This window comes from Halichoerus grypus, chromosome 2, assembly GCF_964656455.1.
Source record: "Halichoerus grypus chromosome 2, mHalGry1.hap1.1, whole genome shotgun sequence".
In the NCBI taxonomy this organism is placed as follows: Eukaryota; Metazoa; Chordata; class Mammalia; order Carnivora; family Phocidae; genus Halichoerus; species Halichoerus grypus.
Window position 1 is genome coordinate 162,566,529 of NC_135713.1, and position 269,070 is coordinate 162,835,598.

General features: G+C 48.0%; 10 protein-coding genes, 2 long non-coding RNA genes and 1 other non-coding gene across 29 annotated transcripts in view; 7 read left to right on the plus strand and 6 right to left on the minus strand.

Annotated features, from left to right (window-relative positions):
- Positions 1 to 21,225, minus strand: part of LOC144381190 (uncharacterized) — a 118,480-nt gene extending 97,255 nt beyond the window's left edge. Inside the window, exon 1 of the long non-coding RNA XR_013446054.1 lies at positions 21,192 to 21,225. This is a non-coding gene — a long non-coding RNA (uncharacterized LOC144381190). The remainder of the gene's footprint in view (positions 1 to 21,191) is intronic.
- LOC144381191 (uncharacterized) lies at positions 818 to 3,369 on the minus strand. Its single transcript, XR_013446055.1, has 3 exons — positions 3,180 to 3,369; positions 1,848 to 1,962; positions 818 to 1,388 (listed from the first exon to the last, which is right to left on the minus strand). It is a non-coding gene; the product is annotated as an uncharacterized LOC144381191 (long non-coding RNA).
- On the plus strand, positions 2,604 to 18,180 carry P2RX1 (purinergic receptor P2X 1). Its single transcript, XM_078068026.1, has 12 exons — positions 2,604 to 3,372; positions 11,050 to 11,197; positions 11,498 to 11,569; positions 12,026 to 12,095; positions 12,332 to 12,428; positions 12,771 to 12,851; positions 13,121 to 13,262; positions 15,268 to 15,395; positions 15,811 to 15,901; positions 16,329 to 16,394; positions 16,746 to 16,847; positions 16,962 to 18,180. Exons 1-12 carry the CDS (start codon positions 3,236 to 3,238, stop codon positions 17,025 to 17,027), a joined length of 1,200 nt encoding a protein of 399 aa, XP_077924152.1. The 5' UTR covers positions 2,604 to 3,235; the 3' UTR covers positions 17,028 to 18,180.
- A 480-nt stretch (positions 21,226 to 21,705) lies between the features above and the next one.
- CAMKK1 (calcium/calmodulin dependent protein kinase kinase 1) lies at positions 21,706 to 48,930 on the plus strand. Of its 3 annotated transcripts, none has more exons than XM_036077352.2 (16): positions 21,706 to 21,859; positions 28,762 to 29,163; positions 30,102 to 30,149; positions 30,583 to 30,636; positions 31,053 to 31,104; positions 31,349 to 31,482; positions 31,870 to 31,906; positions 32,669 to 32,690; positions 33,875 to 33,963; positions 37,186 to 37,385; positions 39,505 to 39,558; positions 40,339 to 40,412; positions 42,182 to 42,269; positions 42,499 to 42,627; positions 44,687 to 44,790; positions 46,880 to 48,930. In XM_036077352.2, exons 2-16 carry the CDS (start codon positions 28,804 to 28,806, stop codon positions 46,950 to 46,952), a joined length of 1,518 nt encoding a protein of 505 aa, XP_035933245.1. In that variant the 5' UTR covers positions 21,706 to 21,859; positions 28,762 to 28,803; the 3' UTR covers positions 46,953 to 48,930. The 3 variants fall into 3 exon arrangements, with proteins under 3 accessions (XP_035933245.1, XP_035933264.1, XP_077924155.1); XM_036077371.2 differs by lacking the exon at positions 21,706 to 21,859 and adding an exon at positions 24,027 to 24,176; XM_078068029.1 differs by lacking the exon at positions 21,706 to 21,859 and adding an exon at positions 28,522 to 28,641.
- Positions 48,931 to 58,495: 9,565 nt separating this feature from the next.
- Positions 58,496 to 103,595, plus strand: NCBP3 (nuclear cap binding subunit 3). Of its 3 annotated transcripts, none has more exons than XM_078068030.1 (14): positions 58,496 to 58,724; positions 60,620 to 60,685; positions 62,607 to 62,712; positions 81,915 to 82,040; positions 83,944 to 84,072; positions 84,291 to 84,367; positions 85,326 to 85,434; positions 87,335 to 87,434; positions 87,734 to 87,837; positions 89,630 to 89,921; positions 91,508 to 91,662; positions 93,098 to 93,259; positions 94,083 to 94,245; positions 94,711 to 103,595. In XM_078068030.1, exons 1-14 carry the CDS (start codon positions 58,542 to 58,544, stop codon positions 94,817 to 94,819), a joined length of 1,881 nt encoding a protein of 626 aa, XP_077924156.1. In that variant the 5' UTR covers positions 58,496 to 58,541; the 3' UTR covers positions 94,820 to 103,595. The 3 variants fall into 3 exon arrangements, with proteins under 3 accessions (XP_077924156.1, XP_077924157.1, XP_077924158.1); XM_078068031.1 differs by lacking the exon at positions 58,496 to 58,724 and adding an exon at positions 59,453 to 60,212; XM_078068032.1 differs by lacking the exon at positions 58,496 to 58,724 and adding an exon at positions 60,237 to 60,304.
- Positions 78,973 to 79,079, minus strand: LOC118544236 (U6 spliceosomal RNA). Its single transcript, XR_004921473.1, has one exon. It is a non-coding gene; the product is annotated as a U6 spliceosomal RNA (small nuclear RNA).
- ITGAE (integrin subunit alpha E) lies at positions 94,793 to 178,299 on the plus strand. The gene is given in 33 exon segments (XM_078068033.1): positions 94,793 to 94,873; positions 134,696 to 134,816; positions 142,710 to 142,801; positions 144,038 to 144,105; positions 144,483 to 144,600; positions 144,809 to 144,937; positions 145,359 to 145,474; positions 146,117 to 146,268; positions 147,441 to 147,594; positions 148,162 to 148,312; positions 148,808 to 148,875; positions 149,646 to 149,781; positions 150,387 to 150,442; positions 150,444 to 150,529; positions 150,882 to 150,922; positions 150,925 to 151,022; positions 151,637 to 151,861; positions 152,651 to 152,781; positions 154,916 to 155,046; positions 155,806 to 155,972; positions 157,160 to 157,288; positions 158,888 to 158,961; positions 162,408 to 162,540; positions 163,872 to 163,970; positions 164,510 to 164,589; positions 165,513 to 165,590; positions 166,072 to 166,135; positions 166,221 to 166,328; positions 169,664 to 169,723; positions 170,045 to 170,140; positions 171,681 to 171,776; positions 176,399 to 176,509; positions 178,017 to 178,299. Coding segments are annotated over 33 exon segments (3,498 nt in total). The 5' UTR covers positions 94,793 to 94,836; the 3' UTR covers positions 178,110 to 178,299.
- On the minus strand, positions 166,971 to 169,471 carry HASPIN (histone H3 associated protein kinase). Its single transcript, XM_036092848.2, has one exon. It carries the CDS (start codon positions 169,448 to 169,450, stop codon positions 167,138 to 167,140), a length of 2,313 nt encoding a protein of 770 aa, XP_035948741.2. The 5' UTR covers positions 169,451 to 169,471; the 3' UTR covers positions 166,971 to 167,137.
- A 13,626-nt stretch (positions 178,300 to 191,925) lies between the features above and the next one.
- On the plus strand, positions 191,926 to 207,866 carry P2RX5 (purinergic receptor P2X 5). Of its 5 annotated transcripts, none has more exons than XM_036092853.2 (12): positions 191,932 to 192,294; positions 196,418 to 196,568; positions 197,229 to 197,300; positions 197,585 to 197,660; positions 197,747 to 197,843; positions 198,116 to 198,196; positions 198,521 to 198,659; positions 199,228 to 199,364; positions 199,827 to 199,920; positions 200,043 to 200,108; positions 202,432 to 202,514; positions 204,250 to 207,866. In XM_036092853.2, the coding sequence occupies exons 1-12, from the start codon at positions 192,158 to 192,160 to the stop codon at positions 204,314 to 204,316; spliced, it is 1,200 nt and encodes a 399-aa protein (XP_035948746.1). In that variant the 5' UTR covers positions 191,932 to 192,157; the 3' UTR covers positions 204,317 to 207,866. The 5 variants fall into 5 exon arrangements, with proteins under 5 accessions (XP_035948751.1, XP_035948750.1, XP_035948752.1 ...); XM_036092855.2 differs by having other exon boundaries at positions 191,932 to 192,241; XM_036092858.2 differs by lacking the exon at positions 199,827 to 199,920 and having other exon boundaries at positions 191,926 to 192,294; positions 199,311 to 199,364.
- Positions 207,867 to 209,883: 2,017 nt separating this feature from the next.
- On the minus strand, positions 209,884 to 210,758 carry EMC6 (ER membrane protein complex subunit 6). Its single transcript, XM_036092867.1, has 2 exons — positions 210,606 to 210,758; positions 209,884 to 210,435 (listed from the first exon to the last, which is right to left on the minus strand). The coding sequence occupies exon 2, from the start codon at positions 210,395 to 210,397 to the stop codon at positions 210,065 to 210,067; it is 333 nt and encodes a 110-aa protein (XP_035948760.1). The 5' UTR covers positions 210,398 to 210,435; positions 210,606 to 210,758; the 3' UTR covers positions 209,884 to 210,064.
- Positions 210,759 to 210,823: 65 nt separating this feature from the next.
- TAX1BP3 (Tax1 binding protein 3) lies at positions 210,824 to 215,822 on the plus strand. Its single transcript, XM_036092865.2, has 4 exons — positions 210,824 to 210,999; positions 213,938 to 214,057; positions 214,449 to 214,526; positions 214,837 to 215,822. Exons 1-4 carry the CDS (start codon positions 210,961 to 210,963, stop codon positions 214,972 to 214,974), a joined length of 375 nt encoding a protein of 124 aa, XP_035948758.1. The 5' UTR covers positions 210,824 to 210,960; the 3' UTR covers positions 214,975 to 215,822.
- A 901-nt stretch (positions 215,823 to 216,723) lies between these two features.
- CTNS (cystinosin, lysosomal cystine transporter) lies at positions 216,724 to 234,652 on the minus strand. 7 transcript variants are annotated; one of them, XM_078068037.1, is made up of 13 exons: positions 234,248 to 234,652; positions 231,642 to 231,721; positions 227,580 to 227,658; positions 226,645 to 226,810; positions 226,158 to 226,242; positions 222,906 to 223,009; positions 222,652 to 222,783; positions 221,777 to 221,876; positions 221,565 to 221,684; positions 220,351 to 220,521; positions 218,449 to 218,566; positions 218,033 to 218,147; positions 216,724 to 217,693 (listed from the first exon to the last, which is right to left on the minus strand). In XM_078068037.1, exons 3-13 carry the CDS (start codon positions 227,611 to 227,613, stop codon positions 217,612 to 217,614), a joined length of 1,227 nt encoding a protein of 408 aa, XP_077924163.1. In that variant the 5' UTR covers positions 227,614 to 227,658; positions 231,642 to 231,721; positions 234,248 to 234,652; the 3' UTR covers positions 216,724 to 217,611. The 7 variants fall into 7 exon arrangements, with proteins under 7 accessions (XP_077924163.1, XP_077924166.1, XP_035948754.1 ...); XM_078068040.1 differs by lacking the exon at positions 231,642 to 231,721; XM_036092861.2 differs by lacking the exon at positions 226,645 to 226,810 and having other exon boundaries at positions 234,248 to 234,648.
- On the plus strand, positions 233,982 to 259,852 carry SHPK (sedoheptulokinase). Of its 3 annotated transcripts, none has more exons than XM_078068035.1 (7): positions 233,982 to 234,105; positions 240,296 to 240,437; positions 248,053 to 248,236; positions 248,773 to 248,925; positions 249,904 to 250,079; positions 253,014 to 253,214; positions 257,076 to 259,852. In XM_078068035.1, exons 2-7 carry the CDS (start codon positions 240,404 to 240,406, stop codon positions 257,486 to 257,488), a joined length of 1,161 nt encoding a protein of 386 aa, XP_077924161.1. In that variant the 5' UTR covers positions 233,982 to 234,105; positions 240,296 to 240,403; the 3' UTR covers positions 257,489 to 259,852. The 3 variants fall into 3 exon arrangements, with proteins under 3 accessions (XP_077924161.1, XP_077924162.1, XP_035948744.2); XM_078068036.1 differs by lacking the exon at positions 233,982 to 234,105 and adding an exon at positions 234,255 to 234,381; XM_036092851.2 differs by lacking the exon at positions 233,982 to 234,105 and adding an exon at positions 234,746 to 235,007.
- Positions 259,853 to 269,070: the final 9,218 nt, after the last annotated feature.

Consider the following 269,070-nt stretch of genomic DNA (forward strand, 5'->3'; position numbering starts at 1 on the left):
GGGTGGGGGACTGGACTGAACTCTGCAAGCAGAGGTGTCATCCCTGCAACCTTGGGACACTGAATGGCTAAGGAGACCTCTTGGAGTCTGTGCCAACCCCCTTGAGGGCCTGGGCTGGCCTCCAGCATGGACACAGGCCCCCTCCACACTCCATAGAACTGCTAAATTTAGCCAGGCAGGGGAGGTTGTCCTGGGGCTGAGGGCTTGGCAGCACCGCGTTGTCTCCCTACAAGGTCGGGCCCGATCCCGGAGCTGGCCACTCGGCCTCTGGGCTTATAAGGCAGCTCTGGCAGCTCTCAAGTGCTGGAGTCTTGGGGTGGGCTCTGGGCCAGTCTCTCAGACTTTGGGGAGCCTCCTTTCCAGCCACTAGACATGGGAGCTACTTGGGCAAGGCACTCAATTTCTAGAGCCTCAGTTTCCCTATCTGTAAAATGGGGGTTCCAGTACCTACCTCATGGGGCTGTTTAAAAAAAAATCTGCTGTAACATAACAATAAAAAAATAAAAAAAAAAAAAAAGAAAAAGGAAAAAAAAATCTGCTGAATGTGAAAGTACTGTGTCCCCAGTAAACTCTGACCCCTGCCCTGCCCATCTCTGCCCCCCCCCCCACAATGCCTAGAGCAATCACAGGTGTCTGTTCCTGGGGATGCTGTAGTTGGGGCAAGGCGGGAAAGCATAGGCCTAGATGGAAAGATGCATTTTAGAACCAGTGAAAGAGGCATTAGTCCTATCAGCTGTCTGTCTTACTCTGGCAAAATTATTAGCAAAAAAGATTTGTAATTGGGAAGATAAATGTAATTGCTTTTATTTCTTTTTATTTTGGGCATACTTTAGATATGACAACCCCAAATGAGATAGTCCCCCATGACAGTCTGTTTTCTAAGTGTCAGGGTCAGAACTGAGGCTATAACAGGAGCACAGGTGTGTGCTCCAAGCAAGGGTGTCTGAGTAGCTAAGGAGACCCATCGGAGCCTTGTGCCGAACCCCTTGAGGACCTGGGCTGGCCTTCAGGATGGGCATAGGCCCCCTCTGCACTCCACTGGCTGCTAAATTTAGCCAGGCAAAGGACGCCATCTGTCCATTAGTCCCTCTGTCTGTCAGCAAGCCTGGCTCCTTGGAGATGGGGAGAGGGAGTGAAGGAGGAGTAGTGGAGGTCATGGTGATGGTAGGAAAAGGGCAGGTGCAGATTAGAGACTGCCTGACTTCCTTCCCTCTCCTTCCTCCTCTCTCCCCACTTCACCTGGTGCCTGCTACCCTCCTGAATGTCCAGGGATCATGGGTAGAGTGGGGCACAAAGATGGCTCCTGTAGAGTGTCAGCATCCACCCCCACTCTCGATTGCAAACAATTCATGTCCTGGGACCTGCTATTCCAAGAACCATGGGATCACCTGGAAACAGAATAGGACCTTTGGTCTGGGATCAAGACCAGGCCAAGGGGACATGATACCCACAGGTCTGGCTCCCAGCATCTCTGGATTTTTCCCTTAGAAAAGTTTCTGACCTGCCCCTCTGGAAGGTGGTGTTGGACAGACAGTTGGGCCTGAGATTGGTGAGAATGATCTGTTTGAGAGGGGGGAACTGGCCTAGGGTACTGGAAGGGGCCATGGGCCTGCCCTCTGTGGGGGCCCTTGCTGCCCAGAAAGCACCTCTACTCGGACAGGCAGCTGGGATTTCCAGCCCTGGAGCCTGGCTCCCTGCCTAGAGCAATTGCCCAGCTAAAGGCCTGCCAGGAAGAAGACTCCTATCAGCCTTCAGAGTGAGGCACCTTGGACTGCAGGGGAGTTCCCCACACCCCGGGGGGAAACCCAGCCTCCATCTCCCATCTCCAGAGGAAGCCCCAGGGACACCTGGCCTGGGTTGAGGGTCAGCCAGGGAGGCCTTCCTGCTTCAAGCTGAGGCCTCCAGTACAGCCCAGGGTGAGCTTGGGCAATTCATTTCTCCTCTCTGAGTTCATTTCTTCATCTGCAAAACAAGGCATTGGGTCAGGGGAGGCCTCCAGCTCCAGGGCCCCAAAAGCAAACATGAGACCTCTGCCCCACCCCCAGTCCCCTGGGGCCCTTGCATTCATGCCCTGGGTTGTGGTTGAAGACAGGGGCTGCAGAGGGTCTGTACCTTAAGATCAATAGTGGCCTCAGGTTTTTGTCCTCAGTGTTGTTGGGACCCATCCCCCTGGGGCCTCTACCTATGAGGGAAATCCCATTATCATCCCCATTTCACAGATGAGGATGCACGCTCAGGCTGGTGAGGCAAATTACCCAAGCCCTCACAGGCAGCTAGTAGCAGAGCCAAGGATATCCACTGAGGCTGTCTGATGTCGGGCTTTCCCAGCTTTGTCTCCGGAGCCCAGGGGCCGTGTGCAACAGATGGGGCCCTTGAATGTGCCGGGCACTTGCCTCCCTCTGCTTGTTTTTGGGACGTGGAGGTGTGGCTGGGACAGGACAAACGATGGGAGAGGAGAGGTGAGCTATAGAGATGCCAGCCTGGTGCTAAGGTTGACTGGGCACAGGCCAGGCTTGGACTCAGAGGGACAGGTGGATGGAAGCTGGTCTCTAGGGACAGAAGTGGGGGTCCTGCTGCAGGCCCTGGAAGTATCAGATAGCTGACACTTCCAGAAATGGCCCTGCTTCCTCTTCTGCTCTCCTGGCCACAACCCCCGCAGGGACTGAGCGCCACACCTGGGGGCACAGGTAGAGTGGGAAGGATGTTTGGATATGGGAATGGGTCCCTGGTTTGGGGAAGGCTTCAGCCTGAGGCCACTCCACCCAAGCCCTGGCCCTGTTCTGTTCCGCTAGGTTCATGGGGGAGCTGAAAGCTTTATCTTTGCCTTATGACGGGTGGCCTGTGGTTTCCTGCCAATAGCTCCTGTTTCCGGAGGCTCAGCAGGGCCCAGGCGGAGCCAGAAGGAGCTGTGGGGCTGGGCCTGGGTGGCCCCACCAGCCCCGCCCCCATCTATGTTTGGGAATTTATTTGTCCACAGGCGCAGCTGGCCCACAGTCCATTGCCTGCCAGGGGCCAAGAGCTGCTCTGACTACCCAAGGACTCTATTTTTCAACCCAAGTGCCTTCAACTGACCCCTGACTCCTGACCTCTGGCCCCAGCTGCCCTGCCCTGCCCTTCCTAAGGGGCCAGGAAGCCCCTAGAAGCTCCACTGTAGACGTGGGCATTGACACCTGGCTCACCTCGAGAGCAAAATCTGTGCAAGGGCCTCGGTTCTCACGCCCCAGCCTGGCCCACCATGGCACAGCGGCTCCAGGATGAACTGGCTGCTTTCTTCTTTGAGTATGACACTCCCCGAATGGTGCTCGTGCGCAACAAGAAGGTGGGCGTCGTCTTCCGCCTGATCCAGCTTGTGGTTCTTGTCTACGTCATTGGGTGAGTCTGGGCCCCCTACCTTTCCTCCAGGCTCTGGGATGCCCCCATGACCCCAAGGAGCCCCCTTTCTCTCCATCGGTTGTCACCCTCCCTAATAAACTGTAGTGCTATTCAGAAGGAATGGAAGCCTGCTAACTCACTGTCAAGATGGGGACATCGAGGTAGAGGGGAAGTCCTGCCCTGGGTCATAAGGTGAACAAGAGGAAAAGACGTTGGGTTCTAAGGAACTGACTCACTGTTAATGATCTCTCAAGTGGTGAGTGGTGCTGGATGGAGGCCAGGGCCCCAGCAAACCACAACAAAGTCCTTCTACTTCCGACCTCCTAGCCAAGCCAGGCCACTACTAAGAGACAGAGGCCACACCCCATTTTACAAGCCAAAGAGGGACAGGCCCTGTTCCCACCTGCCCTGCCTAAATTAGAGGCATCCTGAGGTATTTGAAACCCCCAGAGCAAAGAAACTTTCAAATTCAGAACACCTGGGACCTTAATGATGGCATGTCAGGTGGCATGGAGGTCAGTTCAGGTCCCAGGGATGACTGCTCCTTTCTAGGCATCTTGAGACCTGTCCCACTGTCCCAGGAGTGCAGAGGCAGAAGTAAGGTGGCACTCCCCTGAAGTCTTGCCGTCCTGGGAGCCAAGACAGGCCTGGCAGTGGCTTACACATATGCTGGTGTGAGCACACATGTGCGTATGTGGTGTGTGTGCATGTGTCGTACTAGAGCTCTGTGTGGATGCACGTGTTCTCCTGTGTCTGGGCATGTGCCTACTGGGGCTGGCTGCGGGCTGTGTCCCTGTGGCTGGGGTCCACATGTGCATGTTGTGTGACTGAGGTGGCTGGCCACCTGATGTGTTTGCCCCAGGGGGGTGGGGGGTAATCATATCCACTCAGAGTGATACTGCAGAGGGCTCTTGGAGGCCCCGGGGCCAATGAAGGAGTTTCAGCTCTTGCTGAGGGGGTTTGGGGATGCCCGGCAGAATCACTTTGCTGTGTGATTCTGAGGGCCCTGCCCCTCTGGTCTCCATGTCCCCGTTTTTGCTGAGGGACCAAACCAGGACTGCTGACTAGAGCCCAGGGTGGGCTGACTAGGAGACCAAACAGTGACCATATCGCTCTGGTCCCTCCAGGGCCTCTGATATCCAAAACAGCCTTCCCTCTACTCCATCTGGGGGGAGGTGGAATCAAAGGTGGAGGTCAGGTCGAGTCAAAGTGGAGTCAGGTGGAGTCGAAGCCAGGACCTAGCCCTGTGACACCTTTCGGCCTCTGCCTCCCTCCTGTTCACAGACCAATTTGACATCTGCAATTGTCATTTGAGCTTGTGAGGAAAACTGACTAGTGGAACTTCCAGGTCACATAGCAGCCTCAGGGAGAGCAAGACCAGACTCCAAGCCCGGGAGGGACTGAGTTTAGAGCTGGGGCCCGCGCTGAGTGTTTGGAGGTTAAGCTACATGTTGTCTGCAGATAAGTTAGGCTGACGATTTGTGTTTAAAAATTTTTTTAATGAGTCACCAACCTCTAAATATCCAGAGGTTCCTTTGCTTAAAAATTCCAATTTCTCACTGCTCTTGAGACCTCAGCTCTAGCTGGGACTTGCTATGTTTCCAGAAAGGAAACATCCTCAGAGAGGGGAAACTGACTTGCCCAAGTCATATAGCAGAGAGAGGAAGGCAGTGTCCCCCACAACCCCACCCTCAAGCCCAGACCTCCTATTCCGACTGCAACTTCTGCTGTCTCCAGCATCCTCGTCCGGCCACTGCCCACTGCTTTGCTGACCGCTCACCTGCAGACGGAAACCGGCCTGGGCTTGGTCTTACTCTCTCAGGTTTTAGTTTCCCAACTGTTCCACGGAGCAAGGGTGGGGGATCCCTCTAAAGATGTCGTACGCAGGCTCATTTCTGAGGAGGGACGCCTTTCTTGAATTAGCCCTCTTCCCAACGCCCCTGTCTGTCTGAATGTCTGGTCCTGTGGGTGCTGCAGGGTACAAAGGGGAACATGGGAGAAGAGCCAGACTCCCACATTCCAGAGACAGAGGCACAAACAAGATGGGGGATGGGCAGCCACAAAGACAGAACCAGACAGAGGGACGTTGGAGCACAGCCACTCAGATGAAGAGAGAGGTCCTGAGGCTGAAAGATGGTGAATTACTAAGACAGAGGCAGAGAGGCTGAGATGTTGAAAACCCAAACAGACTCTGAGAAGGCAAACTGAGGTTGTGTTCTCTATCAGTCACACTCTTCTGAGAAATCCATGGCAAATGGAGGGAGCAAGTGGGTCTGAGGCCCTCGTGGGCTGAGCTAAGATCTCACTCTTTTTGTCTCAAATTAAAATGGTTAATTTGCAGTTAGAACTGTCTCCTGGAAGGTGATGAGCTCTCTGTAACTCAGTACACAGGCAGTGGGCTGTCATCCATGACCTAGCAGGCCCAAACAAGGAGTGTACTGGGATACGTCCCTGCCTGGAGGCTCTGGTTTGGAGAGGACAGAGGTTTGGCTGCGGTACACAAGAGGGTCCCAGTGAGATCTGTGAATGCTGCTTGGTAAGTGGAGCCTGGGAAGGGTTCCTGGAAGAGATGACAGAGTGGTGGAACCAGCCTTGAGCAAAAAAGCCTGGGGGCTATAAGCCAGGCAAGCCTGCTCTTGGTTTTCCCTTTGCGTGTCCCCACTCCCCCCCCCCCCCCCCCCCGCCCCGCTCACGCCATCTACCTCACACAGAGCTCTTGAGAAGTTCACTTGCTTCTGAGATTTTCAAATGGATCCTGGAACATACCAATCAGGGATAAGGATAGACACAAATTATTGCTGGGGAAAATGCATCCAGGGACATTTCTACAGCATCTTCTCTGTGCCTATTGCTGTGCTGGGAGCCATGGGACAGAGGTGGGGTACAGGGTGAGCAAAGGAAAAGTAAGGAGTGGAGGATGAGTTAACCAGGACTCCTTTGATTCCTAGAGAAGAGTGGGGCTATTGAGTGGTTTATGTAACTGGAAAAAAAAAAAAATCAATGCAGGCTTCATGGAAGCTGGATCCCCCATGAGGAGGGTACGGGAAGAACAAGTTCTACAGGGAGATGCGGAGTTCAGGTTGGTCCCACTTGGGTTCTCCAAAGAAGCTAGCCAGGATTTTCTCCTCTTCCCAGCTCTGCTATCCTCTGGCCTTCATTCTTAGGCAGAGTCTCTCTGTCCTCATAGTGGCAAAATGGCCACCAGCAGCTCCAGCCTGACATCTCACCAGCTTAGCCATCACTAGGGCATAAGACTGTCTCCTTTTCCAGAGTTCCAGCAAAAGTCCCAGATCCAACTCTTACTGGCAGGGGTCACGTCAAGTGCCTACTGCAAAACCAACTGTTGTGGCCAAGGAAATGAAAAACCCTGGTTGGTAGAGTCTCGTTGTGTGCCTACCTGGTCCAACCACTCCTGCTGGAAAGCAGAGTGTGATCAAAGGCCCTGGGGCAGGAAAGAAACAGCAAAAGAGTCACTAAGGTTAGGCTGTGGAGCATGAAAGGACCCAGGGGAAAGGAGGTGGAGGGGTGAGCACAGCCACCGATTCAGGCCTCTGAATGCCAGGCTGGACAACATGGGCTTTCTCCTATAGGTCGTGGGGAGCCATAGAAGGATGTCTAGCAGGGGAAGGCCCAGGGCAGGCAGGGGATGGGGTGGGGGTGGAGGCCAGAGGCAGGGCACTGTGAAGAGGCAGCAGTGATAAGAACAGAGGAGGAGGCCATGCCAAGGCAGAAGCAGTGAGCATGGAAGACAGGAGTAGTCATCCTGGTGGGCCCCACACCAGGGAGATGTGTGTGGAGGGGGTGCCCACTCCTTGGTTTTTGCTCATCATCGCTGCGGCAGGCCATGGGCCCAGCACAGCCCAAGTTTTTGACTTCTCAAGAGCAGTGAGAAATTGGAATTTTTAAGCAAAGGAACCTCTGGATATTTAGAGGTTGGTGACTCATTAAAAAATTTTTTAAACACAAATCATCAGCCTAACTTATCTGCAGACAACATGTAGCTTAACCTCCAAACACTCAGCGCGGGCCCCAGCTCTAAACTCAGTCCCTCCCGGGCTTGGAGTCTGGTCTTGCCCTCCCTGAGGCTGCTGTGCTCTATAGCATCCGCCTGGCCTGCTCGGCTCCTGCCCGTGGTTGTACCTTGTGCCCCCACCAGCCACAACACGTCGTGCCATCCCCATGCCGGGGTTCCCCTGGCGTCTGTCCCGGCTCCTCTCACGTCTCAGCCTCCCCCAGCAAAATCCCTTTGGGTCCTTAGAGGAATGCCAGGAAGACAGAGGGACCCAAAGGACGTGGGCATAATGGAGAATGAGGGTGTGAAGATGATGCCCAGGCTTTGAGGAGGATGGGGTAGGTATGGTGCCACCCTCTAAGATGAGGGCACCAAAGGGGCAAGTTCTGTGGGGGACATGAGGCATTCAGGTTGGTCCCACTGAATTTTTGTTTTGAGATATTAGTCAAATGCCATAACATTCACCCTTTGAGAACGTACAGTTCAGTGGTTTTTTGTATAATCACGAAGTTGTGCCACCATCACCACTATCTAGTCTACAACACGTTCACTACTCCAGGAAGAAACTCTGTACTCCTTAGCAATAACCCCCCATTCTTTCTCTCTACAGCCTACTTTGCCTACTCTGGACATTTCATAGAAATAAAATCATATGCGGCCTTTTGTGCCTGGCTTCTTTCACTTAGCATAATATTTGAAAGGTTCATCTATGTTGGTTATAACATGTATCAGCCGTTCATTCCTTTTTATGGCTGAATACTATTTCACTGTATGGATATGTCACATTTGATTTACCCATTCATGGTTGATAGTCATTTGGGTTGTTTCCACTTTTGCTTCTTATGTATAATATTGCTGTGAACACTTGTGTACAAGTTTTTGTGAGGGCATATTTTCAGTTCTGTTGGGTATATAACTAGGAGTGGAATTGCTGAGTCAAGTGGTAAGTCCGTATTTAACTTTTTGAGAAATTGCCAGGTTGTTTTGCAAGGGTTTGGGTTGAGTTTGAGGTACCTGTGTGATGTCTGGGACGAGGGACCAGGGGAGGGAGAAGGAATGGGTGTCACAAAGTGCTGGGTCATATAGACATGTATGTAAGATTCTTGAGTGCAGAATTTTGGTTGGCTTTGTTCACTCCTGTATTTTTAGTGCCTAGAACACTGCTTGGCACGTAATAAGGGCTCAATCAATAAATGTTTGTTGAATCGCTAAATGAATGTGTGGAATTAGATCTCCAGGGAGAGTACAGAAGTGGAGATAAAAATCTGGGGACATGATGTATCTGTGACAGCTTACATGAGGTTCTGCCTGGGCTGGGAGTAAAAGCCAGGGCGATGGGGGCAGTTGGACATATAAAGAGGAATTACTGACTCAAGACAGTGAAAATCAGAGGATTATTTGTTATGCGCCTACTGCATGCTAATTTCCTTAATGAGAACGCGTGGGGAATCCCCTAGTCACCTAGACCTGCTTTCTTCCTGGGGCCCAGCCCACAGTTCAGTACAGGGGGCGGGGGGGACTTGCTCCTATTTGTTGAATGAGCAGCAGTGTTTTTGAGGTAAGTGCCATCACATCTGTTTTACTGAGAAAGCCAGCACTCAGAGGTGAGGCTAAAGTCACACAGCTGGTGGGTGGCTGTGTTGATACCTGAATCCTGGCTTCTGTTACCCTTTGGGGGCCACACTCTTGGCCACTCCACTATGTGGAGGGGTTCAGAACATGGAGCAGCTCCTCATCATCCCCAAAAGCTCCTCTGAGCTTGGGCATGGAGTCAGGATCCTCCCTGGAGGAAGGAGGCTGAGGAGGGCAGGGGTAGGTGATACTCCCAGTCCCCCTGATAAAGGCTGGGAGCGCGAGGACTGGAGCTTTTCACGTGTCCCGCCTGGTGCCATCTGGGACCTGCAGGGGGCAGCAGTGACCATGCTTAGGCTTGGGAAGGGGCTCCTCCTGGGCCAGGCTGAGGGAGGGGCCTGGAGAAGATGAAGTGGGGACCATGGGAGGGGAGAGGAAGACCTGGGTGGGCTGACTTCCTGGGGCCTGGGGTAGGGAGACCGCCCCCAGAGAGCTAGCACTGACTCTGGGACAGATGCGCAGAGAATTGCGGCGAGTCCTGAGCTCTGGGACACAGGAGAGGGACTTCGAGCTCTGCTTGGCCAGTCAGACAGAGCCACAGGTGAGCTCACAGATTTCCCCCAGATATACACAGCTACACACTCTGATGGGTACCACAGGTGGACACACACACTCAAACACAGAGTTACACTGACTCTCCATGCAGTCTTTCCCGAAGGAAATGGACTATACCCAGGACTCTCAGTTGTAAGCAACAGAAACGAAACCCAAACTGGCTTAAATAAAGAAAGGGGAAAAAAAACGAGGGGGGGGGGGAAGAAAGGGAATTTATTAGCTCATGTAACAGAAAAGTCCAGAAGTAGATTTTTTTAACATGCTTCAGGCATGGCTAGATCCAGGTGCTCAACCATTGTCAGGAGGCTGCCCTCTTCCATCTCCTTACCTAACTTTCCTCTAAATTGGCTTCATTCTCAGACTTACTCTCTGTGAGGTAGCAAGATGACTAACCATAGTTTTGGTCTTATAGCTACCTTCCTTAGCTATCTAACAGAAGGGATGTCTCTTTCCCATTAATTCCCAGAAAAATCCTAGCCTCCTTGCTGAAACTCCCCAGGTTGTGTGTCCATCTTTAGACCTATCACTGTTGCTAGGGCAATGGAACATTGATTGGCAAGCCTTGGTCATGTGCCCCACCCTCCCTACACCCAAGGCTTGGAAGGGGGTCAATTTCACTGACCTTCCCAGACAGAGAGTGGAGAACTCAAAGGAACAGGGGTTCTTCATGCTAGGAAGGAAAGGCCAGGATTTCCCAAGAAAGCTGAGAGGCCTCCAGCCTGAGTCACTCCACAAGGGCTTCCACTGGGGCCACATAATACAAGCCCTTCAGAGGGCCACTTGCCCCCTCTGTTTCCCTTCCAGTCCCCTTGCCAGGAGCTCCCAGCATGGCTGAGATAATCATAGCTAATATCTATGTGGTGCTTACTGCATGCCAATCCCCCTTCTAAGTGATGAACATGCAGTAAGTCACAGCAAGTACAATTAGTGCTATTATCGTTATTCTCATTTTACAGATGAGGAAACTGAGGCAGAGAGGATTGAATAGCTTATCCCAAACCACACAGCCCATGAGTAGTGTAGCTGGGATTCCAATCCATCCTCTTGGGCACCAAAGGCCAGGTTCTCAGCCATCATGTTCTGCTAGTTCTCAGTGGAAGAACCTCAGGAAGGAAGGAGCGCTCTGAGCATGAAGATTATGGTCCAAGAAGCTTGGCCTCTAGGCCCCAGCAAATCCTGCTCTTGGAAAAGGATCTGAAAGAGTCCTTCAGTGGATCTCCTCTCTGGGAATTAGTATTTTCCTAGTAAAAAGAAGGGTGGGACTTCAGGTACAGGCCAGCTCCGGGAAGCCGGTGAGGCTCCCCTGCCCCCGCCCAAGATGTAGCATTAGGAGCAGAGTGATGCATCTGGAGAGGGGAAGGGAAAGTATTTGACATGTCTGGCTGGTGCCAGAAAGGGCAGCAGCCGACATAGCCTCATGCCATCTTTGAATGGCCTGGCCCAGCTCTGACTCCTTTAACCCCCAAAACACCCCACAGGTGGGTGTTTGTCTACGAGAAGGGCTATCAGACCTCAAGTGGCCTCATCAGCAGCGTGTCTGTGAAACTCAAGGGTCTGGCCGTGACGCAGCTCCCAGATCTGGGCCCGCAGGTCTGGGATGTAGCTGACTACGTCTTCCCAGCCCAGGTGAGCTGACTCAGGGGTATACCTTCCACCCACAGGGCCTGGCTCAGAGTGGGGGCTGGGCTCTGTCCAATCTCCCTATTGGACTGGTCCAGCTCCTATCTCCCCCTGGGCTTCAGCTTCCCTAACTGTGAATGAGGGGCAAAAGCAGGTTGTAATATCATCCCATTCTGACATCGTGGGGTATGGAGGCTGCTGGGTGTCACGTGGATTCTGGGGGCTCGTTGGGGCAGTGCTTGTGTTCTCGGGGCTGTTCTCCCAACTCAGAACCCTGCCCTGCCCTCCCCTACTCCTCATCTCCAGGGGGACAACTCCTTCGTGATCATGACCAATTTCATTGTGACCCCCCACCAGGCTCAAGGCTACTGTGCAGAGGTGAGGACTGCTACCCATCCCCTCTCCCCACTTCCTGGATCCACAGGGGAAAAGAAATGGAAGAGGAAGTCCCCTTGGGCATTGAAGATAGGCTTCCTCAGGGGGAAGCAATGGGGGAATCTTACGCACAGATTCACACAAAGTAACAGTCTGCTCTTGGCCGTGCTGAGGTTTCCCTCCCAGCTGTGTGTCAAGCAAGATGCTGAGCTTCGGTGCTCACCCAGCCCCCAAGCCCTAATGTCTCTGCTCCCTGCCCGGTGACCCTGGCAAGAGCACAGCTGGGCATGAGCCCAGAGGGGTCCTGGGAGGGGACTGGGGGAAGGAAGCCGTAAGCAAAGGTCACCCCAAGGCTGTCTAAGACTGCCTCACGACTTCCCTAGGGCCCTGGGGGTGGGAGGGGCTCTCCTTAGGACACTACCCAAGGGGCGTGGAATCAGCTGCTCTCCCTTCCCCCAGCACCCAGAAGGGGGTACATGCACAAATGACAGTGGCTGCATTCCAGGGAAGGCAGAAAGGAAGGCTCAAGGTAAGGTCGGCCTCCTCCCATCCCCCCGCACAGCCCTAGTTCAGCTCCAGGCTTCCTCCACCAGGAAGTCCTTCCTGCCATCCTAGCCTTGGCCTGCCCTGTCCCAGACACAGCCACATTTCTGTCCTCAGGCTTCTGCTCTTGGGTGTCCCATCACTGGGGGCTCTTGGGGATGTGGGGCCTCCTCTCTATCCCCAGCTTGGAGTGGGCACCCATGGGCTCCTCCCTTGCTCCAGGCATCCGCACAGGCAAGTGTGTGGCCTTCAACGACACTGTGCAGACATGTGAGATCTTTGGCTGGTGTCCTGTGGAGGTGGATGACAATGTCCCACGGTAATGCTTTATCCATCCAGGGAGCCGGGAGCAGGTTCCCCAGCCCAGACAAAGGGGCATCTGGATCCATGTTCTGGAAAGGATCTGTCCTCCCTTCTTCCAACCCCACCCTTACCCCATCTGTATGGCCCAAGCCAATGATCCCCTGGCCCCTGGTTAAGGGGCCCGAGAGTCCATCATCACAGCACACCCATCCCACCCACCCCCACCCCCCCACCCCCCGCATACCAGGGCCACAGGAAGATCCCATGGGTTCTCACACCCCCACACCCATGACAAACGCTGCTGGGCACATGGGGGACTCCTGAGGAGGGGACGGTAAGTGAGTACAGTCTCCTCCAGTCCTGCCCTTCTCCAAGAGGCCGAGAACTTCACTCTCTTCATCAAGAACAGCATCAGCTTTCCACGCTTCAAGGTCAACAGGTTTGTGGGAAAAGGGGGCAGAAATGCAGGACCCCCCCCCCAAGGCTGCTCTAGCTGGTCTCAACTGTCTCTGTCACCTTCCATTCCTGCTGATTTCACTTTGGAGGCAGAAGCCTGAGCTGGGCTCCTGGGGTGGGCTGCCTTTAGTCTCCAAGGGCTGTGGAAGGGGGGTTTATGGAGCTTCTGAGGGATCCCCAGAGCTTTGGGGTGTGGCGGGCACCCTCCCAGCTGGCATTCTGCTGCCACCCGTGCCCTCCACCCCCATGTAGGCGCAACCTGGTGGAAGAGGTGGATGCGGCCTACATGAGGACCTGCCTCTATCACAAGATCTTGCACCCGCTGTGCCCTGTGTTCAAGCTGGGCTATGTGGTCCAAGAGTCAGGACAGAATTTTAGCACCCTGGCTGAGAAGGTATGGTGCCAGGCAAATGAGGAGGGCTGGGTCCTGGAACCAGCAGGTCAAAGAAGGCTTTTCAGTCCCAGATAACGCCCCCCTCAAGCCTCTCTGGTATGGGCTGAGTATATATATGGATTTATTCCCTAATGCTGAGGGCTCCTGAAGCTCAGGCCTGAGTCCTCAGCAGGGCCTGGTATGGACCTGACACAGAGCAGGTGCCCAGAATGAATGGACATGGGCAGACATTTTCACCTGGATGTTTGCTGAGGTCACACTGTTTTTTAAATATTGGATAAAAGCAGCTTGAATTCCATGCCCTATGGCCCCGAGAAGTCCTGTGCCCTGCTCAGGAATCCTGAGAATTCCAGAATCTGGGATTTGTCCAGTCACCTGGGGTTCTAAGAGAAGCAGTACCTTGTAAGGACCACAGACCTGTCTGACTGGGTTCGAATCCTGGCTCTGCCCCAATGAGCAATGCGACCTCACACTAGTCTCTTACCTTCAGTGTGTCTGAGCTTTTGCGCCTACGTAGTGGGGACAATAATAGTACCAGGCTCGTGGGGTTGTCCTAAAGATCAAGTGAGTTCATGCACGGGATGGCACTTCAGTACTGCCTGGCACGTGGTGACCCTGTGTCCATGTTCCCACATGATCATTCTCAGCCTTCTCCTACACTTGCCTGTTAGGGAAATCAGCTTCTTCTCTGTGATATCACACATACACACAAAACGTGCTCACGACACATTTATCTAGAACAGGGATCAGCAAGTTTTAAAGTTTTTCTTTAAAGGGCCAGAGATTAAGTATTTTCATCTTTGCAGGCCATATGGACTCTGTTCCAACCATTCAAGTCAGCTGCTATAGGGAAAAGCAGCCACAGAAAATATGAAAACAAGTTCGGCCCTCGGGCCTCAGTTTGCCAAACCCTGGAGGGGGTTTGCGCTGTAGCAAAACACACAACCAGAAAGCTGAATGTTAGATTTCCCTGTTCCTAGAACCTCCCTGCCACCTGCACTAGGAACTTTCACCCTCACCATCATCCACAGACACTTGCATACCTACCTCCTGCCTAGTTGCCCAGCTCCACACATGCTCTGACCACTTCCCAACTCTCCTGTTGCTCAGCCTACCCCCACCTGTCCCTGGTCCTCACCTTGATCAGAGGAGCTTCACTTTCTCAAGTTTTCTCTTCCTAGTCCAGGTCTTTACAGACTCATTCTTTAATGCAACACTATTTCCTTGCCTTCCACACTGTGACTGTCACTAGGAACTCAGGAGTCAGTGATAAATGAGACAGACAGCCCCACCCTCATGGAGTTTATAGTCTTAGAGGAGATGGGTTAGTAATCCCACAAAATAAATAGACGATTTCAAAGTGACAAATGTTCCAGGAGAAAACAGGGACTAACAGGCACACGTTTTTAGCCTGGAGGTGGTCATTAGGGAAGGCCTTTCAGGGAAAGTGACCAAAGGATAAGAAAGAGCCAGCCTTGTGGAACTGGGGGGAGCTGTATGTGCAAAGGCCCTGAGGTAGAAAGAACTTGGTGTAGTCTAGAAACCATCAGAACGTTGGAGTGTGATGGGTGGGGGGTGGGGCCAGAGAGGGTGACAGGACCCCATCCTGCAGCAGCTTCTCAGTGTCTCTTCTCCAACAAAAAAATGCTCCCCCCTTCAAGAGATTGCTGGCACCAGGGTAAGACAGGAGTTTCTTTTTTTTTTAAATTTTTTTATTGTTATGTTAATCAATACATTACATCATTAGTTTTTGATGTAGTGTTCCATGATTCATTGTTTGTGCATAACACCCAGTGCTCCATGCAGAACGTGCCCTCTTTAATACCCATCACCAGGCTACCCATCCTCCCACCCCCCTCCCCTCTAGAACCCTCAGTTTGTTTTTCAGAGTCCATTGTCTCTCATGGTTCGTCTCCCCCTCCGATTTCGCCCCCTTCATTCTTCCCCTAAGACAGGAGTTTCTTGATCCTGAAGCCCTGGGTTTTAAACACCTGTGTCCCCGCAGGGCGGGGTGGTTGGCATCACCATCGACTGGAACTGTGACCTGGACTGGCATGTGCGGCACTGCAAACCCATCTACGAGTTCCATGGACTGTATGAAGAGAAAAACCTGTCTCCAGGCTTCAATTTCAGGTGCCTGCCAGGACCCCACCAGTGCACCCTTCCTTGGGCTCCCGGAACCCCTTGAGGGGTTTTCTACTCCCAGAACCTCTTGAGGCCAAGTAAGTGTCCCCAGGAAGAAAGCAGAAGGAAGCTGGGCAGCTCCCATTCTCCTGGGTCTGGCCAAGCAGGGAGCCCGCAGGGAACAAGACCTTGGCAGCCTGAGCCCCCACCCTTTGAGGCCCACCTGGCCAGGACTGGCAGGGGAAATCACTGACATCAGGAGTTAGGGTGAGGATTGAAGATAGCATTCCTGGAAGGGGGCCTGGGGTGTTGGGGGCATGGGACCGTCCTCATGGACCTCTGAGGGCTCCTGCTGAACTCCAAGAACACTGGACCCAAAACTGTTCTCCATCACCCTTTTCTGCAACCTTACCCTTTCCCCAAGGTTTGCCAGGCACTTCGTGGAAAAAGGGACCAACTACCGCCACCTCTTTAAGGTGTTTGGGATTCGCTTTGACATTCTCGTGGATGGCAAGGTGAGTGTCCAGTGTGAAGGACAGCCAGACACATTCTTAGTTCCTGTGAGTGCTCGTTGGGTGTCCATGGTTATAGACCACAGGAAGTTGACTAGGCTTCATTCTGCAGTTTTATTGCTAATAACAGATGGGCCTGGGTACCCAGTGAGGGCAGGTCTTTCCAGCTGGTACCTCGCCTCCTCCACTACCTCCCTGTGTCCAGGGAAGAAGAGCCAAGGTCAAAACCCAGGGCTTCTAACCAGCAGCTGGGTCCCCGTGTAGAGCCAGAGCTGTAGGGAGCAGGCTGTGGGGCCAGCTAATGGTGGGGGTAGAGGGTAGAAAGGGGGAGCTCCTTGCCCCGGGTCTAGCCTTGGGGTTTCTGAGGAAGGCCTTTTCCACCTGGCTCCTTCTGACTGTTAATCCTTCTCTTCCTGGGCCCTGCCACCAGGCTGGGAAGTTTGACATCATTCCCACAATGACGACCATTGGCTCTGGGATTGGCATCTTTGGGGTGGTAAGTGCTAGGGTCACGGGGTCACTGTACTAAGGTCAGTCCCTCCCCTTCCACATCTCAGTGGCAGCCATAGTCTCTTACCTCATCCTTACTGAGCCCACCCCACCACCCCAGACCCACGTATGTCTAAAGAAACTGAGGCCCAGGGTTGGGGCAGGACAGAGGTGGGATGGGGTGGTCTTGATCTCCTGAGGGACCTGCAGTGCCTCATCCCCCGCTTCCAGAACCTGGAGTCTAGGTTGAGCAGGTTTGAGCCAGGCCCCCCAGCCAGAAAGGACTGATGTGGGATATGGACGGTTCTGTCCCTGCCCCCAGATCCCCATGCTCTCTCTGACCCTTCCCTGCCCTCAGGCCACGGTTCTCTGTGACCTGTTGCTCCTCCATATCCTGCCCAAAAGGCACTACTACAAGCAGAAGAAGTTCAAGTATGCGGAGCACATGGGGCCAGGGGCGGTAAGAGAACTCCCCGCGTGTGGGCCTTTCGGAGGCCTTAGGCCTGCACGTCTGTGTTGGGGGGCCAGCTGTTTCTCTGTGGCTGACTTTTTATCCCCTGCCCTGTTTACACAGGGTGAGCGTGACCCCGCAGCCACCAGCTCCACCCTGAGCCTGCGGGAGAACATGAAGGCATCCTGACCCTCAGCCCCTGCCTCCTGACTGGACACGGCATGAGGCTTCAGGCAGGGGCCCTGCTGGGGGCCCAGGACAGAACGGTCTCCGCAGGAGCTCTCCACGCTCTTAGCCAGGCAGACACTAGGCCTCGGCAACCCAGAGGGGACACTGGGAGAGACCTGAGCAAGTCTGGGCTCTGGCCCCAACTCCACAACCCCAAAGGGAGCTTCCCACCAGCCTCAGCCACTCCTGGTCTAGAGGGGCTGGGGCTGGGCAGGGATCCTCTCACACCCCTCCATCAGAGCTGTGTGCTTCTCTCTGGGCCCTCATGCACCGCACTGCCTCGTGTCTCCAGATTCATGCTTTCCCATATGGCAGACACTAGCCACGATGACCATTCAAATTTATATTAATTTAAACCGAATAAAATAAAAAAATCAGTTCCTAAAACTAGCCACATTACAACTGCTAAATAGAGACATGTGCCTAATGGCTGCCATATTGGACCACATAGACTATTGCAGAAAGTTCTATTGGACAACTCTGCTTGAGCCCTGTTTCTTACTGGCCCCAGATTTTCCTAGGGAGCTTATCAACAGTGCAGGCACCCGGGTCTACCTCAGATCTCCTGAACCAGAATCTCTACAGCTGGCCACAGATATGCAAGGATGGCAAACTCCCCAGGCCATTTCAAAGACTGAAGTTTAGGAACCGTTCCTGATTGGGTATCAGATTTAGTCTGGGCCTGCCTGACCTGGCTGCTGCAGGTTTTGAGTAGGTGTGTGGTATACCTACAAGTCACATGGTCTCACGTACACACCCCCATGTCCACACTCATCTGCATGCATACCCCCCTCCCATCCACACTCTGGTTTTGAACAGCTTGGGCCCTGCAAACACAACCATCTGAACGTACCTATGCCCTCAAGTACAGACACATGGTCCATGCCACAACACTTCCATGGAGACGTGCTTCTCCCTAAGTGCGTCAGGCCAGGACAGTCCCTTCAAGCCATGAATCCTCACTCAGCTACCTTGGGTTGGGTTGGAGCCCTGGCCAAATCCTGGGCTCCCTGCTTGTGGCCCAGCCTCAGCACCTAAGGCCTGCCCAAATCTGTCTGAACACAAGGTCTGGGGAAAGGGAGGGGTGGAGTACAATAAAAGGAAGGAGGACAGACTTCTGCCTTCTGTACTTTTCCCCATTTTTCCCTCTCTGAAACTAGGTGTCCCCATCTGTGGAATGCGGGGCTGAGCTGAGAGATCTTTGAGGTCCTCTGGATCTCTTGGTAGACAGTGGTGAGTCGCCACTTAGGCCCTGAGCCCAGCAGGGTCAGTGCTGGAGATCAGCTTACCTCTGTCCATGGGCCACTGTACCCAAACATTGGAGCTCTTTCTGGTCCTCCATGTACCCCTCCCACAGCTTTGAGAGGCTTGGCACTCAGACAGCAGACACTCTCCGGAGCGGCCTCAGGAAAGCAGGAATAAGAACGGGGCTGGCTGCTCCAGGAGAGAGACCTGAGGGAATCTCAATGAGGGGAGGAAGGTCTTGAATGGAGATAGTGTGGAAGGATTTTCCAGGGGCCCTGCGGTGGGCAAGACCTGCAGTCTGGACCTATGGCCAGGCAGGGTCTCTAGGAACCCCCCATCACCACACTCTATCTAGACCAGTGCTGTCCAATAGCAATGATGGAAACATTCTCTATCTGTGCTTCCCAAAATAGTATTCACTAACCACATGTGGCCACTAAATACTTAAAATGTGGCTAGTATAACCAAGGAACTGAATTTTTAATTTTATTTACTTTTAATTAATTTAAATCACCACACGTGGCTAGTGGCAGCAAGAAACGATATCGGACAGCACAGGCCAGCCCCCTCCCTGTCCTTCAGGCCCTTGACTTTCTGCCCTCTTCCCCACCTAAGAACCATTCTTCGGATTTTACAGGACAGAAACTCCCTCTTCTTCCCTCCTTTTGTTCTCCAGTCCTGCCTGCTTTTGCACCTCCTGCCCCCTTCCCTCCTGAATGATCCGAGGATTCCTCCTTTGTATCCAACTCTTCTATCCAGCCCAGAGGCCTCCCAGCGGAGGCCGCCTCACCTCTCCAGTACCTGCATCTGCTCCTCCCTTTGGCCTCCTCCCGGCCCTCGTTCCTCTGCAGCTCTGCCTGCTCTACCTTCACTGCCAACGTTCCAGAAAGACCTACACGTCTACACTTCCCTCTGTATCCCACCCTCTGCAATTGGCCTCCAGCCCCCACCCCCACTTCTCCTAAATGCCCTTGTCAAGGTTACCAACAGTCCTTGCTGCCAAATCCAAGCAGACCCTTCAGCCCAGAGCCTGCTTGGCCTGTCAGCCTCTGACACTGTTGACCAAGCCCTCCTTTGTGGAAAGATTTCCTTCCAACAGCTCCTAGGACCCACCCTCTCCTGATTTTCCAGCCAGACCAGTATACAGGGAAAAGACAGGTTTCAACCGCAGCTCTGCCAAGGGTCACTGTATGTCCTCAGGCAAGTTGCTGAACTCTCCAAGCTTCTCTGTGAGTCAGGGACAATAATAGCCTCTCCTCAGGTTGGGGTAAGATAAGATCTGTAAAGTGCCTAGCACAGAGCCTGGCATACCAGTAGCGCTCTGTCTCTCCATCCAGCCTCCCTTTCAATGGTGGAGTCAGCTAGTGTCCCTGGGTACCTCTTCTGTCTACGAGGATGCAACCCTTGGTTCTTAGCTGGGTATGTGGCTGCCTAGCATAGAAACTGCATTTCCTGCCTCCTCTTGAGGCTGGGGCTGGTCATGTGACTAAGTTTTAGCTAATGGATATATGTGGAAGTACCATGTGACACCTTTTGGGAACTTCCCTTAAAAGAGAGCTGGTGCAGATTCTTTGCCCTCTTCTTCATCCTTGTCTTCATCCACTGCCTGGAATGCATATGTGATGGCTAGAGCTTCAGCCACCACCCTGAACCATGAGGACAAGCGTCATAGGTTGCTGGAGCAGTAAGTGGAAAGAGCCACATCTGGAAGGTCTTTGTGGAGCAGAGCTGACCTACTGGCCTTGGTCTGTCTTCTCTGAGGCTCTTATGTGGGATTTCTGGTACCTGAGTCAAAACTGATCCTACTTGGTGCAGAAATCTTTCCTACTTAAAAACTTGAGTGTTCTGTCCTTGACCTCTGCTTTATTTGCTCTGAGTTATCTCACCCTTTCCCATGGCTATACTTACAATTATGGGTCTTTTCTGACAACTTCCAAAACTGTCTTTCTGGCCCAGCCCTCCTTCCTGAACTCTAGTCCCACATATCCAACCTGGGTGCCATATCTAATTATTCATTAGACAAACATCTTTTGAGCACCCACATGCTCATGATGTGTCAGACTGTATGTTGGGTGAATTAGACACAGACCCTGTCCAGAGGGGGAACAGGCAAGTAAACGGATGCTAAGTACAAGGAAATCCCTAGGAGGGGCTGCTAACCCATGCTGAGCAGTGAGGAGGTCATAGGGAAGGACTCCTGGCAGAAGGGGCATTGAACCAAGCCCTGAAAGGGGTGAGACAGGTAGGTGGTTAGGACTGAGATCATGGAGGGCTTGTTTGGACCTATTCTCAGGATACTGATGAGCCACAGAAGATTCCTAAGCAGGAGCTGACTAGTTAGACTTAGGTTTCTGAGAGATAGCTCTGGAGGCCAAGTGGAGAAAGGCCAGTAGGAGGAGTGAGACTGGGGATGGGGCTGCTGCAGCAATCCAGGTATACAAAGATGGTGGCCTGAGCTAAAAGAGAGGTGGAGAGCTGGAGAGAAATGAATGGATTCCAGCGATATTTAAGAGCCAGCATGAGCGGGGCTGGTTGGGGCTAGGGTGACTCCTAGTTTTCTGGCTCCAGACTGAGACAGGGACACAAGAGGCCAGGTTTGTGGGAGTGATATGGAGCTCTGTTTTGGGCAAGTGGTGGGGTGAGGTGCCAGAGGATTCACAAGTGAACTTAGCATAATTGAACCAAGAGCTGGTGAGCAATCCAGAGGAGAGGTATGGGGATGGGCAGAGTCCCCAGGAATTGCCACCGTAAAGGTCAGGACGTCCTGACCTCTGTCCCAGCTAGGCCATTCCTGCTGCCTGTTTCATAGAGCTCTTCCCCAAACATGAATCCGACTATCACCCCAGCACTCTGTGATAAATCCCTTCGTGTTTCCCCAACCCGCCCCCCCCCCCCCCCCCCCCCCCCCCCCCCCGGGCAGAAGTCTAAACTCCCGAGTCTACCATTCACGCGCGGCCTTTCTCCCTGGCACTGAGCCCCTGCCTCATCCTAGTCGCGGATCTCACTTTGCCCCCCTCCTAGTAGGCACCGCGCATCTCCAGCACCGCCCCCCCGCACCCCCCCCCCCCCCCCCGCCACCCGTGCGCCCTTGCCCCAGCCAGGCCAAGATGGGAGGAGACAAAGGGTTTGGGGGACTGAGCACTAGGACTCTCCAGGTCGGGCTAAAAGGCCCAGGCCGCGGTTTGGAGGGATCTGGGGGGAGGCCAGGTAGCCTTAACTGGGGCGTCGGGGGCGTGACGAAGTCCAGCCCCGCCGCAGGGGGAGGGGCCCCTCCTGAGCCACTGCCCGCCGTGGCCCCTCCCCTCCGGGAGCCGGGCGGGAGTCCCGGGCACTGATTGGGCGGCGCCGCGGGCCGCGCAGCACGACCAATGAACGCGGGCGGGGCGCAGCGGCGGGCGAGGGAGGGAGAGCTGTCTGGAGCCGCGGCGCGGGCGGTCTGAGCTCTGCGATCCCAGCCCGGGGAGAGGCGGCTGGGGCGGGGCGCGAACCTCTGGAGCGAGCCTGGTCGCCCGCCCGGCCGGCCGCGGAGACTGTCGCCAGGCGCCGAGGTAGGGGTCGGTGGGGAGGGGACCTGGGGCGGGGAGCGGGAGGGGACGAACGCCTGAACGTCTGCTCGGAGCCTGTAGGGAAGAGGGATGGTCTACGAGGCCGCGTCTAACGAGGGCCTCTGGGACCGCATTGGTGCGGGGATTCTCCCCCCTTTTGGGGGGCCGGATCTACGAGGTACCTCCCGGAGCCCGCTTCTATCTGCGCCGGCAGCCTGGACCGCATCTATGCGGGCACTCCGCCATCTGCGTCGCTTCCCCAGCTCTAGTCTGCGGGGCTGCGTTCATACCCGGCGCACTACCCACCCCCGCCCCAGCCGTGGGTGGGAGGCCGTGTCTCTGCAGAGTGGGCCCAGACCTGTGCACCCACGTGTGGATCAGCGCGGGGTGCTCCTCCTACACGGCTCTCCGCTGAGTCTTCCTGCAAAACCTGGGGAGAGGCGGGGTGGGGGGTGGGGTTCTGGATGAATGGGACAGATGTGGCGTGTGGCTTTAGCTGCGCAGTAGTCCCCCTGGATGGGGCCCGGGTGGAGGGGTTGGAAGAAGCGGGCACTGCGGCTTCAGGGGCCTAACAGGCACGGAATTGGTGGCTCGAATAGTGCACACGTGCGCGGGGACCTGTGTGTGGTGTTTGGAGGTGGGTGTGCGTGTCACGTGGACACAGGAGTGTGCCTGTGTGTCTGAGGGGAGTGCATGACTGGATGGAGTGGTGTGTGAGGGCCGATCACATGGACGTCGGCGTGCGACGTCGGTGTGCGCATCTCTGGGCGTATGTGTGTGTCTGGAGGGTGCAGAGGTGTGTGGAAAAGGTTATGCCCCAGGTCCCAGGACTGTGCCTTTGTGGGTGCATATGGGGCTGTGTATCTGCCAAGTGGGCCAGAGCATCGGGAGGATCCCACCACTCGTGTCCTTGAGGATGCGCCGGCCCCGCACAGCCCTCACTCCTTCACGCAACAGGTACAGATTGAGCACCCACTGTGTGTCAGACCATGTCCTAGGCTCACGGGCTCTGGGGACCCTTGCCTCCTCCTTGGCCTCTCACCCTCAGTCCCCACAGCGGGCAGGGGGATCATTTTAAACCTCATCCAACTGGGTCATTGCCCTGCTCAGAACCATCCTCTGGCTTTTGAGGCCTCCTGGTCTCTGTCCACAAACCCCTCCAAAGTCAAGCCCTGAGTCCCAGCCTGAAAATGGCTGTCTGTCATGCACAGTGAGAACTTCCATCCTCTCCCCTCTGAAATCCTTACTCAGTGGTCATGAAAGAGCTTACATACCACCTCCTCCAGGAAGCCTTCCCTTGGGCCAGGCACAGCAAATGGCTGGGCCTTCTCATCCAGGTGTAACTCTGCTCGCCCGGGTACCTCTCACGTGCAGAACCCCACTCCAGCAACATTAGCCGCTTGCTGTTCCTCAGACTGTGAGCACTATCCCACCTCACAGCCTTTGCAGGTGCTGGTTCCCCTGCTGCAGTGCCCTTTCCAGCTGTGCACACTGCCTGCCTCCTCACTTCCTCCAGCTTCTACTCACATTCTACAGAAAGGCCTTTCTGACCACACTATAAATAGTACCCCCCAGCCCCTACTCTTGATTCCCCTTACATGACTGTATTTTTCTCCATAGCACATACCACTTGACATATATCATCTGTTAATTACTGCCTTTCTTGTGTATTGCTTCTTGCCCCTACTAGAAATTAAACTGCCTGGAAGCAGGGACTTTGTCTTTGTGCTTCACTGGTTTATTTCCCAGCACCTAACATGGGAGGTGCTTATGGGATATTTGTTGCATGAATGAGTGACTCTGGGCACATATGGCAGGTGCTTATGGAATATTTGTTGCATGAATGAGTGACTCTGGATTTGCATCCCAGGAGTCCGTGTCTCTGGTTGCTCCCTACCCTGTGAGCTCCCTGTCTGAGGCTAGGTCTCCTCTTCTTCTGTCCTCCAGATTCCAAGTTCCTGGAAGGCCAGGTGTGGGAAAATTGTGACCACATTTGCATGTTAGAAATACTCCCTCTAGCAACTGGTGTGGAGGAGGGTGTGGGGTGAGGTCAGGGTATGAGCCTGGAGGTGGGGAGACTGTGTGGCAGAAGCAGTGGGAAAGAAAAGCAGAGGCCTAAGTCCTAACTTAGTGGCCTCACCCAGCAGTGGGGAGATCAAGGAGGGCTCCCAGAGGAGGAGACATCTGAGCTATCCTCCAGCAGCAAAATAGAGGGAGGTGTGTCCCTGGCAGAAGGCACAGCTTGTACACAGCTTCTGGCAGCAGAACAGAGTCTGCAGTTTGGGAAGCTGCGAGTGGCGTGATGCAGCCAGAGTAGAGAGTAAGTGTGGGGCTAGGGGAGCAAGGATGGGCGAAAGGGAGAAGATGGGCTCCCGGGTTTCTGGAGAACTGGGAGGATGACGGTACTTTTACCTCTGCAGCAGGCAGAGGAGGAAGGGCAGACTTGGGGGAAATGCTAAGTTGAATGGGAACCCTGTGGGTCTGAGCTGCCCAGGAACATGGTGGGCAGGAGGCAGCTGGCTGGAAAGAATTGGGCTGGAGGTACAGACCTGGTGTGGAAGATGAGGAGGGGCAGAGATAGAGGGTGATGCCCGGAGACCATCAGCCAAGACGTGCTAAAGATGCACTGAGGGTTGCCATGCCAAATTGGGTACAGAGCCCACCTCAGTGCTTGGGGCCCCTCCAGGGATGATGGGAGGGGCGTCCTCCCAGTAGGCATCCTCAAGCATGACTTGGCACGAGATGCCTGGGCCTCCCTCAAGGAGAACTGAGTCATCCCGGGCAGAGGCGGGAGCTGCAGAGGGTACCCGTTGCCAGGGCTGTCCAGACACTTGTCAGGAGCATAAGCACAGCGCCTGCGAGGCAGCCTGGCGATGTCAGCGCGACCTTCTGTGTCTGGCCTGGATGGCTAGATCGCCTCCTTGCAGCTTCCCCTTCTGGCCAGTTTTTGGATGGCCAGGCCATGTCCTCTCTGCCTGGATGGTGGGGGCCGCTCAGCCTGGCCCTGAGATTCACAGCAGCCTTCCGGAATTCAGAGTGAGGTCTGAGTGGTGCCTGAAATCATCCCAGGAGGGGCTGCTTGAACATTTGGACAAGAGCAGGGTCTGCCTGCTCTCTCCTGTCTGGGCCTCCTCCGAGCGACCCACGTCGGGGGGGCACATCCTGAGGAGGAGGCCAGGCCAAGCAGGCATCTGGAACCAGGGTCTGCACGCTGGAAGTAGCCAGACACCTGGGGGTGGGGGGCATAGCCCGAGGGGGTTAATGTGCCAGGCCATCCTGGAGCCAGGGGGCAGATATGGGGTTCTACATTGTACATCAAGGCTCTCTATCTTGGTGGCTTCTGGATATAGACACATCCTAGCCCTGTATCACTCGGGGCACGGACTGCTTCTCTGTCCACGATCTCATCTACTTCCTTCTATAGCCCTGGGAGTTGGCAGGATGGCAGCCTCCTGCTTGATTCACATGTGAGAAAACGGAGGCCCCAAGAGTCTCAGTGACTTTTCCAAGGCAACACGACCCAAGTCTGGAAGGACAGGATTAGGGTAGCTTTTCCCAGTGAGAGAGGGCCTGAGTCTGGTCATTCTTGGCTACAGGACCGGGCTGGTCCCTGGGAGGCTCTCCATGCCCATAGAGTCCATGCTGGGCCATGAGCCTGGGGTCCTAGCCTGTCTGTCGGTCCTTCTATTTGCCCATGTAGCCCCTAGTTGCCTACCCAGTCAGTTTCAACAAAGTGTCTACCGAGGCCTCAGCTTGGGGAGGACCCTGAGAGCCCCCCTGGGTGGCCCCTCAGAGAGGGGTGGCACCTGCCCAGGACACACAGCCCAGCCTGGTGGACAGGTGACCATGTGGGAAGTTCAGACTTGACCTTCTGAGATCAGGTGTCCATGCAGACCCCACCCTGCATTCTGGAGCTCATGTACAGGAAGACTAAAGGCACCCAGTGCACATTAACACATTTACACACCTGTGTAGACCACACCGCTAGAGTTCTGTCCCCATGCAGATGCGCTTCTCTGTGTGGACTTTTCCACCCCCGCCCCCCACAGACGCACACCGTGACCCCAGCCCACATCCCTGCTTGCACACGTTCTCTCACGTGTGGACACATGCCCTCAGATGCATAGCCTCAGGTGCTAGGCCCCGTCGCCTGGACATGAGGCTGGAACTTGGGGCCTCCCCACTGCCTCCTGCGCAGACATGCTTAGTCACCTGAATTTGATCCAGGCAGGAGGGAGGGTGGAGGGCCTGACGTCAGCCTTCATAGCCGCCTTATGCCGCCTGCACATCCATCTGGGCCACAGCGTGTCCTAGGCAATCGCAACAACAGCTGCACAACAACTCACTTTTACGGAGCTTCCCCAGTGGCAGACTCAGGCCTGAGCCCGGTATGGGTAGTGTTCACACCTTTTCACCCCATGACTACCCAGTGAGGTGAGACTGCTATTAGCCCCATTCCATAGATGAGGAAAACTGGGGCACAGAGGTGAAGTCACCTGCCCATGGGCCCACACCAGGAAGAGATGGAGCCTGCAGCCTGGCTTTGGAGCCTGGGCCCTTAACCAGGGAACAGGACCCCAGGTTGGAGGAGAGGGACTTCTGCCTTGACTCACTGTGTGAGCCTGGGCCCATCCTTGGCCCTTGCTGGGCCTCACTTTCCCATCTGAGAAAAGGGAAGGAAGGGAATTAGAGGAGGATGGCTTCTTGCTGGGATAACAGCTTCAGGGAAATCATATGCAAATTGTATGGGCCGGGGCCACCTGTGGCCTCTGCCCATCTGGAGGCTGCAGAGCAGAGAGCTGGAGCTCCTGATACTGATTCACTCCCTACCATGGACTGGGGCCCTGGGCTTGCTGGGGTCCCCTTTCTGAGGCTGCTTTCCCAGGTCTATTGGGGACAGCACTATAATGATCACTATGGCAACCACTCATTCATTCAACATATATTTATTGAGCTCCTACCATGTGCCCGGTACTGCTGCAGATACCAATGATCTTATGGAGACAAGGCAGACAAGAGCCCTAATCTATGGATTTTATATTCCAGTAGAAGGAAAGGGGGGGCTATATGGGGTGACGGTGAGGGGCAGCAGAATGGTCCATCTCCAGGGAGCAGTGGAATGGGCCAGCCAGGCTTGGAAGGCTCCCTTCAGCCTTGGCTTCCTCCTTCCTGCAAGTGGCCTGGTTCCTAAAGCCTCCCTGATACATCAACTGCATTCACTGCCCCCCCCCCCATCTCTTTTAGGGAGGACTCCTTGATGCCTCAGCCCTACTCACCTTCCTCACCTCCTTTGGAGAGGCCTTCCTGATGTTCTAGCTCTACCTGGCTCCCTCACCTCCTCCAGGGAGGTCTCCCTGATGTTCCAGTCCTGCTCATTCTCTCATTTCCTCCAGGGAGGCAGCCTTGATGCTCTAGGCTCACCAGCTGCCCATTTCTCTAGGTCCAGCCTTCATGTCTTTTCCTATTGCCAGTCTGGATTCCCTTCCCCCTTCCTTTCTGTGTGTCAACATCAGCTCTACCACCTTTGGGTTTCTACTCAATTCAACACACTGTGTGCCAAGCACAGGGGTTCTGGATGACACCCTTGCCCACTCTCCATCTCTAAGCCTTGTTGTGGCCCTAGGGAATCTGAGAAGCTCCTGCATCAGAGTACAGAGGGAGAGACTGAGGCTCAGAGTCAGGAAGGAGCCTGCCTCAGACCCCACAGTAGGTTGGCAGACAGGATTGGAACCCAGTCCAGGATCCTCTGTGGCCAGTGGACTCTAGTGAGCCCTACCTCCTTGACATCTGTCAAAGCAAGGTGATGGGGGAACAAGGGCTACGTTCTTAAAGTCACTGTGTGAGTACAGAGGAAGTTAGCACCAGACAGGAAGGGCAGAGGGTCAGGAGTCCACTCACTTCCTTTTCCTTAGAAGATGCTGAGTCTGGCCCAGGAAGGAGGAGGGGCATTGGGCTGGGGTGGGGCAGAGATGGAGTCCCAGTCTGAGTGTCAGGATTCAGCCTGGGGTCAGGGTTCTGCCCAGGGTTGTGGTTGAAGGGGAGGGCTGGGGCTGGGGTCGGACATTGGTTTGGGGTTCAAGCTGGGCCCAGTCCTTAGCCTGGGGCCTGGTTTGGGACTTGGAATGCAGTAGGGTCAGGGTGGGTGTAAGGCCAGGCCATGGAGAGCATTTCGGCGTGAGCAGCTGTGACAAATATTTTAGGCACACAAATAAATTGGAAGGAAAAAACCAGGAAAAATAAGGAATGACCTGTTAGTTTAGTGGAGTTTCTCTTAACAGCCACCAAAGCAGCAGCTCCTCCCTAATGGACCCTGTCGTAGGCTACAGACTCCGCTGGGGCAGGAAAGGGAGTCATGGGGGATGGCAGACTTGCTTGGTGGTCCTGGAGAGGCCTTCCTGGAGGAGATAAGTGACTGGCTTGGAGTACCAGGGAGGCCTCTGCCTGACCAGCACCCAGCTCAGCTTCCAGCAGCAAGACTGGAATGCTCTGCAGTCAAGGGTGGGGCTGGTGAGTCACTGGGCTGTCTGCTGGATGGGGCCTGAGCTGACCCTGGACTCTGTTTCTCCCAGTGCTGCTGGGCCTCTTTGTCCGGACTCCAGAATATCAGCTTCTCCCTGCTTCCCTGTGAAGCCGGCAAGGCAGACATGACCACCCCTGTTTTACAGATGGGGATACTGAGGTCTAGAGGGCTGCGATGCAGCAGAGCCAGATGAGCTCCCAGAATTCCTTTAGTTAGTAGGGACAGACCTGACTTTGGATGCTGGCAACTCAGGCAGAGGGATCAGGTAGGGCAGAGTCACGGAGGTGGGACCTAAGGGTTGTGGCTACAATGGGAGAAGGGCCTGGAAATCTGACCTCCATACCCTGTGGCCAGCATTGAAGCTTTCTCTGTCCTCTCTTCTCAGGTTCCCAATAAGGCTGCACAGAGGACCCCCTTAACTGTGGCAATGGAGGGGGGCCCAGCAGTCTGCTGCCAGGACCCCCGGGCAGAGCTGGTGGAACGAGTGGCAGCCATTGATGTGGCCCACTTGGAGGAGGCAGGAGGTGGCCCAGAGCCTGCCAGAAATGGTGTGGACCCTCCGCCAAGGACCAGAGCTGCCTCCGTGATCCCCGGTGGTGCTTCAAGACCCCCCCTAGGCCGGCCCAGCCTCTCAGCTAGGAAGTTCTCCCTGCAAGAGCGGCCGGCAGGAAGCTGCCTGGAGGCCCAGGCTGGGCCTTATGCCACAGGGCCTACCAGCCACATCTCCCCACGGGCCTGGCGGAGGCCCACCATTGAGTCCCACCACGTGGCCATCTCAGATGCAGAGGTTGGTGGGGCAGAGCTAGGGGGTCCCTGTGAGCTTCTCAGTGAAGATGCTTTTCTGTCCCGGCCCCTGCCACACAGCTGCCTGGCCTTTGCTTTTGCATATCCCCCAGAGTTGAAGAGCCTGCTGTCTCACAATATGGCTCTTCCCACCAGGGGAGCTCCGACTGAGCCAGTTACTGCCTCCTACAAGTCCCACCATTCCTACCCTTAGGCCAGGCCTCAGAAATAGGCCCCTCCCTTGTCCCCCAAGAAGTCCTCTTAGAGATTTGAAGATAGGTAGTATGTCTGCCCTCCCTACCATGAGTCTAACCCAACTTTAGCCCCCACTTCTAATCCTGCTTCTTAGAGTCTCCTCTGACTCAGAAGCTGCCAGTGTGTTTCCAGCCTCTGTTCTTGCTTCTGTTTCTCTGTCCCACTGGCTCTGTCCTTGCCACTTAGATCTGAAAGTGAGTCCTAGTACCGAGCGAGCAATCTACCGATTGCAGAGCCTGGGCTTTTTATGCCTGAGTGGGGACTCTGGTCTCTTGTCCCTAAGGCTCTCCTCATCTTTCTTGTCCATGCAGCCAAGACCTTGCATTTAGCTGCTTCTAGAAATACTTGCTCATGTGTTTCAAACAGATGAAGGTCTCCCAGACGCCAGCGCTCAGGCAGGAATCAGTGCATTTTTCCTTCACCGCTTCCTAGGCAGTAAAGTACAGCCATGGCTCACCATTCATGTTTGCAAACACCATCCAAGGCCTCTTGTCACTTTTGATGGCATGGACACCGCCACGTTTCCCCCCATCCAGACTTGAAAGGTTGATGAGATGTGGGGTCTAAGAATGAGGGGCCCAGAGCCAGGATTGGGCCCTGAACAGGCTCCTGAGGTGGGATCCACACTGCCTCTGGGTCAAGCTTTACCTGATGTTCCCCTCTTCCTCCCCTCCCCCCCACCCCCAGGACTGTGTACAGCTGAACCAATACAAGCTGCAGAGTGAGATTGGCAAGGTAGGACTGGGGCAGGCGGTGGGGACTTTTCTCTTGAGGCTTTGTGGAGGCAGCCTGTCAGGATCCTCTGCTTGACGGTTCCTTCTCCCCTGGGAATGTGAGGCAGAGCCAGAAAGGCCCCAGCTTAGAAGTGAAGAGAGTTTTGTCCTCTAGGAGGTATCCAGGGAGGGTGGGAAATGATTCCCCATTCCTGATTCCTTAGTTTTTGATGGAAGACAAAGAGGGACTGAGGGAGCATAGAGCTGTGTTGAGCCCGGCAGAGGCAGTTCCCGGGGCGCAGGAGCCCTCTCCCTGTCTGCCAGAAACGTATGCCTGCTGGGGGCCAGCTGGTGGTGGGGGTGGTGGTGGGCTGTGGAGGGAGGGGGCCGGAGCTGTTCGGGCTGCCCATTCCCTGAGCTAGTCCGGGGTGGGGCTGACCAGTGCCTATTTCCAGGGTGCCTACGGCGTGGTGAGGCTGGCCTACAACGAAAGTGAGGACAGGCACTATGTGAGTCTGGGGATGGGAGGGAGGTGTTGCCCTGGGCCAGGCCCCAGAAGCCTGGGAAGTGGGACGCTGCTGTGCTGGGAAGACCGAGGACAAGGTTGCCTCTAGGGGGCGTGAGCTCCTGTCCCTAAGGGTATGCTTGGTAAAAGGAGTAAGCTTCTTGACCCTGAGAATATGCCCGCAGAGGCTGGGCCCCTCTGAGGGGAGAGCTCCAGAAAGGCTTATTGGGGAAACGGGGGGAAGACCTAGACTCAGATGTGGCCGCTTCCTAACCCGGCTTACCCACACACCTAGGCCACACCTTCAGCTCTGGTGGCAGTCACCAAGTGTTCCTTTCTGGACCTCTATCCACATATAACCAGCCTGTTCTAGCTCCTGGTGGCTACCCACAAGTGACATTTCTGCCCCTCCCTCCTCAGGCAATGAAAGTTCTTTCCAAAAAGAAGTTACTGAAGCAGTATGGCTTTCCACGTATGTATCTGCTGGGTCCTGTGCTTGGGAGCTCCTTGCCTGGGGCCAGAGAAGGAGGGGACCTCGGTCCCTAGCTAGTTTTTTTAGGGCTGGGGTAGAGGTGGGGACAGCATGAGCAAAGGCCTGGTGGTGGGAATGTGCTTGGTGGGTCGGTCTTATAAGATTCTTGCTTGAGGCTGGTTGCAGGGCCATGATGAGGCCCAGCCTCCTGCAACAGGGGCTTGACTCACCTTCCTGGTCACAGGTCGCCCTCCTCCAAGAGGGTCCCAAGCCACCCAAGGAGGACCAACCAAGCAGCTGCTGCCCCTGGAGCGAGTGTACCAGGAGATTGCCATACTGAAGAAGCTGGACCATGTGAATGTGGTCAAGCTGATTGAGGTAGGAAGCAGTGGTGAGTGGCTGGGAACTCGTGCCCAAGTCCTGTGCTTAGGAACACTCAGCGCAGACCTAGGGCTCTCCCTGCAGGAGTAATGTGGCTAAGGCCTCCAAAGACAGAGCTAGACTTGGGGTGGGGGCTATAGGGAGGCTTCAGGGGTCAGTTTAGGCTGGTCTGGGATGTTCTCAAGGTCTCAGTGAGGGTAAGGGGCTCAGGGTTGAGGGTCCGTGATTTTTGAGGCCTCGTCTATCTGGTGCCTGCACAGTTCCTGCTCCACTGTCTGGGGTCACTGCAGAGCATACTGGGGGCACTGGTGAGTACAAGGAAGTCTGGGGCTCCCACCCCATGCCTCCCCCACCCATACTCCCATGTCTGTTCGCTCTGACTAGGTTTTGGATGACCCAGCTGAGGACAATCTCTATTTGGGTAAGTGACCCAGCTCATTCCCAAAGCAGCTTACCTGGGGTCAGTCCGAGGGCTCCCCAGGGACACACGTGAACTTCAGATGGGCTGTGTGAACATGTTCTCAAGCCCTGGATTCCCTTGCCTATCCCTGCCAACCCAGGCTTAGAATATCAAGTTAGATTCAACAAATATTCCTAAGCCCCCACTCCACTAATCAGAGAGACAGTGGATCAGGTAGATGCAGGAAGCAGGCTATGGGATATGGGTTCCCAGACCCTGTCTGATAGTTCTGTGCCTCAGTTTCCTCACCTGTAAAATGGGGACAATGTATCCACCTCATAGGGCTGTTATGAGGAGTAAATGAGTCATTATATACAAGATTGTTGTTAATGTTAATTTCATGGCTGGGTTTAGAGGCCCTGAAAAGGGGCAGAAAGAACACTGGCTTAGGAATTAAGGCCAAGGCTTTAGTCTTCACTCCCTGTCCTACCTGCCTATCTGCTATGACCTTTAGGAAAATTCCTGCCCCTTCTCCAAGCCTCAGTTACCTACCCCCTTCCCAGAAAAGGAATCCATGCTGAATCAGATGAGGCAGATCCATAGTAAAACTACTCTCACCCATTTACTTCCTCTGATACCCTGGGACCCTTGTCCCATCCCTCCCTCAGGTATGCTTGGATGCCTGACCCTCTCCTATCTTCCAGAACACGGGAGGGACCTTGGCATCACCTACTTTGCTAGCCTGGCTGCACCTTACTTACTTTTTCTTTTCTTTTCTTTCAGTGTTTGACCTCCTGAGAAAGGGGTGAGTTCCCCTTCCCAGTCAGGCAGGCCAAGTCTAATCCAGGCCTTCTTTTCCCTCCCTGTGTCCCTAATCCCAGGGTCAACTACTCTAGGAGAAAGCAGAGGCCAAGGCCCTGCCCTTGGGGAGCTCTAGTCTGGGGGAAAACAAGAGACCAAGAGGACAATTCTTTGAAGTCTGATGGGGGTCAGTGAGGCTGGAACATTCAGTGAGTCCTCTGAAAGACGGGGTGGGTTTTGAGCCAGGCCTTGAAGAACTGGAAAGATTATGAGGGAGGAGAGGGAGAAGAAAGGAGTGTTTCTCAAGCAAATATGTAGAGATGGGGCTCTTACCTGGATTCAAATCACAAACAGTTCTTTCAGCTTTACGAGTTTATGAGTTGGGTGGGTGGGACTCCATTTGCTGCCATTTACAAGAGGGGAAGCTGAGGTTCAGCGTGGGAAGTGGCTTGCCCAAGGTCACACAGTTCTAATTCATGTCTGCCCTATTTGGCCTTCCCAGGGTATTTGCAAAGCAGCAGACATGGGGTAATGGGCACAGGCCTGGGTGGACCAGAGGTCCTAACTGTCCAGACCTTGAATATAGGCTACGTATGGCTTGTGATTTGTCTCTCTGCGGGGAGTGGGGGTGCTAAGAGTAGCATCCTTCTCAAGATTCAGAAGCTTTCAAATATTTTTGACCTTCATATGTTTTACATTGCCATCCATATCTGTAAATGAAACCAAAGTTTTACAAAACATTGCATATCTTTATTACATGTGATATACTCTGATAATTCTACTGCATTAGAGAAACAAAGCATTAGCTAACCACTAAGAGGATTTCATGACCCTCTATTAGGTCTAGACCTACAGTTTGAAAACCACTGCTCTGAATGACATCTTTGTAACAGTTCGGTTATGGAAAATTAAGAAGAAGGAATACCGAGCCAATCAGAAATTAAGATAAAGCTAATTTGAAATTATAATGATTGTAAAGGGATATTTGGGTCTGTGTGTGTTTTAAGTGTTTCATTATATGGGAGAACTAGCTAATGTCTTGGGTTCTGGGGAGCAGTTTGAGCATAGAGGGCTCCCGGGAAGTCCCGAGGGGCCTAAATGGCCCAGCCCCTGTCCCGCTTCACCAGCTAGTCAGCTTTTACTCATTCTGATTCAGCTGAACACTGCTCCTCCCCACCCTTCCTGTAGGCCGGTCATGGAGGTACCCAGCGACAAGCCCTTCCCGGAGGAGCAAGCTCGTCTCTACCTGCGGGACATCATCCTAGGCCTTGAGTACTGTGAGTGAGGGGCTGCGTGCCCCCGGAACAGGGGTACAGGGGAGGGAGACACCGGAAGGGGTGGGGCCCAGGCTGAGCTAGCTCTTGGCAGTTCTTGTCTGTCAGCGCGGACTACCAATCAGCTTCATTTGGGGGCGTGGCGTGGGCTGGGGGCGGGGCTTAGCATCTCCTGTGGGAAGGGGAAGGGAGTGGTGGCCGACTTCCCTGGATGCCTGGATGCCTGGATCCGTGCGGGTTGCCTCGCGTGGCTAGTCACCATCAAGTCGGGCTGTGCCTGGGGTGTTCTCTGTATCTCTTCTGCTGAGTAGTTCTTAGCCAAGGCTTAACCTGTGCACAGGGCCTCAAGAGATGTAGGAAGGGAGAGATTTACATCGGCTGTCTGTGCTGTCACGGGTCCTGTGGGTGCGGAAGGGTGTGTTTACTGTGAGGGCCCTCAGGTGATGAGAGCTCAAGAGGGAGGATGTTAGCATGGCCTCTCTCTCTGGAATGCACTTATTCATTCATTCATTTACTTCACTTACTGCATTCGTATATGAGTACCTGCTAAGGGACGGCTAGAGGCAAGGAGATGACAAAGACCCGGATGGGAACTCCGGGATCTCACAGCCTCGTGGAAGGAACGAGAAACGAAGCAGGCAGCTATAGTGCAGTGCCTGCTAAGGCTGGAGAGGCCCACGGCTGTCAGAGCACTGAGGGGAGGCTTCCTGGAGGAGGCCACTTGTGACAGGGTCCTGAAGGATAAGTAGGAGTTCGCTGGCCAGGCTTGAGGGATGATGGATGGGAGCGAGTATGCGGAGCAGAGCCTAGCAGAGGCACAGCGGGCAGTGGGCATGTCCTATTTGAGAATGGGGAGAAGTAAAGTCTGGCTGAAGCCTGGCCCTGAGGGTGGTGAAACATGATGCTGGGAAGCTATTCAAGCCACACCAGGAGGGCTTTCCTGACTTTATCCTGTCAGCATTGTCAGCCCCTGAGGGCTTTGAGAAGGGAGGGGCATGACAGGATTTGCATCTTAGAAAGCTCTTTCTGGCAGCTGTGTGGTGGCTAAGTAAAGGGCAAAAGGTGGCCAGCTGGTTAGGAAAGAGGCTTTTTCTACAGCCCAAGTGACAGATGGTGAGGCCTGGATCAGGACAGTGTCAGTGGGGAGGAGACATGAAGGAGGTGAGCGGGAACAGCGCTGGATGACTGATTGGCCATGGGGAGGGGAGTGCCCTCAGACACCTAGGTTTCTGGCCTGGTTTGGGGTAGCCGAGTGGTGCCCATCTCTCTAGAATCTTAGCTTGGTTTATCAGGAGCATATTCTCTCCCTGGGTGAACAGGGTGAGGACCTAGCAGAGATGACAGGAGCCAGGATTATCTTTCTCTCATTTGAGTCGCTCCAGTGCCCTCTAATTAATACTCTCTTTGTATATATGGGGAAACTGAGACACACAGACAGGAGGGCTTTGCAGATAGTCCCTCTCAAGGTCTAGACTTATGGGAAGGGGGCATTTCATCCTGGGTGTGAAAAGTGGCAGCCACAACCCTATACCAGGTTGGCTTCCACCCCTTCCTGTCCTGGGCCCTTCCCTTCAGCTGAGGGCCTGCTGTCCTCCATCCTCTGTTCTCCACCCACCACCCAAAAACAAGCTAATCCCATCTGGCTTTTGGTAAAGCCTTATCAAGACCCAGCTAATCATAGTGAAGGGCTTCCCAGAGTCCATTGGTCAGAACCAGGGGCTGGACAGGCAGATGAATGGAGACACCAGGCACTGAAGGTGTGATTCTGTCCTTGTGATTCTGGTCCTCTAGGGGAGGGTCAAGGCTTCTTGGGGAAGGCTCTGTGGTCAGGGAGCCCAGGCCTGATTCTTAAAGATGGGGCAAGTGCAGCAATGCAGGTATGAGAGCAGTCAGATCTGGAATATAGCTTAGAAGTTGAGCTCATAGGACTTATTGATGAATAGGATATGGAGTCTGAAAGAGGAGTTGGGGATGATCCTGAGGTTTTTGGCCTGAGCAACTGATAATGTGCCATTAACCGAATAGGAAAGACTAAAGGAGGAACAGGGGTCTTCTGTTTTGTTTGTTTGCGGGGGGGGGGGGGGGTACGTTGCTGACAGAGAAATCAAGGTCTGAATTAGACGTGTTATTGAGAAATATTGAGATCTACATTGAGATGTCTACTGGATATCCACATGGATAAAGAGCCCAAGTTCAGGGGAGAGGCTAGGGTTTGAGATAAGAATTTGAGACCACTTTCCATGGTCAAATACACAGCCCCTTGAGCCTCTGCCCTCCAATGGGTGTGTGTCAAATCACTCGTTGCAGCGGGCTCACAGGACGCAGTCACCACGGGACCGCTGGTTTGGTTGTTACTGTTGTGTGACACTCAGTCCCTTTGCCCGGAGCCTTCCCGCCCTCCAGCTCTCCTCCCCTCTTTCCTCCTGCCCTTTCCGTCTCTCCTCCTCTGCAGCATCTTGGGATCTGCTGGTGCAGGGGAAGGTATTTGCCGAGTGGGGAGCCCGTACGTGGGTGGCGTGGGTAGACTCGGTGCCTTCTCTCAGCTGGGTCGTCTCTGGCCATCTCAGCCTTGAGAGGCCCATTTTCCTGGCAGTCCCAGAGCCAGGGAGCAAGGTGAGCGCTCAGCGTCCTGGAGAAGGCTGCTCCTTACCTCCGCCATGTCTGTCCCAGCAGTCCCAAGGCCTGGAGTGCCCTCTTTCTCTGAAACCCCTTCAGCCCAAAGTCCCTACGCCTGAGGCGGTATTTCTGCAGGATACTTCACTATTCCACCCTAAGTCCAAGAAGGAAGAACATCCCTGACCAGGTGGGGTGGGGGAAGAGACTGGGAAAATGTTCTGACAGGCTTTGGGACTGCGGATAACATGAGGGAGGGCCAGACATGGCCAGTGGAGAGCCTCCCTTCCCGATTTCCTCCGATAGCCCCCCTCAGCAACAGGTGTCTTGGTTGCCACAGAGAGCACTGCATTTGGAGTCCAAAGACTCCTCAGAGTCCAGTCCTAGCTTTGCTTTGAACAGCCTGGGCTGGCCTTGGTCTCTCCACCGCATCGTGGAGCAGAGGGGGCCCTAAAGTCCCTTTCGAGGTCCTCCTGAGACAAGTGTGTGCATGGGCTCCTTCTCACCTAGAGTTTGAGATGGGCTTCCCTGGCCAGGTGAGGGCAGGGGGTGGGGGTCGGGGCTCCAGGCATTGGTCGCCCACACCAGCACTCAAGCTGCCTCTCTCCGCAGTGCACTACCAGAAGATCATCCACCGGGACATCAAGCCATCCAACCTGCTCCTGGGAGATGACGAGCATGTGAAAATTGCTGACTTTGGCGTTAGCAACCAGTTTGAGGGCAACGACGCTCAGCTGTCCAGCACAGCCGGGACTCCAGCATTCATGGCCCCTGAAGCCATTTCCGATTCTGGCCAGAGCTTCAGTGGGAAGGTGGCTTCTAGGACCTGGGCTGAGTTGGGGTTCAGGCGGAGGGGTGGGATAGCCTGCAGTGGGGCCTCGTTTCCAACCTTAGGGTGTCAGGGTCCTTTGGTCTCAGGAGTGAACACTGAACATGGTCCTCTCCTTCCTGTTTGCTTCTTCCTGCGGTCTTGGAAAATCTCCCCAACTTTGGCCTCCTCTCATTTTCCAGCAAAATGGCCCCAGGCCTCCCCTGCAGATACTTTCTGCCCGCTGCTGTGTGCTGAGTGCGGGCTGGGCTGTGAAACAGCCCAGACAGCCCAGCTTGCTGTCCTTCTGGAGATGGTGGAAAAGAGCAGGAGAGCTCATGTTTGGGAAGAAGTTGGAGGCTCCCCTCAGACTCTTTGGAGATGGCAGGGTTTGAACTAGGTCTTGAAGAATGGGGAGGATTTGAGCATGAGGTGGAGTCCAGAAAATGTACGAGAGCACTGAGGGGCACAGGGAAGGGGGCATGATGGGCCTTGGGCAGAGTTTAGAAGGCGGCTTGGGGACTTGGGGTTCCTCCTAACTGACAGAGGCAATGGGCACAGCTTTCTGAGCAGGGGGCTGCAGTGTAGTGTGTTCCCTGGGCACATGCCTGTTCTCACCTGCCAAGGAGGCAATGGTTAAGAGGCATCTGGACACGTGTGTGGGTGTGGAGCTCAAAAGAGAGGTCAGGGATGTAGATAAAGATTTTTTTAAGAGCTTCTAATTTTGATATAATTCCAAATTCACAAAAAATTGCAAGAATAATACAAAAAAAAAAAAAACCTCCCATGTATCTTTTTACTCAGATTCACCAATTATTGACATTTTGTCCCATTTACCTTTTCACCATCTCTCCCTATATTTAAGTGATTACATTTTTCTGAACCATTTGAGAGTTAAGTTGGAGACATTATCCTCCTTTATCACTAAATACTTTAGCAGATATTTTCTAAGAATAAGGACATTCTCTTACATAACCTCAGTACGATTATCAAAATTAGGAAATTTATCATTGATACAAGACTAAACGACCTTATTCACATTTCTTTCTTTCTTTTTTTTTTTTAAAGATTTTACTTATTTATTTATTTGGGAGAGAGAATAAGAGAGAGAGAGAGCACATGAGAGGGGGGAGGGTCAGAGGGAGAAGCAGACTCCCTGCTCGATCCCGGGACTCCAGGATCATGAGCTGAGCTGAAGGCAGTCGCTTAACCAACTGAGCCACCCAGGCGCCCCCCTTATTCACATTTCATCAGTTGTGTGGATCCTGTCCTTTAATGCCGCCCCCCCCCCTTTTTTTGGTCCAAGATCTGACCCAGGGTTAGTTGCAACGTTCAGTTGTCACATCTCTTTGTCCTTTAATCTGGAGGATTTCCTCAGCCTTTCTTTGTCTATTCTGACCTTGACATTTTTGAAGAGAACAGTCCTGTTACTTTATGGAATGATGTCAGTTTGCGTTTATCTGGTGTTCCCTGGTTCCCTGGTTGGATTTAGATGAGGCATCTGTGCCAGGAATATGTAAGTAGACATTGGAGACTCATTCACATAGGAGAGAAAGTGGAAACCAGGAGAGGAGATGGGGTTCCAGAAGGGGAAAATGTAGAGAGAGCACATGTTAGAGCCCAGGATATGGGGGAGCTGTGAGGAGCTGTGGAGGTGACTGAAGGCCAGGGCCTTGGTATGGGCAGGGGCTGTTTCTGGTGGCAGAAAGAAGGTAGATGGTGACTTCTCCAGTGGATCATCAGGAAAACGGATGATGAGCTGGTTTAGTGAGTCTAAGTTTAGAACATACGATGGTTTCTGGGGTGCACCGTGGGTACAGCAAATGTGACCCTGTAGGTAAAGGTAGTTTTGCATCTGTTGAGTTAGAAATGTACCTGGTTTGGGTCTGTTACAAGGGGGCTTGGAAACCCTGAGAGGTAGGGGCCCTGTTCTGGTCATCCCTGTGTCCCTAGTGCTCAGCATAGGGTCAGGCATAGAACAAGTGAGTGGGAGTTATTTGTTGAGTGACTACATGACTGAGGAAGGAGTTCCCCAATATGCCCTCTCCCACAGCCCATGCGAGCTAGGTGAGGGAGGGGTGTTGGTTCGTTTTGGGGGACTGATATGAGCTGTTTCTTCCTAGGCCTTGGATGTGTGGGCCACCGGGGTCACGTTATACTGCTTTGTCTACGGCAAGGTGAGTGTTGGGTGGGCTGGCGGAGCTGGGCGGGCCCAGTCCCTTGGCACCATGGGCTGGGCCAAGCTGAAGCAGGATGAATGACAGCTGCAGGCCCTTCCTTTGTGTCCTAAAGTAAAGCGACTTTGAAAGGGCCCACCTGGCTCAGAGAGGACTGAGGGAAAAGCTTTTTTCTGTTTTCTCCCCACCCTTGGGAGGAGATTCACGTGAAGGAGCTCTGGGACAGAAGACCATCCCAGTGGGAGGTGTAGATGGTGGTGTGGCCACCTCACCGCCAGGGCTCTCCCTGTCCTTCTGGCCCTTGATGCCATTCATTCTTTCATTCATTCACACATTCACTCATTCACTCATTCGTTCTACAAATTGTCCTTGCCTTTTGCTCTGGGTCAGGCCGGGCCTTGAGAACCCTCGACACTGACTTAGCGGAAATCGCTGTCCACAGGTGCTCCCCGTCTAGTGACTGCACTGAGAGGCAGGAGGGAACCTCAGTGAGTGTGTTCGCAAACTCCAAGCCCTGGGAGTGGAGGCCGTTCTGCAGGTGGTCATAAGGCCAGTGGGCACATCCAGCCTCATAGTTCCCTCAATGACTCATTTGTTCAGTCAGTGTTTGTTGAGCACCTACTGTGGGCCGGGCCCTGAACAAGTTAGACAAGGTTTCTCCCATCTTAAGGAGCCCAGAGCTGCCCCCCCCACTCTGGCCACACCAAGAGATGGGGTCAGTCCCCCAGGGCAAGTTGAGGCGCTGGGCCTGCATCCTTTGTCTGCTTCTCCACCCAACAGTGCCCATTCATCGATGATTACATCCTGGCCCTGCATAGGAAGATCAAGAATGAGGCCGTGGTGTTTCCTGAGGAGTGAGTTGCCCTTCAAGGGGGCTCCTGCCCACCCCCAGGGAGGCGTGTCTGAGTGGTAGCAGAGCATTTGCCCTTTGAAGGCCCCACCCCAGCCTGCAGATCTGGAGGTGGGGGTGCTGCTTCCTGGGAGGGGCCCCTGAGCGGACTGGGCGGAGAGAGGGCAATGGGACTGTAGAACAAGGTCTCAGAGACATCTGATTGGACTCCATTGTACAAATGGAACTCTGAGGCCCGGAGTTGGGCCAGAATGGCCCCAGGTCACACGTTCACACTGCGCCTTCTCTAAAGGCTTCTGTGGGGTTAATGGCATCAACCTTACACACACCCTGGAACCATGGGGAGCCTCTACTTTCCTCACATGGGGTAGGAGGGCTTCAAGATAGCAGTGTGCTTCCCCATATTGTAGATGGAAAATGGAGGCTCCAGAGGAGAGTTATCAGTGGGTCTGGGATTTGAAGCCACTCCCTCCCCCTTGTGACTGAGGTCTCTGAGCCCAGAGGGACTATATGGAGAGGTCTCCCTGCTCATCTGCGGTTCTTCTAATTATGATATTGGCTACCACGGCTTCTTACTTTTCAGGGCCCTTCTGCCCTCAAAGTCCTCTGGGCAGGTCAGAAACCAACCTGGGTTGGTTTGTCCTCAATGACTCCTGCTTTCTTGTGCCCACTCCCAGTCTGGCCCCCAGGCCCTGTTGAGTCTACCTCATCATTCTCTTGACTCCATGGCCACCTGCGCCCCTAACTGGTTCTGTCCTCAGCCTTGTCTAGCCACCTTGTCTTTGGTCTCCCTGCTGCCAGCCTCCTTCCAGTCCAGCCCCCACAATCAGGCCGGGGTGACCCTGATAAAGCACAACATATCTCACCACATCTCCCACTTAAAGTTCTTCCAAGGCTTCACAAAGCCCACATGAAGAGGCCCTTTCCTGGCCCTGGCATTCAAGGACCTCTGCCACCTCCTCCCACATAGCACTAGCCAACTGGATTCCATCCCTTCCCTATAATTGCCTGTCTCTGTACCTTTCCTCCTGCTGGACCCCCTGCCAGAGATCTCTTCCTTCCCAGCCGAGGAGTTGTGAAAGAGATTAAGTGTCTAGGACAGCAGAGGGATCCAAGGTCAACAGTCCCAAGAGTGAGTTCCTTCTCTGCAGGCTTGGACAGATGGGCTTCCCAAAAATGTTGGTAGCCAAGAAGCCTGGAGTTTGGGCAGAAATAGTCCAGGCTGATATGGGGCTGAGAGTCCTGCCCCCCCCCCCCCACTTCCCCTGAGTCTCTCATCCCTGCCCTCACTCTTCTGGGTAGCAATGTGTCAACTCACTAACCTCTCTGGGCCTCAGTTTCTTCCTCTGTCAAATGAGAATCTTTCTTGGCTACCTCCAGGCAGAGGACAGGATAAGATGGAGAGTGGGGCAAAGGCCCCTGGTGTCCCATAAAGTGACTCTTCTCACATTATCCTCACCATCTCTGCTACCAGGGGGTGCCCGGTACCCCTGGGACTGCATTTGTGTTTGTGGCCCCTGCCTCCTGCGGGAGATGGCTCTACTTCCTGTTCAGGAAAGGAGGATATCCATCTACTTGTTCTGAAACTCTCCCCTCTGCCTTGATATCTTGGGGTATCCCTCTTGCTCTTGAAGAAATGAGGGTTGGGTGTGTCTCTGCCCTGACGTGTACTATGCAGGGAATCCCAGAGCAGGTGGGGATGGAGAGGTGGGCAGGAAAGAATCCTCAGTAACTATCTCTCCCTCATCTCCTTCCTTCCCCCCCCCCCTTTAGGCCAAAGGTCAGTGAGGAGCTCAAGGACCTAATCCTGAAGATGCTAGACAAGAATCCTGAAACAAGGATTGGGGTGCCAGACATCAAGGTTGGGGAGCCAGAGGTCTTGGGCTGGGCTGGTTTTGGATACAACAAACAGGCCTCAGTTTCTCCTTCTAGAGAGCCCTACACCAAGATACATAGATTATATATTGGGTTTGGATTTGGGGTTTGTGGGCTTTGGGTCCCCTCAAGGCAATTGCTGGTTGAATGCCCGTGGTCCTTTGCTGACTGGGTGTCTGTCTATCTGACCTCTCCCTGCCCTCCCAACTTTACAGTTGCACCCCTGGGTGACCAAGAGTGGGAAGGAGCCCCTTCCCTCGGAGGAAGAGCATTGCAGTGTGGTGGAGGTGACGGAGGAGGAGGTGAAGAACTCAGTCAAGCTCATCCCCAGCTGGACCACGGTGGTAAGGGGGTGAGGGGCAGAAGGCTCCCTTGTCCCGGTAGGGCCTAAGGAGGGCATTGCCACTGCCTGAGACTTGCTCTGTGCTGGGCCCTGTTGAGGGACAGAGGGCCATCTGGTCGGCCAGCCCCAGTGCTGATCTATACTGAGGCCCTGCTGGAGGGCAGTGGGGAAGGAGGGCATGTTATTCAGCCTCATGGTAAGGAGACCAGGAGACTTGGTGAGGAGAGTGAATGATTTAAAGAAATATACTGCCCTCACTGAGTGTCAACATTCACCATGACTGGAAGAAGCATTTCCTTCCTTCCTTCCTTCCTTCCTTCCTTCCTTCCTTCCTTCCTTCCCTCCCTCCTTCCCTCCTTCCCTCCCTCCCTTCTCCCGCCCTCCTCCCTGCTTCCAAGCACTGTTCTAGGTGCCAAGGACATGACAGTAAGAAGGCCTAGGAAGGCCTAGGAAGTAAGAAGGCCTTGGAGAGGTGGCCCTGTGCCCTTTGGACCCCATCCATGTGCTCCCTCTACTTTCCCCTCACAGTTTAGTTTTTTCCATCTTCCTTTGGACATCTTCCATATTAACTGTTGGAAGTTAATTCATGTAGCCCCTCGTGGCCACTGAGAACCATGGCCTGCCCTGCACTGGCGTATCACAGCGAGTCGGGGTAATCACAAGGCAAAGGGAGAGCTGGTGCCTGTGCTGTAGGTGACATCCGGCCTGTGCACACCAGCCCTCCCCACTGGGTCCAGGCCCAGCTAGAGCCAGGTGGCCAAAGTCCTGCTCATTCCTATGATCTGTAGAGCTCCAGGACTCTCTGAGGTCCCTGGAAACAGTCAGCTCCCGTAGGGTCTCTACGGCTACGTCCTTGGTCTTGGCCACCCCGTCTCTCTCCTTAACCACTGGAATAGCCTCCCAAGTTGTCCCCTGCTTCCACCCTCACCCCCACTATGGTTGCTGCTCAGTTCAGCAGGCAGGGTGGTCCTAGTGACTAATCGTGTCACTTTTCAGTTGAGACCGTCCTCACTTAGGCTCCATGTCACTCAGAGTAAGCCCCAGCCTTGACCGCCCTAGAAGACACTGCACAGACAGCCCGCCTCCCACCCCCTCTCCCCGCTGCCTTACCTCTCCTCTCCTCCATTTGCTCAGCTCTAACCACGTGCCACCTAAGCTGCTGCTCCAGAACCTTCCTCCCTGGGGGATGCTCCTTGCCCAGATATCTGCAGGGCTCACTTCCTCACTCCCTGAAGGGCCTTTACTCCAAAGTCACTTCAGTGAGAAGGGAGCCTTCCCTGGCCCCTTATCTAAAATTCCCACCTCCTCTTTGTCATACTGTATCCTCCCACCTCGTTTTCTTTTTTTCTCCTTAGCCCTCACCACTAACTAGCATATACTCTACTGATTTGTCTTATTTACTGCATGTCCCCCAACTAGAACATAAGCTCCATGAGGGCAAGAATTTTTGCCTCAGTGTGACGCCCGTGCCTAGAATAACGTCTGGCACATGGTAGGCACTCGATAAATGGTTGTTGGTTGAATGAATGAATGAGTAAAAGAACAACTGAATGCACCCCGACACTAGGCACGTGTGTGTGGGGGGGGGTTGGGGGGGGCAGGGGCCCAGAGCTGTCCTTGGCGCAGGAGGAGGGTCAGAGTCAGAGAACTAGGGTGCGGCTTCTGCTTCTCTGCTCCTCCTGCCGCGGCCTCTCCTTCACTCCGTCCGTCCCCCCTCAGCTACAAGGCATTTCCTGATTGCACCCCCATGTCCTCAGGATAAAGCCCCTGCTTTCAGCCTGGCACCCCAGACCCCTCATGGTCTGCTCCTAGCCTCTGGGCACCCCTATGCCCCAGTTGTGCCGAGCTCCTCGCCATTCCCAGAATTCACCCTTAACCATCACCCCTTGTGCTCTTGCCATTTCCTCCACTTGGAATTCTCTTCCCTTCTCTGTGGACTGAAAGGGAGCCTCAGCAGGGCCCACCCGGGAGCTTTCCCCTTAGGGAGTCAGATTGGAGGCTGCCGGTGTGTCTGGGAGCCTGGAGGTCCTGTGCTCCTCACTCTGTTGTGTCCTCCCCAGATCCTGGTTAAGTCCATGCTGAGAAAGCGTTCCTTTGGGAACCCATTTGAGCCCCAAGCTCGGAGGGAAGAGCGATCTATGTCTGCTCCAGGAAACTTACTGTCGTAAGTACCAGTGGGCTGTGGCCTGCGGGGTGCTCCCTGGGTGGGGTGGGGGCTCTCACTGTCGCTGGGCTGTGCAGGCTGAGCCTGGAGCCTGGGGACTCAGCCCAGTCCCAGAGGAGGGCCCCGTTTGCACCTCTGTTCTCAGCGCACGGCAGCCTAGTCTGTGGAAGGAGAGGCACTTTTGCTGACTCTTCCTGGCCTGGGGGAGTGTTCGCTTTCCTGAGTAGCCCATGCTCCCTCCAGCCATTGCTGAGGCCATGTGCTCAGGCATCACTTTGTAAACGCTTGTCCAGCGAGTAAGTATGGACAGGCAGGCTGATAGGGCCAGGGAAGGGAACTCCCATTTGCCGAAGGCTTCCTGCTGTGAACCAGGCATGTGCATTCACCACCTCCCAGGAGAGGTCAGAAAAGCAGCTCCCCAAACCTCTGTGAGCCTCGTCCTCAGCTTTTCCACCTTCTTCCATTAAAATAAAAGTCAGTTTGGGATGCCAACAAGGCCTGCTGGAGTTTGTGCACAGACCTACAGAGAGAAAATCGGGAAGGGGTCCTGGACCAGAAAGTGGTCCTGGGACATTGGTTGCCTTCCTGTGGCCTGTGAAGGGTGCTGCAGAGGGGAGACATTGTGCACCCCCCCATCTTCTGCCCCTCCCACCCGCTGTGTGGAGAAGGCGTGCTCCCTAGAGAGGTGAGTGCCACACGTTGTCCGGGGACCTCAGCCTCTCTGGAAGGAGTGGCATCACTTGTGCCGTGCAGGGGCCCAGACACTGGCTTCGTGCGAGGCCATCCTTTTGTAAGTGGGCTCTTCAGAAGTGTCAGGTCCCATCACGGTGGACAAGCTGGGGTCTGCTCCAGCCAGAGGTTGCTTGCACCCAGTAATATCCATATACCAACTGCTTGCCCTCCACTTGACAAACTTCCTGGCCAAGGGAGGTGGAGGGGTGGGCCTTTGGAGAGGCCCTGACAGTACTGAGCTTATTTTCAGCTCCCCGTCTCTTCTCTGGGCTCCTCTAGGTCTGCAGGCCTCGATGCTGGAATTGGGTTTAGTGTAGGGGATCACATATTTAGCATCCAAACAGAGCCCCTTTTGAGAGTGAAAGAGGAAGCTGTTACTAATTATGGCAGGACAAAAGGCGTTAAGTAGGACCAGGATGATGAACAAACCTGGATGGCTGGTTACTCCAGCTCAGTGCCAGTGACTCCGCGCCCCCTAGTGGTGGCACAGGGCAGTCACAGGCTAAAGAGACCTAGCCCACGTGTGGCACAGAACTGGGTCCCGAGAATACCACTGAGCGAGGCAGTCGTTAGTCACTGTCCTTTCGTGGACGTGTTAATGGGGAGAAAGGCCAGTTTACTCATCTGGACTGTGAGAGGGTTGGGCTTAATCCTTTTCAGCTATAAAATTCTGTAATTCTGTGACCCAAGTTTAATTTTGAAAAGCAGGTTTTACCTCATCAAAGTCCCAACATTTGTCCTTGATAGACTCTGTTTTTTATGCTTTGGGATAATTGGCGAGGCTCTACAGTGGAGTTAAATGGGATTTTTTTTTTTTAGTACCACAATCTATTCATCAGTCATTTTAAAAAGAAAAATCTTAGGGGAATAATCAGATACAGGAATCCATTAAATATGTGACAGAATTCCAAGACTGATAGGTAGACTCTGCCCTGTGAACAAGGCAAAGAAAATACAAAACCAAAGGCCCTCTACCCAGGATGATGGGGGCTGAGCTAGGCCACCGTGGCAGGCCTGTGACCTAGCTGCTACTCAAGGATGCGGGGGAGTCAGCGGGTCAGCTCGTGAGCAGCTCTGGAAGCTGGGCTGGGAAGTCTGCGCTTCATCTCCAAGCAACAGGGAGCCACAGAGGGTTGTGGGCTGAGACCAGGGATAGGGAGACGGGCAAGGGGCCACAGTTCCAGGGGCAAGACTGAGGCGAACTTGGGGAAATGGCGGTGGTGGGGGGTGGGGTGGGCAGGGGGCAGTGGTTGAGAAATTGTGGAAAGGAATGGCTGTGTGTGTGTGTCTGTGAGTGTCTTCCTGAGTGCATGTTCTGACCCCTGAGGTCCCTCTGCCCCTGGTGTCCCCTGAACAGGAAAGACAGGTGTGGTGAAGGGGGCAAGAGCCTGGAGCTCCCCGGCGTCCAAGAAGATGAGGCTGCATCCTGAGCCCCTGCATGCGCCCAGGGCCACCGGCAGCACGCTCATCCCACGCCTCCAAAGGCCCACTGCCCTCATGCCGACAGCCGCCCCTGCGGGCAGGGGGTTGAGGACTGTGGCCCCTCTTCCGGCCCTCCTCCTTCTGTCATGCTGCATGACCTCAGCGCACAAGTCCAGGGACAGGATTGGAATGTTCGTCATCTGGGGTTTGGGGGCAGGGCTCCCATGAGGCCTTTCTCCTCGTCCTGGCTCTCCCTGGGGGGGACCCATCCTGTGGGAAAGAGAGGTACCTGTGGTGCCTTAGAAACCCCACCTGGCTCGCTGGCAAGGCAGGAGGTAGGAAACCAAGCTAGCAGGTGGAGGCCTTGTTTACCACCACGGCAGAGACCTCCTACTGGGAGTCAGGCAGGCCTGGCTCAGTTGTCTCATGCACATGGAGGGCTGGACCTTGCCCACCTCAGGGGTTCCTGCAAGAGCTCTTGTCTACTGAGAATGCTGATAGGGAGGCTCTGAGCCCTCAGGGGGGTATTCCTGGGCCTCACTGAGGCAGGGGCCAGCATTAGAGGATTCAGATTCCTTTTTTCGTTGTCTCTTACTTTTAACATTGTGGTGGGAGTGTGGTGGTGTGTAAAGGCCTCCTTGGGAACATCTAGAAAGCTCTCCCACAGCTTTGGGTGGTCCCCAGCACACTCACCATTATTTGGCAGCCAGGTGGGGTGGACTAACTTTCCTTGATTGTTTCACACTCGGTGCCATCTGGAGAATGGGTTAAATGAAAGCTCTGGGCAGAGGCCTGAGCCAGGAGCACCCACCTTGCCTGCCCACTTTACTCCCTCCCTGCATGGCTCCCCTGTAGAAGAGACACCAGGGGCAGGCCCGACCAACAGCTCTGGACTCACAGGGCTGTGGCCTTGCAGATGCTGAAGTAACTGGAATCCAACCTCTGATCCTACACTGGCCTGCCCATCTGGCCCCAGAAGCTGCCCTCACATTCCTACAACGAAGGACAAACTGCCCGGGTTGGAGGCAGCACTGGAAGTGGGACCCTGGTGGGGCGTGCATGCTGGCAAGTGGCCACAGAGAGGTGGGCCTCCTGCCACTGCCTCACCCCCGAGACAGTTGACATTCGGCCTGCACAGAGCTGGTGTGCTGGAGCGTGTGTGTGGACCCGGCCATGCTGGGGCAGACTTGATCTTCTCCCTGGAATCTGTGCCTGGCTGGCTTGGCGCTGACCGACCAAATCCTCAAGAGATTGACCCCCAAGGGAAAATAAAACAGGCCTCAGATACCTCCCCTGAAAACATGGGCCAAACAAGGGATTTCGGTTGCCTGTGTGGGGCTCCTACTGCAGGAAGGCTGGTGCTGAAAAAGAAAGGGAGGCTGGGCTGGAGGAGCGTGTGTGTCCTGCTCATCTTTGTGCCCGTGGGTATATGTCGCACCTCCATGCACATGCATGTGCATGCCCGTCTGCTGCCCACAGCACGCCTGCATGTCTTGCACTGGCACATGCATCTGTAATATAGTTTCTTTGTGTCTTTAAGGCTATGAGCAGAATGTGGCTCATTGTCAATGGGCCCACATTTCTCCCTAGCTCCTCTGCACTAAGGCATTGTAACCCAGGGCTTCAAAAATAATTCGGTACTGTTTTTAAGAACACTTTTTTTAGAATTCATGGGAGGCTAATCACAGATCCACAAGTTTCCTTGAGCATCTCTGCACTGGGGCCTGGAGGGTGGGAGTTTCAAGGGGCTACATCAATTAGGCCTGCCCTCGCAGACCTCAGAGGTGGGCCTGGCTTCACTGCCCATGTCAGAGCCTGGATGGGGTACTCACCCCATTGCTGAGGGTTTTGGTTGGCGTATTGTTCTTGAATGTAGCACAAGTGATGAACAAACTCCATAAGAGTGTTTTAAAAACTAACTTCCCAGGTAGTGAGTTAAAAACAATAAAAGCCCTTTCTTGAGTTAAAAACAAAACAAAACAAAAACTTTGTGTGTACATTTTCAATATCTGGATGTGTGCTCTTTCTCACCAACTGGATCACTGGCTTTGCTAGTTGTTCTGGAAGAGTCTGAGCAGGACAGTGGTGAGAGGAGCTCTGGGGTGGGGGAGGCGGGCAGGGAGTGAGAAGGAGGCAAGGAGGGAGAGGGAGGGAGAACGGCTGGCTCTGGAGGGTGAGAAGCTACAGTCAAGGACGTGACTCCATCTCCTGAGTGGGTTCTGTGGCCCTTCCTTGGGAAGAACAGGGTGTTGAGGAGCCAGTGGGATGCCCATGTTTCACAGGGACCCAGGAAGCCCAAGGTCTGGTCCTTGGGAGCCGTCACCACTCCCCATGGGGCGAGAGTCCCAGTGGAGCAGCACAGGAGTCCCTGTGACACGTGTCCAGTGTCTTTACTGTGCCCCTTTAGCCTTGGGCACTGGCATGGGCTTTTTGCACCCTGCACCTCCCTGCTCGTAGTAGGCCCTCCATGGCCATCGTGAAAAGAGTCGTCAGTGAGGTCAGACAGCCTTGAGCTTGAATCCAAGCTTTTCCATTTAATAGCTGTGTGTGACCTTTGGCAAAGCCATCGGAGGAGTCTTGGTTTCCTCACTGGTAGAATGTGGATAATATCAGCACCTCCTCGGGGGGTTCTTGTGAAGTTAAATGAAGTCCTTGTGCCAAGCATCTGATACAGTACTCAGTATATAGTAAGTACTCAGCAAGTGAGGCCCTTAAAAGAAAAAGAACTTTCTGTTTCTGGGGCTCTCTGGAACCAGCCTTAGAGGCCATGGGCTCAGCACATCTTGCATGATTGGTATGTACCTATCTGTGGAGTTCCCAGCTGGGTGAAATGAGACCAACCAGGAGACCAAACCAAAGGCTACCCAGCATGCTGCTCAGTTTTTCCATCTGAGAAATGGATACCAAAGCTGTTATTGCAAGTTTCCTGGTCATCCTGGGAAGGTCCCATGAGGGACTGTACCAAGCCCTCTCTGAGAGGGGCACTGGTGGCCAGGCGGAAGTTTCCCAAATGCCAAGACCAGTAAGTAGGTCTATCCCCACTTCCTCCCCACCATCTCTCACTTCCTCACTGGTCTCCTGGCCTTGGTCCTTAGGACTCTAATCCATCCTCTTACTGGCTACCAGAGCAATCTTCAGGCACAGCCCTGACCATGCCCATCTGCCCATCCCTCTCAGAACCCTTCCATGTTTCTCCAGTGGTCAGCCTGGCATTTGAGGCCCCTGCCATCAGCCCTGCTACGCTCTGGATGCTCTCCTGACCATGCCCCACACTCCATTCACTCCTTACTCCCACGGCTCTTCAGGCCCACCCACTCCTCTAGAACACTGCCTTCCCCCAACCCCTGCCTCTGCTTGTCAAAGACAGCCTCACCTCCAAGGAGGTGGTTCATCCCAAGCGTTGGTCACCAAGTCCTGGGTCTGGGTTTGACAGGCCAGATCATCATGCATAAGAACTTTGAATAGGACCATAGGCGCGTGATGTCATTTCCCCATGAGGACAACCACTCCAGGAGGCACACTGTGGTAGGGAAACTGAGGCCCAGGAAACAGTCTCACTCAGTTACATAGCAAGTCAGGGAAGAGCGTGACTAGAGCCCAGATCCCTTGTCTACCCACCCCACCCAGGTCTTCCCACATCAGCTGCCAGGAAAATGGAGAACCCTATTCAGGGAAAGGACATCTAGGAAAACCAGAGACTGCATTTCCAAGCCTAACCACACAGGAGAGCTGAGCCCAAGCCAGCAGTGTCCAGCTGCAGGCTAGGGGACAGTTGGGTTTGTCCTTGGAGGCCCTGATAACTTGCAGAGAATCTCTTTGGGCTCTGGAACCTACAGGCACTTTGGTCTCTGCTCCTCCCAATCCCTATCATCCTATATGGTCTCAGCCTGAAGTCGGGGGGGGGGCCTCAAAGCCACTAAGGTTTCCAGTTTTCCAGGGGGACACCCAGACACATACTGGGACCCATATAAACACCCCACAAATTACTTAGTCTCTCTCTCTCTCTCGCGCTCTCTCTCTCTCTCTCTCTCACACACACACACACACACACACACACACACACACACACACGAGGCCTACACACCTACCTAACCTCCCCTTGGGCAAACAAGCAGGCCTGCCTCCTGGGCCATTGGGACTCTGCCAAGGGAAGCCAGGGGAAGCCATGCAATGGGTGGTACTGGACCCTGAGGGTCAACTGAGGCTCAGGAGGAGACCAGGAGGGTCTGGGGAAGGGTGTGCCCTCCATCTCACCTGCAGAACAGAGTCCTGGTCTGCAAGGACTCCCAGAACCACTCCAGCCTCCTGCTAGACTGCGTGGCCATGGCTTAAATGACCATCTCCTGCCCAGGTCCCCTCTGTCGTACACACACAGATCTGGCTTTTTCCTCTGGGATCTCAGACTCATTTATTTCTCCAGCTAGGATGTCCCAGGGAACAAAGTCTCAATCCTTTCATTCTCCAGGGCAGCTGCCAGTCCCCTCCCACATCAAGCTGACCAGTTTGTCATTAGCCCCTCCTAGCTTTGTGGCCAGCCTCCCTCCCCCTCCCCACTGCCTAGGCCCCCACCATCCCCAAGTTACCTCCTCCAGGAAGCCTTCCCTGGTCACAGCCCCAGAGACACCCTTGGCATGTGGTCTGGTGTCTAGTCCATTTCCTACAAGACTGGAATCAGGGCCTAGGAATTGCAACCTCACCCACTGACTGAGTCACTTTCTCGACCTATATCTGCCCACTGACTGTTCCACCATGATGAAGACCATTCAAAGAGCATCTCTCAGCTGAATCACAAGATGCGGTCTTCCCTCTGGGGGCCCCATTCTCTCCACTTTGATCCCTAGTAAGGCCCTTCTCTGGCCTGTATATCACTGGCTTTTTCTGGTCCCATGTTCCTGTTCCTCAGCCTGAAAACTAGCTCAGGACTCCCCTGTAGCTAGAACCCAGATTTCCACCCCCTCAGCTTTCCAAAGGCTATTGCCTCACACTCCTGGGCATGTAGGAGGAAACCCCTTCTGCCTTCTCTCTCAGATGCCTTCTGCTCTGGCTCCTTCTTTCCTGTTACTGCCTGGCTCACTCTGTCCCATTCCCCGCAAGACCGGTCACTTTCCTAGCCATGGTCCATGCAATTGGCTGATACTGTCTGCATTAAGAGCCTTGTGACACCCCCACCCCACAGACTTTTGGTCTCCTCAAGAGCCTACCTCCCATGGCCCAGACTTGTCTATGCCAAAGGAATGGAACTGGAATAATGGGGAACTGCAACACAAGGAGCTGGTTAAGTCTGTATACTTGGTCCTCCCCAGAGTCCAGGGGACCATCCCTAAGGCACTGGAACTTTCACAGAAGAGGATCCCTTTGCCCTCAGTTTCTCCCATCTCCTTCTTGAAGGCAAGCTGTGCCAATATCTACCCACCTTCCTGGGAAACCCACCCCAAAGCTGAGGGAAGGCTCCCAGCCGTGATCTGCCCCTCCCATTCCCAGTTCAGTCTAAACAGTAGTTATCAACGCGCCTACATGCTAGGATCCCCCAAGGAGCTTTGAAAAAAAAAATAAAACCCTGATGCCTGGGCTCCATCATCAGAGATTCTGATTTAATTGGTCTGGGATGTAGTCTGAATGTCAGGATTTTTTTTTTTTTTTAATTAATAGACTATATTTTGGAACAGTTTTAGGTTTACAGAAAAGTTGAGAGGAAAGTACAAAGAGTTCCTGCACACCCTATCAGGCTCCCCTCCTGCCCCCCAGGCTCTCCTGTTAGTAACATCTTGCCTTACTATGGTATGTGTGTTACAACCAATGAGATAGTATTGACACATCATAATTAACTAAAGACAGTTTACTTCAGAGTCCACTCTTTGTGTTGTTTGTTGTGTAAGGTTTGACAAATGAATAATACCATGCATCACTCTTACAGTTTCACACAGAGTAGTTTCACTGCTAAGAATCCCCCATGTCCCACCTGTCCATCCCTCCCTCCCCCCAAACCCCACTCTTCACCTACCCACAACCCCTGGCAACCACTGATCTTTTTACTGTCTCCATATTTTTGCTTTTTCCAGAATGTCATAGAGTTGGAATCATACAATGTGTAATCTTTTCAGCTTCCTAGTTGATTTTTAAGTTTTTTTTATTATTTTTAATTGAGATGCAATTGACATATAATATTCTATAAGTTTAAGGTGTACAAACATATTGATTTGATATATTTGTATTGCAATATGATTGCCACTGTAGCATTAGCTAACACCTCTGTCTCTTCACATAATTATCATTTCTTGTAGTGGTGGGGACAATTAAGATCTAGTCTCTTAGCAAGTTTTATATTTATAATAATTTTGTTGTCTATAATCACTGTACTGTGTATTACATCTCCAGAACTTATTTGTCTACTAGTTACAAGTATGCATCTTCACCTAGGTGATTTTAATGAACAGTGATGGTTGACATTGAATAGCCCTGATCTAGAATTTGGTAAAGGTAGGGGGTAGATCTGGTGCTCCATGTCTTTAAATCTAATATGGGCAAAAGTCTCATTTTCTTCTGATATGCCCATCCATCCATCCATCCATCCATCCATCCATCCATCGTTTCAGTATATGTCCAGGGCCTTCTACACCTGGGCACTGAGTTAGACAATCAGCTAAATCAATACTGTTCCTGCTCTCATGGCTCTCATAGCCCACTGCAGGAGACAGACATCAATCAAGTTGCCATGCATGTATGTGGATGATTTTGAACTGATATGAGTGCTGTATAGGAAAGGCTTGTGGTGGTGACTAAGAGTAGTTGGGAGGTTCCCAGAGGAAAGGAGGCTCCAGCTGAGATCTGAAGTTGAGGAAGAACTATCTAGGCCAAGGAGGGGGAAAGAAATCTCAGGCAAGAGACCAATCTGTGCAAGACCCCTGTGGTAGGAGGGAGCCTGAGGCTTACCAAGAACTCAGGTGGTGATGTTGGGAGTGAGGAAGAATGCAGTACAAAATGAAGCTGAAGAGGAAGGCAGGCCTGGATAATGTGTACTGAAAAGACCAGTCTGGCTACAGGGTAGAGGAGGGATGAGGGTGGAGGAAACAGAAAAATGGAGAAATCAGTGCGAAGGCCACAGCAGTGTCCAGACAGGATAGGATATGATGACAGCTGGGATGGAGAGAAGCTGAGGAATGGTAGCCAAGAGGATGGAGAGAAGCAGACGGATGAGAGGGATATGTAGGAGAAGAGAGGTGCCTTGAGACATTCAAAGGAAGATGTACACTAGGCAGTTAGACATGTGGGTCTAGAGCTCAGAGGAGAGGGGAGAATTGGAGATAGAGATGTGGGGGACCTAGGGGTATGTATGGTGGGGGAACTGGAAGCCATGGATGGGATAAGATGGCCTAGACATTGAGCATGGGGTGAGAAGAAAGAGGGTCTAGGATTGAGTCTTGGACAACTATTAATATTAGGTGAAGAGGAAGAACCCAAAAAGGCCCTGGAGCAGGAGCAGCAGGGAAGGTGAAAAAGGAAAACCAAGTGTGGCTTTATAATGGAAGAGTGTGTGTGGTTTCAAGAACTAGGGAGTGACCATCAGCGTCCATGATACAGAGTAGTCAAGTCAGTTGGAGAAATGAGGGAAGATAGTCCTTTCAGGAATTTAGCTGTGTAGGAGGTTGGGGGATGTGGATACAACTCCCTCACCAGGGTCAGCTGCCTCATGAGCTTTCCTTTCACTGTGGACATTTTTCCTTAACTAACAACCTGCCCCTGTTCCAAGGATAGACATAAACTGGGGGGTGTGAGGCATGGGGTTGTGTGTGCCCAATTTAAAACTGCATTAAAGACAGGGCGCCTGGGTGGCTCAGTTGGTTAAGCAACTGCCTTCGGCTCAGGTCATGATCCCGGAGTCCCGGGATCGAGTCCCGCATCGGGCTCCCTGCTCAGCGGGGAGCCTACTTCTCCCTCTGACCCTCTCCCCTCTCATGCTGTTTCTCTCTCGCTTGCTCTCTAATAAATAAATTAAAAAAATCTTTAAAAAAAAAAAACTGCATTAAAGAACATCTCTGAATAGTCATCACCTCAGGTCAGTGGACCATGTTACCAGTCCTCAGGTAGCATTTGATTTCACCTTAGAAGCTTATATTACCTTTTAATTGCTTTTCCTTTTGTTGCCCTAGGAGGATAGGCTTCTATTATTTTTATTCCCCTCCTCCATGAATGGGAGAGAGAGAAAGGAGAGGGTGTGGCCGATTTCAGTCAAAGAAAAAAAAAAAGTGAATCCTGTAGAGGACCCTGTTAATATCCTCCCTTGTCCCCTAGCCTCCATCTTCACAAACTTTTTAAAAGACTTGTCCATACTTTTTCACATTCCACCATTAATCTACCTTCTCCTTCATGGGCATTGGTCTCCTCAAGGTCACCAACAGCCAACAAACCAAGTTCCACTGCATTTGACACTCGATCACTTCCTTCGTGAAACTCTCTCTCCTCTCTCCCCCAATGTGTCACTCTCCTGGTTTCTTCTGTTAATAAGAAATCATCCAGACTTTGGAAATAGGAAAATGAATAGGAAAAAGAACTACAATGATGTCCTCTCAGGGTCAGGTGCTGTTCAACATGCCAGTTCCACCTGGGGATCATCTGATTTTCTAAGGAACATGTACCTTTGCTTGACTTCTGATTTACTATTGAGTATTTTACAACTCTGTAAGAGTAGAGGCTAATTCATAGGAAACTTATAATGAGTAAATGATTCTTGTCCAATAGCAATGCAAATATTTTCTGTCTGATAAGGGGGAAACCCAAAGGTTGCACTTTCTTGCATTGTAGGGCATTAACCTTTGTTGTTAAGTTCATTGCAGCATTCCTTTGACCAACTCTGTATTCATTCTCAAATTCTCTTTTGAACTAGTGTTAATATCTTACTGATGTCCTCATTCATTAATCAGTGAATAAAAGCTTTGACATGTGTTCATTTTATATTTAAGTAACGTTTTTTGAGTTTTTGAAAATTATTCTTTACCCCTCCTAATTCTGTGGCTCCACCTCAGCAGGCTGCACTGAGGACAGAGGTGAAGGGGGTGAGGTAGGGTTAAGTTAGGTGACCAAGGGGCGCCTGGGTGGCTCAGTCGTTGAGCGTCTGCCTTCGGCTCAGGTCATGATCCCAGGGTCCTGGGATCGAGCCCCGCATCGGGCTCCCTGCTCCGCAGGAAGCCTGCTTCTCCCTCTCACACTCCCCTTGCTTGTGTTCCCTCTCTCGCTGCCTCTCTCTCTGTCAAATAAATAAATAAAATCTTTAAAAAAAAAAAAAAAAAAGTTAGGTGACCAAAAAGGAATAGGCACAGAGGGCATTCCTGGCAGGAGTCTAGGAACCCTCGTGTTTGCCTGTTGCCCTGGCTTGCTCTGGATTCCTAATTCTCCTGCCAGCTAGAACTCCCCCAGGGAACTGGTTTTCCTCTGAACTGTGCTGAACTGCAATGCCTGAATCCTCAAGCAACAGGGTTCCTATCCTGTGGGAGAGTCTGCCCAGCTTTTTCTGCTGGCCTCCAGAGGCCACAGCTGAGGAAGGACTGCTTCCTCCTCTCCCTATCCCCCACCCCTTCAGGCCTAGAAAACAAGTGTAATGCTGGGGTCTATCAAAGCTGGCCACCCCAAGCACAAACTTTCTTTGAAATGTTCTTAAAAATTCATGCAAATGCATTCCATGCATTCAATCCAATTTTGTTAACTACTGTGTCCCTTTCACCAAATAAAACTAGCCCTCTAAAGAGCCCCATCTTGTGTTTGTGCTGTGATTCAGCTCACATTTAAGAAAAACTTTGATGTGCTGTACTCCTTCTGTTGGGTCCTACATCTACATATCATTCAATCCTCACACTCTCCTTTGGGGGGGGTAATATTATCCCATTTTACTGATGAAGAAACTGAGATTTTGAAGGGTTAAGTGGCTTGCCAAGGTCACACATGGTGTAAGGGACAGAGCCAGTCAGTTTGAAACCCAGACATGTCTGATGCTGATTATGCCCTCCCTTGGTTTGTAATTATTTGTTCCTCCATGGTTAGAGCTAGTAGGGCCTCAGAGACCTTAGGGTCCCATTTACACCCTCTTCAGATGGGAAGACAGGCCCAGGTAGGGGCCAGATCTAGCCCAAGGTAACATAGAAAGGAAGGTGCAAAGTCAGGACTCAAAGCAAAAACTGACCAGTGGTGCCCTCTGGAAACCTAGAGGACTCTCCCTGTCTTCCAACCAGGCTATCAGAAATGTTGCAAGAAACCATGCTCAGGAGTTTACAGTGGACTGAGCCCTGGGGAGTCAGGAAATTGGGGTTCAAACTCTGGGCTTTGGGCAGCTCACTACTCTTCTGGAGTCTCAATATTTGTGTATGTAAAATGGGCCAGTTATTGGGAGACTTTAAAGAGACAACAGTTGGCAAGGAAGTAGGCTGTAAACCTATCAACTGCCTAGAAGTGATAGACCAAGGCTCTGGAACCTTAAGCTCAGATTCAGGTTTTATCCCTTAAACAGCCTGTCACCCAGGCGCCTAGGTGGCTCACTCACTCAGTTGAGCATCCCACTCTTGATTTCAGCTCAGGTCTTGATCTCAGGGTTGTGAGTTCAAGCACCACATTGGGCTCCATGCTGGAGCCTACTTAGAAAAATAAAAAATGGTGGTGCCTGGGTGGCTCACTTGGTTAAGCATCTGCCTTCCGTTCGGGTCATGATCCCAGGGTCCTGGGATCTGTCCTGTTGGGCTCCTTCCTCAGAGGGGAGCCTGCTTCTTCCTCTACCTCTGACTGCTGTTCCCCCGCTTGTGCACACTCTCTTTCTCTGACAAAGAAAATCTTTAAATAAATAAATAAATAGCCTGTCACATTGTCAACATTGGATAAATTTCTATGCCTCAGTTTCCTCATATGTGAAATGATGCTAGTAATAACACCTATTCAATAGAGTTGTAAGATATCAAGCTGTCGGAACAGTCACTGACATGTAATGATCATTTAGTAAAGCTGCCTTTTTTTAATTTGATTTTTTTATTATGTTATGTTAATCACCATACATTACATCATTAGTTTTTGATGTAGTGTTCCATGATTCATTGTTTGTGCATAACACCCACTGCTCCATGCAGAACGTGCCCTCTTTAATACCCATCACCAGGCTAACCCATCCTCCCACCCCTAGAGCCCTCCCCCCTCTAGAACCCTCAGCTTGTTTTTCAGAGTCCATCGTCTCTCATGGTTCGTCTCCCCCTCCGATTTCCCCTCCTTCATTCTTCCCCTCCTGCTATCTTCTTCTTCTTTTTTTTTATAACAGGTTTACCGCTCAAGGCGAACCTATTCTCTAACTGCAGGTTACACCGATCTCCCCAGGCCCCGCCCCCTCCAGCAGGCCCCGCCCGCGTCCCCACTTGGCCCGCCTTCTCTTCGCCAGGTCCCGCTCCCGCTGTCCTGGGTTCCTCCCGCCACCAGGGGGAGGCGGCGCTGAGGGGGAGGGGTGTGGTGCTTCTAGCCGAAGTAGGCGACACTCTAGGGAGCAGCGGCGGCTGCTCTGTGGCCAGTGGCGGCGGCGCTCTAGCTGGCGAGTGTGCGAGGCGGGCTCTCAGTGGTGCGGCCGGCAGGCGGCTATGGCGGCCGTACGGGGCCTGCGAGTGTCGGTGAAGGCAGAGGCCCCGGCGGGGCCGGCTCTAGGGCTCCCGTCGCCTGAAGCGGACTCCGGTTTGGAGCGTGGCGAGCCGGAGCCCATGGAGGTGGAGGAGGGCGAGCTGGAGATTGTGCCCGTGCGGCGCTCGCTGAAAGAACTGATCCCGGTACGGGCGGGGGGCGGGGGCGAGGAGGAGGTCGCTGAGCTAGTGCCCCGCGGCCGAGCCGGCCGGAAGGGGAGGTGGCCGGCGCCTGGGCCGGGGGAAGTCAGGGGAAGGGGAAAGAGGGGAGTGAGCGCTCGGGGGCGGACGCGCCGGGCTTGAGGAGAGACGGGGAGCGGGAGAAGGGACGCCAGGGCGCCCGGAAATGGGTGTTGAGGGGGCTGGAGAAAATGGGGGAGACTAAGGGGTAGTTGAGGACAATCCCTTTGCTGCCTCTCTGAGCCAGGCTGTGCAGGGGGGTGAGCGAGGAGGGGCTGGAGTTGTCTGGGGGTTTGAGATAAAGGCGGGGCCCCGGGCGGGAACGGGAGGAACTGTCGGGTGACGCTTGCCTCAGGGTCTCCGTTGGAGCTGATGTTTGTTAAAATACAGCACTCGCGGTTTCTCTTAGAGGGTTGGACTTGTCAGCAGCAGAAACTTAGTGTTTCTTTTGTGACTCGAGAGTCATCTTGTCCCCATTCCACTTGCTCTGTAGCACCTACACCGTGGCCCCGGCATGTGACCCTTAGTGAGACCAAAACATAAGCGAACCAGCAGTGGTCCTTGGTCCGTCTTTTATCACATGGGGGGTGGGGAGAGGTGTTTTGCTTTTGGTCTGGTGGTCCTGTGTCCCGTTCTTAGGGCTGGTCTCAGGCCTGCATGGCTCTTATGTACTTAATTTCTCATCTAACATGAACTAGTTTTTACCACATGTCAGCAAGGCTGGCTTTTAAATTGAAATTGTGGAAAAAGCGAAAAAGGTAGGATCACTAAAGATAGCAAATGATAAAGACTCTGGTAACAACAATTAACATAGTGGCATTTTACCATTTACTACATTATGTTGTTTAAATATCAGTGCAGTTGTGAAATAGATATTATCCCTTTATTCGTTCAGTGCGACATGCAGCCAGGCACAATCCTAGGCCCTGGATCAAGATCAAGATCAAACTCTCTCCTGGAGTTTATGTTTTAGTTGGAGGACACAAATTAAGAATTTCTAATAGGGGTAAATGCTATGAAGAAGGTTAAACGTGTTAATGGGACAGAGAGTGCAGAAAACAGGGAAGGTGTGCAGAGCGGGAAACCAAATGGGCTAGGATGGTCAGGGAAGTCCTCTGATAGTGACTAGTGACAGTTAAGCTGAAGCCTGAGTGACAAAAAGGAGCCAACCAAGTGCAGATTTGGAAGAAGGTATTCCCAGCAGGGGCCACAGTAGGTGCAAAGGCTATGAAATGGGAACACAATTGTTTTGTTGGAGAAATGGAAAGTTCGGGAGAGCAAATGGGAGAGCAGTTAAAGAGGTTAGGAAGGTAGGCAGATACCATGGAGGAAACCCAGGCCCAAAGAGGCCAAAGGAATTGTACAGTGTCAAGTACTTAGTGAATCTCAGAGCTGTGGCTTCCAAGTCCCATCCTCTTTTCATTGCATTGTGCTGTGTTTTCCTAGGAAGTCTAGGTGAGTCTGGACTTTCTGCATTTTGGTGAAGACTTGTGCTCCACCTGGTGGCCTGGCATGATGAATTTGTCCTATGTGGGCTGGGGAGATGAGTGAGTGTGCCTTACTTAACTTGGACATTTTTCATGAAAGCCTGTAGATTTTCATTTACATAAATACCTTCAGCAGATGGACTTAGTTAAGGTTTGGGACAGGGTCTGACCTAGAAAAGACTTTTTGTTAGAGGGGTTGATTGCGTACTACCTGGAGTTACTGAGACGGGCTTCCTCATAGTAAAGGGTTGTCAGGGTGAGGAAGGATTGCTGAAAGGAATGACTACCCAAAAGGAATCTGTTGCGGGGCTGTCTTTCATCATGAGTTTTTCTTCAGTTGCTGTTAGCATTTCTCACTCTTCCCCCTCGTGTTAGGACACAAGCAGAAGATATGAAAACAAGGCTGGCAGCTTCATCACCGGAATTGATGTCACCTCCAAGGTAAGACAGACCATAATTTATTTATTCATTTTGATAAGCAGGTGAACTTAATGAACTTGGTCCCTTGGATTTGTGGAACAGCAGTTACTCTTTACCTCCATTTTTCTTTTGTTGCTTGATTAAAACATTTTTTTTTAACTTAAATTTTATATTACACAATGATGCCTTCATGCATCCTGAAAACACACAGGCAGCATTTGTATTCTTACATTTGTGAAAAGATAAAATCCATGTACCTTGTTGCCTGTGCTTAACCATAGCTAAGAAAAAGTTCTGCACTGGGAATGTTTTTTTTATGTTATGTCTACTCTTTAAAAATGTGTTTTTAAATACTGTTTTTAATACTGTTTCCACTTCAACTGAAACAAAACATGAAAAGTACCTGGCATATAGGAGGCTGTTAGTAATGTCTTTATTTTTCACTGGTTGCAGGCTTAGAAAAATAGGATTTCCTGATTGTGTGACTGTCTGAACCTTGAAAGCCAAGTCAGCTGAATTATTCTCAGTACCTGGGAGTATTGCCTTTTATCTAGTGACTGCTATTACTAGGTTACCAGCTTTCCTATAACTCTTTACAGAGCTTAGCCTATTTTTTTCCTTATTATAAACAGTATACATTTGTTGCTTTAATTGGATATGTGGTAGTATCCAGCTTAGACATTCATTCTGATTTTAATGTGTGCAGTTTAGAACAGAATTTTGAATTATAATTCTGAATAATAGTACTGTTTAACTCTATTGGGCGTATAAAAATAAATATGCCATGCTTACCTTTTTGTATTTTATCTGGGTCTCAATCTGTCTCAGATTGCTTAAAGGCCAAATGAAAGAACTAGTAATCTTTCTTTTAGACAGGCAAGAAAATAGAATAAAGTGAAGATGTTTTCTTACTGTAATTGAAAAAGAAGTAGATGGTTCTGTTCTTACTCTTGTATGGTTAGCCATTATGTGAAACATATATGAGGAAAAGGGTGGTAGCCCCAGAATTGGGACTTAAGTTGTTACTAAGGAAAGGTAGATTTGTTGTTTGCACTGGGAAGACTTCAGTGAAGAGAATTAGCAGAACTGTTGGGGAATAACAAAGTGCTTTACCAATCCCCACAAGCTTTCTTGTAGTCAGACCTTCAATTAGTGTCGCAAAGTCAATGTACAATTAGTGAAGAGTTCCTAAGAGCTATCAGAAACCCACAGTTGGACCTGGACTTATTTTAGCTCTTGGAGAAAAACTTAAAAAGCTGATTATTTTGTTTTTCAGTGAAGTATCAGTGCTTTTTGTCACTTAAAGATGAAAACTGGCAATTCCATGGACACAAGCCTAGAATAGAGGAGAGAGTTTCTTTGCTTTAATGTTATTTTTAAACAGGGAAAACGCTTTAGGAGTGGACTGCTCAGGCAGACATAATGTGATAGGTGTGATTACCATGCACACAGATGATGTGAAATGCGGGTGGTGATGGGGCTTCTAGAAATAGCACTGAGATCAGAAGATCTGCCCCTCCACTAGCCGAAGTATCTCCAGCAAGCCTTTTGACTTTTTTGTACCTCAGTTTTGGCACCTGGAAGATTGGAGTGAGATTGTTTAGTTGTAATTTGTTTGCATGATTGCTAAGAATAAGTAAAATGTCATAGAACTAAAGCAGCCATTACTCGTTGAATCAATAAATATTCATTGAATTCCTAGCATGCCCCAGACACAGTGATACATACTGAATCATGGAGATTTTTACAAATTATAGCAGTATTAGTATATGCTGGCCCAGTCATTGACTGTGAATATCCAGTTCTCTGCAAAAATTATTAAAGGCACAATGTTGCTTATTTCTTCTGATTTACTTTAGGGTTGTCACTGAAGCATTATGTTGCATTTGTGATTTAACTTTCCTCCTCCGTGTGTCACTTTGGCTTTTTTTGTACCTTCTAGGAAGCAATTGAAAAGAAAGAACAGCGAGCCAAGCGCTTCCATTTTCGATCAGAAGTAAATCTTGCCCAAAGAAATGTAGCCTTGGACCGAGACATGATGAAGAAAGGTACAATGTGTTGGGGGGTATTTTTCCACATTTCCCCAGAAAATGGGTTTTCCCTGCCATGGCCTTGTGCTTCTGGCCTTGCCTTGCATGTCCAGTCTTCATCCAAACACTCCCAAAGGAAGGGACTTGCGAAGCCTCCATTTCTGAGGTGATGTGTTTAAATTTGAGCTGCTGGGGCACCTGGGTGGCTCAGTCGGTTAAGTGTCTGCCTTCAGCTCAGGTCATGATCCTGGAGTCCCGGGATCAAGCCCCACATCGGGCTCCATGCTCAGCGGGGAGTCTGCTTCTCCCTTTGCCCCTCACCTCGCTCTCATGCCCTGTCTCACTCTCTCTCTCAAATAAATAAATAAAATCTTAAAAAAAAAATAAAGTTGAGCTGCTGTTAGCTGTGTCTTTAGATGCTATAGCTGGAAAAGAGAGATCATCTTGTCTGAGAAAGTCCAGAGAAGGTCACCCAGTTAGTGGTAGAGCTGAGATTAGAACCTATACTTCTACAGAATCTTACTCATTTTTTGCTTTTATCATGGAAGTGTTAACTTTTCTTTGCCTTTAAATGTAACGGAAGTGTGGGACGTCTGGGTGGCACAGTCAGTTAAATATCCGACTCTTGGTTTCGGCTTAGGTCATGATCTCATCAGGTCATGAGATTGAGCCTCACATTGGGCTCTGCGCTCAGTGCAGTCTGCTTAATTAAGTCTCTCTGTCCCTCTCCTTCTGCCCCTCCCCCCACATGCTTGTTCACGCGTGTGCTTTCTCTCAAATAAATAAGTAAATAAATAATGTAATGGAAGTGTATCACACTGATAGTTTTTTTTAGGGGAGTCAGGAATACTGGGATTGGTAGGGGAAAACCATTAATACTTGTGTGATACAGGTTTGTAATTTTATTTTTGTGTTTTATTAGGGTAAACATTTTGCTTCCTAGAACTCACCCTGAATTACATATATAGTAATCTGCCCCAGTCTTCAAAGCAATTTATAAATAAAAAGAAAAATTATTGCTTTTTTAATTCACAGCCCATATTATTCCACTCTAATATAAATCCATCAATGCAAAAGGTCTCCTTTAGTATTTGCAAATTTGGGTATTTGTGAAGGGCTTAGTAGGCATCCTTCTGAATGCATGTTAAAGGTCTCTGCTTTGCTGTGTGAGTTTTTCTTGTTGGGAACTTGCTGTTTTACCAGGCACTATGTCAATTAGCACATTACACACTCGTTTCTTATTCATTTCTCACAACAGCCCTATGAGAAATATATTTTTATCCCTATTCTACAAAGAAAGAAACAAGCTCAAGGAAATTTAATAAATGCCCAGGGTTACACAACTAGTAAAAGTAGAGTAAGGATTTGAACCCAGGTTTTCTGACTCTAAAGCCTTGCTCTTAATTACTTTGCTCTATTGCCTTATAGTATGTATATGATACCATAAACTCAAACCTCCTCAGTCCATCCCAGTGGACAGAGTAGCTTGGATACAGAGCTCAACTCTGGATGCTGCTTTACTCTTTTTCTGCACCATGAGTTCAAGTTGGAAATATGACCTTGCTTCCTGTGTAGGCTGGGTTTCCAGGCATCTGCTTGAGTGGATTTCTGTTTTAGGAAAATAGAACAGCTGTGCAGGCTTGGCATTCATGTGCCTGTACAGTTTGGGCTCAAGTAGACCTCTGAGGCCTCTCACAACTCCACCTTTAAGCACCATAGTTTTAGTATACCTGTTTACCTCTAGTCCTGTGAACATTTCTTACGATTTTTTTTTTTAAAGATTTTATTTATTTGTCAGAGAGAGAAAGAGCGTGCGCACAAGCAAGGGGGGAGCGGCAGGCAGAGGGAGAAGCAGGCTCCCCACTGAGCAAGGAGCCCGATGCAGGACTCGATCCCAGGACCTGAGCCGAAGTCAGACGCTTAACTGAGCCACCCAGGCATCCCATCTTGTGACATCTTGCTCTGATCTTATTCATGCCTTTTAGTCTGCTGATGAGCCCTTCCTTATCCCATGCTTTATCTGGTTCAGATGTCACTTCCTCCGTAAAGCATCCCTAATCACCCACTCAAATTTCTCTCCAACCTCTGTTGGAACTCTTTAGTGTGCTAAGCCCTCCTGGAATTCAGTCTCAGTTTCTTTGTGAATGTGGGCAAATTATTGAACCTTTTTAGGTCTCAGTCTCCTTGTTTATAAAGTGGGAAAATGATATCTACCTGAAAAGGATCACTTTCAAGGTTAAGTTTTAATTTAAAAAAAAAGAAGCTTTAGGGACACCTGCGTGGCTCAGTCGGTTAAGCGTCTGCCTTCGGCTCAGGTCATGATCCCAGGGTCCTGGGGTCAAGTCCTGCATCGGCTCCTTGCTCAGTGGGGAGCCTGCTTCTCCCTCTGCCTGCCGCTCCCCCCTTGCTTGTGCACACGCTCTTTCTCTCTCTCTCTCTGACAAATAAATAAATAAAATCTTAAAAAAAAAAAAAAGCTTTAGTTTTGTTTTTGTTTCTGTATTTTTGGAAAAGCAATCCTGATTGATCTACCTAGGATGTCAGCTAGAGCAGGTTGTTCATTACAACTTGTTTCTCATCTAGGAGGCCTCATGACCTAGGATAGTGTTGCTGAACTCTGGAGAACCCTGCTGCCTATCCCAGATCAATTTAAATTAGAATGGGAGGGGGGGTTGTAAAGGTCCCAGAGATAGTTCTTTCTTTTGTGTCTCCCCAGGTAATTCTAATGTATAGTCAGGATTGAAAGCCTTTAATGTTATGGTTAAGAGCATGGGTTCTGAAGCCTGACCTGTCACTTTCTAGCTCTGTGACGTTGGGCAAGTTATTTAGCCTCTGAACCTCAGTTTCCTTATCTGGAAAGGCAGGACTCTATCCCAGGACCCTGGGAGTGGTTTTTTTTTTTTTTTTTTAATTTTTTAAATTATTATGTTAATCACCATACATTACATCATTAGTTTTTGATGTAGTGTTCCATAATTCATTGTTTGTGCATAACACCCAGTGCTCCATGCAGAATGTGCCCGGTTTAATACCCATCACCAGGCTAACCCATCCTCCCAACCCCCTCCCCTCTAGAACCCTCAGTTTGTTTTTCAGAGTCCATCGTCTCTCATGGTTCGTCTCCCCCTCCAATTTCCCCCCCTTCATTCTTCCCCTCCTGCTATCTTCTTTTTTTTTTTTCTTAACATATATTGCATTATTTGTTTCAGAGGTACAGATCTGTGATTCAACAGTCTTGCACAATTCCCAGCGCTCACCATAGCACATACCCTCCCCAGTGTCTATCACCCAGCCACCCCATCCCTCCCACCCCACCCCCCACTCCAGCAACCCTCAGTTTGTTTCCTGAGATTAAGAATTCCTCATATCAGTGAGGTCATATGATACATGTCTTTCTCTGATTGACTTATTTCGCTCAGCATAACACCCTCCAGTTCCATCCACGTCGTAGCAAATGGGAAGATCTCATTCCTTTTGATGGCTGCATAATATTCCATTGTATATATATACCTACATCTTCTTTATCCATTCATCTGTTGATGGACATCTTGGCTCTTTCCACAGTTTGGGTATTGTGGACATTGCTGCTATAAACATCGGGGTGCACATACCCCTTCGGAGCCCTACATTTGTATGTTTGGGGTAAATACCCAGTAGTGCAATTGCTGGGTCGTATGGTAGCTCTATTTTCAACTTTTTGAGGAACCTCCATACTGTTTTCCAGAGTGGTTGCACCAGCTTGCATTCCCACCAACAGTGTAGGGGGGTTCCTCTTTCTCCGCATCCCCGCCAACATCTGTCGTTTCCTGACTTGTTAATTTTAGCCATTCTGACTGGTGTGAGGTGGTATCTCATTGAGGTTTTGATTTGGATTTCCCTGATGCCGAGCGATATTGAGCACTTTTTCATGTGTCTGTTGGCCATCTGGATGTCTTCTTTGGAAAAATGTCTGTTCATGTCTTCTGCCCATTTCTTGATTGGATTCTTTGTTCTTTGGGACCCCGGGAGTTTTTATAGGGTAATTGAGAGGCTTTATTAAAATGTTACAGTTCTTAGAGTGGCATATAGTAAAGTGCCCAATAAATGTTGTTATCATTATCTGGTGTTCTCCATCTTCAGGCAGCCATCCAAGTGGCCTAGCCTCTTGGGAGAATGGGGGCATTGGAATAAGTATCTTGACTCCTGCAGCCACACCAGGTGTCAAGTTACTTCTTCTTCTTCTTAATTCCAGCAATAATAAAAGATACCACTTGATAAATGCTTATTATGTGCTTGTCACTCTGCTATGTGGTTAACTTAATCCTTTGAGCAGTGCTGTGAGGGGGAGAGTATTCATTTGTTTTACTGATGAGGAAACTAAGGTGCTGAGTTTGAGAAGCTCACTCAGGTCCTACAGCTAGGTAAGTAGCAAGGCTGGGATTTGAAGGCTGGTCTGACCAAGGCCTGTATTCCTAACCTCTCTGCCAGCATTCAGTGACATAGTTTGGGATATGTTGACTAGAGCATTCTGCATCGAGAGTCCTTGCTACTCTTGAGTGATTCAGTGTCAAGCAGCTTTAGTCTCCTTATCCCCAAGATCAAAGCTCTCATGTTTGGAAGGGACTTAGAGGTTATCTAGACCAACCTCCTACCCAGTGCTGCAGGCCTTTTGGCAAGGTTCTCAATGGTCTTTTGGCCTTTGCCTGAACGTTTCCTAGTGGTGGCATGAGAACTATTTATGAAGCGGTCAGTCTTATGTTTGGATACTTCCTCATGTTGAGCAGAAATTGCTTTCTAGTAATTTCTGTCTATTAGTTACTCTGTGACTCTTAGAACAACATTAAGTCCTTTCCTTATTCACACAGTGAACCTTCTGGTGAGGGAATTGGCAGGCTGTGCCCTAAACTTTCTTTATGTGACGTGACTTTCTGGTCTCCTTCCTCTAGACTCTTTCCAGTCTCAAAATGCCCTACATAAGGTGAGGTATAGATTCCAGATATGGTTGGATTCATGGGGAGTGTGGCAGGACTGTTACTGTACTCTCTGTCCTAGCTGTTTTGTAGTGTTGTATTAATCTTCTAGTCAACCTAAGCACCCAGGGCTTTCCCCCAGGAATTGCACCCATCAAAACAGTCTTCCCATCTTGTTCTTGAGACACTTTTAAAAAATTACCTTTTTATTTATCCTTATCAGTTTACATCTTGTTGATTTCAAGACTATTTCAGCCTGTTGAGTTGATTTTATCATAACTATCTTTCAAGACTTTAGCTATACTTCTCACTTTGTTATGCATGGCTTCTGCATCTTATTGGTAAATCTTAAACAAGATAATCCTGTATCATGCCATGAAACAGATCCATGAATTATTAGTCTTATTCTCTTATCAGGCCTGCATTTCATTTTATTGTCATGAGGAACTAGATTACATGCTTTAATAAACTTGAGGTAAAACACCATCTGTAGTATTCTTTGAATTTCTAGGTCTGGTAATCCTATCAAAAAAGAAAGAGATTAGTGTAAACTCTTGTCATTTCTTATGGGAAAGACTTGGTTTCTTAAGGGATCATAGAGTCTGTCTGATAAGCTTTTTTTTTTTTTTTTTTAATCCAAAATCTGTTTATTGGGATAGTGTCCCACTCATCTTGATTCAGGGTGCTTTTAGTGCTGCTTCCGCCTGAAGGAGCATCCTCTGTAAGCCTTGCTTTTCCTCCGGTGGGCTGGCAGAGGACAGTGGAGCAGCCAACACAGAGAACTACCGTTTGTGTGTGGCTCAAGACGGTGGTGCTTTTGTAGCATTCCATGGACAGGTGCAGGAGGTCCTTCACCAGGGGCATATTCTCATGGGGAGGTCGTCACCGCCAGAAACGTTTTTTGTTTCTTTTGGGGTGTTTTTGGTGTGTTTTTTTTTTTTTTTTTAATTTCAGAGAATGACATCTTTTCAGTCTGTGATTTGGGAAATAATTTCTCTTTTCCTCTTACGAGAATCAGTACATGATTAGTCTTTCTTAAGGCTTTAAGGTACTTTACTCCTCTGCAACTTTCTAGAGATTATCTACCTAATTTAGAGATTACTGCTTAATTCTGAAATCACAGCTAAGTGTTTGAGTCAGTGCAATGGGATGTAATTTTTGAAGAAGATTTAAACCTATTAAAACTAATTCTTAGCTGTTATCATCTATCTTGGGTTTTAGTTCTTATGTAATAATAGCTGTTCTGTCAATTATTAGAATAGCACAATAGAGCAATAGTTCTGCCCTTTTTCTTGCATCATCTTCCCAAAGCAATGTTGCTCCAAACACTTAAAAGAAAAAGCCATGGGCGCCTGGGTGGCTCAGTTGGTTAAGCGACTGCTTTCTTAAATTCCACATATGAGTGAGATCATATGGTGTTTGTCTTTCTCTGACTGACTTATTTCGCTCAGCATAATACTCTCTAGCTCTTTCCATGTCGTTGCAAATGGAAAGATTTCATTCTTTTTTTTTTTATTTTTTTTTAAAGATTTTATTTATTTGACAGAGAGAGTGAGAGAGCACAAGCAGGGGGAGCAGTAGAAGGAGAGGGAGAAGCAGGCTTCCCACGGAGCAAGGAGCCCAATCCGGGGCTCGATCCCAGGACCCTGGGCATAACCTGAGCCGAAGGCAGATGCTTAACCATCTGAGCCACCCAGGCGCCCCAAGATTTCATTCTTTTTTATGACTGAATAATATTCCTGTGTGTGTGTGTGTGTGTACACCACATTTTTTTTTTTAAGATTTATTTATTTGAGAGAGAGAGAGCATGAGTAGGAAGGGCAGAGGGAGAGGGAGAGAGAATCCCAAGCAGACTCCATCCAGAGCCCAACACAGAACTCGATCCCACTACCCGGAGACGATGACCTGAGCTGAGACCAAGACTTGGTCGCTCAACTACGCCACACAGGCACCCCTGTATACACCACATCTTTCTTTATCCATTCATCTATTAGTGGACACTTGGGCTGCTTCCTTAATTTGGCTACTATTAGTAATGTTGCATGTATCCCTTTGGATTCATGTTTTTGTTTTTTGGGGGTCAATACCAATAGTGTGATTACAGGATTGTAGGGCACTTCTATTTTTTTAAATTTTTTTATTCTTATATTAATCCCCATACATTACATCATTAGTTTTTGATGTAGTGTTCCATGATTCATTGTTTGTGTATTAACACCCAGTGCTCCATGCAGAACATGCCCTCTTTAATACCCATCACCAGGATAACCCATCCTCCCACCCTCCTCCCTTCTAGAACCCTCAGCTTGTATTTCAGAGTCCATCGTCTCTCATGGTTCGTCTCCCCCTCCGATTTCCCCCCGTTCATTCTTTCCCTCCTGCTATCTTCTTCTTTCTTTTTTTAAAAATTTTTTATTGTTATGTTAATCACCATACGTTACATCATTAGTTTTTGATGTAGTTTTCCATGATTCATTGTTTGTGCATAACCCCCAGTGCTCCATGCAGAATGTGCCCGGTTTAATACCCATCACCAGGCTAACCTATCCTCCCAACCCCCTCCCCTCTAGAACCCTCAGTTTGTTTTTCAGAGTCCATCATCTATCATGGTTCGTCTCCCTCTCCGATTTCCCCCCCTTCATTCTTCCCCTCCTGCTATCTTCTTTTTTTTTTTCTTAACATATATTGCTTTTTTGTTTCAGAGGTACAGATCTGTGATTCAGCAGTCTTGCACAATTCCCAGCGCTCACCATAGCACATACCCTCCCCGGTGTCTATCACCCAGCCACCCCATCCCTCCCACCCCACCCCCCACTCCAGCAACCCTCAGTTTGTTTCCTGAGATTAAGAATTCCTCATATCAGTGAGGTCATATGATACATGTCTTTCTCTGATTGACTTATTTCGCTCAGCATAACACCCTCCAGTTCCATCCACGTCGTTGCAAATGGGAAGATCTCATTCCTTTTGATGGCTGCATAATATTCCAGTGTGTGTGTGTGTGTGTGTGTGTGTGTGTGTGTATACACACCACATTTTTTTATCCATTCATCTGTTTATGGACATCTTGGCTCTTTCCACAGTTTGGGTATTGTGGACATTGCTGCTATAAACATCGGGGTGCACATACCCCTTCAGAGCAAACATTTGTATCTTTGGGGTAAATACCCAGTAGTGCAATTGCTGGGTCGTATGGTAGCTCTATTTTCAACTTTTTGAGGAACCTCCACACTGTTTTCCAGAGTGGCTGCACCAGCTTGCATTCCCACCAACAGTGTAGGAGGGTTCCCCTTTCTCCGCATCCCCGCCAACATCTGTCATTTCCTGACTTGTCAATTTTAGCCATTCTGACTGGTGTGAGGTGGTATCTCATTGAGGTTTTGATTTGGATTTCCCTGATGCCGAGCGATGTTGAGCACTTTTTCATGTGTCTGTTGGCCATTTGGATGTCTTCTTTGGAAAAATGTCTGTTCATGTCTTCTGCCCATTTCTTTTTTTTTTTTTTTTTTTAAAAATTTTTTATTGTTATGTTAATCCCCATACATTACATCATTAGTTTTATTTTATTTTATTTTTTTTTTAATTTTTTTATTGTTATGTTAATCCCCCTACATTACATCATTAGTTTTAGATATAGTGTTCCATGATTCATTGTTTGTGCATAACACCCAGTGCTCCATGCAGAACGTGCCCTCCTCAATACCCATCACCAGGCTAACCCATCCTCCCAACCCCCTCCCCTCTAGAACCCTCAGTTTGTTTTTCAGAGTCCATCGTCTCTCATGGTTCTTCTCCCCCTCCGATTTCCCCCCCTTCATTCTTCCCCTCCTGCTACATTCTTCTTCTTCTTTTTTTCTTTCTTAACATATATTGCATTATTTGTTTCAGAGGTACAGATCTGAGATTCAACAGTCTTGCACAATTCACAGCGCTTACCAGAACACATACCCTCCCCAGTGTCCATCACCCAGTCACCCCATCCCTCCCACCCCACCCCCCACTCCAGCAACCCTCAGTTTGTTTCCTGAGATTAAGAATTCCTCATATCAGTGAGGTCATATGATACATGTCTTTCTCTGTTTGACTTATTTCGCTCAGCATAATACCCTCCAGTTCCATCCACGTCGTTGCAAATGGCAAGATCTCATTCCTTTTGATGGCTGCATAATATTCCATTGTATATATATACCACCTCTTCTTTATCCATTCATCTGTTGATGGACATCTTGGCTCTTTCCACAGTTTGGCTATTGTGGACATTGCTGCTATAAACATCGGGGTGCACGTAGCCTTTCGGGTCCCTACTTTTGTATCTTTGGGGTAAATACCCAGTAGTGCAATTGCTGGATCATATGGTAGCTCTATTTTCAACTTTTTGAGGAACCTCCATACTGTTTTCCAGAGTGGCTGCACCAGCTTGCATTCCCACCAACAGTGTAGGAGGGTTCCCCTTTCTCCGCATCCCCGCCAACATCTGTCATTTCCTGACTTGTCAATTTTAGCCATTCTGACTGGTGTGAGGTGGTATCTCATTGAGGTTTTGATTTGGATTTCCCTGATGCCGAGCGATATTGAACACTTTTTCATGTGTCTGTTGGCCATTTGGATGTCTTCTTTGGAGAAATGTCCGTTCATGTCTTCTGCCCATTTCTTGATTGGATCATTTGTTCTTTGGGTGTTGAGTTTCATAAGTTCTTTATAGATTTTGGATACGCCCTTTATCTGATAGGTCATTTGCAAGTATCTTCTCCCATTCTGTCGGTTGTCTTTTGGTTTTGTTGACTGTTTCTTTTGCTGTGCAAAAGCTTTTTATCTTGATGAAGTCCCAATAGTTCATTTTTGCCCTTGCTTCCCTTGCCTTTGGCGATGTTTCTAGGAAGAAGTTGCTGCGGCTGAGGTCGAAGAGGTTGCTGCCTGTGTTCTCCTTTAGGATGTTGATGGGCTCCTGCCTCACATTGAGGTCTTTCAACCATTTTGAGTCTATTTTTGTGTGTGGTGTAGGGAAATGGTCCAGTTTCATTCTTCTGCATGTGGCTGTCCAATTTTCCCAACACCATTTGTTGAAGAGACTGTCTTTTTTCCATTGGACATTCTTTCCTGCTTTGTCAAAGATCAGTTGACCATAGAGTTGAGGGTCCATTTCTGGGCTCTCTATTCTGTTCCATTGATCTATGTGCCTGTTTTTGTGCCAGTACCATACTGTCTTGATGATGACAGCTTTGTAATAGAGCTGGAAGTCCGGAATTGTGGTGCCGCCAGCTTTGCTTTTCTTTTTCAACATTCCTCTGGCTATTCGGGGTCTTTTCTGGTTCCATACAAATTTTAGGATGATTTGTTCCATTTCCTTGAAAAAAGTGGATGGTATTTTGATGGGGATTGCATTGAATGTGTAGATTGCTCTAGGTAGCATTGACATCTTCACAGTATTTGTTCTTCCAATCCATGAGCGTGGAACGTTTTTCCATTTCTTTGTGTCTTCCTCAATTTCTTTCATGAGTATTTTATAGTTTTCTGAGTACAGATCCTTTGCTTCTTTGGTTAGATTTATGTCTAGGTATCTTATGGTTTTGGGTGCAATTGTAAATGGGATCGACTCCTTAATTTCTCTTTCTTCTGTCTTGTTGTTGGTGTATAGGAATGCCACTGATTTCTGTGCATTGATTTTCTATCCTGCCACTTTACTGAATTCCTGTATGAGTTCTAGCAGTTTTGGGGTGGAGTCTTTTGGGTTTTCCACAGAAAGTATCCTATCATCTGCAAAGAGTGAGAGTTTGACGACTTCTTTGCCAATTCAGATGCCTTTTATTTCTTTTTGTTGTCTGATTGCTGTGGCTAGGACTTATAGTACTATGTTGAATAGCAGTGGTGATAGGGGACATCCCTGCCATATTCCTGACCTTAGCGGGAAAGCTCTCAGTTTTTCCCCATTGGGAATGATATTCGCTGTGGGTTTTTCATAGATGGCTTTTATGATTTTGAGGTATGTACTCTCTATCCCTATACTCTGAAGAGTTTTGATCAAGAAAGGATGCTGTAGTTTGTCAAATGCTTTTTCTGCATCTATTGAGAGGATCATATGGTTCTTGTTCTTTCTTTGATTAATGTATTGTATCACATTGATTGATTTGCAGATGTTGAACCAACCTTGCAGCCCAGGGATAAGTCCCTCTTGCTCGTGGTGAATCATCCTTTTAATGTACTGTTGGATCCTATTGGCTAGTATTTTGGTGAGAATTTTTGCATCCATGTTCATCAGGGATATTGGTCTGTAATTCTCCTTTTTGATGGGGTCTTTGTCTGGTTTTGGGATCAAGGTAATGGTGGCCTCATAAAACGAGTTTGGAAGTTTTCCTTCCATTTCTATTTTTTGGAACAGTTTCAGAAGAATAGGTATTAATTCTTCTTGAAATGTTTGGTAGAATTCCCCTGGAAGCCATCTGGCCCTGGGCTTTTGTTTGTTGGGAGATTTTTGGTGACTGCTTCAATTTCCTTAGTGGTTATAGGTCTGTTCAGGTTTTCTATTTCTTCCTGGTTCAGTTTTGGTAGTTGATACATCTCTAGGAATGCATCCGTTTCTTCCAGATTATCTAGTTTGCTGGCATAGAGTTGCTCATAATATGTTCTTATAATTGTTTGTATTTCTTTGGTGTTGGTTGTGATCTCTCCTCTTTCATTCATGATTTTGTTGATTTGGGTCATTTCTCTTTTCTTTTTGATAAGTCTGGCCAGGGGCTTATCAATCTTGTTAATTCTTTCAAAGAACCAGCTCCTAGATTTGTTGATCTATTCTCTTGTTCTTTTGGTTTCTATTTCATTGATTTCTGCTCTGATCTTTATGATTTCTCTTCTCCTGCTGGGTTTAGGCTTTATTTGCTGTTCTTTCTCCAGCTCCTTTAGGTGTAGGGTTAGGTTGTGTACTTGAGACCTTTCTTGTTTCTTGAGAAAGGCTTGTATTGCTATATACTTTCCTCTTAGGACTGCCTTTGCTGCATCCCAAAGATTTTGAATAGGTGTGTTTTCATTTTCATTGGTTTCCATGAATTTTTAAAATTCTTCTTTAATTTCCTGGTTGACCCATTCATTCTTTAGTAGGATGCTCTTTAGCCTCCATGTATTTGAGTTCTTTCCGACTTTTGTCTTGTGATTGAGTTCTAGTTTCAAAGCATTGTGGTCTGAAAATAGGCAGGGAATGATCCCAATCTTTTGGTACTGGTTGAGAGCGGATTTATGACCTAGGATGTGATCTATTCTGGAGATTGTTCCATGGGCACTAGAGAAGAATGTGTATTCCGTTGCTTTGGGATGGAATGTTCTGAATATGTCTGTGAAGTCCATTTGGTCCAGTGTGTCATTTAAAGTCTTTATTTCCTTGTTGATCTTTTGCTTAGATGATCTGTCCATTTCAGTGAGGGGGGTGTTAAAGTCCCCCACTATTATTGTATTGTTGTCAATGTGTCTCTTTGCTCTTGTTATTAATTGCTTTATATAATTAGCTGCTCCCATGTTAGGGGCATAGATATTTACAATTGTTAGATCTTCTTGTTGGATAGACCCTTTAAGTAGGATATAGTGTCCTTCCTCATCTCTTATTACAGTCTTTGGTTTAAAATCTAATTTGTGTGCTATAAGGATTGCCACCCCAGCTTTCTTTTGGTGTCCATTAGCATGGTAAATGGTTTTCCACCCCCTCACTTTCAATCTGGGGGTGTCTTTGGGTCTAAAATGAGTCTCTTGCAGACAGCATATCGATGGGTCTTGTTTTTTTATCCAATCTGATAGCCTGTGTCTTTTGATTGGGGCCTTTAGCCCATTTACATTCAGGGTAACTATTGAAAGATAGGAATTTAGTGCCATTGTATTGCCTGTAAGGTGACTGTTACTGTATATTGTCTGTGTTCCTTTCTGGTCCTTGTTGCTTTTAGGCTCTCTCTTTGCTTACAGGACCCCTTTCAAGATTTCTTGTAGGGCTGGTTTCGTATTTGCAAATTCCTTTAGTTTTTGTTTGTCCTGGAAGGTTTTTATCTCTCCTTCTGTTTTCAATGACAGTCTAGCTGGATATAGTATTCTTGGCTGCATATTTTTATCATTTAGTGCTCTGAATATATCATGCCAGTCCTTCCTGGCCTGCCAGGTCTCTGTGTATAGGTCTGTTGCCAGTCTAATGTTTCTACCCTTGTAGGTTACAGATCTCTTCCGAGCTGCTTTCAGGATTTTCTCTTTGTCTCTGAGACTTGTAAGTTTTACTATTAGATGTCGGGGTGTTGACCTATTTTTATTAATTTTGAGAGGGATTCTCTGCCTCCTGGATTTTGATGCCTGTTCCCTTCCACAAATTAGGGATGTTCTCTGCTATAATTTGCTCCAGTATACCTTTTGCCCCCCTCTCTCTTTCTTCTTCTGGGATCCCAGTTATTCTAATGTTGTTTCGTCTTATGGTATCGCTTATCTCTCGAATTCTGCCCTCGTGATCCAGTAGTTTTTTATCTCTCTTTTTCTCAGTTTCTTGATTTTCCATCACTTGGTCTTCTAAATCACTGATTCTCTCTTCTGCCTCATTTATCCTAGCAGTTAGAGCCTCCATTTTTGATTGCACCTCATTAATAGACTTTTTGATATCGACTTGGTTAGATTTTAGTTCTTTTATTTCTCCAGAAAGGGTTTTCCTAATAACTTCCATGTTTTTTTCAAGCCCAGCTAGTATCTTTAAAATCTTCATTTTGAACTCTAGTTCCGACATCGTACTAATGTCCGTATTGAGTAGGTCCCTGGCAGCTGGTACTGTCTCTTCTTCTTTTTGTTGAGGTGATTTTTTCCTTCTTGTCATTTTGTCCAGAGGAGAACAGATAAATGAGAGAAGAAAATGCTAAAAGGGTAACAACGTCCCCAGAAAATACACACTAAACAAATCAGAAAAGACCTGAAACCGGGGAAGAAGAAAGGGAAAGAAATAAAAAAGAAAAATAAAGATAAAAACAAACAAAAAACAAAACAAAAAAAACAATATGGTCAGATATGCTCAGGCTGGTGCATAGATCAGTGCCACACAGTAGATTTTGGGCGTATTTTGGTCTGTTAGAAGAAAGTGCTTCCCAAAATTTTAAAGAAAGAAAAACTTATATATGTACAAAAATAAGGTTAATACGATGAAGGGATGGAATATGACTGAAAAGATGAAAATTATAAAAGATTTTATAAAAGGAATTGATAAGTTGGTTCAAAAAAGAAAGAAGAGGATTTAAAAAAAAAGAAAAAAGGGAGAGAATGTGATCAGGCAGGAGACTAGAACAAAGCCATACACTAAAGATTTAGGGTATATTTTGATCTGTTCGAAGAAAGTGTATCTCAAAATTTTAAAGAGAGAACAACTTATATATATATATACCAAAAATAAGGTTAACTATTATGAAGGGATAGAATATGGCTCCAAAAATGAAAAATAAAAAATATTTTTTAAAAAAAGGGATTGATAAGATGTTGGTTGAAAAAGGGAAATGAAAAATTCAAAAAAAAAAAGAAAGAAAAGAAAAGACAGTTAAAAAAAAAATTAACTTTGAAAGACTAAAGAATCATGGGAAAAAAGCCATGAATTCTATGTGCAGTATTCCCCTAGTGCTGGAGTTCTGCCGTTCTCATTGATTGGTAAACTTGGTCTTGGCTGGCTGTTCTTGCTGATCTTCTGGGGGAGGGACCTGTTGCCGTGGTTCCCAAATGTCTTTGTCGGAGGCATAATTGCCCCGCCCTTGCCGGGTCTGGCCTAAGGAATCTGCTCGGGTTTGCTCTCAGGCGCTTTTTCAAAAAAAAATTTTATTGTTATGTTAATCAGCATACATTACATCATTAGTTTTTGATGTTGTATTCCATGATTCATTGTTTGTGTATAACACCCAGTACTCCATGCTGAACGTGCCCTCTTTAATACCTATCACCAGGCTAACCCATCCTCCCACCCCCCCTCCCCTCTAGAACCCTCAGTTTGTTTTTCAGAGTCCATCGTCTGTCATGGTTCCTCTCCTCTCTTCCTCTCCCCCCTCCCCCTCTTCCCCTCTCTCGGGAGCTTTTGTTCCCTGCAGGCTTTCCATATAGCTTTGGAGGACGAGAGTGAAAATGGTGGCCTCCTAATCTCTGCCCTGGAGGAGCCGAGAACTCGGGGCTCCACTCCTCAGTGCGCCCCCAAAGAAAAGCAGTCAATCACTCCTGTCTCCCCGGTCTCCGGCCACACTCCGTGCTCACCCAGCCTGTGACTGAGCGTTTCTATCTCCAGCACCCTACCCCGTGTGGAGTCTCCAAACCCAGCAGATCCCTGCGGTGCGCTCCCGCACCGCTCCTCCCGGGGGAAGAAGGGGAGTCTCCCCAGATCTGCCGCTTGTTGGGTCCCTGCTGGAGGAGCAGTGGCCCGACTGTGCCACGGATCATGGTTTATGGCAACCCCGAGCTGAGAGCCCGCGCCTGGGCTCCGTCTCTGCAGCCGGCTTCCTTGCTCTGATACCTGGGAGCTCTGCCGCACTCAGGCACCACGGTCTTTCTGTCACCCCGAGGGTCCCGAGACCACACTGTCCCAGAGAGGGTTCCACCCCCCGCTTCGCCACTGGAGCGATGTCCCTCAGCAGAGCCCACTTCTAAAAAGTTCCGATTTTGTGCTCCGTGGCTCTATCACTTGCCAGAAGTGGCCAACGGAGACCCCCTCCCCCACCGTCTATCTTCCCGAATATCGCCTCGGTTTCACTTCTCCGCACGGCCTATCTTCCAGAAAGTGATCGCTTTTCTGTTCAGAGAGTTGTTGCTGTTCTTTTCTTCGATCTCCTGTTGAGTTTGTAGGTGTTCAGAATGGTTTGATCTGTATCCAGCTGAATTCCTGGGAACAGACGAATTCTAGGTCTCCTACATCTCCGCCATATTGCTCCGCTCCCCCGGCCCCATCACCTCTTTAACCCATCCACCCTCCCCTCTCCCCTCTGTAACCATCAGTTTGTTCTCTGTAATTAAGAGTCTGTTTCTTGATTTGTCTCTCTCCCTGTAATTTTTTCCCTTTACTTCTTTGTTTTGTTTCTTAACTTCCACATATGAGTGAAATCATATGGTATTTGTCTTTCTCTGACTTATTTAGCTTTGCATTAAAAAATATGGAAGGCTTGGGGCGCCTGGGTGTCTCAGTTGGTTAAGCGACTGCCTTCGGCTCAGGTCATGATCCTGGAGTCCCGGGATCGAGTCCCACATCGGGCTCCCTGCTCAGCAGGGAATCTGCTTCTCCCTCTGACCCTGCCCCTTCTCATGCTCTCTCTCTCTATCTCATTCTCTCTCTCAAATAAATAAATAAAATCTTTAAAAAAAAAAAAATATGGAAGGCTCCACAAATTTACATGTCATCCTTGCTTAGGGGCCATGCTAATCTTCTCTGTATCATTCCAATTTTAGTATGTGTGCAGCCAAAGCAAACACTTCTGCCCATTCTTAAATGGCATTATTCAGTTTTTGGATGTTGAGTTGTGTTAATTTCTTTATATATTTTGGATACTCACCCTTTATCAGATATGTCATTTGGAAATATCTTCTCCCATTCAGTAGGTTGCCTTTAAGTTTTGTTGATTGTTTCCTTTGCTGTGCAGAAACTTTTTATTTTGATGTCCTCCCAGTAGTTTATTTTTGCTTCTATTTTCCTTGCCTCATGAGATATATCTAAAAAAGTGTTGCTACAGTCGGTGTCCGAGAGATTACTGCCTGTACTCTCTTCAAGGATTTTTATGGATTCGGGTTTCACATTTAGGTCTTGAATCCATTTTGAGTTTATTTTTGTGTTTGGTCAAAGAAAGTGGTCCAGTTCCATTCTTTCGCATGTGGCTGTCCAGTTTTCCCAGTGTCATTTGTTGAAGAGACTGTCTTTTTTTTCATTGTATATTCATTCCTCCTTCGTTGAAGATTAACTGAGCATATAATTATTAAGTTTATGTCCGGTTTTTCTTTTCTGTTCCATTGATCTATGTGTCCGTTTTTATGCCAGTACCATACTGTTTTAATTATGACTGCTTTGTAATATAAGTTGAACTCTGGAATTGTGATATCTCCAGTTTTGTTTTTCTTTTTCAAGATTGCTTTGGATATTCAAGGTCTTTTGTGATTCCATATAAATTGTAGGATTGTTTGTTCTAGTTCTGTGAAAAATGCTGTTGGTGTTTTGATAGGGATTGCATTAAATCTGTAGTTTGCTTTGGGTAATATAGACATTTTAACAATATTTGTTCTTCCAACCCATGAGCATGGAATGGCTTTCCATTTCTTTGCATCGTCTTGAATTTCTTTCATTAGTGTTTTATAGTTTTCAAACTACAGGTCTTTCCTTTTTGACTATAGCCTTCAACCTTTCTTCCTCCCCAGAGGTAACAACTGTTATCAGTGTGAATTATACCAGGCCTTTTTCTAGGTATTTGTGTACACAGATACTTACCCTTAGGTTTATATTTTATTTTTTTTAATATCATCAGATTGTACAGAAACACCTCATTTTATTGCACTTTGCAGATACTGCCTTTTTTTTTTTTTTTAAACCAATTGAAGGTTTGTGGAAACCCTGTGTTGAGCAGGTCTGTTGGTGCCATTTTTCCAACGGCATTTGCTCACGCTGAATCTCTGTCACATTTTGGTAATTCAATATTTCAAACCTTTTTCATTATTATTGTATTTGTTATGGTGATCTGTGATCAGTATCTTTGATGTTACTATTGTAATTGTTTTGGGATGCCACAAACCACTCCCTTACAAGATGGAGAACTTAATCGATAAATGTTGTGCGTATTCTGATTGCTCTACCAACTGGCCGGTCTCCTGTTTCTCTCCCTCTCCTTGGGTCCCCATTCCCTGAGACACAACAATATTGAAATTAGGCCAATTAATAATCCTACAACAGCCTCTTTAAGTGTTCAAGTGAAAAGAGGGTCCACGTCTCTCACTTTAAATCAAAAGCTAGAGGTGATTAAGCTTAGTGAGGAAGATACATCAAAAGCCAAGATAGGCCAAAAGCTAGGCTTCTTGTGGCAAACAGCCAAGTTGTGAATGCAAAGGAAAAGTTCTCAAAGAAATTAAAAGTGCTACTCTAGTGAACACACGAATGATAAGAATTGAAATAGCCTTTTTGCTGATATGGAGAAAGCTTTGGGTCTGCATAGAAGATCAAACCAGCCCATTCCCTTAAGCCAAAGCCTAATGCAGAGGAAGGCCCCGACTCTCTTCTATTCTGTGAAGAGTGGGAGAGGTGAGGAAGCTACAGAAGAAAAGTTTGAAGCTAGCAGAGGTTGGGTCATGAGGTTTAAGAAGGTTTAAGAAGCCATCCATCTCTATAACATAAAAAGCACAAGGTAAAGTACCAAGCATGTAGAAGCTGCAGCAAATTATCCAGAAGATCCAGCTAATTAATGAAGGTGGCTATCCTAAACAACAGATGGGCAATGAAATTAGCTTGTGGTTTTTTTTTGTTGTTGTTGTTTTTTAGATTTTTTTATTTATTTGAGAGAGAGAGACAGAGATAGTGAGACAGAGAGCACAAGTGGGGAGGAGAGGGAGAAGCAGGCTCCCCACAGAGCAGGGAGCCCGATGCGGGACTCGATCCCAGGACCCTGGGATCATGACCTGAGCCAAAGGCAGACGCCCAACGACTGAGCCACCCAGGCGCCCTTGTGTTTTGTTTTAATGTGCATTTTCTTGATTACTAGTGAGATCAACTGTTTTTTCAGACGTTTATTGGCCTTTTTTATTTCCTTTTGTGTGAAATGTGTGCTCATGTTCATTTTTATTTTGGGCTATCATTTTATTATTGCTTTGTAGGATTTCTTTAGTTTCATACTTTGCTTTATATTCAGGAGCAGCATCTCTTCAGAATTGTCATGGCTATTACACATCTCTATTTGATACACATTCTAAAATTATAGAATCAGCTTGTCAAGTTCAAGGAGTAATCCTGTTGAATTTGTTATTGCTTTAATTACTACAGGTTAATTTGGGGAGAGATATCATGTGTTTTACCAACACCATTTGTTTAATCTTTCTCAGCCTAATATGCCTGTTCTGAATTAGATCATTTGTTTAATGCTGTTGCTCTGTGATAAAAATTAAAATAGTTTACCTTACTGTTCTATCTCATTTCTTTTGAAGTAATTGTCATCTTTTCTAGCATATTTCTTTTCTAAACACATGTTATCTGAATTGTCACAAAGGGCTACTGGTGGGATGTGCAATAGCGGGTGGGGAAAATTCTATCATCTCTTTTGTGTCTTGTTTTTCTAGCAATCCCCAAAGTGAGACTGGAGACAATCTACATTTGTGGAGTAGATGAGATGAGTACCCAGGATATCTTTTCCTATTTTAAAGAATATCCTCCTGCTCACATTGAATGGCTGGATGATACCTCCTGTAAGTACACGCAAGTTTTTTGTTGAATATGCTTTTGTTTATGATTTTAATTTTGCCATCTCAGATGGTGAATATTTGTGGTTGAGACTACTCGTCTGTGCCCTAACCTCTGCCTTTAGCCTAGGGGAGAAAGATTGCCCATTGATGAGAACCAGAATGCCTTAGCCAATCTGCCAGATCATATTCCCTGAGTATTCCAAGTCAGCTCAGATGTGATGACCAGGAATCTAGGAGGTTGGTTGCTGGCATCTGAGTCTTGTGTACATGATTGAGGCCTCTTTAACTCCCACAATTTCCCAACAGAGGGGTGGATCCAACTGTGTAGACTTGGGCATCGCACCTTCCCATATAGCTCTGCACAGGGCTGGCTCTGCCTTAGTATTTGATTTAGAATTAAACTGGAACCCTCTGACACTGTATGAGACCTCTCACCTCTGCTTGCTTTGAAACTTCACCTGCTTGCCCTAACCTATGAGCTTTCCAACTTGTGAACTAGCTGTAATTTTTACTTGCCTCGCTATTCCAAGTCTGGTAGGACCTGTGGTAATCACTCTGCTGGCTTCTTGTCTTAACTCACTTCTAGTCTGGCTTTGCTTATTGCCAGCTTGCTGACCTGCTAGGTTGTACCCTGAATAGCTGCCTGGTTTTTCCAGCTGCTTTCTTTAGAAGATGTTGATTCAGTGTTTTCATTGAAAGAAGAAACATGACTGAGTTGAAGAGTTTTCTCCATTTTTCCTTTCGCTTAATTTACACTATCTAAATCAAGGGTTGGCAAACCTTTTTCTATAAAGGGCTAGACAATAAATATTTTAGGCTTTGCAGGCCATGCAGTCTTTGTTTTGTTACATCTATTCAGCTCTGGTATTGTAGCATGAAAGCTGCCATAGACAATATGTTACTGAACAAGCCTGGCTGCTTTCCACAGGATTTTTTTTTTTTTTTTTTAGTAAAAAACATGGTGGATGTGTAGTTTATTGTTACTTATTTAATTAATTATATGTACATAAAGCTGGTATAAATATAAATAAATAAATGAATAGGTGGTGGGCTGGATTTGGCCTGCAGGTTGTAATTTGCTAACTCCTGATCTAAGTCACTAAAACTGTAGCTAAGGGATATTAGAGTCGGAGGGACCCTTTAGATTTACCCAGTTTTCCTAACTCATGTTGTACATCAGAACTGAGAAACAGAAGGAAGATTGTTTGCCCAAGGCCATGTCACATGTTCGTAACAGAAGTGAGAATCTATAGATGTTCATTTTCCAAACTGAGAATGGAAAGGTAACTTTAGTTGAGAAATGCTCTTTTAAACAAAATTAAATAGATTTCTTTTCTATAAGACTTCTCAACACCTTTTTCCTGTTAAATTCTCTTGCTTAAATAAGCAGATTAAATTAGTTGCTACAAAGCCAAGTGGCTGTCATGCCTCCATTGTATATACTCCATGGATACCATCGTCATCCACACTTCACAGTGGGAAACAATCATTAGTGTGTCTGAATGACAAGGTACAACAGATAGCTTCTCTGTAGAGGGCAGTAGTATAAAGGATAATCTAAATTTATTTGATGGTTGTCTTCTTGTCATCATCATCATCATCACCACAAGAACTGCTAACACTATATAATACTCACTGAGCCAGGCAGTTTTAATATGCAGAACCCTTTCTCATGGAATACTTTACAGTTATTTTGTGGAACCCAGTTTGGGAATGCAGCTCTAGGCTAATTTTATCAAAGAGGTTTTACTACCACTTTCTGTACTACTTTCATTAGTTCATACATTTACTGATACTGACCTGTAGCTATATGAGGCCAAAGCAATGAATATGTTGCAGTCTCTGTTTTTTAAAAACTTAAACCATTTGGATGTGATGTAATGTTTTATTTTACATTTTGTTTTAGGTAATGTGGTTTGGCTGGATGAAATGACAGCCACACGAGCCCTTATCAATATGAGCTCTCTGCCAGCCCTGGACAAGATAAGAAGCAGGGATGCCAATGAGGACAGGTCATCTGAGAAAAGTAAAAAAGGTAACAACACAAAGGAGGGACTTTAGGGCTGAAAGTCCTATTCTTTACACCGTTGGTTTAGGTTTTTCTGCAGAGTATTATATAGCGTCTCATTGTCAGTTATTTCTAAAATAAGCTGTGATGCTTTGGATCATCAGTAAATAGAAAATATTGGACTTTTAAATTACATGAGATGGAGTTATGTTAAGGTTCATCTTGTCCCTTATATTGTATTTTAGACAAGCAGGAAGACAGTTCAGATGATGATGAAGCTGAAGAAGGAGAAGTTGAAGATGAGAACTCAAGTGATATAGAGGTTAGTAAAAGGGCAAAGATATATATAAGGTTTTAGTGTAAAAACTGCTTATTGTCTTATTTAAGGCTTAAGGACTTAGTAAATTGTGTTCTTCCTCTGGCTTTCACTGTTAAACCTTTTGAGGGTACACCAGGCTCCTGGCCTTTAAGTTCATATGGCTGTAATGAGTGATTTTTCTTGAAATCTTAGAATAGTACTCATACTTCTGTGTAAAAGAAAATGGTTTTATTGAGAAGTACTTTGAAGTGTTATCTAATCAATAAAATTAAGAAAAAACAAGTGCAGAATATTTCCTAATGGGGCATGTGCTGTTGTTGGAAATATTTTTTTTTTTTTTTTTTTTTTTTTTTTTTTAAAGATTTTATTTATTTATTTGACAGAGAGAGACACAGCAAGAGAGGGAACACAAGCAGGGGGAGTGGGAGAGGGAGAAGCAGGCTTCCTGCCAAGCAGGGAGCCCGATGCGGGGCTCGATCCCAGGACCTGGAATCATGACCTGAGCCGAAGGCAGACGCTTAACGACTGAGCCACCCAGGCGCCCCTGTTGTTGGAAATATTAAAGTGTATTCATTTAAAAACTATTTGTTGAGTACCTACTCTATACCAAATTCTAGGTCCTGTGGATATAGCATCAAACCAAAGTCCTTCCCCTCTTGGAACATACATTCTAGTGGAGAAGACAGACAATACACAGATACACAGATACATAATATAATGTCAGAAAGTGAGGAGTGCTATGGAGAAAAGTAAAGAAGGGTAAGCGGATAGAGAATGATGGAGACTATTCCTTTAGACAAGGTGTTCAGGGAAGATGTCTGACTTAGAAATGTTTCAGAAGAACATGTGCTGTCATGGTTCAACAATTGTTAAAGAATGCTTTCTCAATGGGGACTTTGCTACTGAATAAATATGAAAGAAGCTTTAATGTTTATATTGAAAATGCTCTTTTTTTCTTAAGTTGGACACGTTGTCTCAAGTAGAAGAAGAGTCTCTGCTAAGAAATGATCTTCGTCCAGCTAACAAACTTGCTAAAGGAAATAGGTTATTCATGAGATTTGCTACAAAAGGTAACTGTGATATTTGGCATTAATTTTTAGTTGTAATCTAAGCCATTTTTTTTTGAGTGACATCCTTCTCTTTTGAATAGGAAGTTAGGTCAAGTAATCTCAAAGTCCCTTCAAGCTATAATGTTCTATGCTTGTGAAATGATGGCTTGCTGCCTGAGTTGAATTTCAGATTTTGAAGGTGAATGTTAGCTATTTGTATACTTTTGTGATTTCTGGCTAAAGGAAGTTATTTTCTGTGAAAGCTAGTTTGCTTCTGTGTGTTTCAGCCAATTTATCATCTGAACTATTAATACATTTTTAAATTATACTTTTTTATTCATCACAGCAATTTCTTCCTGGACATCTAATAGTGCCATTCAGCTCTAATTCTCTAAGGAGTTAAAAGCCTCTTAAATTTGTAAGGCTCTCTATGCACAATGATTCTGGTGTGCATTAAAATATGTATGAATTTTGAATATGGAATACACCTCTGGTCTATTTTTCTTGACTGAGACATGTTTAAGGAGTCTAGGCTCATTATTTTATAGACTGCCCCTCAGTTTTGGTTTGTCTAATATCTCCTCCTGATTAAATCGGGTTGTGTGTGTTAGACAAGAGTACCACAGAAATGCTGTTGTATCATTTGCAGTGCATCATGTCGGGAGACACGTGATATTTACTTGTCCCATGTCTGGAGATGTTAACTTTTCTCACTTGGTTAAGGTAATGATTGCCAGGTTTCTCCTGTATTTCCATTTGTAATATAAAAATTTGTGGGAGGTACTTTGAGATTATGTAAATAGACTTTTGCTCATCATACTTCCACTCAACATCCATTGATGACTTTTTAACTACATTTCTTTATTAGTTGGCATTCTGTTATAAGGAAGAACTTTCTCTTTCTACCCATTTATTTATTTACTTACTTAATTATATCAGTTTAGATTCATGAGTCTTATTTTATTCAGTGGGTTATTCATTCATATCATTGTTTTGATTTACAAATCTTCTTGGATTTGGCCAGTGGAGCCCCTTCAAGCTCTATTATTTTGACATGCCTTCATGATTCTTTGAGCACTTTCTTTCTTTATGGCACAGTAAAACATCTTGTTTTTCCAGACTCAACTTGTACTTTCCCTGTCCCAGATCTGGAATCAGCCATTCTCCAAGGAACTGGTGGGCATGTTTTTTAAAGGGTGCACATACTGGCTTGTGCCACTGTTTACTTATAGTACTGGATACATGTGCATTGGTATTCATCTGTTGTTGTCAGTGGGTGCCTCAACGAAAATGTGTATGATCATTTCTTTCTATTAACTGGCACTTTAACTTGACAAAAGTGATCTTCTCTATCTATGTTCATTTGAGTGGCTTATTTGAGTGCATTCTAGATAAATGGTGCTATGCTGTTTTCTGTAAGCCGTTTTGAGGAACGTCATGAATGGAAAAAATGTTTTACCAGATATATGGAATATATATAATCTGTTTCTTTAATACTTCTTTGTTATTGGAGTGTTGTCATTCAGAAACAAATGTCATCTTTCAGGGGGGCAGGGAAAATGCTACCTCTTCTGGAAAGCCTTTTTTATTCCTGAACAGCTATAATGACTGAAGCTCTCTTAAGCTTCTTAGAACCTTGTATGTTGTATTATTGTTGTTGTTATAGTATTTTCTCTATGAGGTCAGTCAGCTCCTTAACGGGAGCTTAACCTCATTGATCTCTGTATTTTGCTCCACCCCCTCTATATTGCACTGCTTTGCTTTTGTAGGCACTGAGAGTGAATATTTGTAGCGTATCTTTCCCTTTTGTTGGCAGATTGTGCTGATCTGATCCCAGCTATGGAAAACATTTTTTTAAACCATTCAACATTGTCTTCATACCAGTGGGAAATCCTAGGTAACTGTCGTAATTAATTTTTAGATGACAAAAAGGAACTTGGAGCAGCCAGAAGAAGTCAGTATTACATGAAATATGGGAATCCAAATTACGGAGGCATGAAAGGAATTCTTAGTAATTCTTGGTGAGTCCAGAACTTTAAAATACAATAGTTTAAATACTACGTAAGCTTTTCTTAATCCCTCAGTTGGTATTCTGCAGTGGAATGTCAACACCATGTGTGGACTCGAAGGAAGACAAGAAGAAAGAGTTCAAGATTCTTAACTCTAGGGTAAATGGTATGAAAGGCTGAGTTTGAGTTTCACGTAAAATGTCTCTGTTTCAGCACCTAACATTTCATCAGTGTATAGTTGAATTTAATTAGTAGATTTCAAGGTCCTTTCTGTTGGTTTTTGACTATGTGCTTATTTTGGAATGTTGCAGGAAGCGAAGATATCATTCCCGTCGCATTCAGCGGGATGTGATCAAGAAGAGAGCCCTGATTGGGGATGACGTTGGCTTGACGTCCTATAAACACCGACATTCCGGTAGTTGCCTGCTCAGCTCTTGGGTAGACACATGTTTGGCTCCCGAAATCATATTCTTATTCTTAATACAGTCTTTTAAGGTTCCAAACTTTATCATCCTCTCTTCCTTGCCCTCACCCTCTGCCAACATATAGGAAAGTAAGTCAAGTCACGATTAATTTTAAATTGCCCATACAAAAGAGGTCAAATGATTTAATAAAAGCTGTTCTAACAAAAAAGGCCAAATATGACATAGGAAAAATTGAAAGAAAATTTTCTGTAGGAATCTAATTTTTCTACTATTAATATCAAAAGCTGCATGAAAATCTTTTAAGTTATTTTATCAGATGACTTGATTTTATTATTTGTCTGATGATGAAAATAGGCTGCTATGTCTGGTGTTTTATGCTTATTGGCTTGTGCACACGAATACCTCCGTTAAATGAGATACCATGACTTGGGTTTCATTTTGTTTGTTCTGTCCTTCCTTCCTTTCTTTCTTTGTTTTGGTGCTTATGAAAGAACCGCTTTCATTATGTTTTATAAAGATTTTTTATTTTTAATCTAATCTGTAGAATCTTCTACATGCTTTGTAGAACTGCTAAGTCAGCATACAAACATGGGATAACATGTTTATCATTGTAACAGGGACAGGTGAAGTCTATCATTTTTATTTAATGAGTATATCCAAAATTGTATATTTGAAATCTGCTTCTTAAAAATGTATATACTTTTCTGTTACACAGTTACAGGTTTCCAATTTCAATTACTCTAAGGTATTCTTACCATACAATCTTTATATTTACATTAAAGAAATTAAAAAGCAAATTGCCCCTAATTCTAGCACGCTAACATAAACAACTGATTTCATTTTGCATTTATTTGTCTCTTTTCATAATAAATATAATTGTTAACATATATTTTATAGTCATCTCCCACTTAGAAGCATTTTTCCATGAACTTTAAAGTTACAGTTGATTTTCATTATTCATAGTGGTTATGTTCTATAAAGTCACCGTGATCGTTGATATAGTGAATACTAAACCGTTCGGAGACTCTGGTCACACCATTTTCATCAGCTGATCAATATATAACCTTGGATGTGTGTTTCTGTTTAAAGACATCTTATTTAATACATATTGTTGATTCATTAACATTGGACTCACAGCCAACAGCACTATAACTCATGCTCGAACAAAGCTTATTTAACATGTGTTTATTCTGTAAGGCACATCACAGCCTTCTTGGGCTTAAGAACACAAGACAGCTTTGGCAGTACACTTGGAGGCCATTTTAAAAAATTTTTAAATGAAATCACCAAAAAAAGCCACAAAAATATGAAAAGCATGGCACTTAATGAACTGCAAAAAGGGCACTTGTTTATAGTATGAGAGCTGAAATAAAGCAGAGTGTTGCCTCATTTGACCTCAGCTGGGAATATGCACAGCTGATGACTCAATTTTTTTGTCACTCTGCACATGTCCACAAATGACCATGAAAACACCTTTACAAGTGTTGATATGGAGTTACAAATAAATTTGACAGATTTGCAAATATAGAATTCATGAATAATGACAATCAACTGTACTTTAGATAACTTTATAATAGTCTATCAGGTTACTAGATCATACTGTACTAGCCATTCTTCTGTTGTAGGTATCAGAATGGCAACTAGATTGGAACTTACAGATAATGCTCCAGTAAGATCTCGGGCATGGGAACCCCACCTTTAAAAAGGTCACCAACGTAGAGTAGAAAATCAGATTTGTTAGTTTTAGTGCTTTTCCTAATGTGTTTTGGTTAAATTTCTTAGGACTAGTAAATGTTCCAGAGGAACCCATTGAAGAGGAAGAAGAGGAGGAGGCAGAGGAGGACCAGGACATGGATGCAGATGACAGGGTGGTGGTGGAGTACCACGAGGAGCTGCCAGCTCTCAAGCAGCCCCGGGAGCGGAGCACCTCTGGGCAGTCCAGTGCCAGTAGTTCAGACTCCGATGAAATGGACTATGACCTAGAATTGAAAATGATTTCCACTCCTTCACCAAAGAAAAGCATGAAAATGACCATGTATGCTGATGAAGTGGAATCCCAGTTGAAAAATATTAGGTAAAAATAGTTTTTTTTTTTTTTTAATCAATGCTAGCTTTTTATTTTATTTTAAATACTAATTCATAACTTTCTCTTAACTCCTCTTAATTTTATAATCACTTTTATCTGTTCTAATTTCAGTCCGTTGAAGAATTTGAATAAAAGCATCCAGTTTTTCCTGTAAATAGACAATAAGTAATCCTTGTTATAAAAATGATAGACAGTAATAGAAAGTGAAAATCATCCATAATATCACCTTTCCTAAAATAATGACTTAACAATTAAATGAATAACTTTCCTGCTAATTTTATGTATATACCTAGCACATGGAGAAATTATAGATATAGTTCTACAAAAATGAGGTTGTATTTATATTTTGCAGTGTGCTTTTTCTGTTTAATATATTGTAGACTTCTGTTTTTTTCACCCAGATGTAGTACATTGTTTGAAAGTATCATGATTTATTTAACCAATTCCTTATTGATAGACATGTAGGTTTCTATTTTCTTACGGTTGCACTAACTAGATAAATTTCTTGAATTCCAGTTATTGCACAAAACTACATGTATATTTAAAAATGTGGTGTTGCTAGAAGTGCCTAGGTGGCGCAGTTGGTTGAGCATCCGACTCGGTTTTGGCTCAGGTCATGCTCTCAGGGTTGTGAGATCGAGCCCCGCGTCGGGCTCAGCATGGAGTCTGCCTAAGACTCTCTCCTCTTCCTCTGTCCTTCCCCGCCCACCCCTGTTCTCGCATGCGCACGCGCACTCTCTCACTCTCCAAAATAAATAAATCTTAAAAAAAAAAAAATCCGTGTTGCCAGATTTCCTTCCAAAAAGGTTTTACTCACTTTATAACCTATTACCTACGTACTCACCAGTCTTATCACTCTTTCTAATTTTTGCTAATTTTGTGGACCAAAAAAAAAAGTTATTCTAATATGTATTTCTTTGATGACTAGTGGGGATGAACAGATTCCAAAGGGCAGATAGCATATGCACAACTCAAAGTGTTGGGGTCTAGGGCTTCTCTCTCTAAGTGTTCGTGGTAGTGTATTTGGGGAAAGGAAAAACAATTCAATCTGGTTCGTTTATATGGCATTGCTCATATCCTTATTTTTAGTTTCCAGAGAACTTCCCAGTGTTGAATGCTGCCAGAATAATGCTGGTGCCTAGCATGGTAGCAGATGTCTTTGACAGAGAAGTCTGCCCTTTAAAGAAAGAGATTGTAGACTCTGTTGTATGTTGACTACAGCAAAATCACAGCCTGGGTGAACAGAGATCCCTGAGCCCTTTGCAGGCCTTACTCAACATTTGTCCCAGAAGGGAGGGTACTGGGACTTGCAATTACACATTCTTTGATAGTTTACAGATATCATTTGTGGAAACCACACTGGAAAACTCAGAAGCCTACTTGCCCTGATCTCTTTATAGCAGCCTGATCATTATTTTTGTAAGCAAATAATTATTGATATGTGGTATTTGTGAGTGAATATTGGCTATATTAGATTGGGCTCTTAAATTGTTTTCTCCAAAATATATGAGATTATTGCATAGTCATTATCCCACAGTTGAAGTTGGTTAATTGTGCCTTTTTTTTTTTTAAAGGAACTCCATGAGGGCAGATACTATATCCACAAGCAATATCAAAAACCGAATTGGTAACAAATTACCAACTGAGAAATTTGTAGATGTCCGACACCTGTTAGATGAAAAACGTCAGCACACACGTCTACGGCCACCAGGCAGCAATACTAAGTCAGGTATTGTTTGTTCAGTTGTGGTTCTGAGCTCCAGAAAGCAAATTAGGGCAGAGGTAGGTCCTTGGATAAAACATTGCCAGTAATGAACTGATTTAGTTGTCCTAGTTCATCACTTCTAAATTTTGGGTTAGGCATTGGAACTTTAGGACATGAAAAATAATCGTACTTTTGCAGTACTAGCTTTCAATATTTATGTCCCAATTATTTTACTCTGTATGTCATTGATACACTTTATACATAGGATGATAGAAATTAAGTTGGGTTTTTGTATAAATGGTCCAGAATTTGAACTAGATAGTATACATGTGCAGAGTGGGTACTTGGCCACGCCTGCTGTGTGCCAGGCCCTGGGTTAGATGCAAAGTCATCATAGCACTTAGATGGAGAAACATGAGTGCACATATTCTGGTAATTCCACCCCAAAACAGAATGGAGTAAGTGCTCTACTAGGTCTGTAAGCAGTAGGCCATGGGAGCATAGAGGGGAGGTGGGTCTACTGGGGGAATTGTGGAGGGCTTCTTAAAGAAAGTGGCTTTAGAGCAAGGCTCGGGGAGGGAGTAGGATCTCCATTGGCAAACCTAGTTTTTTGAGGTGGGAAATAAACTGATCTTATATTTATTTTAGAAAGATAATTTGTGGCAGGGTGGGGTAGGGTAGAGAGCTAAATAAGTAACAAGGGTCTAAACTAGATCCGGGAGAGTGGAGATGGAATGGATGAGAATATCAAAACTTGTAAAGGAAGAAGACTTGGCACTAGGAAATGAGGGAGCAAAGGGAAAGAAGCCAAAGGACTCAGGCCTGAGAAACCAGAAAGTTGGGGATGCTTCTCTCTGAGATAATAAGCAAGATGGATGAAAGCTGCAGTACAGTGACTTGCTAGTAAACGTGTTGTTGCTGTTATTGTTAGGGGGAACTCAAGAGGACAGATTTCTTGGAGGAGGTTTGGAGGAAGGGAAAAACAAATTTGATTTGTCATATCTCCCCTTGATCCTTTGCTTTTGTCAATCTCATTACATTTACTATTAAATGTAATAAGTTTATTAAGAATTCCTTATATGTTCAAAGATTGTGGTTTCTGTCCTCAGGGAACTTACAGTATTGTTTGTTAGCTGAAATGTTTGTAAATTCTTTGGTATGCTTGGTTCTACTTAAAACACACGCACAAAAAACGAAACAGCTGAGTTTGTGTCAGAAGTTCCTTTCTGGAGCAGTCAGCTGAGAGGTTTTTTCCACTGGAAGCCTCGATGTCTGAACTTTCCTAGGGGAATCCGGACTGATTATATAGAGAGAAGGATTTTAGAAGCTTGATTTTGTCAGGCTCTTTGTCTTGGTTTGGGGAGATTTGGCACCAGGTCCTCTAGGGATCTCAGGTTGACAATATCGATAGCAAAGCACACATGCTTGGTCACAGTAATACTTTTTTTCCTTTTTCTAGATATACGCCAGCGGTTAGGAAAAAGACCATATTCTCCAGAAAAGGCTTTTGGTAGTAACCCAGTCTTTCGGAGAGAGCCTTTTTCTGATGTACATAGTAGGCTGGGTGTTCCCAGGCAAGACATTAAAGGCCTCTACTCTGATACTCGGGAGAAGAAATCAGGTTGGTAACACTTAAAACCGAGGGGGATAGGAATTGGGTAAGAGCAGACTACAGCATAGAAATATTTTGTTGGTCAAAGGCAAGAAATAGCGTATGTCAAAAATAAATTATTTTTCCTCTTCCGTTATAGTCGTCATAATTGTAATAAGGGTATGGAAAATTTAGAAAATAGAGAAAAAACAAAACCAGCCTTGGTTCTTTCTGTTTAGCGCAAATACTTTTTAGTCTTAAGTTTCTATTCACATCTTTGTCCATATACATATTCTGCTTTTTTCATACAGGATTTTATTGTGATCATTTTTTCACATTGTTAAATTCTTTATAAATAAAATATTTAATTGCCTTTATAGTGTAGTATGCTATGAAATGCTAAACACGTATTTCTCTATTGTTAGATATTAATAAAGTATATTTTAAAAGTTAATGGATAGTGGGCCAACTCTCTGAAAGTTTACAGTATAGCAGGCCTGTCAGTTTGCAGAATTTATAGCTGGGAATGATCTGGGAATGGCCCACTCCTGGCAGAATGAAGCTCTACAGAGAATGGTGAGTCTCACCAGGGAGGGGCAGGTATAGCATAAGCAGCCTCCGAGGTGATTCTGATATGCATGGGAGGCACACGTCCCCTAGCTGTGGGACCCAAAGATCCCTCAGTTTGCAGGCAGGGATGATAGCCAGGGAAATGAGATTACCTTCCTAATGCTGCAGAGAGGTTACAAGAGCCACAGACCCCTCCCCAGTGTTTTTTGCACATCAGGTGATGGCAATGCCCCTGCTTCTCAGCATTGACCACCAAAACTGAAATGCCTTCTCATCCAAACAGGTAGTTTATGGACGCGCTTAGGATCTGCACCCAAGACCAAAGAAAAGAACACGAAGAAGGTGGATCACAGGGCGCCAGGCACTGAGGAAGATGACTCTGAGCTGCAAAGGGCATGGGGGGCTCTGATAAAGGAGAAAGAACAGTCTCGCCAAAAGAAGAGCCGGTTAGATAACTTACCATCTCTCCAGATTGAAGTTAGTCGGGAAAGCAGCTCTGGTTCAGAGGCAGAGTCCTGACGCCCTTGGGGCTAATGGCAGCTGCACTAAAATCTGACATTCTTGTGCAGGGTGGGGTGCACAGTAGGACCCCTCCGCTCCCCCGCAGGAGTTGGCGCCCCTCCTGCTCTTACACAGTCACCCTCAGCTCTTGCTGCTTCAGCAAGACATGTTAAGAATGTGATGTGTTTTGAAGGGCATCTGTCTATATTTTGCTGCAGAGTAAGAGTTCTGGGCCCTCAATCCTTTCCCCACTACCCCACAAGCTTTACCCTTTGAGGAAAAGGCAGCCCTCCAGATTTTGTAGACGTTTTTCTTAATATTTTTAACATTGTGCTTTTAAAGAAATGTTTTACACAGTTCATCCAAAGAGCAGAGAACTGAACTTCTCACTATTGCCTTGGCCCTGACAGCTGTTACCAGCACCCTTTTCCCAAGAAAAGTCAATTCCCAGGTGCTTATTGGACAGCCTTCGAGGGGGAAGATGAGGGAAGCTGCCAGCTCACCCTTCCAGGACCCTAGTGTGGGGGCCGGATCTCATGGACCTGACCTCAGAGGTGCACCAGTGCCGCCCAGGTAGATAAGAGATGCAGCATCGATCGTGCTTCCGTTCCTCCCTGGGGATTTCTGTTAGGGGCATCTTAGCAGTCAGCTTGAAGTGAAGATCAAGTTCAGTGCTGTGGGATTTTTAGGAACAAAAAACTGTGACTTCTGGATTTGGGGTGGATTTTTGTGCTGAGGTGGGGTCATGGGTTAATGTTGAACAATTTTTAAGTCTGTATTATGTTTAAAAATATTAATGATTTAAAAGTTTAAATTTTTAATTTTTATATGTGAAAATATTTCCTGTTGGCTACAAGGGAAGCTCAAGTGGTGTCTTATGTGTGCTGTTAAATATATATTATATACTTTGGAAGAAGGCAAAGAGAGGAGTCTCATTATTTTTAAATGATCCTAATTGTATAGTCTGTCTGCTGTATATAGCGTTCAGCTTGCTTTTTGGCCACTGTAGGAAAAAAATCCATCCATCTGAGATGGGGTCCTGTTGTTTATTATCACTTCAGAAGTGATACATTAGTATTTATTCTTTCTATTTCTAAGTTCTGGCACCTGAAGATATCTTTAAAACTGGCAAATAAGATAATAGTAATAGAAATTTTAGTTTGTTTATTTCTCGTTCACTTCTAAACTCCATTCAGATTATTTTAAAGGCAGTAGATTACTTTGTCTTACTATTTGATCTTTATTTTGAAGTATTTAATGTTTGTATTCCTCTACAAGCTTAAAAATAGTGTTTCACTTCAATTCACTAGAACTTAAGAATTAGAGATAGTAAGCCTTTGTCGCTTTGTGATGTCACAACTCCTCACCTGTCTGGAGTGTTTCAGTACCTGGTGCAGCCCTGGATTCTAAGGATCTTTACTTGTGGCATTGATAGTTGATTACAGTGTGGTGTGATTGAATGCAGAACACTGCTGCTAAGAAAGGAAAGAAAGGGCTGTGGGACTTGAGAGCTGCAACAGCTGTACTCTACCATGGTTTGTTGCTTAACCTGCTTTTCACTCCCTTTAGAAAGATTAGAGGCTATTAACTACTGTATGTTTCCGCTTCCTCATCGGATTCTTGGAGAGAGATGGTTCTCTGCCAGCTGAGACTTACCGTTTCTGAGGTTTCTCGCTTTTTTTGCCCTGTGGAGCGTACAGCTGAGAGCCAGGTTCTTGAGAAGGGCAAGGTTTGGGGAGTTGGTAGAGTGAGAAGGACAAGGACCTGAGAGTCCGAGACCTGGATGCCAACCCCGGTTTCTGTTCCATGGGCCTGGGCCTCTAGTTTTCCCGTCTGGCAAATGAATGGGCTGGTACCAGAGCTTCTTGACTTTGTTGGTGCGTCTCAGTGGTGTTTTACTCTTCCCGAAGCAATGGTTGTGGTGGGCTGGCCAGCACTGGTTTCTGTTGCAGGTGTGGGGAGGGTCAAGAAGGGCATGCATGAGGTTTGGGGCAGGGATTGACCTCCATCCCATTTCCATTACAGTCTCTGGGTCTTCTAGTGGGACAGAGATGTCCTTGTGGTCAGGGTCCTAACTGATGTGGTCTCAGCAGTGTTCAAAAAAAGCCCTTCTGTGTTTCCCAGTCATGACCTTTTCCACCAGTAGTTTGAGCCCATCTCTCCCATTGCCTTATAGTCCTGGCCAGTCTCCTGCTAGAGATCAGGGAGGGCTTTCTGAAAAGGTGGTGGTGTGTAGTCAAAACTGGGCCTTTCATCTAACCAAGAAAAATGCCCACTTCAGCAGCCTTGCAATTCTTACAAATACACAGACCCCAGAAAAGTTATCTTTGAAGATTTCACTTCCCCAAGTTATTGCTGGCCACCTCGTCTTGCTCTCTGGCCCACACTCAGGCACTCAGATGTTACAACATCTTACATGTGCTGTGAATGCCCAGGCCCTTTCTTTGGAGTTTGGGAGTGAGGGTAGACAGTTAGGATGGCCCCCTAGTGGCAGCTCAGTGTGCCTGGGCGCTCCTTATGTATGTGGGCAGCAGGGCTACAGACTTTTCTATATTCTTCTTAGCCTTTATGCATATGAGATTACAAATACATTTCTGCTGCTTGATAGTAATTGCAGATACCTCATTTCTGTTTCCCACTCTCCCTCTTGGGAGAGACACCAGCTACCCAGGAGAACTTGTGGAGCCTGTGACAAGCCCTCCTCTGGCCCCTTTTCTCGTCCCATGAACTCCTCCCCTTAGTTCAATCACTGTCTTCTCCCACTTCATCCCTGTGACAGCCTCCTCCCTGATCTCTGCCCCATATCCCATCCCTCCATCTCTGTTCTGTGCACTGCAGCTGGGATGAACTTTTGTTGTTTGCAGCTTTACTGAGCTATTATTTACATAGCATACAGTTCACTCCTTTCAAGTATACACTTCAAGGGCACCTGGCTGTCTCAGTTGGAGGAGCATGCGACTCTTGATCTCGGGGTTGTGAGTTCGAGCCCCACATTGGGTATAGAGGTTACTTAAAAATAAAAAATTTTAGGAAAAAAAGTGTACACCTCAGTGGCTTTTAGTATATTCACAGAGTTGTGCAGCCATCACCATAGTCAATTTTAGAACATTTTCATCACCAAAAACAAACCCTATATCCATTAACAATCATTCTCCAGTCCCTCTTCCCTCCTGGCAACCACTACTTTTGGTTTCTGTGGATTTGCCTATTTTGAATGCTCATGTAAATGGAATCATACACTTTGTGGCGATTTGTGATTGGCTTCTTTCACTAAACATATTTTTGAGGATCATCCTTGTTGTAGCCCGTATTAGTACTTCTTTTTATTAATGAATAATACTCCATTGTATCAATACAGTACATTTTATTTATCCATTCATCAGTTGATGGACATTTGGGTTGTTTCCACTTTTGGCTGATGTGAATTATGCTGCTATGGAACATTTATGTACAAGTGTTTGTGATCATGTTTTCATTACTCTTGGGTTATATATCTAGAGGTGGAATTGCTGGGTCATACAGTAACTCTGTCTTAACCTTTTGAAGAACTGCCAGACTATTCTCCCAAATGGCTGCATCATTTTCCATTTTCCCCATTAGTGTTTGAGGGCTCTGGTTTTTCCACGATCCTCGACACTTACTTCGCAAGGTGAAGTGGTAGCTCCTTGTGATTCTGATTTGCATTTCCCTAATGTATAATGATATTGGGCATCTTTCTGTGTGCTTCAGAATGAACTTTCTTTTTTTTTTTTTTTTTCTTTTATTTATTCTTGTTTTCTTTTTCAGAATGAACTTTCTTAAGAAAGTTATTCTGTTATTCTTCTGCTTAAAACCTTTCCAAAGCTTGGAATAAATTCCAAACTCCAATGATAGCTCACAAGGCTTGTCAAAATCTAACTTCTGGTATCTCTGGCCTGTTCTCCCCAACCTCCCCTGCCCTGTGCCCACTAGTTACTTGGACCCATCTTGATCTCACCAGCCTTTCAAACTCTGCTTAGTGCTTTTCTTCCTCAGCAGTGACACACTCCCCTGCACCTTTCTTCCTTCTGCCTAAGCCTTGTCTTCTCTTTTCCCTCATCCTCAGACTTAGAGACCACTCCAGGTGGCTGCCTCCAACTTCCAGAGCCAGGTTATGGGCCCCTGCTACACAGTACTGTCATGAATGAGACTCTGCTCATTTCAAGGTTGGGCTATACAGTCACACCTAAGATAAAAATGGAGTGTAATCAAAATTCCTCTTGGAAATCCTGGGGAACATGCCATGTTGAAAACCAGCATCGTGAGATCCAGCACAGTTGGTTTCTGCCTGTGTGGGAACAGATCATAGTTTGTTTGGTTGAGCTCCAGCTGAAGTGGTTGGCCTGCAATGAGGGCCATATTGTGCAAAAAAACCCCACTTATTTTTAGGTGTTAAACTCACTCAGGCAAGCAACTCACTTTTGAAGAGGCTCTTGGGAACTGTAAGAAGCCACACAAGCTTACCTTAGGTGAGTGGAGGGGCAGGTGAAATGGCCCAAATGACTTAAAATTGTTTTCCTTTTTCCTTGTCTTTTTAAAAATTTTTTCAGGAGAATGTACCATTGTGTTTGCCTAAGTGAAATGTGTGTATGATGCCAAATCTCTGTAACCACCCCCTAAAGCCAGGACGGCTATACACTGAATTGTAATTCCCTGTTCCTACTTTGTCTTTTTTGCTAGATTGTAAGCTCCATGAGAGTAGGCACCATGTCTGGTTTGGTCATGGGGGTTTCTCCAGTCTTAGAGCCATGCCTGGGACCTGGCAGGTTATCTATAAACATGCGGTGAATGTATAAATCCCCCAGCTGCAGGAACAGCTTCATTCTCTGAGGCCTGGGGTCCTCTTACAGGCTAGTCCTTGTTTTCTGCCTTGTACACACAATACTTGATGTTCATGTTTTATTTTCCCTTTTAGCCTGTGAGCTCCTAATGAGCAGGTGTCTTCATGTTGTTATCTCTGTATCCTCCCACCATGCCAGTCCAGAGTAAGGAGTACTGAAAAAGTGTTTGGTAAACGAGTGAATTATGGTAACAACCCAGCTCTGACTCCTTTGCCTACAGGCTAGTCGAAATCTAGCTGACACTACCATATTGAAAAAGAGGAAGATTATTCAGAAGTGCATAAACTGTACTTGTATAAGAAAAAAATCTCATTAATTAGACCTCCATAAAATTCAAATTTTGGTGATCTGGCCATATCTGAGCTGAAGTTTACCTGCTGTATAAAGAATTTGCAAGAGAATCATGTAGAATATTTTTTTGGAAAGCATTCATCTGCCCCAGGAGAGCAGGAAAGGAAGCTGGTAGGTGGATGAGAGGCCCCAAAGAGGGACTACTGAGCCAGTTCTTAGCTTTGGGTCCTAGGGGAGAGGAAAGTAACGGCAGTGCAAAGAAGGCAAAGAGAAAACTTGTTCAGGCAGCAGCTCTTTTGCCTCCAGTAGCAATTCCAGCTCTCACTCGAGTGTTCTTAAAGTTATGCTGCAATGCAAATGGGCCGTTTGGGTTCACAGTAACAGCGAACCACGGCTTCACAGATTAATTAATTGCTGTACAAATCAATTGGGTATATAAGTATTTGCTTTTAAACTTTATATAACAGGAAACAAATGAGAAGTTAAAAAAGCATTTTTTTTCCTTTAAGAACTAAAAGGACAATGTTTTTGATAATTTTGAGAATATCACACTTGCTTCAAGGCAGATTATTGCATAATCTGACCAACAAAAATCCAGAACTTTTCTTACATGTTTATAAAATAAATCTTAGAAGAAAAAATATGGTAAGCATTTTTTTTTTTTAAATGAAATTCTATGAACATTTCACAAGATTTTGATGTTCCTGGGAGCAATTAGGGAAATGCTGGCTCAAAAGTCTATTTCGGATTGTGAGGCACTGAAGTGGGAGTTTCCTGTGCTATAGATAAAACTCTAGAGTATGGGTGGTATTAACCTGCCAAGTCAATACCCTGCCCTAGGGTTCTTACCTGTTTTTGCTCGAGCAATTCTGAGGCCCTCTTTGCATGACCAGAGTCTTCAGTAGGTGAAACTTTGTGTTATCTCAAATTGTCTGTCACCCTCACCTCTGACTGGTGTAGGTTAGTGAAGCCAAGAGGCCCACACCATTGGCAGGAGAGGAGACATGACCTTCCTATCCCTTCCTGGCTGTTTGTATGTTTAATCATGTGGTGCCTCCCCTCTTATCATTGGCAAGGATTACTCAGAAAGCCTATGAGCAGGAGGTTGTACTTTTAGCTCAGGTAGAGTGTCTCTGGGGGAGGGTCAAATAGAATAGTGTCTGAGACTGGGCCTGAAGCCTGGGGACTCATTTTTTCTCACATACAAACTGGAAAAGACTGAACAAGTCCCTTCACCTCTCTGGACCCCAGTTCCCTGTCTGTCAGATGAAGAGCTCAACTGGGATGGTCTCCAGGTTTCTTTCTATTGCTAATGTGAGTTCTAGGATCTTTGCTCTGCCTTTGCAAAGACCATTAGGAGCCTAAGTTGAACAGGAAGGAGGTGCGGGCAAGCAAGAGGCCCAAGCCCTTGGACCCTTGGTCCATAAACCAACCCCTCAGCTACAGAAGAACAAGAGGATCCTCTCCCTTGCTTCCTCCACACTAAGCCCACCTTCCCCAACACATGCACACATGCACCATTCAGTGTTTTATTTGGGAGGCTTTTTAGGAAGTAGTCCATTTGTATTAGCATGGGCTGCCATAACAAAATATAGACTGAGTGGCTTAAACACCAGAAATTTATTTTCTCACCGTCTAGGGGCTGAAAGGCCAAGATCAGGATGCTAGCATAGTCAGGTTCTAATGAGGGCTCTCTTCCTGGCTTGCAGACGGCCATATTCTCATAGTGCCCTCACATGGCCTTTCCTTGGTACGTGCACATGGGGAGAGAGATCACTCTTCCTTTGCTAAGGCCACTAAGCCTATTGAGTAGGGCCCTACGTTTATGACCTTAATTATCTCCTTTAAGGCCTTTAGACCCTATCTCCAAATAAACTCATGTTGGGGGGTTTATGGCTTCAACATACGAATTTGGCAGGGGGCGGGGCACACAGTTCAGTTCATGACACCCAGTATATGTTTGTGAAATGAGGTCTCTGCTTTTTAAAAGCTCACAAACTGGGAGGGATTTAGCCCCATGGGTATGAGAGGAGTAGGGTTGTAGTAGTTCAGAGTCCTGGTACTGGAGGAGACAGACCTGTCTTAAGTCCCAACCCTGCCACTTATTAGCCATATCGCCTTAGGCAAGTTACTTAACCTCTCCAGTCCAGTATTCTCATCTGGGAAATCAGGATAACCAAGTAGGGTGGCTGTTAGGGTCAGATGAGGGCATTGCATGGAAGGCCCTTGGCACTGAGTCTGGCACTCCCTCCTTAGTGCTCAGTCAATGGTAGTGATTCCTACTGCTCCTCAGACTTCCCCCGGCCGCCCTTTGCCAGCTCTGTCCTCCATTGCAGCCCTGTCTCCATAAGTCCTCACGCTTCCAAATGCCCTCTACCCAGCTTCCCAGGACTCAGAAGGCTAGTGGGTAGTTAGAACATCTTATATGGGGGTGCCTGGGTGGCTCAGTTGGTTAAGTGACTGCCTTTGGCTCAGGTCATGATCCCAGGGTCCTGGGATCGAGCCCCGCATCCAGCTCCCTGCTCCGCGGGAAGCCTGCTTCTCCCTCTGCCACTCCCCCTGCTTGTGTTCCCTCTCTCACTGTCTCTCTCTGTCAATTAATTAAATAAAATCTTTAAAAAAAAAAAGAACATCTTCTATGCCTACAGGCGATGAGGCAGGACGGTGGGAACAGCCCCCATCCACTGGTGAATGCAGATACCAGCGCTTTGGACTCACTCTCAAAACAGAGCAGTTAGTGCTTTGACCTCTTGCTGAACAGGTCGTCTCCATCCTGTAACTTTTAAGACTTTTTATTTTGAAATAATTTCAAAATTACAGAAAAGTTTCAAGGATAGAACAAAGAACATTTTACCATGTTTTATCATTCATTCTTTCCCTCCTATCTTCTGTCACCCCATCCCTACCTCTGAAGCATGAACTATTTGAGAGTGACTTGCATACACCTATCCCTTTACCCCTAAATATTTTAGTGTACATTTCCTAAATTCTTAGGAAATACGGACAATCTCTCATATGACCATCACATAGTTATCTAATTCAGGAAGTGTATAATTTTATCTGATCAGTACAGTAGTATCTAATCTTTAGTACATGTTTCATTTTTGCCAGCTATCCCAATAATGTTTTTTGAAGCTTTTTTTTTTTTTTTTTTCCTGGTCCAGGATCACACTGCATTTTGTTTCCTCTCCTTAGTCTCCTTTAACCTGGAACAATTCTTTAACCTTTGTCTTATGAATATACTGATGTTTTTGAAGAGTTCAGCCCAGTTAAATGTTCTAGAATGTCCCTCAAGTTGGTCCCTTACCATTTGTCTAAAACCTGTATGAGGCTCTGAGCAGAAGCATTGTAGAACATAGTCTGGCTCTTTCCTTGGGATCTTAAATTTGGATTTGTGGGGACAGCAGTTACTATCAGGGGCACACAGGACCTATGTGTTCTCATGATTAGGGTTCTGTCATGCTGACACCAGCAAGCTTGGATAAATACATCTTTGAGGGAGGCAGGATGAGTCTGCATTCTAGAAGTCTCCAAAGATGCAGAAATGGCCCTGCACCCTGTCCAGCCTCCAGTCACTAGCTTGGCTTGGCCTCCTGAGGTGCCCTGAAGTTCATACTCCAGACATGAAGTCCTGCTCTCAGAAATCTTGAGCAACCTGCAGTCCTGGTTTCTAACATGTCCCTACTGTTGGTCTGCTCTGTGGCCTGGGGCTACTCCCTTCCCCCTCTGGGTCAGTGATGGGGAGAGGAGCTTCTCCTGGCTCTACCAAGTGCCCCTGGCACTCCAAACAAGTGTGGGGTAGGGGGAAAGTCACTGAGCCCTGGACTGGTGGGAAAACAGGCCAGGACTCTGGACTATGACAAGGTTAAGCCAATTTGGATGGTCTTCGTTGTGATCTGGCAGGCAGATCATCAAACCTGGAGCTTTGTTTCCAGCTGTCGGACAGTGTCCGAAATGGTGAATTGTAATCTCTGTTCAAGCAACCATATAGCATCAGGGAACTATCACATTAGTTGTAGGTATTTTGTCAGACCAAAGCAGACAATGCAAACATGTTTTAAGTGTCATTGATCTCCACAAGACTTTGGCCAAGCAAGCTTTCAATGTGAGAAACAAAATAAAATTGATTTTCGTCTTGTCATTAAGTCAACACCCTTGTCTGCTTTGTTTTAACACTTGCACTAACACTTCAGCGTGCTCTCTCTGGGGATGCGGACATTCACGTGAGAGACATAGACTCTCGTGCCTTTTTGAATGTGGATTCATTAAAATTAAATACAATTTAAAATTCAGGTCCTCAGTTGCACTGATAATGTTTCGAGGGCTCAGTAGCCACATGCAGTTAGTGACCACTGTGTTGGACAGTGCAGATCTAGAACACCATCATAGTTCTGTTGAACAGCACTGCTGTACACTTACAGCAGTCAGGGAAGCAGGGACACTTCCTTCTGTGACTGACAACAGACTTGGTCACAGGGAAAATTTGACAGATTGTGAAGTTAGCTTTTAAATATGACTGCAGACTGTTGGGGTGCTGGATTGGATCAGAGGTATGCTGGAAAGATTTACGGAATTTTATGTCTTCTGTCTGGTAGCTCAGAGCTTCCCACGTTACGGTGCTATAGCCAGGTTTTAAAGAGAATGCAGCCAAGCTGAATTCACTGAGGTGGTGATTTCAGTCAGTGCACTGGGTCTTAACATTTATCAGGCCCTCCATAGCCTCAGGGCCTTGAGTGCAGGGGCCAGGTGCAGGAGCCCGGTTTCTAGCTGTGGGGTACTTCTGGTAGGAAGGGGACCCCATTCTCACTGCTGAGGCAACCACCACTAAGGACCCTGGGCTGGGTGTTGGGCTGAGGTATCTGGTGGTAGGTTCTAGAGCAGGGCAGGGGACTGGGACTCACTCACATGAATGATAAACAATGTCTGGATTAATACTACTCCTGCACTCGAACATCTATCTGATGAGGACGTCCAGAGCTGTGTTCCTAGGCCAAACCTCGGCTCACTGTTCCACGAAGCATGGGTCATGGAGAAGAGCTGACAACTGTCTCTGAGCTTCCAGGACCTAGCCCCCCCAACTGCCGAGGAAGCCACATAGTCAGCTGTGCACAAGTGGGAACATCCGTGTCTACTTGTAAGTGCCTGTCTGCCTGTGGGTCCTTGCTTCTGTGTGTGTCTGTCCCCGCCTCCTGGCCACCCAAGCAGAGGAGGGGAAGCTGAATAGGCCGAGGTCCACGCCGCTGCATCTGCTCCTGCTAGGATGTGGCTCTTCCACACTCTGCTCTACATGACCAGTAAGTCAGCCTCACCCCCGGCCCTGGGAGGTTGCTGTGCCCTCAGCACAGCCTGTCTGTCTAAATGGGGCTCACTCAGAGCGAGAGGTCAGAGACCATAGGTGCTCTTGCTTGCTGGGTTAGATCCCCAGCCTTACTCAGAAGGGCTTCTGAGGCTGTTGATGGTGCTGACAGCCTGTGGCTTCAGACTCCAGAGCTCTGCTACCCTGTTCCTCCTCCAGCCAGCCTCCCCTCCCCGCCTTGGGCCTTTTCCCCACCGCACCCATTCCTGGCAGGTCCCTGGGTCTGTGCAAGTTTGTTCTCAGAGTATGGAGGCTGATGGTGCCCACCCTACCCAGCAGAGCACCCTTCCATCCCAGACTGGGGCTCAGCTGATGAGGGTGGGGGACTCTGAGAACATGAGCGTTGAGGAGAGACTGGGGGGGCATGTGTCTGTGTGGTAGAATGTGAACGTACTGGGAGAGCCTGCTTCCTGTTTCTGATGTTAGGGCCAGTATGAGAACCTCTGTGTGGGTGGAGGGGGGCGCTTCCTCTTCCCCCAGCCTGGGGGTCCCATTCTGGCCTTTAAAACTACCATGGAAACCACTTGGGGCAAGCCAAGCCATGAGCCTGCACCTGCCTACAAGGCCTCAAGGATGAGATTGAGCATGGTCATTGAGCCCCTGGAGGCAGCTCAGGTCAAGCAGGGGGCTAGGGTGGTCCAGCATAGTGATCTGGACAAGCTTCCCCGGGGGTCTCCTGCATTGGTCAGAAGCTTGATGGAAGAATGAGATGAACATCAGGCAGATGTTTCAAGGCTCTTGGGAGCCTGAGTTCTCCCTGAAGGATGGGCAGGGGCCAGCAAGTGAGCACCAGACAGTGTCTGAAAAAGCTGAATCCATTGTTGGAGGGAACTCAGAATTAGCAACCACCCTGGGGCCCGGTCACCAGGAGGCAGGCCAAAAGTGTAGGGGACCAGCAAAACATACATTTTTGGACACATTTTAATATTTGATATTCAAAATAATCATTATGAAAAGGCCAGGGGCGCCTGGGTGGCTCAGTTGGTTAAGCAACTGCCTTCGGCTCAGGTCATGATCCTGGAGTCCCGGGATCGAGTCCCGCATCGGACTCCCTGCCCGGCGGGGAGTCTGCTTCTCCCTCTGATCCTCCCCCCTCATGCTCTCTGTCTCCCATTCTCTCTCTCAGATAAATAAATAAAAAATCTTTAAAAAAAAAAAAGAAAAGGCCAAAACTTTGTTGAACTTTCTTTTCCTTATTTTACAGTTTAGACTTCTCTTTATTTTCACTCACATACAGAGTGTGGAGAGGGTTTCACACTTTTTATGGCTTAAGGCTTTGATCCCCCATCACCAAGTATGTCTGAAAAAGATACTTAGGCTAGACTCTGGTCCACCCCTTCCCAGAAAGGAGGAGGTGACTGGAGCCCAGAGAGGTGCAGTGACTGTCCAGAGTTACAAGCAAGTACACGTAGAAATGGGGCTCAAGCCCAGGCCTCTGCCCTGACTTCCAGCTCTAGAATACCCCATGGCCTGGGGTGCTAACACTGGCATCATTCTGAGCTCCTCCTAGTCTCTGTTTCCTGTGGCCTCTGGCATGACCAGCCATTGTCCCAGTGCCTTTTTCAGCAATGTCAATCCAAGGGACATTTATCAAACCCCTTCTGGGGCCTAGACAGTCCCTAAGCTGATGGACAGCAGAGAGCAAGGTGGAGCAGGCTTGCAATGAGGTCACTTAGCCCACAGCTTGGCTAAGCTATGGAAAGGGTGTGAGAGCAAGGCCCCAGCAGCTCCAGTCCAGAAACGAAGCTGGCTGTGAGGAGGGATGGAGGGAAGGACCAATCCTGAAGAGTTTCCTGGAGGAGGTGAGACGTGCTGAGTTTTAGGGGCTGGGGAGAGTCTGGGAAAGTGACACAGAGATGCAGGGAGGTTGGGAGGAACCCCTCAGACTATGACTCCAGGCCCAGGGCCCTGAATCCTGTGCCTGGCTGGGCTTCCCTAGACTGGAGGAAATCCAGACTATTCTGACGTGACCCTGATCTTTTACCCTTCCCAAGCCACCCACTGTGGTGATGTCCACTTCTCATCTGTGAGAGCAGATGAGACAACATCAATTGTCTAAGAGTTTTTTAGCCATGAGCAGATACACAAACATACTCTAACCCTGGAGCTGCCCTCAGCCCCACTCTAGCCCTATCTTGCCCTGCTACCATACAGCCTGCTGTCCCCAGCTCAGTCTTTACGCTTGAGCCATCCTATGACCCCAGCCACTCAGTTCTCCCTGGGTCACCTTACAGAGGGGCTTGAGATGGAGGGTAAAGCTGTCAGAACACGACAGGCCCTCCCTTGTGGTTGTAACACTAGCATCAGAAGTCGAGGGCCTGCTGTACTCTTGTACCAACTTCAGGCTGGCCCTGTTGGGTCCTCATGGGGAGTGGGAAGATGTCAGACCTGGCTCTGCCCAGGGCACACCCCAATACTTGTGTGCAAGTATATGATGGAAAACCTTGGTGGTTAGGGATGAGGGACCATAGTGTCCAACTCATGGTCTTCAGCAAGTATAGACTGGTAGAGGGGGGCTTTCTGTTTAGAACCAGTATGGACAAAGATGGGGAGTGTGAGGAGTCTGTTTAGGAAGATGCAGGGCAAAGCTTGAGTGGGAGCCGAAGGCTGCTGTCAACACCCCCCTCCCCGCCCCCTGCCCAGGACATGCTGGGCCCTGGGGGTGAGGGTGCGCTGTCCCTGTCCTGGGCCCCTGTGTGAAGAGAGAGCGGGCTGCACTCAACACTACAAACCCTCTAGCGCCAGCCAGTGGGTCCATTGACGATGCCTTCCGGTCTCGCACAGGGGGGATGGGAAAAGGGCATTCCAAGCAGAGGCAGAACATCTGAGAAGTGCAATGTGTGTGGGCAAGCCAGGTGTGGACTGTGGTCCATGTGGAAACCAGATGTTTCCAACCTTTGCTGGGAGGTTGCCTTGTAGGATGTATACAGGGGGCTTGTGGGCAGTCAGGCTGGAGAGGTCCAGGGTGGTGGTGGGGAGGGTGGAGGGCCAAGAGTACCAGGCGGCTAAGGGAGCTTGGCGCTCACCCTGAGGGGAATGGGAAGCCACAGCAGGTCTTGAGCAGGTGGCAACAGTGAGACTTAACATGTGGGAAGGCGGAGTCCTGGAGAAAGGGGAAACCGATGAGGCTCCTGTGTGAAAGACTGATGTGGGTGGCTTGAAGGTGAGCTGCCCCATGGGACAGGCCACTTGCATGTGGCTATGAGGCAGGAGCTCCGCGTAGGTCTTCCTGGGTGTTCTGGGCTTGAGGGTCAGGACACCAGACTCTAGTCCCAGTTCTACAGCTAGCTCCTTATGTAAATTTGGACAAACCATGCCCCCTCAGCCTAAGTTTGCTAAACCAAGAATAGTGCTGTGAGAATGTATATTCAAAATGCCTATAAGAGACTTTTTTTTTTTTTTTAAGATTTTGTTTATTTATTTGACAGAGACACAGTGACAGAGGGAACACAAGCAGGGGGAGTGGGAGAGGGAGAAGCAGGTTTCCCGCGGAGCAGGGAGCCCAATGCGGGGCTCGATGCCAGGACCCTGGGACCATGACCTGAGCTGAAGGCAGATGCTTAATGACTGAGCCACCCAGGCACCCCCCCCCGCCAGTAAGAGTCTCTTAACTGTAGGAAAGAAATGGAGGGTTGCTGGAGGGGTGGTGGGTGGGGCGATGGGGTCACTGGGTGATGGGCATGAAGGAGGGCACATGATGGAATGAGCACTGGGTGTTATATGCAACTGATGAATCTCTGAACTCTACCTCTGAAACTAATAATACACTGTATGCTAATGAATTGGATTAAAATAAAATAAAATTAAAAGAAATAAAATGCCCAGTGTGTTGGGGGAAGATAGAGGTTTGGGGGGGGGGAGGATTGCTGGCTGACAGGATGAAGGGAGGGTCTTATTCTTACTCAGCAGGCCTAGGTGGCTGGAGACAGCTTAGGAGAGGCAGCCCTGTGGGTAGTGTGGTGACAGACACTGGTTTGGCTGGGCTCATGTGTCTGACGGCACACGGGGGCTTGAGATGGAGGGTAGGGCTGTCAGAACACGACAGGCCCGCCCTTGTGGTTATAACACTAACATCAGCACCCGCATACTGAGCTGTCAGCGTCAGACCCCGGGCAGAGGCGTCCTGTTTGCTCTGCACAGCCCTGTATGTCAGGTGGGGCAACTGAGGTGAGGTGACAAGCCCAAGGTCCTTCAGTGACTCCGTGACAAAGCAAGGATTTGAACACAGGACTGTCTCCCTCTGGGGCCCGTGCTATATTTTCTGAGTGTCCGTGGGAAAGGAAGGGGTTCCCCCATCTGGTGACAGCCCAAGCAAAGTTAAAATGTCAGGGGCCTGGAGGGAATCTGCTCCAGCAAGGTGGCCCACGGCTGGCAGGTCCCTGGCACCAGCCAGCTCCCAGGGTGGGTGCTGGGGACTGGGAAAGCTCAGTGAACACACATTCTCATGCCACCGTACCTGCACAGGTGGTTCTTGCCGACCTAGTTACCAGCTATCTAACCCAGAGCTCTGCCCCGCAGAACTGTGCCTAGCTTTGGGGGCCTTTTGTGACCCTCTTCTCTGTTTACCAACCCCTCAGTGCCTCCAGCTTTCACTAAAGGCTTGAATTAGGCAGACCTGGGCCCTAGACACAAGTATTGACTTTTCTGATGGACCACAAGCAAATCACTCAACTTCTCTGAGCCTCAGCACCCAGTGTGGTGCCTGGAAGAAATCAGGTGATCTGGGAGGGTGGCCGTGATTGTCTCTCTGCTCATGTCCTCCCCTTTCCCACCTCTCAAGGATCTGGCATCAGGATCCCCCAGTTGAACAAGGCAAAAATGGGGACAGGGATGGGGTGGTGAACAAGAATCTCGGGCCTACGCTGACATTTCCAGGACACTTCTGGGTCTGGCCCTATGCTGAACTGGGCTTTGTGGTTGAGGGGGAGGGGTGTCACAGATGACTCAGATTAGATCACATTTTGGGGGAGACTGACTTAATCACAGATCACTCTGACCTAGACAGGATTTAGAGCCAGACACACTGCAGGATGTGGGGAAGGGGTGGGGGGATCAGGGACCAGTGAGTTAGTCTGGCTGAGAGTCTGAAGTAGCTCCTGGAGCACGGAGTGCCTGAGCAGGGCCCCAGAGGATGGGGCAGATGTGAGAGCAAGGAGGGCATGCTGGTCAGGGGGATCTGCTTGGGCAAAGGCCCGAAGTGGGAGGTCTGTGGATGGTGTTCAGGGAGAGGGGTATAGAGGAGCTTGACGTGGCTGAGGGCAGACCTGGCAGAGGGGGCATTGTGCTAGGCGGGGAGATACCACAGATGCCCAGGTGAGGAGACTGGACTTATCTCAGGGGTTTCAAACCTTGTCTGTCGGTTACACAGTAGAACACAGAGAGAAAGCCTCCCAGTTACCCCTTGCAAGAAATTGCTACTTCTTACTCTTTATTTTTTTAAAGATTTATTTATTTATTTTAGAGAGAGAGGGCAGAGCCGTGAGGGGCAGAGGGAGAGGGAGAGGGAATCTTAAGCAGACTCCACCCTGAGCGCAGACTCCACAATGTTCTTATCACCTGACAAAGTTAACAATAATTTTGGGGTGTCCATATTCAAATCTTCCTATCTCAATTTATCTTTTTTTAACAATAAATTTTTTTGAGCCGAGATCCAAACAAGGTCCACATTACATTTGGTTGCTATGCCTCTCTTAGTCTAGAGTGGCCCCCTTGCCTATTTCTTGGTTTGTGTGTCTTTTTCAAGTCTTTGCTTTACTGCAGAGCTTGGTCACTTGTCTTGTAGAACAGCTTCATTCAAGATTTGTGTGTTTGCTTCCTTTTGGTGCAGTTTGTCCTTTTATCCTCTGAATTTCCCAAAACCTGAATGTTAGTGCTAATGACTTCATTAAATTCAGTTGAACTTTTTTGGCATGCATACTCTAAACTATTGTGGGGATTTTGCCATACTTCCTAGATATATCTCACTTCCCCTTTTTGTTTCTTTTGCCAAAGTATTTTAAAGGCATGCTACTCAAAATGTGGTCTGAGGATCAGCAGCCCAGGGTGGGCATCACTTGGGAGCTTGTTGAAAATACAGAGTCTGGGACTCCTGTAACCTTCCTACGGTGTCACACTCCAAGGCACATATGTCCGAAGACCCATTCTTGGGGACGTTAAGATTGACTAGTGGGTTCAGGGGGTGTCAGTCTAATTGTAAAGTTTTCTATCAAATTTTCTTCTAGTAGTTTCATGCATTGATGATCGTGGCCTGAATTCATTATTGTACAGTGGCTTGCAAAATTGTGTTTTTATGATTCTATTACTCTGCCCACATCAACTAGGACTATTTGGTGACCCTGAAATGCAATTTATATAGGAAAGATAAGAAAATTAGTATTTTCTCTTTAATAAACAACTTTTAGAGTAAGGGGATGGTGCCCTCATTACTTCTAATGCTAACCAATGCAGTGTTTTGATTTGTTTTGGAGGATTTTTTCTTCTCTCTTAAATATTATTATTAACTTACAGAATTTTTATATATTCAATGTGTTTCAGAAACTTGCAATTATACTTTAATGTAAACTTCTTTGAATTACACAATAAAATTCAGATTAGTGACTTTTCAAATTAAATCAAATCCATGTGACTTGTACCCATTTCAAGACACAGAATATGAGCAACAGCCCAGAAGTACCCTTTGTTACTCCCTCTAGTCATTCATTACCTTATCCCCAAGAGTAACCACTCTCCTAAGTTCTTTTTTTTTTTTTATAAATGTTTATTGTTATGTGCCACTGAGGTTTTGCAGTTGTTTCTTACATATCATTATTGTCAAAACAGACTGATACAATGAGGAACCTAAGTCACAACTCTCCTAAGTTCTAATACCATAGTTTATTTTGCCTGTTTTAAATTTAGTATAAATGGAATTATACAGTATGGTCTGTTTTGTTCCTAGCCTTTGACCCAACATTGTGTTTATGAAATCCAACCACCTTGTTGTAGGTTATTTTCACTGCTGTGGAGTATTCCATTGGTGACTATTCACAGCTTATCCTTTCTACTCTGGATGGATATTTGGGTTGTTCCAATTTGGAGTTATGAATAGTGAGGCTGTGAACATTCTTGTACATGTCTTTTTGTGGACATATAAACACACTTCCGCTGGTGATATGCCTAAGAATAGAATTGCTGGGCCATAAGTTATACATATGCTCTGCTCTAGTGATACACCCAAATGGGTTTTCTGAAGAGGTTGTACTGACTTATATTCTTACCAGCAGTATTTGAGAGTTCTAGTTGCTCCAAATCATTGGCAACACTTGGTATTATCTTTTTCATTTTAGCCATTCTGGTAGTTGTATAGTGATACTATATGGTGGTTCTAATTTGCCTTTCTCTGAAGTCTATTGAGTGCCTTCTTATTTGATTACTAGCCATTTGGATAATTTCTTGTGAAATGTCCTTTTTTACGTACCTCTTTCTTATTGAGCTGTAGGAATTTTGTACATATTCTGATATAAGTCTTTTCTCAGATATTTGTGTCGCAAATATCTTCTCTCACTCTGTGGCTTGTCTCTTTATTCTCTTAATGGTGTCTTTTGATAAACAGAAGTTCTTGAGTTTAATGAAGTTCAGTTTATCAGTTCTTTCCTTTATGGTTAGTGCTTTTTGTGTCCTGTTTAAAAAATATTTGTCCACCCCAGGGTCCTCTGTTTTCTCTTAAAAATGTTATTGTTTCATTTTTCAAAATCAGCCCATCCAACTCCACATTTCAACCCATCAGGAATGTGTGTATGTGTGTGTGTGTGTGTGTGTGTGTGAGAGAGAGATATTGGGTGAGAATAGTCAAGATTAATTTTTTTTTTTCAATATTGATATCCAAGTGACCCAGCACCATTTAAAAAATCATTCTTGGGTGCCTGGGTGGCTCAGTCGGTTAAGCGTCTGCCTTCGGCTCAGGTCATGGTCCCGGGGTCCTGGGATCAAGTCCTGTGTCGGGCTCCCTGCTCAGCAGGGAGTCTGCTTCTCCCTCTGACCCTCCTGCCGCTTGTGTTCTCTCTCGCTCTCTGTCTCTCAAATAATTAAATAAATAAAATCTTAAAAAAAATAAAAATAAAAAATCCTTTCCTCACTGTTCTTCACTGTCACCTTTGTCATAAAATAGGTGATCATATGTGTTTGGACTCTCTGTTCCATTGGTCTGCCTGCCCTGTGCTAGTATAATTCTGTCTTAACTATAACTTTGTAATGTCTTGATTACCAAGTCCTACAAGTTTGTTATTCTCCCTTAAGAGTGCCTGACTATTCTTGCACTATGCAATTTCCTATAAATTTTTAAATTGGCTTGTTAACATATCTCACCCCCCCACCCAGTAATTTGCTGGGATTTTGATTAGGAATCAATTGTAGCTATAGATCAGTATAGTGATAACTGACAACAGTATTGAGTCTTCCATTCATGAACATGATCTATTCCTTCATCTATTTAGATCTTTAATCTCTCCTAATCTTTTATAGTTTTCAGCATAGAGGTTTTGCATGTTTTTAGTTAGACTTATTTTTAAGCATTTGATTTTTCTGTCTTTTGCTAATAGCATCTTTAAAAGTTGTTCATTCTTTATTTGATCATTGGCGGCATATAGAAGTACAGCGTTTCTTTGTATATTGCTTCTATATCCAGAAACCTTGCTAAAGGCTCTTGTTAATTCTCAGTGTTTGGCTGTGAATCTGTTGGATTTCTCAGTCTACTTAATCATTTCATCTGCAAATAATGGCAGTTTAATTTTTTCCTTTTTAATCTTTATGGCAATCTTTTTTTCTTATTGATCTAAGTCCGCTGGTAAAATGTTGAGTAAAAATGGTGAGAGTGGGGGTGCCTGGGTGGCTCAGTCGTTAAGCATTTGCCTTCAGCTCAGGTCATGATCCCAGGGTCCTGGGATTGAGCCCCGCGTTGGGCTCCCTGCTCAGCAGGAGGCTTGCTTCTCCCTCTCCCACTCCCTCTGCTTGTGTTCTCTCTCTCGCTGTCTCTCTCTCTCTGTCAAATAAATAAATAAATAAAACTTTAAACAAACAAAAAAAAGTGGTGAGAGTGATCATCCTTGTCTCATTCCTGATTTTAGGGAAAGCTTTCAGCAACTCACCAATAAGAATGATGTGTGCTGAAGGTTTTTTGTGGATATTCTTGATCAGATTAAGGAAATTCCTTCTATTCTGGTTTACTGTGATTTTTTATCACAGACCAGTATGAGATTTTATCATGCCTTTTTCCTGCATCTATCATAATGATCCTATGATTTTTTTCCTTTTTTCCCTGTTAATGTGATAAATAAATCAGTTATTATCAAATGTCAAACCACCCTTCCATTCCTGAAATAAACTCAACTTGTTGTGATATATTATGCTTTTTATATGTCACCAGATTTGATTTGCTAACATTTTGCCTAGGATTTCTACATCTATGTCCAAGAGAGAGATCAATTGTCCTTCCTTGTATTGCTCCTGTCAGGTTTTTTTCTGATTTTTGTTTGTTTGTTTTTTAAATCTTTGCTCTTGTCAGGTTTTAATATCAATGTTATTCTGACCCCATAAGATGATTGATAAGTATTCTCTCAATCCTGTTCTCTGGAACAGTTTGTGTAAGATTGCTATTTCTTCTTTAAATGTTTGGAAGAGTTTGCTGTAAAGCCATCTGTGCTTGGAATTCTTCCTAAGGTTTTTAATAATCAATTTAATTTCTTTGATAAAGATTATTCAGTTTCCACTTTTTTCATCAGTTTTGGTAAATCTTTATTTCAAGGAATTTGCCTATTTCAACAAAATTGTGAAGCGTAGTGGCATAAAATTGTATATACTATCCTCTTATTATTTCTTAAATGTCTTAGGATCCATTCTGATGTCCTCTTTTTCATTCATATTGGTAATTTGTGTGTTCTCTTTTTTTCTTGATCAGTGTTTCTAGGGGTTTATCAGTTTTATTAACCTTTTTAGAACACAAACTTTAGGGGCACCTGGGTGGCTCAGTTGGTTAAGCGACTGCCTTTGGCTCAGGTCATGATCCCAGGGTCCTGGGATCGAGCCCCGCATCGGGCTCCCTGCTTGGCTGGAAGCCTGCTTCTCCCTCTCCCACTCCCCCTACTTGTGTTCCCTCTCTCGCTGTCTCTCTCTCTGTCAATTAATAAAATAAAATCTTTAAAACACAACTTTAGCTTTGTTGATTTTCTCTACTGTAAGTTAGGTTTCTGTTTCGTTGATATATGCTCATATCTTTATTCCTTCCTGGACTTTCTTTGGGTTTGATTTGCTATTCTTTTACCTTTTTGAGAAGGAAGCTTAGATAAGAGTTTTCCCCTTTCTTCTTTTTTAACATATGCCCTTAAGGCTGTACATTTCTTCTAAGCACTGCTTTAACTGTTTCCCACAAGTTTTGATTTCTCATATCTTAATTCTCATTTAGTTCAAAATATTTAAAAATTTCCATTGTGATTTCATTTTTGGTCCCAGATTATTTAGAAGTGCATTGCTTAATTTTGTTTTTTTTTTTCACTTACATAATTATATTTATTGTGTAGAGTTGAACATGGTCCTTTTTTTAAATTATGATGTTATGTTAATCACCATACATTACATTATTAGTTTTTGATGTAGTGTTCCATGATTGTTTGCGTATAACACCCAGTGCTCCATGCAGTACGTGCCCTCTTTAATACCCACCACGAGGCCAACCCATCCACCACCCCCTCCCCTCTAGAACCCTCAGTTTGTTTCTCAGAGTCCATAGGCTCTCATGGTTCATCTCCCCCTCTGATTTCTCCCCCTTCAATCTTCCCTTCCTGCTATCTTCTTCTTCTTCTTTTTTTTTTTTTTTAACATATAATGTATTATTTGTTTCAGAGGTACAGGTCTGTGATTCAACAGTTTTGCACAATTCACAGCGCTCACCATAGCACATACCCTCCCCAATGTCTATCACCCAGCCACCCCATCCTTCCCACCCCCCACCACTCCAGCAACCTGGTTTGTTTCCTGAGATTAAGAATTCCTCATATCAGTGAGGTTATAGGATACATGTCTTTCTCTGACTGACTTATTTCGTTCAGCAAAATACCCTCCAATTCCATCCACCTCGTTGCAAATGGCAAGCTCTCATTCCTTTTGATGGCTGCATAATATTCCATTGTATATATATACCACTTCTTCTTTATCCATTCATCTGTCGATGGACATCTTGGCTCTTTCCACAGTTTGGTTATTGTGGACATTGCTGCTATAAACATCGGGGTGCACGTACCCCTTCGGAGCCCTACATTTGTATCTTTGGGGTAAATACCCAGTAGTGCAATTGCTGGATCGTATGGTAGCTCTATTTTCAACTTTTTGAGGAACCTCCATACTGTTTTCCAGAGTGGCTGTACCAGCTTGCATTCCCACCAACAGAGTAGGAGGGTTCCCCTTCCTCCGCATCCCCGCCAACATCTGTCGTTTCCTGACTTATTATTTTAGCCATTCTGACTGGTGTGAGGTAGTATCTCATTGAAGTTTTGATTTGGATTTCCCTGATGCCAAGCGATGTTGAGAACTTTTTCATGTGTCTGTTGGCCATTTGGATGTCTTCTTTGGAAAAATGTCTGTTCATGTCTTCTCCCATTTCTTGATTGGATTCTTTGTTCTTTGGGTGTTGAGTTTCATAAGTTCTTTATAGATTTTGGATACTAGCCCTTTATCTGATATGTCATTTGCAAATATCTTCTCCCATTCTGTCGGTTGTCTTTTGGTTTTGTTGACTGTTTCTTTTGCTGTGCAAAAGCTTTTTATCTTGATGAAGTCCCAATAGTTCACTTTTGCCCTTGCTTCCCTTGCCTTTGGCGATGTTTCTAGGAAGAAGTTGCTGCGGCTGAGGTCGAAGAGGGTGCTGCCTGTGTTCTCCTTTAGGATGTTGATGGACTCTTGTCTCACATTGAGGTCTTTCAACCATTTTGAGTCTATTTTTGTGTGTGGTGTAAGGAAATGGTCCAATTTCATTCTTCTGCATGTGGCTGTCCAATTTTCCCAACACCATTTGTTGAAGAGACTGTCTTTTTTCCATTGGACATTCTTTCCTGCTTTGTCAAAGATCAGTTGACCATAGAGTTGAGGGTCCATTTCTGGGCTCTCTATTCTGTTCCATTGATCTATGTGTCTGTTTTTGTGCCAGTACCATACTGTCTTGATGATGACAGCTTTGTAATAGAGCTGGAAGTCCGGAATTGTGATGCCGCCAGCTTTGCTTCTCTTTTTCAACATTCCTCTGGCTATTCGGGGTCTTTTCTGGTTCCATACAAATTTTAGGATGATTTGTTCCATTTCTTTGAAAAAAGTGGATGGTATTTTGATGGGGATTGCATTGAATGTGTAGATTGCTTTAGGTAGCATTGACATCTTCACAATATTTGTTCTTCCAATCCATGAGCATGGAACGTTTTTCCATTTCTTTGTGTCTTCCTCAATTTCTTTCATGAGTATTTTATAGTTTTCTGAGTACAGATGCTTTGTCTCTTTGCTTAGATTTATGCCTAGGTATCTTATGGTTTTGGGTGCAATTGTAAATGGGATCGACTCCTTAATTTCTCTTTCTTCTGTCTTGTTGTTGGTGTATAGGAATGCCACTGACTTCTGTGCATTGATTTTCTATCCTGCCACTTTACTGAATTCCTGTATGAGTTCTAGCAGTTTTGGGGTGGAGTCTTTTGGGTTTTCCACAGAAAGTATCCTATCATCTGCAAACAGTGAGAGTTTGACTTCTTTGGCGATTTGGATGCCTTTTATTTCTTTTTGTTGTCTGATTGCTGTGGCTAGGACTTCTAATACTATGTTGAATAGCAGTGGTGATAGTGGACATCCCTGCCGCGTTCCTGACCTTAGGGGGAAAGCTCTCAGTTTTTCCCCATTGAGAATGATATTCGCTGTAGGTTTTTCATAGATGGCTTTTATGATCTTGAGGTATGTACCCTCTATGCCTATACTCTGAAGAGTTTTGATCAAGAAAGGATGCTGTAGTTTGTCAAATGCTTTTTCTGCATCTATTGAGAGGATCATATGATTCTTGTTCTTTCTTTTGTTAATGTATTGTATCACGTTGATTGATTTGCGGATGTTGAACCAACCTTCAGCCTAGGGATAAATCCGACTTGGTCGTGGTGAATAATCCTTTTAATGTACTGTTGGATTCTATTGGCTAGTATTTTGGTGAGAATTTTTGCATCCATGTTCATCAGGGATATTGGTCTGTAATTCTCCTTTTTGATGGGGTCTTTGTCTGGTTTGGGGATCAAGGTAATGGTGGCCTCATAAAACGAGTTTGGAAGTTTTCCTTCCATTTCTATTTTTTGGAACAGTTTCAGAAGAATAGGTATTAATTCTTCTTGAAATGTTTGGTAGAATTCCGCTGGGAAGCCATCTGGCCCTGGGCTTTTGTGTTTTGGGAGATTTTTGATGACTGCCTCAATTTCCTTAGTGGTTACAGATCTGTTCAGGTTTTCTATTTCTTCCTGGTTCAGTTTTGGTAGTTGGTACATCTCTAGGAATGCATCCATTTCTTCCAGGTTATCTAATTTGCTGGCATAGAGTTGCTCATAATATGTTCTTATAATTGTATTTCCTTGGTATTGGTTGTGATCTCTCCTCTTTCATTCATGATTTTGTTGATTTGGGTCATTTCTCTTTTCTTTTTGATAAGTCTGGCCAGGGATTTATCAATCTTGTTAATTCTTTCAAAGAACCAGCTCCTAGTTTCGTTGATCTATTCTCTTGTTCTTTTGGTTTCTATTTCATTGATTTCTGCTCTGATCTTTTTTTTTTTTTTTAATTTTTTTATTGTTATGTTAATCCCCATACATTACATCATTAGTTTTCGATATAGTGTTCCATGATTCATTGTTTGTGCATAACACCCAGTGCTCCATGCAGAACGTGCCCTCCTCAATACCCATCACCAGGCTAACCCATCCTCCCACCCCCCTCCCCTCTAGAACCCTCAGTTTGTTTTTCAGAGTCCATCGTCTCTCATGGTTCTTCTCCCCCTCCGATTTCCCCCCCTTCATTCTTCCCCTCCTGCTACATTCTTCTTCTTCTTTTTTTCTTTCTTAACATATATTGCATTATTTGTTTCAGAGGTACAGATCTGAGATTCAACAGTCTTGCACAATTCACAGCGCTTACCAGAACACATACCCTCCCCAGTGTCCATCAGCCAGTCACCCCATCCCTCCCACCCCACCCCCCACTCCAGCAACCCTCAGTTTGTTTCCTGAGATTAAGAATTCCTCATATCAGTGAGGTCATATGATACATGTCTTTCTCTGTTTGACTTATTTCGCTCAGCATAATACCCTCCAGTTCCATCCACGTCGTTGCAAATGGCAAGATCTTATTCCTTTTGATAGCTGCATAATATTCCATTGTATATATATACCACTTCTTCTTTATCCATTCATCTGTTGATGGACATCTTGGCTCTTTCCACAGTTTGGCTATTGTGGACATTGCTGCTATAAACATCGGGGTGCACGTAGCCTTTCGGGTCCCTACTTTTGTATCTTTGGGGTAAATACCCAGTAGTGCAATTGCTGGATCATATGGTGATTTCTGCTCTGATCTTTATGATTTCTCTTCTCCTGCTGGGTTTAGGCTTTATTTGCTGTTCTTTCTCCAGCTCCTTTAGGTGTAGGGTTAGGTTGTGTACTTGAGACCTTTCTTGTTTCTTGAGAAAGGCTTGTATTGCTATATACTTTCCTCTTAGCACTGCCTTTGCTGCATCCCAAAGATTTTGAATAGGTGTGTTTTCATTTTCATTGGTTTCCATGAATTTTTAAAATTCTTCTTTAATTTCCTGGTTGACCCATTCATTCTTCAGTAGGATGCTCTTTAGCCTCCATGTATTTGAGTTCTTTCCGACTTTTGTCTTGTGATTGAGTTCTAGTTTCAAAGCATTGTGGTCTGAAAATAGGCAGGGAATGATCCCAATCTTTTGGTACTGGTTGAGACCTGATTTGTGACCCAGGATGTGATCTATTCTGGAGAATGTTCCATGGGCACTAGAGAAGAATGTGTATTCCGTTGCTTTGGGATGGAATGTTCTGAATATGTCTGTGAAGTCCATTTGGTCCAGTGTGTCATTTAAAGCCTTTATTTCCTTGTTGATCTTTTGCTTAGATGATCTGTCCATTTCAGTGAGGGGGGTGTTAAAGTCCCCCACTATTATTGTATTGTTGTCAATGTGTTTCTTTGCTTTTGTTATTAATTGCCTTATATAATTGGCTGCTCCCATGTTAGGGGCATAGATATTTACAATTGTTAGATCTTCTTGTTGGATAGACCCTTTAAGTAGGATATAGTGTCCTTCCTCATCTCTTATTACAGTCTTTGGTTTAAAATCTAATTTGTGTGCTATAAGGATTGACACCCCAGCTTTCTTTTGGTGTCCATTAGCATGGTAAATGGTTTTCCACTCCCTCACTTTCAATCTGGGGTGTCTTTGGGTCTAAAATGAGTCTCTTGCAGACAGCATATCGATGGGTCTTGTTTTTTAATCCAATCTGATAGCCTGTGTCTTTTGATTGGGGCCTTTAGCCCATTTACATTCAGGGTAACTATTGAAAGATAGGAATTTAGTGCCATTGTATTGCCTGTAAGGTGACTGTTACTGTATATTGTCTGTGTTCCTTTCTGGTCTATGTTGCTTTTAGGCTCTCTCTTTGCTTACAGGACCCCTTTCAAGATTTCCTGTAGGGCTGGTTTCGTGTTTGCGAATTCCTTTAGTTTTTGTTTGTCCTGGAAGCTTTTTATCTCTCCTTCTTTTTTCAATGACAGCCTACCTGGATATAGTATTCTTGGCTGCATATTTTTGTCATTTAGTGCTCTGAATATATCCTGCCAGTCCTTTCTGGCCTGCCAGGTCTCTGTGGATAAGTCTTTTGCCAATCTAATGTTTCTACTGTTGTTGGTTACGTATCTCTTCTCCCGAGCTGCTTTCAGGATTTTCTCTTTATCTCTGAGACTTGTAAGTTTTACTATTAGATGTCGGGGTGTTGACCTATTTTTATTGAATTTGAGAGGGGTTCTCTGTGCTTCCTGGATTTTGATGCCTGTTTCCTTCCACAAATTAGGGATGTTCTCTGCTATAATTTGCTCCATTATACCTTCTGCCCCTCTCTCTCTTTCTTCTTCTTCTGGGATCCCAATTATTCTAATGTTGTTTCGTCTTATGGTATCGCTTATCTCTTGAATTCTGCCCTCATGATCCAGTAGTTGTTTATCTCTCTTTTCAGCTTCTTTATTTTCCATCCTTTGGTCTTCTATCTCACTGATTCTCTCTTCTGCCTCACTTATCCTAGCAGTTAGCACCCCCATATTTGATTGCACCTCATTAATAGCCTTTTTGATTTTGACTTGGTTAGATTTTAGCTCTTTTACTTCTCCAGAAAGGGTTTCTCTAATAACTTCCATATTTTTTCAAGCCCAGCTAGTATCTTTAAAGTGATGATTCTGAACTCTAGATCCGACATCGTACTAATGTCCGTATTGAGTAGGTCCCTGGCAGTCGGTACTACCTCTTGTTCTTTTTGTTGAGGTGATTTTTTCGGTCTTGTCATTTTGTCCAGAGGAGAATAGATTACTGAGAGAACAAAATGCTAACAGGGTCACAATGTCCCCAGAAAATATACTCTAAACAAATCAGAAAAGACCTGAAGCAGTGGGAAAAGAAAGGGAAACAGAGAAAAAAGAAAAAGAAAAAGAAAAGAAAAAGATAAAGATAAAAACAAACAAAAACAGAATAAAACAAAAAAAAAACCAGAATATGATCAAATATGATCAGGCTGGTATATAGATCAGTGCCACACACTAGATTTTGGGTGTATTTTGGTCTGTTAGAGGAAAGTGCCTCCCAAAATTTTAAAGAAAGAAAAACTTATATATGTACAAAAATAAGGGTTGATATGATGAAGGGATGGAATATGACTGTAAAGATGGATATTATAAAAAATTTTATAGAAGGAATTGATAAGAAGTTGTTTGAAAAAAGAAAGAAGAGGATTTAAAAAAAAAAAGAAAAAGGAGAGAATGTGATCAGGCAGGGGAGTAGAAAAAAACCGTACACTAGAGATTTAGGGTATATTTTGATCTGTTAGAAGAAACTATCTCAAAATTTTAAAGAGAAAACAAGTTATATATATATGCCAAAAATACGGGTAACTACTATGAAGGGATAGAATATGACTCTAAAAATGAAAAATAAAAATGTTTTTTAAAAAAGGGATTGATAAGATGTTGGTTGAAAAAGGGAAAAAGAGGCAAGATGGCGGAGGAGTAGGAGACCTGGATTTCGTCTCCTCTCAGGAATTCAGCTGGATAGGGATCAAACCATTCTGAACACCTACAAACTCAACAGGAGATCGAAGAAAAGAATAGCAACAACTCTCTGAACAGAAAAGCGACCACTTTCTGGAAGGTAGGACGTGCGGAGAAGTGAATCCGAGGCGTTATTCGGGAGGATAGACGGCGGGGGAGGGGCCTCCGTCAGCCGCTTCTGGCAAGTGATAGAGCCACGGAGCACAAAATCGGAACTTTTAGAAGTCTGCTCCGCTGAGGGACGTCACTCTGGTGGCGAAGTGGGGGGTGGAACCCTCGCGGGTCAGTGTGGTCTCAGGACCCTCGGGGTCACAGAAAGACCGGGGGTGCCTGAGTGCGGCAGAGCTCCCAGGTATCGGAGCGGGGAAGCCGGCTGCAGAGACGGAGCCCAGGCGCGGGCTCTCAGCTCGGGGTTGCCATAAACCGTGATCCACGGCACAGTCGGGCCACTGCTCCTCCAGCAGGGACCCAACAAGCGGCAGATCCGGGGAGACTCACCTTCTTCCCCCGGGAGGAGAGGTGCGGGAGCGCACCGCGGGGATCTGCTGGGTTTGGAGACTCCACCCAGGGTCGGGTGCCAGATAGAAAGGCGCGGTCACAGGCCGAGTGAGCGCGGAGTGTGGCCGGAGACCGGGGAGACGGGAGTGACTGACCGCTTTTCTCTGGGGGCTCGCTGAGGAGCGGGACCCCGAGTTCTCGGCTCCGCCGGGGCGGAGACTGGGAGGCCGCCATTTTCACTCTCCGCCTCCAAAGCTGTACGGAAAGCTTGCAGGGAACAAAAGCTCCGGAGAGCAAACCCGAGCAGATTACTTAGCCCGGACCGGGCAAGGGCGGGGCAATTCCGCCTCCGGCAAAGACATTTGGGAACCACGGCAACAGGCCCCTCCCCCAGAAGATCAGTGAGAACAGCCAGCCAAGACCAAGTTTACCGATCAATGAGAACGGCAGAACTCCAGCGCTAGGGGAATACTGCACATAGAATTCATGGCTTTTTTACCATGATTCTTTAGTCTTTCAAAGTTAATTATTATTTTTTTTTTTAACTTTTTTTCTTTTTTCCTTTTTTCTTTTTTTTTGAATTTTTCTTTTTCCCTTTTTCAACCAACATCTTTTTTTTTTTTTTTTTTTTTTAAAGATTTTATTTATTTATTTGACAGAGAGAGACACAGCGAGAGAGGGAACACAAGCAGGGGGAGTGGGAGAGGGAGAAGCAGGCTTCCCGCGGAGCAGGGAGCCCGATGCGGGGCTCGATCCCAGGACCCTGGGATCATGACCTGAGCCGAAGGCAGACGCTTAACGACTGAGCCACCCAGGCGCCCCTCAACCAACATCTTATCAATCCCTTTTTTAAAAAAAAAACATTTTTATTTTTCATTTTTAAAGTCATATTCTATCCCTTCATAGTAGTTACCCGTATTTTTGGCATATATATATAAGTTGTTCTCTCTTTAAAATCTTGAGATAGTTTCTTCTAACAGATCAAAATATAATCTAAATCTCTAGTGTATGGTTTTTTTCTACTCCCCTGCCTGATCACATTCTCTCCCTTTTTTTTTTTTTTTTAATCCTCTTCTTTCTTTTTTCAAACAACTTATCAAATCCTTTTTTAAAAAAATTTTTTATAATTTCCATCTTTACAGTCATATTCCATCCCTTCATCATATCAACCCTTATTTTTGTACATATACAAGTTTTTCTTTCTTTAAAATTTTGGGAGGGACTTTCTTTTAACAGACCAAAATACACCCAAAATCTAGTGTGTGGCACTGATCTATAATCCAGCCTGATCATATTTGATCACATTCTGTTTTTGTTTTGTTTTGTTTTGTTCTGCTTTTGTTTGTTTTTATCTTTATCTTTTTCTTTTTTCTTTTTTTCTTTCCTTTTCTTTTTTCTCTCTTTCCCTTTCTTTTCCCACTACTTCAGGTCTTTTTTGATTTGTTTAGAGTATATTTTCTGGGGACGTTGTTACCCTGCTAGCATTTTGTTCTCTCATTAATCTATTCTCCTCTGCACAAAATGACAAGACGGAAAAAATCACCTCAACAAAAAGAACAAGAGGTAGTACCGACTGCCAGGGACCTACTCAATACGGACATTAGTACGATGTCAGATCTAGAGTTCAGAATCATCACTTTAAAGATACTAGCTGGGCTTGAAAAAAACATGGAAGTTATTAGAGAAACCCTTTCTGGAGAAGTAAAAGAACTAAAATCGAACCAAGTAGAAATCAAAAAGGCTATCAATGAGGTGCAATTAAATATGGGGGCGCTAACTGCTAGGATAAATGAGGCAGAAGAAAGAATCAGTGAGATAGAAGACCAAAGGATGGAAAATAAAGAAGCTGAGAAAAAGAGAGATCAACAACTACTGGATCACGAGGGCAGAATTCGAGAGATAAACGATACCATAAGACGAAACAACATTAGAATAATTGGGATCCCAGAAGAAGAAGAAAGAGAGAGAGGGGCAGAAGGTATAATGGAGCAAATTATAGCAGAGAACTTCCCTAATTTGGGGAAGGAAACAGGCATCAAAATCCAGGAAGCACAGAGAACCCCTCTCAAAATCAATAAAAATAGGTCAACACCCCGACATCTAATAGTAAAACTTACGAGTCTCAGAGACAAAGAGAAAATCCTGAAAGCAGCTCGGGAGAAGAGATATGTAACCTACAATGGTAGAAACATTAGATTGGCAACAGACTTATCCACAGAGACCTGGCAGGCCAGAAAGGACTGGCAGGACATATTCAGAGCACTAAATGAGAAAAATATGCAGCCAAGAATACTATATCCAGCTAGGCTGTCATTGAAAATTGAAGGAGAGATAAAAAGCTTCCAGGACAAACAAAAACTAAAGGAATTTGCAAACACGAAACCAGCCCTACAACAAATATTGAAAGGGGTCCTCTAAGCAAAGAGAGAGCCTAAAAGCAACATAGACCAGAAAGGAACACAAACAATATACAGTAACAGTCACTTTACAGGCAATACAATGGCACTGAATTCCTATCTTTCAATAGTTACCCTGAATGTAAATGGGCTAAATGCCCCAATCAAAAGACACAGGCTATCAGATTGGATTAAAAAACAAGACCCATCGATATGCTGTCTGCAAGAGACTCATTTTAGACCCAAAGACACCCCCAGATTGAAAGTGAGGGGGTGGAAAACCATTTACCATGCTAATGGACACCAAAAGAAAGCTGGGGTGGCAATCCTTATATCAGACAAATTAGATTTTAAACCAAAGACTGTAATAAGAGATGAGGAAGGACACTATATCCTACTTAAAGGGTCTATCCAACAAGAAGATCTAACAATTGTAAATATCTATGCCCCTAACATGGGAGCAGCCAATTATATAAGGCAATTAATAACAAAAGCAAAGAAACACATCGACAACAATACAATAATAGTGGGGGACTTTAACACCCCCCTCACTGAAATGGACAGATCGTCTAAGCAAAAGATCAACAAGGAAATAAAGACTTTAAATGACACACTGGACCAAATGGACTTCGCAGACATATTCAGAACATTCCATCCCAAAGCAACGGAATACACATTCTTCTCTAGTGCCCATGGAACATTCTCCAGAATAGATCACATCCTAGGTCATAAATCAGGTCTCAACCGGTACCAGAAGATTGGGATCATTCCCTGCCTATTTTCAGACCACAATGCTTTGAAACTAGAACTCAATCCCAAGAGGAAAGTCGGAAAGAACTCAAATACATGGAGGCTAAAGAGCATCCTACTGAAGAATGAATGGGTCAACCAGGAAATTAAAGAAGAATTAAAAAAATTCATGGAAACCAATGAAAATGAAAACACAACTATTCAAAATCTTTGGGATACAGCAAAGGCAGTCCTAAGAGGAAAGTATATAGCAATACAAGCCTTTCTCAAGAAACAAGAAAGGTCTCAAGTACACAACCTAACCCTACACCTAAAGGAGCTGGAGAAAGAACAGCAAATAAAGCTTAAACCCAGCAGGAGAAGAGAAATAATAAAGATCAGAGCAGAAATCAATGAAATAGAAACCAAAAGAACAGTAGAACAGATCAACGAAACTAGGAGCTGGTTCTTTGAAAGAATTAACAAGATTGATAAGCCCCTGGCCAGACTTATCAAAAAGAAAAGAGAAATGACCCAAATCAACAAAATCATGAATGAAAGAGGAGAAATCACAACCAACACCAAAGAAATACAAACAATTATAAGAACATATTATGAGCAACTCTATGCCAGCAAATTAGATAACCTGGAAGTAATGGATGCATTCCTAGAGATGTATCAACTACCAAAACTGAACCAGGAAGAAATAGAACACCTGAACAGACCTATAACCACTAAGGAAATAGAAGCAGTCATTCAAAAATCTCCCAAAACACAAAAGCCCAGGGCCAGATGGCTTCCCAGCGGAATTCTACCAAACATTTCAAGAAGAATTAATACCTATCATTCTGAAACTGTTCCAAAAAATAGAAATGGAAGGAAAACTTCCAAACTCATTTTATGAGGCCAGCATTACCTTGATCCCAAAACCAGACAAAGACCCCATCAAAAAGGAGAATTACAGACCAATATCCCTGATGAACATGGATGCAAAAATTCTCACCAAAATACTAGCCAATAGGATCCAACAGTACATTAAAAGGATTATTCACCACGACCAAGTGGGATTTATCCCTGGGCTGCAAGGTTGGTTCAACATCCGCAAATCAATCAACGTGATACAATACATTAACAAAAGAAAGAACAAGAATCATATGATCCTCTCAATAGATGCAGAAAAAGCATTTGACAAAGTACAGCATCCTTTCTTGATCAAAACTCTTCAGAGTATAGGGATAGAGGGTACATACCTCAATATCATAAAAGCCATCTATGAAAAACCTACAGCGAATATCATTCTCAATGGGGAAAAACTGAGAGCTTTCCCCCTAAGGTCAGGAACGTGGCAGGGATGTCCACTATCACCACTGCTATTCAACATAGTATTGGAAGTCCTAGCCACAGCAATCAGACAACAAAAAGAAATCAAAGGCATCCAAATCGGCAAAGAAGTCAAACTCTCACTCTTTGCAGATGATATGATACTTTATGTGGAAAATCCCAAAGACTCCACCCCAAAATTGCTAGAACTCATACAGGAATTCAGTAAAGTGGCAGGATATAAAATCAATGCACAGAAGTCAGTGGCATTCCTATACACCAACAACAAGTCAGAAGAAAGAGAAATTAAGGAGTTGATCCCATTTACAATTGCACCCAAAACCATAAGATACCTAGGAATAAATCTAACCAAAGAGGCAAAGGATCTGTACTCAGAAAACTATAAAATACTCATGAAAGAAATTGAGGAAGACACAAAGAAATGGAAAAACGTTCCATGCTCATGGATTGGAAGAACAAATATTGTGAAGATGTCAATCCTACCTAGAACAATCTACACATTCAATGCAATCCCCATCAAAATACCATCCACTTTCTTCAAAGAAATGGAACAAATCATCCTAAAATTTGTATGGAACCAGAAAAGACCCCGCATAGCCAGAGGAATGTTGAAAAAGAAAAGCAAAGCTGGCGGCATCACAATTCCGGACTTCCAGCTCTACTACAAAGCTGTCATCATCAAGACAGTATGGTACTGGCACAAAAACAGACACATAGATCAATGGAACAGAATAGAGAGCCCAGAAATGGACCCTCAACTCTATGGTCAACTGATCTTTGACAAAGCAGGAAAGAATGTCCAATGGAAAAAAGACAGTCTCTTCAACAAATGGTGTTGGGAAAATTGGACAGCCACATGCAGAAGAATGAAACTGGACCATTTCCTTACACCGCACACAAAAATAGACTCCAAATGGTTGAAAGACCTCAATGTGAGACAGGAGTCCATCAAAATCCTAAAGGAGAACACAGGCAGCAACCTCTTCGACCTCAGCCGCAGCAACTTCTTCCTAGAAACATCGCCAAAGGCAAGGGAAGCAAGGGCAAAAATGAACTATTGGGACTTCATCAAGATAAAAAGCTTTTGCAAAGCAAAGGAAACAGTCAACAAAACCAAAAGACAACTGACAGAATGGGAGAAGATATTTGCAAATGACATATCAGATAAAGGGCTAGTATCCAAAATCTATAAAGAACTCATCAAACTCAACACCCAAAGAACAAAGAATCCAATCAAGAAATGGGCAGAAGACATGAACAGACATTTTTCCAAAGAAGACATCCAAATGGCCAACAGACACATGAAAAAGTGTTCAATATCGCTCGGCATCAGGGAAATCCAAATCAAAACCTCAATGAGATACCACCTCACACCAGTCAGAATGGCTAAAATTAACAAGTCAGGAAATGACAGATGTTGGCGAGGATGCGGAGAAAGGGGAACCCTCCTACACTGTTGGTGGGAATGCAAGCTGGTGCAGCCACTCTGGAAAACAGTATGGAGGTTCCTCAAAAAGTTGAAAACAGAGCTACCATATGATCCAGCAATTGCACTACTGGGTATTTACCCCAAAGATACAAAAGTAGGGACCCGAAAGGCTACGTGCACCCCGATGTTTATAGCAGCAATGTCCACAATAGCCAAACTGTGGAAAGAGCCAAGATGTCCATCAACAGATGAATGGATAAAGAAGAGGTGGTATATATATACAATGGAATATTATGCAGCCATCAAAAGGAATGAGATCTTGCCATTTGCAACGACATGGATGGAACTGGAGGGTATTATGCTGAGCGAAATAAGTCAAACAGAGAAAGACATGTATCATATGACCTCACTGATATGAGGAATTCTTAATCTCAGGAAACAAACTGAGGGTTGCTGGAGTGGGGGGTGGGGTGGGAGGGATGGGGTGACTGGCTGATGGACACTGGGGAGGGTATGTGTTCTGGTAAGCGCTGTGAATTGTGCAAGACTGTTGAATCTCAGATCTGTACCTCTGAAACAAATAATGCAATATATGTTAAGAAAGAAAAAAAGAAGAAGAAGAATGTAGCAGGAGGGGAAGAATGAAGGGGGGGAAATCGGAGGGGGAGAAGAACCATGAGAGACGATGGACTCTGAAAAACAAACTGAGGGTTCTAGAGGGGAGGGGGTTGGGAGGATGGGTTAGCCTGGTGATGGGTATTGAGGAGCGCACGTTCTGCACGGAGCACTGGGTGTTATGCACAAACAATGAATCATGGAACACTATATCTAAAACTAATGATGTAATGTATGGGGATTAACATAACAATAAAAAAATTAAAAAAAAAAAAAGAAAAAGGGAAAAAGAAAAATTAAAAAAAAAAAAAGACAGTTAAAAAAAAATTAACTTTGAAAGGCTAAAGAATCAGGTTAAAAACGCCATGGATTCTATGTGCATTATTCCCCTAGCGCTGGAGTTCTGCCGTTCTCATTGATCGGTAAACTTGGTCTTGGCTGGCTGTTCTCGCTGATCTTCTGGGGGAGGGGCCTGTTGCCCTGGTTCCCAAATGTCTTTGCCGGAGGCGGAATTGCCCCGCCCTTGCCTGGTCCGGACTAAGTAATCTGCTCCGGTTTGCTCTCGGGAGCTTTTGTTCCCTGCAAGCCCTCCGTACAGCTTTGGAGACGGAGAGTGAAAATGGCGGCCTCCCAATCTCCGCCCGGAGGAGCCGAGAACTCGGGGCCCCGCTCCTCAGTGAGCCCCCAGAGAAAAGCAGTCAGTCACTCCCGTCTCCCCGGTCTCTGGCCGCACTCCGTGCTCACCCGGCCTGTGACCGAGCATTTCTATCTCTGGCACCCGACCCCGCGTGGAGTCTCCAAACCCAGCAGATCCCTGCGGTGTGCTCCCGCACTTCTCCTCCCGGGGAAGGAAGGTGAGTCTCCCCGGATCTGCCGCTTGTTGGGTCCCTGCTGGAGGAGCAGTGGCCCGACTGTGCCGCGGATCACGGTTTATGGCAACCCCGAGCTGAGAGCCCGCTTCCCAGCTCCGTCTCTGCAGCCGGCTTCCCCGCTCCGATACCTGGGAGCTCTGCCGCACTCAGGCAACCCCGGTCTTTCTGTGACCCCGAGGGTCCTGAGACCACACTGTCCCGTGAGGGTTCCACCCCCCGCTTAGCCACCGGAGTGACGTCCCTCAGTGAGCAGACTTATAATAGCTCTGATTTTGTGCTCCGGGGCTCTATCACTTGCCAGAAGCGGCCGACGGAGGCCCCTCCCCCGCCTTCTATCCTCCCGAATATCGCCTCGGATTCACTTCTCTGCACGTCCTACCTTCCAGAAAGTGGTCGCTTTTCTGTTCAGAGAGTTGTTGCTATTCTTTTCTTCGATCTCCTGTTGAGTTTGTAGGTGTTCAGAATGGTTTGATCCCTATCTAGCCGAATTCCTGGACCCCACGAAATCCAGGTCTCCTACTCCTTCGCCCCCCCTCCCCCGTTGAGCACTTTTTAATGTGTCTGTTGGCCATTTAGATGTCTTCTTTTTTTTTTTTTTAAAGATTTTATTTATTTATTTGACAGAGAGAGACATAGCGAGAGAGGGAACACAAGCAGGAGGAGTAGGAGAGGGAGAAGCAGGCTTCCCCACGGAGCAGGGAGCCCGATGTGGGGCTCGATCCCAGGGTCCTGGGATCACGACCTGAGCCGAAGGCAGACGCTTAACTACTGAGCCACCCAGGCGCCCCTAGATGTCTTCTTTGGAAAAATGTCTGTTCATGTCTTCTGCCCATTTCTTGATTGGATCATTTGCTCTTTGGGTGTTGAGTTTCATAAGTTCTTTATAGATTTTGGATACTAGCCCTTTATCTGATATGTCATTTGCAAATATCTTCTCCCATTCTGTCGGTTGCCTTTTGGTTTTGTGGACTGTTTCTTTTGCTGTGCAAAAGCTTTTTATCTTGATGAAGTCCCAATAGTTCACTTTTGCCCTTGCTTCCCTTGCCTTTGGCGATGTTTCTAGGAAGAAGTTGCTGCGGCTGAGGTCGAAGAGGGTGCTGCCTGTGTTCTCCTTTAGGATTTTGATGGACTCCTGTCTCACATTGAGGTCTTTCAACCATTTTGAGTCTATTTTTGTGTGTGGTGTAAGGAAATGGTCCAATTTCATTCTTCTGCATGTGGCTGTCCAATTTTCCCAACACCATTTGTTGAAGAGACTGTCTTTTTTCCATTGGACATCCTTTCCTGCTTTGTCAAAGATCAGTTGACCATAGAGTTGAGGGTCCATTTCTGGGCTCTCTATTCTGTTCCATTGATCTATGTGTCTGTTTTTGTGCCAGTACCATACTGTCTTGATGATGACAGCTTTGTAATAGAGCTGGAAGTCCGGAATTGTGATGCCGCCAGTTTTGCTTTTCTTTTTCAACATTCCTCTGGCTATGCGGGGTCTTTTCTGGTTCCATACATATTTTAGGATGATTTGTTCCATTTCTTTGAAAAAAGTGGATGGTATTTTGATGGGGATTGCATTGAATGTGTAGATTGCTCTAGGTAGCATTGACATCTTCACAATATTTGTTCTTCCAATCCATGAGCATGGAACATTTGTGAGGGAGTCATTGATAAAGGTACATTTTTCCTTCTGCACCATTTCTTCAGTCTTTTGGGTACTCATGGTTATCTTGCATTCAAACTACCTTTAAAAATAAAGGTATAGCACAGAAAAATACACTGAGGGTAAAATAAATACTAAACCTGAACACACTTCAAAATACATAGAATAGCTTATGCATTTAACAGACTGCAGAATCACAGAAGCTACTACCTCTCCAGCCCTTTCAATCACCATGTATATGCAAAAACAAAGCATTTGGGATTTATCCAAACAAGGCAAGCAGTGCACATTTGTTTCCTATGATATTGTTGGGCTAGGAGCTGTTTTATTAAGAAAATTAGTATGTTTTTGCCTGAAAGTGTGATGTCAGAACATCATTCCTTATAGCATGTTTATGTGGTGTATTTAAGGATGAAAAAGTCATTATACCATCATAAAAAAAAAGTGTTTTCCAAAAAGTAGTATAGCTTTTCAAGAGCTAGTGCAAAAAGTTTTTCATTGAATAGTAGTTGAACAGATGAGTTCTGTATGCTGAACTTCACCTTGCCCTGTTTCTATGGAAATAATATATATTAGAGTTTTTACAGTGGAGTGGCATGGTCCCAACAGAGGCCCAGATGCATATGGGAATTCTGAGAATGATCAAGTTGGTACTGCAAATCTATGGGGATAAGATGAGCTATTCAAGAAATAATGTTGAGACAATTTCATTTGTGGGGAGAAAAAGTAAAAGCTGGATCGCTATTTTACTCCATACACAAAAATAAAGTGTAGCTGGATCAAAGATTCAAGTGTAAGAAGTGAAACAAAAAAACCCCAAAATATAGAGGAAAACATGAGTGAACTTTTTTTTAAAAATTTTATTATGTTATGTTAGTCACCATACAATACATCATTGGTTTTTGATGTGGTGATCCACGATCCATTGTTTTCATATAACACCCAGTGCTCCATGCAGTACGTGCCCTCCTTAATACCCATCACCGGGCTAACCAATCCCCCCTCCCCCCTCCCCTCTAAAACCCTGTTTGTTTCTCAGAGTCCATAGTCTCTCATGGTTCATCTCTCCCTCCAGTCCCCCCCCCCCCATTTTCCCCTTCCTTCTCCTAATGTCCTCCAAAACATGAGTGAACTTTAAAAAAATCACTGAATGGGGAAGCATGACAAAACTCAAGAGTCATAAATGAAAAATGACTACATACAAACTATAGATGTGGGGAAAGATATCATGCAAGCCAAATAAATAGCTAAGTGAGAAACAGTATCTTTAACACATTGATAATTTCTTTTGGATTCAAAAAACTCTTACAGGGCGCCTGAGTGGCTCAGTCATTAAGCGTCTGCCTTCGGCTCAGGTCATGATCCCGGGGTCCTGGGATCGAGCCCCGCATCGGGCTCCCTGCTCCGCGGGAAGCCTGCTTCTCCCTCTCCCACTCCCCCTGCTTGTGTTCCCTCTCTCGCTGTCTCTCTCTCTGTCAAATAAATAAATAAAATCTTAAAAAAAACCCAACTCTCACAAATTAGTAAGAAAGCAATAAATACTTCATACAAATGGATAATATATATTAATAGGTAGGAAACAACTTAAAATAAGAGGCTTGACCTCACTCATAATTTAAAATATATTTTGGAACAAAATGATAAGGTACTCTTTCAAAACAAGGATGAAAAGGTCTGCACACAGCTCAAGCAGCGCTGTGGGGAAACAGGCCTTTTCCTATTCTGTTGTTGTATGTATTGGCATAGCCTCTGTGGGGGGCAATCTGTCAATATCAATTTTTCCTCAAAACTTTTTAGTGAAAAATTTCAAATATACAGAAAAGTTGAAATAATTGTGCAGTGGAAAATTATATACCACACTTAGATTTTACAATTGTCAACATTTTGTTATATTTGCATTATCACATATATATCATATATATAAACATATATCTGTATATCCATCTTCATATATCCATCTAGCCATCCATCAAGCTATCTTGCATTTTGATGCATTTCAAAGTAAACTGCAGACATTGGTATACTTTATCCCTAAATATTTCAGCATACATATCAACTAGAGTTCAGTGTTTGTTTATGGTTCTTTTTTGAGGGAAAATTTACCTTTGGTGAAATGCACAAATTTTAAGTTGACCATTCAGTGTGTTTTTGACAAATGCACACACCTTTGTCATCCAAATTCCTATCAAAATCTAGGATATTTCCATCAGCCTACAAAGTTTCTTCCTGTCCCTTCCCAGTTAAGCTCCATCCCCATACCCCCAGGAAATATTTTTTACTATAGATCAGTTTTGCCTATTCTAGAACAACATGTAAGTGGAATTATACGGTAGATACTCTTTTATATAAAACTTCTTTCACTCAGCATAATGATTTTTGTGATATACCCATCTCTCTGTGTGTGTCAATTGCTCATTCCTTTTTACTCCTGAGTAGTATTCCATTGCATGAATTTACCACAGTTAGTTTATCCCTTCTCCAGTTGATGGACCTTTGAGTTGTTTCCAGTTGGGAACTATTACAAATAAAGCTTCTGTAAACATTCTTGTACCTGTTTGAAGACATGTTTTCTCTTGGGTCACTTGATGGAGGGTCATAGATAGAATGTATGTATATCCTCTCCCTGGGGCTCAACTTTGGTACAAGACCCTGTCGTGAGTATGCGCTATCTGACGGGTACAGAAAGTGCATAGTGGGAGGTGTGAGAAGGTGGGAAGTACTTCTAGGGGAGAACCAGGGAAGGCTTCCTGGAGGAAGAGGCCTTGGTGCTGACACAGTTTAGTAGGAGGACTGGGGGGGCGGGGGTCTGGGTCAGACATGCCTACATTCCTGTCCTATTCCCACAGGAAAAAGATCCTGGGAGTCTCAATTTCTCGTTTGTAAAATGGGTGTGATGACCCCACAAGATGTGACTGAATGATGGGAGTCAAAGACCTAGCCAAGCCCTCAACAGGCTCCCTCTTTTGTTAAATGTTCCTCTGTTTTCCACAGGCCTTGCTCCTCTGGTGGCCTTCAACGTGGATGAGGCCCGGATCTGGGTGACTCCTGAGGGAGGCACACCCTATGTGCTCAGCTCCCTTCTGCACCAAGACTCCAGCACCAACCAGACCTGGTGAGTGGCGCCCGGCAGATGGGAGGCATAATTGAGGGCGCCTCTGGGGAGTCTGAACAAGCCCCAGAGAAGGCCTTGCACCCCACCCCCACAGTCTGGGAACAACCTCCCTTCACTTTCAAAAAGGTGTACAGGAGAGAGGCTGTGAGCACTAGGCCAATCCTAGCCCTTTTCACTGTCAGGGAGCGGGGGCAGGATATGACCTCAAAACTATTTTAAAATAAAGTTTATTAATGAATCATGGAACACTATATCTAAAACTAATGATGTAATGTATGGGGATTAACATAACAATAAAAAAATTAAAAAAAAATAAAATAAAGTTTATTAAGGCTGTTTTGTCTCTTACAAAAGTAACACATGCTCAGTATAGAAATTTTGGGCAATGACAAAAATATCAAAGAAAAAATGGAAACTGTGAGGCCTCAGGGAATGTGGTTAAGAGGCAGGTTGTGGGTCTGGTAGCCAGGGGTCAGTGACAGCTTTACTCTGTACTTGTAGTGAGGCACTCAACCCACAGCCCGTTTCTTATCTCTACTGTAGGGGTAGAGATTTCCCTACATCACGGGGTTGTTGCATAAGACTATTTGAGTTAATGCACAGAAAGGATTTATTACAGTTTCTGGGCAAACTCAAGCTCACTAAACATTGCATTTGTGTTTTTAAAATCTCATCTGGGCGATGCCTGGGTGGCTCAGTTGGTTAAGTGTCTGCCTTCGGCTCAGGTCATGATCTCAGGGTCCTGGGATGGAGCCCCACATCGGGTTTCCTGCTCCGCGGGGAGTCTGCTTCTCTCTCTCTCTTCCTCTGCCCCTCCCCACTGCTCATTCTCTCTCTCTCAAACAAATAAAATCTTAAAAAAAAAAAAAAATCTCATCTGTACCCACCCATTAGATAAACCACAAATTTTAAATGTGGCAAAATTCTGCTGGTGAGGATGTGGGAACCTGTGGGGCTGTAAATTGATATAACCAACTCAGAGAATCGTTTTACCGTATCTGGTAATGTTGAAGATGCCTTTGACCCAGCCATTCCACTCCCAGACGCCAACCTTAGAGATAGTCCCAGGCACATGTAAAGCTATTTATTGTAGCATTTCTTAGAATAGTGAAAGACTGGAAATGGTCCTCATTAGGTAAATGGAGGAAATAAACTGTGAATCATATACGATGCAATATTAGAAGCAGGTCAAATGAATAAAATGAGCACAGTGGTTGTTAACTTGAATCCCTCCCAAAATGAAAGGTAAAAACGGCGATTGTTGAATTATATATACAATAGTCATTTATTCAACAAATATCTATATGGAGCACTGACTATGTGCCAGACCCTGAAGTTACAGCAGTGAGCAAAGTAGACAAAAATTCTTAGGCTCAGGGGAGATAGACAATGAGCAAGCAAGCAAAATATGTATTATATCAGATGGGGATAGTGGGGATATGCTAATGTAGAAACATGTCTTTAGTTTTGTCCCTTACTGTCACCAAAATGACTTTTAGAGCTGCTTTGTTTTGAAGCCAGGATCCAGTCAAGGTTCACGTGTCCCATATTGTTGTGTCTCTTTATTCTCTTTTAATCTAGAGCAATTTTTCCTTTCCTTTTTGTTCATAACGGTCATATGGCTTTCTCTGTGCTTGCTGTGACCCAGCCCTGCTCATGCCCTGCCCCAGGCCAGTCCCCTCCCCATCCCCGCTGCTTTGCTTCTTGTCAGTGGTCAAGGGTTTCCTTCTTACCCCAGCACACATGAGCCACGAGCCCAGCATCCAGACAGGCTTTGGGGCAGAGCCAGATGAGGAGCCCAAGTTTTCTGGCTGAGCAGAGCTCCCCATCTTCCCAAGTTGAGCATAGCAGAAGCTCTGTTTGGTGGAGGATGGGTAGGCAGTAGCAGCTCCTGAGGCAGCCTTATAGCCCTGGGACTTGGGCCATGACCCCGCCAGCCAAGCGTGCTTGGACCCCTTGCTAGACTGTGGTTTCCTCACTGTACAGTGAAGAGGCTGGTGACCATGTAAGTGGGGAGGGCAGGGTCAGTTTGTTCATTCATTCATACATTCAGCAAGTATTTATGGAGCATCGACTCAGTCACAGGCTAAGTGTGGGGATAAGATAGTGAAAGAGGCACAGTCCCTGCCCTCGTGGAACCCCCTGGCTCATGAAGGAGACAGACAAGGCAGGCGATGACAAGAGGAGTGATGGCAGCTCTGGTGGGGATGTCTAGGGTACTTTGGAGACATAGAGGCAGGTGTATCCTTTAGCTACAAGGTGTGCACAACCCTGGGGCTGAGGAGATGAGTAGGAATTAGTGTGAGAAGGCAGGGGAGGGGGATGTCCCAGCCAAGAGCAGTGTGGTCAGAAGCCTGGAAGCCAGTGCGAGCAAAGTCAAGGAACAGAAAATGTCAGGTGATCGAAGCTGAGTGCAATGAGCAATAGGCTGGGAGAGGTGGGTGGTGCCTTGTTACCTAGGCACCAAGGATTTGAGGCTCCAGAAAGGTTTGACGCAGGAAGGGGTGGTGAGAAGGATGTTAACAAGTTCTTGGCTGCAGGAAGTTGAATTAAAGGTTGGTGTTTGTTGTGTTTTTTGTTGTTCTTGTTTTGGTAAAATGTTATGGACATTTGCCACGCATAAAAAATGCACCCATCATAAGCGTGTAGCTCAGTGAATGTTTGCAAAGCGAACCACCTATGTAAGCGGCATCCAAATGAAGAAGCAGAACATTACCAGCCTCGGGATGCCTGGGTGGCTCAGTCAGTGAAGCGTCTGCCTTCGGCTCAGGTCATGATCCCAGGGTCCTGGGATCGAGTCCCACATAGGGCTCCCTGCTCAGCGGGAAGCCTGCTTCTCCCTCTCCCCCTCCCCCTGCTTGTGCTCTCTCTCTCTCTGACAAATAAATAAAATCTTAAAAAAAAAAAAAAAAGGCACATTACCAGCCTCACCTAAGCCCCCTCTAGCCTGGTGTTCCCTTCCAGGCACATCCCCTGCCAAGAGCTAACCAGTGCTCTGATCTCCACCTCCCTGGATTAGTTTTGCTTGTTCTCGAACTTATAAATGAGGCATGCCATTATTCTCCCTCAATAGAGTCTGTGAATTTTGAAAATGGTATTGCCGGAGACAATGATACTTATTCTCATTGCTCTAAGTCTTCCATTATGTGAACAGTGCTGACGATGGGCATTTGGGCAATTTCCTTGGACAAATTATACTGCTCTTGATGGGCAAGTGTACTTCCTTTTATCAGGCATGTGCCCAGCATTGGAATTGCTGGGTCAGGACTTATGCATAGAGCCAACATTTAGTTTTCCAAACTTGCAGTGCATGAGTGTTCTGGTTGCTCCCCATGCTCCTGCAAGCCAGGTGTCAATCCCAGTTATTTGTGACCATCTCTTGCCCAGTCCCCTCCCACCAGCACCCCAGCAGGACCCTCTCCAGCTCCAGGCCCCCTGACTAGAAGCCAAGGTGATTGAAGCCCCTGGAGCAGAAGGCTCTGGGTCCACCACAGGGTGCAAGGAGAGCCCAGCTGGGCTCATGAAAACCTCCCTGAACACCTGCTGAAGCAGAGGGGGCTCATGGGAGGATGTGGTGGAAGGAACTTTGGGTTCCTGCCGCAAATGGTGAAGCCCAAGACCATGGGCCTGCCGTGCTGAGCAGGAAATGTGCTGCTGGCCGCCCCAGGGCCACAGAGAGCGGAGGAGGCTGGGCTCCCTGTGAAAGGGTGATGTGTCCTTCTCACTCCCTTGTGCTGTTTCTCCCTAAAATAGAACAGCCGGGGCCGGCAGCATGATGGGTGTCGTTGCCGCAGGGTGAAATGAGTGGAACATAAAGAAGGCCTTCCACACCTGAAACGAATATAACACTGTGTGTTAATTATACTTCAATAAAAATGCAAATGAAACCATAAAAAATAAACTAAAAAAATATGATAAAACTTGGGGTAGGGGCACCTGGGTGGCTCAGTCGTTAAGCGTCTGCCTTCGGCTCAGGTCGTGGTCCCAGGGTCCTAGGATTGAGCCGCGTGTCGGGCTCCCTGCTCAGCGGGGAGTCTGCTTCTCCCTCTCTCTCTGCTACTCCCCCTGCTTGTGCTCTCCCTCTCTGTGTCAAATACATAAATAAAATCTTTAAAAAAAAAAAAAAACTTGGGGGGAAAAAAAAGAAGGCCTTCTCCTGGGAGGTATGGGATTAGACTCAGAATGGACCCAGGTTACACATGGGTGAAGGCAGGAGATGGACTGCTTCTAGCCCAGGGTACAATAGGGTCCCCGGGGATGTTAGCTGATGGTGGGTTTGGTTATTGTTAGTCAGTCATTCAGTCAACAAACCTGGAGATCAAGAGACTACCCATCATGGGGGGTAAAATGGGTGGGCAACAGAGGCAGCTCAGACTGGGCCTCAGTCCACAGCACTGCATGACTTGATATGAACGGCAACCTTGGGTTCTGCAGTTCACAGCCTGGACAGCTGTACATGGTAGTCTCTTGAGAACTCACAGTTGAGGTGAGTATAGAGGTGGGTTCCAGTAGTCAGGGCTACCTGGAGGGCTTGGAGGGGGTCAAGTTGCTCCTTTTAGGAAGACTTCCTGAGGAGCTGGTGTTTACGATGACTGTTGGCAGGAAAAGGAGTTGGGAAGGAAATAGCTCGGGCAATGGCTTGAAGGAGGAAGGAGAGCTGAGGCTATTCCAGGCCTGGACCTACCCCACCAAAACATGATCTGGAGTGGAGACTAGTTCTGACCCCACCTTTATGGGGGAGAGGGAATGAGGTGCTAGACCGAGGGCTGAGGCTCAGCCCAGGGAGGAGTCTGGAGCAGAGGCAGGGTTGCTGAGCAGGCAACCTATTTTGGGAGCTCAGCTGCAGAGCACACAGAGCTGCCCCTCTGCTCTTCAGCCCTGCCCCACATTAGCGCCCTTACCTGCTGCCTGGGCTGTCATTTAGTCAATATTTAACCATATTTACCAAGCCCTAACTCTGTGCCAGTCATTCTTCCATGCTCTGGAAATAACATGGTAAACAAGATTAGATGTGATCCTTGAGGAACTTACGGTCTAGTGGGGGGGACAGATAATAAGCACATAAGCAAGTAAAGAGGATACGGTCAGACATAACAAGTTCCGAAAAAGAAATAAAACCGGGAGACATGAAGCAGAGTAGCTGTGCTGTGAGGTGGGGCTGGCTGGAGAAAGCCTTTATGAGGACGTGACAGTTAAGCAAGGCCAGGAGATGGAAATGAGCCAGCCTTGGGGAGTGAAAGGCAGGCTTCTAGGCAAAAGGCACAGCAAGGCAGAGGGCTGGGGCCAGGCAAGAACTGGGGCTGTCCAAAGAAGGGGCTGGAACAGAAGCCAGCCAGTGTGGAGCTGGAGCTTGGAGAGCAAAGAAATGGGAAGAGGAGGACACCTGGGTGGCTCAGTCGTTAAGCGTCTGCCTTCGGCTCAGGTCATGATCCCAGGGTCCTGGGGTCGAGCCCCGCATCGGGCTCCTTGCTCAACGGGGAGTCTGCTTCTCCCTCTGATCCTCCCCCATCTCATGCTCTTTCTCACTCACTCTCTCTCTCTCAAATAAACACATAAAATCATTAAAAAAAGAAAAACAGAAATGGGGAGAGGAGGTCTCAGGCAGAGAGAGGATAGACCAGCAAGGCCCTGTGGGGTGGATCAAGGAGTATGGACTCTTTTTCTAAGTGCATGGGAGGCTACTGAAGCAGGGGAGTGATATGGTATAAACTATAAGGGTAAATTTCAAAAACAAACACTACTAATTAGGAGGCTATTATCATAGACCAGGCAAGATGCTGGTGGCCAGGATGGTGATGGAGAAATGGAGAGAAGAGGTGCTCTGTAGGTATAATTTGGAGGAAAAATCCACAGGGTTTCCTGATGGACTTGATGCATGGATGAGTGAAAAGATGAAGCAAATAAAGATGCACCCAGGCTTCAGGCTTTATAATGTAGTGGTTGGTGCTACCATCTATTGCCTTGGGGAAAATGGAAAAGTGTAAATTTGAGGTGCTTGGGTGGCTCAGTCGTTAAGTGGCTGCCTTCAGCTCAGGTCATGATCCCAGGGTCCTGGGATCGAGTCCCGCATCGGGATCCCCGCTCTGCGGGAAGCCTGCTTTTCCCTCTCCCACTCCCCCTGCTTGTGTTCCCTCTCTCGCTGTGTCTCTCTCTGTCAAATAAATAAATAAAATCTTGGAAGAAAGGAAAGGCGGGATGGAGGGAGGGAGGGAGGCAAGCACAGGCTCGGGAGGACAAGACCCCGAGCTCTGTTTGGACAGTCTAATTAGACGGAGCAGTTAGTCATTGCATTTGTTTTCTATGGCTGCTGTAACAACCACAAAATTAGTGGCTTAAAACAACACAAATTTATTATCTCACAGTTCTGGAAGTCAGAAGTCCAAAATGGGTCTTAATAGGCTAAAATCAAGGTGTGTTAGCAGGGCTGTGTTTCTTCTGGTGGCTCAAGGGGAGAATGGGTTTCCTCACCGTTTTCAGTTTCTAGAGGCTAACCACATTCCTTGGCTTTTGGCCTCTTCTTCCATCTTTAACATCAGCAGTGTAGCATCTTTAGATCTTTCCCTGACTCTGACCCTCTTGCCTTCCTCTTACAAGGACCCTTGTGATTACATTGGGCCCACGGAGATAAACCAGGATAATTTCCCTTATTTCAAGATCCATAACTTAATCAAATCTACAAAATCCATTTGGCCACAAAAAGTAGCACATTCACAGGTTCTGGGAATTAGGACATGGACATTTTGGGGGGGGGTGCATTTCCTACAGCTATTTCCTATTTCCTACAGCGATGCTGGCCTGACTTCTGGTGGAGGGATCCTAGGGCCACAGAATTTCAGCATTTACAGGTGTATTGAAGCCGTGGGATTGGAGGGGATCAATAGGGAGAATGTGCTGGTAAGGAAAACAAGGACCAAGCCCCAAGGCTCCAGCAACATTTAGAAGTTAGACAGTGAAGAAGCCAACAAAGGAGTCTGAGAAAGAGTGTTGAGAGAGGTAGGGGGAAATCAAGAAGAAAGTATTTCAAGGAGGGGATGGTCAGATGTCCAGGGCTGCTGAGAGGTTGAAGAAGATAAGGACAGAGAGGTGACAGATTTGGCAGTGTGGGGACCAGTGTTGACCTTGACAGTAGCCGTATCAGAAGGTGGAATCAGCTTGGGGTGGGTTAAGCTGAGGTTGGGGGCATATACACAGGTGTAGACTTTATTATTATTCTTAATCCATGGAGATAAGTAAATGATCTATTTCATAATTATAATAGAGTGATAGGAAGTGAGGAAGTGGAGATGGTACCTCATTCCTGCCACCCAACCCACCATAGCTGCATCATGGCCTTTTGAAAGTACAGACTAATATTCCCCATTGTAAAGTCCTCCATGGCTTCCTGCTGCCCTCAGCACAAAGATCTTGGAACTGGTTCACTGTTACCAAGCCCAGCCTCGGGGCCCCTTCCTCAATACCCCCTACTCACAACCCAACCCCTAGGATGGGGAGCTCACTCCCTGCCTTGAAGCAGACCAGTTCTCCCTGGGCAGCGTGGATAATGAGAATGCTTAGGGGGACACTGGACTCTGCTATCTCCCTGGGCTTGGGATGAGGGGCAAAGTTTGCCATGGGGAATCATATCTCTGGAGGCTGCCTGAATGTGGCTAACAATTTCCCACCTGGAGCTGTGTAAAGGTAAATGCTGAGCAAATGCCTCCCACATAATGCAGAATCTGCCATTCTGGGCTGGAGTCTGCCTGCCTGCCCCAGGTCGGGACCTCCTCCATTAGTTTTCCAGATAGGGAGCCTGTGAGCCTCTGGACCGGGAGTGGGAAGACAGTGCCTGGGCATGTAGAAAGGAGAAAGGAATCATTGGCCAGCTCAACTTTGCTGTCTACCTTTCCAACTCAGGCTCCTGGTCACCGGCCCTCAAACCAAGGGGGAAGCAGGCCTCCTGCACTGTTGTTCCCTCATCCAAGATAAGATCTCCTGTAAACGAGTAGGTAAGTCTACCTCAGCTCCAGGGAATGCTCCCAGGACCTCCTTCCAAGGAATCCCACTTATCCGGCCCAAACCATTTGAACCTAGTCCAGTCCTTCCACCCTAGATTCCACCACCAACAGCAGGCTTTCTATCCCAATGCCCGACCCCATCCCAACCTGACCCTGATCCCTAGCCCACCTTTCCAGACCCAGTCCTAACAAAAATGATACTTAAAATGTATTGAGTGCTCACCATGTGCCTGGCACTCTGCTAAGTGCTTTGTTCACTTTTAATCCTCAAAATTACACCATTTTATAAAAGAGGAAGCTATAGCTCAGAGAAGTCCTTTGATTGCCAGTGTGACTAAGGTCATGCATCTAGAGCTGGCAAACCCAACCTGTCCCAACTCAACACACCTCAATGGAATCCAACCCCACCCCTCCCAACCCGTGGCCATCCTAGCATCTAGCATGGGACTGGCATATAGTAGACACTCAATAAATGCTGTTTGAAAGAATAAATGAACAAATGAATGGACCTAATTCACTCATTAACCAACTCTACCCATCCCACCCAGTCCAACTCAAGGCCTACATTTGCTGATGACCCTTCAACTGTGTATGGTAGAGTCCTTATCTCTGTGAGAGACACGATGTGGAACAGCCTCACTCTCTGCTTCAGAAGGGGCTGCAGGCTGGCAGGGTAACTGGGTGATCTTATGGCTCAAAAATGCGTCTTCTGAGGCCCACAGTATAGAGAGAAATGAGTGAGCTACACTTTCACCCTGGGGTCTCGGGGTGGCGGGGGGGAGGCAGTAAGATTCTCCAGAGACAGAACTTTGAGATTGGAGAGTTCATCGATCCTTATAGCCAGTCCTTTAGCATCTTGCACACCTCCCTGGTGCTGCACACACCCACCAGCTAGTGCTTCTCTGCCCTCCTGCCCCTCCAGACTGGGACCCCCTGTAAGAAAAGCCCCAGGTCTCAGTTATTTCTAGATCCCTATCACCATCTGGCATGAGGCCAGGCACAGAGCAGACATCACAGGACATTTGTTGAATGAGTCAGTGAATAAGCCTGGGGAATAGCCACTTTGCCCTGAACATGTCCAGGCCTGTACTTGAAAGCCCCTCAACCAGCTTCTAGAGGCTGCTCTGAATGGCCACCAGTTCTTTATGGGACCCTGTGACATCTGACCTTGGCTGAAGGGTTGCCTCCCAGCATCCATCCCTCCTTACCTGCCCTTAACTGTTTCAGAGACTGTCCCCACCCCCAAGGGGAGGTACCGGGGAGTGACAGTTGTTCGGAACCACCACAGTGTTTTGGTGAGTGTGCATGAGGCGGGGTGATGGAGGGCTTCAGGGAGGGTGGCACTAACCCTATGGTTGACCGGTGTTGATACGGGTCTGACTGGTATATTCTCAGGGCTGAGCCCAGCTATCTCCTTGGTACCAACCCCAGGACTGACCAAGGCTCGGACCTGGGTACTCTATGTGAGCAGCACACTGACCCAGGTGCTAAACCTCAGCTTTGACCCCAGCATGACTCCTACCCCCTGCTGAGGGGTGAACCAGCTATTCCTACATCCTCTGCCTGGTTGATGAACTTGGTTCTGGCATGGGAGTGATGGTATAGCTGTGATTAGGGGGACTGTGCTGGAGGTGACCTAGGCTTTCCCCTCCCTTTCTCTCCCCTCCCCTAGATCTGCATTCAAGTGCTGGCCCGGCAGCCCCACAGCCTCAGCTCAGAACTCACAGGAACATGCAGCCTACTATCCAACAACTTCCAAAACCACACCCAGGTCCACTTCTCCAACCTCGGTAAGGGTTGGACACTCACTCACCTTGGACAGCTCTGAAGAGATCTCCTTGGGTCTCTAAGAAGAGGCATGGCAGATGTAGAGGGACATAGGCCAAGGCAAGCCTAGGCCCCTGTGAAGGGAATCAGGGCAGAGCTAAGCGTGGTCCTGCCTGGAGGTGAACAAGGAGGCTGTCTGACTCTGAGTTCTTCCATGTGCGTTTTTTAAAGAAAATCTGGATCCCAATGCACATGTGGATGACAGAGACTGCCACAGGAACAAAAAAGGCAACATTGAGAAGCCAGCCAGGTGGCGCCGGGCTCTGAAGACACAGGAGGACGAGGAGGAGGAGGCAGCTGGTGAGAAGAGGCAGATCTGGGTTGCTCTCAGAGGCCGTCAGAGCTGATCCCTAGGCTGGCGACCTCCAGCGGCCCTGCCCAGAGGTTCTGAGGCCTCCGGGGGGAGGTGTGCCTAGGTCTGGAAGATGGGGAGCAGTGGCTAGATTTTATAGACCTGGCCAGTCCCAGCTCTGCCCTCCTCCATATTACAGATGGGGAAACTGAGGCCTAAAGAGCAGGAGCAATGGCAGTGACTCACTTGACAACTCAGAGTGAGCAGACTCTGGCTCTCTCTGCCTCTGAGACAAAATCTTCACTCTTGGGAACTTTACCAACTTCCTCCCTGAACTGAGCCCCCAGAGCTTGAATGGGGTGGGTACCCCGCAGGGCAGTACATGCTGCCCTCACTGCTGCCTCAAATCCCATGCTCACTCCTGACCAGGCACTGAGATTGCCATCGTCCTGGATGGCTCAGGAAGCATTGACCCCCCAGACTTCCAGAGAGCCAAAGACTTCATCTCCAACATGATGAGGAACTTCTATGAGAAGTGCTTTGAGGTGGGCTTCCCTAAGAGGTAGACTCACATGGTCTATCAGTTCTCTATTGCTGTGAACATACCACCTCAAAACAACAACCACTTATTTGCTCACAGTTCTGTGGGTCAGCTATGTGGGGTGGGCTCAGCTGGGTGGTTCTTCTGCTGGTCTTGCCTGCAGTTAGTCCTGCAGCTGCAGACATCTTGTTGCTTGACTGGATGGCCTAAGATGGCCTTACTTGTCTGGGCCATGTGCCTCCAGCAGGCCAGCCCAACTTTTTCATGGCTACAGTGTTCCAAGAGGGCGAGATCCAATGCATGCATGCACTTTTCACGGTTCTGACTGTATCACATTTGCCAATGTCCCATTGGCCAAAGCCGGTCACATGACCAACCCCATAGTCTATATGTGGGAGGGGGACTACACAGAGACATGGTTTCAGGGGCAAGTCTGTGATTCCCCGGGAACCATCACTATCATAGCTTCCTCCATCTCTGCTTGCTTAGAGATTTCCCTCTGCTTTAACATCTCCACCTGCCTAGAGGCAAGGAGAAATGAATGGATTCTTTTACTACTTCCAGGGGGAGCCATCTAAGGGGCAGGGGGTGCTTTGGGCATGGCGATTCTGCCAACCTCCTCCCCACCTTGGCTCCCGCTCTCTAGTGCAGCTTTGCCCTCGTGCAATACGGGGAAGTGATCCAGACTGAGTTTGATCTTCGGGATAGCCAGGATGTGATGGCCTCCCTCGCCAGAGTCCAGAACATCACTCAAGTGGGCAGAGTCACCAAGACTGCTTCTGCCATGCAGCACGTCCTGTAAGTATGAGGGCAGTGGGAATTCCCTGAGCACCTACTACACGCCGGCTCACGGCCCTGCCCAGAAGCTCCGAGGCCTCAGGCCTAGAGAGGTGTCTGGATAGAGCGGTGGGGAGGAGAGGATCAGGTTCTAGCTCTTCCTTGGCTGAGGGGAATGCGAGGTCTTTCAATCCAGCCCTGGCTGATGGATGATATCCCAAGACATCCTCCCAAAGTTCTTCCAAAGACCCCTATTGTGAGCAGCAGGAGAGCACAGTGCTTGCAGGTATGGGCTCCGTGGCCGCCTGGTTCAATCCCAGCCCCAGTGTGCGCTTCGGAGACCTTGGGTGAGTTGCCTAACCTGTCTGTGCTTCAGTTGCCTCACTTTTTCTTTTCTTTTTCTTTTCTTTTTTGAGAGAGAGAGAATGAGCTCGCATGTGCGAGCAGGGGTGGGAGGGTGGAGGAGGGCCAGAGAGAGAGGAAGAAAGAGAATCTTAGGCAGGCTCCATGCCCCATGCGGAGCGCGATACAGAGCACGATCTCATGGCCCTGAGATCATGACCTGAGCCAAAACGCTTAACGGACTGAACCACCCAGGAGCCCCCGATGCCTCACTTTTAAAATGAGAATAAATAGGGGCATCTGGGTGGCTCATTTGATTGAGGGACTGACTCTTGGTCCTGAGATCGAGCCCCGTGTCAGGCTCTGTGCTCAGCATGGAGTCTGCTTCAGATTCCCTCTCCCTCTGCCCCTACCCCTGAGCACACTCTCTCTCTCAAAATAAATAATAAATTAATTAATTAAATAAAATGAGAATAATAATAGTACTTGTCTTACAGGATTTTGTGAGGATTAAATGGGTTAAAATATGTCCAGTGCTTACAACAGTGCCTGGCACATAAGTACTATGTAAATATTAGCCACTATTATTAATACCATTATTATTCACGAGAGTAGACTGAAGTGCTGTCCAGAACCTTTCTATGGGAGGAGGTGAGGGGCAAGGTGTGTCACAGCCTCCCCTCCACCTGGCCCTGTTGTATGCCAAAGGGGGGCTCTTTGGATTTTTGTTCCCCATTTTGGAGGGCTCCTTAATCCTCTCTACTTCTAAAACAGGTCAGTGAATAAAATTTCCCCAGAGCTCAGTATCCCTCTGGCAAAGTTCTCCTCTTCATTTACTGTCCCCTACTTAGAGACAATATCTTCACACCAAGCCACGGCTCCAGAAAAAATGCATCCAAGGTCATGGTGGTACTCACCGATGGGGACATATTTGAGGACCCACTCAACCTCACTACTGTCATCAATTCCCCAAAGATGCAAGGTGTTGAGCGCTTTGCCATTGGGGTAAGAGCCAAGAGTGGGGGGCACCTCCTGACCCTTTGCAGCCTGGGGTGGGGAGGAGCCAGGGTTCCTGGTAGGGGCTTCTGTAAACAGCTTATTCAAGCCATGCTCTATTCACAGACACTCACCAACTACTCCCAGTCCCTATGTCCTGAACTTCCCCCATTCCATACTGGGTCTTCCCACAGAGGGCTTGTTTCCCAGTGGTGGTCACAGCTCACTTGCCCAGCAGTGATGGAAAGAGCAGTGGACACTCAGGGATCCCAAAGGAAGGACATCAGGGAAGATTCCTGGAGGAGATGGTGCTGAGCTGAGTCTTGGAGAACAAATAGGAGGAGCTTGGTCTAGGGTGCAGGGGAGGCGGGAAGGGCTCTGCAGGCAAAGGGCACAGCATGGGAGAATGAGCCTGGTGTGAGAAGGAAGGAGTGTGTGCAGGAGAACAGGGAACAGGGAACGGAGGCAGGGGGTGGAGGGCCCTGAAGGCCAGCAGAGGGGTTCAGCCCTCTCCCTGGGCCTGGGATCCAGCCTGCTCTCGTGGTCCTGATCCACTGACCGAGGGCCCCTGTGCAGGTGGGAAAGGCATTTGAGAATAATAAGACCTACAGTGAATTGAAGCTGATCGCCTCAGACCCCGATGACAGATATGCCTTCAAGGTGACCAACTACACAGCACTGGATGGACTGCTGAGCAAACTGCAGCAGAATATCATTCAGATGGAAGGTGAGGGCTCGGCGGGGCAGTCCCCTCAGCATCTGGCAGGAGGCCAAGCCCTGTGCTCTGGCCCCACTCCTGGTCCTACCTCCGTATGGCTCTCTGGGCAACTCCCCTGACTTTTCTGAGCCTCAGCTGTCCCATCTCTACAAAGATGGTCCCCCTGAAGTCCCCCAGGCCTCCTCACTTCCCCAGAGTCCCCTGAAGCTCTGATGAGAAGCTTCTTCTGATGCTGGAGAAAGAAGGATGACTGGAGCACGGATCCCACTCTCAGGAACTCACAGATGAGGAAACTGAGGCTCAGAAAGCGGGAGTGAGCTGCCCAAGCTTACTCTGCCAGTAGTTACTAAAGCAGGACCAGGTTTCCACTCTCAGCCCAGTGTATGTCCCATTATTCTGAATGCCGTTCCCTCTGAGTATGAGGTCAAACTGGGCTCTTACCTGACTTGCGTTCTCCCTTCACCTCAGCCCACAGCAGTGTCTCACTGGCTTCTTGGCTTCTAGGCACGGTTGGAGAGGCCCTCCACTACCAGCTGGCACAGATCGGGTTCAGTGCCCAGATCCTGGATAAGGTATGTGGCCAACTCAACACCAGGCACGCTTACAGTAGAGGAGGTGCCCCAGGGACACCCAGGGACTTGGGGACTCCTGGCTCACAGTGTAGGGCTCTGCCCTCCTGTAACAAGGCCTCTGAACCAGCCCTTTTAGGATAAAGGGAAACACTCGTACTTGCTTGCCCTAATCTGGACCTTTGAAGTAGATGAAAGAATGGCCATGTTTATTACAGGAGGTCGTTTTGTTCTGTGTGCCCAGGGATGGAGCGGTTCCCCCTTAATATGCACTACTAACACAGGCTTTGGCTTGGGTCACTTGCCTACCGAGTTTCGTACTTGTCCTCACCAGAGGCACTGTTCCTCGCGATGGGAAAAGATGCAGGCGTGGTGAGAACACCAGCCTTGCACGGACGTGGAATTATGGTTAGCAAATTGCTCAACACAGGTGGGCCTTGTGTGCCAGGCGACCTGTACAGTAGGACATGAACTCTGTCTTGTTCAATCCTACTTTGTTTTAATGCTCAACATCTGGGGCCTGGGTCAGATTTCTGTCCTGGGGGTGACTGGTACTGGAGGGACAGTTGTCCTGATAGGGTCATGGGTACAAGGCAGGAACCGAGTTTTTGCCCATCTTACCTTCCTCCTGCGTTTCTAGCCAGGTGGTCAATGATCACTGAACGTGAACATGCCCTCCACCCCCTCCCCCCCGGCTCCCCGTACCCCCACCCCCGCTGTGGCTGGCCCAGGTCCCTCCCTCTCAGATGGCCTCCAACGCTCCTCCCCTGTAGGGGCAGGTGCTGCTCGGTGCCGTTGGGGCCTTTAACTGGTCGGGGGGCGCACTGCTCTACGACATGCACAGCCGCCGGGGTCGCTTCCTGAACCAGACTGTGGCGGATACCGAGAATGCGCAGTACAGCTATCTAGGTGAGGCGGGGCCTGGAGACCACCTGAGTGAGGGCGGGGCCTAGAGAGGGACACTGAGGCTGGGCATCAGACTGCACGAGGCTTCCTAGTCAGGGCAGGCTCTGGTCAGTCACATGGACTGAGCAATAGGCCTTGGTTAGGGACCCTGAGGCTGAGAATTAGGGCCTTCTGGATGAGGACAGGGCCTCCTCAGTACTGAAGCTCAGGGTGGCCCTGGGCGGCTACTTGAGGAGGAAGGGCCTCACCATTAAGAGTAGTGGCGAGTGACCCTTCACCCCTCTCCCTGGTCCTCATATACTGTGTGTGTGATGAACGTGGGTGGTGAATGTGTGTAAAGGAGTGTAGTTTGAATGAAGCTCTATATATGATAATGGGGGCATATCACTTCTGTGTGGTGGGGCACATGTGTGTGACAAGCCACAGTGGGTAAGTGCGAGCACTCCCTGATGACAATTTTTAAAAGGATGAGAAAGATAGTTTCTTCAAATCTGCCCCCCTGCCCAGGCTACTTTGACGGACTGGTTGGGAAAGTGGGGGGGGGGGGGTCAAAGGAGTGGCCCAATGGGAGCTCCCAACCACAACCACCACCAACCCCCTTGTCCCAGGTTACGCAGTGGCCCTACTGCACAAGGCCTGTGGCCTCTCCTATGTGGCGGGGGCTCCACGGTACAAGCAGCGGGGGGCCGTCTTTGAGCTCCAGAAGCAGGGCAGAGAGACCAACTTCATGCCAGTGCTGGAGGGAGAGCAGGTACCTGCTGGAGAAGGGTGCCCCTGTTATTACGGAGGGAGGATCTAGCGGCCCTGGAGGGAATGGGACAGGCTTCAAGGCACACAGTGGGTTATGGACTCAGCCTGGACAGAACTCAGGCAGAATGCAGTGCCATTGCCCCAGCTCTGCATGTCTGATTGTCAGCGGGCTTCCCCCAATGCAGGGGGTATAGCCGCTCACCCAGGCTTCCTTGTTACTCTGGTGAGCACGTTGATCTGGAATGACCCACACTGGCAGTCAGGAAGAGCAGGAGCAGGAATCTGGCCTTGCTGAGGGGTATCGGGGAGGCCTCCCCAGCACCCTCGTGCGCTGAGTTCCTCCTGGTCTGTAGATGGGATCCTATTTTGGCTCTGAGCTCTGCCCTGTGGACATTGACATGGATGGGACCACGGACCTCCTGCTGGTGGCGGCTCCATTCTACCACGTTCACAGAGAGGAAGGCAGAGTCTATGTGTACCATCTGAATGAGCAGGTGGGAGTCTCCATCTTTGCAGGCTCGCTGGGGTTGTGGCTGCTCAGCCTGGTGCGGATGTGATGGAGGTTGGGAGCACCCTGGTCCTGTCTTGCATGGAAGGACAGTGATGGGGAGTGCTCAGGGTGGATGGTGGCCAATGGGGCACCATCACCTTTCCTCCCGTACTCTGTTTTCTCACTTTCCTCACCAAATCGTCTCATGTTGATGATGATAATATCCCACAGATCTGCACAGTTGACAAAGCATGTTTTGTCTATGATCTCACTTGATCTCAGGAAGCTGAGGCTCAACAATGTTGAGATTAGCTCAAGTTTACATAGCAAGTGTGTGGTCGAGCCAAGACTAGAACCCAGGCCTCCCAATTGCCAGTCCAGTACCCGTAACTGTGGGAACAGAGGGGGCAGGCTCTGGGTCCTGAACTGCAAGGCAGGAGGATCCCAGCTTTACCACTCACTCACTGTGTAACCTTGGGGAGGTCCGTTGTCTTTTCTGAGCCTCAGCCTCCCTACTAGACAATCAGAAACAAGTCCAATGAACATGCCTCCTGGGGTGGCATGGGTGTGCACCCTGCATCCCTTTCTTGAGGGCTAAGCTGCCTCTTTGCTTTACAGAATGGTTCCTTCTCCTTGGCATGCACTCTGAGTGGGCACCCTGGATTCACTAATGCCCGATTTGGCTTTGCCATGGCAACAATAGGGGATATCAGTCAGGATAACCTCACAGATGTGGCCATTGGGGCCCCCCTGGAGGGCTTTGAGGCAGTTGATGGCACCGGCTTCGGCAGCGTGTACATCTACAATGGACGCCGGGATGGCCTTTCAACTAGCCCCTCTCAGGTAACCTGCAGGGCTTTCTTCAGCCTCTGCTCTGGGATTCTGACCTCCCCTATATGTGATGGCCTAAGCCCAAGCCAGCTCCAGTTCTAAGTGTCAGGCAGGTCCCAAGGGGTCAGGAGTGCCCAAGGAAGCACAGAAGTCCCTCAGCGGTTCCAGGCCAGGGCCTCACCCCAGACACTTCCAGTGGGGTAAGAGGTTGTGGCAACATCTGTCTATTTCCTGAGCTGAATCTCCCTTTTTTGGCATTCCTGACCATGGACCTCCCTCAGATTCTCCTTCCTCTCCTTCTGTCCCTTCTCTGGCTCCTGTCCCCCACCCACCTCCTCCATGCCTTAACTCTCATGCCCCAGGACTCCATTGCCAGCCTCTCATGTTACATATTTTGTGGGCACTTTTACCCACCTCAGACCACAGTTTCTCTCCTAATTTCTGTCTAGCTGCCTCCTGAACACCTCACTGGATGGCCCCCCAGGCATCTCAGTCTCATGCTGCCTAACCCAAAGCATCCTCTTCCCCCAGACCTGCTGCTCCTCTGGACCCCGTCCACTCATCCCCCACTCATGTCCTAATGATTCTGTCTCCCCTCCCCACCCCCGGCCTGGCTCCTGTCTCTCCCCATCCAGGGCTCCAGTCAAATGCCACTACCCCTGGGAAACCTTGCCCTTCTTTTTTCAGTTCCTCAGCTGAGGGCTCCCTGGGGTGGGGACCAAAGCTGATCATGCTGATTTGAATAAAACCCAAAAGGACTCCCCTTCTCCTCCTCCATGCCTTCTGTTTCTCCCTCCACAGCGGATCAAAGCCTCAGCGGTCGCCTCAGGACTCCACTACTTCGGCATGTCAGTGGCTGGTGGCTTAGATCTGACCGGTGACCACCTTGCTGACATCACTGTGGGCACTCTGGGCCGGGCAGCTGTGCTCCGGTAGGGGTTCGCCCTGCCTTCTGTGGTCCCAAGTCCCAGCCTCACCTAGTTGCCCTGCCTTCAGTGACCCCATGAAGATACCAGGAACTGATGGGAGGGAGTAAATGTGTTTGTTAAGGGCATCAGCTCTGGAATCTGTGCATCTGGCTTTGAACCTCGGTTCTCAATTAACCATGTGCCCTTGGGCAAGTTATTGTATTCTGAGTCCCAATTTTCTCATCTATAAATGGGAATAACACTAGCATCTACCCCACAGAGTTATGAAGATTGAGAGAATCTTTGCAAAGTATTTGGTACAGTGGTCAGTGAAGGCTATTATCTTGATGATGATATGAATTTCAGAGCTTCTAGGCTCCATCCCTAAGTAAATTATCAAATCTCATGGCAGTAAAGACTCTGGCAAAGCACCTATCTGCCCCGTGCCCTCCACTGAGCTCCAGACTTGGCCGTCTATCCAACACCCCTCTTGGCTGTTACTGTCAGGCATCTCAAAGTTAAAATGTCTAAAAGTGGGCCTCATATTCTCACCCATTCCTCATTCTCCCAACCTGCCCTTCCCCACGCTTCCCAGCTCAGTAAATGGCACCATTTGTTCAGGACAAAAACCCAGGAATCATCCTTGGTTCCTCTTTCCTTCTTCTGCCACCCCATTAACAAGATTTTGTTGGCTTTGTCTTCAAAATACCTCACCGTACAAGACGCTGTCATCTCTCACTTCCACCATTGCTGTGCATTCTTCCCTGCCCCCACTCCCCGTGCTCCATTCTCCACGCAGCTGCCAGAGTAATCCCTTTATTCTGCTGCTTAAAACCCCTCAACAGCTCCCACTTAGAGAGGAACATCCAAATTCCTTACAGTGGCCCACCCTCTCCATGGCCTGGCCCTGCCCATCCCTCCATCCCCATCTCCTCTTTTTTTTTTTTTTTTTTTTACATTTTTTATTGTTATGTTAATCCCCATACATTACATCATTAGTTTTAGATATAGTGTTCCATGATTCATTGTTTGTGCATAACACCCAGTGCTCCATGCAGAACGTGCCCTCCTCAATACCCATCACCAGGCTAACCCATCTTCCCAACCCCCTCCCCTCTAGAACCCTCAGTTTGTTTTTCAGAGTCCATTGTCTCTCATGGTTCTTCTCCCCCTCCGATTTCCCCCCCTTCATTCTTCCCCTCCTGCTACATTCTTCTTCTTCTTCTTTTCTTTCTTAACATATATTGCATTATTTGTTTCAGAGGTACAGATCTGAGATTCAACAGTCTTGCACAATTCACAGCGCTTACCAGAACACATACCCTCCCCAGTGTCCAACACCCAGTCACCCCATCCCTCCCACCCCACCCCCCACTCCAGCAACCCTCAGTTTGTTTCCTGAGATTAAGAATTCCTCATATCAGTGAGGTCATATGATACATGTCTTTCTCTGTTTGACTTATTTCGCTCAGCATAATACCCTCCAGTTCCATCCACGTCGTTGCAAATGGCAAGATCTTATTCCTTCTGATGGCTGCATAATATTCCATTGTATATATATACCACAACTTCTTTAGCCATTCATCTGTTGATGGACATCTTGGCTCTTTCCACAGTTTGGCTATTGTGGACATTGCTGCTATAAACATCGGGGTGCACGTAGCCTTTCGGGTCCCTACTTTTGTATCTTTGTATCCCCATCTCCTCTTACTACACTCTGTCTCACTAACTGTGCTCCAGTCATGCTGACCTCTGTGTTCCTCAAACAAATCAAGCTCATTGCTGCCACACGCCCTTTGTACTAGCTGTACTTTCCGCTGGGAGTGAGGTTCCCCTTATCTTCAGCTCTAGTTAACACATCTCAAATGTCTCATCAGTGAGGCCAGCCCTGATCACCCAACCTAAGTAGCCTCCAATCTCTATTACCTTATCCTATTTTATTATCATAGCATTACCTGTACATAGTTTCTTCTTATTTGCTTATTGTCTGTTTTCCCACTAGAGAAGGGACTTGTCTCTTTCCCTACTCTATCCCGAAGATGCAGAACAACACTTGGTATATTGGAGATGTTCAATAAATATTCATTGGATGAATGAATGAGCCAAGCGCTGAAGTCTTACAGTCATTTATCATAGTTCTCTTTGCTGTCTCGTTTAGCTCAAGACCTGTGGTTTACCTGAAGGTGTCCATGACCTTCACCCCCAAGGCACTGCCCATTGGCTTCAACAGCAGTGTGAATGCATGTTTGTGTTTTGAAATCAACCCTATGACCACAGCTGCTAAGTCAGGTAACAGGCAGCCTAACTGACCCCCCCCCCACCACCCGCCAAGTGTTGTGGTCATTCCTTGTTGGCTTCAGTAGGGGACAGGAAAAGAGGCCTGCCGGGGGAGGGGTATAGGGAGTGTTATGAAGTCCTGGTACTTGAAATCCCTCTATTAGAGCTGAGTTCCTTTAACATTAGGTTCTATTTAATGGGAAGTGACCCAGAAAAGGGTGGTCTGCTATTAAATCCATACTATGAAGGGATTTATCTGACCCCTGCTGGGAAGAGGGGCTTTGGATCTCTTCCTCAAGGTTGAAGGATTGAGTTCTTGAAAGCACACTCAGAAAAAAGCAGCCATGCCTCCATCTCCCATCTCTTCTATTCTGTACAGTAAGGGAGCTGGCCCAGGTGGTCTGAAGGTGCTTCCAGCTCTGCTATCCTTGGGTTTTACTCTATGGTTTCTCTCCCATCTTCTGATTATTCTTCCTCCTCCCATTCTCCTTCACTCATAGCCTCTTCTCTGAGCCCTCCTTCCCCTAAGGGAAGACTGACTCGGCCTTGAGCATGGGTTTGGGACTGGGCCACTAGGGGGACCCTAGCCAGGTGCCAGAAGACCATGAGAAAAGTACTTCCGAAATGAAGAAACTCAGGAATCCAGCACAAGGGACTAGGTGGGGACACCACGCAGGAGGGGCTCATAAGGAACTGCAGGCAAGCAAGGGGCGCTTTGTCTAAGGCTTACCCACTCCAGCCTCATCATGAAGTTCTGGTCTTCATTCCCAGGCTTCAGAGAGACACACCTAAACTTCACGGTGGATGTGGACGTGGTGAAGCAGAGGAAGAGGCTGCAGTGTTCAGACAAGAGAATTTGTCAGAGCCACCTTAAGGAGTGGGACGGCAGTGTGTCCCGGCTTTGTGAGTCTCTCCCGCTCATTCCCACAGAGGGAGAGGTGAGTGGAGGAGTTTAGAAGAAAGTCCAGAGGAGTGTGTGTTGTTGAGAAAAGATTTGAGGTGCATGCAATGAAGGGTATAGACCCAAAACAAACTAGGCAGTTTATATAATCCTAATAGATCAAGAACCACATAATGGCATGAGAGATGGAGTTAATTGTACTAGAACTCCAGAGTAAAGAAATCTGCTGAAATTGAACATTTACTGTACCTCTGAGCTTCCCAGAAGCTCGACACAAAGGGAAATGCTCAACTGTCTGCCATTTTTCTTGGTAACCAATCAGGACTAACAGAGGTCCCCCACCTCACGTGGTAGTAGCAGTGGGGCTACTGAAGGATTGAGTTCTTGAAAGCACACCTGGTAGTAGCAGTGGGGCTGAGTGCCTTTATATGAATAAACATCAGAAAAATTGAATGAGAAAGTAGAAATTAAGACAAAAGTTATCATTTACAAAGGCTTACTCCTGACAAAGGTGCCTAGAGACATAAAAGAAATGTATTTGTCAGCATTCAGAGCCTGACAGGGCCTAGAAGGACCTAGAAGGATCATTTATGCCAGTAAACTCGTAAATTATGCTTCTGCCTACACATCTGTTCCTATGTCTGTTCAGAGTGTTAATTGGATTATGAGAGAGTTTCTAGCAAGTCTATGCCTTCCTTCAATGAAAGCTCCATTTTCCACGCAGGAATCAGGCTCACTGACTCTCGGGTGTTCAAAGCTCCTACCGTGGCTGAAAGGCTCACTTAAGGAGAATGGCCAATGGCACCCTACGTAATCTCCTTATGTTCAGCTTGTACCTTTCTAATATGTCCTGCAGGCTGCTTTGAGAAAGATCTTTATAAACACAGATGTGACCATGATTCTTCCCTTCTGTGGCATCCATTTGCCCTCCAAAAAATTCAAATTGGTTTTAAACTCCTGATGGCCAAAATCCCTTTGGGTTTGGGATGGGAACCAACAGGAGTTGTCCGGCCTGAGGCCATAGTAGATAAAGTGAGATTTTCCCACAGCTCTAGGCAGCTTGGCTGAAGGAAGTTTCCCTTCAGCTTGGCTTATTTGGAAGAGGCTTACAACTTCTGACTCACCACTTTCATTGTTTCTTATTATGACTACTTTAAAATTAAAAGTATTCTCTTTGTCATCTTGTCCCCCACTCTGACCCTGCATTACTTGGTAACTCTGTAGCTCTGTGAGGAGGACTGCTTCTCCAACATCAGTGTCAGCGTCAGCTACCAACTCCAGACCTCGGAGGGCCAGAGGGACCATCCCCACCCTGTTTTGGACTTCTACACTAAGCCCTTCGCCATCTTCCAGGTGACTCAGCTACACGAGAATCTCCTGGGAGCCACACCCGAAGAAGCACCTGCTCCTCTAACTTTAAAGAATGTTAAAGTTAGGAGGGCCCTCAGACAGTATTTGGGCCCCTTGCTGTTTAAATGGGGAAACTGAGTTCCTAAGATGGTGTTAATTTGCCCAGGGCCTTACTGGTGGGTAACACAAGTCTCCAAACCACATGCAAGTTTAGTTCCTTCATGTTCACAGAAAACGTGCTTGCTACATATTTAATGATGCATAGGAATATGTTGTCCAACTTGGCAAGGGTCTCTGATGAGGTGTGGTGGGGTTCCTGGTGTGATGGGGGTCCTGTGTGGGGCCTGGACTATAGCTAACCTGCTCTGTGCTGTAGACAGGATGCCCTTTAGTGCATCTGCTGACCCAGGTCCTGACCACAGCCTTCAGGCTGAATGTCTGGCCTACAAAACCTGTGCCCTAACAAGCAGGTAATGTCACAAGAAACTTCTCTCATAACTGAGGGAAATAAGAGGATGAAATAAACAGTCAGATTTCCTGATTCTTTGATATCTAAGGTGATTTGGTTCCCACCTAGGCCCTGGCCCCCATGGTATTCTGTCAGTCTTCATTTAGAGGGTCTTACAGCATATAGAAAACTCAGCAAGATCAAAGTGACAACATGAGCATTTGAAGTAATAATTACAGTCAGCTGGAATGAATTGCATCTCCAAAAAGAAAAAGAAGAAGCCAAAAGCAGTTCATACTGGCACAGAAAAGCTTCAGGTAGCATAAGTGTATTTCCAGGTAATCACAGGACACTCATGACTGTCTAATATTTTTACAACAATGCTCTATATAAATTAAATTATATAATTCTTTGGCTCAAATTTTGGCCACTATCCAATGAATCAATCACAAATAGTGAATAGAAAGAGAGTAACATAATCAAGGTAACTGTTTCTATTGCTCACCTGCCCAGGAAGCGGGAGAATCAGCCTCCCTACGAGTGAAGATTGTCATCTTGATTATTTTAGGCAAGAAGTGTTGTTTTAAACTTATAAATAGTGTATTGGACCCTATGTAACCTTCCAAATTAGTTTGTTTTAGTGTAGGCAAGATTATAAGGGGAATATTTTACCTACGGGGAAGACTGGTCATGGGGACTGGACCTGATAATATGTGATTAGGTATACCCCATTCCTGCCCCTGCTGTTCCTGTCTCTACTTTTAAAAGGACTAAGGAAGCTTCTCTTCACTTAGGTTTTCCTCCCCCAAATGTTCAGATTAGTGAGTTGTGAACACTGCTGCTTAATTCACATGACATAAATGTGACAGGCACCCCTACCATTCCATGAAGGTCACCCCATTTTTTACCTTGACCAGGCCTGAGTCATGGTGTACCTGTGTTGTAAGACCAAGCACACTCCCTACCCCTGACAGGTCAAGGAATGTCAGTCACGGCTCTCTTGGCCATATGGGCACACCCCCAGCCTATCAGCCTCCACTTCTGTGTACCTGTACTTCTCAGAGTCTAAGGAAGGATAAGTGTGTCCTAAGGAGAAGCTACTGGGGATGGTGGTGTCCCTGGGCTGACCCCTGCTTCTCTCTGTTTGGTTACAGCTGCCCTATGAGAAGAATTGCCAGAATAAGTTGTTCTGTGTTGCTGAGTTACAGATGGTCACCACTACCTCTCAGTGAGTTGGATCCAGTCATCATAGTTTCTGCAGTTAACTTCCTTCTGAAGGCGTACCTGGGCAAAACCCTCATCAAAACTGACCCATCTTCATGGGGTGGCCTATAAAGGGCTTTGCATTTATTATCTCATTGGGTCCACAGCCACACCATGAGGGAGGCAAGAGATTTGTATTCCTGTTTTATAGATTGGGAAACAGACTCAGTAGTTGAAGGACTGTGTGGAGTCACAGTGGTCATTTGGTGGACTTGAACCCAGGTCTCTTGACACCCTGAATAATGCTATTTTCATAACCCAGTGTTTCTTGGTCCTAGGACTACCTCAGTTAGAGGTAGCCTCTTCCTTGGCTCACCTCTTAACCAAATTACTTAACTAATTCATTAAATATTTATGGAGCATCTCCTCTGTGCCAAGCACTCTACATGCTGAAGATGCATCAGCAAACAACATAGACAAAAATTCTTGCCCTCCTGGTGTTTTAGGTGGAGAAGATAATAGGTGAATTTTATATTGATGAGATGTGCTATGAATAAAAGGCAGGGAAGGTGGGAAAAAGTTCTGGGTAGGGGTGGGTTGCAGTTTTAGAATGGTCGGGAAAGGGCTCACTGAGGTGATGATTTGGTACACACAGGAGGAGGTTGAGGAATGAACTCTGTGGGTGTCTGCAGGAAGAGCAACTGCAAATGCCCTGAGATAGAAGCATGGCTGGAGGTGGGAGGAACGGCCAGGACACCAGCGTGGTTGCAGTAGAATGAGGAAGGGAGAGGTAATGTCAGGGCAGGGAGCATGGTTATTCAGGGCTTCTGAGGCCCTGCATAAGGGCTTTTACTGTGAACTAGGAAGCCACAGGAATGACAGGATCTTGCATTTTAACAGGCTCATTCTTACTGCTGTGTTGTATGTAAACTGCAGGAGCAAAGATGTAAGCAGGGAGATGGTAAGGATCTATTATAATTCAGGTGGAAGCGATGGTGACTCGGGCCACAGTGGTAGCAGTTGAAGATGGTTATATTTTGAAGTTAAAGCCCACAAGATTTGATGACAGATTAGATGTGGGGAGTGAGAGAAAGAGAAGGGTCTAAGGCAGCCTCCATCATTTCGTCCTGTGCATCTAGAACTTTGCTGTCTGGTACAGTAGCTACTAGTCACATTTGGCTATTTAATTAAAATTAAGTATAATTAAATTTTAGTTCCTCAGGTGAACTAGGCACATTTCAAGTGCTCAACACCCACATATGGCTGGTGATCTTGAACAGCACAGATATAGACTATTTCCATTACTGCAAAAGTTCTGTTGGATCACACTGAACTCCAGAATAAAGGCAATGCCAAGAACTGAATTGGGGAAAGAAGCCTTTAGAAGAATGATTTTGGAGGGCAGTGTGGGGAGGAAGAGATAGGGAGTTTGGCTTTGGACACGTGATGGTTTTAAAATACCCTCCCTGGCTACTAGTGCTGTATACGGAGCATGGTACTGATGGCCTGTTGGCCGGAGTAGGCATCTGTGGGGAAGAACGCTGTTGCCTGAGTCCTGGTCAGCCTTTTCATAGACATCTGTAGGACTTGTGGGTGGCTTAGCCCATCTCGATTACTGAGGATCCAATTGAAGGCTTTTGAGTGCTTTGGAATCCAGCCTGATAAACAGATGCCGCTGTTTCCAATGGGAATTGATTACAGCCCAGAACTTCCCTCGCAGCCAACTCCTTGCGATATATACACACACAACTGGCCCTACGTCGCCCCCTAGTGTAAATAGTAATCAGTCTCTTCTTTTTTTTCAAAAGCATGATTGAGTCTAATCCTTAGCATTCAAATATTTCAGTGTTTTCCACGTTTTTGTGGATACAGATCTCCTAAAGAGCCTAAGGAAAACTACAGGCCCTCCTCCCTAGAAGATCACATGTGCATACATAAGTGTTTGCACTTGGAGCCCTCTGAAACTGTTCCTGGCCCTCAGGTTAAGAACCCCTGTGAAATATTCCAGTGGCTCCCAGATCTCTCTCCTGGGCTCTAGAACAGTATATCCAACTGCTGTTTCAACATCTCTACCTTGTTATGCCATAGGCACCTCTCATTATATGCCCTGACTGAACTCCTCTGGTCAGCTGCCACCCTCTGGTCTTCCTCCATGTTCTCTCCCTCATGAATAGCACCACTTGGTTATCCAAGGTGAAAATTCAGGACTCATCCTTGATCCCTCTTTCTGTTGCTCTGGTTGCAAGTGTGGCCTTACCGTATCTGGCTTCAATCCCTTGCCTCTGTCCCCACTACTACTATCTTACACAGGCATTTGCCATCTCTTGAACGGATTTCCATACACAGCAGGCTCTAGCAATCTCTGCCCCCTCTCTCCCACCAGTCAATCTATCCTCTTCTCAGCTGTGATAAAACAAAAATAATATAACAGGAAAACACATGTCATATTGCTTCCCGAAGCTTCATATCCTGTTTTTGAACATTTCAGATGGTTAGGAGATTTTCTTTGCATTGCTAATATGTTTTTCTGTAGATCTCAGTGGTGGATAGTGGTTTTATACTCTGGGGCCCGCAGCCCTCAGGGGACTGAAGGAAGCTCTCACAAATCCCCAAGTCTTCTCTCCTCCTGTCTGAACAGACTGTTTTAAACCAGTCTTTAAATTGGAAGGGCCTGAATGATTTTGTGGATGGGAAAGCTGAGGCCAAGAAAGAGGCAGGGACAGTATCTGTCTCATACAGCGCTAATCTCCAGTACTGAGCAGAGTATCTGGCACAGAGAAAGTACTCCATAAGTATATGTGAAATGTATGAACTTGGGAGAATGAAGTATCTTGCCTAGGGTTGCAGTGAATTGGTAGTAGAAAGAGGATTTATTAATTGTTTTTAAGATTTTATTTTATTTGAAAGAGAGAGAGTGAGAGAGAGCACAAGCGGGGAAGGGTCAGAGGCAGAGGGAGAAGCAGGCTTCCTGCTGAGCAAGGAGCCCGATGCAGGGCTCAATTCCAGGACCCTGGGATCATGACCTGAAGCGAAGGCAGACGCCTAACGACTGAGCCACCCAGGCGTCCCAGAAAGAGGATTTAAATATGATTTTCCCAACCCTCTTTTGAGAATGCTAGACCTGAGGCAAATTAGTTAGACTCTCTTGGCTTCTGTTTCCTTTTCTGTGCAATGGAGAGTAAGCATACTATTTTATAGGGGCATTACGAGGATTACTTCAGGATGTGAAGCATTTAGCACAGTCCCTGCCACATAGTGAGCACCATGGTAGCCATTAACACACTCTCACACAGCAACCTAGGTGGGTGTGCTGGTCCAGGCAATTGCTTATGTCGAGGGGAAGAAAATCTAGGCTAAATGTATCCGTCAGGCAATTTAAGGAGCTAGTTAAGGATGTTCTATTGTACTGCATTGAGGTTTTTACAGATTAAATAAACTGGTAACATGTACCTATTTGCCTACACTGTGCAGGCAGGAATTGGTGGTGGGTCTCACAAAGGAGCTGACTATGAACATTAACCTAACTAACTCTGGGGAAGATTCCTACATGACGACCATGAGTTTGAATTACCCCAGAAACCTCCAGTTTAAGAGGATACAAAAGGTAACGATGAAACATGCCACTCAAGGCCTTCCCTCCCTGCACACCTGCTTTTTTATGGCAACCTCCTAACTGGTCTCCCTGCCTCCAGGCTCATCCTGGTCCATCCAATAAATGATTGTTAATGAGATGAATCCCCTCCAGTCCAACCACACGCTGTGCTGTGAGTCCAGGCGCGCTGTTCCCTGCCTACAGCCCCTGCAGTGTGGCTGTTCGGCAGTCACCCTTTCTTGACCAGGGTTCTGGGAGGGAAAGACTCACACATGAGCCTGCACTGGGAAAGTAAGAGTCGGCCCTGCCCCTCGTGAGCCTGGGGTCACAGACTGGAAGCTAGCCGCAAGAGAACAGGAAACTTGTTTCTCCCAAGGATATCCTGTGGCTGTGAAGTATTGTAACCCTGAGAAATGTTCTCTAAAATCGTAGGCAATCAGAAAACTTGGCTGCTTGAAGTTCTATCTGTAATTATGAAACCATTTCACTGGACTAGAGAATATAAGTCCCTTTGAAGAGAAGCAGTCTCATTTCCATCTGGGGGCGGCAGAGCTTCAGATAAAGCATTTCTGGACACAACTTTACAACTCCCTAAGAGTTTCCGAGGGAATGGGTCCCTGGGTCCAGACCTGATGTTGATGGACCCTTTTACACACAACCCTGCTTTACATAGAGCGCATCAGAACTCTGCTTTCCTAGGGGCGCCTGGGTGGCTCAGTCGTTGGGCGTCTGCCCTCGGCTCAGGTCATGATCCCAGGGTCCTGGGATCGAGCCCTGCATCGGGCTCCCTGCTCCGCGGGAAGCCTGCTTCTCCCTCTTCCACTCCCCCTGCTTGTGTTCCCTCTCTCGCTGTGTCTCTCTCTGTCAAATATACATAAAATCTTAAAAAAAAAAAAAGAACTCTGCTTTCTTTCTGTATCAGCTGAACTCCACCCTTCCCCGGCATCCTTTAATAACTGTCCTGGCTTTTGTTTGGTGAGACACCACAGTGCAGTCTTCCTCACTGTAAGGAGTCAGTATGACAAGTTTGCCCAGTTCAAATGTCTCCTTCCCCTGAAGACTTCACAGATTCCTCCTAGTTGGATTTCACTTCTTTCGATACTGTTTTTCCTTGTACCTTTTACAGAACCACTCCTTAGGGCTTGTATTTAAATTCCGCAACTACCTACCATTGATGCCTTCTGCCCAGCTTGGGAGGAAGACAGAAACCAAGTCTGATTTGTGTCCCAAGGCTCCTGGCAGATGTCTGGCATGTAGAAAATCAGTGAATGTTTGTCGAATTGGTATCAGGAAACTGCTTCCTTTCTTGCTCTTTAAGAACAGTGTCTTCTCTGTGTTAACAGCCTCCTTCTCCAGACATGCAGTGTGATGACCCTAAGCCAAATGCTTCTGCGCTGGTCATGAACTGCAAGATTGGTCACCCTGTACTCAAGAGGTTGTCTGTGAGTGTTTGGGTTGGCGGACTCTTCTCACTTACGTGGAGGTGGTGTCTCCTACATCCCAGTCTCATTTGAATCTTAGCTGTGGTCGCCACATTTCCCTTTACTGCAGTCAATCCACAGCAGAGCTTAGAGCTGCCGAGTTTGCTCTCAAAGTGGGGAGTGGTGGGGTGGGGGTTGTAGCCACAGACTGTTGCCTCAGCCCATACAGCAGAGTGAAGCTGGGAGTAGTATGGGAAGAGCAGCAGGCCCAAAGTTATTAGTTGTGAGTGAGTCCCTCATCTGCCACTGATGGTCTTTGTGCTGTGGGGGGCTCTGAAGTGGTTCCCTCAACTGTAAAAGGGGAATAATGCTGTGCACCCTGCTTACTCCTTATGGGCATTGCAAGGCGTATGTGGACTAATGGATGTGCAAGCACGCTGGGCTAAAATGTGAGGCATAAGAGTGGTTTCCCAGTCTGTTTAGTTAGTAAGAAGCAGTTTGAAGTGTGAGTGCTAGAGAAGAATCAAGCGACCTTTTCTTTTTCTTTTTTTTTTTAATAGGCAAACTTTTCGGTAGTTTGGCAGCTAGAGGAGAATGCCTTTCCAAACAGGACAGCCAACATCACTGTGACAGTCACCAAGTAAGTAGTGCCTGTGGCCCCGCAGGCCCAGGCTGTGGCCCCGGAAGAAGCCTCCCTCCCATGTGCGTGTGTGAGCTTCGTCTCGGTCACTGCCCGGGGAGAGCCTCAGTGAAACCACAGAAGGAATCTATGCGGCTGCGGTGACTTGGCTTCCCTACTTGTTATGAGTTACTCAAAATGTCCTTTTATTTTTATTTATTTATTTATTTATTTATTTTAAAAGATTTTTTATTTATTTGACAGAGAGACACAGTGAGAGAGGGAACACAAGCAGAGGGAGTGGGAGAGGGAGAAGCAGGCTTCCCGCTGAGCAGGGAGCCCGATGCGGGGCTCGATCCCAGGACCCTGGGATCATGACCTGAGCCGAAGGCAGACGCTTAACGACTGAGCCACCCAGGCGCCCCCAAAATGTCCTTTTATTGACACACAAAGCAAAACTATGCTATAGTCTGGTAAATGAGCCTTGGACATAAGTTCTATTCCTGGTTCATTTAACTTGGACAAGCTCGGTCACCTGTGAAGCTTCTGTTTCAGGGGTAGGGTATGGGTATAGTTTTGGGGAAAGATTCTCAAACGGGGATGATTCTGCCCTTCGGGGGCAATGCCTAAAAACATTTTTGGTTGCCACAACTTGTGGGGTGAGGGAATGCTTCTGGTATCTAGTGGGTAGAGGCCAGGGATGCTGCTAAACACCATAGCATATATAAGATGGCCTCTCACAAAAAATATTATTGTCAAGGTTGAGAAACCCTTTTTAAATCAGTGTTTCTCCAAGTATGGTCTTCTAGCAAGTCCTCTGCACTCTAATTACTTATCTTCAAGTGTTTTTTCTTATCTGACCCTCCCTGACCCTGAGAAGCCAAGGTATATAAGCAGCGGTATACACAGTGGGTGTGCTGTGAACTGACACTCTTATTTCCTAGTTTCAATGACAAAAAGTCTTCGGTCACACAGAGCCACAGCCTTCAATTCAAGCATGCCTTCATTGCAGTTCTCCCTAAGTAAGTACTTCCAAGGGGCCAACACCTGCAGCTTCAGGTGGTCAGGGTGGATGTGGGCATTCCTCATCTCTGACAGGAGGCTGCTTAAAACCCAGGCTCCCACTGATCCCTAAGGCAAGAACAGTTGGGTCCTAGAAACCCCATGGTAGTAATCAAAGGAGGCGCAGTGCCAACTGGTCTTAATACTAAAGGTTACTGACATAATGCTAAGGAGGGAAGAGAGGAGCTGCGGGATTGGGAAGTAAGGAAGGAGAAAAGTAAGGCCACCGAGGAATAACAATTAGACACAGAACCAGCCCAAATACACAGAATTCAAATATTCTACCTGATCTGAACTGCCCTACCACTTTACATTTTGATATTCCGCTTTGATTCTTCTTAAGGATATGGTGCCCCTGTCCTAGTGTATCCAAGTGGTAGCATTCAGGCTCATTTGAAAGAAGGGGGCCTGGAGGCCTAGCAAATATCCTCTCATTTGCAGACCTTCAGTGATGTACATGAACACAAGCCAGGGGCTTTCTGTCTACAAAGAATTCCTCTTCAATGTAAGTGCTTAATGCTTACTATTGCAGTTACAGGTGGCAAAACAACACCAGTTTTGATTTCCTACTCTCTGATTTTATTTTGTAGATACATGGGGAAAATCTGTTTGGAGCTGTATTCCAGCTGCAAATTTGTGTTCCAATCAAATTACAAGCTCTCCAATTTATAAGAGTGAAAAACGTGACAAAGATTCAGGTACTTAGAAGTGTTTTGTTTTTTTTGTTTGTTTTTTAATCACGATCACATCTCTTTCCAGAATGACTGTGGATTCTCAAAGGTATAAAACCAGAATTCTAGGAAAGGAGTAAAAACAAGTTTAGTTAACTTGGGAACACATCAGGAGTAAATTGCCAGTCATGTTCACAAGAAATATCAACCATTCAGCTCTTAAAGCAACATTCCAGTTTTCCTTCCCTTGATGAAAAATAAGCAAAAAAATCAAACCTTTTTAATACCCATGGAGACATTTATTTTCCCTTTGAAAAACTGATAAATTCTGCTTCTCTTTGTGACTGGCAAATAAGCTTGATAAACATGAGCTATTTCTTACACTTCTCCCTATACATTTAACCATCTTGCTTTCCTCTCTCCAGTCTGTCTCTGTCTCTGCTTTGCTACAGCACCTTTGCTCTCAGTTGACTCTTTATCTGTAGTATGGTTCCCTTATACCTACAGCCACAGGCTCTGATCAGTATGAAAGTTGAGGCCTTTGGCTTTCCTGCAATTTTTTTTTTTTTTTTTTTTGGCTCAGGGTTCATGAAATGTCAAGGTTCAAAAATGAATATACGGAAAGGCATTTACAGAATGGGCTCTGCTGAGAGAAAGAGGGCTTATAAATTGTAATCATTTGTTCCCATGTATAGTTTATTTTTAAAGAACATTTGTTAATTTCTAGAAACAAACAGAATGGTAATTCCACCCTGCTCTGGGGATGGAGATTGAAAATAGCATCGGGGGTGTAAGACCAGTGTCCTCTCAGTTTGGGCCAATAAGGCACCTCTGGCTTACTTAAATAGACTGTGTTGGCAAAGCAAGTCAGTGGCAGAGCTGAAGTTCAGCATTGTCCTATAGAAATGCTGGATCTTTCTCTTCATTTGTTTCATGGTGGAGGTGTTACATTTAATCTTGAAGGTCATCTGTTTCAGAATCTTATCTGTGAGATAATGGAGCCAGAGCACATTATTATAAGGGTGATATTCACCCCAGCAGTTGTTGTTCTCCTTCCTCATTAGCCTGTAGATCTCAAACTGGTAGTCACCTTCACCTGTAAATAGGTCCTCATCCATGGAAATGTCACAGAACACCACAATCCCATCCCGCTCCAACCGCGACAGTGTGTAGTCAATGATATTGACTTGCACTCCCCGGGTGGGAATAGTGCTTGTCTTCCCATTGAGGGTGTAGTGGAGCTCTTTGAGGCTGGTTTTCTTTAAGAGCACGTTCCCCCAATGTAAGTCTCGGTGCTCAAAGTGCAGTGATGCCTCTGCCACTGCGAGGGATGCTGTGATCTGGTGCAGGATGCTCTTTGCAGTAGCCATGGAGGACAACTTCGTTCTCATTTGCTCTAAGTCAATCCCTCCAAACTCAAATTCCAGTACAATGAAGAGCTGGTCTTCCTCAAAAAAGTCAGGCCGGTCATTTGCAGACCCCTTAGTTGAGTTATAATGGTCCCAGGCTCTGAGGAGCAAGGGAGGGTAAGATCCTTGAACACAGTGCACAGAGTTCAAACCAATAAAGCCTTCTGTACGGTTGCATACCTCATCAGACAAGAGGCTCAACTCTTTGGAGATGATGATCTCTGGCAGAATTTCCTCAAAAGTCTTCTGATGGGCTCCATTGACTAAATCTGGTCCTTCAATAGCAATGATTTTTAGGGCAACGGGTGTGTGATTGGTAACTGTTTGAAACACTTCTCCAAACACCCCTTCCCCAATCTTCTGACAGCACTCCAGTTTTTCTGTGGAAAGGCAATAGCTAAAGGGGACAGGACCTTCCTGATTGCATTCCCCATAAACCTTTTCAGCGTCAGATGCCTTTTTGTCTGTGACATGTAGTGTCTTTAAGGGGGTTAGCAAATACATGGAAGAGCAGTGCCAAGGAGATAGAGCACTGTTTGTTCTGTTCATAACGGGAGGGTTTGAATATTCGGATATGAGGGACTCAGAGAGAGAACTGGCAATGGTGTGGCTGCTACATACTTCTGACACAGCAGTCACCATCTTCTTCTTGTGGAAACTGAAGGAAGCCCTGGCTTTGGTCCAAGAGCAGGCATTCTGTAAATGAGCCAGGTCCTGGGCGAGGAATGAGTCTTTTTCCATCTTTTGGCTCTTCTTAAACTGGTGGTAATGGAGAAGGGAGGTTTCTACTGTTTCCTGAAGTTTCCTTTTTCGCCTAGGCCCAGTTCTCTCCAGCCTGTTGATTTCCCCAGGTACAATACAGCCCTTGCAGCCATCTGCCTCGTAGTCCATCTGGGCAGCCCCTGGAGACCCGATCTCTTGACAGAAGTCCTGGTCTGTGGCCCTCTTCTTACCCATGCTTGATAAACCTGGCCTCTCCAGCCTCTTCCCAGCCCGCTTCCTTTCACAGCAAGACTCCCTCATATTCCTCCCATCGGCCCCAAACTCAGAATCTTCAGGGTTTCCAGAGTCCATAAGACTAAAGAGAGCGGACCTGAGACTGGCATGGGCTCGATGGGCCAACCTGGTGAACCTGCCTCCTCCTGTTGCTGCCTCCGGGAAGCCGTGCAGGGATGCTGGGCCCGGGGAGGCCGCTGGGAGGCGGAAGCCGCTCGGAACTTCGGAGGCCGCATCGGGAGAGGCGGAGGGGCCGGGGCCGGGAGAGGCCAAACTGCTGAACAGGGAGGCGCTGGTGCCCAGCTCGCCGCCGTCCCCGGGCTGGCTGCACGCGCTGAGGTCCGGGCTGAGGCGGCCTGGGTTGCCGTTAGGGAAGGGCGGCGGTCCGAGCGGGCCGCAGGGGGTGCTGCACTTCTGCGGAGGCCGAGCTCGCAGCCTGGGGCGTCGTGGCGTCGCGACCAGACTCGGCCGGTCCTTGGAGGCTCGACCGCCAGGGCGCCTCCGCCGCTGACCTACCGGAGTGCCGAGGAAGTCGGGGTCGTCGGGGTCGTCGGAAGCGCTAGACCGCGAGGGGCCGCCGCTGCTGGCGTCGCTGCTACTGCTGCTGCTGAAAAAACGCTTCTGGCCTTGCGGCGGGAACCACTGCGCGGCTGCCCGGTCTGGCCGCCGCCGCGGCCTCCCGCCGCCCACAGCCCCGTACGTTCGGAAGAGCCGACTCCCGGGTCGCTGGAGTGACGCCGCCATGGTCGGCACCCGCCCGGAGATTCAAATGCAAACCCCGCGAGACTTCCTTAAGACAGACGCGCGGGCCGGCCGGGCTGCTGGGTCCTAGCGTCCGGCCGCGAGCATGCGCATCACAATGGACCCCGCGCGAGGCGGAGGCGGCGGCGGCGGCGGCGGGCGGGGGACGGGCAGTTTGGCGTCTTCCTCTTCGCACTGTCATGGCTCTCGTTTCAGGCCCACACCGAGTGCAAGTCTAGTCAGAAGTCAGACCGCTGTGGGAGCGATCCTGCTCGGGTGAGCGCGGCCGTCGCGAGAGGTGGAGGGAGGGAGGAGGCCCCGAAGCGGGCGGCGGGAGCGGCCCGGGGCTACTTTTGCGGACGCTTCCTGCCGAAAGCTTCTGCGGGGTGGCCTCGAGGCTGTCCTCGGTGTCCTCACTGGGCCCCGTTAGCCACGGTTAGCCACGGTGGCGGCTTTGCTTGAGCCAAGCGGAGCGCCGAAACTGTTCACACCCTCTCTGCTGGGACCTGAACATGCTCTGCGTGCCCAGTGTTAACGTTTTCTGCTTTTTCACTCAAAAAGGGACTGCGCTAACTATAACCAGAGTTTCCTTTTCAGTATGTGGAAGAATGGTATTCAGTGAACTGTACCATCACTTCGAATACAGAAAACGTAACGGTGGCCGCGGAGCTGTCCTTGAATCAATCTCAGCAGGTACTTGAGATGGTGAATGCTCCACGTTTGATTGTGCTCACGTGCCTCTGCTCTCTCTCTCAGAAAAGTTAACAGTATCTCAAATGTAACATGTCCAAAACAGGTGTCCTGATTCGCCTTTTGCCCCAGTCTGTTCTTTACACAATTACTTGGGGTAATTGACTAGGGTAACTTACTGTAGTTACTTACCTTAGGAAATGCTTGTGACTCCTTCCTTCCCTACATCCCCATACCTGTTCCAGCGCCAAGCTCTGTCCTTCCACCTCCAAAATAAGTTCTGAATCCATTCACTTCTCTCCATCTCCACTGCTACTGTTGTAGTTCAGGCTACCATCTTTTGCCCAGGCTGTTGCAGTAAAAACTGTCTTTTCCTCCTGTCTCTACTCTTGCCATGCCCTCTACAAATCTTTCTTCACATAACAGCTATTTTAAAGTAAACATTGTGCGGGGGCACCTGGGTGGCTCAGTTGTTAAGCGTGCCTTCGGCTCAGGTCATAATCCTGGGGTCCTGGGATCGAGCCCCGCATCAGGCTCCATGCCCAGTGGGAAGCCTGCTTCTCCCTCTCCCACTCCCCCTGCTTGTGTTCCCTCTCTCGCTGTCTCTCTCTCTGTCAAATAAATAAAATCTTTAAAAAAATAAATAAATAAAGTAAACATTGTGCCATGGCTCTGAAAAGAAAAAAGTGACATTTGAATACACCTAGAGTAAAACACATCTTTTTCAATGGCCTGCAAGGCACTGCATGGTCTAGTCTCTGCTGCTTCAACTTTATCTCCTAGTACTCTCCTCTTTCCCACTTCTTATACTCCAGCTATTCTGTCCTTTTGGTTTCTCCACTATTATTCTGGCCACAGGATCTTTGCACTTGCTGTCCCTTCTGCGTGACACTTTAAAAAAAAATTTCATTTTATTATTTATTTGAGATAGTGAGAGAGAGAGAGCATGAGCAGGGGGGAGGGGCAGAGGGAGAGGGAGAAGCAGGCTTCCCACTGAGCAGGGAGCCCGATGTGGGGCTTGATCCCAGGACCCTAGGATCATGACCCTAGCGGAAGGCAGACGCTTAACCGATTGAGCCTTCCAGGCGTCCCTGCATGACACTGTACTTCCCCCGTATCTTCATGTGCATGGTTTCTTATATTTAGCTCAGATGTTACCTTCTTAGAGAGGCATTCTCTGATCACTCATTCTAAAGTGGGCACTAGGATCAAGTTTAACTCCTCACAGTGATCCAGATGAGAATGATGAGATCTGAACTGAAGGAGTAGCAATGAGGGATGGAGAAAAGGGACAGATGTGAGAAAGAAAAAAAAAAAGAATTGTCAAGAACTGATTTGGGGCTGGTGAGTGGGGTTGTGACAGGAGGTAAAGTGTAAAGGAAAAGAAATTGGGGAATGATTGCAGGTTTCTTGCTTTGGCAACTTTGTGGTTGCCAAGACCACTACCTAGACAAAGGAATACAGGAGAAGGAACACGTTTAAAGGAAAAGATGCTGTCCAAAAACAATAAGTCTATGTCTAAAATCTACCCTCCATCTTACAGTTACCAAGAGGTATAACTGAACTGCAGATCGTTGGTGAAATATCTTTCAACAAATCTCTATACGAGAGGCTGAATGCAGAGAACCACAGAACTAAGGTAATCCCTGGCTGTTTTCTGGTTTTCTGAGCGGTGTTCTGGGGAAAACTGTGCCTAGCCGTAGAGCCTCTGTACAGGCACCGCTTCCTGTTTTCAGTCTTGCCACCTCTGATCTTGACTCTACCACAAGCTGCCTCTGTGACCTTGAATTAGTCAGATTCTGCCTCAGTTTTCCCATCTTTGAAATGGCAATTGAATAAGAGGCCTAAGCTGAAATAACTACGCTGAAATCAACAGCTGTGTATACTTTGATTTGAAAATGTAGTTTTAAAATTTGCCAAGTGAGAAATTATTTTTTTGTATACATTGACTGTCTTCCTAGTGTGTAGTATCAGTGTTTATAGTATTAACTAGTTACTCAGGAGTGTGTAATTCTTTTATAAATTTTAAACTAAATAGTAGGACTCTTGGGATTCCTTTTGCAAAAGTGTGACCACAAGTCAAACTGAAGTCTATGGGCTAAATGATCTTGACACTTAACCTAGATATGGTTAGGGGTCAGCTGCAGCAGCTGGCTTGAGAGATAATCCATCTGTGGGCTCTTTAGTCAGGCATGATCATTACTGGAGGGAATGTTAAGAGAGTGAGGCTGGATTGCTAAATATTAGGTCCTGTGATTTCCTTCCTGGAGGAGGAGAAAGGAACAGTTCTCCTGACATGTCAGAAATAACATTGCCTTTTATTTTTAAGTATTTCTAATACAAAAAGTTACATGGAAGAAAGAGAAGTGCTCCATTATCCCAAGGCCCAGATTTTTTTTTTTTTTTTAATAGAAGAGCAAGAAAATCCAAGCCTTACAGAAAAATATCAAATGAAAAATAATGGTTCCTCATTCCCCCTCTTCCCATGTCCCCAACTCCCTCTTCCCAAAGAGTGCTACAGTTAACAGTTTCGTATATGCACATATATATAATTTATTTCCCTCTCTTACTGATGCTTTCATTTCTGTACATAGATTCCCCATAATTATTTTCCTTTCTTTAAATTCAATACCCTAAGCAAAGTATTAAGTTGTTTCTGACAATAAGCAACTAAGGTAGAATGAACCTATGAGTATAAATAGCCATGTATCCAAGTGCATTTCATCTGCAAGTAGGGGAAAACTCCCACTAATGTACCATAAAGGCATCTGTTGTTTGGTCAACAGCCTGGCTCCTTTGGATCTACAGTCTGTGTTGGTAATGCCTTCCCTTGTGGCCAGCACAAAGGTACCACCTCTCCCAGTGCTGTGTTTTCATGTGGCAGGACACAAAACAGGAAGCAAGAGATCAGTAGCAAAAGGAGTTTTTCTAAGTGTGTCTTCCCTTTTTAGGGAGGGAAATTTTCCTAAAAACTCCCAGCAGCTATCTCCTTACATCTTTTCAGTGAGAACTGGATCTCCTCTTGGTCACTGGCAAAGGGGAGTAGCTCGGTCATGATTAGCTTAGACCAGTCATGATTTCTGAATGAAAATTAAAAGGAGAGAATGGTTGTTGGGTAGGCCACCATCAGTGTTTGACTGCAAGCACTAGTATCCTGTGTCCTGCTTCTCTCTTCACCTTTACCAGGGTAGCTTTAGGTCAAATTTGGAACCTGTGGGTTTAGAAGAGGAAAAAGGGAAGAGGCTTTGAGAAAGAGGAGCATTTCTTCTACTGAAATCTGCCCTGTTACATCACTGTGACCTTGGGACTTCATTACTTTCCTAAACCCAGATTTTCAAGACCTTCCCCCTGCCCCCCACTTCACTCTTCCATGGAAGAAAAACCAGCTCTCTTCTTGTTCTTCCTCCCTCTCTGTTGCTTTGCTCCCTCACTATTCTCAAGGCCCAGAACTTAATCCTATTAAGCTCAGCTACATATGAATTAAATAGTTGCCTGGAGGATCAACAGTAGGAAGTAACCAGCATTTATAACTTAATTAGAAGAGGCCTTAAAGGTAAATTTGTTCAGGGGCGCCTGGGTGGCTCAGTCAGTTGAGCATTCAGCTCTTGGTTTCAGCTCAGGTCATGATCTCAGGGTTGAGGAAAGGAGCCCCGCATCAGTCTCTGTGCTCAGCACAGAGTCCACTAAAGATTCTCTCCCTCTTCCTCTGCCTTCTCCTGCTTGCACAAGTGCATGCGTGTGTGCACACGCGTGTGCTCGCTCAGAAATAAAAAAAATGTTAAAAGTTAAATTTGTCCAGCTTGCCAACCCATACAGAAATTATCTCCAAAGCCCCCCGACCTTGGTGCTTAAACATGTGCATGAAAGGAACTCAGTGTTTGGGCAGGCAGAGAAGTTTTGGTGGCCCTCTGACCCCACTTAAGTCCTGGGAAGCTCTGGCCATGGGAGGGCCATCACTTTCCAGCTGAGTCCTGTTAGTGAGAAGAGGGCTTAGACTCCTAAAATTGAGACAGCCTTTAGACAACAATGCTGGGGATGGCTTCTAATAGGACTGCTCTCTAAGTACAGCTGACTCTTGAACAACATGACTCCCTACGTAGTCAAAAACCCATGTATAACCTTGGACTCCCCAAAAACTTTACAAATAGCATACTATGGACCAGAAGCCTTATTGTATTAAATACTGTATTCTTTTTTTTTTTTTTTAAAGATTTTATTTGTCAGAGAGAGAGCACAAGCAGGGGGAGCGGCAGGCAGAGGGAGAAGCAGGCCCCCTGCTGAGCAGGGAGCCCAACGTGGGACTCGATCCCAGGACCCTGGGATCATGACCTGAGCTGAAGGCAGACCCTTAACCGACTAAGCCACCCAGGCGTCCCTTAAATACTGTATTCTTATAATAAAGTAAGCTAGAGAAAAGAAAATGTTAAGAAAATCATAAAAGATACATTTACAGTACTGTATTTATCCAAAAAAATATGAATATAAGTGGACCTATGCAGTTCAAACCCGTGTGGTTGAAGGACCAACTGTAGTATACATGCACGCCGTTTTGCATTTATTATTGTGTCTTTGAGGTAACGTACGCTTTAGTTTGGTGAAGAGCAGACAAGTATCTTTGTCATATATTTCGTGTGGGATTTGTGCAAGGTCAAAAAGAGCTGTCAGAACAGAGTTGAAAAGGACTTAGAGATCATTTAAAATAGATCATCATTTTGAAGAGGAGCTTGGGGCTCAAGGACAGAGTGGCATAGCTGGATGTAGAACTGATTTTCTGTCTTTCAGTGTTCTCTAAAACCTAGAGACCATAATTCTCTGAGACTTCTGTTAAAGTGTCAAAGAATCTTTAACAGATCTCCTGACAGAAAAATAACTGAAAGTATTTTGTTCCTTAGATAATTTTGTTGTGCAGTTATTGGTGTGTTTTTTCCATCCAATTTTTGTTCTCTTTGCTTTTCATGGATTCCTTTGGTATATCTAGCTCAGAGATTATTTAACCGTGGCCAGTCTACTAATGAGCTCATCAAAGACATTCTTCATTTCTGTTACACTGGTTTTTGTTTTTTTTTTTTATCTCTAGCATATTTTTTTGGTTCTTTCCTGGGGTTTCCATCTCTCTGCTTACGTTACCTATCTGTTCTTTGTCTTTGTTCTTGCATGCTGTCTCCTTATCCATTAGCGCCCTTACCATATTAATCATAGTTGTTTTAATTTTCAGGTCTGATAATTCAAACATCCTTTCTCTGTCTGGTTCTGATGCTTGCTTTGTGTCTTCAAATTGTGTTTTTTGCCTTTTGATATGTTTTATAATTTTTTTATTTTCTTTTTTTTCCTGATAATTTTTTCTTGATAGCTGGACATGATGTACCAGGTAAAAGGAACTGCTGTAAATAGGCCTTTATTAATGTGGTGAGGTGTCGGGAGCGGAGTGCTCTACCATCCTATGACTAGGTTCAGTCTTTTAGTGAGCCTATGCTTCGGGGCTGTGAACTTTACGTTTTCACATGTTTCTCATTTTTTTTCAACCCCCTTATGTGGGACAGGATACCTAGAGTGGGCTTGAGTTGGGTATTTCCCTTACCCCAGGTCAGTTGGACTCTGGTAATACCTTAGCAGGTTAGGCTCCAGTTAACTAGTTTCCCCTGAGGGTAGGCCAAAAAGAGTACTGTGGCCTATTTCAGAATGGTTCCTTTTTCTCTCCCCTTGCCAGAAGCACAAAGGGATTTTCTCTAGTATTTACTGTAGGAACCTGGTAAAGCTCCTGGAGGAAAACCTTATAGTGTTGTGGGGGCTCCATTATGACTGGGTTCCCTTGAGTTTTTAACTCTGAGAGTTGTCAATACTGAGCTGCTCATAATTCATCAATTATAGATCAGATTTTCTTACCCCAGCACTGGGAAGCCTCTACTCCCTATATTTCTCTCTCTCTCTCGCCAGTCTTGGGGGCAGCAGTTTGCCAGGTGTCTTTCCCTCTCTTAGGAAGTCAAGAATTGTTGACTTTTCAGTCTGTTCAGCTTTGTACTTGTTAGTACGGAGTGGTGCCTGCCATGCGCTCTACATGTGGGACCAGAAACTGGAAGTCTCGACGTTAGATAATTTTAGATGATGCATCAAGAAACATTTAGCTTTTTGCTTTACTGTCAGCCTTGGTCAATATACAGAATGTTGCCAAGTTCTCATATTTTGCTCCTTAAAATAACATGAAGAATTTTTTTCTCATCTGCGTTAGCAGACTTATTGGATGATCTCCTTGTCTCGTTCCAGATCACTGTCATCTTCCTGAAAGAGGAGTATTATTTGTCTGTCATCATTATTATTGGAAGCAGTGTTGGTGGCCTTCTGGTTTTGACTGCGATTATAATCATCCTATTCCAGGTCAGTTCTACTCGTGTGAAATATCAGAGTACAGAGAGATTTTCCTAAAATAGATATGATGATCATTACCCTTTTTAAATCCTTTACTTTCCTTCCCCTCTTTTAATGTTCAAACTTTTTTACTGCTTTCAAGACCCTTACTCTGTGGCCTCCACCCCTCTCTACCCTTAGGTCTTGCTTTTTCCTCTAAACACGTGTAACTCAGTACGTTTAGTGTCTCTGTCCTTGCTGTCTGTACTGCCATCCCCCCACACCAATGCCTTTTCCCACTTTTTCACCTTGTTCACACTATTCCCTTAAATCTCAGCCCAGAGATTCCTCAGTCCTCTGGGCTGAGTTATATGTTTTTCCTGTGAATAAGCTCCTTTCTGGAAACCCAAGTGGCAGTCATCACACTGTATGGTAATTATTTTTGTTTCTACTAGATTGTGAGTTTCTTTTTTTAAATTTTTTTTTTAATTTTTAAGCAATCTCTACACCCAGCGTGGGGCTCAAACTTACAGCCCTGAGATCAAGAGTCACTGAGCTAACCAGGTGCTCCTAGATTGTGAGTTTCTTGATGTAGGAGGCCATACTATTCACAGTAGGCTGAGTATTTTTACATAAATAAGATCCTTTACAGCTGAAACTATAGTACTTTGCAGAATTAGTTAAGTTAAAAAGGTTAAGGAACTTTGGGGCTTAAGGGGAAGATGATTTTTCACTTCTGACTGGAGAATGAGCACCAGAAAAGGTTTGTGGAAAGGCAACATTTAAGATGGATTTTGTACAGATGTAGTGAAAAGAAGGGGCACATGCACCCCAATGTTCATGGCAGCGATGCCCACAATAGCCAAACTGTGGAAGGAGGAGATGTCCTTCAACAGATGAATGGATAAAGAAGATGTGGTCCATATATACAATGGAATATTACTCAGCCACCAGAAAGGATGAATACCTAACATTTGCATCGACATGGATGGAACTAAAGGATGTTACGCTAAGTGAAATAAATCAAGCAGAAAAACACAATTATATGGTTTTTCACTCATATGTGGAACATAAGGAATAGCACAGAGGACCATAGGGGAAGGGAAGGAAAACTGAATGGGAAGAAATCAGAGAGGGAGATAAATCACAAGAGACTCTTGACTCCGGGAGACAAACAGGGTTACGGAAAGGAGGGGGTGGGGGAAAGGGGTAACTGGGTGATGGGTATTGACGAGGGCATGTGTTGTGATGAGCACTGGGTGTTATACGCAACTAATGAATCGTTGAACACTACATCAAAAACTAATGATGTACTATATGTTGGCTAATTGAATTTAAATAAAAAATTTTTTTAAATATAATCATTCCTGATTAAAAGAAAAAGACAGATATTGAAGGATCGGGTTATCAGGGAGAGATTCAGAGGAAGCATGAAAAAGCAGAGGAGTATAGGAGCTATTTTGGCAACTAGATAATGGTTTTCTAAAACAGGTGGGTATCTTAGGCCTATAATGGGACTTCCCCTCCTTTGTTTTAGTGTGGCTTTTTTAAAAGAAAATACCAACACCTGAACTTGGACAGCACAAGGAAGACCCAGCTGAAATCCGAGAATCTGCTCACAGAAGATTAGGACCAGCTTCCTCCTCTGTTGGGAGAGAACATCAACCAGTCTTGGTGTCGTTCCTTTTTTTTTTTTTTTTTTTTTTAAGATGATCTAGAGTAGAATCTAACAAATTAATTGTGGAATATTGTTTTTTAACCATACATTGTACTGAAAGTGTCTGTGTGTTGTGCAGAAAATAAACTTGGTAAACATCTGATATTAAATAAAATTAAACTGTTTTCTTTTTAGAAGTGCCTTTAATACAGAAACATAATATACTTTGTGATACCTTTTTCCCCAAGAGGAGGTACAGCAATTTCCAACCTTATTTGCCTAAAAATGCTTTTTCTTGGCATTTCTATTAATGTCTCCCAATGTAGTCTTCTACAAAGTACCTCTTGAGGGACAGTGGTCAGAAACATTTCCTAGTCTGGCATTTTCAAGATCCTAAGATGTTGCCTATTATTTCAAATCAGGCCATAAAAAAGCACCGCCTATAACAAATGTAAAAAGGAGAAAAACAAAAGTCACCAAAACAGGAACTAGGGAGGCGAAGAGAAAACGAAGACTTTGATCTGTAGTTTCATTTCTGTTGTATTTAATAGACTGTGTTAATGCTTACCCAGCTTCCAGTTTAGTGACTTGCTCAGGGAGACTTTTGTTCCTTGGTAAATACTGTCACTGGGAGAGAGCACTGTTGCACAGGCGGAGATGGAACCTGGCCTGGGAGTTGGGGGCACAGAGATTAGGGCCTCGTTACAGGCTGGCTTTGTTCTTAGTATCTTACTTTATCTTTATGCCCCATGTTAAAACTTGACCCATCTCCCTACTCCTAACCCTGCAATGGAGCAGTCTTTGTTTTCATGGATCATAAAAGTTACTGCATAAAAATTAAATGGTGTATCAGTATATAATGTAGAAAGTAATCCTTGTCTTTCATTCAGATGCTATCATTTCTTTTAAATTTTATTTTTTTTTCCTGAAATTTATATGTGTATAAGGTATGAATTAGGGACTGAGTTTCAGTTTTGTTTGTTTGTTTTCTCCCAGAAGCATAACTTTTACCACACCACTTACTGAAATAACCACCTCCTTTGCTTATCCACACTCTCCTGTGTCACAGGGGCTGAAAGTCTTTAAACATTTCCCAGACTCCCTTGCGGTGGGTTTCTAGTTTAGGTTTTGCCAGTGAGAGGCACTTGCTTGAGACTGGAAGGTGCAAAGAAGTGTTTCTTTTTGCCATGGCCTCCGGCAGTGGTGGCAGCTTCCCGCACCTCCTGACTCTGGGTGATACCAGCTCTCCTGTTTTTACTTTCCAGCCCTCCTGACAGATTTGAAACATAACTCTCTTTATTAAATCCCTTTCTGCTTGAAATATCTAGAGTGGCTTCTGTTTTCTTATTGACCCTGAGTCTAATTATATTATTTCCAATGAATAATAGTTGTCCCTATGTCATTTATTGAAATGCTCATTAATAATTTGAAATTCTGCTGTTACTCCTTATGAAATTCATACACATACATACAAATTCTGGAAATTTAATTTTGTTTCACTGGCCTGTTTGTTCCTGTACCAGTACCACAACTGAAGGGACACTTTCTAGCATTACACAAATGATAAATTCAAAACAGCACAAAGGTATCTAAAAAAGGAAATGTCAGTCTCCCTCTCCTCTCCACCTCCAAAATCTTTCCAAATGCAATCACTGTTAATAAATTTTTAGATATTCTTTAAAAATATTCCTATGCATATACCAGCATAAGCTTTCTCTCTAGATATATTTATATATATACAAATACAAATCTGTATATAAATGGAATTACATTGTACCTAGTGTCCCACCTCCTGCTTTTTCATCTAATAGATTCTAGGTATTTTTCAAAAGCAACATCTGCAGATCTACCCCAATCTTCTTTTTTAAGATTTTATTTATTTGACAGAGACAATGCGAGAGAGGGAACACAAGCAGGGGGAGTGGGAGAGGGAGAAGCAGGCTTCCCGAGGAGCAGGGAGCCCTATGCGGGGCTCGATCCCAGGACCCTGGGATCATGACCTGAGCCAAAGGCAGACGCTTAACGACTGAGCCACCCAGGCACCCCTCAATTAAATTTTTTTTCATAGATGATGGCAACCTCCAAAAAGTTTTTACCAGTTTATACCCATGCTTAGAGTATATGAAGTGCCACCATGTACCTTGTCACCACTGGGCACCATCAAACTTTATTTTGCTAACCTGCTCATTGTAAAAAATGGTATCCTGTTTTTGATACCAGTTTTCATCATTATAACGTTGCAGTAAATTTTGATACCTGATAGGACATTTTCATTCTTAAGAAAAATTACTGATTATATTTTTTCAGATAGTTCTTAGTATCTGTGTTTCAAATTCACAAAAGAAACCCTTTGGGATTTTAATTTAGATGTACAGATTAGGTTGGGAAGAATTGCTTTCTTTACGGTATTGTTTTCCTACTCAGAAATGTGACATTTTTCCACTTGCTGAGATTTTTTTTTTTGAGATTTATTTGTCAGAGAAGCCTGGGTGGCTCAGTCGGTTAAGCATCTGCCTTCGACTCAGGTCATGATCCCAGGATCCTGGGATTGAGCCCCGCATTGGGCTCCCTGCTCAGTGGAGAACCTGCTTCTCCCTCTACCTCTGCCCCTCCCCCCTGCTCATGTGCGTTCTCTCTCTCTCTCAAATAAATAAAATCTTTAAAAAAAAAAAAAAAAAAGAGGGGCACCTGGGTGGCTCAGTCGGTTAAGCGACTGCCTTCGGCTCAGGTCGTGATCCTGGAGTCCCAGGATCGAGTCCTGCATCGGGCTCCCTGCTCAGTGGGGAGTCTGCTTCTTCCTCTGACCCTCCCCCCTCTCGTACACACTCTCTCTCACTCTCTCTCTCTCTCTCTCTCAAATAAATAAAATCTTAAAAAAAAAAAAGATTTGTCAGAGAACACGAGCAGGGGGAGTGGGAGAGGGAGAAGCAGACTCCCCACTGAGCAGGGAGCCCGATGCGGGGCTCAATCCCAGGACCCTGGGATCATGACCTGAGCCCAAGGCAGACGCTTAACGACTGAGCCACATACGCATTCCCTGTACTTTGTTTTTTAATAGCTTCTTAGTTGATTCTCTCGGATTTTCGAAGGAGAAAATGCTATCTGGAAATAATGGTGATTTGGAGTCTTATATTTATACTCTTTTCACCCTTATTTCTTTGACTAGAACTTGTAGAGCTCTGAGAAGTTAATGGGATTGCTCTGTACCCTCCACTGCCTGGCCCACAGCCTGCCCATGGTCCCACTCCCTGCCATCCTGCCTTTGGGCAATTTCTGGGGCTTTGGTTGGAAAACCCACCCACTTCTCACGGAGCCTCTTATTGTGTTAAATCACCAGGCTCTTTGGCATGATCAACTTTTCTGTTGATCTGATTCCATCTGCTTCACTTCTTTCAGGAATTTCTTCATATTTTTAGTCCCTTTATTATATCGTTCTGTTTCCAATGCTACAGTTCTTCATTCTTTCTATTTCTTGAGTTATTTCAGAGCATTTGCCTTTGAGGGCAAAGAGGTAAGTTTGCTTCGATATTTCTCTGTTGTTGGGCTCAGGAGTTATGTCCAAATTTTCAGTGTTATAGGTGACTTACAGCCCTTGCTTTTATACTATTTTATTACAAATAAAACCCTACTCTGATTGTAACAGTCAAGCCTTATATTGAGGACCTATGATCTGTTGACTGACAGCTGTGCTGATTGGATTGGAGTTAAGCCAATGCAATTGTAGTTAAGAGACTACATAAGGGACTGGCCTGAAAAGGGAGGAGACTTCTGAAGAGACATGATTAGATTTTACAAATTCATGTGCTGTAGCTTGGACCAAGGCCTTGTCTTTATTCTAAAAGATGCCTTTCTAGTGCCAGGCATTTTCCATTTCCTGTTTACCCTCCTCTGCCTGGGAACAGGAAGTGCCAAAACTTGTATAGATCTAAGGACAGTGGGTCACGGCCACTGTCCTAACCAGATAAGGACCAGCATGAGGTCAGCTTGACCCCAGCATGGGGAAAATGCCCCTTGTGATTTCTCTGTTTTCATTTCCCCTGTTACAGGCTAATGAGTACAGATTCAAATAACCTTTTTCTCTTGGGATACCATCGGAACTTTGGATTTGGTTGTTGGAGGGATGACATCAAGCAGATGTGAAAACCTAAATCTGTCAAACTTTTTAGGCCTAATTAAATTTTGAGAAAGGATTGCTTCATATGGCCAAGTCCAACAGCCTTACATTATCCACAAATAGTGTATACTCTATGCACATCTCTACCCCTTCAAGGAGGGGTATTTACTTAAGATCAGGATCTAGGTATTTTTGGGTCTCCTAGCTATAATTAGTAACGGTGAACCTTGTAATAGTGCCAGAATTCTACCATTACTTTTTTTTTAAAGATTTTATTTTTAAGTAATCTCTACACCCAACAGGGGGCCCAAACTCACAACCCTGAGATCAAGAGTTGCATGCTCCACCGATTGAGCCAGCCAGCCGTGTCATTACTTTAAGAACAAATTTAGTAAATGGAATCAAGGGAAACATTGAACCACTTTAAGGAGAGTAGTTCTAATATCAGAGTTCAGGAAGTAGCTGGATGCACCTAAATAGACAATTCCCAACTTCAGTTAACTAACTTGACTGATTAATAGAACAATATTTTGGGGGTGCCTGGGTGGTTCAATCGTTGGGCATCTGCCTTCGGCTCAGGTCATGATCCCAGGGTCCTGGGATGGAGCCCCGCATCGGGCTCCCTGCTCCACAGGAAGCCTGCTTCTCCCTCTCCCACTCCCTCTGCTTGTGTTCTCTCTCTCGCTGTCTCTCTCTCTCTGTCAAATAAATAAATAAAATCTTAAAAAAAAAAAAAGATTTAAATAGAACGATATTTTGAAAAGTACATAAATAATAACAATGTCATAGTAAGATCATAGTAAAAAGTGAAAAATTGGGGCACCTGGGTGGCACAGTTAGTTAAGCGTCAGACTGTTGGTTTCAGCTCAGGTTGTGATCTCAGGGTTGTGAGGTCAACCCCCACCTCGGACTCTGCTCTCAGCGTGGAGTCTGCTGGAGATTCTCTCTCCCTCTCCCTCTGCCCTTCCTGCTCATGCTCTTTCTCTTTCTCAAATAAATCTTTTTTTAAAAAAAAAAAAAGGTGAAAAGTTGCCTTTGTCACACCCTGCCCCATCCGAGCCCCTGCTTAGAAGCTGAGGTGAACTGGTTTAGCATATATCCTTCCAGGCTTTATTCTGTGCATTTATAAATATTCACATATATACATAAATAGTATATAGTTTTGGGGTTTTGTTTTCTTTTACATAAATAGAATCATATATTCTGCCATTTGTGAGAATTTGTGACCATTTTCAAGGAACCGGTGTCAGAGAAAAAATACTGCTGCCAATTGTGAGTGGAGTGGATAGGGACAGGTGACACCTTAGGTTAATGTGTCTTTGGGGAATTAATAACTTAAATTTGCATAGCTCTTTACAGTTCATAAAGAAGCCCTTTCAACTTTTTCCAAAAGTGCAATTAAAGACATTTTTGTAATTGCTATACAATGCCAAAGAGCTTTCCAGAAGGATTGAGCCATGTTACATGGTTAGCAGCATGAACATGTTCTGGGATCTCTGTTTTTACTTAACTTGTTTGCTTGATGGGTGTATGATCATAGCTTTAGTTTACGTTCCTTTTGCTGGCAAGACCATGTATTTTCCCATGAAATAAGATTACTTTGTTTTTTCCCCTCTGTGCCTTACTTTTTCTTTCTTGTCAAGTTAAAATATGGCCCTGGTATTTTCTCATTAGCTCTTCTGAACTGCACCATCCTCTGGGATAGAAGTAAGAGAAGTATTTCTCCCTCGGAACTCTGGAGCCTCTGGGGGAGTAAGGGTGATTTGACTCAGAATTGGAGCAATGTGACTTCCAGAATGGGGGAACTGAGTCATACAAATTTGCTGGTGAGCATTAGGAAGTAGTAGTCCTTACTGGTAGTCTGTCTAAAAGAGAAACTCTTGGGCCCCTGGGTGGCTCAGTTGGTTAATTGACTGCCTTCGGCTCAGGTCATGATCCTGGAGTCCTGGGATCGAGTCCACATTGGGCTCCCTGCTCAGTGGGGAATCTGCTTCTCCCTCTGATGCTTCCCCCTCTTGTGCTCTCTCTCTCTCTCTCATTCTCTCTCTCTCAAATAAAATCTTAAAAAAAAAAAAAGAGAGAGAGAAACTCTTCCTAAGTACCCCAAAGAACCAGGACCATGGGGCCAACCTCCAGGAGAGCCAGCTGGAGGTTCTGCTCCTCCCTCTCCCTCCACCCTGAAAACAGGATTCTGGGACCCGATAGCCAGTCCAAGTCCTCAGGGCACAGTTGGGAGGGAGGTGATTGAAGATGTGGTCTCCGGGGATACGTCCTCTTCTCTCCAGGGCCTGGGTAAGGTGCCTGGATTCACCTTGCCTAGAGTGCTGGCAGATGTTCTTGGGCTCTTGGCCTTGGTTTCTGGGGTTTGACTAGTGTCCTACTCTGGGGTCATCTTTTTTCTCTTTAGAGCTGTGAGGTCAGAGATTAAGGTTGGAGTGCTGGGGTGGGAGAAAACACTGCTGAAACACTTTGATTCTGCAAACCTTTGACATTTCGTAGTCTAGAAAAAGGCCACCAGCCTAACTCCTGGCATTCTACACTGGGGCTTGGGGTACTTCGCCCAATGATGAACTCACCCTGTGGATCAGCTAGCTAGTGAAGGACACCAGTACCTCTAGGTCAGGGGTTTCTAACTTTTCTCTGTGCCATAGACCCCTTTGGTGGTCTGGTGAAACCTAGGGACCCCTTTTCAGATTTTTTCCCAACATCGTAATATGAAGAGTTGAATTTTGCAATTGTGAACACCTGTCTACCCACCATCTAGTTTCTTCCATTTACATTTTACACTAGGCTCGCCTTATCACATATTTTCCCATCTATCCATCTATCAGCTTGTTTTCAAAAACATACAATAAAAGTTTACAAATAACCAATTATATTGAAATACAATGATCAGAATATTTAAAAATTCTTATGGAGATACATGTGCTTCTTTATTAAAGTGTTAAAGCAGCAGGCCTAATAACTACCCTTCTTTCAAGGTAGTGATGAGCTTAAAATGTATTTTGAGATATCTGCGATAACTGTAATGTGGGAAGATAGCTGTAACTTCTATTGGTGCCAAGATACAGATATTTCTAATACTGCTATGGTTTGTTGCCTACATTCCTAATTAAAGGAAATGTTAAATTTCAGTTAAAGAGCAGGAAAAAAATAGGTAACATATTTTTCATCCGACTTCACAGATCTCCTATGTTACATGTTCTGGTCCATTTAAGAAAAGCAGTGTCCTACCCTGGGCTTTGTACTTTTGCAGCTAATCTTAATTATCACTCCAGAGAGTTTTAGCTCTGTTTTATGGAGGAAGAAACCACCCCACAAGTCTAGTATATAGCAGAGCTGTTGGAACAGCAGCAGAGTTTTGGATCTCCAAATCTAATGATTTTTCCCATAAAAGCTTCCTGACAGACTTGGCAAGGCTGAGGTGAAAGCCCTGGGGAGAGTGGTGGCTTTCAGACTTTGCTGGGCACGAGAGTTATGGGTGGAGCTCAGCATTTCAGGTTCCTTGACCTTGTCCACTAAAGGCTCTTGATACTCTAGTCCAGCTTGGGCCTGAAAATCTGCTTTTTTGGCAAGCACTCCAGATGATTTTCATGCAAGTGTCACCCCCTGGAAGATATGAGTTGTGAGATCAGGGTTTGTTTATCTGATTATACTTTGTCAATGGATAGACCTTAGCACAGACTTGGGAGTCTTGATGATGATGAGGTTGCCTCAGGAGACAAATTTAACTTAATGCTCTGGCAGAATTATCTCTGAAATCTTCTATGAATATGCACACAAAAATAAAGGCTTAGTCACTCTGTCCTCAGACACTTCAAATATGCAGGCTAATGGCCAGAGGCAGAGAGATCAGGAATCAATCCATCCTCCCTCCCTCCCTTCCTTCCTTCCTTTCTGTCCCCCTCCCCCTCTCTTATCATTCCACAAGGCCCCATGACCACCTACTCACGAAGGCCCTGTGGTACAGAGTGGTAAAGCACTTTCCTGCACTCAAAGTCCTATATGACAGATACGTACCCAATGGTAACGCCCTAAATTGTACAGATCCTGTCCTTTGGGAATTTAGAGAACACGAGGGATTCTGGAAGCCTTCATGAAGGAGGCAGACCCCTTGAAGCCATGGAGGACGGAGGGGAGACCAGCCGTGGGCAAAGGCATGGAGGTGGGAAAATGAGGGATGTGGTAAAGCATGTGAGCCAATTGGGCTGAAGTGGAGTGTGCATAATGGGGTGTGTGAGGCTGGTAAGCAGGTGGGGACAGTAACTGCAATAAAGAATAACCTAAGGAAGAATTGTGGATAAGGAACTGGGAAGCCACAACTACTCTTGGTGTATTTTTCTGCTCATTCTCATTTCATTACCACTTTAGTTCTGTGAATTTGAGAGTGGAACGGAGTGGAGGGGACAGGTGTGAGGAATTTCACAAAGGCTGTGGGAGAAAGCACTGTAGAGAGCAGGAGGAAGAACAAGATGAGCTTGCTCTAAGACATACCGTGTTAGATTGGTTGACTTGAACCTTTATCCTTTTTGGTGCTCAGTAGACCAATAGTTGACTCTACTCTTTTAAGTATTTGAGATCTCTGTAGAGTTTTTCCCCAGGTTGCATTTTGAGAACTAAGTAATGAATAACAAGCCATCAATTAAGATGGGTCACAGGAGCCACTGATGGACTCAGAAATGCTTTCCACAGAGAGGATCTTCCTCTTCCTGTTGACCGTATTGAAATGACATTAATAATGCATCTGCTGCTTCTTAAATGGACGAGTAATGTCTATTAATGGAATGTGTTTATCATAGCAGGACTGTCAGAGCAAAAGAAAAATTAAAGGATAAATTGCTTTGTGGGACCTTTTGTTAAACCCTTTCCACACCATGCCTTTCCCACTCTTGTCCCTTCTGTGCCATCCAGGATACTTAGGACGCTGAAGGAAGGCCGGGTCTGCAGATGGTCCTTAGAGGCCTTCCTTAACGTTGCTGTGACTTCCTTTTGTGCCCCAGCACAGACTCAAATCTCCTCCCTCTAGGCCTTGCATGAACCCTCCTCTCCTTGGGGTGGGAAGTAGAAACACATTCACTATGTGTAAGTAATAACTGAACCTCCAAGAGCCATATTATTTTATGGACTTTGTGGGGTTTTAAATTTCTATTTGTCTTCCTTTAATTTTTTGGAGAACATTTTTTGGGTTTGTTAGCCTCCTCAGGCTAAAGGAAAAGCTTTAGTACTGGGGGAAGCCCTTTCCAGCGCTGGAGAGAAAAGGAGGAAACCATGTGTCTTCGGGGCCACAGGGTGACCAAATGATACCTGCAAGCCTCTGATGGAAACACAGTGATGCTATTGGCCCCCTTCAGGCAGCCACCCACCTGCAGCCAGCCCACGGGTTCCCTCCTGCAAGCTCCTTCTCATCTCCCACAGAATGGGAGTTTTTCTTGATGAAAGGGGTGATTGCCTTGTAATTCTCCTGCCTCTAAGGCTCACTCTATTGCACCATCCTTCCTCCCTTATAATCTCTAAAATTCATAGGAGAAGGAAGAGAGAATGGTATGGGGGAAAGGTTGGAATCAGAGTCCAGAGGGGCTGCTTTCCACTAAGTAGAGAGTCTAACACATCTCTCTGGGGGGACATGTGGAGCTCTGTCTGTTTCCATTCCAACACTTGAGAATCCACCGTGTTGTTGTTGTTTTAAGATTTACTTATTTATTCTAGAGTGAGAGAGAGAGCACAAGCAGGGGTAGGAACAGAGGGAGAGGGAGAGAATCTCAAGCAGACTCCCCGCTGAGCACAGAGCCTGACACAGGGCTCGATCCCAGGACCTGGAGATCATGACCTGAACCAAAATCAAGTCAGATGCTCAACCAACTGAGCCACCCAGGCGCCCTGTGGATCCGCCATATTTTTAACTAGAGATTGTCCCAGGACCCAGAGCAGACCCAGATGGCCACAGCAGTGGGTCCAAACCACACAGAACAATAGGCTTAAAATGTTGGCAGGTCTTAGGAGTAAGTGAGATGACATAAGAAAAAAGGTCCTTTAGAAATTCAATTTATAATTCCCCATCACTTTATTGCTGGTACCTTAGGTCATTCAGCTAGACAAAGTCTTGTGAACCAGATGAGAACGGATAAATTCACCCACTGCCAATCCTTCTTTCAGGTGGACAACACTCATTATAATGAAGCATCATGTAGACTTCTTTGGGAAAGGAGAGGGAAGGGATGTGGCGGTGAGGCAGGGAGGGGTTTTGACTACTCTGAGGACAGGCCATTCACCCCTGACCCCTGACCCAGGAAGTGAGGGTTCAAGGCACTCAGCCAGTTCTTGGCATGCCAGGGTGCTCTCTGCCCCAGCAGCAGTGGGAGCTCCCACAGATGGTGCCCATTCTCTTGACTGACCCCTCACACTGATATGGCATCACGAGAGAGTCTGTTGCCCTTTGAGGAGCCCTATACGACTGGGTCTCAGCAGCGGCCTCCCTCCACAGTGGCAGGGCAAATGTGCGAGCTACACACTAAGTGTCATCCAGAGAAACCTCAGGCTCTAGAGGACTGAGCCCTGACTGGATGGCTGGGAGACCTAGGACTAATTTTAGCTTCCCAGGTGACCCAGGACCTTGTTCCATCAAATGGGTAATGGGATTGAGAGTTACCTCTCCGGCTGGGTTCACAGAGTGAGTCACGTGAGTTGATGTGGAAACTGTAAAGCACTGTGCTCACGGTGACAGTGGACATCATTGCTTGGGCTGGAGAGCCAGATCACCTGGATTCAAATTCTGGCTCATCTAGCCTCTTAGGGAAACATAAGGATAATGACTGCACCGACCACGTAGGTGTTAGGGTTGTGATGGTTAAATGAGCCCATACACGTAATGCATGTAGAACGCTGAGCAAGTAGTACGTGCTGAGACTCCCTCACTGGTGACGATCCCTGGAACAGGGTGCCTGGGGGGCTTGTAAGACTGTGCAGATGGGGTTAGGTAGGAACTGGAGAAACTGTCACTCAAAACCAGTAGGCAACTTTCTTTCAAGTGGAGAATACATCGTACTTTTGGAAACATCCCTGACTTAGAATTTTATAATAATGGAAATGTAAAAAGCATAGGCCCCTTCTCCCACTTCGGGTATATTGAGTGTCGAGCTGAGCTTGTAGGGGTGGTGGGCTGGCCTCCCATGTGGACGTAGATCGCAGAGACTTGGGGTTGTAGCTTTCCAGAAGCATTTTTCACAGTGTTTTGACCATGACCCCAGGAAGAAATACATTCCACATTATATACACACACTCATACTCCAAACAACAGTTTCATGAAACTCTGCCTACCTTACTTCCTTAATAAGCACACTGATATTTCTCTCTCTCTTTTTGGGAGGGGGATATGCTGTTTGTAACCCAGTAAGTGGATATCACGACCCACTGATGGGTCTGGACCTAGTAGTCTAAGAAGCTGCGCTATGAGGGAACCCACAGGAAGGGTCTGGCCTGACCAAGAGAGTGGCCCTTTCCCCTGCAGTACTCCTTCATGTGGTCCCTAAAGCTTTACGATGGTTCTATCAGAAACTGCAGGCTGGTCTTGGCTGAGTCATGGGGGGTTCAGGGAGGGCTGTCCGCACTGCTGGGCAAACAAGAGCAGAGCCCCTTCTCTAAAGCCAGAGCGGCAGTTAGGATGAGCCACACACGGAGGACAGGGGGCCTTGCGTTTCAGCCTTAGCAGCAGCACACAGTAGGTACTCAGAAAAGGGCTGAGCAAGCAAGAACAGGGGAGAGTGCCCTGGACTGGGGCCTGTTGTAGGCTCTGCCCTATGACCTGGGTCCTCAGTTACCCGACCTGAGAAATGAAGGCCTGGGTCTCTGGGGATCTCCCAGCAGAACAAACAGGCCAGGCCACAAAGCCTGGAACTGGCTTCGGGGAGTGGAGAGACCCAATGTGGCACCATCCTATATGCAGCTTATGCAAGGGTAAGGGGCCCTGCTGGTGTGTTTTTCAGCCTCAAGCTCTTCTTCAGACCAGATCTTGAGACCCTGAAAGGCTACTTTCCTCCTAGGCTCAGGTTGATGGAATGTTCACAGGAGTCATATGACTCCATCGAGGCTGCATCACCGCCCCCCGCCCCCCCCCCCCCCCCCGCCCCAGGATTGGAGAGCTCCGTATGAGGTGGGCTGAGGAAGAGGCTGGTGGGAGAGTGAGGAAGGAAGGTCTGGGGACAGTTCCCAAACCTTACCCCCAGGATGGTATCAGCTTCTAAAATCCCCAGTCATGACTTCCTGTTTAAAAAATCAGGCCTGAGTTTGTTCCCTCGCTTGACAAACACATATTGAGCTAATATCTGGCAGATACAGCAGCGGGTATAGGACACAGCGATGTCCAAAGGCAAGGTCCCCATGCTCCAGGAGCGTAGGGTCTTAGTGGGGGACACAGCCAGTAAGTAAACAAGATCCTATCCAAGAATGACAAGTGTTTTCAGGGAATCAGAAGGGGCAATGGGATAGAAAGTGACTGGGGTGGGGGCCAATTTTGGGGGGTGGTAACAAGAATACACCTTTTGAGGAAATGGCATTTGAATTTGATGAAAAGATGCAAAGATCTGTGCTTCCCAAATGACAGTCTGAGAGCAAAATACAGATCCTCAGGCCCCATCCTAGACTTATGGAATGAAAATATTAGGGGCAGGGCACAGGGATTTGCATTTTTCTTCCAAATGATTCCCATGCACACTAAAACTGGACACCTACTGCCCTATAGCTTTTACTTTTAGAGAGAGTCACCTTGGTGAACTTTCGGGACCCTTCCAACCCCTGGAGCCTGTGGTTCAGGGAGGGGAACTTCTATGTGTGTGAAGGCCTGGGTAGAGAGAGGAGCAGGACAGCTTCTGGCCAGAAGGCTGGATGCAGAAACACACAGGGCCTGCCTCTCTGTGGTTGTCACAAGTTCTAAAACTGATCTCAGAGATGCCCTCCTTCATCCCAGTGCCCACGCCCTCTCATTTAATTTCACCTGCTGTGAGGAGGGTGCAGTTTTAGCACCCTAGATTAGGCCCATCTCTTGCTTTGGGAACGTTTCGGACAGTTGGTTTGAACTCCCTCCAGGCATATTTTGTGCTTCTGCCTACATCTCTGCAGCCCCAGCCCATCTGTCTGTCCCAAATCTGGTACAGAGGTCTTCATGCTGTGGGCGCTGGGACCTGCTTGGCAACTGACTCCCTGGGAGCGTTTGGTTTTAAGCGAGCAGCAACTGTCCCTGTAGGGACAGCCACTGATTCACAGAGGACACAGGAGCCACGGATCAGGCAAGTCTTCAGTCTCTCTCAGCCTGTGTGGTGAGAAGCAGGGTCCCCCAGAGAGCAGGAAAAATCAAACCCGGGGTGTTTGCCTACAAACGCTCTTTACCCTCTCTTCACTTCCTGTGTTGTAGGTCCCGCCTCCCCGGCCTCAGTTTCCCCATTTATTCAATCTATCCAATCCCCACCGCAGGATTGCTTTGGGAGTAGAAAAAGTGGGGTTGCTTGAAAAGCAGCCCTTCCTACTCTCATCCCCTCGCCCCTGCTCCTCCAGCGCCCGATTTCTGATTTCCGGCTGGGGGGCCTCACGTGCGGGCCCTGCGCCTCAGGAATGCCCTCGTAGGCGTGTCCTCCGCAGGGGAGGAGGGAGAGGGAGAGGCGGGGGCCAGGTCGCAGCGGAGGCCCGGCGCCGCCACCCTCCGCCCCCGGCCCCCAGCGGCGGCTTCCGCAGCGTCGTCCGCAGCAGCCCGCGCCCCCGCGTGCTCGCTGCCCCGCGCGCCCGGCCCGGCGACCCTGCGCGTCGGAGCCGCGCCCCCGGGAGCCGCAGTGCCCAGTGGCCTGGGGCCGGCGCGGAGCGCGGGAGGCCGGCGGGGAGCGGCCTGGGGCCGGCGGGGAGCGGGCGCAGGTGAGCCCGCGCCATGGGGCAGGCGGGCTGCAAGGGGCTCTCCCAGTCGCTGTTGGACTACAAGACCGAGAAGTATGTCATCGCCAAGAACAAGAAGGTGGGCCTGCTTTACCGGCTGCTGCAGGTCTCCATCCTGACCTACCTGGTGGTGTGAGTTCTCCGGGGGCTTTCGGGGAGTGGGCGGGGGGGGGGGGGAGGCTCTGGGCCGCAGCTGTGCCCTTCCGGGGCCCGGGAACTGGACGTGCGTTCCCTGTGCTTGGGAAGGGGCTCTTGGGTGTACGAGTGGGCAGGTCAAGGGGGAGCCCTCTGGTTCCCCACCGGCTCTGCGGGTGCTGAGCTGCGGGCAGGGACTTCAGCTTTCCTTCATTTATGAGGCTCTCGGTGGGCTGCTCCTTCCTTCCGGCCGAGCTCTGAGTGTTAGGGCCATCGAGGGGGGCAAAGGTGCAGGGGGGCTGGGCTCCAGCTGTTGCCCTGGGAGCCTCCCTGGTCCGTTGGCCTGGCGCAGGCCCGGGCACTGAGTGGGTTATTTATAATCACCGAGCTCATGTGCCAAGCTCCTGGCTGGGGCAACTCGTCAGCCTGGCGTGTCTCAGCACTCCCTTCTGTCAACTCACCCCACCCCTGGCTGGCTTCTCTGGTGTCCAGCTAGGGATCCTGCTCAGAGGCCCACTACCCCGCTCCCAGCTGGACTGTCTGCCTCCCCTTTTCCCCCTCCCACCCTCAGGGGAGGGGGTAGCTCTTTGGAGTTGCTCAACCAGGCACTGTTCAGGCCCCCCCCCCCCATGCCAAAGAAGGGAGGGACAGGTGGAAGGAGGAAATGACACCAGATGAGTAGGAGGCTAATGTGCCTCTTTTACTGCCTCAGTAAATGCTGTTGAGTCCCTCCTATTTCCTGACTGGGCCCCCTGACCTCACTAGGAGGCCAATGCCCATGGAGCTTCATCCCTAAGGCACCTGAATGCCTCCCACCCCAGGGCCTTTGTACATGTCGGTCCTCAGCCAGGTGCGCCTTTACTCCTCTACTTGGTTAAAGCCCACTTGTCCTTCAGACCCAGGTTCTTGAATAACTCCTCTGATACATTCCGTAGGGATCGTTTGCTTGTCTGCCTCCCGTCCAGTGGGGGGGGACACCATGAAGGCAGGCAGGGCCTGGCATCACCTAACTGCTTAGGAAGTATGTGTGACATGAATGAATGAATGCGCGTTGTTCCTTGGGCATTTGCTGAATGTTTCTGTCCAGGCTGGGCCCAGTGTCCCTACTAAATGGCTGGTTGGCTCATTGTCACAACGCTCTCAGGTTTCCTTGGGGACAGGAGAGTCTAGGGCCTAGGATGTAGCAGGTCTGCCCCAGAGATGAAGAGAGTGGGCACATCTTGGTTGGCACCTGCTATACAAAGAACCCTTCCCGGCATGCTGGGAGGTGCGGGGCACCCCCTCCCACTCCTGCATGACCTCAGGCAGGCAGCTTCCTGCCCCCCCTGGACCCCGTTTGCCCAGCTTTCCCAAGGGGTTAACCTGGACGATCTCTAACCTTAACAGTAAACGTCAACGATAGGCTGCTTAGAGCCTATTTTGAGTTCTTCCGTGGCCCAGCACTCACTGTGCTAAACAATTTACATGTGCTATCTCATTAAAAAAAAATTTTTTTTGTGTTTCGACAAAATTTTAGATGTACAGAAAAGTGACAGGAATAGTACAAACTTTTTAAAACGTCCTTCACCTAGATTCCCCAGATGTTAACATTTTACTACATTTGTGTTGTCCTTTCCCCTTTCTTTCTCCACATACACATCATGTGTGTGTATATGCAATTTTTTCTGTTTAAGGTGAGTTGCAGGGGCGCCCGGGTGGCTCAGCCGGTTGAGCGTCTGGCTCTTTTTTTTTTTTTTTTTTTTAAAGATTTTATTTATTTATTTGACAGAGAGAGTTAGCGAGAGCAGGAACAGAAGCAGGGGGAGTGGGAGAGGGAGAAGCAGGCTTCCCGCCGAGCAGGGAGCCCGATGCGGAGCTCGATCCCAGGACCCTGGGATCATGACCTGAGCCGAAGGCAGACGCCTAACGGCTGAGCCACCCAGGTGCCCCGAGCGTCTGGCTTTTGATTTCGGCTCAGATCATGGTCTGCGGGTGTGAGATCTGATCATCGGGGAGTCTGCTTCTCTCGCTCTCCCTCTCCCTCTGCCCCCACTTGCACTCTCTCTCTGAAATAAATAAACAAATAAATAAATAAATAACTCTTTTTTAAAAAAGAGTAAGTTGCAGTCGTTATGCCCCTTTACTACTAAAGACTTCAGTGCGTATTTCTTAAAACCAAGGAATTCTCTTATTTAACCAAGTACAGCTATGAAAATTAGGTAATTAACACTGAAACAATATTATTTTCTAACCTATGGACCTCTTGTAAATTGCTCTAATAATTACATTTAATAGCAAAAAATATATATATATCTGAAATCCTGCCTTGCATTCATTCATTCATTTTGTCTTCTTAGTCTCCTTTAATCTGGAATTGTACCTGAGACTCTTTGTATTTCCTGACACTGATGTTTTTTGAAAAGTACAGGATTTTTATTTTATTACAACTTTTTAATTGAAGTATAATTCACCTAGCATGTAATTCACCATTTCAACTATTTAAAATTATACTATTCAGTAGTTTTTAGTACACTCATAATGTTGTACAACTATCACCACTGTCTTATTTCAGAACATTTCCATCACCCGAAAAAGAAACCCATATCTATTAGCAGTCAGTCGGAATTCTCCCCTACCCCCATCCCTTGGCAACCACTAATGTACTTTCTGTCTCTATAGATTTACCTCTTCTGGACATTTCATATAAATCAAATCATACAACATGTGGTCTTTTTTTTGGTCTGGCTTCTTCACTTAACATAATGTTTTTAAGGTTTATCCATGCTATAGCGTGAATCAGTACTTCATTGCATTTATGGCTGAATAATACTCACATTTTGTTTATCCATTCATCTGTTGACAGACATTTGGACTGTTTCTACCTTTTTTTTTTTTTAAGATTTTATTTATTGATTTGAGAAAGAGACATAGCATGAGCGGGGGAGAGGCAGAGGGAGAGGCAGGCTTCCCGCCGAGCAAGGAACCCAATGTGGGACTCGATCCCAGTACCCTGGGATCATGACCTGAGCTGAAGGCAGACGCTTAACCGACTGAGCCACCCAGGTGCCCCTGTTTCCTGCTTTTTGGCTGTCACGAATAACATTACTAAGAACATTCATTACAAGTGTTTGTGTGGTTATATGTTTTCAGTTCTCTTGGGTATATATTTTGTCAGGAAGTTGCTGGGTCAACTACCAAGCTGTTTCCCACAGCAGCTGCACCATTTTACATTCCTATCAGCGAGTCCCAATTTCTCTGCATCCTCACCAGCACTTGTTATTTTCCTTTATATATTTTTTAATTACCGCCATCTTCTTCGGTGTGAAGTAGTATCTCATTGTGGTTCTGATTTTCTTTTCCTTGATGCCTAACGACATTGAGCGTCTTTTCATGGGCTTATTGGCCATCTGTTTATCTTCTTTGGAGAAGATGTCTACTCAAATCCTTGGCCCATTTTTAAATTGGGTTATTTGTCTTTTTCATTGCTGAGTTGTAAGAGTTCTTTATATATTCTGGGTACTAGACCCTGACCATGTGATTTGCAAATATTTTCTCCCATTCTGTGCATTATTTTTTCACTTTCTTGATAGTGTCCTTTGATGCACAAAAGTTTTTATTTATTTTTTGTTTTTTATTTTTTTTGCGCAGAAGTTTTTAATTTTGATGAAGTTCCACTTATCTGTTTTTTCTTTTATTGTGTGTGTTTGGGGTGTCAAAGAATGTAGGATTTGTACTCTCATTTTGTAGAATGCCCCTTAGTTTGGATTTGTCTGCGGTCTGTCCGTGAATAGTTTCAGGTTATGTACCGTCTCCTTTAACTGTCCTCACACCCCTGGGGGGAGGCACTGTTACCCTGTGTTAACTCCCAGAGTTCATTGCCTCTCCCGAGGTCACATCCCCAGTGCATGCATGAGCAGGTTTTGGCCCAGCCTGGGCCATTTTCAGGGCCTCAGCCCCTGAGAGTAGCTGTCTCCCTGTTCTGGGATTGTTTGTCACCTCTGCTGCTTGCAGAACCAGGTTGTAGGCGGCGGTGGAGTTGTGACCCCTGCCCAGGAGCTGGTGGGAAAGGTGAAGCCCCTGGAGAAAATTCCCTGAGGACAGCAATGAGGCTGATGCGCACCTGCCGACCCTTTCCCCGCAGCTGGGTGTTCCTGGTGAAGAAGGGTTACCAAGACACTGACACCTCCCTGCAGAGCAGCATTGTCACCAAAGTCAAGGGTGTGACCTTCACCAACACATCGGAGCTCGGGGAGCGGCTCTGGGATGTTGCCGACTATGTCATCCCACCCCAGGTCTGAGTCCCACACAGCACTAGGGCCCGGGCTAGCAGGGCCTGGCTTGGCGGGGGGGGGGTCACAGAGGAAGGTGCTCAGGTACCTAGGGACTCCCTTGGCCCAGGACAGCTGCCAGAGTTTGCAGATGGAGACCCTGCCCGGAGCCTTCCCTCCACACCGACCCCCTGCTCTCCTTGACTGTGCCATGAGACCAGTCCCTTCCCAATAAACCCCGAGCCTGTAGAAACCAAGTGGGGCCCCAAGAACGTTCAGGTCAGTGTGAGTCAGGTGGCCTGGCACAGAGCACTGCTTCCTTGTGTTAGCCACGGGCTGCCCTTGGGAATGGCTCCCTGGCCTGCTCACAACTGGCCTGGGCCAGGGCCTGGGCCACCCCGTCTGGGCCTCTTCTCCCAGATCGGGGCTTGGATCCCAGGGACTGAGGTCAGAGTAGGAATTCGTGGAGGGAGCAGTTTGGGATTGTGGGCCTGAAAGGGACCTATCAAAGGATGTCTGCTCAGAGACTTCAAAGTCAGTGGGCAGATGGGTAGGATCCACTGATTTTGTGGCCCCGTTGTCCTCAACACCCATGCAGAGACCCAACCCCTGCCAGGAAGCCCTGGGAAGGAGGGTCCCCAAGAGGGCAGGAGGATGTCCCTCAACTCCTCTCTGGCTCCTCAGGGAGAGAACGTCTTCTTCGTAGTCACCAACTTGATCGTGACCGCCAACCAGCGGCAGGAAACCTGTGCTGAGGTTTGATGTGGTGCAGAAAGCGGGGGAGGGGGTGGGAGAGCCTCCAGCGGTTGTTGGGTTCTACCCTTCTCCTGAAGCAGGGGTTTCTACCCCCTCCAAGTGCCCCAGGGGATATGTGTACCAGAGCACGCACCTGCAGTGTTTGGGGGAGAGAAGCAGGTTCTCAAAGGGTGTGTGGCCCCACTCAGGGGAACCCCTGTCCTAATTCCTGGGGTGGGACCTGGTTCTGAACTGGGGCCCCTGCAGGGAAGTTCCCCCACCCAGGTGCCCTTTCTTTCTGACAGAGCGAAAGCATTCCGGATGCCTGGTGCTACACAGACAGTGACTGTCCCCCTGGGGAGCCTGTTGTGGCTGGAAATGGTGAGGCCTGGAATGGCCAGGGCTGGGAGCACAATGGGGGATGGAGCCAGGAGGCTTCTAGCATCATCTCTGCCCCAATCCTACAGGAATAAAGACTGGCCGTTGCGTGCGGGTGGGCAGCATGCAGAGGGGCACCTGTGAGGTGTTCGCCTGGTGCCCTGTGGAGACAAAGCCCAGACCAGTGTGAGTGGCTCCGGCCTCGGGACCCGGAAGAGCTACTTGGGCAGTGAGTGGGTCTCAGCCTGATGGTGGAGACACCTCTACCCTGAGATCCTCTTTCCGAGGACACCCTACCAAGCCCTAGGACCACCCCAACATGAGCAAATGAATGCTTGGCCAAGGCTCCAGGGGCTGCAGGGAGCGGGCCGGCCCCAGCCCTGCCACAGGCCTGGGGGGACGTACAGGGGGAGGAGGGGCAGGGCCTCCTGGACAGGCTGTCCTGGCTTCGTTTTCAGGAAGCCACTGCTGGGCAAGGCTGAAGACTTCACCGTTTACATAAAGAACTTCATTCGTTTCCCCAAATTCAACTTCTCCAAGTACGTGGGACTTGGTGCCTGGGGATCTGCGTCCTTGTCACTGTGTGTGGGCCCGTGTGCATGGTGTGGAGGTGTGTGTGAATGAACCACCAGGTGACGCTGGAGCACCCCTTCCCCTTGCTGTGGGAGTGGGGTTCTGTCCTTGAATGCAGTAGGTTAATGGGGTGTGCTGAGGGGGGAGTAGTCAGGACTTGAGTCGAGGCTAAAGTCAGGGACTCAGCCTGGGCCAGGTAAAGGCCCAGCGACTCCTGGGCCAAGCTGTCTCTGGCCTGGGAATGGCAAGTCTCAGCTTCATTTCACTGTCTGTTCGTGGCCTCCATCCAGGACCAATGTGCTGGACACCAATGACAGAGCTTTCCTGAAGTCCTGTCAGTTTGGCCCCAAGAACCCCTACTGCCCCATCTTCCGACTGGGGTCTGTGGTCAGCTGGACGGGGAGCAACTTCCAGGAGATAGCTGTGCAGGTGAGTGGCGTGCACTCAGGGCGCCGTGCCCGGGGGTCTGGGGGCCTAAGAGCTCTGGGTCTGGGCTCTGTCACGAAGAGGATGGTGAGTAGGGGGGACCTGTGGGGTGGGATGGACAAAGTCCCCTGCCCCAGGGACTCACTGTCTTCAGAATTAGCTATGACACACAGTCTGTCAGAACTCAGGCATCAGTGGGAGGCACGCTGAGCACCTGCTGTGGGTTCTCAGTCCTCGGGGCATCCGTTGAAACTGAGCCAGAGGGAACCCCATTGGCATATCCTGGCTCTCGTGTGAGGTGCCCATCCCTTTGTAGGTGCTCGCTCATGGAAGCATGAAACAGGAGGGTTCTGGGGTTGGGCGCTCTTGGCGATGTGCTTTCCTCAGCCACGCCAAAGGTGGGGCTAGGACCCTGGAACTTCCACCTTCTTCCTGGAAGGATGCTCCAGGGGGGCTGACCCTTGGCCTGAGTACTTTTCTCATCTTGTCCAGCTCCCTGTGAGGAGCTGGTCTGTGCCTTCTGTCCACTCCACAAAGTTCTGTGCACTGATTCTTGTCTCTTCTTCATCAGGGTGGTGTGATAGGAATTCAAATTGAATGGGATTGTGATCTTGATAAAGCTCCTTCTGAATGCAACCCTCACTATTCTTTTAGCCGTCTGGACAACAAATTTTCAGAAAACTCAATCTCCTCTGGGTACAACTTCAGGTAAGTGGGGCTAGACTTGCTGTCTTGTTACCCTGCCCACATTTTGTCCTCTTCTGGGTGCCAGCACTCTGACACCCCTTATTGGGGTGGATAGTAGAGTGGGAGGTATAGGGAGAAAGAGCTGAGGAGAGGTGAGGGATGGCAGGGGGGAGCATCGCTGGGAGAGGAGAGAAGTTTTTGTCACCCTGTGGGCTCACCAGGAAGCTGAGGCTTGGCTTCTTAACCAGGTTACCTCCCTCAGTGCTTTGGTGGCCCTGGGTTGGCCCAGCATATAGTGGGAAAGCCCTTGCCTCTTAGGGAATGTCTGTAAGGATTTCAAAGATCTGAATGAATCTTTACCGCAGTGTTGGCAAGAGGATCTATAACCTCCCCCAAGGCTGCTAAGAGCAGGGTCTTGGGGGGTGCTTATAAATCTCCAAAGCAGCCAAGTATGTGTTGCCAAGCAGGGAAGGTCTCCCCTAGGTTTGCCAAGTATTACCGAGACGCTGCTGGGGTGGAGTTCCGCACCCTGATGAAAGCCTATGGGATCCGCTTTGATGTGATGGTGAACGGCAAGGTGTGTGCAGCGTATGTCCCATCCTGAGGCTGGGCAGGCCCGGGGCGGGGCATGTTGGAGTCCCTGGAAGCCTGCTGTCCACCCGTCCCATGTTCACCCTGCTTTGTTTCTCTGTGCTACAGGCAGGGAAGTTCAGCCTCATCCCCACAGTTGTCAACATTGGCTCTGGCGTGGCGCTCATGGGTGCTGTGAGTACTGCTCCCCCTTCACCTTTACCCTCTGAGCACTGGCCTGGGGGTGGGGGGGACCGCTCGGGAGGTGCCGTCCTGATGCTGCAGAAAGAATAAGAGCGGGCGAGGTCGGTGGGATGCAGGTCAGGCTTTCTGGGACCTGACACCTGGCAGCAGCCCCCAGGTGGCAGTGACAGCCCGAGTTTCTGTTTCCAGAGCCAGAGAGCCATCTGCCTGGTGCTCTGGCGCTGGGGGCGGGGCTGGGCTTCTCTGGGATCCGGGGTCAGTCCCTGAACTTCCGAAGGCTCATCTGTGCTGCTGCCGAGAAGAGACGGGACCCAGCTATCTGCAGGGTTTCTCAGCTGTCCCTGTGGACGTTTTGGGCCAGAGAATTCTTTTTTGTGTGGGGCCCTCTGTGTCCTCCAGGACGTTTAACAACATGGCGCTGGGCACCTCTACTCACTAGAAGCCTGCACTGCCTTCTTCCCCAGCCAAAAACGTCTCCAGAAATTGCCTGTCTCCTGGGGAGCAAAAACAAAGCCGGGTGAACATGGGACAGGTGGACAGCAGGCTTCCAGGGACTCCCAACATGCCCCCCGGGCCTGCCCAGCCTCAGGATGGGACGTACACCGCACACACCCCCGTTGAAAGGCACAGGGCTCACAGATGAGCGCAGGGAAGTCAGGCTGCAGGCCTCCCTCAGATCTGTCCCTTCAGCTGAGCCCAGGGGGCTCACCGGACAGGAAGTACTTGCTGGAGGGTAGGCAAAGGTTTCCTCCGAATCTCTTGTCGTGCCCCCTTGTTCTTCTGGAAGTTTTCTTAAAGACGTGGGAGCTGTCAGTGGCTCGTGCCCCTCCCGGCAAGCTCCTTGCCAGGGTTTCCGGCAGCCTCGTCCTCTCTGCCCTGTTGGAGGCTTCCGGCAGGACCTGGGGTGGACTTTTTATGAAGACTAGGGGGACAGGATGCAACAAGGCCATATTCTCCTGAGAGGTGGTGCATGAAAGTGAGCTCCAAATGAGTCCTCTTTCCCGCAAACCAGCATTGTTAGGGAGCCCTGCACGTGTGCTTCTGTGACTTTCTTAGAGCTGGGCCTCTGTCAGTCATGACTTCCTCCTGCTGTGGGTAAGTCAGACACAGGGCCTGGGCTCCGTACCTGTGAAATAAAGAAAACAGGGAAAGTGGTGTGGATGCGGGTTGGGTGGAGGAATGTTCTCTGTGCAACAAGGAAGTGATAAGTAACATTTGCGCACCTCGGTGGGGAGCAGGGGGAGAGCCGTGAAGTACCCAGAGTCAGAGGCCTGGGTTCACCTATGAGCCCGTCCCTCAGCCCCCAAACCCCCTTACCCACTCCTCAGCCCTGCAGGACACACCCCTCCCCGCGGGGCTGTGGGCGGAGGGGCCCTCTGTGATTTGCCCCATGCACTCTGGTCCAAGGCTCCTGTGAACGGCTGTTGGTGGGTCCCAGCTGGGTCCATCTTTCCTTGACCACCCCTGTCGGCCTTGTTCTTTAGGTCCCCTCCAACCAATCTCTCAAAGTGACTACGGGACCAACCCAACTTTCTAATACATCCTGCCCCTATGCAAGGCCCTTCAGTGTCTTCCCCTAAGGGCTTAGGACCGAGGCCTCAAAGGCATTGTAAGAAAATTGACCAAGCTGGTCCCCATCCCACCTCTCCGGAAGTGTCTCTCACTTTTGCAACACAGGCCCTGTGGAATGTCCTTTGCTACCTGGGCAATGCCCTTCCTGGGCTGGCTGGCTTTTTCTTTTCTTTTCTTTTTTTTCTTTCCTTTTCTTTTGTCTGTTCTTTTCCTTTCCTTTTTTTGTGTATAAATTCCATTCAACCCTCAAGACTCAGCCCAGATATCCATCCCCAGGCTGAGTAAAGTCCTGTCTTCTCTCTGCTTCCTTGCTCCTGTCCGCATCATAGGATATGTCACTGTCATAATTTACATGCTTGTCTCCTGCACCAGAGGGACAGTCCCTACAGGGTCTCATTGTCTTAATCCTCCTGCACCCCAGTGCAGTGCGTGGCACATGGTGAGTGCTCAGCAGACATTCACTGAAGACACGATTGAGGGGGGTCAGGGTAGTGAGGGGTGCTTGGCCTGATAGGGCAGATGGGCCCCAGGCTAACTTTGGCTCCACCGTGAACCAGCTTCGTGGCCTTTGACAAAGGTGCCTCCTGCTGAGCCCAGTTTCCTCACCTGTTAATTGGGGCACAATGATGCCCCTTAGGGGCTGGTGCAAGATCAGATGGGGGGATGTCCTATGTGTCAAGTGGCAGGCCGCTTTCTGGAAGTCTAGGATTCTGAGTCAGGAACCCCAACTCTTTTGCTGCAGGGGGCTTTCTTCTGTGACCTGGTACTTATCTACTTCATCAAGAAGAGCCACTTTTACCGACATAAGAAGTACGAGGAAGTGAGGTCAGTGATGCTTCCCCAGCAGTGTGAGGGGACCCTTGAGGAGCCCCCTTGACCAGCCTTCCCATTCCCGGACTAGAAAGTTTACCCTGGTTGGCTGGTGGTGCTTGGGGTGTGGAGGGAGGCAGGGCTGCACCGTTGGGAGCCCCCCTAGAAGGGCGGCGGAAGGTGGGATGTTTGGAGAACCTGCTTTACAGAACTGGATCCTGCCCCACAGCAGCCGCAGAAAACAAGGCCTGCCTAGGACGGGCAGGAGACTTGGTGTCCCAGCCTGACTCTGCCACTGTCTGCCATGTGACTTCACACAAGTCCCCCCAGGCTTCCTTGGGCCTCAGTTTCCCTCTCTGTGAGCCTTTGAGCACTTAAATTTTAGGATTCTTGGACATGGTAGTCCTGGTGGACTGGGGTTAAGGGAAGCTGGAGTGGTAAGGGAAGAAAAAGATGGATTTCTTGTTTTTTACTGCGGGGTTCTATTTCCAGGCTCTTTTGGGCCCTGAGCTTGGTGGTGTGTTATGTGCGTATTCATAGCAGTAGAACACAGTGTAAGTGGGAAATCCTGAGGTCTGCGGGCAGATTGGAAAGGGAAAGAGGCTCTGGCCCAGCCGTTCTGGAGGGGCTGGGATCAGAAGGGGGATTGCAGATGGTGGACTCCGGATGGGCACCTGGGCACTCCCTTGTGCCCACCACAACGCATCATTCCCCGGACTGAACCGGCCCTGAGGCAGGCTGAGCCCTTAACCCTGACCCTGACGGAGCCCTCATTGCTCCCTCATGGCTGGAGGGAGAGGGGTGCCCTCCTTGCCCCCGCTGGGCTCTGTAGGCCAGGGTTACCTGGGTCCTGTCCTGCCCAGAATCCTCCGGGTTCTCCCGGGGCTTGCAGAGCCCTCGCAGCAGGGCAGGACCCCAGAGGCAGAGGAGGCCGGGCAGCCTGAGGCGCATCTCGGAGGCGGCGGCCGGAAGGGGAAAGGCTGTGCAGGCCAGCAGCGCCTCCAGCCCCCCAGGTGAGGGGCAGCGGGGCAGAGGACCCTGGGATGAGCCTTGCAGAGACGGTGTGGGCCTCTCCTCTCCTGCCTGCTCCAGGGCGACCTGGCTACGAGGCAGGACGTCCAGGACCCAGGAGAGCCCACCCACACTGGACTGTGTGGAGAGGAGGCGCTTTAGCCTGGTATTCCCTCCATGCCCCCAAGTGACCACAAGGCCGCCCGCTTACTGTGCGCTCCCGGCACCACCATTCCCTCAGGCTTACTCTGCTGCCACTTCTCCGAGCTCTTTGTATGTATGAACTCGTTCCGGCAACTTATTGGGGGGCACACTAACCGTCCCTCTTCTAACGAGGAAACGGAGGCAAGGAAGGTTAAGTAACTTGCTCAAGTCCCAGCTAATACGTGGCAGAGCTGGGATTCGAACACAGGCAGTAAGTCTCTGGGATCCAGTTCTTCTCCATCAGGCTTTTCTGCCTCGTCAAGCCCCCAGTTCTGCTGCCCCCCATCAGATGCTTTCCTTGCCTGTTGCTGTGGGGGCTCTCGGTGCCCTCCGGGCACCACCACAGTGGCAGCTGCTCACTACGGCCCCAGAGACCCCAACCTGAGCATCCGCATGCGGCTGGGCTATGGCCGGGGGGCTCCGCCGGGTGGCCCCTCTCTGGATGTGCTGCGGGTGGGCTCTGCCTTTAGGGCGGCCGTCCCTGTTCTCAGGGTTCCCGATTGTCCTCTGTGTGCCCCCCCCCATCCACACACAGGTCTGGCCACCTGGGGAATGGAGAGGTGAATGTGGATCAGCTACAGAACCTGCAGACGGACGCATAGCCAGAGGTGGCGGCTGAGAGCAGATCTGGTGAAGATGGTGGGGCCGAACCACCTGCAGCTCTGAACTGAGCAGTGTCGTGTGTTTGCCTGGGATCCCGCTGCGGGCTTTGTGCTGGGTGTGCTGTGTGCGTGGCTGTGGCGGGGGCAGGGGTCCTCCTAGCGGCCGGCGTGGCTCCGAGCTGCAAGAGGAGGCCTTGGAGAGCCAAGTGGGGGAAGGCCGCGGGCCTGGGTGGTACTAGAGTGTTTTCATTTTTCTGAGAACCTGGTTCGTTCATTCATTCATTCGTTCATTCACACGATACACGTTATTTGCTGTGGGCTGTGCCCCATCCAAGAGATGCTTAAATGAGACGCTGACCTGGCCCTCGGGGGCGGGGGCGGGGAGAGCACACGTGTAATTCCCTCCAGAGCCGGCAGACGTCACAGCCAGCCTCGGCCGGCCTGGCCTTCCTCCAGCCTCTAGCTCAGACTTCCACAATCCCTGTTGAGACCCCTGGCTCTTCAGAGAAAGACTTTGGCCAACATCCACGGGGACATCTGGCCTTGCCCTCAGGGATAAAAAAGGTGGCCCAGGAGGCCACGAGGAAAGGAATGGACCTGTGAGGAGGCAGCTGGCCCTTGCGGGGAGATGCAGCCCCGAGGGCTCCCAGCTAAGGTGGGGAAGGGGAGGCAGGGAGGCCTCTGCTCCATTCTGCCAGCCCAGTATCAGGAGGCCTCGGGCATAGCGTCTCACCCAAACGGGAGATCGTGTGCCTCTGTCTGTCTCTCGCAGTTCTGTGCAGCTGGGTGACTCTGCCTGGCCCCCCCTCCCTTTCTCCTCAAAGGCTGGGTCTGAAGGGCTGGTGACTACACTAGGTGGCGCTCACGTGGCAGGTGGAAGCAGTTGTTACTAGGGAGGCCCTCGCCCCTCACCCCTCACCCCAGCCTCTCCTTCCTCGCCCCACTCCATCCCGCCGCAACCCTGCAGAACGGTGCTGCTTCCCCCCTACTGGCTGTAGAGACTCTCTTCAAGTGTGGCCCAGCGGCCTCCCCGGGAGCGTGTTGGAAATAGCAGTCGAGGGCCCCTCCCTTGTCCTACATCAGAACCTGTGTTTCAGGAAGATTCCTAGGTGATCCGTGTGAACATTGCTGCTTGAGAGCACGGGTTAAGGAGATCTGCCAAGCCTGGTGCCCAGGGAGGAGAAGGCCCGCTTTGACAGGTGATGCCAATGTCTAGGTCAGACTTACACATAGTGTACTTTGAGAGCAAGAGGATTCCCCACCCCCACCCCCAGGAAAGTGGCAAGCTCAGTGTATTTAAATTAAAATATTTTGACTAGATAATACTTATATGATTCAAAAACTAAAAGGTACAAAAGATGACAGTGAAGAGCTCCCTTCCCACCCCTGTTCCCGAGGCAGCCTGTGTTACCCATTTCGAGAAGCTCTCCTGTTTCGCTGAGCATCTACTTGGTTACTTGTCCCCTCACTCAGGAACTCTTCCTGATGCCTGCAACATTAGGCCAAATGTCCTCTGTCAGAAAGGGACACGATGGGGGACACTTAAGTACTGGGCTGGGGAGTCGGCTAGCTCACTTCTCCCTCTCCCAGCGTCTGAGGAGTCCCTGTGTAAAGCCGAGAGGAGAGACCTAGAACTCATCACTCACTGCTGTCTGATTGCTCAGTAGCAAAGGCCCCGGTGCTGCCTCTGGCCCAGCAAGCCCGGTGCTTTGTTCGCACACCTACCGGGACGCTAGGGAGCGTCCTCTTTGGAAGTGCGCTCTCTGGGCCTCCGCCAAGTCAGAAGGGTTTGGTTCTCTGCACGCACAGGAGGCGGGAAGCATCCTTCCACTGAAGCCTTTGGAGAGGGTCAGAGGGACTTGCAAGAAGGCTGTGCCCCTGGGGCCAAGAAGCATGGTCCCCCAAACAGGAAGCTTGCTCCTTGTCGAGTAACCTGTCAACAAGCCCACTTGCTCTCTGAATGGAAAGTGAAAAATCCGGGTGATCCACTATGGTGTTCACTTCCTCACTAAGGCAAACCCTAGGGTTTGATAATCTAGCGTGGTACTTTCATGTTCAGGAGGAAGTAAAAAGGGCAGGTGCCTTGGCTGCTAGGAGTCAGTCTGGTTTGTGTGAGCCCATTTTTAGAATTGCTTGGCAGCGGCCACGTAAATCGGGGAAAGTTATACTATTGGTCTTACCCTGGGATCAGAATGGCTCCCTACAGTACTCATTCAATCGGTAAATATTTATTGGGTATGTATTGTCCGGTGCTGGACTAGATATGGGGACACAGTTGTGAGAAACACAGAAACTGTCCCTGTCCAAGTGCGTACAGTCTCGGAGGAGGTGAACCTTAGTGGTCACGCCTATGACCACAAACTGCATTTTCAGTAAGGGGTAGCCAGAGGTTTCCCCAAGGAAGTGACATGTAAGCTGAAACCTGAAAGCGGTCTAGGCCATGGGGAAACATTCCAGGTAAGGGAAGCACATGTGTAAAATGAACACCTTGACATGAGAAGGAGTAACTGAGGAACTGGATGGAGACAGTGTGACTGAATCTGATTTTATGAGGCTTTCCTTCCATCCACTGACTTTAATTTTAAGGGTTGCCATTCAGCTTCAGTGTCACAGAGGACTTAGCTTCCAGTTCAGCCAAGCTTTCCAGGTGGCCTCCCCTACACATCCTGGGTCCCGGGCTCAGAAAAGCCAGTGACCCCAGTCCAGCTTCTGGATAGTGTTGCATACTGCCAGTTTCCTTGCTTTTGCACAGCCCCCCTCTTTTTTGTGTGTGTGTGCATAATCTCGGTGCATGAGTGGGAGGCTCCTGAATCTTACAGAAACTGGCTTTGAAATGGGAAGTGAAGTGGGAACCTGAGCCCCACTTGGGAAGGCTCCTTCCCTTCAGGGTACCAGTTGCCTCCTCAGGAAGATGAGCATATCAGCCTCTCCAGAGCTCCTTTCCATGCTATTACAGGATCACCTGAACCATCTATGCCTACCCTCAGGCCCTGGCCTAAAGCCATCCACCTGGTATTTTCCTCATGATTAAGTCCATGCCTTGGGAGTGCCATGATGCTGGCCAATGGGATCTGTAAACTGGGTGCTACTATCAAGGGGACCAGCCATGAGAGAGCGAAGTGTCCTCACCAGGGCTGACCAGTCATGGCTGCCTTCTTGCCCCCACCACCCCATCAGTTCTTCTCAGTGCTGTAAAGGGGGAACAGGACTTCCTTCAGGTATCTGAGCACCCCAGCTAAGGACTACAGTGCTCTGCAGAGTCCCTAAATCACCCCACTTGGAATGGCATCTTGCATGTCTGAAAAAGGGCTCCACTTGATTACAATCCACCCACCTAAGTGATGCAACTTTCCTCAGAGCATACTCTCCAGTGGACCCTAGAGTACTGTCTCTTCAAAAGGCACACCTTTCTCCCGGCTGTTTGTTTTCCCTTAGGCCAGTGCACAGAATTAAAGGAGGAAAGATGGCAGCCATTGTCTGGGACCTGCCCTATAAACGTATTCTGATATTTTTATTTGGTTATAAAACAATAAAAGGTTTTAACTTTAAATGTATCTTAATTCTTTTCCCCCCTTCATACCTTCTTGGTCACCCTGTGTTTTAGAGGAAAATGTAAGGAGAAAGTGAGACCAAAAGAGGCAGACACAGGAACAATCAGTGAGCAATAGATTATGTTCCCTATTATCTTGCAAAGAAATTCAAATGGAAGTAAGGAAACTCTAAATGAGCAAACATTAAAAGGCTAGGAAGGCACCATAAAACTGGTACTTTTTCATTCAATGAGTGTTATCAGATAAAACTCTGGAAAGCATTTGGAATCAAGTTTTTACCTTGTTTTAGGAGTTTATTGTTCCCTCAAAATGATATAAAGACAGTCTCTGCAATATTTTTTAAAATAGTGAACATTTCAAACAACCTTACTGCCTAGTGATAGAGAAATGGTTAAGTAAATCAGCTCACTTATTCCGCACTACCCCCCCCATCCAGTAGGACTGCCTCTTTACTCCACATCAGGAATGAACTTTCCCTTTCCACGGAGAGAAAAGCCCTGAGAGGACAGGGAGGTTGAGAAGGGTGAGTATGCAAACCATGCTTGTGAGCCTCTTCAGCGGTGTCCTGAGAAAGGGTTTGGAGGTCACTGGGTGAGGGAGGCAAAACTGTGGCCTCACCTGTTTCTTCCCTTCGTGTGCAAGCATGTGGTCCAGAACCCCAAAGCCTTCAGGAGGTCTGAGTCCCAGATCCATCTCTGTCATTGGCCATGGGCCACATACTGTCTGTAAAAGGGGACTTGGATTCAAGCTCAGATCCTCTTCTGATCTGAAACGGATTCTTTTGAAAAAATCCAAATGTGATCACATCACTTCTGGCTAAAACTTCCAAAAGGCTTCCCCCAATTGCTTTAAGGATTAAGGCCAAAATCTCCACTATAGCCTTCCATGATCTGGTCCAACTACTGGTCCTGGCCTCTTCTCCAACTCTCCATATACAGGCCAAACTCCTTCCTACCCAGTGGTCCTCACACATGTGCTTTCTTGAAAGTAGCCCCTTCTTCATACTTGTTATTCAACTTTGAGGTCTCAAATGGAATTTCCTCAAAGAAGACTTTTTTTTAAAGATTTATTTTGAGAGAGAGATCATGAGCACACGCGCTAGGGAGGGGGTTAGAGAGGGAGAGAAGCAGACTCCCTGCTGAGCTCATAGCCTAAGGCAGGCTCCATCCCAAGGCTCCCTCCCCCCCCCCCAAGATCATGACCTGAGCCGAAATCGAGTCAGACACCTAACCAACTAGGTAATAGGTAATACTGGTCTTCCCAGTTAGACTACAAATTCCATGAGCAACATGTTCACTACTATGACTCTAATGCAATATGTATTTCTCAAATGTATGTACTTTATTCTAAGATACCCTCTGACAAGCAGGGATCACGGGTTAGCACATAGACAGAAGCATTACACTACACTCTCAACAAGCCCAAAGTTTAGCTTAAATGTCTTCTATTTAATCTCCATTAGACATATTCTAGAAAAAAGCTTGAATGTATTTAAAACAGAAATGACAGCTAGCTGTAACTAGAGGAAATGGAACTGAAATTCACACCTGAAAGCGGTGGTTACTGAGAGGGGCGGCTGGCATCTGAAAAGGTACACTCAGCCAGTACAGCAAGAGCTATTAAAGACCTGTATTTCAAACTTGGCTCTCTTTCTAGCTGGGCCTCTTACGGCACAGGTATATTTAACCTGAGCCTCAGATTCATCAATGAGGGATAATAATTCTATCGACCCCATGAGGATATTGCTAGAATTAAATGAGGTAACGGGTGTAAAAGGTACAAGGCACAATGCCTGGCATATAGGAAATGCTTAATATTAACTGTTACTAGTTCTTAAGATGTTAACAGTAAGTTCTCTTTACTTGGGCCCTACTGGCCCTCTCTGGATGGCCTCCGTGTAAATGCAAGGAAATTACAGAAGGCTAAGACCCAGCCCCAGCTCTCTAGGAGTCAAAACTTGGCGTCTTGCACCACGGCAGACATGGGGTATGAGCGAAGGTACGAAAATACTCCACGAAGTGTCTCACGCTTCATTTAATCTGAAGAATATTACAGGCTCTTCGTCTTCAGATATAAATTATAACGTTACAGAACAAGCAGCGAATTCAACAATTTAAAAACTAAGTTTACACGGTGTTAATTTCTGGCGACAGTCCTCCCCATCTGTTTTTTTAAAAAAAGTCATCCCTGCCCCCATTCAGTAGACGTGCACCATGCCATAGAGGAACGTCCAGAACAGGACGTAGGTGAAGAGGCCTCCGATGAGACCTCCTGTGAAGAGGGGTCTTCGTGATTTAAAGTATTTGTTCCACCTCCTTCCCGCTTTGAGAATTAAGAGCAGGGAGAGCAGGATGGAGGCAAGCAGGTAGAAGATGAAGCCGTAGAGGCCGGTGAGGCCGAGGATGCCGGCCGTGGCCCCCGACAGCGCTGACACTGAGGTCCGGCAGTAATCCAGGACGGCGGCGTTGCCTCGCACAGCTGCCTCGCTGATGAACGGCGGCCCTTCCCGCTTGGCCACCACAGCGGCCATCGCACTCGCCCGGGCTCAGCCTCTGTCTTTTCGCGGAGCTGCGGAGAAAACCAAGTTGCAAGTGGCCCGCGGAGCCTGGCGAGTTACGTTAACGCCGCCCCTCCCCCCGGGACTTCCAACACCTCACACCACTCCTGCTTCTCGGACCTTCAAAAGACGCAGAGGAGGCCGAGGGCTCGGGCCGGCCCACCCAGGCTCACCCAGTTACCTGCAACACGGCGGCGGACACAGACACTTGGCGTCCCGTCAGACGGCCAGCGGCAAAGAGCCTCCCGGCGCCATCTTGCGCTGGAGGTTGCTGGGAGGACCCACGCTGCGCATGCGCCAAAACCTCGCTCCCGCCCCCTGACGCGGGCGCCCACCCCCTCCCCGCCTTTCTACGCTCGCACGGGGACTTCCGGAAGCCGAACAGCGCTCCGACCGGTGACTGGCTGGGGCTTTGTTAGTATTCATGAAGGGGCGGCCCGAGTCGGGGTGCCTTTGTTAAGCAGGGAGGGCGCGGCTGTTGGGATTTTCGCTGCGGGCTTCCCTGAGCTGGGCTTGGTTTCCAGATTGGGGTCGAGATGTCCTACATCCCGGGCCAGCCGGTCACCGCCGTGGTGGTGAGTGCGCTCGCGGGCTCCTCTCGGTCTTGGCTTAGCCCCAGTTTGCAGATAGGAAAACTGACACCCCGAACAGGTTGACAAAGCGTGGAACCCAGGGCTGTTGCAAACCGGCGGCCAGGGCTCCGGTCCCGGCTCTGTCCCAGCGGGACCGCGGTCTTCCCCAGCCAGGCGATAGAGATGGCCGGGGCGCAAGTGCCCCCGGAACACCCGGAGTCGCGACCAGACCCCGCGCACTGCCGCCGGCTCGTTGGACTCCACCCAGCCGGCAGAGGCGGGAAGGACTGAGGAGAAGAATCCCCAGCTGTGGGAGTATCGGGAGAGCGCCCCCGTTCCCCGGCCCGAGGCCCCAGCTGGGCAGCGGCGGGGGGCGGGCGCCAGCCCCGACGGCCGTGAGTCGCAGCCTCTGGAATGAGGAAGTGCTTCCTCCCCTGCCGGAGACGCCGCCGCCGCCCAGAGGGAGACGGGGGGTGGAGGTGGCCGGGCCCTGAGTAGCAAGCCGGCCCTTATCCCTCCCGTCCAGCCTTGCTTGCTCGGACCCAACGCCGCCCGCTCCAGAGTGAAGGCGCACGCAACTGGCTCGCTCCTGCTCCAAACTTTCCCTGGCTCCCCAGCCCTTGGGACAAAGTCCGGGTGCCCCGCCAGGCACTTGGGGCCTGAGGAGACCAGGCCCTGTGGGGCTAGCTCAGGCCCCTGGCTCTCGCCATTGGCTTGTCTTGGGTGCCAAGTGCTATTAGAATAGGCAAAGGGAAGGAGAGAGACTGGGACATTAGACTCAGACGCCAGTGCCAAAGCTGAGTGGGGCGTGGAGGCCGACTCTGAGGCGGAGGTGGAGGAACTGAGTTCCAGAGAGAGATCTGTTCACGTCCAGCCCTAAAGGAAGCCCACAGGAAGAACCCAGATCTCTGAGAAGAAATGCCTGCTGGGCAGGCTTTGGGTCAGATGGAAGTCCCAGTCCTGAGGCCACGGGACCGGCTGCAGTATCTCAGATGGGTGTGCAGGGGAGTCAGGCGCTGACAGGGTGTGAAGTCACTGATTAAAGTGGCATGTGAGGTTGGGCTTAAGAGAACCAGCTCTGGCCTGGGCTACTAAGAAACATTTCTGCACCTGCAGACAGCTGTCCTACGCTTCACCCTGACTGCACCAGCCTTGCTTTTCTAGATCCCTAGCTGCCTCAGAGGGGCCAGGTTTGCTTCTTAAATGGGGTTGGGGGGGTGGGGGAGGAAAGGCGGTGTAGGGGAGGCACAGAAAGGGGCAGTAACCTGCCTGATCGCACCTAGTAAGTCAGTGACAGGGCCTTGTCTTCCAGCCCAAGGGCCTGTACTCCCTTCTAATCTTGAGGGTGGCTCAAAGGTGTGCAAAGGTGTTGGAGGAATTCACACTTTTGGGCACAAGGATCTCGGTCTAGTGGGCTTCAGGGGTCACACTTCCTGCTTCCTCTCTCTCCTGTCCTGGCAGGTTCTTGGGCCTTCCTCAGAACTGTAAGACCGTGCCCTCCCAATTCTTGTTAACACTAGGAACGTGTCTGAACGTGCTGGGTGGGGTTTGGCCTCTCTTGTGTTTTGGATTGGGGATGGGGTAGGGGAGGCTTCCTCCCAGGTCCCTGCCTTATCCCATGTAGTTAATATCTTGAGAATGTTAAAACCATTTTGGCTTTTCTGAACTCTGGCTCCATAGGTCCATTTGCCTTCTGGACATTTGCCTGGGTGGCTCCTGGCACTCCAAAATGCTTCTTCAGTGTCCCCAGCTGGGAGATGTTTGTGTTCAGCCAGGCCACTTGGCTGGGTGCTTCCCTTGACTCCTCTCCACCACAAGCAGTCCTCAAATCTGTTGATCTCACTTTCCAAGTAGTCATGTCCCCTGGCCTCCACATCCCACCGCTGGAAGACATCCATTCCCCTCCTAACTACCCAAGTGGTCATTCTAGCATCAAACCTGACCATGACCAACCTTATTTCCGGACTCTTGAGAGCTCTAGTGGGCCCAGAATCAAAGTCAGGTGTCCATACTCCTGTCATTCAAGGCCTGGTTTGAAACTCTTCAGGTCCAGATCAAGTCACTTTGGTTTTTTTCCTTCTTCCTGTAAACTCAACTTTTGGGGTGGGGTGATCTGGTCTAGCCCCTATGCTCTGGTGATTGGAGGGTGCCTGCTGAGGGCTTTGAAAGGAGCCTAGCAGTTTGGGGACCACAGCCCCAGAGTATGGTGGGAGAGCTCTAGAACCCTCTTCTGCCTCCTCCACTGCACAAGAGCAGGGTCTGGGGCTGACAGAGAAACCCCCTCCCTCAGGGCCAGCCTCTTGGGCCTGCACTCCACAGCCTTCCTGAGCTAGCGCTAGCCTCACCTCACCTCCCAGTTCCAGTCCTGTAGTGGACACTCATCTCATGGACATATATCCATAGTACCTTCAAGCCTCTGCCTCTGTCCCTGGACCAGGACAGCCCTTCCTCTCCTTTCTGTGCAAGTTTGAACTTCTTTTTTTGGAGCATCTCTTATCTTGCCCTTGACAGGTTTGGCTCAGCAATGAGCTGCCTCAGCAAGGTACCTGCGTTTTTTTTTTTTTCCCCAGGGCCTGACCCCTTCTGCCCTGTGTGGTTCCTCCCCTGGGGCACAGCCCCCCCATCTATAGCATCCTGGCTCTTGGACCAGGAGTACATGTTGACTAAGGCTGGTGCCTGAGACTAACAGGAAGGGAACAGAGGCTAGGACAGAAGGTTGCATAGGTGGGTTGTTGTAGCTGAGAACTGAGTCTCAACCTACCCCCCCCCCCCCAACGCAAGTCTCCCAGGGTGGTGACCAGCTGGAATCCTGCAGAGGGCCCTGGGCTCCACCCCCTTGGCATGGCTCTGAGCTGGCCCAGCAGCCTGAGGCTGCTGCTGGACAGACCAGATTCATTGTCCACACACCCACCTGCCCCCAACTCCTTTTTTCCTTTGCCAGCAAAGAGTTGAAATTCACAAGCTGCGTCAAGGTGAGAATTTAATACTGGGCTTCAGTATTGGAGGTGGAATTGACCAGGATCCCTCCCAGAATCCATTCTCAGAAGATAAGACAGACAAGGTGAGGGGGACCAGGGTCCTGGGACTTTTCCATTGGGGACAAAGCCCTGAGATGGTGTGGGTCTCTGTTTCTAGGGCCTTCATGGAAGGAGCAGACCTGTGTCAAACAGTCCTAGGAAGGTTTAAGAAATGATAAGTAGGGATGGGGGTGGGGAGTAGAGCTCCCAGCCCTAGGAAGACTCACTCAGACAGAGCCCAGGAGGAACAGGAAGGGGCCAGCAGCAGGGGCCAGAGCATGGTGGGGCGGCTCTGTCCTGGCACAGCCTGCACTGGGGGGCAGACCTGGTGCAGAGTCAGTTGGATGGCTGGGAGTTTGCCATGCTGGGCTTTGCTCTCTGGATAAGGTGCCAGTCCAGTGACACTGGGGCTTGACCTGGGCTGTTTCTTTCCAGGGCATTTATGTCACACGAGTATCTGAAGGAGGCCCTGCTGAAATTGCTGGGCTGCAGATTGGAGACAAGATTATGCAGGTAACACATGTCCCAAAGGAGGAAAACAGGGCTTGGGCCCGAGGGTCTGAAGCACTCGGGGTCAGGGGCTGCCCTTGCCTCCTGAGGCAGCTGGGAGACTCCCTGAAACCGCCAGGAGCGCATGCTGGCGCTGCTCCCAGAGGGGGCGAACTCGCCCCTCTGTGTGCCTCACCTGTGGGGCTTCGCACCCCCAGCCCGGACACATCAGCCTGGGAGCCTGCTTGGGTGACCCACGACCCCAAAGCCCGTCCTGCTTCCAGATCGCAGACGGCAGAGAACTGAGGTAGGCTGTATTTTCTCCTCGGGCCAGGTGAATGGCTGGGACATGACCATGGTCACACACGACCAAGCCCGGAAGCGGCTCACCAAGCGCTCGGAGGAGGTGGTGCGCCTGCTGGTGACGCGGCAGTCGCTGCAGAAGGCCGTGCAGCAGTCCATGCTGTCCTAGCGGCCCACCCCGGTCCCGGGCTCGTGCCTGCCTGCCTGCGGTGACGCCACTTCCACGCTCTGTGTGCCCCTCACCCTGGCTTCTGCTGAGTACTGCGCTCCAGCTCAGAAGGGCCAGAGCTGGTCCCGGAGGCCTGTCCCTGGGACCTGACCCAGCCTGCCTTCCCCACCTCCCGCCACCGGCCCGAGGCTCTGGGACGAGCTCTGGCTTGGCCAGAGCGACCACAGGCTTGGCCCCCAGACCCCTGCTGCGTGGCCTTAGCAGTGCCCAAATGGGCGGAAGGCCCCCCACTTCTTGAGAGCCACCACAAAGCTGGGGAATACGGCTGGGGCCAGCCTTTCCCACACTGAGCCCTGGCTGCAGGGCTTGGCCTGGCCCCCGTGTCTCAGCTCTGCAGTGACTGTACCCCATGTTTTTTCCTGCCTTCCCCAGCAGGGACTTGACAGACGGCCAGAGGCACTATAGAGCTTGGCCCAAATGGAAGCCAGGCGGGCTCACAGTTGACCCCATCACCCCCCCCCCCCCCCCCCGAGGGGCGCTGGCCTCCCCAGGGTTCACCTGCTCAAAAGATTTAGATGAAGTTCAAGGCTGACATTTCAGGGCAGTTCTCAGGATTGCCTTTTCCTTCTATGCCTGTGGGTTTAACTTTATATTTTTTTAATCACAACTTTGATACAAAAGCATTTTTACCTTACTATTTGGAAATGCCAATTCTACTCTTAAATTTATCTTACTAATTCACATCTGGGAATAACAGCGTTGCTTTGGTTCCTGTGGAAATGGGGTAGTATGAAATTGCCCCATACCTGACATCTTGGGCCCAAATAAAACAGTGCTGGAATTCACAAGGGGTTTTTGCTGAGGCACAGGGTAGGGGTGTCTGGGGGTCGATGGTGGCTAGAGCTTTGGTTGTAGGGCTGACTACCCTGGCCCCCAACCACTTCTGAGACGAAGCCCCGCTGATGCCAGGCCTGCCACTTGCTGTGCGGCCAGGGCCACATTGGTAGGAACATCGGGGAGCACCTTCACTGGAAGGTCCCCTGTGTAACTCAGCTTGTGCTCCACCCGGGAGGGGCTCCTGGGCACTGCGGGGTTCATGGGAAAAACCCCTACCCCCTAAGACTCTTGAGAGCTTACAGTTATCACAGACACGTACAGTTACCACAGACAGGAGTGGGGCTCCACATTTCCAGAGACTGTGGTCTGATGAGACGGGGCTAAGTTGGAGACCCGCCCGGGGCCTCTGCCTAGCCCAGCACTGGTTGCCCTACCAGCTCTTGGAATTACTGTCATTCGTGGACCCACCTACAACTGCCAAATCCGGCTTTTCAAAGTTTCAAATCTGAAATCTCCCATTTCTACAATCTCTGCTTTAGGGAAACAAAATCCTAAATTCTCTGATAATTTGGATAGAGGAATCATTGAAAAATAAGACACTCCCCCTTCCCCCTCAGTGAGAGTGCCCTTAACCCATCCAGCCCATGCTCACAACCCCAGCTTGAGCACCATGCCCTGCAGAGACATGGCACCCGTGGGACCCACGTAGCCCTGAGCAGGCAGGCATCTTGCACTACCCAAGAGGCTTCCCCTGACGAACTGCCAGGTCAGTACGCAGCTACCTCACCATCAGCATACTTTGCAACCCATGCGTTTCCCTACATGAAGTGAGTAGGGCTGTCTCCCTAAACCCTAAGGATTGGTTCTGAAGCCAACACACCTGTCCTCCCACATCTGGCAAAATGCTCCGTGTGCAGAAAGGAAACAAATCAGGTTTTAATTAAGGATATAAGCACCTCATTAATCTCGTAGTAAAAAGTCTGAGAGTGAGCTGACAAGGCACATCCTAGGACCCTCCCCTCCTGCCACAGGAAGGATAGCTGCCTGGGAAAAGAGGGAAAGAGGTTTGGAATAAGGGTTGGGCCCATGAGGACTATGTGAGGTGGTCTCAAGTCCTTAGGTGAGGCTCCTGAACAGCCAAAAAATTGGTGAGTCTCAGGAAGGTGTCGGGTAAGTGAAGGAAGGGGGCCAGCCCTCCCCTACAGGGGAGCTACTCTCAGCATTTGGCAGGTCTTATGGCCTCTAAGGCACAGAATGGTGTGTGTGCATGCGCACACGTGTCCTATACTCAGACACAAGGAGCAGTTGAAGGGGTACATAGGGTCCCTGACTCTGGGAAAGTAGAGGTAGGCAGAAGGTGAAGAAATTAAGCCACTCACTTCCAAAACATCCCTCCAAAAAATCCAAAAGGGGGTAGTATGATAAAGATCCAGAGGGTTTGGGCATAAGCGTAGCTCAGAACCAATCTGTTGGGTACCTCAAGGCTCAGAAATCCAGTTTCTTTACCAGACCCTAGCCTGGGCCACCTGTGATTACAGTTGTGGGTGTTGAATTATGTAGAATGAGTGTCAGGAAGATGAATGCTCAGAGCATGTGGCCTTCAGAGAAGGGACCCCCCCCCCAAGGCCTAACCCCCAATCAGTCCTGTCCCCTCTGCCACCAGCATCAGCACCAGCACCTCTGAGTCCACTGGCCACACCACCTGGCTGCTTGGGTCTCTGGGAACACAGCAGTGGCAGCAAAGCACCCTTGGCTCACAACTGTGGGGTCAGTCCTTCAAGCTGCTCCCAGAAACACTGCTTAGGTCAAGGCCTTCGGCTCCAAGTTCAGCACCCAATCCTGCCTGGGACAGCTGTCCGAACCCGTGTGTGCTGCCTGAAGCCTTAAAGAAAATAGAGACGGTGGCATCAAGATGCAGGAGGGCCAGACGCCCGGCTGGCAAGGCCTGGGAGGGGCCGTCAGCAGTGTGGTTTTCCATCTCAGAGCAGAGTCTGGTGTCTGTCTCAGGGGGAGGCTCCTCCCCAGCCCGGCCTGGGAGAGTCCTGGCTGAAGGCAGGCTAGTTTGTGTGTAAGACGTTTGGCCCTGAGGAAGAGAGCACTTCAAAACTGTCAGCACACTGAGCCAGCCCTGCGCTCCAGCCTCTGCCTCAGCCTTCCTGGTGGGCACATGACCCGTGGCCATTTATGCTGGGTCCCTGGGTGCTAGTTGAGTTGGTCATACCCTGGTTTCTTTCTGTATAAGCAGAAGTGCTGAATGAAGAAGACAATATCGAAGAAGATGGAGAAGATGCCGAGTCCAAACTTGGTTGGGTCTCCAAAGATCAGTGTCCACTGCTCTGTTAACAGTCACAGGGGACAGAGTTTGGGTTTAAGTTGGCAGCTCCTGAAACAGCTGGAGCATGTGGGGCAGCAGGGCTGTGTGGGGGTGGGGAGGTGTCCTCATCTGCCCAGAAAAACCACAAATCCTCCAGCTGCAAAGGCCCCTAGGTGAGTCTCCCCTGGGTGCTGGGACTGGGTTGGATTCCCAGGCTGAAGGGCTGGGAGGTGGGGGGGGGGTGGAGAGGTATCCCAGGAAGCCTGGCCCCACCCTGTGCCTGCAGCCCACCAGATGGGCAGGCAGCCTGCTGGCTGACTCACCATTGTTGTAGGACTGGAGGAACATCTGGAGGAGGCTGAAGCTGCCCCCAGTGAAGTCCAGAAGCACGTTACCAATGCTCCAGCCCTCGGTGCTTTTGTAGTAAAAGTTCATGTAGGCCTGGGTCAGACAGACAGAATGACAGCAGTGAGGGGGCTGGGTGGCTGCCTCTTAGACCTTGTGACCGTCACTCCAAACAAGAGCAGCTCTCATTCCTCCCACTCATGTGCTTGGGCCTCAGCATCAAGGAACACAGTGACCTTTGGGCTCTGACAAGTCCCCACCAGCAGAGGGAACAGTATGGGCGGGTCCCAGGGTCTCATGTGGGTGCACAGCCAACAGCTCTTCTCCTCGCATCCCTGCACCTCACAACTGCAAAGGAGGGGGAGATGTTGCTTCTCCATCTTCTTTATCCTTCCCTGTTCTGGGGTGAAACCCTATCCTGGTTTTCTAGCAACTGATTTTTCTTCTCACTTCCAGTGAAGGAGAAACTCAGACTGGACTTCATGTTGTGCTTATGAACATGGGCTAGGTGTCAACTTCCTGGTCTGGCATCCCAGCTCCACCACTGGAGGGAGGTTATCTTGGGAGTGTTACTGAAGTTCTAACCTCAGTTTTCCCCATCTGTAGACTGGACTTGACTCCCCCCTCAGCTCTGGCTGGGCTCTGGAGACTCCATCTCAGGCTTCCTAGGTCTAGTGGGTGGGTCCACTTGGACATCCCTCCACTTTCTGCTGCCACTGCCCACATCCTTCCTCCAAAGCCAGAACCCTCTGGACTTCTCTGATTGGGGCAAACCTCCTTATCACCCAAGAGGATGTGGCCTCTGTAGTGGTCTTCCCTCAGTCAGCCTCCCGTCAAGTCCCCTTCTTCATCCTCTCCCCCCCTCTTTCATGCTTGTGGCCACCTCTCTAGTCTTGGGACAATTCCAAACATCTGCAAGTGGAGCTCCTGCCTCCTGGGTTGACCAGGCCCAAGCCTTCCCACACTCAGGGACTGTGGGCCCTACTTCCCTCAAGACCTCCCCCCGCCCACTCCGAAGCCTTCTTCCCCAGCCCCCTAAGGCCTGACCCTACCTTTTTAGCTTCAACAGTGCTTCTTGGTACCTCCCACACTCCTCTGACTGTGCAGACTGCCCCCAGCCTAGAATGCCCCCTCCTCTCTTGCCCACAAAATTAAGTTCTGCTCATCCTTAAGAGCCTGGATCTGTTTCCAAGCCCTCCAAGAGACAGGCCTGGACTCTGGCCCAAATGCTCTCCTTCCTGAGCCCACGAAATACCAGGTTCCCTGCACTGGGGAAACTGAAAAGGAGGCTCCTCCATGGGAAATGGGGCAAGTCAGAGGAGGCCCTAGATTCCGGGGTGGAGCCCGCCAGTGGCTGCTGTCCCACGCGCCTCCCCTGGTCCTGGGCCGTCTGGGCTAAGGGGGAAGATGTGCTAGACTCTAAGTCTCTGCATCTGAATAGGACCCAGTACTTGAGGGAGCACGCTGAGGGTCCCTAAGGTGGACCCCGGATGGGACCTCTGAAGAAAACCTCTCTGGATGGGAGACAGAGGTCAGAGGTTGCAGTGCTGGGCTGCTTTCCCAAGTATCCTGCCGCTGCTCATCCGGGTCACCGGCTGTAGCAATGGGGGGCAGAACTGATGTCCGTAGGAAAAACTGGGATGGAGAGACAAGTGACCCGTACGACCTGACTCTCAGAGCTGAGCCTGAGCTCAGAGAAGTCTCCACTGACCCTCAGGTGGTTCCTGGCTCCAGGGAAGAGTGGCAGTGCTTACGGCCAGCTTTCTGCCTGGCCCTGCGCTGTGGCACATCTCCTCACCCCAGCTAGAAGCTGCCCCATGTGAGCAGCACCCAGGCCCTGTGTCTCATCCCTCTCACGCTAATGGCCATGTGAAGAGTACCTGGGGAAAATACTTGACCAGCGTCACTGCGAGCTTGATGTAGGAGAAACAGAAGAGAAATCGCAGCCATGGGATTACCCCGACCGCAGCCAAAATCACGGTGATGAGCACGAAGACCCAGGAGAGCACCAGGAAGCTGACGGCAGGCCAGGACACATGCTGGTTGCCTCGCTGAGGATGACCGAGAAAAGGAAAGGGAGTAGGTGGTAGGGGTTGGGGGGGGTGGGCACAGAAAGCCCAGTACCAATCACACCGTTGTCACTAGCAGGGTCTCTACTGCAGTCCTTCTTAGACTTTCCAGAGCCCATTTCTTCCCGTTCCCACATTGCAGAACTGAGTGCCTATTGGAGGCCACCAGGAGCTGGGAATGTGGCCTGCAACACACTGGAGGCCTGTGCCTCATTCCATGATCCAGGTGGAGCCTGATCATCTCTGGAACCCATCCCTCGCCCCTCCCTTTCCCCAGAGCAGGCCTTCACCGAGCTTCAAAGCAAAGGGTAAGAAAACCTAGAAAGTTCGTGAAGGTAGGAGCCAAGCAGTCCCTGGCTGACCTCGCATGTGCAGAGGGAGCTCCCCGAGGGAAGCAGTGTATCCAGTGAGAGAAAACATACCTATCAGTGTGATTCCCTGAAAACCGGCCTAATGGTGCCTTTCTCTGCTGAGACGCCCAACAGCCCTCCAGCACTCCAGCTAAGGCCGGTCTCCTCAGCATGGCACTGTAGACCCCTCAGGAGACCCCGAGCCCCAGCCACACCCATTTGCTCATAGTTCTTCTCACTGTTCCTTGGCCTTCACAGCTCTGCCCTCCAGCTGGGGCTGCCCCACCCTGGCCCGCTTCCCCATCCCCATGGCAACATCACTTTCACCGTGGACCACAACCCCATGCCACTTCCTTGATGCCCTCCTTCCCTCTCCTCCCTGGCTGTTCCAGGGCCTCCGTGAGCCGCCTGTGTCCTCCCCTCCCGCTCGGCTCTCAGCCTGCTGGGTCATCACTGCCTCTCTGTGTCCCTCACCCCAGACCTGGGGTCCTGAGAGCTTGGGTTCATGGGTGTTCCCTGTACCCAGCACAGGGCCGGGTCTACTCTCTCAGCCTCAGTAAGTAGATGCTGACTTTCTGTGTCTTCTGTAACATGGGAAGTATGGCCAACAGGTGGTGGGGGTGGGTGTTGGCCCAGGGAGCCCGAGGGGGGGTGGGCACCAGATTCATCTCTCACCTCATAGAGGAAGCACTGCACCATGACAACGAGGGTGAGGGCGACTGCGTGCAGACTGAAGAAGACATCATTACTGTCCACGGGGTTCACCCCATTGGGATATGTGAGGAAAAACTGCTCCTGGTTGAGGGGTTGGGAGAAGCTTGGGGGTGAGGTGCAGCCAGGCTACCAAGCAGCTGGGGCCGGGCTGCAGTGGGCAGGCAGTGCCATACCTTGATGTAGGGTACCCAGAGGAGACCAATGTTGAACACGCTGTAGGCCATGAAGCCCGTCAGGTTCAGGGCCACGAAATCAAAGCTCAGGCCAATGACACTGTGGCATGGGAGCAATGAAGAGACAAAGCAGGGCAAAGGTTGAGACTGGGGGGAAGGGAGGGGACAGAGCTCCCAATGCATGGGGAGGAGGGCCCAGCTCTCCCAAGGACAGCACTGTCCTCAGGTCCCTTTGCATGCCCCAATCAACGCCACCCAATCCCACCCTCTTGGGAACCAGTTTCCTTCCTCCCTCCCTCCCTCGTCTCCTGCCTCCTTCAAGTCCTGGCCCCAGAGGGAAGTCCTGAGCCTCCTCCACAGAGGAAGCATCTTCCCCCCACACCTGGCTCCCAGCTCCGCAGCCCCCCACGAGGCCCATCTGATGGGGGTGACCACAGGAGAGCTGGAGTTCTTGCTGTGCAGACACAACTCCAGGCCCACTTTGTCTTTAAAGTCAGGGTGGGGCACCTTAGCCTGCGAGGCTGAAGGACCCAGCTCCGGCACAGCAGACCGGCCACTAACCCCTCCAGGGCTGGGTGGACCAAGAACAGAGCAGATCTGGTGCACTCCCCCAACCCTGCCCAGTCTCCACTTCCCTGAAAAGCCCCATTTTGTTGCTTTCACATGGAGGAACTGAACTGGGCCGCAGACCAAATGCCCAGAGCTGCAAGTCCTGCCACAGGCTCTTAGAGCTTTCACACTGGACACTTTCTAGAAAGGGCAAGAAGAGAGAACAGCAGAGGAGGAAAGTCTGAACCCATGCTGCCTACAGCCTCTCTGGAATGCCTCTCATCTTACTAGCCTCAAGTGACTTCACATAAAGCTCAGCAGGTTACCTTTTCCGCCTCCAGTTGGTGATCACCTGAGGGTAGAAGGAGATGGACCAGGCCACAAAGTAAATCCAGCCAATCACCTGGTTTATGATGCTAACGACGTTGCTGTGGATGACCAAGAAGTGGATCCTCGGGCTAGAAAGAATTTGGGGACTGAGATGAGCTGAGGCTGAGCCTGAAGGAAAACCCCCATGTACCCAACACTGCCTGCCTCCCGTCTTATCATTTAAGGTCCACGTGGGCTGAGGTCAGCCTACCCGGTCTGGTTGGAATGATTTCCGTGCAGATAAACAGTAACTTGTCCAACATCTTGAGATGTCACTTGAAAAGAAGAATCTGTCACTCCGGGAGGCACCACAACCTGTTAAGAAAACTGAATTTGATCTGGTGCTACAGTTATTAGGACCTCACTGAGTGTCCAGCTCCAGGCTACGCTCTAGGGAATGATGGGACAGATCACACACAGTCCCTGCCTTCCAAGAGCTTACTAACAGGAAGGAGAAACACTGGACCAACTACTTGCCCCCCCCCCCCAATACCCGTGTGTTAGACGTTCTGAGCAGAACAACAGCCCTGCCCTTAGGCCCTCCCCTGCCTCAACTACCAGGGAAGGTGGGATAGCTCGATCTCAGGCAAGTTATTCAAGCTCTGACCTCAGTTTGCTCACCTGTACAAGGGGATAACAGAAGTGTCTACCTTACAAGGTTGCTATGAATGGCATAATGTCCATAAATACCATGACTGCTATTCTACTTCTGTTATAACGGAAGGCTCCTTAATACCCACAAACGATGTCTGCCCCATGCCCAGTGTGGCTGCCAAGTGACAAAACAGAAGACAGACACCTGCCAGGCAGAACACTCTTACCCTCCTTTCTGCCCAACACTTATCAAAAGCTCTGCTCTGAGAAACAGTACTCGGAGGCCTGCCTGCAATATCTGATCTCCCAGTCACCCGCCCCACCCCCGACATTCTCAAATCTCCCAAGTGTGGCAGGGAGCAGAATGATACCTTCCCTGAACCAACTGTCTCCCCCTCTTTGTTCCTTGGATATTGCTCTGGGCCCCAGACCTCAACCCATACCACAGGCATTGTGAGGATGCAGCCATTAGAATTCAGTGGCTTCTTTATGAGGACCCTGGAAGGACCGTCTTTTTGGTTTTAGCGCCGGAAATCAGGGGGCTTTGGCAGAACAAGTGAAATGGTATAAGCAGCTGCAGCAAAGCCCAGAGTGTGATTCACCTCTTGCAAGCTACATCCTCATGACATGTACTACTCTCGGCTACTTTTTCTTATTTTTAACAAGTTTTTTTTTTGGCAATGTTGGTTGTATATTTGTAAGTGGCCACTAAGTCCCTTCAGGAACTAGGCAGGAAGAAAACTGGTCAACTGGAAATCAACTGATACAAGGCAAAAGGAAATCATAACTATCACTATCTTTTTTAAAAATTATTATTAAGCTTTATTTTTAATTAATTAATTTTTTTAGAGAGAGAGCGCACAAGTGGGGAGGTGCAGAGGGAGAAGGAGAAAAATCTTAAGCTGGCTCCACACTCAGCACGGAGCCTGATGCGGGGCTCGATCTTACGACCCTGAGGTCACGACCTGAGCTGAAATCAAGAGTCAGACACTTAGCCGACTGAGCCACCCAGGCGCCCCAATAAACTTTATTTTGAAAACAGTTTTAGGTCTACAGCGAAATTTATCACTATTTTTTACTGAGTGCTTTCTTTCTACATGCCAGATACAATTCTAGACATTTTATACTTGCTCCAGCTTTTAATGCTCACAACCCTGTCAAGTAGACATTACTAACCTTATGTCTACGAATGAGGAATCTGCGATGTATTGGGTGGAGTACCTTATCCAAGGCTCACGGGTCAGGCTTCTAGACTACCTGACCCCCAAGTTCTAACCAGTGGTTTCCAAAGGCACAGGGAGTAGATAGGAATGGTTAGAGCTGGATGGGGAGGGGCCATATAGGTTGGCCCCTGGAAAGTGGGCTGGCGCCCATATAGATCATTTCTATAACTGGATTTGACTTTCCACCATATAATTTTTAAAAAATTATAGTTGACATACAATGTTATCCACCATTAAATTTATATAAAATTGAATTATCACATAATGTGCAGAAAAGTACACACATCACAGCTTGATGAAGTAACAACCACAAACCAAGATCAAACACTCAGGTCAAGAAATGGAGCACTTCCAGCACCCTCGAAGCCTCATGCTGCTCCTTTCCAGTGACACCCGATCCCCAAGGGGAGACTGCTATGCTGACCAACACCACGGACTGGCCCTGCCTGTGTTTGCACTTCACGCCCAAGGAAGCGTACGGGGCAGGCTTCTCTGCATCAGCCTTTTTTTTGCTTAAGATCATGTCTGACTTTTACTGGCCCTAAACAAGGTGATTAACGTCATTCCTCAGACTCTAAATTTGATCTGTGGATCAAACCAGACCTCAGCTGGGTACCACAGTCTGCTCTAAGAACCCATGCCTTTTCTTACCCTGCAGCAGGCTTCATGCCCCGGGGCAGGGGGAAAGTTGTGAGAAATGGCTCTGTCTAATGAGGTGTGGTGCTCACCAGAGGGTGAGAGAGGACTGCCTTCCCACGCAAGGCCCTTCTGGGTTGACACCCTTTATCTGATCACATGCTTCAGGACTGTTTCCTCGCCGGAGCCTCACAGCCAACCTGCAGCCCATTTCTACAACCACACAGGGCCTCGTGACATGCTGCGTAGTTATCCCTGCATACAGCTTGTTTATTTTTTTTTTAAACTCTTGTTTACTGAATCAGGGAACACTATATCTAAAACTAATGATGTAATGTATGGGGATTAACATAACAATAAAAAATAAAAATAAAAACAAACACAAAAACAAAAACTCTTGTTTATTCTCTACATTGCTGCCTTCCCTAGTGATATTTTTTTATCTAGTCAATTGGTAATTGCTCAAATGTTGGTAAGGTAGAAGCAGTGTGTATATTAACAGATAAATGCAGAAGGACTATGAATAGTTATTGTTAGCATTTGGCACTGGTTTCTGGAAATAACATTCAACCAATGGAATCTCGGAAGAGTGCTTTGCAAACTTCAGTGGGGGCTTAAATCATCTGGGCATCTTGCTCATATGCAGGTTTTGAATCAGTAGGTTTGGGATAGGGCCCACGATTCTGCATTTCTAAAAGATTTTCCAGCAGGGACAGTACTGCTGGTCCACCAATGCCCTCTATGCAGCCAAGCTTTAGAAAGCTATTTTATTAAGAATTTCTTCTACATTCCCAGAACCATTTTTGCCTCAAATTTCTTACTACCACCTTCCTCATTCCATCTACATGGCATAAAATGCCCATCCTCAAAGAGATGAACAAAGCCAAAATCAGAGATTTTTAGAATGATGGAACAGGAGCAGCCCACGGTATAAAAACAAGGTGGCCTATTTCTAAAAGCACTTTCTTAAAAAGTATTTTATTACCCAGCAGTTAAAATTCATTACTTACTTCATCAGGGAGCTCAAGGATAGTAGCATTTTTTGAACGAAATGTGATTTGAAAAGTGATCACCAAGGTTGCATTTAATGGATGCCTGTGGAGGATAAGAGTCTGATTACTGCTGAGAAGTTGGACACTGTGAGATCTCAACCAACCCTCTGGATTTCACATAGGGCCTGTCACTGCTCAAGCAATTATAATTAAGTGCTATGTGCTAGGCCCTGAGTGGTAGAGGTGGGGTCCTTGCTCCTAGGAGCTTTCCATCAGTTTCGGGAGACAAGAGGCCCACAGGGGCCAGGTGAGAACATGAGAAGGTGGGGAACAGGTTGTGACTGCCAAATCAGGTGTCCAGAGGCCAAGAGGACCAAGCCATCTGCTCTTGTAGAGAAGGCTTTAAAGGGCTTGGGTCTGAGCAGGGACCAGTGTGTCCCCAGAAAGCCAGGAGACATGTCCGATGGGAGTAGCTGGTGGTGTCCTCAAGTGTGAATGTACAGACCTGGAGTGAATTCGGAAGGCCATGGAAAGCCCCTTGAGGATTCTGGAGAGGGGTGATATGGTGAGGGGAAGGCTTGTCAGATTTATAAGGTGTCCATGTAGAGGGGTGGCAGGAGCTGGGATGGAATGCAGGTTGCTATCAAAGCTTTGGTTTGAGATCAGACTTCCTAGGAGAGGTGAAGAAAAGGAAGAAGGGTAAAGAGAAAAGGACAAGGTTCTAGGTCCTGGGGAATCCTCACAGCGGGGAGGCAAGAGTAGGGAGAAGCAGTAAAGGATAGGGAAGAGGCAGGCTCTCTGGCGGTCTGTACTAGGTCGGCACCTCACACCTGAACCAGCAGAGGTTAACCAGTAAGACACTCAGAAAAGGCCAAGCGGGAATGTCACCATGAATGGGATCTACTCAATAAGCTCACTTCTGCTTTCAGAAGGGATCTCGGAAGTGCTGCCGAACAGCTCAGCTCCTTGCCCCCTGACCTTCAGGGCTCTCATCAAATACTTAGAGCCTTGGAAGGGACCACTCTGAGGTCTGGCATCAACTGCTGGTCACTCAAGGCCATCTCCCAGCTGGGGAAAAGGTTCATGTCTCTAGGGGGAAGCCCCCTTCCTCCTCCTCCAACCAGAAACAAGGACTCAGTGGCCGGGAGTAGAGAGACTCTAGGACCTGAGTCTGCAGACCACCTACTATCACCTCTCTTTCTCTGGCTTGTCTTTTTTTTTCTTTTTTTTTTTTAAAGCTTATTTTATTTTCTCAGGAGAGAAGGGACTTGATACCACCATACAGAATATCCACTGGCCCTAGGGTTCTCTGGCTTGTCTTAAAGTGAAGAGGCAAAGGTATCACATTTGAAATACGAACAGACAGAACCAGGGGTCAGCCTTGACCTGCCATGGGGTGAATGAACCGGGCTGATGACAGAGTTGGGCCCGGGAACTTACTGAAGCGTGATGCTGATGTTGGCTGAGCTTCCATTTTCCAGCTTCACAGTGGGAGGAACAGTGAAGTCGACTGTCGACTCTGGAAGGACCCAAACCAATGACAAATCGTTAGGTCAGAGAACTCAGGCTCACAAGGAAAAACTGGGATGAGGCTCCTCAACATCTGAACTCATGAGCTCTGACTCATGACAACCCCCATCTTCTAGAAGAAGACATGGAGGTCCTGAGAGGGTAGTGATGGGCCTGGAAACCTGAGCCTTCATTATGCTCTTTCCCCTTCTGCTGCCAGAGAGAGGTAGACACAGGCCTGAGCAGGAAACACTGTAGCTTCTTCTTCCCCACACTGAGAGGTTTGAGGCTGAGTTATCCAGAGTTTTAGAACAATGGAGCCCCAAAATTGTCACACAGGAATTCATGCATCGATCTGGGACTGAAAAATGTGGACTTGAGCCACCTCTTCAGATGGGAAAGCACAGGGGTTTCCTCTGTTCATGGAGCCAAAATGGCCCTGCAGAACTGGTCCAGCCCCTTCTTGTACTCTCAGAGACACACAGGGCCCAGCTACCCTGTTTCTAAAGAACGCCTTTGGGCTCTGTACTAACTTAGCCAAACCCATTCACTGATCCCCTTCCTGAGACTGACTATGCTGGGGAGTGGGGGGAAAATGGTGTATACCACAATCTCACTACCAGGGATTTCTTCTTGGCATTAAGGTGTTAATGCAGAATAAGGTAGCCAAATAGGCCTTGGGAGTGAGGGAGGAAGCAGGTTTGGGAGGCCAAATACCCCAGAGCAACTTGGCCATAGAACCAGAGTGAGTGAGCCTCTCTCTGACCTTTTCCTGTGTTGTTTGGGCAGCCCACACTTGCACCCCACCCTACTCCCAGGTGCACTCAAAGCCCCAGGCCCCTGTCCACTTCACCTCCCTTACCTCAGGGCCTTCAGGGTTATGCAAGGACTAAGGAGTGGTCATGAAGCTAGACTGGGCAGGAAGGGAGCCCATAGGGGAAAGGAGCTTAACTTGATTAGGATGGTCCTTGTAGGGGGAGCGGCTGCAGGCAGGGCCCAGGTTTCTCTCTCCCCAGTTCCCTCTAGGCAGAAGATAAATAAGATCTGAAGTTTTAGGTGTTCAGGTTGGAGGGGAACTTAAAAGTTCCCTGATATAACCTCCACTGTCTGATCCCCTTTTTCATTACTCCTACCTGGAAGTTGCCCTTCCTCTGCCTAAACACCTCCCAAGAATGGTAACCTCATCTCCTGCAAAGGATTTGGCCAGCCTGGCACTTGTACTTCTGGGCCTGGCTCTGAGAGCCGCCTTCTCCACGACAACCCCGCAGACATGAATGTGCACACACGCTCTGTCACCTGCACCCGCAAGCCTCCAAGCTGAGACTCCCACAGCCTGAGGTCTCTAGTCTCAGCACTCTCCTCACACCTGCCTGGCGTCCCACTGAGTGGGCATGTTCCCATGTTGGCCCCTGCAAAGGCCACGCCTCTCACAGCTGAGTAGGACGACCCCTCCCTTATGTGTAGCCTCAGGGCCCGGAGGCAGCTTTGGCAACTCTGCCCCTTCTTTTTCACGGTCTGACAGCAACCTGAGGCTTTGTTCTGGGCTTGCACAGCTGGGGGGCAGTAGGACTTAAGGTCCCTGATGTTACTTTCTACCTAGAGTTGAGGACCACACCAGAGAAGCAAAACCATTGACGAGACAGTGCCCAGGACAGAGATACTGAAAGTGATGCCAGGCAGCCCCCCACACCTCTGGGGCAACCCATAACCTCTGGGGCCCGAAGGTTCTGCTGGGCTGTGGTCACGGTGAGAGGTCCGCTCTTCCATATTCTTTGCACTTTACAAGAGGAGGCTGTGAGCGCCTGAGAACCAGATCAGGGAATGTTTACTTTCCCCTCACTTGGCTCTTAGCAGCTGAGAGACTAGGCTCTGAAGTCACACGGTCCACCCCGGCTTTGTCCCTTCCTTGCTCTTAACCTCTCTGTGGGGCTCTATTTCCTCACCTGTAAGATGGGGAGCACGGCACTACGTATTTCACATGGCGCCGTGAAGACACAGTGTGGGAGTGTTTGTGACACACTTCCCATGTGGCCTGAGTGCTACATGATTGCTGGTGACTGTTCTCATCATGTAAACACTCTAGGACATTTTCAAGCCCAAGATGGAAGGCAGTTATGAAGCAGGCATAATTTCCAGAGAGAGCACATTTTAAAGTTTGCCCTTGGGCAAGAGTCTCGGGACACCACATCAGAATTACCAAACAAGTCTTCATGAAACCACCCGAAGTTTCCCCTAAGGAAGGTTTTTTTTTTTTCAAAGGAATACTTATTGGCACCCTCCACTGCGCTCCCCATCCCACCCACTCTGCCTCATGGTTAACCCATTCTCTAATTATTGTAACAGTGAGAGGTGGGTATTATCCTTCCCAGTTCGGATATAAGGAAACAGAATCCCAAGAGGGCAAGTGCCCACATAGCTCAGACATGGTGGAGGCAGGATTCAAACCCAGGCCCGTCTGGCCCAAGGCCCAGCTTCTCGGCACTAGGTGGCAGTGCCTCAAGATTCCACCCAGAGACGTCAGAGACCGATCATCTCATCCACGGTCCTTGATGACCAATCCCCAAAGCAAAGAAGAAGAAGACAAGCAGAATGAGCTCAGAACCCCAATTCTAGTCACTTGATTTTATGGTGTTTCCATTACTCTTTTTCAATGACATTCAGGAAAGGAAGCAAAGAAGTAAAACGGAGCAGGGATCCTATGCAGGTGCCACCTTTGGGGACTCTCTGACTTTGGGGAAGACTTTTTGGGTCGAAGTTTCCCCTCTGTATAACTGCGGTGGTGGTGGCCAGATGTGCTCTTCTTTCCTGGGCTTTATCTAAAGCCTGACAGTGCAGAGCAGGTCTGGAATGGGGCTCTGGAATTCGTATGGAGAAATACCAGGCTTCAGGGTACCACCTTTCTGTTCTTGGAAATTGTTTATCCACAAGGTGTGATTGCAAAGTAACATGACTGATTGTTTAACAAACCTAGAAGAGCCTTCAAGAGGCCACATAACTGTAATGGTACAGCCACTGTGTACAGCTCTCAGGAAGCTTCTGCAGGATTTGTATTGTTTGTATAAGGGTCATTTGAAATCCTTAGTCAGGGATTTTAAGATATATTTGATTTTTTTAAAAAGATTTTATTCATTCATTTGACAGAGAGAGAGAACACAAACCAGGGGAGCGGAGAGGGAGAGGGAGAAGCAGGCTCCCCACTGAGCAGGGAGCCCGACATGGGGCTTGATCCCAGGACCCTGGGATCATGACCTGAGCCGAAGGCAGATGCTTAACCGACAGCCACCCAGGCGCCCCAAGATATATTTGATTTTTGACAACAGCCAAGCTGATGATCAAAATAACCAGCCTGCCATCCTAGGAGTGCTAAACACTTTCCGTCCTCTTCATGGAAGGAATTTCAGCAATGTTTTAGGCAGTGGGAGAAGTGATAGAATGATGCAGACCTCTAACAGCCCTGCTGCTCTTACAAACCTCACAAGGATGCCCAAACCCCAAGGTATTTTTTGACAACCAGCCTGTGTTATGTCAGGCCCCTAGCCGCCCTTGGGCTGCTGCATCCTGTTCCTCGGTTTCTCTCTAAAAGAAGGTTTTTCCATCTTCCAAGGGGATGCCTGGCAGACTCCTCAGATATCTGAACCTGACAGAAGAACCAGGTGCAACAAGATGGCCACGTCATTTGCTTCTGCAGCATCTCCTAGGACCTATAATTCCTTCTGTGAGGTCCACAGAACAGGGAGTTGTTGAAGCTCTGCAGTTTGACTTTGGTGGTACAGAAAAGGTCATAGGGACCCCATGGAAGAAGGTCAATTATTTGTGAAAGTCCTGAACCCCAGACCTGGGTCTGCTCCACCACTCAGTGGTCGTTTGGCCAAGGAGCCAGCAGACACATGCAGTCTGGACAATCCTAAACCCTTGGCTACGAACAGGTCTGGCTACTTACTCTATTGCACCATCTCCCTCTTTACAAAGTTGATGACCCATTTCTAAACTCACCACATTTCTCTATGAGCTTCAGGGGAAGAAGGATAAAAATAATCAGCCAACTCCTTATCATGTTCCTCAATTTCAAAGAACTAGGAAGAAAAACAAACAGCAAGAAAAGTTCAGGTTAAAGTTGGAGCAGCTCAGCAACAAATGGACCACGGCACAGACAGTTCCTAAAGGGCTTTCACCTCACACCAGTGACCTCACATGCTTTGCATCACCAGGTGACTGGGGGGTGGGGTGTGTGGAACATAGCTTTCTTTGATATGTGGAGCCATGGGCTCAGAGAGGCTAAGTGTGTTGTGTAAGGCTCCACTCTGAGGAAGAAGACAAACACCAAATTTTTCCCTCTTCAACTGCTTCTTGTAAGCTTGTTAACAAAAAGAAAGCATGCAGTTTTATCGGCTGGGGGTCCTTTTTTTCAAAAAGTTATCCAAATTGTGGTCAGATATTCGACTCTGTGAACCTACGAACCTTAAGGAAATTAATTTCATTCCTTGTCCTGGGTCAAAAGCCTAAGGGGCTAATGCCACCAACTGACACCAGGTTAAGACTTTTTCATTTGACAAGTGTCACCTCTCCAGGACTGGCAGGGATCACTCATAATGGGGACCCAGTGAGGGAGGAGCCCCAGATTAGCCCAGGGGAAACTCATTGGTTAAGTGAGGGAGATGCACTACATAACACCTATAACCCCAATGCACAGCAGGTGAACCACGTGTCAAGATGGGGCAGGTCAGCATGGATATCTGTAACTTGGTCTGTACATACTGCCTTGGCATGCAGAGCCTAGGCCCTCCCACCTGACAGCCTCTGGGGAGTCCCGTGGGGAGAGCTAGGAGAGGTCTGTGTGGAAACACCTCTCTGATTTCAGTTTTCCCAAAAGGCCTCAGGGAACCTCCTAATACACCCCTCCCTTCAAAGACATCTTCCTGACTGCTCCAGCCTGCCTGATCTCTGCCGTCCCTGTCTCCTCCGGGGGCCTCTCTGCCTGGGCAGCTCCCTTTGATCTGTTAGGTCTTACTTCAGGAGCTTTCCCACCTGCTGGCACTGACCTGCTCTGTCTCTGGCCTCCTCTGGATTCCTTGCCTTTGGTGCTGTATCCCTGTGCTCCCTACCACCCACTTTCTGTACCCTGACCTGCAGGGAATTGCTCTGCTGTGTCTGTGGAGTGAACACGGGTCTCCCGTTCACTCTTGCCACTCTCTGCTCCTCACACCTGCCTGTGTCCTTACGTTCAGGATTCAGAATGTCCCTCAGGGTAGAGTCTGGGTTCCCCCCCCGGAAATCAGATATGAATCAAGCCTAACCAGCTCCTCTCATCCTGCAGGAGCGGAATGTGGACTAAGAAACTCAAATGTTTGGTCAGCAAAAGTCCCGCCCCCGCCTGCCCCAGAGTCTGAGATACATACCTTGCAGGAAAGACACCAGGACAGATAGACATTGAGAAATAAGTCGATTAAAATGTCAGAAAAACGTCAGAGTGATAGCTATACACTAAAACTATGTCTTGTGAATGCTACAAGGTAGAAATGTAGAATTTCACGACAATGGGCTCTTTCGGGCATGCCCCTCTTCCTGTGTTAAGTTCTATCTTCCAGGCGTCACTCAGATACCATTTCAAGAGGTCTCCACTCCCAAACCATGCACCCCCGGAGCAACCTGGGGTCAGGGGTCTCCAGCTCCTGTCAAGTATCTGACTTGATCCTGTCAATTGTTTTACAACCTGGAACACCTTGAGTCTCCTTCCCTTGTAGAACACAGAAAGTGTCAAAAATGTGTGCCCTGCAGACAGACTGCACAGGTTTGAACCTGGGCTCCCCATTTATTGTGTGACTTTGGGGTGCTACTTAACCTCCTCAAGCTTCAATTTCCTAATATGAACACAAGACAGTGGGACTACATCATAGGACTTAAAGGAGATGAAAAGCATAACATGGCTTGTGGCCCTCCAAAGGGCCACAGTACACAAACAGACTTAATCAGTGGTATTAAAATTTCATGGTGGTGGGGAGGAGTTCATTAGGAAAAAAAGGTTGAGAAACAATGTCGTAAAACGATTACTACCGTTGCCTCGGCACCTAGCAAGCTCTCATAAAGCATAGGTGGTTATTTTTCTCAGTTCCGTTTAAAAGGGTAGCCAGTCAGTTGTCCTCCCTTCCCCCAGCCTGAAAGTCCCGGAACGCAGGGCGGGGTCTCATTCTGACCAGTCCCCCAGAACCCAGACCCGCGCTGAGCACACCAACGGGAGTTCGTGGAATGGGCTTTTCAGCACCTCCTCTCTCCAAAGTAATCTGCCAACTCCGCGACCCAGATTCAGGCGGCAACTAACCAGGAGGCGGGGAGGGGGCTCGGACTTGCACTGGAGTAGGGCCACCCACACCACCTCGGCAGCCCAGGGTCCCCTGCCTCCGCTCACCAGCACGCGGGCCTTCCAACCCGTAGGCTGGCTGTCTCGAGGCCGGGACCGCTGGTAGGTGATGGAACCCTAGCGCGGCTGGAGGGGGGACTAGACGCGCGGCAAGATCCTCAACCGACTTACACTGCCAGTCTTTAGCCCTCTCGGGGTCCGCCGGGTAAATGGGGGAGGCTGTTGGGGCCGCGCCGACGCTCACCTGAGATCCTCTAGGCTCAGGACAGCGACCACAACGGACGCCGGATCCGTTTTGGACTGTACCGGCTTCCCCCGGCAGCCAGGTCTGGATGGGGGCGGGCCAGAAGTCACCGGACTCCAGCCACCTGATTCTCGGTAGGCGGAGCTCGGTGCGATGCACGCTGGGAACTGTAGTCGGGCAGGGCTGCGGCGGAGCAGAGGGGCCCAGGCGCCTTGGCAGGGATGGGGGCTGGGGTGTGTGGGAGGCTTAAACCACTTTTAGGGACACAGAGCCTCCCGGAGCCCCCAGTGCCTGTCGGCGAACTCCGCGATGCCACGGTGAGCAAGGCCGCGGGAGCGCTCCGCCGTCTTAGAACGGCCGCCGCGTGGAACGGGGCCCCCTAGGTCCTGCCTTCCGCCGCCTCTCCGCCTATAGGCGGGGCCCGCCGGGACGGCGCGCGGGGCTCCACCTTCCTCGACCAATGGGAAGGCCAGAAGCCTCCATGCTGGGTGTGGCTGAAGGACCGGCCCCGCCTCGGCGCCTGGGAACCGGCCGGAGCGTGCCGGAGGGGGCCCCACTCCCCCAGACGTCGGCGGCGCGGCGCTCCGAGGCTATGGCTGCGCGGCCCGTCGTTCTCGGTATCGACCTGGGCACTACGTCTGTGAAGGCGGCCTTGGTGGAGGCCGTGCCCGGCGACCCATCGGGGTTTGTGGTCCTGGCGAGCTGTGCCCGGGCTGCGCGGGCCGAGGCGGCGGCCCAGAGCGCGGCGGCAGGGCCCCAGGTGAGGCAGTGTCCTGGAGCGGCGCCGCCTCCTCGACACCCCTCTTCTCCAAGAAAGTGTCCCTGGTTTCTCCAGCCTGCCTGGCCTCTGCCTGCCTGCTGTAGCTCCTTCTGGTCCGTTAGGCTTCGTCCCAGGAGTTTTTCCCACCTGCTGACCCCGATCCGGCTCCCTGGCCTCTGGGGGCCTTGCTTAACGGCGCTCTATCCCCGTGCTCTCTGCCTTCCACTTTCTGTACTTTGATCTGGGGAAATTGCGCTCCTTGTGTGACCTCGGGCCTCCCTCTTGTTCTTGACCCCTCTGCACCTCACACCTGCCGGTATCCTCAAGTTCAGGATTCAGTCTGTTCCCCAGGGCAGAATTTGGGTTTTCCTCAGGAACTAAGACTGTAGAATCAGGGCCTAAGCGGCTCTTCTCGTTGGGCAGGTGGACTGGGGAATTCAAACACTTGGTCAGCAAAGACACCAGGACCCAAAGGCTGAGACACCTTGGAGGAAGGACTGCTCAGACAGAGACGGGAGAAAAAGATCGGATGGATCATTATACATTAAAACCAGTGTCTTGTGAAAGCTACAGGGTAGAAATGGAGAATTTCGCCACAGTGGGGTCTGTTTGGAGATGTGGGTTCAGGAAGATCATCAGTTCTTAGAGCTGGATTCCATGAATTCTCTGAAAAAGGTAGTTCTATGTTCAGTTAATTGACAATAGAAATTAATATCCAGGAACTTTCTGTGTAACCTTATGACTTTTTTTTTTTCTGGATTTCTGCTTGTTCTCCCAGTTGAAATAGGTGGCCTCTAAGGCGCTTTCCAGCCATAAACCTGGGTTTTCTAAGCCCCACTCCCAAGGGCTTGTTTTTCACAATCTTTTGCTGCTTATCTAACTCAGTTCTTTAGGGTTCAGAGTCCGTCTTGCTCAGAAACATTTTAGAGGGTAAAGAGTTCAGGAGCACTTTGCATTTTCATAGAGACTCAAAATTAGTTTGATTAGGGCATCAGGGTATTTTAGAATGATTATTTCACCACATGGACTATGAAATGGAGGCATGTTCAGCTCTGACCCTGTGGGGGTGAGCAGCAGAGCTGGGATTATAGGGAGTAGGTTTAGGCACTGCCCTTTTTTCTTGAAATAAAGCCACTCTTTTTTTTTTTTTTTTCTAAGTAGGCTTCCTGCTCAGCGTGGAGCCCAGTGCGGGGCTTGAACTCACAACCTTGAGATCAAGACCTGGGCTTGAGATCAAGAGTTGGATGCTTAACCAGCTGAGCCACCCAGGGGCCCCGAAATAGGGTCACTTCTTGAAAACTACTTTCCCCGCTTCCCACAGCATTCAGCAGGCTGTTCTGTGTTTACAGGCACACCATGTGCCACACCTGCCTAATGAGGGGTTTAGGAGAGGCCAGGAATAGCCCCCCCTTGCATCCTCCACAGGTGTTTTGTGCTCTGGGACAAACAGTATTGCTGTAATTTAATCTATAGCAGGATTTCTCAACCTTGGCACTGTTGATACCTTGGGTTAGATGATTCTTTGTTGTGGGGAGATGTCCTGTGCGTTGTAGGATATTCAGCAGTATCCCTGGCCTTTATCTACTACATGCCAATAGACCCTTCTACCCAGTTGTGACACCCCAAAATGTTTCCATCTTGCCAGTTGTACCCTAGGGGACAAACATCACCCCTGGGGTGAGGACCACTGAGCTACAGAAATGCCTGATGACTCTGTCCTTTCCTTTTCCTTCCATACTTTTTACTCTTGAGAAGTAGTGTATACACCGAGGTCAAGCTTGGCAGCTGTATGGAAAGTCAGGCTTTTAGGTATTTGCAACTTTAAAATATCAGGATTTTTGAGGGAATCTCTGTGACCCTTTCTGAGTTACTAATTTCTTCTTTCTAGGCCTCAGTTTCCTCATCTGTAAAGAGGGGTGTGGGGGAGGAAGGTTGAATGGGTTTCTAAGTTCTTTCTCAAATCTAAAGTTTTAGGATTTGATTTGGTTGTAGAGGGATGGATATTCTGAACCAAGGAATGGGGGCAGCACTTTTCCTGTTACATTGTGGGTATGCGCACTGTCTGAGAGCTACTCCCTGATCACACTCACCACTAAAACTCAAACTAATTGCTGAACACTGACTGCCCCCTTGTCTTCACTTCCACCTGGCCCATTTCCCTCCACTATCCCCACCCACGCAGCTCACCCACCCTGGGCCCATTTGAAACAGTGGCTCCTCTGTCTTGGGGGGACACACCGTCTGAGGCTGTGTGGGAATTCTTCAGCAGCATCCAAAAGGAATTCTAGCCACAAATGTGACCCACACCTGTAATTTTCAGTTTTCTAGTATTAAAAGTAACATTTGAAATTAATTTTAATTGCATATTTAATTTAGTCCAATGTATCCAATGTACTATCATTTCAATATATAATAATATAAAACTATTAATAAGATATTGTGTATTTTTTCATATTAAACCTGAAGTCTGGTATGTATTTTATACTCCCAACACATCTCAATTCAGGTGCACAGCCATGCACCTCCTCTCTGCTGGTCTCTCACTGCCCAGTCAGTTCTGCCGTAGTCTCTCCCATATATAAAGAGTCCTATTAGAATCTGGGGCTGCATCCTCAGGAAAATGGTTTGTGCTGTCTTTGCACTCCTTCCCCCATCCTACCCATCCTCACCTTCCTTTTTTTCTGCTCCTTTATTCATGCTTGTTTGGAGCCTAGAACTGCCCCTTCCCAAGGCCGGCAGACTGACAGGGCAAGTGAGGGGTTTGTCCCAAGGAGGCGAAGGCTGTGTTCTGCCTTGGGCCGGGTAGCCTGGGGCTTGAGTTTTCCGTGGGTTCTTCTAGTTGTTAAGTATAAGTTTATTTTGTGCCTTGAGATAATTTGTGTGCCAGAAACATTTTACTTTGGTTGAAATAAAAATAAGTATTCAATTTATTAAATTCAGAACCCTAGTTCTTAAGCTTTTAAATTTAGCCTATAAAGCTGTTTCCATTTATAAGTCTAACATGTAACTATCATTTTTGAGGACCTTTGAATAATACTTAATGCCATTTCAGTTAAGTACCTTAGTTACACATTAGTTATACACACACACACACATATACGTATTGTAGTTGCCTGACCCAAAGCTTTTCAGAACACTTAAATAATTCTTATAAATCTAATAAGTTAAATGGATAGCTACGTAAACTTTAAATGTTTTGTATGTTTAAAATCCTTTTATAAATGTACAGTAGTGAGATTTGAATTTATAATCACAAATCTAGATCAGTTACTCAATTACAGAGGTAACCTAGGCCAAATTCTCTTAAACATATAAATTTACCTAAAATACCAAATACTCAGAAGTTTCTTTAAGCACAAATGTTAATCAGATAGGTATGACTCTTTTAAACATGCATATTTAATTCTTGATTTTGAATTCTTTGATATCTACTTAATCGTGGGGCGCAGTTGGCTAAGCATTCAACTTTTGATCTCAGCTCAGGTCTTGATCTCAAGGTCATGAGTTCAAGCCCCACGTTGGGCTCCACACTGGGTGTGGAGTCTACTTGAAATCTACTTAATCATTGAGAAAACAATTATGTCATCTGGGTTTCTTTTCCAAGTGTATATTTTGTGGTGGCCTCCTTAGCTTTTTGAGACTTCTTACTGATTAGAAGCATCTCCTGGGATGGGATGGGATCTTGGAGTCCGATTTCTAGTCTTTAACAGGGACTTCATAATTTGAAAGAAGAGATGGTCATGGAACCTAAATGTTTTTTGGTGTGAGTCACCTACTTTTAAAGTTATATTAGTCTGGACCTCCCACCCATTTAGATACACTGCTTAATTGGTTTTGGCATTTCATTATCTCTAAGATACCTAAATGTGTTTTCGCTTCTGATTCCAGAGACCTTTAACCTTTTTCAAATCCTGCATTCTATTCATATTTTTGTCTCTTAGGACCATCTGACTTATAGATAATAGTATGCTGTTTGATTCTCCTTATTTCTCATGACTTTGTTTTTCAAGGTTATTCTGCCTAGAGAAATTCTTAAGGAGGCAGCAAATCAGAAGAAAAGGCAAATCAGGAAAGGATGGTCCTGACTTTCTTGAATCTCATTTCCACCCCCCAAAAATCTCTCTATACTATCAGTCTCTCTCTGGGTACCTTATACTATTGCCTAATTAACCTTCCGATGATGGTACTGTCCCATTCAGAAAGCCCGAGGTGCTCCCCATTGGCTTTAGGAGGAGCCCTTCACCCTGGGGCTCGAGGTCCCCCACTGGGCTCAGCCTGTCCTCTTTTTTTTTTTTTTTTAATTTTTTATTGTTATGTTAATCTCCATACATTACATCATTAGTTTTATTTTTTTTTTTAATTTTTTTATTGTTATGTTAATCCCCATACATTACATCATTAGTTTTAGATATAGTGTTCCATGATTCATTGTTTGTGCATAACACCCAGTGCTCCATGCAGAACGTGCCCTCCTCAATACCCATCACCAGGCTAACCCATCCTCCCAGCCCCCTCCCCTCTAGAACCCTCAGTTTGTTTTTCAGAGTCCATCGTCTCTCATGGTTCTAGCCTGTCCTCTTTTATAGCCTCATCTGCCGCCAGCCCCTTGCATGGACCATCTCCCTGGCGCTCTGCCCAGGTATTCTTGACATTACCTCCTTGCCTGCCTTGCCTAGTGGGTGTTTTGTTTCCAAGTCTAAGGCCTGGCCCTAAAGACACTCAGGAAATGTTTGCCACATGGATGAACTAAAGTCTAAGTAGAAGCAAACGCTAGAGCTTGTCCTAAAGTGCTTTAGTCCATGAGGCCTTGCTTGGCTACAACTTTCCTGCCAGGTTCCTCCCTGCTGTGTTCCATCCTTCCCTTACCCCAACCTTCTGTGTGCCTTGTGATAGACCCTTAACTTCTTACGTTACGGTCTTTCCTGTGTTTTGCTATCCTTCCTGCTAGACTGTCCATTCCTCTATGGCAGAAGCAGTGCTTTCCCCAGCTCAGACTCACCCACAGTGGAGGGCAGAGCCTTGGCCATTTCTGAACCTAATCCACAGCAGCGCCTCACCTGTGCGGGGAGGGAGTGGAGTCTTGATCACCACGTTCCTGCTCCAGGCCCTGCTGGAGGTGGTGGAGAACCCTCAGTCCCACATGGCACCCCTGAGGCCAGTCAGCGGGTCCCGGAAGGGACCCCAGTGCAGTTAGCTCGGCAGCTACTACCCAGGAAACTCCTGGAGGCCTCTGTCCTCCTCCCTCCTGTCTGTGTGCCCCTGCCCACCATGTCCTGTTCTGTTTCCAGGGGCAGGAGCAGGATGTGAGCAGAATCATCCAAGCCCTAAATGAGTGCCTTGCTGCCCTTCCTCGGCAGCTGCTCCAGGACGTCTGTGGCATTGGAGTGTCAGGACAAATGCATGGAGTCATGTTTTGGAAAACAGGCCAAGGTATGCTGGGCCCTAGGGATGATTATGTGCTCCTAGCAATCACTGTGGGATAGCAAAATGCTGCAGAGGGCTCTCTTCTGAAGGATCAGGTCACCCTGAAGTGGGAACGAAGTGGCCTACACTGCCTCTTGTATTTTGTGTGCATCCTTTCTTGTACAAATGTGTAATGAGTAAGCGAACTCTCCACTCACACACTGTCCATAAACAGGGTGAGGGAAAAGTGAGTTCTCTCCGATTCTCTGTAGGATTCAGTGGAGTGGATTTTCCACAGATTTCTCTTTATTTCTGTTGGTGTCTCAGAGCATCAAATGCAGACAACTAAAGATTAGTGTAGTTGAAGGAGATGCCAAGACACAGAGGAAACTTGAATTTGGGCATAATGTTTGTTGTTTGCCATAATCACAGATGTTTGTGATTTTTAAATTTCAGGGCATCCTTTTTATGGGCTCAAGGTGCTGAGTATTAATTTAGTTGGTCGTCTTCTGTCAGGTCTGCCACACGCAGAGGTAGGTGACCTGTTCTGTTTGGCCTCCAGGAGGAGGCTTATTAAGCCAGCAAAATAACAATGAGTACTTTACATGCTTGGTGCTGGGCTAAAGGTGTTACCTGTATGATCTCATCAAACTTTCCCAACATCTTTATGATGTACGTTACATTGTTGTCCTCATTGTGCAGATGAAAAGTGGAGGTTCAGAGAAGTTAATATACTGAGGGTCAAATGGCAGCAAGTGGTGACTCCAGCTTTTGAACCCAGGTTGGTCTGACTTTAGACACTGAGCTCTTAAAGGCCTCTAGGAGGACCAGAGCTGTAGGTGGGTGCAGTAGCTCAATGAAGGGAGGAACTTCCCAAAAGAATGTCCAAGGAAGGATTAGGATGTTATGAGTTCCTGTTACAGCAAGCATTAAAAAGCCTTTTTTTAACTATTAAAAAATTCTATACAGACATAAAAGTAGGGAGAATATTATGAACCGACACATACCCATCACCCACCTTCAAAGCTACCAACATTTTACGGCAGGTATTTTAAGTAGAGGATGGATGGCTACTTTGGGGGCTGTAGTTCAGGGGATTTGAACATTGGATTCACCCCTTTTTGCCTGGAGAGTTAGTGATTCCAGTTCTCCTGGGCCAAGTGAGTGGTGACCTGCCTCTCAGCAGTGGGACAGGTGTCTAGCGATGCATCCTTTGATCAGTCCCCAGGAGGGCCTGGGTGACTGTAGAAGCCAGTGCAGGATCTCTTGCTCCTTCCCTCCTTCTTGTCTGCCTGTTGTCAGGCTGTTTGGGAACCACAGGACCTGCTTGACTCTAATTAGTAGTTGGAGGAGAAGGCTGATTAGGGTGTTAGAGCTGGCCTCTCAGAGGGAGTCTAGGTTGTAAAAGCTTTTTAAACTCCTTAATTTTGCATTAATGAGAATAAATGTCCTTTTAATACTAAAATCCTTCCCGAAGAGGACAACAGAGATCTAAAGATTGTGGTCTGGTCATACACCTCCCTTTCTGCCCGTTTCCTGGACTCTGTAACAACCACACAAACCATTGCCCACATTGTTGGAGAGAGCTGCTTAATATTTCATTGAGCCAGCCCACATGCCTCCTTGTTTTGTTTTCTGCTTCTGGGAAGGAGGGAAGCCACTCTTTGACGATGATAATACTTGCTTAGTAGAGTAGAGTGAATCATATTTGGGATCAAGTCATTGTGTTTTTAATGGTGGCCATAGATTAGTTTGGCTTCGGTACCTACAACATATAAGACTCCATGCTAGACCCCACGGGAGACATAGATATGAGCAGACGAAGCCCTCATCCTCCAGGGCACAGTCAAGGCCGTCGACACAGACGGGCACCGGTGAGCTGAGCAGAGAGCTAATTGCTTCCACAAGGGCACAGGCCAGCCAGCGGGCGGAGAGGAAAGGCAGAGTGTGTTCTGAGAGGCCTGTGCTTATGCCCGCAGACTCCATTTCCAGGCTCAGTAAGAGCAGGAGAGAAGTGGGGATCATAAAACCAAGCTAAAAGGCAAGCAGCCGACTAGGAGAAAACATTTGCCAGTGTGAATATGGGTACATAATAAAGAACCAAGAACAAAGAAAAGGACAAGTGGCTCTGTGGAAAATGGGCAAAGGATACCGAGACGGGCAGTTCCTAGAAGAGGAAATACAAGTGGCTAATAAGCCCATGAAGAGATGCTCGATGTCATTAGTAATTAGGGCAGTACAGATGAAAACAACAAAGAGAAATCATTTCCTACCCACTGGATTATAAGAAATCGAAGTCTGAAAATGCCAAGAGTTGGCAGATGGGGTGGAAAATTGGTTCTTTTAAATATGGCTGGTAGTAGTGTAAATTAGCATAGTCGTTTGGAGGGCAGTTTGATGGGGCCTGTTAAAAATAAGAGAGCTGCTATGACTCAGCAGCTCTGCTACTGGGAGTCTGCTCAGGAAAATTACTTGCACATGGATGTGCGTAAGGATGCCTACTCACGGTTGTTCCTTGCCTTCTTGTTACGGTAGTGAAAACTGGCATTTAACCTCAGGGGAATGGATGGATAAATGTTGGTGTGCCCGTGCTGCAGAAGGATCTGCAGTAGTTAGAAAGAATAAGTGCATTCATGTATACTGACATGGAAGGAACTCCAGAACATTTGGTGGATGATAAAAACAACGCCTAGAAAAAGAAATACAGTATAGTGCTATTTGTTTTTAAAAAACAGACAAAAACAAAATAAAGTCAACCAAACCGAACCCAATATGTTGTGCCAGTGTAAAAACTTTATTTAGATGGTTACCCACAAGGGCTAACAGGGACAGGAAGGGGGCTGGGACCCAGGTGGGGATATAAGCAGGCCTTTGGCTTTATCTGTAGTATCTGAACATCTTATACTGAGAATTATCTTTAATATCTGAACATCTTATACTGAGAATCCTGGTTCTACCACTTAGTAGCTATGTGACCTTTGGCAATTTTTTTTTTAACTTTTCTGTGCTTCATTTTTCTTGTACAAAGGGAATAATTATCATACCTATGTGATAAGGCTATTATGTAGATTCAGTGAATTAATATTTTTGAAGTGCTTGAACACTACCTGGTACATGGTAAGAACTCCATATTTGTTTTATAATACAAACAAAATAAAAATGGTAATCTAAATTTTTTTTTTTTTTTTGAAAAAGGACCAGAGTTTTGAAGCAGATACAGGGGTTGAAAAAAAGCTGCAGAGATCCAGGTTTAGGGCTGGGATAAGAATCCAGCTCGAAGTTTAAGTACAGATGTAGTATACAGTTATGAAGGTGCACTGCTTTGAGGAGCCCTTCACCCCAAGTAAAACTTAATATGCTTTAGGTGCATGATCTGTAACGTGCCTCTGCTTTTCTGGCTGTTGGCCAGGGATACCAAGCAGAGACTGACAAGATCCCTTAGATCCTTTGCCCTGACCCATCTACCCGCAGCATGTGTCCCTAGACATTCTTATGGCTCACTTCCTTACTCCATTCAGGTCCCTCCTCCTTAGAGAGGACTTCCCTGATCACCCTCCAAATATCTATCACTGCTGTATATTTCTTCACAGCAATGAAAAGTATCTGGTATTATATATTTGCTTGTTTATATTTTATAGCCCTAGTGGATAAGCTTTATGAAAGTAGTGACTTCTCCTTGATCATTGCTGTATTCTCAGGGACTAGAACCAGTGCCTAATACATATTAGATATTTAATACACATGTCATTCAATCATGCAAGTATGAATGAATGAATGAATAAATGGATGGATGTTTCGTGGCCTGGAACCCGGGGGGAGGGGCAGTTAAGTCTCTTTCTTTGGTTCTTTTTTTTTTTTAAGATTTTATTTATTTATTTGACAGAGAAAGACACAGCGAGAGAGGGAACAGAAGCAGGGGGAGTGGGAGAGGGAGAAGCAGGCTCCCCGCCGAGCAGGGAGCCCGATGCGGGGCTCGATCCCAGGACCCTGGGATCATGACCTGAGCTGAAGGCAGACGCCTGACAACTGAGCCACCCAGGCACCCCTTTTTCTTTGGTTCTTTTTTTTTTTTTAAAGATTTTATTTATTTATTTGACAGAGAGAGACACAGCGAGAGAGGGAATACAAGCAGGGGGAGAGGGAGAGGGAGAAGCAGGCTTCCTGCCGAGCAGGGAGCCCGATGCGGGACTCAATCCCAGGACCCTGGGATCATGACCTGAGCTGAAGGCAGACGCTTGACAACTGAGCCACCTAGGCGCCCCTCTTTCTTTGGTTCTTAATGAACGTATTTATAAGAAAATGTAATGGTTTTGGCTCCCAATCTGGGACTTGAGATCAGACATAGCCATGAAACAGCTGCCTGTGGGGCTTTGCCCTGCTTTGCTTCATGGCAGACATTGTTCTCATCTGGAGGCCACCTCATGTCACATGGAGCCAGATTCCCATCTCTGTCCATTGGGTCTGGAGTGTTCTTGCTGCTGATAACTTTTCTCAACTGGCACTTAATGTCAACATTCTTTTCCCATTCTGCTGCAATGGTTATATTAATATTGTGTGGAAGTGTGAGAAATCTCCCTTGTATGAGGAGAGGAAAGAACAAAAGATAATGTAGGGGGGTGTATTCTCTTTCTTTAAGACTGTTGGAAGTCTTAGACCATGGACAGTTTAGAAGGTAAAGGTTCATTTTCATTATTATCATCACTAACATTAATTGAGTCCTCACTGTGTCAGATACTGTTCTAAATGCTTTACATGTGTTAACTCATTTAATACACACAACCCTATACACACAACACGCACAACACACCCTAACCCTAACTCTAACCCTTCCCCTTGCTACTAGTTTGACAGTAAAGTCAACACATGGCAGGAAGAGATACCAGGACCCGGGAAAGAGTTATAAGTGTCCTCCAGCCCTGGACTTCCAGATACACTTGCCACCAAGCTGCTGAACTAGCTTGATTGTTGGCTCTCTCCCCCAAGATTGGTTTCAGAAGAATCGTAAGAGAAAAACACCAAGGAAAGGGGAGAATACTGTGAGAGAACCTAGGGTGATGGGGCTACTTGGAGTTGGTGTGTGTAGGTTGATGGTTTGGGTGTAGGGCAAGACGCAACCAGCCTTGCCTGTGGGAGGATAAGGAACTGCTGGTTCCCCTGGATTGTCATGGCTTTGGGACAAGCAGCACCTTGTCCATAGCGAGGTGTCTTCAGGAATAAAATCAAGGCAGTGGAGAAAAGCAGGTGTCTCTCCCCAGATCACAGGGCTGGTGACCTATAATCTAAGGATCCTCAAAACATTGTTTCATCCTGGGGGGGCAGAGTGGAAGCCCTGACCCGAAGAGATGTTTTTCAGGGTGGGATGGGTTAGCTGTGGATTCACCCCAGGTCTCATCCATCTTCCCCAGACCTTTGGGAGCTGGCAGGGACTGAGGTCTGGCTCATTTACACTGCCTGACAGAGTAGCCAATACTCCCAGAACAAAATGAATTCAGGGACCAGGACAATAAGATGTTTCAAGTTCACAGCTGTTTCACAAGAAAAAAATTGTGCTGGGTGATTTGATGGAGATTTTTTTTTTAAGATTTATTTTTAAATTTATTTTAGAGAGGGAGAGAGGGAGAGGGAGCAAGTGTGAGTGGGGAAAGGGGCAGAGGGAGAGAATCTTCAAGCAGACTCCCCGCTGAGCTTAGAGCCTGATATGGGGCTCGATCCCATGACCCATGAGATCATGACCTGAGCTGAAACCAAGAGCTGGATGCTCTTGGAGCCACCCAGGAACCCCAGATGGAGATTCTTTCAGAAGCAAAACTATTAGAATGGACAGTCTAAGAATTTAAAATTAGCCTGACATACATACTAAAATATATGAAAGGAGAATATTAGCAAGAAACAATAAGAAGAAAACATAAAAAAAAAACAAGCAGAAATATTAGATATAAAAAAATATAATGGTTGAAATAAAGAATATAATAGATGGGATTAATAACAGAATGGATAGAACTTCAGAACAAATTAGAGAATGAAAGATGCAAATTTAGGAAACCTCTCAGAAGGAAGAAGAAAAGAACAAAGAAGTAGAAAATATAAAACAAAAGGTAAGAGATATTGAAGATACAAGTAGAAGCACTAGCATCTGAATACTAGGAGATCCAGAAAAGGAAAAATAACAGTGGTAGAGGAGGAAATATTTGGAGAATTAATGGAGAAAATTTACTTACCATAATTGACAAAATAAGATATAACAGTCTGGACCAAAGGTGCCCATAGAATGTCAAAGAAGAGAGAGAAGGAAAACCTCATAGCTGGATATATTATAGTGAACTTTTAAGGATTTCAGAGACAAAGAAAATTCCAAAAGCTTACAGAGTGAAAAACCAGATCCTATATAAAAATTAGAAGCAGATTGACTAGATAGTTTTCAACAGCAACATTCTATGTAAAAATGCAATGGAATCATATTTTGGTTTTCTATTGTTGCATAACAGACTACCTCCAAAACTCCATGACTTAAAACAGCAACTATTTTATCATATCTTGTATGATCTACTTCTACATATCGGATTGAGCTGCTCTACATGGGGTTGACAGAGGCTGCCTGGGAGTATTCATCTCGTGGACAGACTGGTCTGGAGGGTTCCAGAGTGGCTCTACTCAGTGCCTGATGCCTTGGTGGGGAAGGCTGGAAGGCTAGACTCAGCTGAGGATGACCTGCTAGATACCTGCATGTGATTTCTCCACATAGTTTCTCTAGCATGGTAGCCTCAGGGTAGTGGGACTTCTTACCTGGTGGCTGGCTTCCCCCAGAGTGAGTGCTCCAGGAGGCTCTGGTGGGAGCTGCAAGTCTTCTTATGACCTAGCCTTGGCAGTCCTAGGATGTCACTCCCCCCACATTCTCTTGCTCTTGCAAATCATCAAGGCCAGCCTAGATACAAGGAAAGAGGATTTAGACCCTACCCCTTAATGGGAGGAGTAGCAAGGGATTTGTGGCAATCTATCACAAATCTACAAAGTGTTTTTAAGTATTGAAGAAAGGGAACTTAGAACCTAGAATATCACAGCCATCCTTCAAAAATATTCTGAGCCATGTAGGCTTCTAGATGCTTTGCCACAGAACGAACTACACTGGAACTAGTTTGGGGTAAAATATTTAAATAAGAGCAGAGAAAAAAAATCTAGATTTTAAGAGCTAAATGAGATAAATTAAGTAAAGATGGCCAGATTCCTGAGTAAAGTTGATGTCTAAAAATCAATTAGCTAAGACCAAAGGAAAAGAGAAAATATATCCATCATCATCCAGAATCAAGTCTAGCTAATATTATCATGATAAGGGTTGGAAGGACAGAGACTAGGGGACTTGAGTGTGCCAAATTTCTTTTCTTACAGGGTGGGAGGGGATATAATATCAACTTTAAAAAAATGAATTAAAGGGAACATAGAAGAAGTGGGATAAGTGGAGGGAGTAGGTGACTTGGCATGAGTCACACAGCCATTGGTGGTGGAGCCAGGTGCTCTGATATCAGAACCCACGTGCGTGAGTGAAGTATTATCATTGCTGTAACCTCACTAGCAGAGTGGTCTCAAGGACATGTTGCTGCTGGTCAGATGTTCTTTTCTCTGTTTTTGGTAATTTCCTTTGTTCCAGGCTGTGAATGGACAGAGGGAGGGCCCTCTCCTGTGTTTGAGCCCGGAGCCGTGAGCCACCTGGTCACATGGCAGGATGGCCGGTGTAGCAGTGGGTTCCTGGCTTCTTTGCCCCAGCCAGAGTCCCATCTTAGAGTGGCCTCAGGGTTTGGCTGTGCAACCATCTTCTGGCTTTTGAAGAATAGGTATGGACAACTGATTTTTGAATCGGGTGCTGAATTTCCAGGGAGACGAGAGTGGCCAGGGGACTGTACCTGCAGCCGGTCAGCATCCCTCCACCTGCTGGAGCATCCCTCAGTGAGGTGGCCTGGCACAGGGTGTGGTCGCAAGACCGAGACTTGGTCTAGAACTGCTTCATTTCTCAGAAGGCTCTTTGTTGGTTATCTGATTCTAAACCAGAGGGGGAAAGAAAAAGGCAGAGGGCAAGGGACTTTCCAAGGGTTCCATGGTAAGTTCATGGTGGGGTCAGGGCTGCTGAGAACAGCCAGTGTCCTGCTTTCTCAAGCGTGGTGCATCCTCCCCTGAGACCACTCCCTGAAGGCCGACTCCAGCCAGCTTTGCTGTGAGTGGCTGGGAGGTCCTCACCCTGGGAAGCTCAGCATGTGGGGTGCTTGCTGCCACCCAGCTATGCCATGTCGAGTCCACTGCCTGCAGCTAGATGTGGTACAGGCTTTCAAGTTGCTATTAGACTATGTTGAATTGTTTTTGATATGAAAACTAGCCCAGAGTTCCTGAGGTCCTACGATGCTGCTGGCACCATCCATGACTATGTGGTTGCCATGCTGTGTGGCTTGCCAAGATCCCTGATGTGCGACCAGAATGCTGCTAGCTGGGGATATTTCAACACTCAGAGCCAAAGCTGGAACTTGGAAATGTGAGTATATCCTTGCAAGCTGGCTCCAGGCTAACGGCCAGAATCTTGAATGTGAGGGGTTTAGTGGGGCTTTCCCATTTGGGAACAATAGTGGAGGATTCCAAGAGCCTAGGAATCAGGTTCCCCTGCCCCTCAGCCTGTCCAGTCACCAGGCAAGGGTGGGCCTGGCTGTAAGTGAACCCTCGGAGGGGGACACCTCTTACACCCTGCTGTCCTGCTCCCCTACAGCTGCCCAGACCCAGGTTGGGCTTGCCCGTTCTCTGTGACTCGGACCGAGCCTGCAGATTTTAAAGAACAACTGTCAGTGTAATGAATTTTAAAATAAGGTTAAGAAGTGAAAGTAGTAGTCTTGAGGGATGTCTTTTAAAGTTCTTTTAAAGGAATTATTTGCCATTTCAGATCCAGGAATCCTGTGCCCTCTAAGTTCACTTCCTTCAGGGTCCAAATTCTGAGCTCTGTAAAAAAACAAAAAGCACCTGGTAGTTCAGGTAAAGGACTTTCTAGCATGTTGTGTAAAATTGACAGTCCCCTGTTTACTAACCCCGAGTGATGAATGCAGTTGGTGTTCAGGAGACTGACGGGTCTGACTTTGGTTTGGCCAGTGCTAACTGACTATGACTGTGTGCTGAAACTCTGTCTCCCTTTGCAGAGTATGTTCCCTTCAAACACAGAAGGCTGGATAGTGGTGACATCTGGCTCTTTCTAACTCTTCCTGATCACCCCTGCTTAAACTGGTGGTTTTCGCCCCTGGAAGGCCAATCCCAAGCTTTTGAAAGCCAGTGTTCACTTTTTAAAAAATGCAAGTCTGTTTCTCATTGTTTAAAAAAAGCCACAGAGGCCCTCTGTCAAAACACTGGATTCTACCCTCCCTTCTTGTATGTGTGTCCTGTAGGGTTTTCCTTCATTGAGCTTCCTGGAAGCAACAAAGACCCAAAAATCCAGCTCCGGGTAAATGCACTGTCCATTTTTGGATTGCAGATTGAGGGCCTCAGGCTTTCCCACGCACCTGCTCCCAGACATCGCCGAGGCCGGCAGTGTGGCGGGCAGAACTTCCCATGCCTGGTTTGAAATCCCACAGGGGACACGGGTGGGCGTGGCCTTGGGTGATTTACAGGCCTCCGTCTATTCCTGTATGGCCAAAAGGACAGATGCAGGTAAGTCTTGCTTTTGTTGGCTCCTCAGACTTCTACTGGTGCCTCCTAAGCTCCAGCTCTGTGTGAGGGCCCAAGGGGCACCCATAACCAGCAGCCTCAGCATCCCATTGATCGCTATTCTGTGAACATGAAAAACAGCCTCCTTCCTGCGGGTGAAGCCCCTCCTGGAGCTTACAATCCAGCAGGGCAAGTTCTGTCCCTGACCACAGTCTATGTTTTTCTTCTTTAGGGCCAGGTAAGGGAATTGACTCTCTCTAGTTGGCTGATTTCTACATAACTCCATGACCCAAAAAGTAGATTAGTAGATTAGGGTTTTTTGTTATTGTGTCTTTGTCAATGGAAGTTCCATCCGATCTGATGAGGAGTGCAGTCTTTCTGCATTCAGGGTAAGAGAGTCACAGTGAGGTGGAGGCCGGAGTCTAGGGCAGGGCTTGGTAAACTTTTTCTGTGAAGGGCCAGATAGTAAATATTTTAGGCTTTGTAAGCCATATAGTTTCGTCCTAACAGCTCAACTCTGCTAAAGCGTGAAGCAGCCATAGCTAATACATAAATGAATAGGGGTATAGCTGTGTTTCAGTAAAACTTCATTTATGGACACTAAAATGCGAATTTCATAGCGTTTTCATGTGTCATGAAATTTTCTTCTCCTTTTGATTTCTTCTCAACCATTAAAAAATGTAAGAACATGCTACTGGGATTGTAAAATGCTATAGCCCCTTTGGAAAACAGTCTGGCAGTTCCTCAAAAGTGAAACATGGAGTTAGCACCTGACCTAGCATTTCCACTCCCAGGTGCACACCCAAGAGAACTGGACACATGTCCACACAAACACTTCACAAAGATGTTCTTAGCAGCATTATTCATAAAATTCATAATTTCAAAATTAGCTGAGAGGGAAAAGTGAAATTCTACCTATTTTGTTTGCACATATATGTGATAAAATCTTTTAAGGCCAACAGTTGTTCAAAACCTTTTCTCGCCAGTTTTTTTTCATATGTCAGCAGCCCCCTTTTTTATTTTTTTTATTATGTTCAGTTAGCCACTGTATAGTACATCATTAGTTTTTTTTTATGTTATGTTAATCCCCATACATTACATCATTAGTACATCATTAGTTTTTGATGATGTAGTGTTCAGTGATTCATTAGTTACATATAACACCCAGTGCTCATCACAACCCATGTCCTCCTCAGTACCCATCACCCTGTTACCCCCTCCCCCCACCGCCCTCCCTTCTGAGACCCTCAGTTCATTTCCCCGGGTCCAGAGTCTCTCATGGTTCATCTCCCTTTCTGATTTCTCCCCCTGCAGTTTTCCCTCCGTTCCCTGTAGCCCTCTGTGCTATTGCTTATGTTCCACAAATGAGTGAAACTAAAATCAATGCTTCAGGAAAATATGCTAAATTTATTCTGTGACTTTTAATTTTCCTAATACGTCATCTCTTGCCTATATCCCTTCATCTCAAAGTGTGAATGTCAGGGAACTCACGTGGACTTTGGAGTCTAGCCTACTGGCCTGGGTGAGAATTTAGCCCCTCTTCTCCTTCGGTGTGACCTTGGACAGGTTGCTTTTTTTCCTGAGCCCTTGTCATCATCCAAAATGAGGGCAATGATATGTTTCTCATGGGACAGTTGTGGTGACACACTGGGATGGTGCCTATAAAGAGCCTGGCTCTTTCTACCTTGGTGGTTTTCAAATCGTAGGCTGTTCCCTTGACAGAGGGCTGTCCTGTGCCTGGATGCAAATGTGCTTTCTCTATAGTAAGTGAGGGGCTAGTCAAATGGGAAGAAAGTAGGTATTAGGCTCCCTCTTCACTGAGCTGGTTGTAGTCTCTGGTTCCAGACTGGGTCTGCTGGCAGTGCTCACTTGTTCTGTGTCCATGGGCAAAGTTGGGTGGCCTCCATCCTTGACACCTCCACTTGAGGGGACAGGTGGAGGGCATGTTGCTTCTGGTATAGAGTCATGGTGAAAGGCTTGATGTGGCAGAAAGTAAAGGTTATTGGCTTTCCAAGATTGTTTTCAGTCTCCTAGCTTCCAAATTCCTAGTACGTAGGAGAGTTACATGCTGATCTCAGTTATTTCAGACCCCAACAGACTGAGAAGAACAGGCTTTTTGGCCAGGTCTTGTGAGAAATGGAAGAGAAGAGACTTCCAGGGTAGTCCATAGGCCCTGGCCTCAATCCAGAGGAGAAAATCATCCCCTCTGTGCTGAGTCTGGGAGCTTTTCCCCTGCTGGTGGAGGAGGTTAAGAAAAACACCATGGATATGAGAAGGAGGTGGCACTTGCTGAAAATGAATGAAACCTCCCCAGAGAGTGAAATACTTGGGCTGAGAGAGGTCTTACTATCTGTACATCGTTGTCTATTGCTGTATAACAAGTCACTTAGTAGCCTAAAGCAGCAAACATTTATTATCTCTCATAGTTTCTGAGAGTCAGGAATCTGGATGTTGCTGGATGGTCCGGTTTAAGGTCTCTCCTGGAATTGCAGTCGAGCTGTTGCTTAGCTGGGTCTGCAGTCATCCAAAGGCTTGACCAGGCCTGGTGGATCTACCTCTCAGCCCAGTTATGTAGCTTTTGGCAGGAGGCCTCAGTTTTTTGCCACATGGACCTCTCCACAGGGCTGCTCATGACATGGTGCCTGCCTCCCCCCAGAGCAAGTGATCAAGACAGAAGCTGCAGTGCCTTTTTATGACCTGGGCTCCAAAGTCACACAGGGTCACTTCTGCTTTATTTTCTCAATTAGAAGCAAGTCCCCAAGTCTAGCCTACACTCATGGGGTGGGGGAAGTTCGGCTCTACCTCCTGAAAGGAGGGGTCTCAAAGAATTTGACGACATTTTTTTTGTAAACCAGCACACTCTCCCCTTGCCCTCTTGTGACCTGTGACCTCTGAGTCAGCCGGACAGGCCTAACTTCTGCTTCCCTTGGACCCCAGTTCTCAACATCAGCACTTCAGTTCAGTTGGCAACCTCCATGCCTTCAGGATTCCAGCCGGCGCAGACTCCAGACCCTGCGGCTCCAGTCACCTACTTCCCGTACTTTGACAGGACCTACCTGGCGGTGGCAGCGTCACTCAATGGGGGCAACGTGCTGGCCACGTTTGTCCACATGCTGGTCCAGTGGATGGCGGATCTAGGTAAGGTGTCGCCCACACGGTGATGTGTTCCCCGCTTGGCCTTTCGATGTGGCAGTGTCTTGGTGCTGCCTGTGTTACTTAAGCTTCTAGATTCGTGTGTCAGACCCAGCCCGGCTCCAGCACATCCCTTCCTTCTTTAGGGATCTGGGCCTGTAGCCTTTTTTCCTCTCATCTTCTGAGCCGCCGTCACCTCTTTTTTTCTGAGGGAGCACCTTTTCCTCTAACATTGACTGGTCTCCTGGCTCTCCCCTGCCCACTGGTTACTTGTCAGTAGCTCACCATCCCTTTCTGATGACTGCAGAGAGCTGAAAATAAAATGATCAAACATGGATGAGTGAAAAGACTCCTGGTATTTTACAATATTATAAAATCCTTATAGCATTTATTCCTGGCAAGTGGTTCCTGACTCCCTTTCTTGGAAGGGATCCCTGAAAAGTCTGATGCCCTTCTGCTTTCTTCAGGGTAGACTAGATCGGGCCTTTCTCTGCTCTTCATTTGCAGAGAAACATGTAGCCTCCTTCCAGGAAAGGTTCCCTTTCCAAGCCCTTAAGGTAGAAATGAAATCACTGGTCAGCCATGCAGGTCTGGGGAAATCACTGGTCCGCCTGTAGGAGCTCTGAATCAGGTCACGCCAGGAAGCTTTCAGCGTGGTAACAAGGTGAGGCATGGGCGGTAGGGAGCACGTGGGAAGCTCACACTGCTTGTGCAGACAAGTGTTGCTGACCCATGTCAGTGCTTTCCGGCTGGCCAGGGATGTCAGGATTTCAGGGGAATTCTGCCCCCTTGGCTGAGATCCCCTCAGAAATGCATCATTAAGAGAACAGAACTCTGATTTTGTTTTGCCTTGTGTCAGAAAAGGTTTTCAAGATGCAGAACCAGTCGGGTGCCTGGGTGGCTCAGTTGTTAAGCGTCTGCCTTCGGCTCGGGTCATGATCCCAGGGTCCTGGGATCGAGCCCCACATCGGGCTCTCTGCTCAGCGGGGAAGCCTGCTTCTCCCTCTCCCACTCCCCCTGCTTGTGTTCCCTCTCTCACTGTGTCTTTGTCAAATAAATAAAATCTTTAAAAAAAAAAAAAAAAGATGCAGAATCAGTCATCAGAACCTTCAGGCAAGCCCTGTATTTAGATACTGTTTTAACTGTTTGGCTCTATCAATTGTTGACTGAGCTGACCTACCGGTCTTATCATTACACAGAAGTGACTGTTATTTTTACCCCTGAAAGAGATGGTAATATTATTTAATTTCTCTGTAAGATGTTTTCAAAAAGAAAAGTCCCTTGCATTTTCATGGTTCTTGTTTTGATGAAACTGAGGACTTTGAAGGTTAGTATTATATGTAACTTAACCTTTTAAGAAATTTCTACAATAATGTCATTTGATTAAAAAAATATATAGATGCCGGGGTGCCTGGGTGGCTCAGTCAGTTAAGCGTCTGACTCTTGATTTTGGCCCAGGTCATGATCTTGGGGTCCTGGGATCCAGCCCCCCGTAGGGCTCTGCACTTGGCATGGAGTCTATTTGAGGATTCTCTCTCTCTCTCTCCCTCTGCCCCTTCCCCTGCTCACGTGTGCTCTCTCCCTCTCTCTAAAATAAATAAATAGGGGTGCCTGGGTGGCTCAGTTGGTTAAGTGTCTGACTCTGGATTTTGGCTCAGCTCATGATCTCAGGGTTGTGGGATCAAGCCCAGCGTCGGGCTCCGTGCTTAGCAGGGAGTGTGCTCAAGATTCTCTTTCTCTCTCTCTCTCCCCCTCTGCTCCTCCTCCCTCTCTAAAATAAATGAATGACTGAATGAATAAATAAATAAAATAAATCTTTAAAAAATATATAGATGCAAATACAATAAGGTTTGTTGAGATAAGAGACATAACATTTATTAACCAGATATGGAAATATTAAAGCATAAGATATAAAAATAAAACTCTCTATTCAGAATACCCTAGGTTTGCATTATTTTCCAGAAGTTAGAAAACAGGGAGTTCCACCCTCATGCGGTTTAGAGTAGGGACTCTGAAGCTAGGTGGCCTGGGTTTGAATCCCAGCTCTGCCACTTTCTTGTGCTTTGGGGCAGGTTACTTGTCCCCTCTGTTCTTCACTTTCCTCATCTGGAAAGGGATTATCCTAGATGTACCTTAAATAACTGTGGGATCAAATGAGTTATATTGCAGAGCACTTAGAATGATGTCTGGCCCATAATAAGTGTGGTATAACTGCTTGTTAAATAAGCATAGTGGTGGTACAACCCGGGAGAGTGCCTCAGTTCTCAGCTCTGTCAAGTCATTATGTGGCTTTGGCAAGTCCCTTCCCTTCGGTGTTTTTTTCACCTCTGATGGCCTGTGGGTCTAAGCCTGTGATGTGAATATTTGGCAACTCATAGCATTTAATCCCCACAGTAGATTTGGATGAGGTGGTAAGCCAAGGGACGCAGAGACAGGGCTAGAAGCCAGGTCTCTGAGGCCTTCAGCTGCTAGACTCCTTTCTTCAGGTGCCCCCCAAGGCTGGGGTCATGGCTCAAATGCTTTCCAGCGAGGAAGAACGCTTTATTTTCACATTTCCTTAACATCCTTTTGGGAATTTTTATTAAGGACATACAAACACATCGTTTATTGTTTTCTTCTTTTAACTATAGACTTTCTTTGGGTTTTGACAGTTTTCCACTAATGTCGTTTTCCTGTTCCAGGATCCAATTCAGGATACCACATTGCATTTAATCATCATATCTCCAGTCTCTCTGCTTTCTATTTTTTTTTTTTAAGTTTTTATTTATTTAAGTAATCTCTACACCCAATGTGGGGCTTGAACTCATGACCCTGAGATCAAAAGTCGTACACTCTACCGACTGAGCCAGTCAGGTGGAGCTTTTCTGTTTGAAAGCTTTCTATTTGATTGATCTGTTTTTTTTTTTTCTTTTTCATCTTCTTTCCCTTTTTTTCCCATAATTTTATGGTTTTATATTCTTTATTCTTTTAGAAGTTTTCAATGCACTATGTTTCCTAGGATGTGGAGAGATAATCCCTCTTATACACTGCAGTAGTAGTGTAAATTGGTCCAGCTTCTAAGGGGCGATTATGATGTGCATATCTTTTGAACCAGCAGTTCTCCAAGGACTCAGTCCTACGGATTTGTATACTTGTACACATGTGCTAGGTTATTCATCAAGCATGTGATTTTTCTGAGATTTTAGTAGAATTTCTAGAGGGAGGGGAAAGACACTAATATTCATTCTGGCATTTTTTTCTTTTTTTTTTTTTTAAGTAGGCTCCATGCCCAACATAGGGCTCGAACTCACAACCCTGAGATCAAGAGTCGCACGCTCTACTGACTGAGTCAGCCAGGTGCCCTGATTCTGGCATATTTAACCAGAGTTCTGCTGATCACATTTTGACTATGATATTTAAATTATTTCTCCCTCTTCCTCTCTCTCATTCCCAAGTGTGTATAGCTGAGTTTGTGTAAGTTAAATGTGCTGCCAATGAGACTTCATGGTGACACTGGGGTGGTGGCTCTCAGCACTGGCTGCACTCTGGAAACACTTGTGAAGGTTTAAAAACAATGTTGATGTCCTAGTCCTGCCTGCAGAATGCTGATGATTTGGCCATGGGGTGGGGTGGGGTAGGCATTTTATAAAAGCTCCTCAGGTGATTGTTATGCCCTTAAGTGTTGGTAAGCACTGGTCTAGAACCTTCTACTTCAGAAGTGTGGTTCTTGGGCCAGCAGCACTGGCTTCCTCTAGGAGTGGAGAACAACTACAGAATCTTGGGGCCTACCCCAGGCACACAACTATGCTGCCCCCTGGGAATTCTATACTGTCTCAGCCTACAGCAAGGGGTGCATGAACTCACACAAGTCTTTTCTGTTCTTGGAAGGTCTAGAGGTCGAAGAATCCACTGTGTATTCATGTATGATCCAGGCAGCTGCACAGCAAAGAGACACCTGCCTAACTATCACTCCGACGGTGTTGGGCGAGAGGCACCTGCCGGACCAGCTGGCCTCAGTGACCAGAATCTCCTCCTCTGATCTCTCCCTGGGGCACGTGACCCGGGCCCTGTGCCGAGGCATTGTTCAAAACTTGCACTCCATGCTTCCATTTCAACAGCTCAAGGAGTGGGGTGTGGAGCGGGTGATTGGCAGTGGGAGTGCGCTGTCCAGGAATGAGGTGCTGAAGCAGGAGGTGCAGAGAGCTTTTCCCTTCCCAGTGTCCTTTGGGCAGGATGTGGACGCAGCTGTGGGGGCAGCTGTGGTCATGCTCCAGAGAAATCTTAACCAGAGGGAGTCTTAGTCAGGGCATCCTTTGGCCAAAAGACTGTTGCAGATTTTATCTAACTAACATTCCTGACATGACCTTGGAGTCATCCTTTTCCTGGACAGTTTTGTGGGCAGCTTTTAAGAAAAGCTTGTTTTCAGGGCACCATCTTGACCAAGAACCTACCTTCATCCTCTAATAATGCAGCCAGGACTCATCAACTAGATCCCAAATCAGTGCTTTCCAAGAGACTCACTTGGGAATTGGTCGCAAATGTAAATGTGGAAAAAAGAGAGAGGGACAAAGAAAGAAAAGGGACAGTAGCCCAGCATCATGGTCAGCAGGCTCTTCTGTGATTCACCTGTAGACAAAGAGAAAATAAATGTGACTTCAGACACCAAAAAGTCTCCAAGTAAGAAAAGAAGGCCCCCCCACTCCCCACTCCCTGCTGCTCCAGCTTTTGGGATGATTGTATTTTGGGACATGAAGCCCAGACTTGGCTCACATGCACTGTTGGAAAAGTCCTTCCCTACTGGATTGTATCATGTGTCCCTGCAGTCCCCCTCCCATTCTTGTTCTCCCTTGGTCACAGCTGGTTAGCTGAGGCAGGGTATGGCCCAAGATAGTAAAGCAGACTGGCTGAGATGAAGATGCAGGGGTCTGTGCTGGCCTTCTCACCGTGTGCTCCCCCTTCCAAGGAGAGCCTACTGTACTGGAGCTGCTCCAGATCCTTAACACAACTGGCTCGAAGGCACATAGCAGGGAAGGAAAGGGGGCGTAGCATGACTAGTGAGGGAGATGGATGCTTCGTGGCCCCACCATTCAGGCATATTGTTCCCAAGAGTCTGACCAGGCACCAGTAGGACCCCTTTTCAGGGTGTGTCTGGGCAGCAGTGTGTTTTTGGCCCTGTACATTCTTGGGAATCTTTCCAACAGAGGGATGTGGCTGGGCATGCTCCTGTCAGAGAGGGTGGACATTTACCCAGAGAGAACCCCTTATCCTGCGGCCCTAGCCTTTCTTTCTCTTGCTGTAGGCCTTGCCTGGCCACTATGTGTCCTGGCCCACAGAAACATTCCCCTGGAGTCAGCATCCCTGCAGGGATCCCAGAGCATCTTAAACCTTCCAGTAGTTGGTAGGCATGAACATGGATGGCATGGCTTCCAGGAGAAAGCCATCATTGCTGCATCTAATTCCACACTCCCAAGAGTGATCCCAAGGCTCAGGCAGGCCTGACTCTGAGGCACCTGGGCAACTATGAGTCTGGGAAGCAGTCTTGTTGTCTCTTTGTAAATGTCACTTTATGAATTATGTGATTGTCCGAAGCTCTTAGATTAATCTGCCTAGCCATGCTGATTGGATTTTAGATACTAAAGCTCATTCTGCCAGAGACTTGTACCTTTAATAAGACACACCTGTCTTCTTTGGGATTGTTATAAATTATGGCATAGCTGCAGAGCTTGGTTTGGGAGGTTGGACGTAGCCCTGAGGATCATTTGTAGGTTGTACTATAGAAAACCCCTGCCTGCCCCACAATTCTGCCAGGACAAGTGGCTGAAGATCACTCAGGAAAGTCATGTGAGTTTTCTCTCAGCTAGAATGAGTCAACACCATTATTTTGGAGCCCCTGTGGCAGGCCTATGAGAGAGAAGCCACCTTGGGATAGGCCGAAAGATAACAGCCCTGTCTGTCAGGAGGAATTGGCCCTCCGGCTTCAGGGAGGCAGCCTGTCTTGCGTCCTCAGAGTGCTGTGGATGGAGTCTGTCAACGTAAGATGAGAACCTGGATGCAAGGCCAGGAAGCCCAGCCCAGTGCCCAGTGTGGTACTGGAACTCCCTGTTCCCTTTCCACATGTCCCCTCTATCTCTAAGGGCTGAGCCTCGTGCCGTCCAAGCTTGTCAGCTCAGAGCCCTGCTGCTGTATTTATTGCACGTGGCCTGGGCCTCTGCAGGGGGGTTGAACACAGCTCCCAGGGCCTCGTTTATTCAGCCTGAAGTCACAAACCACTCACTGCTTTTGCTGTCACTCCTGGAAGGTACCAGTAAGTGTTTGATACCAGCACGATCCTCATATGAGGAACTGGCCTTGAGGACTGCCTGCCCGTGTCCGGATCTTACAGGCACACGGTAGGCTCGCGCTTTCCCACCTGATTGCTTTGGCCAGTGAAACGTGAGCAGAAGTGTGCCACTTGTTCTGTGCCTTCAGGCCAGTTGTGTGGGCCTTTAGGAGCCAGTGTGTGATATGTCACATTCCCTTCCTTTTGCCACCAGTGACTGGTAGTGTCCCAGAGAAGGGCTTTGTCAGCTTGGGTTCCATGTTAGGACAGTGTGGTGGAGAACCCTCACCAACGAATGAGCAATGTGCAGTGTGACTAAGAAATAAACCTTTGATGTTTGAAACCACTGAGATTTGGGGGTTGTTTGTTACCACAGCATAACTTAGTGTACCCTGACCACTACAGCCGCCTTCGAGACCGTACCTAGGCTCAGCTGTACCCAGCACAGACTGACACATTTATCAACACCCACTAGGAGCTGGGTTTTCTGTCAGGACAGTGATGAGTTGTTGAATTTCCATCACTAGGGAATGAAATAAACACTAGGACAGATTTATGTGTGTGCAGAAGGAGGAGCAATTCATTCTTTATGTAAGTGACACTGAGCTAAACCTTGGAGAGTTTCAGTCCATCAATACCAACAACAGCTAACACTTTCTGAGTACCTGCCTTGTACCAGGAGCTAATCTAAACTCCACTTGTTTGGACCTATTTGATCTTTATGGTGATCCTAGAAGGTGAGTACTATTATCTTCATTTCTCAGGTGAAGAAACCGAGACACAAAAATGTTACGTAACCCACCCAAGATCACAACCCTAGGGTTCAACCCCAGAGCCCACTTTCTTCAGTGTTCTGGGCTGAGAGAGCAAATGTGTTGTCATGAAAGACTGGCATGAGCAGGGTGTGATGAATTGTCTGGTGTAACTTGGTCATAGGGCATATGAAAGGGTGTGGTAGCCCTTGTGACTGGAAATGTCAGCCAAACTGTGAGGGGTCTTGGGTGCCAGATGGCGGGGTTCGGACTTTCTCCTGTGGGCAGTGGAGTGGAGGACAGGCTTCACGGGCTTCAGGAGTAGAACTGCCGGTGTGCAGACTCTAGATTGGAGAACGGGTGTTGCGGAAGGCAGGGGCCCAGTTGGAGGGGCCTAGAAAGCAGCCTGTGAGACATGGTGGCCCGAACCAGCCTGGGGGCAGAGGCTGTCTCCCTTACCCTTCCTTTGGCCCTTGACTATGACTAGATCCATATGTTTATGTGGCTTTCATGTTCTCTATTTTTCTTCTCAACTGGACTGAAAGCTGCTCGAGGGAAGGGTTCCTCTTAAGCTGTTCTCTGATCTGTCCTTCTGCTTAATCTTGGGCTGATGCCCATGTTTGGAATGTCCTCCTGGGGCAGAACATTATACCAAGGCCCAGCTCAAATGCCATCTTCCTGCTACACAGACTCCCTGGCAGCATATTTCTCACTGGATTATGATTGCAGCTGACATCCGGGACCCCACTCAGTGTTTGCTGTTGGCATGGCCTATTGGCTCCTGGCTTGTGCCTGTTACAGGGCCCCCCACCCAGTAAAGCGTCAGAGAGAGCCTAGCAGGTCTTCCTCCTCATGCATCCTGGCCTCCTTGAGGGCAGAGACCAGCTTATTCACCCTACTCAATTGCTGTGGGTTTGCTAGTACTCAGTGGTCCTTCAGGAAAGAGGGCAGTTTGCACCTGACCTCTTGTCTCAGCCACAGATGGACAGATCACATCTTTGAAATTGAGAGATTCTGGGTTTAGAGATGCTCACTGTGTGAGTCATGAAACATTAAGCAAATCTTGGGGTTTTTGTTTTTTTTTTTTCATTAAAAAACAATTAGTCACAACCTCAAGCTAATGGCCGGATACAGCTCAACAGTCAGCAGATGTGGTTCTCATTTGAAATAATGAGGATGAGAACCATAATCCCTCATGCCTGCCTAGAGCTTTCAGCCCACAGAGCCATTCACATCCTTATTAATCCCCAGAAAAGCCCTGTAAAGCAGGTAGGGCAGGTGCTCTCACCCATTTTGTGGATGAGGAAGCAGGCCCAGAGCTTCAGCTATCAGCCCAAATTTATGCAGTGGGCGTCTGGCACAGCTGGACCTCCTCTCCCGCCTCCATTCTCTGCCCATGCTCCTGACCCTCCGATCTCTTCTCCCTCTTGTTTCCAGTCCCCACCCTGGGTCCCAGCTCTGCAGAGCAGGGCTCAGTTTTTGGGTGCTGAGTGGATGCCTCATCCCTCCCTGGCTTAGGTGGCCAGCTCCATTCACTTCTGGAGTGCACTGACCCCTCTCACAGAGCCCTGCCCTCCACAGGAACTGACTCACGTGGGTACCTGGTGATGCTAATGCACAGACCAAATGCAGAAAGGAAAGTAGGTTTGCTGTTTGCCATCTGCACCTGGGATCCCTGAAGCCATTTAAAATCTGGGAGGCAAGACACAAAAATCAGGGAAGTTAAATGTCAACACAAGATTTAGAAAGCTCAAGACAAGACTAGTAGAGCTGACACTGTCCTTGGGTGGGTTACAGTGTCCTTAACCACTTTCCCTGGGGCTAGAACCCAGAAATGCCAGGCTGACAGTTCCTGATTTGCGTAATCAGGCTTTTTCAGCACATGAGAGTTTGCTGGTTTCTAGCTGTACCAGAAAGTCTGGCTTCAAATTGGTGAGGACCCAGATGGATGAAGAAAATGAATGAGGCTTCTATGGCCAGAGTCAAGGGCTCAGTTTAAGTCAATGTGCCCCCTGGTGGTAACAATGGCAGAACTGCAGCTATTGGTGATGGGGGTTCCCGTTGACTCCGCCCACCCACTTGCTGGTGTGGCCTCCAGCACCTTCCTCCACTGCCCCTTGTCCCCATCAGACCAGAGCTTGGAATTAGTGCCCCCTCCCAGAATTCATCATTTAAACATGATCTACTTACAAGGAATTTTGATGGGTACATCATTACATAGATTCAAGAACACCCTTAAAGAGTTAGGGAAGCTGGGGGCGGGGAGGTGGGAAAGAACACCTTGTTGCACATTATGACCCAGAAAACTAGGCTGATGGCAGCAGTGCTCAACCCTAAGGTGTTGTCTCTGCCACCATTTCATGAGTTTTAGTAGAACCACTCAGTGCAGATTTTGCTCAGATAAAACTATGCCAATAAATATTTACAGTGTGCTGCTTTGGGCAAGGCATGGAGCTAGGCTTAGAGAAGGAAAATTGAGGGGACAAGAGCCCTGTCACCCTGAAGCCATTAAAATCTGTGAATTAAGAGATAAACATCAGAGAAGTTAAAGCTCAATACAAGCTTTAGGAAGCTTCAGACAAGACTGGTATGTTGTCACTGTCCTTGGGCGGGTTATGTAGCCTGTCTACAATTCATTTCCTAATCCAAAATCAAACTTTCCTCATGAAACTTTGTGAGAGTTTGATGAGTTAATGCCCAAAGAGCTTACCGCAGAACCTGGCACACTGCATGGGCTTAATAAGCATCCACTGCTATTATTGTTGTCATTGTGATCACACGCACCAGTTGCTACAGGAAGTGATACGCTGAGATTTGTGTAGGAGTTTAGAGGTGAGCACTTTGGCTGGGCCCTTGGTGGAGAGGCTTTTTGGAGGAGGTGGGAGTTGAATGATAGAATCTCGGCATCCACAGTTCTCACCTGCCCCCTGGGCCTTAAAGACGGGTTAAGTGGGATGCATAGAGCAAACATGTTGGACAGAAGAAGGGCAGGGGAAGAGCATGGAGGCAGGCACAGTTAGTGTGACTAGGGAGGAGATGTGTCCGGGTGACAGCTGGGCCATGGTGGGAATGGGCTCAGGGTGCCAGGCTGAAGGATAAGGCCTTGTTCAGTAAGGGGGCAAGGTCAGGAGAATGTTCCGGGACTGGGGATTGAGAGGTGGTGGGTCGGGGTGCTGGGCCAGGGAAGGGAGGCACTTCTGGAGCCTCGGGTGAGAGGAAGTAGCTGCCAGGTACAGAGGGTGGATTTGAGGACAGTGAGGACAGAGAAGGAGAAGCTGGAGATGACAAAGTATGTCAGGCTTGATGACCACACAAAGCTGGTGCCTCTCTAGGCAGGAACATCGAGGGGAAGGAATGTGGAGGGCAGAGGTGTCTACTTGAATGTGCTGAGTGGAAGGGGTTTGTGGTCTTCATCTGGACTTTCCAGGAGATAGGGATGGAGCTCATGGGAGAGGGTAGGGCTAGACCCCTGGATGAGGGAGTCCCTGGCTTGGGAATGTCAGATGGGTCCTTGGAGGAGTGGGGGTCTCAGAAGGGGTAGGAGGATGTAAGGGTCAGTCATGGGGAGCCCCCGTGTGTTGAGGAAAAGCTGTCAGGGAAGGAATGAATTCCATGGCCTTACCCTATATGTCTCTTCAGCTGGCTGTTGATTGGTATCCTTTATTATATTATTTAATAAACTGGTCATCAAAACTAAAAAAAAGAAAAAAAATGAATTCCATGATCCAGCAATCCCACTTCTGGGTGTATGCCCCAAAGAATTGAAAGCTGTAACTCAAAGAGGTTATTTGTACACCCATGTTCACAGCAGCATAGTTCATCCCACAGTTAAAAGTTGGAAGCACCCCAAGTGTCCATTGACAGATGAATGGCTAAGTAAAATGTGCCATATACGTATGATGGATTATTATTCAGCCTTATAAAGGGAGGAAATTCTGCAATTTGCTACAATACAGGTGAATCTTGAGGACGTTATGCTAAGTGAAATAAGCCAGTCACAGAAAGATAAATGGTGCATGATTCCACTTACATGATGGTCTTAGAGTAATCCAATTCACACACAGAATGTAGAATGGTTGTCAGAGGCTGGGGGAGGGGAGCAATTGGGAGTTAGTGTTTAATGGGTATAGGGTTTCAGCTTCGCGAGATGAAAACGGTTCTGGAGATGGATGGCAGCAATGGCCGCATATGAATGTACTTAATGCTACTAAATTGTATGCTTAAAATGCTTCAAATGGTATTTTTCATGTTATATGGATTTTACCAAAATTTCAAAAAAAAAAAAAGAGGTGAATTCCAAGGTTCATTTTAATTGAAGCTGAAGTGGCCCATATGAAGTGGCACACACGTAAAAAGGTGTCCAAGCAGGGGGCATGGTATGGCGTGCTGAGGTGGGCCTGGCTTCCGTGCCCAGACCCCCAGCACGACCCGGCAGTCAGTTAGCTGCGCCGATTTCTCACGTGTAAAATGACCACGGCAATCTCCGCCCTGCCCCCGCTCAGGGTGTTGTGTGGCCTGGGAGAGTGAGCTTGCACAGCCTCTCTGTAAACTGTAAAATGTCGTGCAAAACCCGTGCAGCGTCTGCACTCTACTCTCTTGACTCAGGGGTCATCCTTGTGAGCTACTCCAAGTAGGGCTATGATGGGTCTTCCTGGTACGTGGCTGCTCATTTCAGGCTGTGTGGGGCCTGTGGCTTGTGGGGTCCTCTAGGGTTCCTGTGGGCAGCTTCCAGGATGGGTTCTGCAGGACATTTTGGGCTGCCGACTGCAGGCATACCCAGAAAGACTTTGCAGCTTTTCTCCGCCATATTCTGGGAGGGAATTAAGCCTTACTGTATTAACTTTGCTCCTGTGCGTTTAGGATGGCACTAAGAGAAACAAGGAAATAGACACAGAAAATTATTTTCTGTGTTCTGTGGTTCCACGAGGAATCCCAGTTGAGCCAGCCTGGGACCTGGTAGACCCAGAAGCCTCCCGCCTCAGTGCCTACACCAGGGTGCCACAGGGAATGAGAGGCCCAAGGGAGGCAGGGACTCACCCGAGGTCGCACAGAGCTGGTGGCAAAGGCGGCATTTGAGACCAGTCCTTAGATGCCGAGCCAGGACTGTACGATGGGTGACGTGACCATTTCCATTCCTCCTACATGGTGCTGGGGTTGGCTTTTCTGGTCGTGACAGTGAATTGGTGGAGTTTGGGAGGCCTGAGCAGTGCCCTCCTCTTCCTTGTGAGGAAGCTCTGGCTGGTTCTGGGCTGTGGGTGGCTAAGTGCACTGCAGCCCCTGGCACGGGGGGAGGCGGGGCAGCAGCTAAGTGGTTTCTGAAAAAGGGCAGAAACGATGGGAAAAGCTCTGGGGTCCTCTGGGAATCAGAGCCACGGCAACAGCAGCTGCGGCCATTGCTGGAAAACGTTTTCCTTGAGTGCCAGAGCGGACCCACAGCTCGTCCCTGCAGCGCCGAGTCACCACGACCTGGGGAGGCAACTCTTCTCCCCACACCATTCCAGCTCTCCCCTCAAGGAACGACGGCCTCGGAGCTCCGGGACCCGCCGTGTCTAGCTGGTGAGTCCTTTTTGTTGTTTGATGGCCAGTGTCGATGTTAGCTTTTAGAATGGCATAGTGAGCTGTCGGAAGCTGGGCCTTGCCTCTGTCCAGCTGTGTGACTATGAGCAGTTCAACCAGCCTCTTAGCACCTCAGCCAGCCCATCTGAACATGGGGTAATCACAGTGACTGCCTCAAAGGTCGTGGTGACGCTGAAGTCAAGCTATAGCTATCGTGCACTTAGCGTGGCTAATCACGAACACTTGGCAAGTGATAGTGGAGGTTGCTTCTGTCGATGTGTATTATTTGCACCAGAGTCATCCTGGACCCTCATCCTGGAGCAAAGAGGCCATGGGTCTTGCTGAGGCCAGTGCTTTGTGGCTGGAGGTTTCGCCACATTGCCCTCTCTGTACCAACGGGGCGCTGGGCTGGGAGGCAGGAGCCCTGGGTTCTTGTCCAGGCTCCGATCACTCTCTGTTTTGCATAGAGTTCCTCTGGCTCTTCATGCATAGGTTGGGTAGCCCCCCAGATCTCCATTCCTCTTTAGAAAATGCTCAGATAGGCCAAGAGGGCAAGACCGATGTGGGCTGGGTCCTGGACCAGCTCCCAAGAGCTTGCAGGGAGGCCAGAGGCAGACAGATACTTTGAGCAGAGAGGGAGTAGGAGAGTCGCACCCCAGGATGTCTCATCTGGATTGGGGAGAAGAGGAAGGCTTCTCCCAGGGGGTGGACAGTGTCCTTGCTGGCTCTGGAGTTGAGGAAGACCCAGAGGCCAAACCAAGTCTTTGCTGAGCCGGGTCATTTTTTCAGGACTGTCCCTTAGTCCGGATTGGTGTTTGTGAATCTTGCATAAACCAGAACCACCATCTCCATCAGACACCCCAAGTCATGGCTGGAAATTCCCCCATCATTGCAGAACATTCAGCTGTGACAGATACATTGCCACGGGACTCACGTGCTAGACACACCCAGGCCTGGCAGTGGCAGGCCATCCTGTCCCTGTCCTACCCCACAACCCAAAGCAAATGGCCTCTCAGTCCCTGTCCTTCCCTCTGCTCCTGAAGAAGCCTGGCTTCCAGTAGGGAATCAGGTGCGAGGCATGCAGTGCAGATTTGGGGTTTCTTGACCTACTGAATGATGTGACTGTGTGGGCTGCTTCATGTTTCTTGGGTTTGGTTAGATTTGGACCAGTCAGAGGAAGAGGCAAAAAGGAACATCGCAGAATGATTTTGTGGAGACTCCTGCTAATGGGTGTTCTTGTTGGGATGTTAAGAGCTGTGAGTAAGGCAGCAAGTTTATTCTTGGTTTTGTGGCCAATCTTATCCAAGGGAATGGCCCTGGGAGAGCCAGGCCTGGCATGTGGCCTGGATCTTACTCAGACTTCATTTTGGGCTTTGAGCTTCCTGGGATGCTTGTTTGAGCAGGAAGGTGCTACATGTTGGGGCTTCGGATGGGAAGGGTGTTGTCCCTGCCCGCCTGGCCCCAGGGCTGGGGAACCCTGGTCTGATCAGCCCCCCACCTCGGGGTGAGATATAGGGCTGAGTTTAATGGCTGAGAAGAGCCCTGAGCCTTCAGAGAGGTGGTGGGGTGCTGGAGAAGCTCTAGGAGCCGGGCTGCCGAGCACCAGATCCAGCTTCCTCCTCTGCCTGTGTGGCCTCATGTAACAGCTGTCAAATACTTACTCTGAGTCTCCTCACCTGTCACATACTTACTTCTTAGAGATGGGAAAGTGAAGTGAGTGCATGTGAAGTGTTAGAATGGTACCCACTTTTGCGCAGGACATGCTCAAGCAGGTCAATTATTTTCATTCTTACTAGCCTCCTGTTGCCTTTTGAAGATGACAGGCGCCCCATAGTATGAACAGTCCTGGACAGGAAGTTACCTTTTGAAAGCATAGACGAGTGCCGGTCTTCACGCTTCTGAAGCTTCTCATGGCTTCCTACCATCCACACAATTGTATCCACATCTTGTTCCTTGACATTCAAGGACAGTAGCCATCTGGTTCTGACCCTGCTGCCTGTCTTCCAGTCCCCCTGGCTTCCTCTTCATCAGCTAGTCTTCGATCCCCATCGTCTCCCCCAGTCCCAGGCCAACCCTGCTCTCCTTCCAGGCCCAGATCCTCTGTCACTTCCTCCATGAAGCCTTCTTCAGTACCCTGGCCCCTCCTAAAAGAGCCCTGCCCCAGCCAGCACCCGGTTTCTGTCTCAGATGGGGCCTGAGCGCTCTCTGTGCCCCCAGGACAGGCCCAGGTTCCCGGTAGGATTCCGTAGATGGGTGTTGAGTGATGGAATGAACAAATGGGTGAGTGGTCAGAAGTGGGATTCCCTGTGGCCGGGCACACTTCCTGCTGCAGGGTTTCCATCTGATGGACGACCCAGAGAAAGCCTCGGACCCTCCTGAAAGAGGAACAACAGGCAGGAGGGAAAACGGGGCTGTCTCATTCACAGGATGCAGAGGGTGAGGCTGCCTCATTTTCTTCCCCCAAGGATCTGGGCATCAGATCGTAGCTGGTTTATTGCCAAGGCCCAACCATGTGCTCTGAGTGATAACTGCCTGAACTTGCACTTGAAAATGCAGGCCTTGGGGCACTTCCCATTCCTTCAGTGGCTATTTTTTGGAATCCAGCCACTGCTGGGACATGACTCTCACTTACTTCCTATGCAAATGGGAACAAAAAAGGTCTGTATCTGATCTCCTTCATGTCCCCCACAGTGACCAGCACAGCTTTTTTTCATAAGGAGGGGGATCAGGCGAGCTCCCTGCTCAGGAGGAGGTCACAGGGTGTGGGGGAGATAAGGCAGTGCCAGATAGAAATTGCTAGAGTGCATAATGGATGTTGCTAAGAAGGCCCTGAAGGATGATGGACAACCAACTGGGCCACTCTGCAGGGGTTTATGAGCATGGCCAGTGCAGAGTTTGGGGGTGTGGAGGACTCCAAGGGGAGGTGGCATCTGAAAGGTGGTAGGATTTGGGCAAGAGGAGGAGAAAGAAAAAAAGCACCCCAAGTGGAGGCACTGCAGGAGCAAAGGCCCCTGAGACGCGGGACAGCCCTGGGCACCAGAGAGCGGGGATGCCCCACTGGATGGAGTGAAGAGTGGGAGAGGAGGTTAGGAAGCGAGTGGAAAACAGTTTCAAAACGAGTTCACAGCCATATGTGCTGGAAGGCCTGGACCAGCCCTGAATCACTTAAAGTTTAAAAGTTCAGGGATGCTTGAAATATACTAATTTCACAAAAATGACGACAAGTGCAAAAAAATCTACCAACTCGACAGTTGCA

Excerpts from the sequence above, each read along its gene's own strand:
- HASPIN (XM_036092848.2), bottom strand. The coding sequence starts at position 169,450 with ATGGCGGCGTCACTCCAGCGACCCGGGAGTCGGCTCTTCCGAACGTAC.
- SHPK (XM_036092851.2), top strand. The coding sequence starts at position 234,840 with ATGGCTGCGCGGCCCGTCGTTCTCGGTATCGACCTGGGCACTACGTCT. Across the intron at positions 235,008-240,295 it reads GCGCGGCGGCAGGGCCCCAG|GGGCAGGAGCAGGATGTGAG; the intron begins GTGAGGCAGTGT and ends TTCTGTTTCCAG. Across the intron at positions 240,438-248,052 it reads GTTTTGGAAAACAGGCCAAG|GCTGTGAATGGACAGAGGGA; the intron begins GTATGCTGGGCC and ends CCTTTGTTCCAG.
- EMC6 (XM_036092867.1), bottom strand. The coding sequence starts at position 210,397 with ATGGCCGCTGTGGTGGCCAAGCGGGAAGGGCCGCCGTTCATCAGCGAG.
- CAMKK1 (XM_036077352.2), top strand. The coding sequence starts at position 28,804 with ATGGAGGGGGGCCCAGCAGTCTGCTGCCAGGACCCCCGGGCAGAGCTG. Across the intron at positions 30,150-30,582 it reads TGCAGAGTGAGATTGGCAAG|GGTGCCTACGGCGTGGTGAG; the intron begins GTAGGACTGGGG and ends GCCTATTTCCAG. Across the intron at positions 42,270-42,498 it reads TTGGGGTGCCAGACATCAAG|TTGCACCCCTGGGTGACCAA; the intron begins GTTGGGGAGCCA and ends CCAACTTTACAG.
- CTNS (XM_078068040.1), bottom strand. The coding sequence starts at position 227,613 with ATGGAAGCTCAGCCAACATCAGCATCACGCTTCA. Across the intron at positions 222,784-222,905 it reads AATCATTCCAACCAGACCGG|CCCGAGGATCCACTTCTTGG; the intron begins GTAGGCTGACCT and ends AATTCTTTCTAG. Across the intron at positions 218,567-220,350 it reads TGGTCAAGTATTTTCCCCAG|GCCTACATGAACTTTTACTA; the intron begins GTACTCTTCACA and ends TGTCTGACCCAG.
- TAX1BP3 (XM_036092865.2), top strand. The coding sequence starts at position 210,961 with ATGTCCTACATCCCGGGCCAGCCGGTCACCGCCGTGGTG. Across the intron at positions 214,058-214,448 it reads CAGAAGATAAGACAGACAAG|GGCATTTATGTCACACGAGT; the intron begins GTGAGGGGGACC and ends GTTTCTTTCCAG. Across the intron at positions 214,527-214,836 it reads TTGGAGACAAGATTATGCAG|GTGAATGGCTGGGACATGAC; the intron begins GTAACACATGTC and ends TCCTCGGGCCAG.
- NCBP3 (XM_078068030.1), top strand. The coding sequence starts at position 58,542 with ATGGCGGCCGTACGGGGCCTGCGAGTGTCGGTGAAGGCAGAGGCCCCG. Across the intron at positions 89,922-91,507 it reads TCCCAGTTGAAAAATATTAG|GAACTCCATGAGGGCAGATA; the intron begins GTAAAAATAGTT and ends TTTTTTTTAAAG. Across the intron at positions 91,663-93,097 it reads AGGCAGCAATACTAAGTCAG|ATATACGCCAGCGGTTAGGA; the intron begins GTATTGTTTGTT and ends TCCTTTTTCTAG.
- P2RX5 (XM_036092853.2), top strand. The coding sequence starts at position 192,158 with ATGGGGCAGGCGGGCTGCAAGGGGCTCTCCCAGTCGCTGTTGGACTAC. Across the intron at positions 197,661-197,746 it reads GCCTGTTGTGGCTGGAAATG|GAATAAAGACTGGCCGTTGC; the intron begins GTGAGGCCTGGA and ends CCAATCCTACAG. Across the intron at positions 198,197-198,520 it reads CCCAAATTCAACTTCTCCAA|GACCAATGTGCTGGACACCA; the intron begins GTACGTGGGACT and ends GCCTCCATCCAG.
- P2RX1 (XM_078068026.1), top strand. The coding sequence starts at position 3,236 with ATGGCACAGCGGCTCCAGGATGAACTGGCTGCTTTCTTCTTTGAGTAT. Across the intron at positions 11,198-11,497 it reads ACTACGTCTTCCCAGCCCAG|GGGGACAACTCCTTCGTGAT; the intron begins GTGAGCTGACTC and ends CCTCATCTCCAG. Across the intron at positions 15,902-16,328 it reads ACATTCTCGTGGATGGCAAG|GCTGGGAAGTTTGACATCAT; the intron begins GTGAGTGTCCAG and ends CCCTGCCACCAG.